Raw genomic sequence first — 243,793 nt, forward strand, 5'->3', positions numbered from 1 at the left:
CTGTTGTATTTTTACAGAATAAAGTTATGTTTTTCCAAAATCTCCATTGCAGAATAAAGTTACCTTTTCCAAAAACTCTATGTATTTATTACACTTACCTACTGCGTTGAATCCTCAGCATCATTACAGCAAGGTGAAGTAAAATGGTGAAAAGTGGTAATGTCACTTGTGATTAATGCTGTTTTGTTAAACAGACATATGGAATAGTTTGTTCTCTTGAGCACTTGCATATCAAGAGTCTACTACTTCTTTTTTCATATCTCATAGAAACTCATAGATGCCTTGTTCCATCAGAGCTCATACTTTGTAACCTACACGAATTTCTCAAAAATGAATCAAAATCACTCAGAGTGTGAGGGTACATTAACTGACTATACTCAAAATATTGTTGGTGTACTGTATATTGTGAATCATTGCCTAGATTGAAGTAGGCAATCTTAACTGGCAGTGAGTCTTGAAATCAGGTGCAAGTTTTGTGTGATTTACAACTACTTAACTACGTAAATTAGTAACATAACCAGCTATTGGAAATTAATTAAAACAGACACTGATTGTGATGAGATTATGATAACAGTTGGAAACATATTTGAAGTAATTAAATGTTCATATACACGCCAAATTGAGCAATTACAGGAACAATGAAGACAAGTAAGCTATGCTGTTCAGTATGAATATGACTACTGCCCAACGTAGGAAGGAACTTCAATGTGTAAATAATGAGCGAAAATGGAATCAATTGATTAAAATATGAATTTGACTATTGCCCAAAATAGGAATGAACTCCAGTGTGAAAATAATGAGCTAAAATGGAATCAATTGATCAAAGTCTCATCTCTGTATGCTTTGCACTTGGATGTCTCCCTCACTTTTTAGTCGTAAGATATATATTTTATTTACATAGTTACATTTCTTATTGTTGTAAGGAAATGTCTTTTGATGTTAATAGCTTTAGCCAATGAAGCAATTATTCTGGAAAAGTCAGCAGTAAGAAACCTTTGTAATGTGTGACATGGTCATAATGATGGGACAGCAATTCAAGTTTTTGTCTTTGATCACTAGAATTATTTGATTTGGTTATTAATTTCAATTAATAATGATCATTTCCTGTGATAAAACTAATGGAGAAACAATTTACGTGACCATACAGTGGGACCATAGATGGTGTCATGCCCAGAACATGAAGGAATTAAAAGACTATGCAAGGTCGTACAACAGATAAGTACAGAAGCAATTGCATTTAGTCACTGGCCCACCATACGAGTCACATACAGTTGTTTGCCCTTCAGTTTTATCATGTAAAATATTTTTGATGCAATTGTTGACTCTTTTTATGTTGTTTTTTATACAATTTTATTAACACAGTCTGATATGAAGATGATCATTACTGATCTAAACCAGTCTCTGTATATGAAAGGAAATTAAGAGGCCGGCTGCCTCTTCGTTGCACAGCCCAAACCAGTAAGGATAGAAAGTTGAAATATGGAGGTTATGGTGAGCTTATACTACAGGCACAGTTTAGGAAGACTTTTTCAAAATTCCACCCATATGGGGATGAATGATTTTTTGAAGTAAATCATTATTAAAGCATTTTGAAGCTTGAAATTCAACCATTAAGGGGGTAAATAGCAGGTGAAAGATTTTTTTAATAAATAATTATTAAAGTTCAAATAAAGTATTTTAAACCTACATCTATGAAAACTGCTATTTGATTCAGTTAAAAATTTAAAAAAGCTGTTTCAAAATTCAACCTCGAAGGGAGGCGAAACAGGGAATCAAAAGTATTATGAAAATATTTCATTATGAAAGCATTTTTAAAGCTAAACCTAAGAAACCAGTTAGAAATTTTGAAAAATATATGTGTTTCAGTGTTCTTGGAAATTCAACCCCTAAATTTTTTATTTAATAAAATTGCAGCCAAATAGCCATATACAGTTACTTTGCTTAATATTTTACATTTACATTTTACATTTTTGCATATTCATTTATCGATTTCACTCTTTTACTGCACAGTTCTATGTGATATCGTTCACAGGCTTTGTTACACAGTTCACATACACATGTTGCGGTTGGGTCATGATAAGTTTTGTTCTTGCAGATTAGATGATGAAAGCCGTGAATAGAAAGTCTAGTTACGACATGTCGCTGTTCGAAGTTTGTAAAATCTAAAAACTTCTGATCAAATACTACAAGAACATCTCAATTGATCTCTATCACTTTTTATTAATCCAATCTAGTAAGGGACCCATACTATTGAGCAGTACTCAATAAATGGTCAAACAAGTATTTTGTAAGGCACTTCTGCCATGGATTAATTACATTCCTTTAAGATTTTTTCTATGAGTCTCAAGTCTGCCAATTTGTCCTTCACATTATTTGTTTTATGTGGTCATTCCACTTAAGGGTGCTCCAGATGGTTACACCTAGATATTTTACGGTAGTCATTGTTTTCACCAATAGTGTAATTGTACAATAGTGCATTACTCCCATGGAAGGGCAAGATGTTATATTTATTTATGGTCAGGGTAAACTGCCAGTCTCTAACCATTCAACAATCCACTACAGATCTTCATGCAATTCACTACAGCCTTCTTCCATTGCCACCTTTTTACAGACAGTGTCTGCAAACAGCCTCATGGAGCTTCTGAAATTATCCACTAGATCATTTATATATACTGCAAACAGTAATAGCCCTATGACACTTACCTGTACATCTGTCGATTTTGTTTCATTGTGAGTGACAAATTAAGTTGTACCTGCAAGGGAGTCTTCTGTCTAGTCACAAATGTGTTCTGATATTCAAAATGCTTGAATTTTTTTTACCAGATGACAGTGAGGAACTGTGTCAAATGCATGTGCAGACTGAATTGACAAATGAAAATTTGTACCAAATTCTCATTCTCTGCTTCAGTGTACACACAAACATCATAGATGTTAGTGACTTGCAAAGGTCTCTGGAACCACATAATTTCATCTGCATCAAATGCTTTTGTACAGTCAAGAAACAAAGCATCAACCTGAGCGTTGATATCTGTGGCACTCTGGATCCATTGCAGAACAGCGCTGTCTGTGCTTTGTTAAGATCTCCATTTGCAGAATCCATGTTGATTTTTACAGAGGAAATTTTTATTCTCCAAAAACGTCATAATACACTAACGTAAAACCTGTTCCATAGTTCTACGACAGATTGATGTCAGAAATACTGGCCTATAATTATGGGCATCTGTTCTATGATCCTGTTGAGAAACAGTAATGAACTGGTTTTTTTGTTCCGCTATAGTTTGCTATGACTGAAAGGACGGAACATATTCAAAATCTTCAGCTGTTTCAGATTTCAGTATTTTGGGCTTCTTTCTATGTTTTGGTGCCAGTATGGTCATTGAGTGACTGAATAGGTGAGTTTGATCTGCTTAATGATTTTATGTAAGACCAAAACTTCTTAGGGTTTTTAGTCAGATCGGTTGGCAAAATTATATTTTCAAAATCATTGAGAGCTTCTCTGATTGCTCTTCTTGCACTCATTTTCACATCATTCATCTTTTGCTCGTCAGGTAGGTTTTGACATTTCCTAAATCTGAAATGAAGCTTCCTTTGCTTCTGTAGCAGCTTTCTATCATGTCTACTGAAGCACAGTGGGTCTTTCTCAACCCTTAAAATCTTGCTCAGAACGTACTTCTCTAAGGCATATTGAATTGTGCTTTTGGGTTTCATCAGAATATAGACAAACCACCGTTTGTATCCTGTTACTCTTGCTAAACAAAAATATTTTCCTATGTTTCTTAACAGTCCTCATAACACCTGCAGTGATTGATTCTGTCACAGCCGTATGATCACATGCCCTCTTCTATGTTAACAGGTTTGAAAAGTTCAAGTCTGTTTGTTGCTACAGGCTCTAAGATGTTGCCTTCACAACAGAGTAATATCACATGAAGCCCTGTCTCTGGCAACAGTTTTAATTACAAGACTTTCCCATTCTATAGCTGGTTAATTGAGATCCTCTCTGTTACAATAGTGTGATCAGGAAATTTATTCACAAAATTCTGCAAGTTTTCTCTGAAGTGCTTGGCCACATTTCCTGATGGAGGTGGTATATTAAAAACACCCAATTACCATGTCTGACCTGCCTTTGATGCTTAACTTTACCCAGATTATTTCACACTCGGGATCTGTAATAACCTCACTAGATGTTATTGAATTCTTTACTGTAATAAATAAGCCGCCACCATTGACATCTAACCTACCTTTACAATATATATAAAAAACAAAGATGCTGTGACGTACCAAACGAGAAAGCGCTGGTAGATAGACTCAATAAAAAAACACACACACAAATTTCAAGCTTTCGCACCCCAAGGTTGCTTCATCAGGAAAGAGGGAAAGACGAAAGGATGTAGGTTTTAGGAGAGAGGGTAAGGAGTCATTCCAATCCCGGGAGTGGAAAGACTTACCTTAGGGGGAAAAAAGGACAGGTATACACTAGCACACACACACATATCCATCCGCTCATATACAGACACAGGCAGAAATATGTAAAGGCAAAGAGGTTGGGCAGAGATGTCAGTTGAGGCGGAAGTACAGAGGCAAAGATGTTGTTGAATGACAAGTGATGTACGAGGGGCGGCAACTTGAAATTAGCGGAGGTTGAGGCCTGGTGGGTAATGGGAAGAGAGAATATATTGAAGGGCAAGTTCCCATCTCCGTAGTTCTGATAGGTTGGTGTTAATGGGAAGTAACCAGATAACCCGGATGGTGTAACACTGTGCCAAGATGTGCTGCCTGTGCCCCAAGGCATGTTTAGCCACAGGGTGATCCTCATTACCAACAAACACTGTCTGCCTGTGTCCATTCATGCGAATGGACAGTTTGTTGCTGGTCATTCCCACATAGAAGGCTTCACAGTGTAGGCAGGTCAGTTGGTAAATCACATGGGTGCTTTCACACGTGGCTCTGCCTTTGATCGTGTACACCTTCCGGGTTACAGGACTGGAGTAGGTGGTGGTGGGAGGGTGCATGGGACACGTTTTACACCGGGGGCGGTTACAAGGGTAGGAGCCAGAGGGTAGGGAAGGTGGTTTGGGGATTTCATAGGGATGAACCAAGAGGTTACGAAGGTTAGATGGACAGCGGAAAGACACTCTTGGTGGAGTGGGGAGCTTTTCATGAAGGATGGATCTCATTTCAGGGCAGGATTTGAGGAAGTCGTATCCCTGCTGGAGAGCCACATTCAGAGTCTGATCCAGTCCCAGAAAGTATCCTGTCACAAGTGGGGCACTTTTGGGGTTCTTCTGTGGGAGGTTCTGGGTCTGAGGGGATGAGGAAGTGGCTCTGGTTATTTGCTTCTGTACCAGATCGGGAGGGTAGTTGCGGGATGCGAAAGCTGTTATTGGTGTAATGGTTCAGGAATTCAGGTCTGGAGCAGATTCGTTTGCCACGAAGACCTAAGCTGTAGGGAAGGGACCGTATTCCAGTCTCTATTTAGGAATTTGTTGCTATTCACTTCAGTTTTAAGCAACCTTCTGTCCCTAACACTATCTGGCCATTATTATCTTTAATAATCAACACAGTGACTTTATTTAGTATAGATTAAGGAATGGTTTGTTTCATTAAAAACACTGAGCTTAGCAATGTTGCCATTCAATCTTTCTCAGTCAAACTGATACTCTCTAGATTTCAGCATTTGCAGCCAAGTTCATTGACAATCCCCTCAAACATTGTTTGGCAGATCCCTTGCCTGGCTTCCACAGGAGTGTGATGCACTGGTTTTCTTTCTGAAATCAAACCAAATTGTGAACTGGACAGACTGTGAGCCACCTTTATAATAGTAACTGTTTGTCGGTACTGACAGTAGTGTTCCATTGCAATTCTCATTGGTAATGCCGTTTTGAAAATCTTTTGCGAGATACACAGAACTGTTGTATATACTGCTTTTTTTTTTAAAAAAAAATATTTGTGGTAGTGAAATTTATTTATTCATCCATCCAGGGAATTTATCATCTTAAAACAATGAAAATAAATAACTCATAAGATACATTGTATAAATAAGGATGTTTTTATGAGGATAAGACAGGCAATTGGCCATGGCCTTGCTGATTGAGCCACCCAGACATCTGCCCAAAATGATTTAGGAAAATATAAATCATGATGGCTGGACAGAGCACACTCCATTCTTCTGAATATTAGATCAGTCTATTAACACCTTCACTGCCTTGTTTGGTTGGTCCAAATTGTACAATGTTCTTTTGTTCATACACAATTTTCACAAGATAACCTGTAATATAAAAATGTGTGATGTAATAGAAAAGGATGGATTGCTGCTCACCATACACAGGTGTGGCATTCATATGGGGTAAAGGCTTGTCACTTAGTTGAATGGAAACGTGAGGAAATGACATTTTATTCTAATAATCTATCAGGTTCCCTGGGACCATGCGAGGAAGAGCTATTTGGTATTGAGCAAGTCAGTACATAGTTTACAGGATTCTTATTAGAAAATTAATAAACAAAATAATTAATGAAACATAAAAAATGAGAGAGAATATACAAGTAAATAGCAGATTACAGAGAAAATTTCTCAATTACTCTAAGGGATTACCATACCACCATGTGTCACAAGGAAACCTTTTTTAACATGGATTTGAATACCTGGGGTTTATCAATCCTTTTTTATATCTGCAGTTCCGCTGGAGCCTACTGAAAATGAAACCCGCTGGATAGAGCACACATTTCTGTGCAGTGGTTAAGGAAGTGTTGTCCAACTGTTTATTGTGTTTTGACTATTGTTTACTGAATGAATGTTGCAGTGTCTTCTTAAATGAATCAGTATTAACAACAACAAATTCTGTGATGGTACTGACGTAGAGGGGTGGGAGAATTCCAGGTCACTTCAACAACAGTCTACATGAAGCCTGTGAACTTACACTGCAGATCAGTCTCATCATCCTTTTCTAAGCTAAGAATATTCTTGGTGAGTACATAGTACTCCCCCAAAATATAACACCATGTGAGATAATAGAGTAACCAAAGTAAACAAGCCTTTGAATTTCAGTTTCAGAGACTGTGGGTTCATTCCCGTCATTCTTAGAATGAAAATAGTAGCATTTAGTTTCTGCATGAGATCTTGAATGTGGTACTGCCAAGAAAGTCTTCTTCTACCTCGCATACTAAAAATGTATAATGGTCAATTCCACTGACTGACCGCCTTCAGACAGCAAAAACTTGCTTTTATGAGAGTTCCGCATCAGGTACTGTTTGCATTGTGTTTTGTTGCAGTTAAGCATTAATCTCTTCTCAGAAAGTAACATGACGATGATACTGACTACCCTATTAGCTTCATCATTTATATTATGTTTCATGCTTTAGCAAAGCCAGCTGGGACTCATTTAGTTTTGTTATTTGCCTCCTTAATGATTTTTTAAAAATTGCCATTAGTGTTTGTGACAGATGAGCCATAGGATAAAGCTGTTATTCTGTTATCCCAAGTATAAGATCAGGTCCAACTTTACTAAATTACATTTCCTGATTAATTTGATTTCATGTAACGAGTTTTGCTAAACCTCTGTTCAGTTATTTCATATTCCAGTCACACTGTTGATATGTAAACAAATATAATTACTATATTATTGATAAAGTTAGGAAAATAACCCACAGAAATTCCTAAAGTACTCATGGAGCTAATTTCTAAAACATGGTAGGAACATCAGCACTTAATTAGTTTCCAGGTTATTAATGCTTTTATGTATGGTATTGTTTATTTAGCTTTCTTTGCAGTTTTTGTCATCAAGAAGGCTTATTTCAGTGAAAACTCGTATCGTTACATAAAGTTCAGACCAAACCAACTTCTCTGCACTATTCAATTAATTGGAGATGTAAATTCTAATTGTAAATTATCAAAAATTACACATTTAGCAATGTGAAACTTCAGCAGCCATTTTTGAAAAGCTGTACAAGCAATGGGCCTTAAGTAATTTTTTAAGTCAGTCTGTTCTGAGATTTTGAGTGTAGAACCTTTATCAGTCGAAACAGTAATAATGTAATGGTACAATGATGTATTGTTGTGAATAAGAAGACAGATGGTGAAGAAAGACGGTTAGCAATGATTTCTGATTAACTTTAATATAAAAGTGCCACATGTATTGTTCATTTGAGTGAGACTGTTGTTGACTGGTTAGGTTATACTGCAACGTGACTATTACCATATACTTAGAAGGTGCAGTATGTGCATACCTGGTAAATGTGACTTAACTACATAATTAAGACACGGACTAGTCATGACTAATTCAATGAGAGTGGTCTGACATTTATGGAAGTAAAACTTCTGAAATCAAATGTGTGTGTGTGATGACCACATTATTGGATATAGATATTTGCAGCCAATTTTTCGCTGTGATTGCTGCCACCAAGGATACAAGATGATTTATGACCACATATGTCACAATGTCTTTCACATAAACATTCATATCATGTACAAAAAGAAAATTTTTGGGGTCATCTGCAATGTTTAGTGGCAGATCATTATTGTTATACAACAATAATGAAAAAAGCAACACACCCAAAACAGAACCATGTGGCACTCTCCCACTTTACATGACCTCAGATTCAAACATCTTCCCCGCTTCTTGATACTGGAGAACACCCTTCTGCATTCTAGTTTCCAGATAAGAAATGAAACATTGTTGAACTTTTTCCCTACTCCCTTAATGTTCCAACTTATGTAAATGTATTGCCCATCCACATAAATCTAATCCTTTTCTTAAATGAAAAACGACATCTTATGACCTCAACCTGTCATTTAACTCCAACAGTGGCTCACACACAAAACAATAAACCGCATTTTCTTTAGATACTCCTTTCATGATACCAAACTGCAAGTCTGACTGCAAATTATGTGTACTAAGATCTATCATTGCTTTTTCAAAAACTTGTGAAAACACTGCTTAGCGAAGAAACTGTCCTGTAATTATCTACATTAATGGTGTGTTTCCGGGTGATCTCCCAAGTTATTGTTTCCATTTTAAGTAGAATATTTTGATGATTGACCCAGCTGTCTTCTTCAGGTGTCCCAAGTTTTGCTATTATATGTACTTGCTGCCTGGACTCTAACAAGACTGTGAATTATTGTTGGTGTTGGGCCACTATTTATAGCTGAGTTTGATTCCTGACACCCACCATCCCCTTTGATGCATATCGGCATACCATTAATCACTCACACCAAGGAAACCTGAGAAATCGCAATTATCTGCATGTTTCAACTTTTTTTTGTGTCACCACGGTTCCAGTTGACCATATATGCCCACACAAGGGAGGATGACCTTAGTGTATCTTAAGCACACAAGTACCACTTCAAATTTTTTGCTTGCCATCCATACACAAATGAAGACCAGGTCACATCCCGCACAATGGGTTGGAGACTAGCTGCAACCATATCTCCATCCCATTAACACCACAACTCAGGTGACTGAACTATCTTGAGTGACTGAAGGAAAAGGACAAAATCTGCCAATATTTTGAATAGACTGACCCCCCCCCCCCACACACACACACACACAGACGTCAATGAACTGTCTGCATGAAGCTGAGCTGCTCTCATGTGTATACGACCTGTTCGTATGTCAACACCATTCCGTTAGAAATATTTGAAATAAAGAGGGCCAGTTACGGGGAGCAAAATGCCTCAAGAGAGGATGCAGCAGTGTGTGGTTATTTTCACATCAAAATCGGGCTAGCATTCATACCCAAAGGGGTGCAACATCTCACTGACAAGAACTTAAAGTGAGCTTGAGATACTAGCTTCACTGTGTTTCTCACTTGATTTTGTAATCAGGGCATGAAATTAAATCACTAATGTGTTAATGTACTACCAGCTAAGTGCTTCTACTGTTTTCCCTGTACTCAAGGAAAGCTGTGAAAGGTATGTTGTCTATGTTCACATCATAATCGATCAGCAGTGAAAACTATTTTCTGGCATACATTGTTTCGATATTTTAAAACATCCATCATACTTCATTTTACATCTGTAGAACATGCTACAAACCATCATCACAAATTTAAGCAGGGACATCGACAGTATAATTAACCAACCTAGTTAATAAATAGTGGAAAAGCCAGATTGGAATATGAATGATGTTATTAGAAGGGTGGATTGCTACTCACCATAAAGATGACACATTGAATTCCAGACAGCCACAATGTAACCATTGTTACACACTTAGTTTTTGGCCATAGCCTTCTCCAGAAAAGAAAGGAAAGTGTGCACATGCACGCACAGACACTCTAACCGACTGAAACAGTTGGGGGGTCGGAGGGGAAGGAGTGTGGAGGGACTAGAAGGCGGCTGTACGTAGCTTCCAGGACCTTGGGAGGCTGTGGTGGAGGAGGAGAGGAAGGGGAGCAGAAAGGAGAGGAGCACAGAAGGGGAAAGGACTAGAGGTTGCATTGGTGTAGAGTGGCACATGATGATGGTGAGGGCACATGAATTGGAAGGAGTAGTTGGTTCTTGAGGATGGTGGTAGGGTTAGGGGGCATGTGGGGATATGGCACCGAAGATTGTTTGCGAACTAGGTATCTAGGATAGTGCCCATCTGTGAAGGGCTTTGAGAGACCTTCAGCATAGGGGAAAGGAAGTTCTTGTGACTGTAGATAAGCCATCCCCCCGTGACCAAGCTGTATGGGACAGAATTTTTGATGCGGAAGGAATGGCAGCTGTTGAAATGCAGTTACTGTTGGTGGTTGGTGGGTTTAATGTGAACATTGGTGTGGATGGAGCCTTAAGAGGAGGAGATCAATGTCTTGGAAGGTGACAAGGACCAGGTAAAGTGGTTACGAGAGGTGTTAAGATCATGAAGGAATGAAAGTAGGGTGTCTTGGCCCTAAGTGCAGATCACAAAAATACCATCAACGAACCTGAACCAGACCGGAGGTTTGGGGTTTTTGGAGGCTAGAAATATTTCCTCTATGTGGGCCATGAACGGGTTGACATAGGAGGGTGCAATGCAGGTGCCCATGGCTGTGGATTTGTTTTTTTACTTTCCCTTCAAAGAAGTAGTTGTGTATTAGGACAAAGTTAGCAAAGTGTTATGAGGTAGTGGGTTTTGAGTCTGAAGGGCATTGGGAGGCAGACAGTGTTCAATAGTGGCAAGCCCATGGGCATGAAGGATGTTGGTGTATAGGGAAGTGGCATCAACAGTGACGAATAGGGAACCAAGAAGAAAGGGGTGTGGATGCTGTGCCTGGCAACTTTGCACTGCTGCTTCTAGTCCCTGCTCCGCCAGACAGCATTCTTTTACCACCAAACTGTACCCTGCTATCTCTCCTGTTTCCCTGCCCCATTCCAGACTGCTGCTTTCATTCAGCGCGACAGTTGCGGTCTAGCCAGTGCAGTCGGAGATAGTGGTCATGTGTGCATGGGGAGTGCCTGCTTGTGAGAATTTGTGTGTGTTTTCTTTCCTCTTCTGAAGAAGGCTTTGGCAAAGCTCAGTGTGTAACAGTCTTTTCGTTGTGCCTGTCTGCAACTCACAGTGTCATCTTTATGGTGAGTAGCAATTTATCCTTTTCATAATATTGTCAATTTAGTTACAAGTTATTTTAGAAATGTTAATACTAATTTCTGCATTTAATAGTCTCTGGAGTAGGCCCTTGAAAAGAATTAAGGCCTTGTAATCAGTTTTGAGGCACACCTCCATAGCTACATGTTCAACAAACTGCCACAGGGGAACCCACATTCTTTTCCTTGAACTGACAAGGATTCTTATAATTAATTTACTTCAATGTTCTGAGTCAAGTTCAAGTCAGCATTATGATGGCAACTGAGGAGTTACGAGCAGAAGAAACTGCAGCTCCAGCTTTAAAAGCTGATTCAGTATGCTAAGCATGTTGTTGTTGTGGTCTTCAGTCCTGAGACTGGTTTGATGCAGCTCTCCATGCTACTCTATCCTGTGCAAGCTTCTTCATCTCCCAATACGTACTGCAGCCTACATCCTTCTGAATCTGCTTAGTGTATTCATCTCTTGGTCTCCCTCTACGATTTTTACCCTCCACGGTGCCCTCCAACACTAAATTGGTGATCCCTTGATGCCTCAGAACATGTCCTACCAACCGATCGATCCCTTCTTCTTGTCAAGTTGTGCCACAAACTCCTCTTTTCCCCAATCCTATTCAATACTTCCTCATTAGTTACGTGATCTACCCATCTAATCTTCAGCATTCTTCTGTAGCACCACATTTCAAAGGCTTCTATTCTCTTCTTTACTACTTTAAGTGTCTCATTTCCTAATCTAATACCCTCAGCATCACCCGACTTAATTCGACTGCATTCCATTATCCTCGTTTTGCTTTTGTTGATGTTCATCTTATATCCTCCTTTCAAGACACTATCCATTCCATTCAACTGTTCTTCCAAGTCCTTTGCTGTCTCCGACAGAATTACAATGTCATCGGCGAACCACAAAGTTTTTATTTCCTCTCCATGGATTTTAATACCTACTCCGAATTTTTCTTTTGTTTCCTTCACTGCTTGCTCAATATACAGATAGAATAACATCGGGGAGAGGCTACAACCCTGTCTCACTCCCTTCCCAACCACTGCTTCCCTTTCATGCCCCTCGACTCGTATAACTGCCATCTGGTTTCTGTACAAATTGTAAATAGCCTTTCGCTCCCTGTATTTTACCCCTACCACCTTCAGAATTTGAAAGAGATTATTCCAGTCAACATTGTCAAAAGCTTTCTCCAAGTCTACAAATGCTAGAAACGTAGGTTGGCCTTTTCTTAATCTAGCTTCTAAGATAAGTCGTAGGGTCAGTATTGCCTCACGTGTTCCCATATTTCTATGGAATCCAAACTGATCTTCCCCGAGGTCAGCTTGTACCAGTTTTTCCATTCGTCTGTACAGAATTCGTGTTAGTATTTTGCAGCCGTGACTTATTAAACTGACAGTTCGGTAATTTTCACATCTGTCAACGCCTGCTTTCTTTGGGATTGGAATTATTATATTCTTCTTGAAGTCTGAGGGTATTTCGCCTGTCTCATACATTTTGCTCACCAGATGGTAGACTTTTGTCAGGACTGGCTCTCCCAAGGCTGTCAGTAGTTCTAAGGGAATGTTGTCTACTCCTGGGGCGTTGTTTCGACTTAGGTCTTCCAGTGCTCTATCAAATTCTTCACGCAGTATCAAATCTCCCATTTCATCTTCATCTACATTCTCTTCCATTTCCATAATATTGTCCTCAAGAACATCGCCCTTGTATAGTCCCTCTATATACTCCTTCCACCTCTCTGCTTTCCCTTCTTTGCTTAGAACTGGGTTTCCATCTGAGCCCTTAATATTCATACAAGTGGTTCTCTTTTCTCCAAATGTCTCTTTAATTTTCCTGTAGGCAGTATCTATCTTACCCCTAGTGAGGTAAGCCTCTACATCCTTACATTTGTCCTCTAGCCATGCCTGCTTAGCCATTTTGCACTTCCTGTCGATCTCATTTTTGAGACGTTTGTATTCCTTTTTGCCTGCTTCATTTACTGCATTTTTATACAGGGTGATTCAAAAAGAATACCACAACTTTAGGAATTTAAAACTCTGCAACGACAAAAGGCAGTGCTAAGCACTATCTGTCGGCGAATTAAGGGAGCTATAAAGTTTCATTTAGTTGTACATTTGTTCGCTTGAGGCGCTGTTGACTAGGCGTCAGCGTCAGTTGATGCTAAGATGGCGACCGCTCAACAGAAAGCTTTTTGTGTTATTGAGTATGGCAGAAGTGAATCGACGACAGTTGTTCAGCGTGCATTTCGAACGAAGTATGGTGTTAAACCTCCTGATACGTGGTGTATTAAACGTTGGTATAAACAGTTTACAGAGAATGGGTGTTTGTGCAAAGGGAAAAGTTCTGGACGGCCGAGAACGAGTGATGAAAATGTAGCACGCATCCAGCAAGCATTTGTTCGCAGCCCAGGAAAATCGACTCGCAGAGCTATCAGAGAGCTGCAAATTCCACAATCAACTGTATGGAGAGTCCTACGAAAAAGGTTAGTTATGAAACCTGAACGTCAACTACCCGAGGCAATGGATCGGCCGCCAGGCAGCCCGTGACAGAGCACTTCATCACTGGCCTCCAAGAAGCCCTGATCTTACCCCCTGCAATTTTTTCTTATGGGGTTATGTTAAGGATATGGTGTTTCGGCCACCTCTCCCAGCCACCATTGATGATTTGAAATGAGAAATAACAGCAGCTATCCAAACTGTTACGCCTGATATGCTACAGAGAGTGTGGAACGAGTTGGAGTATCGGGTTGATATTGCTCGTGTGTCTGGAGGGGGCCATATTGAACATCTCTGAACTTGTTTTTGAGTGAAAAAAAACCTTTTTAAATACTCTTTGTAATGACGTATAACAGAAGGTTATATTATGTTTCTTTCATTAAATAAACATTTCTAAAGTTGTGGTATTCTTTTTGAATCACCCTGTATTTTCTCCTTTCATCAGTTAAATTCAGTATTTCTTCTGTCACCCAAGGATTTCTACTAGCCCTCGCCTTTTTACGTACTTGATCCTCTGCTGCTTTCACCACTTCATCCCTCAAAGCTATCTATTCTTCTTCTTCTGTATTTCTTTCCCCCATTCTTATCAATTGTTCCTTTATGCTCTTCCTGAAACTCTCTACAACCTCTGGTTCCTTCAGTTTATCCAGGTCCCATCTCCTCAAATTCCCACCTTTTTGCAGTTTCTTCAGTTTTAATCTAGCACATAGCTAAGCATATAGCCCTTTAATACCACTTTGAAGTGTTATTTCATGCATAGAATTAAATTGTGGTTTTTAGTTTAATTTTCATGGGTGTCTTCAGATCAGATATTTTTGTATTGTTGTGTTTCCCACATTTTACCTATGAGACCACAAGCATTGCAGTTGAAGTCATTTTAGCTATGTTTTCCATGTTGCTTGTTTGTTTGGTGGCTGTTGGACTACAGCTCCAAACTTAGGGAGTTCAATTTCATCTGTCTTATAATTTTTCCTGTGGCTTGCTTCAACTCTGGTAATATCTTGTTAATACGAATAATGCTAAGTTACTGCATGGTTGGAGTGCATATTAAACAGTATGTCCTCTTGCATAAGCCAGTTTGAAGGTCGTAAAAAGGAGAGGGCATACCACCAGAACCAAACACAATAGTACACTGTGTTGTTCAACTCAACTTTTGGTTTGAGGACATTTTTACCCTGGCTAATAGAAAGAATACAGGATGTCAAATAAATCTTTTTATTCTGTAAATAAGTGTTGGATTCTGTCTCAGGAATAGCGCCATTGCTGTTGCATGCTGAAAGTCTGTGAAAGGTGAACAAGATGCTGTACGAGGTGCATTCAAGTTCTAAGGCCTCCGATTTTTTTTCTAATTAATTACTCACCTGAAATCGATAAAAGTGGCGTTACTTCTCAACGTAATCGCCCTGCAGACATACATATTTTTCACAACGCTGACGCCATGATTCCATGGCAGTGGCGAAGGCTTCTTTAGCAGTCTGTTTTGACCACTGGAAAATTGCTGAGGCAATAGCAGCACGGCTGGTGAATGTGCGGCCACGGAGAGTGTCTTTCATTGCTGGAAAAAGCCAAAAGTCACTAGGAGGCAGGTCAGGTGAGTAGGGAGCATGAGGAATCACTTCAAAGTTGTTATCACGAAGAAACTGTTGCGTAACATTAGCTCGATGTGCGGGTGCGTTGTCTTGGTGAAACAGCACACGCGCAGCCGTTCCCGGACGTTTTTGTTGCAGTGCAGGAAGGAATTTGTTCTTCAAAACATTTTCGTAGGATGCACCTGTTACCGTAGTGCCCTTTGGAACGCAATGGGTAAGGATTATGCCCTCGCTGTCCCAGAACATGGCCACCATCATTTTTTCAGCACTGGCGGTTACCCGAAATTTTTTTGGTGGCGGTGAATCTGTGTGCTTCCATTGAGCTGACTGGCGCTTTGTTTCTGGATTGAAAAATGGCATCCACGTCTCATCCATTGTCACAACCAACGAAAAGAAAGTCCCGTTGCGCGTCAACATTGATTGTTAACATGCCACACGGGCAGCCATGTGGTCGTCCGTCAGCATTCGTGGCACCCACCTGGATGACACTTTTCGCATTTTCAGGTTGTCGTGCAGGATTGTGTGCACAGAACCAACAGAAATGCCAACTCTGGAGGCGATCTGTTCAACAGTCATTCGGTGGTCCCCCAAAACAATTCGCTCCACTTTCTCGATCATTTCGTCAGACCGGCTTGTGCGAGCCTGAGGTTGTTTCGGTTTGTTGTCACACGATGTTCTGCCTTCAATAAACTGTCGCACCCACGAACGCACTTTCGACACATCCATAACTCCATCACCACATGTCTCCTTCAACTGTCGATGAATTTCAATTGGTTTCACACCACGCAAATTCAGAAAACAAATGATTGCATGCTGTTCAAGTAAGGAAAACGTCGCCATTTTAAGTATTTAAAACAGTTCTCATTCTCGCCGCTGGCAGTAAAATTCCATCTGCCGTATGGCGCTGCCATCTCTGGGATGTATTGACAATGAATGCGGCCTCATTTTAAAACAATGCGCATGTTTCTATCTCTTTCCAGTCCGGAGAAAAAAAATCGGAGGCCTTATAACTTGAATGCACCTCGTAGTACTTAGTAAATGTGCTGTGTACTTTCGGGCCATAATGGCATTGCTGTACTTTGATTTACTTCATGGACAGATACATAATGCTGAAAGCATATAATTTGCAACACAGTGTAGTTCAACAATGAACACAGATTAAAGGAAGAGTTAAGGAGCTTCACACTGACGTGAAATTTAACTGCTCCAATGCTGTCATTATTGCATTAAAATTACCCTGCATGCTTGCTGCCACATGGAAGTTGAGGGAAGTAGACAGCTAGCAGATATCACAGTGTTTGTGCATATAACAAGCCGATAAACAAGACTGATTTGAAACTCAGTTACATGTAATATTTCAACAATCACTAACCCTGCATGTCACTTCTGCTTCCATAGCTGTATTTGCACTGACCACAGTATTTTCTGCAAGATCATATTAACAGCAACATGAAAGCTTCAATACCAGTCAGTCTGATTTGATTTCTTCCACTTCAGCTACTCACTGTCAGTTCATGTAGCCATTTTAATGCTTTCATAGTGGATAATGGCTGTGGACCCCAAACTGAAAGTCCAGCAGATTCATACAGTACACAATCATATTCAATTCATATCCAGATGAATGTTTTACAGAGCTGTGGTACAATGGGGCCAAGTTTGCATCCCAGTTCTTGCCAATGAGGCACACTAAGCTGTTTGGTTCCTTTAGCCATCTTCACTTCAGTTATGTAAGCGTGGATGTCTGGAAAACCTCATCCAATACAAGTCCAAGAAATCTTAGTGAATTACTAAAACTAATAGTGGCATCCACTATTGAAGGCTTAGGGAAATTGCAAACACAGAAAAGCCGAGCTGTTACAGAATATACAAATCACTTTTTGAGCCTATACCATAAGCCCAGTCTTCAGGCCCTGTAAGATTCAACTACAGGTGAAAAGCAGTGATTGCGAGGCTGTAATAAGAACAAAAACCAGAGTGATATTGTCCACAAATAAATAGAAGTGGATTGTGTTCACTTGTAATTGGTATCCTGCTAACAGCAATAACAAAAGCCGAGGAAACACAATTCTGTGGAGGAAATTGGTCAGAATACGTATTACCAACTCAATACTAAAAATACCATTCAGTGGGGAAAGGCCACAATTACATGGAAAGATGTCAACTAAACTCTCTTTATGAAATTAAAGAACACTGTTATGTCTCCAGCTGTTATCAAGTGCTTTCTCTAAGTCAAAGAAAATACTTCTAAACTGTTGTTTTCACATGAAAGGCTTTTCTGTCTATGCTACAGACAAGAGAAGTTAAGTGCACAACGTTAATCAGTAATCACTAAACCCAGAATGAAAACTGTTGATTAAACAATGGATTTCTAGGACCTACAGTAGGCAGTAGTTAATTATTTGATAAGTATGTTTCCTACCCAGCAAATGAGAGCTTTTTGATTACCTGCAGAATAATTGAAATTACTTGCTAATAAACACTTAATTCCCCCCCATGAACCATGGACCTTGTCGTCGGTGGGGAGGCTTGCGTGCCTCAGCGATACAGATGGCCGTACCGTAGGTGCAACCACAACGGAGGGGTATCTGTTGAGAGGCCAGACAAACGTGTGGTTCCTGAAGAGGGGCAGCAGCCTTTTCAGAAGTTGCAGGGGCAACAGTCTGGATGATTGACTGATCTGGCCTTGTAACATTAACCAAAACGGCCTTGCTGTGCTGGTACTGCGAACGGCTGAAAGCAAGGGGAAACTACAGTCATAATTTTTCCGGAGGGCATGCAGCTTTACTGTATGATTAAATGATGATGGTGTCCTCTTGGGTAAAATATTCCGGAGGTAAAATAGTCCCCCATTCGGATCTCCGGGCGGGGACTACTCCAGGGGACGTCATTATCAGGAGAAAGAAAACTGGCGTTCTACGGATCGGAGCGTGGAATGTCAGATCCCTTAATCGGGCAGGTAGGTTAGAAAATTTACAAAGGGAAATGGATAGGTTAAAGTTAGATATAGTGGGAATTAGTGAAGTTCGGTGGCAGGAGGAACAAGACTTTTGGTCAGGTGAATACAGGGTTATAAATACAAAATCAAATAGGGGTAATGCAGGAGTAGGTTTAATAATGAATAAAAAAATAGGAGTGCGGGTTAGCTACTACAAACAGCATAGTGAACGCATTATTGTGGCCAAGATAGAAATGAAGCCCATGCCTACTACAGTAGTACAAGTTTATATGCCAACTAGCTCTGCAGATGATGAAGAAATTGAAGAAATGTATGACGAGATAAAAGAAATTATTCAGATAGTGAAGGGAGACGAAAATTTAATAGTCATGGGTGACTGGAATTCGTCAGTAGGAAAAGGGAGAGAAGGAAACATAGTAGGTGAATATGGATTGGGGGGAAGAAATGGAAGAGGAAGCCGCCTTATAGAATTTTGCACAGAGCATAACTTAATCATAGCTAACACTTGGTTCAAGAATCATAAAAGAAGGTTGTATACCTGGAAGAATCCTGGAGATACTAAAAGGTATCAGATAGATTATATAATGGTAAGACAGAGATTTAGGAACCAGGTTTTAAATTGTAAGACATTTCCAGGGGCAGATGTGGATTCTGACCACAATCTATTGGTTATGAACTGCAGATTGAAACTGAAGAAACTGCAAAAAGGTGGGAATTTAAGGAGATGGGACCTGGATAAACTGAAAGAACCAGAGGTTGTACAGAGTTTCAGGGAGAGCATAAGGGAACAATTGACAGGAATGGGGGAAAGAAATACAGTAGAAGAAGAATGGGTAGCTCTGAGGGATGAAGTAGTGAAGGCAGCAGACGATCAAGTAGGTAAAAAGGCGAGGGCTAATAGAAATCCTTGGGTAACAGAAGAAATATTGAATTTAATTGATGAAAGGAGAAAATATAAAAATGCAGTGAATGAAGCAGGCAAAAGGGAATACAAACGTCTCAAAAATGAGATCGACAGGAAGTGCAAAATGGCTAAGCAGGGATGGCTAGAGGACAAATGTAAGGATATAGAGGCTTGTCTCACTAGGGGTAAGATAGATACTGCCTACAGGAAAATTAAAGAGACCTTTGGAGAGAAGAGAACCACTTGTATGAATATCAAGAGCTCAGAAGGAAACACAGTTCTAAGCAAAGAAGGGAAGGCAGAAAGGTGGAAGGAGTATATAGAGGGTTTATACAAGGGCGATGTACTTGAGGACAATATTACGGAAATGGAAGAGGATGTAGACGAAGACGAAATGGGATATAAGATACTGCGGGAAGAGTTTGACAGAGCACTGAAAGACCTGAGTCGAAACAAGGCCCCGGGAGTAGACAACATTCCATTAGAACTACTGATGGCCTTGGGAGAGCCAGTCATGACAAAACTCTACCATCTGGTGAGCAAGATGTATGAGACAGGCGAAATACCCTCAGACTTCAAGAAGAATATAATAATTCCAATCCCAAAGAAAGCAGGTGTTGACAGATGTGAAAATTACCGAACTATCCGTTTAATAAGTCACAGCTGCAAAATACAAACGCGAATTCTTTACAGACGAATGGAAAAACTGGTAGAAGCGGACCTCGGCGAAGATCAGTTTGGATTCCGTAGAAATGTTGGCACACGTGAGGCAATACTAACCTTACGACTTATCTTAGAAGAAAGATTAAGAAAAGGCCAACCTACGTTTCTAGCATTTGTAGACTTAGAGAAAGCTTTTGACAATGTTAACTGGAATACTCTCTTTCAAATTCTGGAGGTGGCAGGGGTAAAATACAGGGAGTGAAAGGCTATTTACAATTTGTACAGAAACCAGATGGCAGTTATAAGAGTCGAGGGGCATGAAAGGGAAGCAGTGGTTGGGAAAGGAGTGAGACAGGGTTGTAGCCTCTCCCCGATGTTATTCAATCTGTATATTGAGCAAGCAGTAAAGGAAACAAAAGAATAATTCGGAGTAGGTATTAAAATTCATGGAGAAGAAGTAAAAACTTTGAGGTTTGCCGATGACATTGTAATTCTGTCAGAGACAGCAAAGGACTTGGAAGAGCAGTTGAACGGAATGGACAGTGTCTTGAAAGAAGGATATAAGATGAACATCAACAAAAGCAAAACGAGGATAATGGAATGTAGTCAAATTAAATCGGGTGATGCTGAGGGAATTAGATTAGGAAATGAGACACCTAAAGTAGTAAAGGAGTTTTGCTATTTAGGGAGTAAAATAACTGATGATGGTCGAAGTAGAGAGGATATAAAATGTAGACTGGCAATGGCAAGGAAATTGTTTCTGAAGAAGAGAAATTTGTTAACATCGGGTATAGATTTAAGTGTCAGGAAGTCGTTTCTGAAAGTATTTGTATGGAGTGTAGCCATGTATGGAAGTGAAACATGGACGATAACTAGTTTGGACAAGAAGAGAATAGAAGCTTTCGAAATGTGGTGCTACAGAAGAATGCTGAAGATAAGGTGGGTAGATCACATAACTAATGAGGAGGTATTGAATAGGATTGGGGAGAAGAGAAGTTTGTGGCACAACTTGACTAGAAGAAGGGATCGGTTGGTAGGACATGTTTTGAGGCATCAAGGGATTACAAATTTAGCATTGGAGGGCAGTGTAAAAATCGTAGAGGTAGACCAAGAGATGAATACACTAAGCAGATTCAGAAGGATGTAGGCTGCAGTAGGTACTGGGAGATGAAGAAGATTGCACAGGATAGAGTAGCATGGAGAGCTGCATCAAACCAGTCTCAGGACTGAAGACCACAACAACAACAACAAAACACTTAACTGATGAGCAGCTGACACTCTTTTGGCAAAGCTGCAGGAGAGCATGCGATCCTTTACAGGGGAGGTCCCCAGCAGCACAATCGACTTTTTGAAACTATCTATACGGTGATGTAGGTTAAGATCCCATGTATCTCACACTGCAACCCTTCATCCTGGTGGCCCCTCGTTTGTGAGTAATAGACAAAAAATAAAAAATAAATAAATAAGTAAATAAAATCAGAATATTGTATATTCAGCACCGTTAAAAAAGTTGCATTATACAGTGTGGTAGCATGGTGCAATAGATAGGAATAACAGCTCTGCATGTAGGAGGATGGGGATTTGAATCTCAAGAGGTGCAGTAAGGGTCTTTTTTTTGTTTTTAAATCTTTATCGAAATTACCTCAATCATTATTTTTATTCACTTAATTGGTTTAAATGTAATTTTTATTTCCATTCCTTTGTCACATCATTTTAATCACTGTATGAACTTTTACATTTGTTTCATTTTTTCTTTATATCATTCTTTTTCCAATTGGCATTTATGTGAATATGAATTATATTTATCTACTAAAATATTTAATTATTTGAAACTTCCAATCTATTATTCAAAAAACAAAAGATAAACATTTGAAATATAACTTAAAAGCCGACTGCACTATAGAAAAAATAAAGCAGACGAAAACTTAAATGAAAGACAGGTTTATAAGTAAAGCGAAATTCAAGCAAAATAAACAAATACAATGAGGCAATAATGTAGATGAAAAAACAGGGTGATAAAACAAAAAAACTAAACTGAAATTAATACATAAAATTAATTAAAAACATATGAACCAAGATTTAAACTGGATTCTGAAATCTTTTTTCGTCAATTACTCGCAAACAAGGGCCCATTAGGGTGAATGGCTCCAGTGTAGATAGTTTCAAAAAGTCAACAACACCACTGGGGATCTCTCCATGTTAATTTTAAAAGAGGTATCATACTGCCTGCCAGCATGAATACACAGACCACTTTTCTGTTCAAATATTACAGAGCAAAAATACAAGAACTTGGTCTGATATTGGGCTTAGTTATTGGAGCTGCATTGTGAGCAGCAGGCCATGCAGATTGCGGCCATTAGGGATGAGTTAATTAACTTTTTAATAGCTTATCTCTTCATTTTAAGATGACATATCAAACATCATTTGTGGCTGGATAAACTAAATGATTAGCTATGTTATAGCTTCATGAAGCAAAATTTATTTCAACAGTTATTTGTTTCAAATTTTTTAAACATACTGTTTTTATACTCACAGGATTAGAACTAACATATACAGTATTAGTCTAAGAATTTTGACAATAATTCTTTGCATAACTGTCAGCCGTATTAATAGTAAGGCACAGAATTGTGACAAGTAAAGCAATTAGATACGCTCTAATTTCTGTGTAAATACTCTCTCTCTCTCTCATACTCTCTCTCTCTCTCTCTCTCTCTCTCCCTCCCTCCCTCCCCCCTCTCTATCAGTGTGTGTGTGTGTGTGTGTGTGTGTGTGTGTGTGTGTGTGTGTGTGTGTGCGCCAGAGGCTGACAGATGACAATAGCAGGAGTGGCGAGGATCACACTACAGTACAGCAGTTGCCACCCAGCTTTGAGTAAAGAAGTATCTGGGGAGCAAAAGAGGTGGAGACACAGTACAGTCACCTAACAGCATGGAGTTCCAGTTTACAGTTAGTGTGCCCAAAACGTGAAAAAGATATGAACTGTATCCATCAGTTGCCTTTTTGCTTTCATTCCTCACTGAAATATTTATATTTTTGCACATCAGGTCTACTGCAATTAATATTAAGATTCCCTATAAAATACAGTTATCAAGGAATTACCACATGACACAGTATTTGTATTATCCTTTGAAGAATAGCTGTTGACTGTTGTTTGTAGTTTCTCATTTTCTTTACAAACTAGATAAAATGAAAAAGTTATTTTATTTCTATTTGAATGCAGTGTGTGGTTTTATTTTATTTTATCAGTAATTGCTGCATGACGCTAGAACCAGTGTTTACTCCTTGTTTCAACAGTGAGTGCTATTTGGAACTGAGTTACACTTGTATCGGCAAAACATTCACTATACAGTCAGTTTCATATTATAGGGCACCAGTCATTCTGCGTCATTAAAATTCTCAATATAGGCCCAAATAGTGCTTGTTGACCCAAGATAAACTTTTAATTTTTATGATACACTTGTGAACTGGAGGTTGAAATACTTTCTAATAAACTTAAATACTTTATATAATAATGGAATCAGCATTTTGGTCTCTCTTAGATGACTTCCAAGCCCCATGCCGCCAATGTGGGTTCAGCACCTCAGTTGGGTTTCCTGCACTCTCAGGGTACTGCATTCATATTCTTGCATGTCAGCTATTAAAATTTCCTCATTACTAGATAGTCTCTTAATATTTATTTATTTTATCTTTGTACTGGGAGTTTTAACTAACAAGGTTACCAGAAGATCGACAAAAATGGAGCTGTACTTGAGGTGTGAGCAGAGGCACACAATGTTCAACTGACCCACAACAGCAAACTACCATCTTCTTTGAAATATGGTAGTTGGGGAAGAGGATACAATCTCGAAAACTTCTTTGTCTCCTTTGGTATCATAACCCAATGTGAGAAATGGGTGAACTGATCCCCCCCCCCCCCCCACACACACACACACAGCACAGACATATCATATGCGTTTTCAGCACTGATGAAGTCACACTATGTACCTTTTGAGATGTGGTGGTTCACTTTTTAAACAGCCAACTAGAAACACTTTAGCAAGGATGTGAAAATTGAGATATGGAGTGCACTGCCAAAGCCTGAGGAAAATGAAAACTTCAACGACCTAACCAAGCGAGGTTCAAGAACTGGATACCACAGGACAGAATATACATAAAACAGTTTTCTACATCAGTCACTTTCATATTCATAGGACAGAATATAATGCAGGACTGCTGGAGACTTCCAGATCTATAGAAGAAACTCCAAGATATCTACAAGAATAACCCATTTGCTGAAAATACCATACAAGCAATAGATGAGTTAATGATGCAAGCCATTGTTGAAAGCCAAAAGACAAAGTGGAGCAACCTGGTTGAAAATCTTGATATTCAAATGAAGAAATGTGAGGTTGGAAGCTGTTCAAGAACTTCAGCTGACTTTCCACAATCCAAAAACCATCTTCACTAAAGTGACTGCAAACCCAGTGGCAAGCCAGCTGCTGCAGGACAGCAAAACTAATGTTCAAATGGTTCAAATGGCTCTGAGCACTATGGGACTCAACTGCTGAGGTCATTAGTCCCCTAGAACTTAGAACTAGTTAAACCTAACTAACCTAAGGACATCACAAACATCCATGCCCGAGGCAGGATTCGAACCTGCGACCGTAGCGGTCTTGCGGTTCCAGACTGCAGCGCCTTTAACCGCACGGCCACTTCGGCCGGCAAAACTAATGTTAACAGGACTCAAGAGAATATAGCATAGGAAATGGAAAGTAAACATTTTCTTGAAAATATGTTCAGCATGGCTGGGCTGGAGTTGGCAATCTGTTACATGAAGTTGAACAGAACAGCTGATGTTTTCAAACTGCAGGTCAAACAAACTGAGAACTATGGGCTGAAAATCCCAAATGACTCCAGGATATAATGGATGCATGTGCTGCCAATTTGCAGCTTCTGAAGACGTGGAGGGAGACTGGGATGGTCACCCTATGGAAACCATGGAAGGAACCAAACCATCCAAACAGTTTCCAATCTTGTCACTGCTCTGCTATGCCTTCAAGATTCTATGCCTGATACTGCATATGATCACAAATATCACAGAAGAGAAATTTATAAACCAGCAAGCACCCTTCTGCCCTGGCAAATCATGTACTGACCATCTACTACACATGATGCAACTCATCAAGGAATGATTTGAATGAGAGAAGTTTGCTGGAGCGACCATCGTCCTGACAGCTGCTTATGACACTATCAGCAACCAAAAGCTGCAGATTATGCTATATGAGTTTACAAGCAATCACCATCTGACATCCTTGATTGATTCTGCACAGTAGGGCATTTTATGTCAGCCTCATTGGGAAGAACAACAGGAGGAGGAATCAGAAGAATGGCTTACCACAGGTAAACATCTTGGCACCAGTACTATAAAATGTTCACACAAAATACCAGTCAATAATAAATAACTTCAGGCAGTCCAAATACACTGACAATACAGCAGTGCTATCTCAAGATTCAAGTTCCTCAGAAGTAAAAGAGAAATGGACAAACTTGAAGCTTTATTACATTCTTAACCACCTGGAGTGAAACCTCAGCAAAAAATTGTTCTGCATGTTTCATCTAAATAACAGAAAAACATGGCAAGAACTAAATGTGATGTGACAAGACAAACAACTCCAGTGCTATTTGCAGCCTAATCTTCGATTGCACGCTGTTTAAACAACATTCCATCAGTACCAGAGCCAAGGTCTATGCCATGAACAATATGTCCCTGACAAGCAGGATCAGGGTACCAACCTACAATTTTCGCAGATGTCATTTACAACACTCTGTGTATCTACTGCTGAGCATGCTGCTCGTGCACATGCAAAGAAGGTAGACACTATGGTGAACAAGTCAGTGTGGATTACAACTGAGGCCTGCACATAACACCAGTACAGAAACTCAAGCCACTCATGGGCACAGCATTCCTCACCCATCCTTCCTCCCTATGTGGGACACTGCATCAGATTTGGAGAGGATGCAGGTGGAAACAGATTCCTGTCAAACAGTCCATGAATTGCAGCCCACTGGGAGATGCCTGTATTCCAGAAAAAGCTTTATGCATATAAAACAGTGTCTATCGGAAGCAATGGGTGGAAAGATGGAGGCCATAACTGGACAACCCAGACAACATTCCAATAGAAGACCTTACCCTGGCAGTGGGCTGCTTGGTGGACTAAAAGAATGTGGGTGTGAGTGCTGCACTGCAAGACTAGCAGGCTGAAGTGGGACCTTCTCCCAGATGTTTTGAATGTGGTGAGTTGTAAGATCCAGCCATCTGCCACAGATACTCATGCACATGACAAGAACATTCAAAGTTAATAATGACGCCGCTTCAGGCACAATTATCTGGAACCAACCTGCTTAAACAAGAACAGAAAATAAAAATGTGTATGAAATTTTATTCAATAAATCCTTTCCATCTTCTGTCCCTGCGAATTTCCAGTAATAACTTAGTTTTACGTAGTATGACGCTAATAGTAGAGTGTCAAAATAAAAGGCTGTTCTCCTTCCAGCAGGCATCAACTGCTGTAACCTTCAATGCAAAAAATTAATAGTATTGTATTCTTGTGCCTGAAGATGGAGCCTTGTAGTTTTCAAATTGACTGCAGTTAAACTGAAAAACAATAAATACAGTCATCTGGATAAAGAAATCGTGAAAATCTGTGAAATTGTGTTATTTTAACTATAACATATTGACATACATACTTGTGCTGAATGTTTATTATTTTAATTTTGGCATTTTATGATTCAAGAATTTGATGTTTCTGACTTTTCCTTTATAGAAGCTGTTGATATATAATGATGTGGTTCATTTTCATGTGACATAGACATACAGGCCAAATGGAGTAAAAATAAAATATTTATAATGGAGAGAATAGGAAGGAAGCATGAAACATCCAGCCTCAATAACACTAAGTTGTTCCTCTAATGTTTCACAGGAAACATGCAAGCATAGGGAGACAAAGGTACAGTGAAATCTGAACAATAATGGCAGCAATGTGCTGGATTTACTGTTCACTTATTTGCAATGTAGTACAATAATTGTTTTATCTCTTAGCTTAAAATGTCTAGGCAGCAGTCACAGAGTTAGACATGATAGCAACTGAAAAGATATAGTTCTCAGTAAATTGTATTGTTTTGGGCATTCATGCCAAAACTGAGTTACAGTCCCCAATACTTAGATCACAAAGCTTTGTGATGATATCATAAAATTTGATTTAAATTACAATGTTGCTTTGTACATGAAGCATTTAAAAATACAAAGCAGGAACTTTGAAACTTCATTTCACACAACCAACATACTAGTACAATACAATCTTTTAGCAAGTCATATATACTGTAGTTGCCATTTAATAAAATATACTGAGTTATCACTATAGGACATAGAAACACTGACACCAACAAAAATGAAATTTCTGATCAAATAAATAATGTATTTCATGTATTTTGGTTAACAGTAATACTGATAACAGTTTCATTACTTCTGGAGTATTGCTTCAGAAGAAAACACAGTCTTCATTGTAATCTATGCAACTCCTCTGCACCAGATATTTTTGTACTAAATTATTGTATACCTTCTGTAAACTGACAAATACTATCCTTTTTCATTAATATTATTTCTACAAAACTTACGAATCACAAAAGTTGTTTAAATTCTGCTGTTCTTGACACTTCTATGAAGGACTGAAAATTTGGCATTTCTGATGTATCTTGGCTCCCTGAGCAATCAAGATTCGTCATCTAGTTCACAGCATCAAATACAGGGTCTTACTAAAAACAGATTTTCACAAATGTCAACTGGGGGATAAAGAACTTTCAACCATGGTGATGAAATGTCTTTACAACTCTCCACAGCAATTTATAGCACACAAAAGATTTCATTAACTGATATTATACAGAAAATGGTAACAGTGTGAACCTCAAATAATACATTATACACTGTACATTGTGCGTGTTAGTCACCAATGGTATTATCAACATCATAAAATACAAATTCTCATGGCTGAAGCACAGAAGTACACTCAAACTTAACTATAAACACGTAAGACACAACTATGGTTGATTAACTGTACAATGGAAGACCAACAAATGTTATTGCTTAGATCATACATCCCCTAACACACACAGCTTTGCACACACAAGAAGAATATTAACTATAAATAACAACGTGTTATTTGTGTATCACTCGCAGGGTACATTAAAATGTAATGTTGTTTTAAAAGAATAACTTTACATTTGTTCAAAATTATTCTTCAGGAGACAGTCCATACCAGCACAAGAAAACCACAGAACTGGCATCAGACTGTATACATACCACCAATTGAATGTTTACCTATCTTAATAAATGTACGAAAACTTTGTTTTTATAAAACCCCAAATTCCACAATACAAAAATTATTTTATCCTTATTACAATATAAATAATTTTTAAAACTGGTTAACAATTACAAGACATAACTTCCAAAAATCCTCACCTATAAAACATTTTAGATTCTGATTTTTCAGAAGTATCTATTTCATACAAATATCAAGAATCTGGCTTCGAAAAAGGCTGAAGCGAACCTGGCTGCACCCATGACAGTCCACCAGACCGATTCTCATTGTTATTCTCCTGTGGAAAATATTTTCATGATGTTATTTCAGTATGGGAACACTGAATAATTAAATGATTTGCATTTCAAAAAGACAAGTGGGTGGCAAAGTAAAGTAAGTTAAAAATAAGTCCCTATGTGCTAACTGCAACACTTTTAACTTGTCTTATTTCTATGGAAGTTATGAGGAAAGAAAGAGAAACAGAATGAAGATGTACACCGTACAAGAGCACAAGACATTTTCAGTTACTCTTTCTGTTTGATATACTGTTTAGTTTACATTTAATATTAATTTTCATCCATATAACTCCAGTAAGCACGCAACCAAATTACACGTCAGAACTTTTATGTAGTTCATTTGTTAAGAGAAACTGATAACACCTGGGAAATGAGAATAAATACATGAAAGATCTTAAGAAGCACAGTGGAAGGAAAAGGCTACTTTGAATCCCGCATTTGATGCAAGAAAGGCAAATATCAATTTTTAATATGATTTATGATAAGTTCAGTCAATGAATGAAGATGTGACACAGCTTCTAAAAGGACTATGAATGAAACCTCAAGCTTTCAGAGATGTAAATTGTTGTTCACAGATAAAAGTGTAAAGAAAGTTGTCAGATACAGCATTAAGACAGCAAAACAACATTAACAATGAAAACAGCAGCCCCCAATGTTCCACCCCTTTCTCTGTTCCAACTTAGGAAAAGAAACCTATCACTAGGAGAAGAAACCTACATAGTTCAAGTTCAGTGTTTGTGTGGCTAGACTGTGGATGGCCAGAAAATGAGTCATAAGGTGTGTGAACAATATAAGTACGTAGCCAACCAATCACTGCTCATAATGGAGAGTATATTATAAAATCCAGGTATGGAGAACAGACTGCAAACTTCATTACACTCTCATCATGTTACTATTGTACACTCCTGGAAATTGAAATAAGAACACCGTGAATTCATTGTCCCAGGAAGGGGAAACTTTATTGACACATTCCTGGGGTCAGATACATCACATGATCACACTGACAGAACCACAGGCACATAGACAAAGGCAACAGAGCATGCGCAATGTCGGCACTAGTACAGTGTATATCCACCTTTCGCAGCAATGCAGGCTGCTATTCTCCCATGGAGACGATCGTAGAGATGCTGGATGTAGTCCTGTGGAACGGCTTGCCATGCCATTTCCACCTGGCGCCTCAGTTGGACCAGCGTTCGTGCTGGACGTGCAGACCGTGTGAGACGACGCTTCATCCAGTCCCAAACATGCTCAATGGGGGACAGATCCGATCTTGCTGGCCAGGGTAGTTGACTTACACCTTCTAGAGCACGTTGGGTGGCACAGGATACATGCGGACGTGCATTGTCCTGTTGGAACAGCAAGTTCCCTTGCCGGTCTAGGAATGGTAGAACGATGGGTTCGATGACGGTTTGGATGTACCGTGCACTATTCAGTGTCCCCTCGACGATCACCAGTGGTGTACGGCCAGTGTAGGAGATCGCTCCCCACACCATGATGCCGGGTGTTGGCCCTGTGTGCCTCGGTCGTATGCAGTCCTGATTGTGGCGCTCTCCTGCATGGCGCCAAATACGCATACGACCATCATTGGCACCAAGGCAGAAGCGACTCTCATCGCTGAAGACGACACGTCTCCATTCGTCCCTCCATTCACGCCTGTCGCGACACCACTGGAGGCGGGCTGCACGATGTTGGGGCGTGAGCGGAAGACGGCCTAACGGTGTGCGGGACCGTAGCCCAGCTTCATGGAGACAGTTGCGAATGGTCCTCGCCGATACCCCAGGAGCAACAGTGTCCCTAATTTGCTGGGAAGTGGTGGTGCGGTCCCCTACGGCACTGCGTAGGATCCTACGGTCTTGGCGTGCATCCGTGCGTCGCTGCGGTCCGGTCCCAGGTCGACGGGCACGTGCACCTTCCGCCGACCACTGGCGACAACATCGATGTACTGTGGAGACCTCACGCCCCACGTGTTGAGCAATTCGGCGGTACGTCCACCCGGCCTCCCGCATGCCCATTATACGCCCTCGCTCAAAGTCCGTCAACTGCACATACGGTTCACGTCCACGCTGTCGCGGCATGCTACCAGTGTTAAAGACTGCGATGGAGCTCCGTATGCCACGGCAAACGGGCTGACACTGACGGCAGCGGTGCACAAATGCTGCGCAGCTAGCGCCATTCGACGGCCAACACCGCGGTTCCTGGTGTGTCCGCTGTGCCGTGCATGTGATCATTGCTTGTACAGCCCTCTCGCAGTGTCCGGAGCAAGTATGGTGGGTCTGACACACCGGTGTCAATGTGTTCTTTTTTCCATTTCCAGGAGTGTACTAATAATAAGTTGATTGAAGCTATTGAATGAAATATTCCGAGATTTTGAAAAAGAGGACCATTATTTTTGTTTCCTAACCAAACCATATGCTAAGTAAATCTAGAAAGTTTACTTAACTAACCTTTATTCTAATGATGGACTCCCGGACTGGTCCATGCACTTCATGATCATATGGCTCAAAGCAAATGTAATGCAAATCATCTGTCGGTGGTGGATCATAAACATGTGCCTGGCTTTCTTTCACACATTCCTGAACTCTTTCTTGGAAAGCAGTTGGATTTTTTGAGTAACTGCCACAGAAGGAAAAAAAAGGATTATGTGTACACACTGATAAAAAGTTTAGTGGATTTCTTGCTGAACTGCAACATTTTTTCAGCTCTTTATTTTACATGCAGAAAAAAATTAAATTTCTTATTTAATATACTTTTTAAAGTGATACAGACTGCACATTACAAAATTATGTGTGCATCAGAATCAAACAAGAAGGAATTACAAGTGTCTTTAAAATACTGAGTACAAAATGTTATATGAGAACTTCAAGAAGAAAAAATTTGAAGCTTACATTAAATTTTCATTACTAATGGCTACTAGACAACACAGTAGTCAGAAAATAGGTAGTAATTCATTTGCTTAAGGAAACTGTTTGGAATTACATTGACACTTGTTTGAAATTCCCATGTTTGTATGTAAACCGTCTGTTGAACACCACGACTTCACACTTTGTTTCAGGCTCTACTTTCACAGCTTTAGTTCAGACTTTACTCAACATTGTAACTGTTCCTTATTTCACATTCTATTTCCATCCCAGGGCACGTTTTATTTCCCTGTGAAAATTCAAAATGCTTCCTGGTGCGCAAAAGGCACTTTGTTTTGTTTTACCTCACCTGTTGACTCAGGGCTGGGAATTATGTGTTACCCAGTCACCTGTTACGCGTCAGACACATGGGCCGGCTCTCAGGAGCATACAGGGAGGAAGAAGAAAAAGAGGAACGTCAAACTCCGAAGTGGAGGAAGGATAGGAGAAGGTGAATGAAGAAAGAAAAAAGGAACAGTGGAAAGTATTGTGATAATGACTACCGAAAATGCAGAATATGTTTCCAAAAACAGCCCACACATGTTCCCCAAGGGTGGGGAAAAAGAAAAGCAAAAGGATAGACATGCAGCATGGAAGGTAAAAGATGCTGAAAAGGCTGGGGCCTCATGGTAGCCAAGAACGAATCTGCCAAAGAGTGGCGAGCAAAAGGCATTTTGAAGATCTATGTGGATCTCTAATTAACTGGGGAAATCTGATGAGCAATTAAAGAGCTGAATGACACTTCATAAGAAATACTGTTTTGCAGTGAGCTAACTTTATATTTTGTATTTGTCTTTCAAAGTCTGTGTTCTACAGGTACATACTTAACATTGTTGAAGAACTCTGAAGCGGTATCTGGGGTGTGATTACCATTCTCAGTACTGAAGCTAAATGACAATATGAAAAACTATAAGAATAACAACTGCACTAGTCAGTTCAAGATATGAATGCAATTGCTGTTAACTACAGCAGTTACAGTGGCATATTTCACTATAATTTAAAGTGTGAATGTAAAATATGTATCAGTAAACATATTTGGTGTCCAAGAATGATGACTATAGCAGATCCCACTTTATTATTAATTTCATGACAAAGTCCATACAAATATAGTGTGTCGATACAACTGATGTTATAATAAATATATCTAAAAACACAGATGATGTGACTTACCGAACGAAAGTGCTGGCAGGTTGATAGACACACAAACAAACACAAACATACACACGAAATTCAAGCTTTCGCAACAAACTGTTGCCTCATCAGGAAAGAGGGAAGGAGAGGGAAAGACAAAAGGATGTGGGTTTTAAGGGAGAGGGTAAGGAGTCATTCCAATCCCGGGAGCGGAAAGACTTACCTTAGGCGGAAAAAAGGACAGGTATACACTCGCACACACACACACACACACACACATATATATCCATCCGCACATACACAGACACAAGCAGACATTTGTAAAGGCAAAGAGTTTGGGCAGAGATGTCAGTCGAGGCAGAAGTACAGAGGCAAAGATGTTGTTGAAAGACAGGTGAGGTATGAGCGGCGGCAAATTGAAATTAGCGGAGATTGAGGCCTGGCGGATAACGAGAAGAGAGGATATACTGAAGGGCAAGTTCCCATCTCCAGAGTTCTGACAGGTTGGTGTTGGTGGGAAGTATCCAGATAACCCGGACGGTGTAACACTGTGCCAAGATGTGCTGGCCGTGCACCAAGGCATGTTTAGCCACAGGGTGATCCTCATTACCAACAAACACTGTCTGCCTGTGTCCATTCATGCGAATGGACAGTTTGTTGCTGGTCATTCCCACATAGAAAGCTTCACAGTGTAGGCAGGTCAGTTGGTAAATCACGTGGGTGCTTTCACACGTGGCTCTACCTTTGATCGTGTACACCTTCCGGGTTAAAGGACTGGGGTAGGTGGTGGTGGGAGGGTGCATGGGACAGGTTTTACACCGGGGGCAGTTACAAGGGTAGGAGCCAGAGGGTAGGGAAGGTGGTTTGGGGATTTAATAGGGATGAACTAAGAGGTTACGAAGGTTAGGTGGATGGCGGAAAGACACTCTTGGTGGAGTGGGGAGGATTTCATGAAGGATGGATCTCATTTCAGGGCAGGATTTGAGGAAGTTGTATCCCTGCTGGAGAGCCACATTCAGAGTCTGATCCAGTCTCGGAAAGTATCCTGTCACAAGTGGGGCACTTTTGCGGTTCTTCTGTGGGAGGTTCTGGGTTTGAGGAGATGAGGAAGTGGCTCTGGTTATTTGCTTCTGTACCAGGTCGGGAGGGTAGTTGCGGGATGCAAAAGCTGTTTTCAGGTTGTTGGTGTAATGGTTCAGGGATTCCGGGCTGGAGCAGATTCGTTTGCCACGAAGACCTAGGCTGTAGGGAAGGGACCGTTTGATGTGGAATGGGTGGCAGCTGTCATAATGGAGGTACTGTTGCTTGTTGGTGGGTTTGATGTGGACGGACGTGTGAAGCTGGCCACTGGACAGGTGGAGGTCAACGTCAAGGAAAGCGGCATGGGATTTGGAGTAGGACCAGGTGAATCTGATGGAACCAAAGGAGTTGAGGTTGGAGAGGAAATTCTGGAGTTCTTCTTCACTGTGAGTCCAGATCATGAAGATGTCATCAATAAATCTGTACCAAACTTTGGGTTGGCAGGCCTGGGTAACCAAGAAGGCTTCCTCTAAGCGACCCATGAATAGGTTGGAGTACAAGGGGGCCATCCTGGTGCCCATGGCTGTTCCCTTTAATTGTTGGTATGTCTGGACTTCGAAAGTGAAGAAGTTGTGGGTCAGGATGAAGCTGGCTAAGGTAATGAGGAAAGAGGTTCCTTCCTTCCACGCGCCGATCACCTGCCACCCTACCAAAAACCTCTTTCCTCATTACCTTAGCCAGCTTCATCCTGACCCACAACTTCTTCACTTTCGAAGTCCAGACATACCAACAATTAAAGGGAACAGCCATGGGCACCAGGATGGCCCCCTCGTACGCCAACCTATTCATGGGTCGCTTAGAGGAAGCCTTCTTGGTTACCCAGGCCTGCCAACCCAAAGTTTGGTACAGATTTATTGATGACATCTTCATGATCTGGAATCACAGTGAAGAACTCCAGAATTTCCTCTCCAACCTCAACTCCTTTGGTTCCATCAGATTCACCTGGTCCTACTCCAAATCCCATGCCACTTTCCTTGACGTTGACCTCCACCTGTCCAGTGGCCAGCTACACACGTCCGTCCACATCAAACCCACCAACAAGCAACAGTACCTCCATTATGACAGCTGCCACCCATTCCACATCAAACGGTCCCTTCCCTACAGCCTAGGTCTTCGTGGCAAACGAATCTGCTCCAGCCCGGAATCCCTGAACCATTACACCAACAACCTGAAAACAGCTTTTGCATCCCGCAACTACCCTCCCGACCTGGTACAGAAGCAAATAACCAGAGCCACTTCCTCATCTCCTCAAACCCAGAACCTCCCACAGAAGAACCGCAAAAGTACCCCACTTGTGACAGGATACTTTCCGGGACTGGATCAGACTCTGAATGTGGCTCTCCAGCAGGGATACAACTTCCTCAAATCCTGCCCTGAAATGAGATCCATCCTTCATGAAATCCTCCCCACTCCACCAAGAGTGTCTTTCCGCCATCCACCTAACCTTCGTAACCTCTTAGTTCATCCCTATGAAACCCCCAAACCACCTTCCCTACCCTCTGGCTCCTACCCTTGTAACCGCCCCCGGTGTAAAACCTGTCCCATGCACCCTCCCACCACCACCTATTCCAGTCCTGTAACCTGGAAGGTGTACACGATCAAAGGCAGAGCCACGTGTGAAAGCACCCACGTGATTTACCAACTGACCTGCCAACACTGTGATGCATTCTATGTGGGAATGACCAGCAACAAACTGTCCATTCGCATGAATGGACACAGGCAGACAGTGTTTGTTGGTAATGAGGATCACCCTGTGGCTAAACATGCCTTGGTGCACGGCCAGCACATCTTGGCACAGTGTTACACCGTCCGGGTTATCTGGATACTTCCCACCAACACCAACCTGTCAGAACTCCGGAGATGGGAACTTGCCCTTCAGTATATCCTCTCTTCTCGTTATCCGCCAGGCCTCAATCTCCGCTAATTTCAATTTGCCGCCGCTCATACCTCACCTGTCTTTCAACAACATCTTTGCCTCTGTACTTCTGCCTCGACTGACATCTCTGCCCAAACTCTTTGCCTTTACAAATGTCTGCTTGTGTCTGTGTATGTGTGGATGGATATGTGTGTGTGTGTGTGTGTGTGTGTGCGAGTGTATACCTGTCCTTTTTTCCCCCAAGGTAAGTCTTTCCACTCCCGGGATTGGAATGACTCCTTATCCTCTCCCTTAAAACCCACATCCTTTTGTCTTTCCCTCTCCTTCCCTCTTTCCTGATGAGGCAACAGTTTGTTGCAAAAGCTTGAATTTCGTGTGTATGTTTGTGTTTGTTTGTGTGTCTATCAACCTGCCAGCACTTCCGTTCGGTAAGTCACATCATCTGTGTTTTTAGATATATTTTTCCCATGTGGAATGTTTCCCTCTATTATATTCATATCATTAATTTGTACCCAACAATTACGTTTGATGTTATAATAATTTAGATTTAAGTATGAATGAAAATAAAGAAAAGCTATCAAGGACTCTGAGGGTTTGCAATTTTTGAGCACGAAGTCATATTAATGTATATGAGCTGTACTTAATTTTACCAAATAAAATTATGTAACATAAAAACACTGATTCTTATTTTGGAGCAGCCAGATACATATGCAGACCAGTGTGCTGCTTTAATTTTCTATGGTTTCTGTACAGATCAACTGCACGACCCGGAAAATGAAGCCGTGTATGTAGATGTGTGTGTTTTTGTTAGTTGGCTCTGGGGAAGGACATTGTCTGAAAGCTTAGCAATGATTTCAATCAAATCCATGTGCAACAGGCATATTGCTCACTCATAGATTATGTGGTCAACTCAAGTCCTTCCATTACTTGTATTTCATCCAGGATTATCATATATTGCATAACAATTATGTAACTCTAACAAACAATGGAAAATCCAGGATGGATGTTACAATCATGTAAAACTATTTTTCTAAAAAATTAAAGTGAGGAAATGTATTAATTTTCTCAATTTTCAACTTAAATGCCATGTGGTAGAGACCCCATCTGAACAGACAGAAAGGAAGTTACAGGTATGACACTGGAGAGAACTGAACATAAATATTAAAAGAGACATAATTGTCAAAAACACTTGCAAAAGCCTGTAGTCCTCTGTAGCCCTCATAGTGCACAATAGTATGTATGTGTGCTGGGTCTCTCAGTTTTGCTGCTATACAGGATGGGAGTAAGTGACGTTTAAACACCCCTCAAATATATTACATTACTATTTGGTAAGGAAAGTTCTGGCAGAATGTAAATAATTTACTTCCTAATATAGGTCGTTGCTCATGGGAATATAACAGAGATCATTTTTTGTGTTCCGTACCTCAGTCGGTTAAAAGGGGACCCTTATAGTATCACCTTGTCTTTTGTCTGTCTGTCAGTCCCACAGTTAATAATCAGGAATGGGTGAATGAATCAAGCTGAAATTCATGTCACATACTAAAGTCTTTGGTTTGTTGGTGGAATAAAAAATTTAAGCTTCTAAGTCAGTGCAATCAAAAGGTATGGCAATTTAAGTCATATACTTTGATACTCGCAAACTCACTCATTAAAAGCTGTAGGGTATGTCCTGTGACATATAATCATGAAAATTGGCACAAAGCAAGGTTTCACAGAACAAATAAAGGGAAAAATTCAAAAAAACTGTTAAACTGTAATGATATAAAATGAAAAATATCTTTTTGCCACTAGAACTTGTCATTGTAGTCATCAATGTCAAAAGTGTAATAGAAAAATATTACTGCACGCAAACATAAAATATAAGTTGTAGTCATGTTTTAGTAAGTAAATAAAAATATTTTATTAAATCTCTCTCTCTCTCTCTCTCTCTCTCTCTCTCTCTAAATACATAAATGGAAGCTCCCTGCTCACTTCTTTTTGTTTGTCCAAGACAGTCTCAGGAACTATTGTAGTGATTTTGTTATGCCTTTGGAATTCCCGGTATGTAACATTCAGTGTGCGAGTCCTACTTGCACTTGGCCAATTTTTTATGCTAGAAAGCATCCTATAGATAAGACTCCTCCAGTGCCACAAAAAGTTTTACTTACATCCAGAAACAAGAATCCTCAAAAAGGCCAAAAGCTTTTGGTGGCCAGAGCGACTGGAGACAGTGGTCATATGCGCATGAGGTGTGCTTGCTTGTGTAAAAGTGTGTGTGTGTTTTCCTTCATTTTCTGAAGAATGCTCTGGCCATAAGCTTGTCTTTTTGTTGTGCTTGTCTGCAACTCAATACATCATCTTTACAGAGAGTAGCAATCTATCCTTTTCATAATATTGTTGAAGACAAGCATTTACTGGATAATGTAACAGGGTGTAGGGCGTGGATGCAACGGAATGCATTGAAGTAGTTTTCTCAACAAGCACCATTAAAATTGTGAGTCATTTATCACTACGAATAGATACTTCCACCAGACTGGGTTATTCAAGCCACAATATTACAAATATTAATAGTATAAAATACACAAAAAGATAAAAAACATTTACAAGAAGAAAATCAAAACTACTGACAGTATCATACATTAAAAAATAATTTCAAGTAAAACAGAAAGTTCTGTGGATTCCCAGCAAGGCAACAGAAAAGTATGTTAAAATTACTCTAAATCTGCACTCAAATAAAGATGCAACAACTCAACTAAACGGACACTCTACATACAAAACTAAAAAGAAATTAAGATGCTGTCTGCAGCTCATGCAGTTTCATTTTGACACATATAATCTATTAGTACTATATACACAAAAGCTAACAGACGGATCATACACAGCAACACATATAATTCAGCAAAGTATAGTACGAAGCTGTGCACAGAGTTTTAATATCTCCATCAAATCCATGCTAGTTGTAACAATAAGATTGGCAACTGCAGTGAAACTTCAGTAATGTCACTGCCATCAAGAAGAAACACCAGTAGTTAGAAATAATTAAAGTTACAAATATAACCACTAAGAATTTTGTGACAGAATTGCTGTATTAAATGTTCTAGTGGACTTGTCACATTAATTCTCTGTTATAATTTGAGCTTTCATGGATATCCACCACTGTCATCAGGAAAAAAATGGCTGTTAATGAAGTGATATAATCATAAAGATATTAACATCTCAGTCATTAGGGTCTTTTTCCTCGTTCCATTCATGTACGGAGTGTGGGAAGAAGGACTGTTTAAATGCCTCCCTGTGCTCTTTAATTAATCTAATCTTATTCTCAAGCTACCTATGGCGGATATGCAGGGGGTTGCAGTACATTTTAGAGTCATCATCTAAAGCTGGTGCTTGAAACTTTGGAAGTCGGCTTTCTCAGGATAGTCTATATCTATCTTCATCAGCCTGCCAGTCCAGTTTCTTCAGCATCTCTGTGACACTCTCCCAAGGGTCAAACAAAACTGTGACCATTTGTGCTCCCCTTCTCTGTAAAAGTTCAATATCCCCATCAGTCCTCACACATTAGCAATATTCTACTATGGGTTGGAGGATTGATTTGTAAGCAATCTCCTATGCAGACACTGCATTTCCCCCAGTATTCTACCAATTAACCAAAGTCTGCCACCCACAACAGAGCCTATGTGATCATTTTTCATAGCCCTATAATCCATACTAATGTTAAGTATGGGTTGACAAATTCCAACTGTGAAATCATTGATATTACAGTCATAGGATGCTACATTTTTTTTGTTTTGTGAAGTGCACAATTTTACATTTCTGAACCTTTAAAGTGAGTTGCCAATCTTTGCACCATTCTGAAATCTTACCAAGATCTGCTTGAATAATTATGCAGCTTCTTTTAGATAGTACTTCATTATAGATACATGCATCAGCTGCAAAAAGCCTGAGGTTACTACTAATATTGTCCGCAAGATCATTAATATACAACATGAACAGCAATCGCCCGAACATGCTTCCCTGAGGCACACCCAAAATTACTTCTACACGTGACTCTCCACCCAGGATAACTTGTTGCATCCTCCCTAGAAAAAAATCCTCAATCCAGTTACAAATTTCACTTGATGTCTTATATGATTGTACTTTTGATAATAAGCATACATGTGGTACTGAGTCAAGTGCTTTCTGGAAATTGAGCATCTACTTGATTGCCTTGATCCAAAGCTTTCAGTATGCTATGTGAGAAAAGTGCAAGTTGAGTTTCACGTGAGTAATGTTTTCAGATGAATTCTGGTTGGCATGGAGGACATCACTCTGTCCAATATACCTCATTATGTTTGAGCTCAGAATGTGTTCTAAGATTCTACAACAAATGTCAAGGATATTGGACGGTAGTTTTCTACTACACTTCTTGTAGATGGGTGTGACCTGCAGTTTCTTCCAACAACTGGGCACAGTTTTTTGATTGAGGGATCTATGACAGATTATAGGGATTCCACTGGACCCGGGAATTTTGTTCAATTTTAATGATTTTGGTTGTGGCCAGTGACACTATGTTTATTTCACTCATCTTTTCAATAGTATGAGGATTAAATTGGGGCAATTCTCCTGGATTTCCTTTGTAAAGGAACATTTGAAAACAGAGTTAAGCTTTTCTACTTTTGCTGTCTCATCCACAAGTGACAGGACACTAACTTTGCTGCCACTAATTGCGTTTACATATGACAAGAATTTGTTAAAGATCATTTGACAATATTCTGTTCTGGTAGTCATGGATGGCTTCATTGCATTGCTCCCCTGACAGCCAAATGCACTTCATTCAGCATATATGTATCTATAGCCCTATGCTTTGTTTCACACCTATTGTGAAGTAGTGTCTGTTTCTTTGCAGTGATTGTACGCCGTGAATGGTCTCTCCCAATATGAACTGTTCTAATGAGTACATAACTATCCATTGCATGGTCAACTATTCTTTTAACCTTGAGCATTCCTCTATGTGCTCCTGTACTGTGCTAAAAGTTTTAAGTTCCTCATGGAGATATGACACAACTGCTTTTATCTAGTTTACTGAATGCAGAAATCTTTCTAATTGTTTTACTTGCCTTTGTACCTGGGTAATTATTGTTGCTACATCTGTGTTGTGGACATACCCAAAGAGGTTAGGTCTATTTGTTGCCATTATTTCCATCAAGAGTGGGGTTCCCACCTATATGTTCTAGGTAGTTTTCAGAGAAGGCATTTAGTAATGGTTCACAGGGCGATTTGTCACACCCATTCCCACAAAATCGTAATTTTTCCAACAGATTATTGGATGAAAGTCTCCCCAATATTACTGTATGATTGGGGAGCTTATGTACATGCAAACTAAGGTTTCCTCTAAAGTTTTTGGTTACATCAGGAGGTGAATATGGTGATCAGTACCAGGATTCAATTACTATTTGATGCCCATCCCTTATAATGAGTCTTGCCCAAACAATCTTGCATGCAGCTTCAATTTCTATCCTGGGGAGCTTGAGTTTCTTGTCTATTGGGACAAATACACCACCTCCATTTCCCACTAGCCTATTCTTTTGATATATGGTTAAATTTTCCTCAAAAATCTCATTGTTATCAGCTTCAGGTTTTAACCAGCTTTCTGTACCTAGTATTATGTGAGATTCAACACTTTTCAGGAGCGCTTTGAACTCTGACACTCCACTGCAAATGCTTCAGCAGTGTACAACTAGGATTATAATACTCTCCTCACCAGTGGGGGCATTCCTTTGGCTCTTACACAAATATTTTCAGGTCTCCTACAGTTGTATTATCTGGACTGGAAGGAGTAAAAAATAAATAAATAAAATTAAAAAAAAAAAAACAACCTCGTGTGCATCCCACACATAATCAGCTACCTGGGTAACAGCCTCTGACGTGTAGTGCACACCTGACCGATTTAGGGAGACCCTACAGTTCTCAACTCTAAGGCTCAAGTTCGGGAAGTTGCAGCCTAGCTTTTCACAGCCCCCCCCCCCTCCATGTCTCTGGTTCAATCTATCCACTCAGCTGAGAACCAGGGGGCCACAATCAATTCTGGGGACAGTACTGCAAATTGTGAGGTTCATTGAAACTGTGTGTGCAACGCTCATCTTCTCAACCTTCTGTGCAGGGCGATGGAATGATCCAAGCATGACCTAGGAGGCTAAATGACAGGCAACATTTGTTCCAACATGCACCACAATCTGCAGTTGGCTGCACCCTCCCTCAATGGCTGCCAGAATAGCATCTTCAAATAAGGACCCCAGCTTACACACTGAGTGCAGCTGGTGTTCCTTCGTATCCCCTCTGCTGAAACCACGGCAAATTCACGCCTTTGGTGCATGCATGGGATACAGGTCACGTGTGTGGACGCTGGAGTGTTCTGCGGTGCGGAACACAATTACCTCTCTCTCTTGTAATCCAGACCTTGAGCAGAACAGACTTCTTTTTGAAAGGCAGAGCCTCTGGCTATGCTTTTCACGACCGGCCACCAACATGAGTTAACATGAACTGCTTCCCTTTCCATTGCCCATTTCAATTAATTGTTTGTCCTCCTAGACTGGCCTAAACCTGGTAACTTCCAACCCTAAGTGCGCCCCTTGTATGCCATACTCTGAAATATAATGGGTGCCCTTGTATGCCATACTCTGAAATATATTCTCTTTATTGTACCTAATTTCCAGTTCTGTCATTTAACGGCGGCCCTGCATGCCCACTCTCAAGTCCTGACCTCCTGCATGTTGTCATCATGAGGAATATGTAACAACCTCCTCCCCCCCCCCCCCCCCTTTCCCTGACCATATACAGTACACGACTCTCGGGAGCTCTCCGGCATCTGATTTGCTGCAGCTACCAATCGTTTGACAGTAGTCAGGGCGATTTCCAGCTGCATAAGAACGTCAATTAACGCACCCCATGTGCGAGATTTGCATTCACGGTGGAGGGCTGCACTGTAAATGGTGCAGTTTTTTTATAAAACAATAAAAAAATAACTGTAAACTAAGCTTGCTGATTTCCCATTTAATCTGCTGAGGTCAAAATATTAATAATTCTCTTTAAAAACTGAAGGTATTAGTACACAAAATGATATTTCTTTTAAGGCAACACAAACACCTGTGATAAAAATGACTAGTTTCCTAAAACTATATAGATTATAGTCACCAATAAACTTGAAAATAGCATTAATTTATGATAAATGTAGATAATCTATACTCCTTTTGAAAAGGAAAACTACACGTAACACAATAGGTTAGTTTTAATATGTGCAACAGTAACTAGAACACATACTGTGAACAGCTTAAGCACACAACAATGGTAACTTCTGAAAGTCCTCAAAGATGTACTTTTATTCACACTGATGTACACTTGAAATTCGGGATGAACTAAATGATGTAATAGTGTCCACTGAGACCAGAGATTACATTAACATTAATGATGAAATGCCATCTGTGGCATATTTGTTTCCACCGCATTGCAAAATACGGGACGTACTCCTCCGTAATTTCTCAATATCAAGCACATGCTATCATGCATTGCTGGGTGCATAGCCTATGTTTCTATCACAGTTGATGACATACATTTTAATCCCCACAACCTCTTTGATGACCCATTTTCAGTAGTTTGCAGTGTGAGCTAGAATTTGTACACATTTATTTATTAGTAACAGCAACGGTGCATAATTGTTGCTGCTGTGTATACAAATCAAAACACACCTAAGGAAGAAAAGTTACTTTTCATGGTAAGTACTACATAGGTCTAACTCCTTCCAACCAATCTGTTGAATATGAGAACATTTTGAGTGACGCTCATCTTCAGATAAGATTTATATATGACAGTCTTAAGTCCTTTACTTCACAGCAGATGCATTTTTAAACTGATGCGCTTGTTTTATAGTAGTCATAACAGTTCCTCTAACATACAGCAGAATGATAATGTACAAAGAAACTTTAATTACCATTTTTACGCATAACATATATTCCATAATTTAGTGGACACTTAAAACAAGGTTAAATGTGAAACACTGTGAGCTTAGCTATTATAAATAGAAAAATGAATAAAGAAAAATTGTTGAAAGTCATGGACAAACATAAATCCATAATCAAATCATAATTATCATAGCAAATTTAATTAAAAGAGAGATTCCACAACATGATCAAGTGCAGTACAAAGCCAAAAGTATTGTTGGGTTATCACTTCTTCTGTAGGGGAGGGGAGGAGGGAGGGGTGGGGGGTGGGGCATCTAAGCTGTAGCACTTGTCACAAACAGTCAAAATGCCCTTGCATTTACCTTGTCAGAACTTTAAGCAAAGGTCATTTCAGATGTTAAATGGAAATTGTTACGATGCCTATGAAACACCTGTAGAAAATACATGGTACTTTTGAACAGGATCTGTCTGTACTACTGAGGTAATGACATCAAAATCTGCGGAGCCTTATTGACAATCTTACCTTTCATTCTCATAATATTGTTACATTCCATCCTGGATTTTCCATTGTTTGAATTTCACAAAACGTCTGTGACTTTGCAGGTAATGTATGTGTGTGTGTGTGTGGGGGGGGGGGGGGGGGCAGAAAAACCAACAACTGTGTTCTGCACATCTCAACAATCTCTTCATAGATACTCCTACTCTCTAGATTGTCTGTAAGGGTGTATTGGGCAACAACCATTTTTTGAAGATATCTGTGCTTAATGTGCCACTGATTTTCAGTACAGCGCTGGGAAACAGTTCAAATAGACCATTCCCCTCCACTACTGACACATCCACATGGATATTTTAAACAACTGGGGCACTGAGATCATGCCTATCCTCCACAGAGCACATCCTCTGTTCCTAAACAGTCAAAAGATTTGATCTCACGTCTCTTTCAGATTTGTCCAGTTCTACTTGATGATGTTACACAGAATGGAAGGCACATCTTATGCCAATCTTGTTGTGTTGATTGTCTGGATTTCTGTTTGCATTTTTCAAAACAAGCAGACCTGAATCCATGTGCCTGGTAACAATTTTGTCTGAAAACAGAGGTTAGCTGATGTATTTTAGCACCAAGAGAGTTCTCATGCAATATTATTTTAATTCTATGTATCAGAGGCTTCAGTACAGCTCTCTTTTGGGCAGGGTATTGTAGATAATCTGGCCAAGTAAGGCACTACCTTTAGATACTACAATGATTCACTCTTTCTTAGCTGTTAACTTTTCCCCAATGGGACATTGATTACCTTTGCCTCAACAGGGCACTGATTAACTTTGCCCAAATGGGACATTGGTCTCCATTATTTTCAAAAGGAATGTCAATTTTCCTTAACTAATATGCTGCAGCCTGCCAAGTATTTCAGAGCAATGTTAGTTGTGTCTTCACTGGAGCACAACGAATCGCTGTGATGATAATCTACATGCAAGTCATTTTCACCTATACTCTTGTAAAATGACGTATCAGTCACTTGGATATAAAGTCCAATTGAACAAATATTTTCAGTCTTCCTCAGATTCTTCTGCAGATGTTACAAAGGTTTGAGAGGCAGAACAGTTATTTCCGTACTCTACAATCAAAGGTAAGAATCATATTTGCCTTACACTGCCAGTTCATTCTAGTAGGCATAATCAGATTATTTCCTTTGTTTTTGTATTGCAAGATGCATGGTTATTATAAAAACATTAAGCTACCAGTAATCCAGAAAATATTATCAGGATAGGCTTGATTCACTTTGGCAGTCAGAAATCAAGTTGCTCCAACATTTTTCACATCTCTGAAAAGTCCAAATAGTGAACTTATTGATGTAATGAATACTTCCTACAGTGTGAGGAGGCCTGTTTATCGTCCCTATCCATTATCCAAACAGTACTTCCAAAAAATTAGTACACAGTTTTTCCCCCAATTTTTGAGTAGTAGTATGTGACTACTTCTAACAGGATCTTCCCAATTATGGGAGTACCTCTAGTTCAACATGCTGAATACATTATTTATTAAATTAATTAAGCTCTATAAGTAGGCATTTTTGAGTTACATAAGGTTTATTAACATTGTGCTACACATTTTGAAATATTAACTGTCACTATCAGGGAGTTCTGCTCTACATTTGAGGCAGTATCTGTTTAATGCTATGGCAGCATTTTCTTCCAGTGTTATCTTCTACACTGTTGGAACCTGCAACATTGGTTTATTTCCATTCCAGTCAGATAGATTCTGAGTTGGAACAGTCACTCATTTTGCAAATGCATTTTTGTGGACAGAAAAATTAGAGACAAATCATTGCATTACTGGCATCAATTTTGTTGTTATATGACAGACACTGTGGTGAAGTTTCATGTCTTTGGAAAGTTATGGTTAACTAAACCTTCACTTCTATATCCAGCATTACTGCAAAACAGTAGAGTACAATATGTATTCATTAATGTTTCATACTAATGTATCTGAAGAAATAAAAAGATTAACAAAAAATCATTTGGTACTGGATAAACAAGTTTCGAATTACAGATGAGCAAGGAACTGCACAATACCCGTAATAATTTTATAGCAATACTGACGTAGTTTCCCAGTTGCATCACACCTCACAAGGCCAGACAACCAAAAGTTGCTTAAGAATCCAGAGTACACAAACATGGCAGAGGGCTACTATACAATATGTTTAATCATTCAATCATAGTAAAAAAAAAAAAGAGGTTACCCAACTTCACTGCTAAAAAGAACTTACAGTTCAGATGCTTCTACATTTAATGGCATTTTAGTTTCCACCTTGTAGAAAGCTCGCCAGGTGTGCTGAAGTACCTGCCATATGTGATTTACATTTTTACACCATTCTGTGAATCCACTTCTGATGTCTATTTCACCTGTCTCATTGCTGATCATTGGATGGAATATCTTGGACTGGAACACAATTCTCTGAAAGGTAAACCAAATTTAATTTTTTAGAGGGTGTATAATATCCAGTGGGTCTTTTTCTATAAACAAAAAATAAAAAGAGAAGTTAATTTTAAAATTGATAGCAACTGCACTGTAACATTTCCGTGCAGATCAGCAAACCATAATCAAAATCCATCTTCTTTTCCTGTCAATTTGACACTACTGAAAAGATGAAAAGTCACACTATTCTACACTATTCTACACAAAGCAACTCAAAAGGTGAACAACAGGATATAAAAGTACCTGCTTTGAAATGGATACCACCAAAAGAATGAATCTTACATATTTTGAACTGTTACCTGTTTTAACCTGAAAAATTCAGTTACTACGTGCTTATAAAAATCAATTATTTGGAAAATGTGTCATGTATGTAACTAAGCACATTTATCCTTTTTCAAATGTCAGGTTAAACATGACAGCAAAAAAATTACACACCTACTTACATACTTGTCAACAGCAATTATTTGCACACAGAGTCTCAAAGACTGCACCACAATACTTGGTCCACAGAAAGCTAGAATATGCTGGTAACTTCCCAGCTTGATTCAGGGATCTTATCTTTCCTCTGTATTTAACACATTTGTTGAAATTTGGTGATATAAAAGTGGGATGAAATTTGACAAGAAATATTTTGTGATTGACTGTTAAGCAATTCAAGTAGGAAGATGATGTCATACAATATCACCAGGCTTCATTTTGATAAGCAAAAAGAGAGGCATTACTGAGGTAGTGACACAGCCTTAGCCAGTTACAGTACATCCTTCCATCCTTAAAATTGGTTAAGAAAGGTCATTTCATTATCTGTACAATGCTATTTTGAATCTCCACATTCCCACCCCACAGACACATGATGCTCCCATTCATTATTGAGGCTGTAACATGAAAGTGGAAGTACATTATACCACAATTTGTCTCCTATGAGCTTTCTTGGCCACTATGTTGGATTTTTGTGAAATTAATGTACTTTTCATAGTTCATCCACAAAAATAAAAGAGTAATGGAAGTAGTCAAATAAAATCAGGCAATACTCAGGGAATTACATTCAAAAATATGACACTAAAAGAAGCAGATGAGTTTTGTTGTTGGGAAGCAAAGTAGCTGACAATGGCTGAAAAGGAGAGGATATAAAATGTAGATCGGTACTAAAAAGGAGTTTTCCTGAAAAAGACAAATTTATTAATATCAAATACAAATAATGTGTGTACTTTTTGAAGATATTTGTCTGTAATGTAACTTTGTACAGATGTGAAACATCGGTGCTAAACAATTCAGTCAAGATGAGAATACAAAATTATGAAATGCGACGCTAGAAAAGAATGCTAAAGATTAGATGGGTAGACAGGTAACTAATGAAAAGGTACTGAATCAAACTGGGAAAAAAGGAAATTTATGGTACAACTTAAGAAAAGATCGGCTCATGGGCCACATTCTGAGGCAGCTTGAGATTTGCCAATTTGATAATGGATGGACCTGTGTGTGTGTGTGTGTGTGTGTGTGTGTGAGAGAGAGAGAGAGAGAGAGAGAGAGAGAGAGAGAGAGAGAGAGAGTAAAATTTAAGGGGGGAAGGGGGGGGGGGAGGAGGAGGAGATCAAGGCTTCACTAGAGTAAACAGGAGTAAAAGGATGTAGGTTGAAGTATTTGTGCAGAAACAAAATGGACTGCATCAAACCAGTCTTTCAACTAAGGACCACAACATGATGAGGAGGAACAACTACTGAATTACTGGACTATAAGGCAACCCTGAATATAAGATGACCCCCCTTTTCTAAGAGGCTCCTTGAGAAAATTTTATCATTAACATATTCTGACTAATCAAAATTACAAGCCGTTTTATTTACGATGGCATTTCAAAAAGTAAAGATACAATGGCTCACAGTCCTTAAATAGAACATTTATTTAGAAAACGTCTGTTACATCTTGTTAACTGGATTATTTTTTATTTTTCGACACTATCACCCCCATTATCCAAACATTTGTTAAGTTGGTGCACAAGCTTTTGTATCCCACAGTCATAGAAGGTTGCCGCCTGTTGTCGGAACCACATTTCAACTTCATCTTTGATCTCTTCATCGTCATGGAATGATTTTACACCAAGATGTGACTTCAGGTAACGGAAGACACGGAAGGCGGTGGGCGCAAGGTCCGGGCTGTATGGTAGATGGTCCGATACATCACATTTGAACTGTTTAAGTAGTGCTTTGGTTACAAGCGCTGTGTGAGGCCGAGCGTTGTCATGAAGCAAGCGGACCCCACTTGTCAGCATTCACCTGCGTTTGTTTTGAATTGCCCTTCAAAGACGTTTCAAAGTCTGGCAATATGCAGCAGCATTAATTGTCGTTCCAGGAGGCATAAATTCCAACAGAAGAATGCTTTGTCTGTCCCAAAAAACAGAAGCCATGATTTTCTTCGCTGAAATCGACGTTTTGGATTTCTTGCCTTTTGGTGAATTCGAATGGCGCCATTGCATTGATTGTTGCTTGGATTCAGGTGTATGGTGATAAACCCACGTCTCGTCACCTGTCACAATGTGATCAAGGAACTCATCAACTGCTGCAGCATAGCGTGTGAGGAAGTGAAGTGCAAAGCCCATCCTTTCCTTTTTGTGTACTTCCGTTAACAGTTTTGGAACCCAGTGCGCACACAATTTCCTGTACCATAACTTGACAGTCACAACGTCATAAAGAGTTGTCATTGACACATCCGGTATGATCTGATGCAATTCTTTCAATGTGAGACGTCTATTCGCATGAATTGCTTCCTCCATTCTCCCAAGAAGGGCATCAGAGATCACAGATGGCCGACCTGTTCTTTGTTCGTCATGAAAATCGGTCCTACCTTCAGAGAAATGACGACACCATTTCATTACATTTTGTCGATTGATAATGTTCCCATAAACAGAAACAATTTCTTTGTGAATATCCACTGGTCGCTGACATTTTTCATGAAGAAAACGTATGACGGAGCGCACTTCGCATTTGGCGGGATTCTGAATTGGCGCAGCCATTTTAAACATGACCTACTCCAAGCAGAAGCAACATTCAACTGCCGAACGACCGTGAGGAGAAAGCTAACGGTTCAAGGTTAACACCAGTGTTGCCAACTTGCTCGCCAAAACCCTTCTGTTCCTCTGGCATACGGTGTATCTTTACTTTCCGAAATACCCTCATATATAAAGTATCTCACCACAATCACCAGAATCATTATCTGGGATGATAATTTTGTCAAACCAATGAGAGGTGAGAAAATAGGCAATGTATTTCTATATACAAGCATCAATTAAATTTATAACATTGGTTGTCACAAATGTTTGGCTGTTTCTTATTTTTTGCAAATACATAGTCAATTTTGCATTTATATTGACATGAATCGGTGACAAAATTTCTTTGTCTCTTGCTTCCAAACATGTTGTCTACCCCATGTTCTCTCATTAGTTGCAGAGAACCAGCAGCTGAACATTCCCTTTCGTTTCCATCATACACTATATGATCAAAAGTATCTGGACATCCCCAAAAACATACATTTTTCATATTAGGTGGATTGTGCAGCCACCTGTTGCCAGGTACTACATATCAGCAACCTCAGTAGTCATTAGACATTGTGTGAGAGCAGAATGGGACACTCCGTAGAACTCACCGACTTTGAACGTGGTCAGATGATTGGATGTCACTTGTGTCATACATCTGTATGCGAGATTTCCACACTCCTAAACATCCCTAGGTCCACAGTTTTCAATGTGACAGTGAAGTGGAAACATGAAGGGACATGTACAGCACAAAAGCGTACAGGCCGACCTCGTCTGTTGACTGAGAGACTACTGACAGTTGAAGAGGGTCGTAATGTGTACTAGGCAGACATCTATCCAGACCATCACACAGGAATTCCAAACTGCAGCAGGATCCACAGGAATTACTACGACAGTTAGGCGGAAAGTGAGAAAACTTCGATTTCATGGTTGAGTGGCTGCTCATAAGCCACACATCATGCCGATAAATGCCAAATGTCGCCTCGTTTGGTGTAAGGAATGTAAATGTTGGACGATTGAACAGCGGAAAAACGTTATGTGGAGTGATGAGTTATAGTACACAATGTGGCGATCTGATGGCAGGGTGTGGGTACGACGAACGCCCAGCGAACGTCATCTACCAGCGTGTGTAGTGCCAACAGTAAAATTTGGAGTTGGTGGTGTTATGGTGTGGTCATTTTTTTCATGGAGGAGGCTTGCACCCCTTGTTGTTTTGCATGACACTATCACAGCACAGGCCTGCATTGATGTCTTAAGCAACTTCTTGCTTCCCATTGTTGAAGAGCAATTTGGGGATGGCAATAACATCTTTCAACACAATCGAGCACCTATTCATAACGCACGGCCTGTGGCGGAGTGGTTACATGACAATATCCCTGTAATGGACTGGCCTGCACAGAGTCCAGACCTGAATCCTATAGAATACCTTTGGGATGTTTTGGAATGCCGAATTCTTGCCAGGGCTCACTGACCGACATCGATACTTCTCCTCAGTGCAGCACTCCATGAAGAATGGGCTGCCATTCCCCATGAAACCTTCCAGCACCTGACTGAACATAAGCCTGCGAGAGTGGAAGCTGTCATCAAGGCTAAGGGTGGGCGAACACCATATTGAATTCCAGCATTACCGATGGAGGGCGCCACAAACTTATAAGTCATTTTCAGCCAGGTATCTGGATACTTTTGATCACATAGTGTACTATGGGGCGAGTGTTTGACAATATTGCTGCACAAAACATGTAAGTACACTGCAGGCCCCTAGCTGGACTTTTACAATCTCCTGCAGAAATGTATACTACTCTTGAGTATTATTCAATTTTAAAGTCAATTCCGTTACAATTAGAAACAGATTCAGGCAAACTGCAGTTTAAACATGGTAAATGTTCATAAAAAGCTAAGGTATTTGGAACGCATTCACATGTTTGGCAGCATGACAAAATTTTTCCAACCCTCTTGAATTCTTTAAAATAAACCTGCATGTGACACCAGCTGCCAAAGCTTTGGCTATAAACATAAGATGACTGTTGCGGTAATCTATTACATAACATACAAATGTTGGACTCAGCAGCAATAGTTTAATCTTTGACTGTATTACAACCCTGTATTTTCTGAAGACTAAGTTGTGGGGGAAAAAACTCACATTATAATCAGATAAATATGGTAAATAGCAATGGCAGTCTCCTACTTAGACATGACAATGTACAAATGGAAAAGTTAAAAGCAACAACAAAAGCGGTAAAAGTGTTTTAAAAATTTAATCTGAAGTACTAATCTAACAGTATTCTTTCAATATTGAATACAATCAAACAATCCAATGGAGACTTAATTCAAATTCAAGAAATGTGCTGTATACGTTGTACATCTGGGATCTTCAATATTGTGAGTCTGCTGCTGTTGTTGCTGACTGAAATTATGTTAGCACACCATGTTTAAGTTTAGCTGTCAATAAAGATTTCGTTTTATGAGAGATTCTCATAGTAGAACTCCACATTTTTGTGAATGACAATGTCGCTTCCCTGCTAAACGTAGTAAAAGAGGAGTCCTCACTCAAACAACACTTTGCAGCTGATCTGAAAATCTGACAATATAAGCATAGTTGACATGCTTGGCTTCTTGTGCTGTGGTCAAAGTCCTGGAGTTTGTCTCCAACTGGAGGACAACTCATTCAGCAATACCCCCTGAATGTTCATTTCTATTCTTCTGTCAAACCCTGCCCTTTCTTTTCTTGCATTTTTAAGTAATGTTCTTAACTACCATATTTACCCATGTACAAGAAGACCCCCCTTTTTTTAAGAGGCTCCTTGTGAAAATTTTGTTTTTAACATAAACTGACTAATCAGACCTATGAACTTCTTTATGAACATAAAGTACCCGCCCAAAAAAGTTACCATTATACCTACTCTGAACTTTAATAGTCTACATTTTGATAATAAAAGAAGAAATAAAATAAACAAAGAGAAATGGTTTACCTGAAATTTCTTAAATTTATTTTCATTTCCTTAGTTGCTTACAATCAGCATGGTGTCACTCTTTTTAATCTTTGTCAACGTCATCATCATTGTCTTCATTATCATCATTGTCGCTGTCATGATCACCACTTCATCTTCATTTGTAAGTCTTCAGCATTTCTTCCTTCTTGCTTCTTGACTCTCCTCCCACAGCACATCATCTTCTGACCCATCCATTGCATTAGATACACAGCACTTTTTTTAATCCCTTCATAATAGATTAACTTGAGATTCTGCCTAGGGAGTAAGGAACCTCTGGCCTAGCCTGGATACTGCAGGTGTCTTTAATCCCCCCTGGTGTGAGGCCATGGTCTTTTTGAAGAAGCCACTCACTGTAAAGCTGTTGCAAGTGAACCTTAAAAGATTTATTTACAACAACATCCATTACTTGAAGTTGTGAGGTCATGCCACTAGGAATTATTATGTCTGTGTCATTCTTTGCTATCAGTTCCTTAACTTCCGGGGAAGGTATTGCCTAAAAGAGACCAGCATCAGCATTTTCTTCCCATTAAGCAAAATGCCTGGTATTCTGTTCCAAACAACCTCCAACCGCTCTAGCATCAGGTCATTTGTCATCCATCCCTTTTCTTGACATCTCAAGATAAGCCCTGCAAGTAATTTTTCTTTCAGTATCATTTTCCTGTGAAGATTCACATACAGGGGAAGCTTCCTTCCATCTGCTACTGTACCCAGCATTACTGTTATGTTGGCCTTTCCACTGACAGAACTCCTTATAGGTACACCTTTAATGCCATTCATATTGACAGTAACATTTGACGGCACATCAAAATAAACGGGCATCATATCAGCATTACCCATATGGTCTGGCAAATAATCATGCCATTTTCTAAGACTGATTATGTAACAAGGAAAAATATTCAGTTACTGTGTGGGCTGGGTTCTCTGAGAAAGATAGGGGATGTGGATAGCACCAGACACGAGACCATGTGAGGAACGCAAGTCTTTAATTATTCCGTCCTGCTAGTTCAGTTGGTTAATCCCATTTTCTTCTTCACATAATATTTGGTACTGTAGTGGCCAGCAAGGTAACGGCCAGAGGTGCAGATAAGTACGCTGCTTACACAGTGAAGCAGTGACATGGTGCACCGGCTCAGCAATGGTGCAAAAATCACACATGGTTAGGCTGTCATACAGAACAGGCAGCGGATGATGTCGGCCAGCATAGTCGGAGGTCACAGTACTGCCCAAAATCTGATTCTGAACTGCTGGACGGACCTTGGCGATGGTGAGTGACCCTGAGGAGGTGGCGGCTGGAGAACTGTTGGCTGCCCAGGCTTGTCAGGTAGGCAGGCAGACATATCTCCTTTGCAGCCCAGTGGCAGCAGAGTTACAGTGCTGGCACAGAGAAACATAGACTGGGCGTCACTCACTGTCCAACTGGCTGAACACACAAATGGTCTGGTATGGCCGTGGTTAAATACTGTCTCCATCCACTGACAACTGTGGAAGGTGCAACATTGTGGTGTCACTCTGAACCATCTAAAACAGGACAATGGCCAGGGTCTGACGTAATTGGCAGCACATGTTATTGACACAAAAGTCAGTGGCTTCTCAAAGACTAGCCCCTGGGCTATGAGACCCAGAATTACGTCACAGACGTCTTGCTGCTGCTGAGGATTGCTGATCAAGCACATGCGACGGCCAACTGCGACAATTGTCCACGGTTTGTGGTCTGATTTCGGGGCTCATGGTCTGATGACACAGGAGGTGATCTTTCATTTCAATGACCAGCACCTACTGTTTGGCTGTGACGTCGAGATGCAAACCTGAGCTAAGACTTCTGCTCCATATTGTCCTATACTCCTATGCATTACACTTATACGACATTGATAGGCTTGTAGTTTGCCACCATATATCTTGGGAAGTCAGCAAGCTAGCACAGTTCTGTGTCACAATGTAAGCCCTGTCCTCTTATCACACCCAAGCACTAGCAAGTACATGCTTTGAATTTTGCAGTGCGTGCAGCTGTAAAATTATTTTTTATTTCCGGTACCTTCATACAAATAATTTCTGAAGAAGTCAGGAAGTCATTTGCATTTTTCTTGAATGTATTAACAACCTACAACTAATTGTAAAACCCTCCCTGTTTTAGTCACCTGAAAGTTTGATATGTAGAACTGGTTTTCTTTAATTTGTTCTTCACCTGACACCACCCATGAACATTCATTTCTGTGACACCAAATGTTCTTTTTGCTGTGCAATTATTTGTGGCCTCTCCTTCATGAATCATCATTAACTTAAAACTTGTGTGGTACTGTCTGCATGAACCAGTTGGCAACTGCAAACTCTTAGATCCACGATTCTCAACTGAATCGGGGATGTAATTTGCATCATTATTGATTGCTACAATTTACAGTTCCTGCACACTGACAATCTTATCATACTGAATTACACCAAAGCGGTGTTCTCTAAGCTCCTTTAAGCTGAATTGGCAGAAATTGTCCAACTTTGGATTACACCGTTGCCTACTGTGAAAATCAGCAGTGCTGTAGAGTGGTGGAAGCTTTAGGGGCTCCACATGTGAGTGTTGGAAATCCCGACATATTCAGAAATACACAGCCAAATATTTTTGACACGCAAAAATACAAATGTCATTGCCGCTCATGAGCTATACTATTAGGTTCCTGCCTAAACACAACCTGCTTTTTACAATACTGTTTATATATTAGTTTCAGACATTAACTTCATTTATGTGATTATACTGCACGTAGCTGCTTTATAAATCAAAAACAAAGCAGTCACCAACCCAAAGGTTGTTTTGAACATCACAGTGCCTTATTAGGCATACTCATGTTGGGGGTTGTATGCCACTGCCCTCCTCTAACCTTTGATAACTTACTTAGCCAGTTATAGGGGGACCTACAGTTTAGTGTTGATTACGAACCATGGTGCAACTCAGCATTTTTTATACCAATAAACATTGCCAGAGGTGAAGGAAGTGATAAGTGACATTTCAAATCTGTTTTTGCAACTACGAGAAAAAGTGTATTTTCTCACCAAACATCTACATCTACATATATACTCCACTAGCCACGAAGCGGTGAGTGGCGGGGCGCACAATTTGCACCGAAGTCATATGCCGCCCCCCCCCCCCCCCCCCCCCCCTCTGCTCCACTCACGGGTCACGCGAGGAAAAAACGATTGTCTGAATGCCTCAGTACTAGCTCTAATTTCTCTTATCTTTGAATGGTGATCATTGAGCGATTTGAAAGTTGGTGGTAATAATATATGCTCTACATCCTCGGTGAAGATCAGATTTCGGAATTTAGTGAGCAGCCCCTTCCGTTTAGTGCATCATCTATCTGCAAGTGTGTCCCACTTCAAACTTTCCATGAGATTTGTAATGCTCTCGTGATGGCTAAATGTACCAGTCATGAATCTTGCCGCTCTTCTTTGGAGCTTCTCAATCTCTTGAATCAGACCCAACTGGTAAGGGTCCTATACAGAAGAACAATACTCTAATACTGGATGAACTAATGTATTGTAAGCAATTTCCTTTGTTGAAGGACTGCATCGCTTCAGGATTCTACCAATAAACTGCAATCTAGAGTTTGCCTTGCCCGTTACTTGTGTAATCCGATCATTCCATTTGAGACCATTTCAAATAGTCACACCCAGATACTTCGCAGATGTTACTGCTTCCAAAGACTGGGCATTTATTTTTTACTCGTACATTAATGGGTATTTTCATCCTGTTATACGCAGTAGTTTACACTTACTAATATTGAGACATAACTGCCAGTCATTACACCACACATTTATTTTCTGCAAATCCCATTGATTTGTTCACAACTTTCGTGTGATATTATTTTCCTGTAGACTACATCATCATCTGCAACCTGTCTAATGTAGCTGTCAATACGATCAACCAGACCATTTATGTAAATTGTAAAAAGCAGCAGACCTATTACGCTGCCCTGGGGCACACCTGAAGTTACGCTTGTTTCTGTTGAAGTCAGGCCGTTCAGGAGGACATATTGCTCTCTGTCTGTTAGAAAACTTTCTATCCAACCGCATATGTCATCGGATAGACCGTAAGCATGCACTTTTTGGAGCAAGCGACAGTGCGGAACTGACTGGAACGCCTTTCAAAATTCGAGAAATATGGCATCAACCTGGGAGCCGGTATCTAGAGCCTGTTGTATATCATGCACAAAGAGGGCCAGCTGTGTCTCGCGTGACCACTGTTTCCTAAAACCGAGCTGGTTTCTGCAGATGAGCTTCTCAGAGTATAGAAACAAAATATGTTCCATGGTTCTACAACAAATTGATGTCAGTGAAATTGGCCGGTAATTATGTGCATCCAATTTTCTACCCTTTTTATAGATTGCTATGACCTGGGACTTCTTCCAGTCCCGTGGAACTTTCCACTGTTCCAATGATCTCTGATAGATGATGGATAACGATGGTGCTATATTTGTAGCATAATCAACATATAATCTTATGGGGATACCGTTTGGGCGAGACGCCTTCCTGGCGTCTAAGGATCTTAACTGTTTTACAATCCCAGATACACTAAACACTATGTCAGCCATCCTTGCATTTGTTCCATAATTGGAAGGGGGAATGGTGCTACAGTCTTCTACTGTACATGAGCTTTTGAAAGCTAGGTAGCATTTTATTGAAATAAAACATAATCCATTGTCTTGTATATTTTTCAGGTAGTCCATTAGCACTGTTGATTCTAGTCTATGCCCACACTGCTTTGTGGTGCTGCATTGTGTTGTGTTTTACATCAAGAAATTCAGAGTTCTGCAAAGTCATGTGGGATTAGGGTGGAATCGACAGTGCCAAATGAAGGAATACCTCGAAAGCATGCAAGCAGATGGCATTTCCTGATGTGAATGAACATTGGACATAAAATACTGTACGTAAAATCAACATCTTTTGTAACGAACTATTTTTCAGTCTAGAAACAAAGTCACATTGTAAATATCTTTCATTACAGATCACTAAAGAAGATTTATTTCAATAAATTGAAACATGTTTACTTATATTCTTATAATTGGAAAGACAGATTTACTGGCTGCACACTTTTACTTGGCTCCTGGGCAGAGGATGCTGGGAGTGGAACACTGCAATTGGCTCATTACACACTGTCTGCTGAGACAAGCCCCTCTTCCTCCTCCCTGAGCAGCAAGCTTACAGCGTATAAAACAAACAAACATGTAATGGTTTAACAGCCTCTTCACTTATTTTTTTAAACAGTGTTAACAACAACACTTTATTCACAATAGTTAGTTGCTGTTACAGAGTTAAGATTGGCAACAAGCATAAATATTCTATGCTAGTATAAAGTAAGTGATGTACACCCAGAGACCAAGATAACGTGTGCAACCAGTAAAATACCTACAATACAAAACCTTTCTTATTTTATTTTTGCTGCAAGCATAATGTTTTATGATATGAGTGGCTGATGAGATGGTGTGTCCTGTTTTGTGATTGGCTGACAGAAGCAAATCAGGTAGTACCCATACTGACTTCACTTCTTACGAAGCTAACATCATTCGTACCTGAAGGTTTTCGAATTTATACTTGTGTATTGCGGTTTGCATCATGCCAAGCATTTGTTTTTGTGTTTCAAGAGCCACTTGTAGCAGTAAGACCCCCAAGTCGAGTGACAGCACTCCTAGCAGCAGTGCATGAGAGTGCTGTGACTTCACACAGCTTCTCATAAAAAAGCGACTTACTTTACATTTTGTCTGTGTTCTTTAGCAACAACTCTTATACTTAATGTGTGTCTGTATATTTGGCAGGCTGTCTTTAGTGTGGATAGGTACTGTGACTGCTGTGTTCAGATGCGAACCGAGTTGATCTACCTTCACTCATATTCCAGGCAATGTTGGCTTCGGTCATACAGCTTCACGCTGTTGCCAATAAGCATCAGCCTGAGGGGCTGGATGGGGCTAGGGACATCCAGCATGACCCATGTGTCCCACAATTGGTCCACTACCGTGGCCGCTCCGGGTACTGCCCCCACTGAGGTTGATCCCTCACCCACGGTCAAGTGGGAGGTCATTCCCGGGTGTAGTTGCAGTGAAGACTTTCTGAGGGGCCGATGGGAGGGCCTCCCCGGTTTTTCTGACAAACGGGTTTCAGGTGCCACCTATGGCTGATTAATTTGTGAGCCAGATGAAGTCACTCATCCTGTTCCAGAGGAATCCTCTCAACCTGCAAGGTCTGGGCATTCACAGAGGGTGGGATTACTGGTAGTTTGGTGTTCCAACATTAGGCGCGCAATGGAGCCTCTAGGGATATGGCTGCAAAGGAGGGGAAAGAATTCCATGTGCAATCTGTGTGCATGCCGAAAGGAATCATGACAAACATGGAACTGGTGCTTCTGGATGCCATGAGGAGCACAGGGTGCAGATGACTGCAGGTGGTGGCTCATGCTTGTACCTACAATGTGTGTTGCGAAATAGTAAAGACTGCTAGTGTTGCTTGAAAGTTAAAAGCAGAGAAGCAGAGACCACCATCAGTAGTATTGTTGACAGAACTGACTGTGGTCCTTTGGTACAGAGCTGAGTGGACGGGAGGGTCTGAATCAGAGGCTCAGGCAGTTTTGTAACCATGTAGATTGCAGATTCCTCAACTTGTGACATGCGGTGGTGAGTTTCCACATTCCACTGAACAGGTCAGGCATCCACTACATATAGGAAGTAGCTACACGGGTAGCAGGAGCTGTGTGAATGGGTCCGGGAAGTTCTTTTTAGGTTAGAGGGTTTCAGGAAAGGGCAAAAAGGCTTCAGTTTCACAGTGTGCAGGATGAACACAGAGGAGGGTACAGAGGGCCTCAGGAATGTGCAAAAAGGCTTCAGTTTCAAAGGGTGCAGGATGAACACAGAAGAGGGTAGAAAGGAACAGTCAATATTGTAGTTGTAAACAGTCATACTGTGCTGGAAAAGAACCAGAGCTCCATGCAGTAATAAAAAGCACTGAATCTCAAAATTGTTATAGGTCTGGAAAGCTGGCTAAACCAGAAATACGTCCAGCCGAAATTTTTACAAATGACCTACCCGTGTCAGAAAGGATGGATTAAACAGTGTTGGTTGTGGAGTGTTTACCACTATCAGAAATAGTTTACCATGTAGTGGAACTGAAATATGTAGTTCCTTTGAGTTAGTAAGGATAGAGGTTATATTTGACAACCAGAAAAATTAATAATTGGTTTCTTTTACTGAGACCCTGACTCAGATGATAAAGTTGCTGAACAGTTCAAAGAAAACTTGAGTGTTATTTCAAACAGATATCCCACTCATACAATTATAGTTCATGATTACTTCAATCTAAATGTTGCAAAAATACATGTTTAAAGTCGGTGGTAGCCATAAAATGTGGTCCAAAATTGTACTGAATGCCTTCTCAGAAAATTATTTTGAACAACTCATTCAGGAGCCCACTTGAAGTGTAAATGGTTGCAAAAACATACTTGACCTCTTAGCCAATCAATAATCCTGACCAAACAAGGAGCATCGTGACAGATACAGGGATCAGTGACCACAAGGTTGTTGTAGTTAGACAGAATGTCTTAACATCCAAACCCACCAAAAATAAATGCAAAATACATCCATTTAAAAAAAGCAGATAAAAATTGGCTTGACACCTTCCTAAGAGAAAGTCTCCACTCCTTCCAATCTACATATGCGTAGACCACATGTGGTGAATTCAGAGAAATAGTACCGATGGCATTTGAAAGGTATATACCAAATAAACTAATAAGATATGGTACTAACCCCTCGTGGTACACAAAACAGGTAAAACACTATTGCCAAAGATATTCTGATTGTATGTAAAGTACACCAGCGGCAAACGCAATCAATACCTTCACTGCGGGATAACAATGGTGGTGATGCTGATGACAGCACCACTAAAGCAGAGTTACGAACAGTTTTCTGAAATTTCATCACAAAAGAAGGCAATTTAAATATTCCAGAATTCGAATCAAGAATAGCTGACAACATGAGTAACTTAGGAATAGATATCCTTGTGTAGTGAAGCAGCTTAAAACACTTAAGAAAGGCAAAGCTTCCAGCCCACATTGTATACTAGACAGGTTCCTTTCAGAGTATGCTGATACAAAAGATACTTGCTTAGCAATCATATACAACTGCTCAGGTGTAGAAAGATCCAGACCCAGAGAATGGAAAGTCGCACAAGTCACACCAACACCCAAGAGAGGAAATAGGAGTAATCCACTGAATTGCAGACTCATTTATCATCGATTTGCACAATTTTGGAACATAAACTGTGCTTGAACATTATGAATCACCTCAAAGAAAACAATTTCTTGACATATAGCCAGCACAGATTCAGGATATATCATTCTTGTGCAACACAACTAGCTCTTTATTCTCATTAAGTAATGAGTGCTATCATCAGAGGATGTCAAACTGATTCCATATTTTTAGATTCTGAGAAGGTTTTTGATATCATTCCTCACAAACAACTTATAATTAAATTGTGTGCCTATGGAGTACCGTCTAAGTTGTGTGACTGGATTCATGTTTTCCAGTCAGAAAAGTCACATTTCATAATAACTCATGGGAAGTCCTCAAGTAAAACAAAAGTAATATCTGGCATTCCCAAGGAAGTGTTATAGGCTCTCTGTTGTTCCCGATCTATGTAAATGATTTAGAAGACAATCTGAGCAGTCCTCTTAGACTGTTTGCAGATGATGCTGTCATTTACCATCATGTAATCTCACCAGACGATCGAAACAGAATGCAAAATGATTTAGACAAGCTATCTGTATGGTGCAAAACGTGGCAATTGACTCTAAATAATGAAAAGTGTGAAGTAATCCATATGAGCACTAGAAAGAATCTGCTAAATTTCAGCTACATGATAAATCACAAAAAACCTAAAGGCTGTAAAATCGACTAAATACTTAGGTATTACAATTACAAATAACTTAAACTGGAATGATCACATGGATAATGTTGTGGGGAAAGCAAACCAACGACTGCAATTTATTGGCAGAACACTTATATAAGAGACTGTTTACACAACGCTTGTCTGCCCTCTTCTTGAGTACTGCTGTGCAGTGTGGGATCCGCATCAGATAGGATTGACAGAGGACATTGAAAAAGTTCAAAGAAGGGCAGCTCATTTTGTATGATAATGAAATAGGGGAGACAGTGCCATGGATATGATACACAAATTGGGGTAGCAGTCATTTAAACAAAGGTATTTTTTGCTGCACCACAACCTTCTCATGAAACTTCAATCACCAACTTTTTCCTGCTGTGCAGTGTGGGATCCGCATCAGATAGGATTGACAGAGGACATTGAAAAAGTTCAAAGAAGGGCAGCTCATTTTGTATGATAATGAAATAGGGGAGACAGTGCCATGGATATGATACACAAATTGGGGTAGCAGTCATTTAAACAAAGGTATTTTTTGCTGCACCACAACCTTCTCATGAAACTTCAATCACCAACTTTTTCCTCAGAGAATGAAAATACACTCCTGGAAATTGAAATAAGAACACCGTGAATTCATTGTCCCAGGAAGGGGAAACTTTATTGACACATTCCTGGGGTCAGATACATCACATGATCACACTGACAGAACCACAGGCACATAGACACAGGCAACAGAGCATGCACAATGTCGGCACTAGTACAGTGTATATCCACCTTTCGCAGCAATGCAGGCTGCTATTCTCCCATGGAGACGATCGTAGAGATGCTGGATGTAGTCCTGTGGAACGGCTTGCCATGCCATTTCCACCTGGCGCCTCAGTTGGACCAGCGTTCGTGCTGGACGTGCAGACCGCGTGAGACGACACTTCATCCAGTCCCAAACATGCTCAATGGGGGACAGATCCGGAGATCTTGCTGGCCAGGATAGTTGACTTACACCTTCTAGAGCACGTTGGGTGGCACGGGATACATGCGGACGTGCATTGTCCTGTTGGAACAGCAAGTTCCCTTGCCGGTCTAGGAATGGTAGAACGATGGGTTCGATGACGGTTTGGATGTACCGTGCACTATTCAGTGTCCCCTCGACGATCACCAGTGGTGTACGGCCAGTGTAGGAGATCGCTCCCCACACCATGATGCCGGGTGTTGGCCCTGTGTGCCTCGGTCGTATGCAGTCCTGATTGTGGCGCTCACCTGCACGGCGCCAAACACGCATACGACCATCATTGGCACCAAGGCAGAAGCGACTCTCATCGCTGAAGACGACACTTCTCCATTCGTCCCTCCATTCATGCCTGTCGCGACACCACTGGAGGCGGGCTGCACGATGTTGGGGCGTGAGCGGAAGACGGCCTAACGGTGTGCGGGACCGTAGCCCAGCTTCATGGAGACGGTTGCGAATGGTCCTCGCCGATACCCCAGGAGCAACAGTGTCCCTAATTTGCTGGGAAGTGGCAGTGCGGTCCCCTACGGCACTGCGTAGGATCCTACGGTCTTGGCGTGCATCCGTGCGTCGCTGCGGTCCGGTCCCAGGTCGACGGGCACGTGCACCTTCCGCCGACCACTGGCGACAACATCGATGTACTGTGGAGACCTCACGCCCCACGTGTTGAGCAATTCGGCGGTACGTCCACCCGGCCTCCCGCATGCCCACTATACGCCCTCGCTCAAAGTCCGTCAACTGCACATACGGTTCACGTCCACGCTGTCGCGGCATGCTACCAGTGTTAAAGACTGCGATGGAGCTCCGTATGCCACGGCAAACTGGCTGACACTGACGGCGGCGGTGCACAAATGCTGCGCAGCTAGCGCCATTTGACGGCCAACACCGCGGTTCCTGGTGTGTCCGCTGTGCCGAGCATGTGATCATTGCTTGTACAGCCCTCTCGCAGTGTCCGGAGCAAGTATGGTGGGTCTGACACACCGGTGTCAATGTGTTCTTTTTTCCATTTCCAGGAGTGTATTTTGTTGGTGCCCATCTACATAGAGAGAAATGATCATTACACTAAAATAAGAGAAATCAGAGCTTGCACAGAAAGATTTAAGTGTTTGGTTTTCTCATACGCTGCTCCAGAGTGGAAAGGTACAGAAATAACTTAAAGGTGGTTTGATGAACCCCCTGCGAGGTGCTTAATTTTGAATTGCAGAGTAATCATATAGATGTAGATGAAAGCATGCAGTTTCAATGAAACAACACATTAAACATCTCTTCAAAATGTGTTGTTCTGCTAAACTTGCAGAAGTGTTACTATGGTATATAAAACCTTTACCTAGCTAATTAAGTAAGTCATCAATCCAAAGATTTTTTTTGGAACACAACAGAGCTTTACTAGGCATGGTCCTGTTGCAGGTGGTATGTTACTTCCTTCCTCTGACCTTTGAAATCACTCAGTCAGTCAGTTATAGTGGGATCTACAGTTTAACATGGAGTCCGGCACTATTTAGCAGTTTTCACACCAATAAACATTGCCAGAGGTAAAAGAAGTGATATGTGGCAGATAAAAATCCTAGGACTGATCAGGAATCAAAACCAAGACCTATGGATTTGCAGTTCCATTATTGTATCACGTTACCTAATCAATTACACACCATAAAAATGGTAACTTCAGTACCAGTAGTTCAATCTCCAGAAGTATGATGACCCTGTATTGTTTGAATGACGAATTTGGGAAAAAATCCACGCCTTACAATCTGGTAAATATGGTAATCTTTAAAATTACTTGCCATGACATTCATATGAGTTGTGGCAGTCAGTTTAAAACGATGATCATTATTACCTTTCACCTCACTGCATGACAACACAATACAATACTTGCAACTTACAAAAACTGAAGATGTTGTAGAGCTGTTTCTTTTAATAGTACATTTCTTTCTTTATCTATAAGAAAAAGATTCAAAGGACAGGATAAGAAGGCACCCTGAGTAATGAAATGCTAACAACATATGTCATTTACAAAAACTGACAACTGTCAAGGGCAGAGAGGACAGCCGATAAATGGTAAACAAGAGGACAGTTACATATATTTAAAAAAAGAAATTTCCATCCAGTAATTTGTATTCATAATATCTGTAAACTTAATTGGGAGGGGGGATGTCCATATATATATATATATATATATATATATATATATATATATATATATATAACAGAGGGAAACATTCCACGTGGAAAAAATATATCTAAAAAGAAAGATGATGAGACTTACCAAACAAAAGCGCTGGCAGGTCGATAGACACATAAACAAACACAAATATACACACAAAATTCAAGCTTTCGCAACAAACTGTTGCCTCATCAGGAAAGAGGGAAGGAGAGGGAAAGACGAAAGGATGTGGGTTTTAAGGGAGAGGGTAAGGAGTCATTCCAATCCCGGGAGCGGAAAGACTTACCTTAGAGGGAAAAAAGGACAGGTATACACTCGCGCACACACACACACATATCCATCCACACATACATGTGTGGATGGATATGTGTGTGTGTGTGCGCGAGTGTATACCTGTCCTTTTTTCCCTCTAAGGTAAGTCTTTCCGCTCCCGGGATTGGAATGACTCCTTACCCTCTCCCTTAAAACCCACATCCTTTCGTCTTTCCCTCTCCTTCCCTCTTTCCTGATGAGGCAACAGTTTGTTGCGAAAGCTTGAATTTTGTGTGTATATTTGTGTTTGTTTATGTGTCTATCGACCTGCCAGCGCTTTTGTTTGGTAAGTCTCATCATCTTTCTTTTTAGATATATATATATATATATATATATATATATTAATAAATGGAAACATTCCACGTGGGAAAAATATATCTAAAAACAATGATGATGTGACTTACCAAATGAAAGTGCTGGCAGGTCGATAGACACACACAAACAAACACAAACATAAACACAAAATTCAAGCTTTCGCAACAAACTGTTGCCTCATCAGGAAAGAGGGAAGGAGAGGGAAGGACAAAAGGATGTGGGTTTTAAGGGAGAGGGTAAGGAGTCATTCCAATCCCGGGAGCGGAAAGACTTACCTTAGGGGGAAAAAAGGACGGGTATACACTCGCACACACACACATATCCATCCACACATATACAGACACAAGCAGACATATTTCTCCCATATGTGTGTGTGTGCGCGAGTGTATACCTGTCCTTTTTTCCCCCTAAGGTAAGTAGGTAAGTCTTTCCGCTCCCGGGACTGGAATGACTCCTTACCCTCTCCCTTAAAACCCACACCCTTTCGTCTTTCCCTCTCCTTCCCTCTTTCCTGATGAAGCAACTGTTGGTTGCGAAACCTTGAATTTTGTGTGTATGTTTGTGTTTGTTTGTGTGTCTGTCGACCTGCCAGCACTTTCATTTGGTAAGTCACATCATCTTTGTTATATATGGGATTATAATAGAGGGAAACATTCCACGTGGGAAAAATATATCTAAAAACAAAGATGATGTGACTTACCAAACGAAAGCGCTGGCAGGTCGATACACACACAAACAAACACAAACATACACACAAAATTCAAGCTTTCGCAACCAACAGTTGCTTCATCAGGAAAGAGGGAAGGAGAGGGAAAGACGAAAGGATGTGGGTTTTAAGGGAGAGGGTAAAGAGTCATTCCAATCCCGGGAGCGGAAAGACTTACCTACTTACCTTAGGGGGAAAAAAGGACAGGTATACACTCGCGCACACACACACATATGGGAGAAATATGTCTGCTTGTGTCTGTATATGTGTGGATGGATATGTGTGTGTGTGCGAGTGTATACCCGTCCTTTTTTCCCCCTAAGGTAAGTCTTTCCGCTCCCGGGATTGGAATGACTCCTTACCCTCTCCCTTAAAACCCACATCCTTTTGTCCTTCCCTCTCCTTCCCTCTTTCCTGATGAGGCAACAGTTTGTTGCGAAAGCTTGAATTTTGTGTGTATGTTTGTGTTTGTTTGTGTGTCTGTCGACCTGCCAGCACTTTCATTTGGTAAGTCACATCATCTTTGTTTTTATACACACACACACACACACACACACACACACACACACACACACACACACACACACACACATCGTCATTCTGCAGAGGTGACATTATGAGATTTATTTGCAGATTTCGGTGTGCCAGTTAATACCACGGATCTTTTTGCATAAAAAAGGGTTACTTTTAGAAACCCTATTTACTCATTTCATTATACATTCCAGAACGCTTGATGTACTGTTCTACCATCAAAAACTGTAAATTTATATAGAGGGTCACTGGCTTTCCTATCACAATGACTGATTTTTGGATTTGAATTACAGTTGTTTTTCAATGTGATTTACTTTTCACCAATGATTTGGTATATGTTAATCCATAAAAATTCTTAGAGCTTTCTCTAATGATGCGTCAATAGCAATGAAATTTTTGTTTATACTTACAGGAAAACCACCATCTGGGAAGGTCTCTGGAAGATGTAATGTGAATCTAAATACTCCACCCTGGTACATCCCCTGCCTGACGAACAGGACCCCAAACCACACTGTAAGTATTCATTAAGCTGTAAGTTAGAGAATGGTATTTGGAAGGCATTAAAATGTGTTAGTAATAGTCTTCTCACACTAAGATACAAAAGCAGTACACTAAAATCAACAAGCTCTTACTACAATACATTTTTTTAAATGTACAACTGTTTTTTCAGTATATCCATTGTGGATGACGAACTGCAACTGTGATTTAAATTGGCATTTATCTGGGAATAAATATCTAACCAGTCGCTTTTTTACAATTTATTCAACCATGTACATCTTTTCAAGCCACTGCAGGCTCATCATCAGATGGAGGTGTTACAAGAACATTATGTTGTGGACCAAGTGTAGCTAGATGCAGTGCTGGTACTGGTGGCGGAAATGACGGAATTTTAGTAACTGGTTACAAAACATTTACAAACCTGAAAGTTTTTTATGTTTTAGGTACTTACAGTGCACTGCCTTGTGGTATCCACATCAGATTGCTTCTTATAATGTGGATTATTAAGCTATGTACACAAATAAACACAGTATTTAGCTACACTTGGTTTTACACTGATCACAGAATGTAAACATTTGATGTTTTTACAAAGAATATGGATATGACAGATACTACACTTTACTACATAATAGTCTTTGAGAAGAGATGCATTATATTATGGCATAAATATTACTAGTACAGATTTTACATTTCAGTAAATGTTTCTTGCTGCAGGAGTGTCTTTATATCGGCTAAATTTTTTTTAATATGGGTTAACAATTAGACAAAAGGTATACAGCTAGAGTGGAACATTTAATACATAATTAAAACATTTCGTAAGTTACATAACACATGCATAAATCTTGTTGTTCTTGGCATGTAACGACTATGATATTATATAACATAAAAAATGTCTTTAATAATGTATTAAATATTCCACTCTAGCTGTTTACATTTTTATAAAATTGTTAACCAAAATTAATTTTTTTTTCTGATATAAAGACACTCCTGCAGCTAGAAACATTTACTGAAATGTAAATTCTGTACTAATAATACATGTACCTTTGCTACTCTTGCCAAAGACTATTATGTAGTAAAGTGTAGTATCTGTCATATCCATATTCTTTGTAAAAATATCACATGTTTACATTCTGTGATCAGTGTAAAACCAAGTATAGCTTACTGTGTTTATTTGTATACATAACTCAATAATGCACATTATAAGAAGCTACCTGATGTGGATGCCACAAGGCAGTGCACTGTAAGTATCTCACATCACCACCACCACCACCATCATCATCATCATCATCATCATCATCTTGGACAGTTCCCAGTCTCTGGCTGGGTCTGTATGGAACATAGGCCTCTCCATCGTCTTCTGTCTTGCCACCATCTCTCCGTCTTCACCTTGGTCCAGTCTTCTCCTTTCTTCTGGACGCATTCCTCTACTCCTTTCAGCCATCTGTCTCTCGGTCTAACTCCTGGTCTCTTTCCTTCCAGTTTCATCTCGTGTATCCTCCTGCATATCCTCTTCTCCTCCATTCTCTTAACATGTCCATACCATCTCAGCCTTGATTTCTCTATCTCCTCCTGTAATGGTTCCACCTTCATTAATATTCTGATCCTCTCATTTCTTAACCTGTCTATTTTTGTCACTCCAATACTGTTTCTCAAGAATTCCATCTCACTAGCTTGTACTTTGCTTTTTTCTCTTCCTTTCATAACCCAGGTTTCTGATGCAAATGTCAGGATCAGGTCATAGTATGACCGGTATATAACCTTTTTACTGATTTGGGGTACATCCTTGCTCCATATCAGGCTTCTGACACTCTTCTGAAATGCTTTTGCTTTTCTCCCCCACCCGTTTATTTCTCTGTCATTTTTTCCATCTTACTGTAACAGGCTTCCTAGGTACTTGAAACTCTCCACTCTCCTCGACTGTTCCCCATCAATTGTTAATCCAGTTGTTCCTCTCTCCTTCTTTCTTGCTGTGATAATCATCTCACTCTTACTTATACTAAATTTCATCCTATATTCTTGTACTGTTCATTCCTATACATCAGGGCTTAACAACTGGCCGGTTTTGAGCGCGAGTACTCGCGTCTGCTCGGGCACGTGCTCGCGAGCAGCTGCAAGATCGTGGAGTAGGGAGGGAGGGGAGGGAGGGGAAATGCACGCGCACGTTTGAATAGGGCCGCAGCGTGCCTATTGAATTCGCGCCGACTGTGTAACGTTTAAAGTACTACGATCAGCTCTTAACAGTCACTTCATTGGTTAAGAATCATGTGAAGTCGCCATTGTGTAACCCCAACCATGCTTTCGCAGTTCAACCCCCATTGGGAGGAATTGTATCTGTTTACAGAAAAAGATGGTGTTGCAAAATGTTTAGTATGTCACAAAACGCTGAATTCTTTTACGAAATTTAATTTGCAGCGACATTATATGTCGTACCACGCGAAAGACTACTGACGTGGAAAATGTGATTGACCAGATCGTGCACAGGAAGTTATTAAACTTAAAAGGAAGCTATCCGAAGATGATCTGGACGATGAAGAAAAATCAACTGAGGCAGCTCTCAGAGTGGGTTACAAAATTGCTTTGCTTTTAGCAAAATCCCTGCGCCCCTTAACTGATGGCGATTTAATAAAAGAATGTTTGTTAGTTGCAGCGGAACATTTGTGTCCATCTCAAGTTCAACAATTTCGGATTGTGCCATTACCTAACATGACCATTATGCGTCGCATACAGGACATGGCAGACGACATCCAGAGCCAGCTTGCAAAGATCTGTAAAGATTTTATGGCGTATTCTCTAGCCCTGGACGAAAGTGTTGATATCACTGGAACAGCGCAGCTTGCCATATTTATTAGAGGTGTTAATAGAGATCTTCAGGTGAGGGAGGAGCTCCTCGATGTAGTAGCCATGAAGAACACTACAACCGGAGGTGATATTTTAAGTAGCGTTGAAGAAAGTGTTGAAAATATAGGATTGTCGTGGAATTCTTTATTTTCAGTGTCTACAGATGGTAGAGGCATACACTAAGCTAGTAAAATTATGTGACACGTCTACATTCTCCTTTATTTGTTTTATTTGTCGCAGTAATAATTCGTGAGTGATATCCATGCAGGTGGCCGCGGATTTACATCGACTGGCGGCAGCTGTTGTGTACCCCACGTGACTCTCCCCACTCTCCGCTCTGGTCCGATAGTGGGGGTAGCGTGCTCGCGCTGCTCCGTGCTCGCGCTGCTCCGTGCTCGCGCCTTGCTGCTCACAGCTTGCTCCGCGAGCACGTATGTTGTGAAGCCCTGCTATACATCCAACTGCTCTTGTACTTCCTCCTCCTTATTCCCCCAAACCATCAGATCATCTGCAAACACCATAGCTTTCATCTTCCTTTCACCAATTACTTGTGCTACTGTACTCATTATAGCATCCATCACTACAATGAAGAGTAAGGGTGAAAGGGCACTTCCCTGCCTCAAGCAATTCTTCTGCTCAATCCAAGCTGATCTCTCTCCTTCCACTGTAAGTAAGTACTAAAACTGTAAGTACTGTAAGTACCTAAAACAACTTCCGAGTTCATAAATGTTTCATAACCAATTACTAAATTTCCATCATTTCCACCAGCAGCACCAGCACTGAATCTAGCTACACTTGGTCCACAACATAATGTTCTTGTAACACCTCCATCTGATGATGAGTCTGCAGTGGCTCGAAAACATGTTCACGGTTGAATAAATCATAAAAAAACAACTGCTTGAATATTTGTTACCAGATAAACGCCAATTGTTCGAATGTTGTTTTTACTACAATGGTATAACACTTATGTGACTGCTCACTACAGGCAGGCACTTTCCCTGATGCAATGAAAACATCAAAAGTTATCCCAGTATATAAAAAAGGTGAGAAAGGAAATGTAAATAACTACAAACCCAACACAATTTCCTCCTGCATCTCTAAAGCATTAGAAAAAGTTATGTATGACAAACTTATGAAATTTACAAATAAAAACAACATTCTACATAATGAACAACATGGATTCAGAAACAAGAGGTCAACGACAACTGCTATTTACGAGTGCATCAACTCCATCCTAAACCTGGTGGACAAAAAAATAGGAATCAATAGAAGTATTTATTGACCCATCAAAAGCTTTTGACATGGTGGATCATAAAATTCTGCTATCAAAGCTTGAAAGATATGGTATTCGAAGTCTGTCCAACAACAGGATCAGTTCCTTCCTGACTAATCGTAAGCAGACAGCGAGCATCAAGCACATAAATATTGAATTATAAACTGTACTTGAACACTTATCTGACTATAAACAAATTAAATGTGGTGTGCCCCAAGGATCAGTAATGGACCTTTCTGTATGTAAATGATATAAACTCAAATGTTGATGGTAACAGTACTAAAACCAAATTCTTAGGACTGTGGCTGCAGAGCAATGTCAGATGGAACAAGCATTTTGAATATTTCAATGTACAGTTGAACAGAATATGTTACCTTCTTTGCTCAGTAAAATCATGTCATAGTGAGAAAACAGTAATGAATGCGTATCATGTCTACTATCATTCTTGTCTTAGATATGGGGGTCACCTTCTGGGGAAACTGTAAAACAGCTAATTTCACTTTTAAACTACAAAAAACGACCATTGAATCTCGTTTGGGTGCAAGAATACAGATTCTTGTAAACCTCTGTTTAAGAAATCTGGTATTTCTCCATACCATGTATGTATGTTACTGAAACCCTTTTATTCTTTAAAATAAACGTAATAGGTAAGGACTGCTGACTGCAAAAAAACTGTGATATGCATGACCGCTTTACCAGACAAAACAGAAACTTACATATAACCCAAGTCAGCACAGCTGTGCCAAAAAGGTACTTTTCACATGGGAGTTAAGCCTGAAGCATAAAAGCTATTACTGGGTCAATACCTTTGGAAAATCTCTAAGTCATATTTACAGCATCACTGCTTTTACTCCATTGAAGAATATTTAAATTTATGAAGTGTGTTATATAAATACTTATGTATAAAGTGTATTGCTGTAACCTTAAATAAGTATGCCCAGAAATAACTTACAGTTGTATACTTCTAACTTGACTTGTCCAATGTCTAATGCATAAGCTGCTTTGTAGACAACAGGACCAATAAATACAATACAATACAATACAATACAATCCATTTGAAGTGTAATGTTTACACATGCAGTTTGCATTAGAAAAGTACTGTGAATTCAGTCAATACAGTTAGGAAGTTTACAATCAACAACTTGGTCAAGACAAAAAGTTGACAGATGGACACTGAAAAAGATATTTAAGACAGCAACAAATCGATCAGAAATCTTTCATACTTACAGAGTGAGCTCCGAGCAGATGGAATGACATAAACACCAGGCAAATCTTGTTTTCTTAGCATGTTGCTGAAACACGTGATATAAATATGGAAGAATGAATAAAAACTACAAAAAAAGCCTCTAACAAAATTTGGAAATAAAAACCATAAACTTAAGAACAATATGTTTTAAAAATGTTTTTAAGTACTGTAACAAACAATAATGTAACACTTAATCTTACAAAACTGAAATTATTAAAAATGAAAAACAAGTGAATGTTAACAATATTTGTGACAGTGGAAGGAGGACTAATGTCAGCCAAAACTAAAGGAACAACTAGGAGAGGGTGACAGATATGCAATTTGGATAACACAATTGATTCTCTCACCACTGTAATTTTTAAATAATTTCTTCAACAAGGGATAAGACAGAAAAAAGTAAATACAAATGGGAGGTAGTGTTCCTGAAGAGATGGGAAAGCTCTTTCAAACTGCAAGCAACATGAGTTACAAGAGATAAGTCACAGGTAACATGCATACATACCTACATTCACATATAATGTTCTGTGGAACGAATCAAGTTATACATTAACAGAAAAGAAGTAAACACTACTGCTACTTCTGTACAGTACACTAATAACATATTATGACTGATGCAAATCCTTCACACCAATAAGTACAGAAAGTGCTTCTAGTTTACTTAATACACATTTAGTAGGACAAATGCAACTACTTTGAAAAAAGCCACTGCTCCTTCTGCTATACTAATAAGCTGCTGTTTTTACCCAATACTTCAGAGAAACTATGAAACCTTACATAGGCCATAATCAGCTATCTATATACTGGTAAAAGCAAAATCTGTCTGCTACAAATATTACAGTTATGGGGCATTTACATTCCTGAATTCATGTATTCTAATGATTTGTAGATAGTGTGGCTAACAAGTTATTCTTTTACTTTGTTTTTGAATATTTGGAGATTTTCAATTTCCTGCCTGATACTGTTATTGACTTTTGCACTAGAATATAAAACTCTACTCTGCACCCTGCACAGTCTATACCGAAATCATATTTACGTCTAGTGCTGTGGTTGTGCATCCTAAATACACTTCTGTTCCTCACCACAAATATCATTAGGGAGTATATGTATTGAAACCCTGAAGAAGCTTCTGCAAGATGTTCAGTTATCAACTTTCTTATATTTTCCTTATCTAAGTTGCAGGGACACAGAAGATTACACCGTAGGATAGTACTGAGTGACAGTATGAAAAGTGTGCTAGCAACCCCATCTGCAGATCAGCACAACTTGAGAGGCTTCCAAGTGCAAAGTTGTCAGTGCAAAGCTTTTTATTTAACTTCTCCATATGCTGATGCCAACTCAGTTTATTATAGATCTGCATGCCCAGTATTTCACACATGGAGCCTCATCTAGTGTATATCCATCTCCACCTCTGCTACCCGTAAGTCATTTTGAGTTGCCTGGAACATCATAATATCAGCTCTTCGAAGATTAAGGGTTAATCTATTGGATGTGAGCCAGCTGTAAACATGTTCCATTATTATGCTGGCTACATACAATGTGGATGTGTTGTGCACTTTGTCAGTACACTTACATCATCAGCAAAGATTACAGTTTTTGAAGAGTCCTGCAATGTCCTTTGTAAATTATTTATGTAGGTCAAGAACTGAAATAGGACAATCACCGAATTTTGTGGAGCTCCATACTTAATGTTTCACCACTTCAAATTTAGTCTTATTCCCTTGGAATCATTTGTTAATGAGAGCTCCTGTTGACAAATTTATGTCGGTATAATATGAAACCAGACAAACTTTTTTTAAAATTTTAATACACTTTATTTCTTGTATCATCTAGTTTTCAAACCACTGCACGCTCATCATTATCAGATGGAGGTGCTACACAAACATTATCTGGACCAAGCACAGCCAGACACCGCGGTCACAGTGATTGCACTGCCTCGTGGCATCCATCCATCTCCACCCCCCCCCCCCCCCTCTCTCTCTCTCTCTCTCTGTGCACCCTCATTCACAGTGAACTAGTTAATGGTACAAAAAAAAAAGTCAACATCCAAAACACAACTTGTTGCATATTACACCGACATAACAAATTTAAATCACAGTTGCAGTTCATCAAATTGAGCCTCAGTTTCCTAGAGCTAAGACACAACGGCACACTTACTAGGGACTAAAGTGCACTTATGGTGTCCATGGCTCTTCTGTTGCCTGCTGCTGTTGACAGTTGGTTATTGTTGGTCATAGTCAATCAAGTGATAGTACATGGTACCCAAGAAGAACTTCTCAATGTTATAATCTCGTTTGTCATAAAAATTTCTTTGTTTGTTTCTGAATTTGTCATGATTTTTGAGTAATGGCCAACTTCTTGTCAGTCAATGTGACTATTTGTTGTTTGTTTTAGTGAGTAAGAACATCTAAGGTCATAACCGCCCATGCCATAACCTTAGATTATCAAGAAGTAAAAGAACTTAAAAACGACTATAAGTTTTAAGCCCAATCAACAGAAGGAAAGCAAGCTAAGGACAAGGACTTCCCCAAGGAGAAAGGTCCACAAAATACGCTGTAGGGACATTGGAGGTCCCGAGCCAAAGAATATCCTTGCCCTATTGCTATGATGGAAACAAAGTAAAACACGATCCACAGCCCCCGCTTTATTTGCTAAAACAGCTGGTAACTCAGATGGCAAACACAACAGAACATAAGTGGTTAGAAAAATGGCATTCAATCAGGAAATGGCGAACCATCATAGGTTGATGACAATGAGCGTAAAGTGGTAGGGGATCACCACTTAACAAATGGTGATGGCCTAAACGCCAATGCCCAGTACACAACCTAGCTAAAATGATCTCCTAGTGGCAAGAGGGCCGAGATGAGGTTGGCTACGCCACAGTGACACCACCTGCTGACAGACAGCAACTCAGAGATCATCCTAAGGGATGGGAGGGCTAGCTCACTACAGTAGAAGGACTGCAACCTTGGAACAGTGTCAGCAGCCTGACAGACTGATGTGACCAGGAACATACATGAACATCACAGTGGCTCCCTCATCAGCGAGCAAATGGAAGCTTTCCCGGACCCGCAGCACTAAGGGATGCTATGAAGGGCACTGAGAAAATAGGAGTATATGACACAATTAAAAATCCATTGCTGCCAGATGTACTGGGTGGACTGATAGAAGAAGAACAGCTATGCTGTAAATGTTGAGCAGTGTTCTGGAAGGTGATGCCAAAAATGGCAGGTGTCAATGACAAAAGGCACACCTGACACCACGGTCAGTCTCAAGCCATCGGCACACGGATCATGCTGTCGAACGTCAACATTGAGTATGCTGAGTTCAACATGCTGCTGAACGCTCAGAAACGCTACTTGTGCGTATGGTACGTGGGGCCCAACATGGTATACGCAATCACAGTGCACTCCAGCAGCAGTTGCGGGATGTTTATAGTTCATAAATCACACTGTTTACTAAAGGGGCGCGTTTAAAATTCCCATATGCCAGTCATGTTGTTTTATATGCAATACACAAAAATAAAAAGTTCAGTATCCATGTACATATTTCAAGATGAAAGGGAATGTACCATGTCCAATCAGTAAGGACACAGGTTTATAAAAGTTCCATTACAAACAGTGCGATACAAATTTGCAATAGTTCTCCACATAAGATAAACATTATTTCATCACACCCACATTTTAGTAAAATCCCAAGGTCGTTCTTACTTGATCACTGTCCCTACCCAGAAGCAGAATCTTTGCAACACGTGAATTACAAACTTATAAAGATATTTTGCTCATTTTTCTTTTACAAGTAGCACAAGCTGTCCTGTAGTTTAAGCCAATCGAGCAAACTCACTTCTCAAAAAAGGTGAACTTAAATTTACATAACACCAAATATTATAGTATATACATATATTAAACTAATAATAAAGCATCAGAACCTATTAATAATGCGAATGTTAGGAACAATTTTTTTTTTTGACATGACAAGACGCGAACCAGCGCCGTAACATGCATCCATTTCAGAGTCAGTAACTCTATTAACTACACTAAGCTGACGGCACATGTGTAACACCCAATTCTAGCATGTTGCCACTAGCTAAAAGTTTTAATCGTAGCTATCTTACTAACTGAAATTTAATTATAACAAATTGTATCAAGAACGATGCGTGTTTGGTGGATCCTCAGTGTGTCGTTGCCTTTAAATGTCATACTCTCATAATACACAAGTTACAATAATTCTTTTGCCATGAATATGATGTTTTTCATTATTTTATTGCAACAAATCACACAGTTAACAATGGGTTTTCGAGTGATTCTCAATTTGCTGGTGCTCAGAAACAGCATATATACTTATACGCTTGATATGTATGCCAATATGATGCCTCACGACTCCGTGCTGAAGGGAGATGGCGTGCGTGTGACGTAGGTGGCATTGTGCCATCTCATTGGTCAATGCTCAGATGCATACTCAGAATACCTGATATGTTAGATATTGCTCTGCACGTTCGGAAAGACTCCCGAACATGCTATTCCATACTATAATGTCAGAAACTCGGCACACTCAGTGCTCAAAGTTCAGATGCATGGTCTGTGTGCCGACGGATTTAGAGCCATCAGTGCACATGAAGCTATTATTGCCAAGTTCTGTGTGAAGGCCAAGAAACTTACAGCAATAGATCGAATCCACAGTAGTTTCCCTAGCAACTGAAAGAAGTCCAGGATGAACACGGTTCGTCGCATGAAGCCACACAATGGCATCACCAGCTATGGTCAGGCCAGAAATTGGGGAATGGAGCTTGGTCCCAGAGAGCCGACAGGCGTTGGCCCACACAACGGTAGAGGGAGCAGAATTATTAAAAGAACTAGTAAATGAAATCCAGCTAGCTTTTTTGCTATTCCCAACAAGGCGACAACACTGCATGCGCAACTGTTTATAACAAATACAGTTTGGCATCGTAGAATGACAGTTAAAATGTGGAGAGTATGTCTCCTTGCGGGAATCATGTCGCGGTACATCTCAGTCCACCGGGGCACCAGGACATGGTGCCGTAAAGATGAAGTGCAGGATATGGAACGCTCTGTGGCAATAAGGACAATGCTTGTGAGGTATTCAACCTGGTCCTCACAACTGGGGAAATGCTATTTGTCAAAGGTCGCCAGGGAGGAATAAAGCCTCCAGTCAGCCTTAGAAAGCTATTAATTGGCTTTACACATAGGTGGGGTAGGAATCAGCAAACAGACAGCACAGAGGAAATGGTCACTCAAGTATGAGTCAGAGAGAACAGACCACCTGCGACAACAAGCAAGCTGGGCAGTGCAGAATGAGAGGTCCAAATGGGAATAGGTGTGCATGGAGTCTGAAAGGAACATGGGTGCTCCAGTGTTAAAACAGACGAGTTTGAGTTGATTGAGAAGGTCAGCCAAGAGGGCTGGAAGAGGCCCAAAGGGGATTGTGTGCATTTGTCACTGAACAGCAAAAAGGGGCAAGGGAGTTGATTGATAAGCTGGAGGAAGTCTGACAGAAGGTTGTAGATGCAGAAATGAGAAGTGAGGAAGGATAAAGTGGACTGCAACAGCTTGCAACCAAGTGTTCAGCGAGATTTTTTGGCTATTAACATCATCCCAGATGAGCAGCACGACTCCCCCATGAGATGGAATGTTGTCCTCGGGGACCAGAAAGAAATCCGAGAGGTCAGCGGTCATGAGGAAGCAATTTTGTTTCTTGGAGGCAGAGAACAAGTGGATGTTGCAGTTCCAAGAGCAGCCATAATTCCTCCTTGTTGGATCTAATGCCATGAATATTCCATTGGAGAAAGGTCATAACAGGGATTGGTGAAGAGGGAACAGACGAAGGAAAGTGAAGTTGGTGGCAACTGAGTGCTAGCCTTCAAAGACCCATTGCTATGGGGTGCAGATGCTGGAAGATCAAGTTCCACGAGATCTACAAAGGCATCGGTATTCTCACTGGGTTGGTCTGCAGATCCTAGAGCAGAAAAATGGTGGGTGATGTGCACCGGCTAAACTGATGTCAGCTGGGTGAGGGTATTACATCGTGACACCGCTGAAGAGGATCTCCAGGTCAGGGAAGGAGAAGACTGTGCCTTTGTTTGATTCCTTGAAGCCTTTGCAGTTGGCAGATGAAGACTCAGATGTTTGTTGGCTGGAGGTATGCAAAATTCTTCACGGGAGTATTCCACAAGTCCTTTCCAGCCTGTCAGTTGTGTAGCAGGTGATATTGCCGCCGGAGGCGAAGATTTGGTGGCTTGTTGCACAGCTGGAGGAGAAGGACACAGGGACGCTACTACCATGATGCTGGGCGATTTTACAACCATGGTCCTGAATTTGAGGTCGCAAGTCTGCGAGACTGTGTCCATCGTGGAGTGAGTTGTAGCACGAAGGGTACTGTAAGTGCCAGATGTTAAAATACAGGTCTTTCGACTAGCCCACAACTTGTGAGTGACAGGTTAAGGCACTTTTTCCTTCACCCGGATCTCCTGAATGGCTCGCTCATTGAGATACATGGGACATTCCCATGATGAGGCTGCGCGGTTGCCATTGCAATCAATACAGCAGGGAGGAGGAGGCAAGCAACTGCCCTCATGAGCATCCCTACCACAAGTAACACTTTTGGCCATGTTTCAACAGGACATTTGAGTGTGGTTGTCATGTTTACACTGGTAGCAGTGCATCAGGTTTGAAAAGTACGGTCGGACTGCGATGACTTCATAGGCTGCTTTGACCTTCGATGGAAGCACTACTCTCCCAAATGTGAGGAAAAAGAGTGTGTATGTGCACTAAGTTTGCATCAGCCTTTTTCATTACCTGATGGACTACAGTGACACCCTGATCAGAGAGTTAAGTTTGGATTTCTCCTTTGGTCAGGTCATCCAGCAGCCTACTATAAATAACACCACGTGAAGAATTCAGCATTTGATTGGCCTCAACACAAACAGGATTGCCGTGGAGGTGAGAAGCTGCAAGCAGTTGTTGGGCTTGAAAATTGCTATTGGTCTCCAAAAGCAAAAGTGCCGTTATGTAAACAAGAGCAGGATTTCACATGGTCTGCAATTGTAACACCTTTCTGAACAGTAAACAGATTAACTGTAGCAAAGGACTGACCTCCTTCAGTACATATACCACAAGGAGAGTCTTGGAATCTTCAGCCTCATTCCGTTTACATTTAGTAGACATAAACTGAGATGGTGACTGGCTCATTGTGTGAAAATCCCACATAATTGCCAGAGTCTCTGATGGCCTGCTCCTTGCAACTGCCCCCCCCCCCCCCCTAGAGGGGGCTCACCACCCTTAGGTGATTGTTCATACCTCAGGTCACACTTCCCAAACTCGTGACAGAGGAACCAGTTCACAATTTGGGATTGCAACAGCTCAGGCAATCACCCCTCCCTGGGCATGGCCTGTACCAGGGGTAAATGCAAACCCTACCTGTCGACCCGGGACTGGGAATTACACATTACCCAGTCACCTGTTACACGACATACACATCGGCTGACCTTCAGGAGCACACAGGGAGGAAGACGAAACAAAGAGGAACCTCAAACGCCAAAGCAGAGAGAGAATAGGAGATGGAGAATGAAGAACGGAAAAAGAAAGAAAGAAAGAAAAACACTGGAGTGACTGCTCTGATGTCAGGCTACTAAAACTTCAGAAAACATTCCTAAAAATATCCCAGACATGTTTCCCAAGGGAGGGGTAAAGAGAGGAAGGAAGGAAGGAAGTGGCAATTGCCTGGAAGGATTTAGGGAAATCACAGAAAACCTAAATCTGGATGGCCAGATTTATGTTTGAACCGGCATCCTTCCGAATGCAAGTCAAGTGTGCTAATCACTGTGCCACCTCACTCGGTGATGTGAAAAAGAGTAGCAAGAGGATAGACATGCAGCACGGAAAGGGAAAAGATGCTGCAAATGATGTGGCCCCTTGGTAGTCAAGCACGAACTCACCAAAGAGCAGTGAGCCCCCTGGGGAAAATAATATGACTGGCTATCCATATCCAAATTATGATTTGTTGTGTTCACTTCACATCATTCATCATGCTAACTGATTTACCAACAACAGTATGCAACAAAAAACTGTGGACACTGTTAATTGCAAGGGGAATGCCTTTAATGCCACCCCCCCCCCCCCCATTTTAGTTTTCCTGGCAAAATTTTATGATCTACAAAACCAATGGCCTTGGCGATTACAGAAAATGCCAACAAGGTGATTTTTCTTGGTTAGTTCTACTGAAATACTGCTTTCTCAGCAGTGAAGCCTCTACAGAAACCAATCTGAGCTGCTGTTAAAAAGTTATTCTCTGAAAGGGGATTCAGTACCCTGTTGTAAGTTATCTTCTTGAAAATTTTTGATAAGAGAAAAGGAATGGATCTATAATTACAGGTACAATGCTTATCTCAACTTTTATACATACACCTTGATAACTGAATAGCTGCAAATGTAACTAATTCAAGGGCAGCACTATCATGTCAGCATAAGATTTTAGTACCTTGGTTGAGATACCATCATAGCCGGGAGAGCTATTACTTTCAAGTAACCTAATGATTTTTGCGATATCTCTAACAGATGCTTTGGTGAAGCTAGTGTCTCATGATGAAGTACGTATTGCCAATCTAAGCAAGCCTAAAAGATCTGCTTTCAATGGACCATTTTCTATTAACATGTTTTCGGCAACTGTTCAGTGAAATTAGTTACTAACGATTTCAATTCCACGTTATCTGTTTCACTGCTACTGTCATGTGAAATTTTAATATCATTTGGCTTACAGGGTGTATATGGTTAATGACTAATAATGCTCCATATTGTCCTTGCATTTTTGATTACACACTGAAGATTTCTATAACACTGCTTCCAGTATATTTTCAAGTCTTGAACAGAATTAGTACTATGCATTTAATACATGTCTCTCTTCCTAGCACAAGATATTTTAATCCCAGATGTTAACCATCCTTTTTCTTGGCTCCCACTGCAATTGTACTGATCCAGCATGTACAAAATACTGAGCTATTTTCCTTTCATAGTTATATCTGGTTTATGGAGATGCTTTATTGGTGCTGTCTGACCATCATGGTCAGATACTTCACAACAGACAGTAAGAATTGGTTAAAGCAAATGTGCCACATCATAGGTTTCACAGATTCAAAGTAGCATTCCTGCAGAAACTAGGTGTCACAGGAGTGCTCTACCCTCTCCTCAATCAGTCTTTTGACTGGTTTGATGCCCCTTCACACAATTTCCTCTTCTTTACCAAACTTCACAATATTAGAGCGGCACTTACACACAACATACTTGATAATTTGTTGAACATGTTCCAATGCTTGTCCCCCCCCCCCCCTCCCTATAGTTTTAATGCTAAACCACTGTCTAGTAACATGGAAGTTATTCCCTGATGTCTTAACATGCCCTGTCATCCGGTCCCTTCTTATAATCAATGTTTCCTATATAATTAAACAGTTACTTGTTTCATGTTCCATGGATCATTTTGCATGATAAATAGTAATTATGAGGGATGAGTCATTTTACACTCATATCACAAATTAATTTGTAAATCTGGCTATGTGCCGAACATTCATCAGTTCCCTGCCCCCCCCCCCCCCCCCAACCCCTCCCCAAACAGTATACAGATGTGATTAACAATTCTTACTCAGTACATTTTACGCATTACAATAAAAGAAATTATTTTACAGAATTGTCAGGGAGAAACTTTTTCAGTTTGTTTTCAAACTTTACTTTGCTCTCTCCAAAATTATTATAGCTGTTATCCTTACCTCACCAATTCTGTAGACAACCACTCCGTTTCTTATCTTGTCAGTTCACTTAATGTTCAACATTCTTCTGTAACAACATTCTCAAACATAATGATCTTTTTATCTGGTTTTCCCACAGTCCACAATTCGTTACCATATAATGCTCTGCTCCAGATGCACATTCCCATAAATTTCTTCCTCAAATTAAGCTCCTTGTCAGATGCTGCACAGGTCTTTCAGCAATGAATGCCCTCTTTGCCTGTACTTGTATCCGTCATATACGCTTCTTCCTTCATTCGACACGAGGTATTTTGTTCATTTACTATGTGGTTGCCAATTTTTATGCTAAGGTTATCGTGAAACTTATTTATGCTACTTATTTCTTTCATCTTTCTTTGACTCCCACTCAACCAATTTTCTGTGACCATTCCATTCAACAAGTGTGACAGCAGTGTTGTTTTACCATTGATATCGTTTCCCCTTGAATTTTAATCTAACTCCTGAGCCTTTCTTTTACTTCTGTCACTGCTTCTTTTATGTAAAGGTGGGTTAGAAGGAGAGAAAGACTACATCCTGCACTAAGTCCTTTTTAATGCAAGCACCACTCCCTTGATCTATTTTTCACTGTTCCTTATTGGTTCCCGTACATGCTGTACATTATCCATCTTTTTCTATAGTGTACACCTATTTTTCTGAGACTTTCAAATATATTTTAACATTTTACATTGTTGGACGCTTTTCCTACACTGACAAATCCTACGAAAGCGTCTTGATTGTTCGTAATTCTTGCCTCCGTTATCGAGCACAAAGTTAGCTCACAGTTACAAAAAGTAATATTATTTAAATCATAAACATGTGTATGTACTTGGCCATTATAATGTATTAAATCACACTGATAAGTTACATATATCTAAAAACAAAGATGATGTGACTTACCGAACGAAAGCGCTGGCAGGTCGATAGACACACAAACAAACACAAACACACACACAAAATTCAAGCTTTCGCAACAAACTGTTGCCTCATCAGGAAAGAGGGAAGGAGAGGGAAAGACGAAAGGATGTGGGTTTTAAGGGAGAGGGTAAGGAGTCATTCCAATCCCGGGAGCGGAAAGACTTACCTTAGGGGGAAAAAAGGACAGGTATACACTCGCACACACACACATATCCATCCACACATATACAGACACAAGCAAATTTGATTTGTCAAAGCTTACAACTGGGATGTAATGGTAAATAAGAGAGAAACAAACTTCTTACAAGTTCTTGTAGATAGAATACAGATGTATCAGTGTACACAACATAGCCTACATCATTGTTAACTTTCAAAAAAAACTTGCTGAGATGATTTGATTATCTATGTGGCTCCATCACAACCTGTGAAACCCAGTGACGACAAGATTTATATGCACTCTTCTTTCTTATATACTTATAACTATTGTAACCATCCATAAATACATATTTCCCAACAAATAGCTCAATATGCAGTAACAACAGCAACATGAAATAAGTATACAACATCAGGATGCTCCCCAATGATCAGTGCTGCTTTATTAACTGATATTTAGAGGAGTTCTTAATATATTGATACACTTTTCTACCAAAAATGATTATGTGGTATGTCACAGTGGGGATATTTGAGCGTGTGCGATACCTGAGCCACTCATGTTTTCTCACTTTTGATTTCGTTTGCTGCAATTTTTATGGCAGGTCGATAGACACACAAACAAACACAAACATACACACAAAATTCAAGCTTTCGCAACCAACGGTTGCTTCATCAGGAAAGAGGGAAGGAGAGGGAAAGACGAAAGGATGTGGGTTTTAAGGGAGAGGGTAAGGAGTCATTCCAATCCCGGGAGCGGAAAGACTTACCTACTTACCTTAGGGGGAAAAAAGGACAGGTATACACTTGCGCACACATACACACACATATGGGAGATAGATATATATATATATAACTTACCTTTGGGGGGAAAAAAGGACAGGTATACACTCGCACACACACACATATCCATCCGCACATACACAGACACAAGAAGACATTTGTAAAGGCAAAGAGTTTCCGCTCCCGGGATTGGAATGACTCCTTACCCTCTCCCTTAAAACCCACATCCTTTCGTCTTTCCCTCTCCTTTCCTCTTTCCTGATGAGGCAAAAGTTTGTTGCGAAAGCTTGAATTTTGTGTGTATGTTTGTATTTGTTTGTGTGTCTATCGACGTGCCAGTGCTTTCGTTTGGTAAGTCAGATCATCTTTGTTTATATATATATATATATATATATATATATATATATATATATATATATATATCCCATCTGTCAGCACTCCGGAGATGGGAACTTGCCCTCAATCTCCGCTAATTTCAATTTGCTGCCGCTCATACCTCACCTGTCTTTCAACAACATCTTTACCTCTGTACTTCCGCCTCGACTGACATCTCTGCCCAAACTCTTTGCCTTTACAAATGTCTGCTTGTGTCTGTGTATGTGCGGATGGATATGTGTGTGCGTGCAAGTGTATACCTGTCCTTTTTTCCCCCTAAGGTAAGTCTTTCTGCTCCCGGGATTGGAATGACTCCTTACCCTCTCCCTTAAAACCCATATCCTTTCGTCTTTCCCTCTCCTTCCCTCTTTCCTGACGAAGCAACCGTTTGTTGCGAAAGCTTGAACGTTGTGTGTACATTTGTGACTTACCAAATGAAAGTGCTGGCAGATCGACAGACACACAAACAAACACAAACATACCCACAAAATTCAAGCTTTCGCAACAAACTGTTGCTTCATCAGGAAAGAGGGAAGGAGAGGGAAAGACGAAAGGATGTGGGTTTTAAGGGAGAGGGTAAGGAGTCATTCCAATCCCGGGAGCGGAATGACTTACCTTAGGGGGAAAATAGGACAGGTATACACTCGCGCACACACACACATATCCATCCACACATATACTGCTTCTCAATATATTTATTCCTTAATGAAATTTGTCATTAAAAATATATCACTTTTTCAAACCAACAGCTCAATTCATGGAATCAATACTAGAAATAAGAATAAACTTCACAAGGATTTAAAGTCACTTAGTCTTGTACAAAAAAGTGTGCATTATTCAGGAACACACATTTTCAATAACTTGCCAGCAGCCATAAAAAGCTTAACAACCAATGAAATTCAGTTTAAGAGAAGCGCAAAGGATTTATTTGTGGCCAACTCCTTCTACTCCATTGATAAATTTCTATATATATCTAAAAACAAAGATGTATCTAAAAACAAAGATGATGTGACTTACCGAACGAAAGTGCTGGCAGGTCGATAGACACACAAACAAACACAAACACACACACAAAATTCAAGCTTTCGCAACAAACTGTTGCCTCATCAGGGAAGAGGGGAAGGAGAGGGAAAGACGAAAGGATGTGGGTTTTAAGGGAGAGGGTAAGGAGTCATTCCAATCCCGGGAGCGGAAAGACTTTTTAGGGGGAATAAAGGACGGGTATACACTCGCACACACACACATATCCATCCACACATATACAATTTTTTATCTAATAAGTTTTATTCGAACTGTTTTAACAGTTCATTTGCAAGTAAACTGAAGGAGTGTTTTTAATTGGTCTTTCTATCAACATGGAACCTATTAAAAAGTGCAGTACTGTAAGAGCACAGCGTTGTAATCCATTGAATAAATAAAATAATTTTATTAGGGCCCCATGATTTGTGATAAATGTAGGAAAGATGTAACCAAACTGAAAAATACAGAGCCAATAAGCGATAAAAATGCTGAAATTGAAGTTTATTCTGGATCAGAGGTAATCATCCCAGTCAAAGACCCAGACTTCACTATAACTTCAATGGTTACTCAAACGTTTGACACATTGTGACGAACAAGCTGGAACCTTTTTATTTCCTCTCTTGTTTTGCCATCTGCCTCCTCAAATTCATTTTTGACTAATTACCATTAACATACGTAAGTATAATCTACATTTTCATAAAAGAAAAAGGTTGGCCCTCAGTTTTACAGAATATAGCACCAGGTCTAATTTTGTGCTAAGTTTCATGTATGTAATTAATTTCCTGATTTACTTTGACTATTCCTAGTTAATATCTTTCATTATAGGGCGAAATCAGTAACTGTTCCGTGACTTAGATTCTACTGTTGACTTGTAAAAAAATATAAATTCTGTAATAATGATAAACATTTGGAAAAAGAATCACTGGGATTCTTACAGTATTTATATGACTCTATTCGAAAACATGTTAGCAAAGCCAGCTCTTAATTAATTACAAAGTAATTACCAGTTTGGTCAAAAATATTGTTTGCGTAACTATCTGTTAATTTCATGATTTAAATAAATAATTCGGCTTAACCCTTGTGGCAGAAGAAACTGTTAAAAAGAACCAATTTTTCGATGTATTCTGTTACTTTAATGAGTGATGTTTTAATTGTAATTTCTGTAAATTAAACACCAAACAATGTACAGTTTCAGTACCTATTATTGTGATGTTATATAAAAGCCCGATTTTTGGGCCCGAGTCAGTCAATGCATCGCCGAGTTTCAGACAAGAAACCTGTGTTGGTCAGAACAACAACAATGCATCAACTTCACCGTGAAATAAGTGTAACAAAAATAGGCCGTGTGTCAATACAGTATATAAAATGGAAATGCCGTGTGGCTAGGGCCTCCCAGCAGGTAGACCATTCGCCTGGTCCAAGTCTTTCGAGCTGACGTCACTTCGGCGACTTGCATGCCAATGGGGATTAAATGATGATGATAAAGACAATACAACACCTAGTCCCTGAGCAGAGAAAATCTCCGACCCAGCCGGGAATCGAACCCGGGCCGTTAGGCATGACATTCCGTCACGCTGACCACTCAGCTACCAGGGGTGGACGGTTAATACAGTGACAGTGCCTGTTAATTTTATTTGAAAGACTGTGAACTGTGTGGCTAGGTTTTACTGTTCATAGATGTTCAACAGTAAAATATTGTAGCAACATGCTGACATATGCCTGCAAACTATTAATGAAGCTTATCAAAATTTGCCAATAGTTAACTTGCCATATAACTGAGTAATTTTGGGGGCACACAAACAGTGAAAGTAAAGAACTATGAAACAAATCTGTGCACCTGTCGGCTACATCATTTATAGTAGTCAGTGTTGACCCCCCATTTTTCAACCAGTATAACAACGCAGTACAGTGACACCGAGGACAATCAACGAAGAAATAAAGCAGGCGAACATCACTTCAAAAACTATGTGAGTCCCCAATTGTTAAGAAAAAAATAATGTCGAAGCAGTATACCAAATTAAAAGTGAAACAATTCTCTTCGTCAATGAAACATTAACTATTTGTTGCTGCTGAAACTTCATCAGATAATGATACCAATGTCAATGAAAGTGTTCTCTAAAATCTGAAAACTAATGTTTTTACTCCTGCAAGTAGCCCACAAAGTTAATGATTCTCACAAGTTTACCCAAAAAGTGGACTATCAGGAATATAATGAGCAAATTTCATGCTCTTAATTACATCGTTTACCATTTTGAAAGAAAAGGTGTTTGTGAAAGGTCTGAACCGAAAATCAGTGAAATGTTTACCCGTAGATACTATCAAAACTGTACATTCCTGTTATGAAAATGAAGTTACCCGTGCAATGCCAGGTATTAAAGATTGCATGACCGTTACAGAACCAAGTGGAAGTAAAACAAAAATATCAAAGAGTTATTTTGTGTAACATTAAAGAAGCTTACAACCATTTTAAAGAGAAGTTTCCTGACATAAAAATAGGTTCCTCTAAATTTGCTGAGTTGAGACAAAACATTGTGTATTAGCTGGACAGGATGGCATACTCTCCATCTGTGTGTGCACAACTCACCAACACATAATATTAATGATAGAAAATGCCAAACTAAATACAGTAATAAATGGAAACTTAAAAAATTACGAGGAAAGCATTGCAAAACTGGTTTTCAACCCATCATCAATTGATTACAACGAGGTAAAATGCGAATATTGCCTAGGAGAAACTATAATACATAAAACTTTACAACACTCCTTTGATGAGAATTTAATTGAATGAATTCAGTTCCACCAGTGAGTGTCTGCTGACTGTTGCAATATAGAAATTGTACAGAAAAGTTCTGAAGACTTTATCGATTTATTCTGTACTAACATGTCTTCTTCAGTTTAACATTACTTCACTGCCAAGCAACAAAGCTTAAGTCCACAGATGAAAATCTTAATGGATTGGAATTTGCTGTTACCATGATTTTTTCAGAAAATTGTAGTGTAGTTCTATAGGACAAAGCTCAGAGTGGCCACTGAAAACGATAACAGGTTATTACACATCCTTCTGTTATATATTAGAAACAGCAAGAAAAAATTGAGCATGTGAGCTTTGTCATTGTTTCTGACTGCCTAGAGCACAATACAGCTGGTGCTTATAGCTTTCGAAAAAAGCTAACTTTGTACCTAACGAATAAATTTCAAAGACTTCCAAAAAAGATTTACTTTTTTTTCAGGTGGTTCTGTCACTCAATACAAAAACAAGAAACACTTCCCGAACCTTTGCCTTCATGAGGAATACTTCCAGCCAACGGAAAAGACCTTGTGATGGCGTAGGGGGTTCCGTTAAAAGACAGACAGCTCATGCAAGTTTGCAAAGGCCATACCACAACCATATCCAAACCTCAAGAGATCTATTTGAGTGGGCAGTAGCTAACGTAACAAAAACAGATTTTGTCTTTTCCACTCCAAAACATTACAATAATTCAGAAATGTTCTTAAAAAGCCAGTCTGAAGAAGTGTTGACGATCAAAGGAACACAGCAATCTGATGCAGTCTTTACCAAAACAACAACAAAATTATTAGCGAAACACTTCTCAATTGATGTGCAGGGTTGAGAGAGGGAGGTAACTGCATCACCAGACAAAGTGAAGTTACAAGACATATCAGGCTACACCACCACTGTGTCTGGCAAAAATTGGTGGCTTGGGTACATTTTACAAGAAGGGGGGAAAATCCCCTTGATTAACTGAGAAAAAACAAAACTGGTGGCTTGGATACATTTTAGGGAAAAGAAAGAACATGATGAACTGAAAATAACTTTTCTATACCCATTTCGATCAGTTACACCATTCTCCTATGCTACACATGCAAATATCCAGTGGAGTACCAGTTGTGGATGTTCTCACAAAACGAAATCTGTTTACTCTGACGGGGAGAACATACACTCTTGTTGAAAGTGATGTAAGCCAAACCAAATTGTTTAATATAATCTGCATAGGTCCGAGATAATTTTCTGGAGAACTGCTTTAAACTCAAAACTTAATTTTTTCTCAGGTTCGTGTTAATTTATATGCTGTAGATAGTTATTTAAAAATTATTACTAACACTTACTGTAACACAATTAGCTATATATAGACACCTATTACTTTCAAAACCAAGCACCAAGTATTTAATTGTTCTGGTCCAAGCACCATGGACCAGAACTATTTAATCAATATTTGACTCTTTTCATACATTATTTAAATTTGTAGTTATGGCTCCCATGTTCAATATTTTTGTTTCACCAATTAAGAGTCTATTAGTTTAAAATGTAAAAAAGTAAAGCAAGCAATCAACTTAATTTAATTATATAATATACCAATTGGTTTTGTTTGAAGAAGAAGATATTTTGATATTTCTGGTATTTTTTACTTACCTTTCTGTACATTTTAATTAAATTCCTGGATGAAATGTAACAATATTATGAAAGGGAAAGTTGCCACTAACCATATAGCGGAGATGCTGAGTCGCAGATACGAATAACAAAAACACTGTCACAAATTTGTGATAGTCTTCTTTCTTTGTTGTGCCTATCTGCAACTCAGTATCTCCACCATACAGTTAGTGGCAACTTTCCTTTTTATAGTATTGTTAATTAAATTCCTATTTGTTACAGGTAGGTTTGATCAAAATGGGGCTATTAGTGAAAAACAAGAGCCAAGAATTTTTTTTTATCGCATACTTGTATTTTCCCTTGCGATTTACAATGGTACTAAGTATTTGTGGACAAATTTAGAAAATTTTAAATTATGTACTTTTTGGAAAAAAATTAAATCAAAATTTCAATTTGCATTTTTTTAAAAAAATCATAATTAGAACCTATGTTGTGATGTATATCACTGGAAAGAGCATAAAAATGATGACACCTTTACCAGCTTTCTAGCTCAATTATGACAGTTCCCATTCAAGATTTTTTGGCCAGTTTTTGAAACATTTACATAGCCATATCTCATAAATGGCTTGAGAGTAAAAAAAAATGAAATTTAGTATTATTTTTAGTCTCAGCACCCACTATGAGTATACCCAATTTTGGTAAAATCTGAAATGGTGAGATAAATTGGGTGGGTTGATTTACACTGAATGTCCACTTACATAATAAGCATGCACAGTAGCAGTATCTTGCAGAGGAAGCACAGGTGCTTCTGGGATGCCTGTGAAATGGAGATGTGTTTTGGCAGTAACAGGCTTGTGAGGGTCAGGGACTGGCAGAACCTGGAAGGCGAAGATAAGTGTAGAAGGAGGGGTGGGACCCAGACAAAGAAAATTTTATGTTTAGGCCATTGGGTGACATTCCATGGTTTAGGAAGTATTTCAGAAACAGCGTGTTGGACTGGGTTTTAGGCAGGGAAAGGAAAATTTTTCTGAACTGGTGCAGAAAGATGGAGCAGGGGTCCATTGTGGCATGTGTGGTTCTTGGTAACAGGAAATGACATAGGAAAAGGGCAAATTAAGGTGTTAGGTGGTTGTGAGGGGGTCTAGATAAAAGAAAGAGATGTGTACAAATATGTAACAATATTTGCAAACAAATATGTAAAAAACTTACTATTCAGATATAATGCAGTACTCCTGTTGAAACTGACTGTACACCTTTTGATTGCCGCTGTTTATAATAGGCCTGTCAATCATTTTTGCTGACATGCTGAGTTGAGAATCTGCACTAGGATCTGATGGTAGCACCTTCCTGAATGATCCTTGTCGTTTAAAGGAGTCGCTTCCATCAGCATTTGAGCTGACCTGCATATTTTGTACAAAATAATTACTTTCTTGTTTCTCAAACATTGCCAAATGAAAAAATATTAACTGAAAACTTCTTATTACAAAAAATAGCCTACTATTATAGTAGGTACATTACAGACAAAAGTCAGTTTAAATAGATTCGCAATGAAAACCGTGTTACACAGCTGCAGCAAATTATGAAAGACACTCCAGAAATAGTAAATGTAGCATCACTGAATGTACTGGAAATAAGAAGCTGCACTTGGCAAGCCACAGATGCTGGAAACAGCCAGACAATTAATTAACAATATAAATAAGAGACTTCAATAAACTGGAATTATTAACTGAGATTATCACTAACTTCGGAAGCACACATTATAAGGGGCACATATGGATTTCCACCTTATCCTTGGTGACATTCCAGTCTTAACCTTCAAAGAGCCTTATTTTATGCAAACCATTCTTTCAATCTTCCAGACTGCAAACTTTTCATATGAGCAGGAATCCCTAACAATCAATTAACTGTGACTTTTATTATAGTGGATGACATTTTTCAATAGTTAAACTAATAGGGTATCAGGTTGAGTTATCTTAATATGGACTGTCCACTGTTTTCCACAAATAATTTCAGTCAATTGCTGACAAGGTTTCTACTCTAACAGCTCATAGCTTTCCTATTTCCTGACCATCACCTCACTTAGCACACTGTTACTGTTTAGTATATAATGATAATTTTTAAACTTGCAACTCGTTCCAATATTGGTCCTAGGTCTATGGAACACAAAATAAAGTACCCTACATGAATGAATTAATTTAATTGTTTTTTATTCTTAGAACCATGGCAGGCTCCCCCTCCTCCCCAACACATGCCCATTTGATTATGATGTGTTGTTGAGAATTATATGAACGACCACAAAGCATTGCTGATATATACAAATATCAGGCATCATTAATATATTTACATTCTTAGCATTTTTGTATAAGATCTTTTTTTTAAATGGCAACAAGAGGAATTTATTCCTTCAGGATTTGAAACACAGTCTTCATGAACCGTAATTATGAGTGTCACTGCTAGCAGATAAGTAAGACAATTAGTACGATTTTTCTATTAGGCACAAACAATAATAACTACCTTAATGTTAAATCTGAGAACCCCCTTTCTTCAAGTTCATATAACTACAGTATCCAGCAGAGAAAAATCTGTTTAAATAACAAAGCACATTGCCAATCACCTCGATTACATTAAATGAATTTTTTTGAAAAAGGAGCCACTGTCAAGGAATGTGGGATAGTTGCAAAATAACAGCATTAAATTCTAAGTGTATGTAGCTGCTAAAGTAAGTAAGAGGTTTAGGTTTTCGACGGAAGACTTATTTCAGGGCTATCAATATCCTTTCAATCTACCATAAGCTTTGCATGATGTTGTCTAAACAAAAACTGGGTTATACTCAGTAATTTGGGTAAAGTTACGAAACAATTACAGCGTTAAATTCTCTCAGTATATGTGGCTGCCAGAGTAAGTAAAAGAGTTTTGGTTTCCACGGAAAACTTATTTCAGAGCTATCAATAGTCTTTCAACTTACCATAATCTTAAGTTCTTCATGCAAAACCATAATCATAATTTGATTTCGAGATTTACCTTCTCAGCCTGCTGTGACGCCATCCGCTGCTATGAATATCCTTTTTCTATACATTCATTGATTGTACACAATTCGGCTGTATCACAATAACTGAAAAAATGTAGAAAAAACATTATTTTGATTCTCTGTCATTGCCGCCCAACACTGTGTATACAAAACAAATGTAGCACAGATGAGTCATAGATAACTCTCATAACATGAGTTGCGTGGTGATTAGAATCTATGGAAATGCTCTGACTAAGTCCACTGGTTCATATGAAGCCAAAATTCTGCGCAGGTTTATATGCATGCAAAAAATCGCACGAAATGTGTTTTCATGCGACGCAAGTTCCAATTTACTGCTCGCCGACCATCTGTAGGCGTAGAAAAGAAATTTCAGCAGCAAGTGACTAGGCTATTGCATTCCCAGAGTTTATTTCATTTATTCAAAAATTGATAATGGAGTAAATTTTGTTGTGACCTATGTTCGAAACCTGTGTTGCAAAATTTAAAAAAAAAAATGCAAGAAATGGAGACCGATCAAAAAGGTCTACACAGTGTTAGCTTAAGAGAAGGCAGCTTTCTAACATAAGTTTACTTCGCGAGTTGCAGGGCGAAACTGATGACTGATGTAGGGATGGATTTGGAAACATATAATTATCTACAGTCCCTCGTGTGATACGGAAAAATACTTGTATGACGAGAATAGTTACCCCACATCAATTATCTCTCATGAGTGGCTGATGCAGACATGAAGATTCCTGGCAACAGGAAGAAGCTACAAGGAACTAGAAATCTCTACTGCAGTTTCGAAACAAACATTAAGTGAAATCATATCCAACCCATGTGGAGCTATCTATGCTATCCTGAAGGAGGATTTCACTAAGTCAAAGCACATTAATTTTGTAATATAGCAATTCTGACAAGTTAAGGATATTTCTACCGCTTTATACGATTTTTAAACTTAACATAGTCTTAGCAATTAAAGTTATGACCAATGAACTACAGTTTGGTTTGTCTCTGAGGTGGGATTTTCACTTCGCTGCCTGAAAACTATCAACAGTTTGTTACAGACTTTTGCACCAGAATATAAAACTCTATCCTGAACTCTAACAGGGATTCATAGTCGAAAGCGTTACTTCTAGTATCGTGGTAGTGTATTCTTCAGTTCACCTCTGATTCATTGTAGTTATGAATCACGCGGAATTTTAGAAAGTAAAGCAATTGTAAGAACCCGTAAGTCCCTGAAGGCACTGTTGCCAGATCTCCATCATCAGCTTAACACAATAATCTGACTGCACTTTTCGTTAGAATAAACAGGGCCTAATTTTTTCGCTATACTGTCACGTAAGATTATAAATGTGGTGTCACCGCCAGACACCACACTTGCTAGGTGGTAGCCTTTAAATCGGCCGCGGTCCATTAGTATACGTCGGACCCGCGTGTCGCCACTGTCAGTGATTGCAGACCGAGCGCCACCACATGGCAGGTCTAAAGAGACTTACTAGCACTCGCCCCAGTTGTACAGCCGACTTTGCTAGCGATGCTATACTGACAAATACGCTCTCATTTGCCGAGACGATAGTTAGCATAGCCTTCAGCTACGTCATTTGCTACGACGTAGCAAGGCGCCATTATCAATAGATATTTAACTTGTGATGCCTGTACCGTCAGACCGATGTACTCCAATTATGGATTAAAGTTAAGTATTACAGCAACTGCGTCCGTTTTTCTAAATTCTCATTTCTCTGACCTGTTCCAGACCTCACGCCAGTCTGCGTGTAATTAAACGCGTGCATTTCGGCCTCCTCTAGCAATACGGTGTTGGCTCTTCTGCCAACACAGCAATAAATGATGACTAACTGACAACCTCAGCTGCTGACAGGTGTTGTTGATATACCTCGATGTGGACAGCTGAAAATGTGTGCCCCGACCGGGACTCGAACCCGGGGTCTCCTGCTTACATGGCAGACGCTTTATCTATCTGAACCACCGAGGACACAGACAAGGTACAATACATATGTAGAATTGTGGACAGTTGGGAATGTGAGTCTCACGGGAAGCGTGCAAGCGATAAGTCCCTGCAGTCGCGCTATTCATCTACACTCCTGGAAATTGAAATAAGAACACCGTGAATTCATTGTCCCAGGAAGGGGAAACTTTATTGACACATTCCTGGGGTCAGATACATCACATGATCACACTGACAGAACCACAGGCACATAGACACAGGCAACAGAGCATGCACAATGTCGGCACTAGTACAGTGTATATCCACCTTTCGCAGCAATGCAGGCTGCTATTCTCCCATGGAGACGATCGTAGAGATGCTGGATGTAGTCCTGTGGAACGGCTTGCCATGCCATTTCCACGTGGCGCCTCAGTTGGACCAGCGTTCGTGCTGGACGTGCAGACCGCGTGAGACGACGCTTCATCCAGTCCCAAACATGCTCAATGGGGGACAGATCCGGAGATCTTGCTGGTCAGGGTAGTTGACTTACACCTTCTAGAGCACGTTGGGTGGCACGGGATACATGCGGACGTGCATTGTCCTGTTGGAACAGCAAGTTCCCTTGCCGGTCTAGGAATGGTAGAACGATGGGTTCGATGACGGTTTGGATGTACCGTGCACTATTCAGTGTCCCCTCGACGATCACCAGTGGTGTACGGCCAGTGTAGGAGATCGCTCCCCACACCATGATGCCGGGTATTGGCCCTGTGTGCCTCGGTCGTATGCAGTCCTGATTGTGGCGCTCACCTGCACGGCGCCAAACACGCATACGACCATCATTGGCACCAAGGCAGAAGCGACTCTCATCGCTGAAGACGACACGTCTCCATTCGTCCCTCCATTCACGCCTGTCGCGACACCACTGGAGGCGGGCTGCACGATGTTGGGGCGTGAGCGGAAGACGGCCTAACGGTGTGCGGGACCGTAGCCCAGCTTCATGGAGACGGTTGCGAATGGTCCTCGCCGATACCCCAGGAGCAACAGTGTCCCTAATTTGCTGGGAAGTGGCGGTGCGGTCCCCTACGGCACTGCGTAGGATCCTACGGTCTTGGCGTGCATCCGTGCGTCGCTGCGGTCCGGTCCCAGGTAGACGGGCACGTGCACCTTCCGCCAACCACTGGCGACAACATCGATGTACTGTGGAGACCTCACGCCCCACGTGTTGAGCAATTCGGCGGTACGTCCACCCGGCCTCCCGCATGCCCACTATACGCCCTCGCTCAAAGTCCGTCAACTGCACATATGGTTCACGTCCACGCTGTCGCGGCATGCTACCAGTGTTAAAGACTGCGATGGAGCTCCGTATGCCACGGCAAACTGGCTGACACTGACGCGGCGGTGCACAAATGCTGCGCAGCTAGCGCCATTCGACGGTCAACACCGCGGGTCCTGGTGTGTCCGCTGTGCCGTGCGTGTGATCATTGCTTGTACAGCCCTCTCGCAGTGTCCGGAGCAAGTATGGTGGGTCTGACACACCGGTGTCAATGTGTTCTTTTTTCCATTTCCAGGAGTGTATGTCCTCGGTGGCTCAGATGGATAGAGCGTCTGCCATGTAAGCAGGAGATCCCGGGTTCGAGTCCCGGTCGGGGCACACATTTTCAGCTGTTCACATCGAAGTATATCAACAACACCTGTCGACAGCTGAGGTTGTCAGTTAGTCATCATTTATTCCAGGGAAAAGCTGCATGGTCATCAACAGTAACTGTTCTTTCGAGAACAAGTTACTGTCTTCGTATATATACGTAAGATTATGGCATAAGTCAGCATTGAGTGAAATAATGTTAGCAATCTATTTCGCAGGTCGACATAGTGAGAGATATTTCCAAGTCCTAAGCAAACAGAACTGAAATATTGATTAGGTTATCTGCATGCTACTTTCACCTCAGTTTGATGAAATGATTTCTATCAGCAGCTTCTGAAAGAAGCATTGAGTAAAGCTCTGTGGTAATACATATTTGCCTCAGTTGTTACTTTTAGATAGCTGCACAGACCTGCAAAACACAAGTAGTGGTTACTGTTAACTACAAGGTAAACCTTAAACTGTCTTTCATATGATCTGTCTTCATTGGAAAAGCTCAAAAAGCACAAGATGTAAAATACCACAAACATGGCTTATATATTACATCGTTCCTGGCGGCATATTAAAAGTCCGCAAAGAACTAATTTTTTTTATCGCCGTTTCCATGTTTGCCATAGATCTCAGCATAAATAGTTCTTTATGATGGATATCAACAAGTTGGTGGGATAATTTTAAATATAAAACAATTTAATAATCATATTAGACAATTTCTGAAATACTTGAGAATGGAGGAAAGGAGATATACAGGGTGTTACAAAAACTGTACTTCCTCGATTCACCGCCAGTTGGTCCAATTGAAGGAAGGTAATGTTGACTTCGGTGCTTGTGTTGACATGCGACTCATTGCTCTACAGTACTAGCATCAAGCACATCAGTACGTAGCATCAACAGGTTAGTGTTCATCACAAACGTGGTTTTGCAATCAGTGCAATGTTTACAAATGCGGAGTTGGCAGATGCCCATTTGATGTATGGATTAGCACGGGGCAATGGCCGTGGCGCGGTACGTTTGTATCGAGACAGATTTCCAGAACGAAGGTGTCCCGACAGGAAGACGTTCGAAGCAATTGATCGGCGTCTTAGGGAATCAAATGGTTCAAATGGCTCTGAGCACTATGGGACTCAACTGCTGAGGTCATTAGTCCCCTAGAACTTAGAACTAGTTAAACCTAACTAACCTAAGGACATCACAAACATCCATGCCCGGGGCAGGATTCGAACCTGCGACCGTAGCGGTCTTGCGGTTCCAGACTGCAGCGCCTTTAACCGCACGGCCACTTCGGCCGGCGCGTCTTAGGGAGCACGGAACATTCCAGCCTATGACTCGCGACTGGGGAAGACCTAGAACGACGAGGACACCTGCAATGGACGAGGCAATTCTTCGTGCAGTTAACGATAACCCTAATGTCAGCGTCAGAGAAGTTGCTGCTGTACAAGGTAACGTTGACCACGTCACTGTATGGAGAGTGCTCCGGGAGAATCAGTTGTTTCCGTGCCATGTACAGCGTGTGCGGGCACTATCAGCAGCTGATTGGCCTCCACGGGTACACTTCTGCGAATGGTTCATCCAACAATGTGTCAATCCTCATTTCAGTGCAAATGTTCTCTTTACGGATGAGGCTTCATTCCAACGTGATCAAATTGTAAATTTTCACAATCAGCATGTGTGGGCTGACGAGAATCCGCACGCAATTGTGCAATCACGTCATCAACACAGATTTTCTGTGAACGTTTGGGCAGGCATTGTTGGTGATGTCTTGATTGGGGCCCATGTTCTTCCACCTACGCTCAATGGAGCACGTTATCATGATTTCATATGGGATACTCTACCTGTGCTACTAGAACATGTGCCTTTACAAGTACGACACAACATGTGGTTCATGCACGATGGAGCTCCTGCACATTTCAGTCGAAGTGTTCGTACGCTTCTCAACAACAGATTCGGTGACTGATGGATTGGTAGAGGCGGACCAATTCCATGGCCTCCACGCTCTCCTGACCTCAACCCTCTTGACTTTCATTTATGGGGGCATTTGAAAGCTCTTGTCTACGCAACCCCGGTACCAAATGTAGAGACTCTTCGTGGTCGTATTGTGGACAGCTGTGATACAATACGCCATTCTCCAGGGCTGCATCACCGCATCAGGGATTCCATGCGACGGAGGGTGGATGCATGTATCCTCGCTAACGGAGGACATTTTGAACGTTTCCTGTAACAAAGTGTTTGAAGTCACGCTGGTACGTTCTGTTGCTGTATGTTTTCATTCCATGATTAATGTGATTTGAAGAGAAGTAATAAAATGAGCTCTAACATGGAAAGTAAGCGTTTCCGGACACATGTCCATATAACATATTTTCTTCCTTTGTGTGTGAGGAATGTTTCCTGAAAGTTTGGCAATACCTTTTTGTAACACCCTGTATAATAAAGTTGGCTAGCCTTCCAACTACATTTTGTGGACATTAATTGAATGTTAAGTATCTGAAGTGATCAGACCTATATAATAAGTCTTTCACTGCCGATCTGACTTACACATCACAGTGCAAAAATGAACAGGGCAATGTGCCAGCCATTAAATATTACATTATCAGATAGAATCTTATGGTTTTAACCAATCGATAAGGACCTTTCCATAAAAACTGTCTATTTCCAGATTTCTAACAGAAGTCAATAATGCACCTTTAATGTTTTGTGTTTTGACACTATTAGACACACAATCTCACTGTCACATAAGGTCTGTACATTAGCTTATAAATTTCAAAAACTACTCTCTGGAGTAGAAAAAAGCACGCACCAAATATATACTGTAAAATTTTAAATAATATCCTTAAGGTAACTACAATACATCACTGTCAACACAGTCTTATTTTTTATATTAACCAATGCCCATTCTTTCAAATACAATTTTTAACATATTATCGAACTTTTTCTTGTGATTCGAATACCTTCTAATTTTGTGGAATTCACACAGCATGTGTACCTCGAACTCTATGATGCTCTCGGATCCTAATTTGTTAAGGACGTAATTAACAAAATTTCCCAGCAACCAGTACACAGTGTTAATTTTTGCTTCCGGGAAATAGCGTGCTTCAGGCCTGTGTATCAATGACAGCGATACATACTCAGGGGATGTTCTTGTAATCAGAGCTATTTGCTCCCCGATCCACTTCCAACTATTCATGTGACCACTACAAGTATATCTATGAATTATTGTGTCAACTAGATGGCATTTATGACATAAATTTGTTTCACAGAGTCTGATTGCGTGCAGTCTTTTATTGGTGCTAACTATGTTGTTAACTGTCTTGTACCATGACGTTTTTATATTAGACGTGAGCACATTAGAACTAATGTTTTTCCAAATCTCAGTCCACTCAATGTTTCGAAACTGTCGTTCTTTTTTTTGTTCCTTCCTTCGCTTTCCTTTCGTTCCCGCATTATGGCTCTCGATGTTAAGTGTTGTGACTGCCTTAGTTCGACACTGACATAACTAAACTCAACATAGAAAATCCTCACATGCTGTAAGCGACTGTTGATATCCTGCATGTCAATCGGGGGAAGCAGGCTTCGAGGTTTAATGATCTCGAAAAGTTGGCTGGTTATGCTCTCTTGTGTGTCTCTTATTAAATTAACTTGCCTTTTGATAAAAAGTGCAGAGGCTTTATCCGTTATATCAGTTAAACCTAGTCCACCATTTTTAAGATCTAAAGTGGCTACTGTAGCAGGTCTCTGAAAACTTCACCTCTCCACAAAAAGTTGGTGTTTTTGGACATTATTCTCCTCGCTATTGGAAACAGCTGGGCAGTATAATAAGCTTTAGCAAGGATGCATGAGTTGATATACTGTGTTCTTTGAACTTGGTTCATATATCGAGTTAAATTCTCTATAATGGCTCCTTGCACTTTATCTGCTGCAACTTTCCAATTTAAAGCCGTCATTTTCATAGGGCATGCTGTCAGGGTGATCCCAAGTGTTTTATGTTGTCGGACTAATTTTGCCCACCCGACGTTGATATTATCAAAACCTCTGAGATTTAAGATCTTACTTTTTTTTGTTTGCATTGACTCCAGATGCTCTACAGTACGAATCAATCACTGTTGCTAGCGTGTTTACCTCGTCATTATTCCTTATAATGACCCCTACATCGTCAGCATAGGCTCTTATAACTGTTTTATTTCCTTTTAATATAGCATGGACATGTTGGAGGAAAGGTTCCAGCGAAATGACGAAGAGTGACATGAACAAAGGACTTCCTTGAGGAACACCTCGTTGTATTTGCATCGGCCTGGATTGTTGACAATTCACCGCTATTGTAGCATTTATTCCAGTTGCTATGTTCTTAATCAACTGTATAAACCTATCGTTCAAACCCATTTTCTTCAATGTCTGTAAAAGATATTCATGATTTACTACATCGAACGCTTTATAATAATCTAAAAACAATAAAGCACACTTTCTGTTTGTTACAGAAGTTATTGCAGTGATATCCCTGAATTCCGCGAGATTTTGAAAAATGGTTCTGCCTTGTGCGCAGTTCTGATGTTGACTAATAATTTTATCTGTAAGGCATGAAATTCTCTTGTTTGCTATTCTAGCTATTAATTTATAATCAGAATTCAGCAGTGAAATTGGACGAAAATTATTTAAATCTTTGTTTCCATGATTTTTTGGCACCAGAACAATTTTACTCTCCTTAAACTCAGCCGGAATCATTTTACCCTGAATAACCTCATTTACAATGTCCATGACTTTTGCACCTACTATTGGCCAGTAATGGATGTAAAACTCTGCTGGCAGATCATCCGGTCCTGGGGATTTTTTTGGTGGTGAGGCGCACAGTCTCATACACATCTTCTTCACTGACAACCTCGAGAAAATTTTCGCTGCCATCTTCTGTCAGCTGTGGGGCTAGGACGTCAAGGAATTCTTCCAAGGAAGCATCACTACTTTGATGTACAGAATATAGCTCGCAATAATAGCGATAAATCTCGTCCATGATAATCTGCTGTGTTCTGAGAATCGTACCGTGTTTTGTTCGAATTTCATCAACAAAAGTCCTTCTCCCGTTCTTCGTATGCTTCACTAAATGAAATGGGGAAGTTGTTTCATCTTCTGACACCGAATTTAAATTCGATTTTATTTTCAACCCTTCCATTTGACTTCTCTTGATATTAAGTAACTTGGCTTTGACTTTTTTTATGTCTGCTATCCGAAGTGAGGAACCTGCTGAAACTTGATCATACACCTCTCTCAAAACGGAATAGTTATACTCTATAGTGAATTTCATTTCCCTTGTGCTCTGGGCACTGTATTGAATAAGAACCTTCCTCAACTTTGGCTTTGCCATTTTAACCCACCAGGCAATAGCAGTGGCATATCTACTACGTGCACGCAGGAATATTGCCCATGTTTCTTTAATCAGGTCTTCTAAATCATGATTTACTAACAAGGAAGTGTTCAAAATGGCTTTGAGCACTATGGGACTCAACATCTGAGGTCATCAGTCCCCTGGAACTAGAACTACTTAAACCTAACTAAGCTACGGACATCACACACATCCATGCCCGAGGCAGGATTCGAACCTGCGACCGTAGCAGTCACGCGGTTCCAGACTGAAGTGCCTAGAACCGCATGGCCACCACTGCCAGCCCAAGGAAGTGTTCAAATTCCACTGATTCTTGAACCGGCGAACCGGTTGTCTTGTTAGATTTATGCAAGCTAAGACACTTGAATGGTCTGAAAAGTACGTAGGAATGGTTTCTACTTTTGTCACGGAAGTTTCAAGATTTTTAGAAATATATAGTCTATCAATCCTGCTACTTGATGTTGCCATGACATAAGTGACTCAACAATGGAGGGGTATTTGATTTACCATATATCCTTTAATTCTGAACCAGCAACTAGTTGTTTTAGTTCACTTGAGAAATTAAAATTAGGTAACTGATATTTTCGATTTAGAACACAATTAAAATCACCTCCAAGTAATAACTGTCTTGGAGTTTTCCTTAACAAGATGATAGTCACATCATAGATTTTTAGTCCTATTCCCGTTCCGGATTCCAGTCGTTACACCTCGCTTACTGTAACCCCTTCCCTCACCAACACAGCTGTTCCAACACTTGTTTCGGGAGACACATTTATGTAACTGACAAAACCGGGAATTACTAAATCCGAAATTAGAACTTCTTGTAACAGGGCAATATCAATCGCGGATTCGTACAAAAATTCCTTAAGGGCCGATAGTTACAAACCGGTCGTAATTTTATTTATGTTTATAGTAGTGACAGAATAAGATAGCGTCATTGTGCTGTAACTATGTAGTTGTTTGGATGAACTAATTTAGTTTCCTGTGGTTCAGGGTTTAGTTAAGCTGTAACAGTTTTCTCGGAAAGCTGAACATGGAATAACACTTCAATCAGTTTATTAGTTACTGTCCCGTTTTTTTCTACTTCTGATGTTTTCTCTTGTACCGCAAGCAGACTGATTTACTGGTGAACTTTCTGATTTTTCCTCCAGTGATTCGTATAAGACCGTTTCGGACCGAACATTCTTTGGGCTTAGGTCGCCCCTACCGGATTTTTCCTTCCCTTGGTTACGTGCTACATTCCCATTGGGTTGCGTCGGCATTTTACTTCGCGGTTTATCTGAAGCATCAGCAGACGCTTTCGCAATTTCGGTTGCCGGCGCCTGCCCTGAGGTGTTGACCGTGATTTCAGTTTGGCACCACTACCTCGTTCTTTATTAATTTTACTCACTTCCTGATCGAGGGAAAGAAATGGAGACTGCAGTTTTGCAGCCTCTCCCTGAATTTATTAACAGATAGCTGCTGATCTTTGCAATCGGCTACTGCACCTGTTGTTTCTTGGAAATTAATGCTTATTACACCCGCTTCATTTTCTGGTACCGTATGTGTATTATCTTTCTGTTCATCAGTTTCTGTACGAATTTTGCCTTCAGGTTCCTCTGCCTCATCATCGCACTGTTTTTGCTTGCGAAGTAGGGAGTGGGACAAGACAGCTCGTCCTCTGAACAACTATTAGTTATCTCCAGAGGTCGTTTTTTTTCGGTTGCAATTCAGTTTCACGAGTAGTGGTAACAGGGTTTCCCTTTGTTGTTAACGGGGGAAATTGACTGTTATCATGAAGGGAGACATCTGCTTGGCCTGCTGCGTTAACATCCTCAACCAACTGATCCGGGCTATTCTTTGGTAACAGATCATTTAAGGTAAGCTTCTGACGCTGTATCAAATTACTTTTAAGAACAACAGTTCTCCACAGACATTCCTGTCTGAAGTGGCCGGTTTCGTTACATATATGACACGTAGCTTCCTGACCTGTATAAACAATTTGTGCCTTATACCCACAAACACTTATGTGAGACGGAATATTCGTCTTAACGTCCATCTCTACACAGCGGACCCCGTTGAAACACTGCACTTTAAAGCGAGGCGACCACCTTTCATTTGTAATTGATTTAACGTCTCCGTAGTTTGAAAGAGCTTCCTTAATCGTATCATTTTCAATTTCAATGGGAAGATTCAAGACACGAACGGTTTTGTAATGAATGTCCGCTCTATAGATGGAAACCTTACTTTTATAACCATTTCTATGCACAAAATCTACTTCATAGCCCCACTTACGTAACACTTTATCAACAGTCGCAGCACTGATTAACTTGACAAAAACACAGTATTTTTCCTGATCCAGTTGCCAGGTATGGACGGTTTCAGAATTGAGACCAATTACTTGTGTAATTCAGTCATCTATTTCCAGGGATGTCGGCTGAACAGGACGGGATTCCTTGTCAAAAGCAAATACCAGAGTATTCTTCCTGAGGTTTGTAGGTGTTTAATCCAGCAACGCAATTTCGGTTAAACAACCGAAATTCCAATTAGCAGCAGCAAGAGCAGAAAGAGCGATCAGCTCACAAGGAATAGGAACGAACACGGAGATTAACGGACGGACAGCACTCGGCGAAGCACAAGCACAGCGATGGAAACATGGAAGTGCAGCGCAACAGTCAACAGCGGCCACTCGCGAGCGCGGCTGGAACGGAACTGACAAGCTGAGCTACCGTGCCGTCACCACTCGACTGCAGCCGCTTCGTGGTTAAAATGGCCACGTACAGATATATAAATATATTTGACGAGCGAAATTATCTTGCGACTTTCTCAGTAACGCTTGAGAAGTACGCGCTACTGTTTACACATTTTGTTGTCCTCATGGAGTACTACGAGTGTACGAAGTTTACAGTAAATCCGCGTTCCAAACGTCGTGGCCTTCCCTTGTAAATTTAATCCCCATCTTTTTGCATCGCCTGCTAAGGCGCTAATGATCACATTGATCTTTTCCTGGTCGGTTACATACTAAGGAAAACACATTTCTCAATTTTTCAAAAAATCTAAGGGCAGCCATCCATTATGCTATTTAACCAGATCGAATCGTTCTTCGCCCTCCAGCAATTTGCTACAAGTTATTCTATCAGTGGTATAATTTGGTTTTTTCTCTTATTTTTCGTTCAAGGTCGCTCATTTTACCTTGAGTCTGAGAAGTGTTCGGTTGGTTGGTTGGTTTGTGGGATTGAAGGGAACAGACTGCTAGAGTCATCGCTCCCTTTTTCCACAGACGTGAAATACCCACAAAGCATAAAAACTAACAATGGAGACGACAAGAGACGACACAGGACAATAAAGACTCATATTGAGACATGACAAAAGGAATTGATATCACACAGAGTGTGACAGTGGTTGGCCGACCATAGAGACAAAAAAGGAAAAGCCAACCACCAAGAAACACACTAAAAACTGAGTCTAAAATCGTAGGCCAAAGGCCAGACTCAACACAAAATAAGGACAAACACTTAGAACAAGTGATAAAACCTCCCTGCACGAATAAAAAGCAAAACTAAGCCTGCCATGGCAGTATCATCCGTTAAAAGTGCAGGGAGCGTATCAGGCAGCACAAACGTCTACCTGAGAGCAGTTAAAAGGGCACAGGCCAACAAAATGTGGACCACCGTCAAAGCTGACCCGCAGTGACATAGAGGTGGGTCCTCACAGCGCAATAAATAGCTGTGTGTCATCCAGGTGTGGCCAATGCGCAGCCGGCGGACAACAACAGACTCCTTGCGAGAGACCCGCAAGGAAGTGCGCCACGCTCCGGTAGCCTCCTTGGTGGCCCGAAGTTTGTTGGGTGAAGGCAGGGTGCGCCATTCTTCACCCCAGGTGCGAAGTACCTTCTGCCACAAAACTGACCTGAGGTCACTCTGAAAGGCCAATCACCAAGGCTGGTGCACTGACAGCCTGTTTGGCCAGCGAGTGAACTCTTTCACTTCCTGGGATGCCGACATGACCCGGGGTCCACACAAAGACCACAGAGCGGCCGCAACGGCAAGAGTATGGAGGGATTCCTGGATAGCCATCACCAGACGAGAGCGAGAGAAACATTGGTCGATAGCTTGTAAACCGCTCAGGGAGTCACTACAGATAACGAAGGACTCCCTGAGCAGGAGCGGATATACTCTAGGGCGCGAGAGATGGCGAAGAGCTCGGCAGTGAAAACGCTTCTGCCAGCCGGCAATGAGTGTTGTTCATAACGATCCCCTAGAGTAAGAGCATAACCGACACGACCAGCAACCATCGAACTGTCAGTATAGACAACGTCAGAGCCTTCAAAAGCGGCAAGGAGTGAAAGAAAGCGGCGGCGGAGGGCCTCAGGAGGGACTGAGTCCTTTGGCCCTGTGCAAAATCGAGCCGAAGGCATGGGCGGGGCACACACCATGGGGGTGTACGCAGAGGGGCCCGGAAAAGAGGTGAAAGAGGGAAAACCTCAAGCCCAGAGAGAAGAGCTCTGACGCGAACTGCGATCATACAACCCGACCGGGGTCGACGTGCGGGAACATGGACGACGGACTGAGGGAACAGGAGACGATAATTGGGATGCCCAGGCAAGCTACAAACGTGTGCAACATAAGCAGCCAGTAGTCGTTGGCGCCGGAGCCACAATGGAGGGACACCTGCCTCCACAAGTATGCTGTTGACAGGGCTTGTCCAGAAAGCCCCAGCAGCGAGCTGGAGCCCGCTGTTAAGGATGGGGTTCAGCAAATGCAATGTGGAAGGGGATGCCAAACCATACGCCAGGCTCTCATAATCTAGGCGGGACTGAATTAATACCTGGTACAGCCATAGAAGGGTAGACCGATCGGCCAGCTGGTGTGGCTTAAGCAACGAAGGGCGTTAAGATGCCGCCAGCACATCTGTTTAAGCTGTCGAATATGGGGCAGCCAAGTCAACTGGGTATCGAAAATCAACCCCAAAAACTGATGTGTCTCCACCACTGCCTGTGGTTCACTGTCAAGATAAAGCTGTGGCTCAGGGTGAACAGTGCGTCGCCGGCAGAAATGCATAACGCAGGTCTTGGCAGCCAAAAACTGGAGGCCATACGCTACAGCACAATACTGCGCCTTGTGGATAGTGCCCTGCAGCTGCCGTTCAGCAGCTGCAATGCCAGTGGAGCCATAGTATAGGCAGAAGTCGTCAGCGTACAAGGAAGCTGAGACAGACGTTCCCACCGCCGCAGTGAGCCCAGTAATTGCAATTAAAAAGAGGCAGACACTTAAGACAGATCCCTGCGGTACCCCATCCTCCTGAACTTGGGAGGAACTATGGGAGGCCGCAACTTGTACGCGGAAGGTACAAAGTGACAGAAAATTTTGTATAAAAATCGTCAGCGGACCCCGAAGACCCCAACCAAGAAGCGTAGAGAGGAGGTGATGTCGCCATGTCGTATCGTATGCCTTCCGCATGTCAAAAAAGACGGCGACCAGGTGCTGACGGCGGGCAAAGACCGTACGGATGGCAGACTCCAGGCTCACCAGATTATCGGCGGTAGAGAGACCCTTACTGAACCCACCCTGAGACGGAGCCAGAAGGCCCTGAGATTCGAGTAGCCAACTCAACAGCCAGCTCACCATGCGTTCGAGCAACTTGCAAAGAACGTTGGTGAGGCTAATGGGGTGGTAGATGTCCACCTGCAGTGGGCTCTTGCCAGGTTTCGAAATGGGGATTAAGATGCTTTCCCGCCATTGTGACGGGAACTCACCCGCAACCCAGATACAGTTGTAAAGGTCTAGGAGGCGTCGCTGGCAGTCCACTGAGAGGTGTTTGAGGATCTGACAATGGATGCGATCGGGCCCGGGAGCCGTATCAGGGCAAGCAGCTAGAGCACTTTGGAATTCCCACTCACTGAACGGAATATTGTACAATTCAGGGTGGCATGTGTGAAATGAAAGGCTCCAACGTTCCATCCGCTCTTTGAGGAAGCAGTGGGTAATTCATAGAAGCGGAATTTTGAGCAAAATGCTCTGCTAAGTGGTTTGCAATTGTGTCGGAGTCAGTACAGACTGCTCCATTCAGTGAAAGCGCAGGTACACTGACAGGGGTCCGATAGCCATAGAGTTGCCTAATCTTGGCTCAAACCTGCGATGGAGAGATACGGAAGCCAATGGTGGAGACATATCTTTCCTGCTTGTGATGGCGAATGAGGCGGCGGGCCCGCGCACGGAGCCATTTAAACGTAATGAGGTGTTCCAATGAGGGATGCCACTTGTGACGCTGGAGTGCACACCTGCGATCTTTAATCGCTTCAGCGATCTCGGGTGACCACCAAGGGACAGTCCTCCGTTGAGGGGACCCAGAAGAAAAGGGAATGGCAGAGACTGCAGCAGTAACGATGCCAGTGGTGACCGAGTGAACCACCGCGTCAATGACGTCATTGGAAAGAGGCTCAATAGTGGCAATGGAGGTGAACAAGTCCCAGTCAGCCTTATTCATAGCCCATCTGCAGGGGTGCCCAGAAGAGTGACTCTGCAGCAGTGACAGAAAGATCGGAAAGTGGTCACTACCACACATGTCATCATGCACACTCCATTGGACAGATGGTAATAGGATAGGGCTGCAGATCGAAAGGTCGATGGCTGAGTACATGCCATGCGCCACACTGAAATGTGTGTAGGCACCAGTATTTAAAAGACAAAGGTCGAGCTGTGCCAATACGTGCTCAATGATGCTGCCTCGGCCTGTTGCCGACTCCACCCCGCAGAGGGTTATGGGCTTGAAGTCGCCCAGTAACAGAAAAGGTGGCGGGAATTGGGCTATCAGCGCAGTCAGGACATGCTGTGGGACAGCATCATCTGGTGGAAGAGAGAGACTGCAGACAGTAACTGCCTGAGGTGTCCACATCAGAACAGCAATAGCCTCTAAAGTGTTTGTAGAGGGACAGACTCGCTGTAAAGAGAGTGAAGGACATAGATGCAGACACCACCAGAGACGCTTTCATAAACTGCCCGGTTCCTATAATATCCCCAATAGCCACGGAGGGCGAGGGTTTGCATCGCCGGAAACCAAGTTTCCTGAAGAGCAATGCACAGGAAAGGGCAAAGGCTCAGAAGTTGTCGAAGCTCAGCAAGATGGTGGAAAAAACTGCTGCAGTTCCACTGGAGGATGACATTGTCCATGGCCGAGAAAGTTGCGAAGGGACTGTGGAGGCAGATTATGCCACTGGGTCACCTGCTGTCACCGATTGAGTACCTGTGCAAGTGCTATCCACTGTGTCTTAGGGACCGGCGAGATCTAGGTCCTCAGCGGATACCAGAATCTCCACCTCATCCTCAGACACAGAGCTTGAAGGTTGTAGTGGGGTGGGTGCCACCGCAAGTTCCTTGGTCTTAGAGGTCTTCTTCTTGGACTTCTCTCGCTGCTCCTTGGGTTTCACTGGCTGGGAGGGCTTCACTGATTCAGTCCCCAAGATGGAGGAGGATCGCGAAGCCCTACGACCAGCTGCTTGTAGGCACTTATGCCACTGTTGGGCGTCATCCTTCCTGCATATGGAAACCTGTGAAGGTAGGGACCCAAGGGACCCCTTGCGAGCGAGAGGAGCCAAAGATGTTGGACGCATCTCCGTCTTAGAAGTGGGGACAGACATCCCGGATGGATGGGGGGGTGTTGCTTCTGAGGTAGGTGGCGCAGGAGTAACCGGGTGGGTAGTGCCCTCCATGGGCAAGGGGGCATGTGGAGGTGTACAGCTCGGCGATCCGACTGGAATTTGCTGAACTGATGGGGCTAGCACGGTTGTTGTAGCTGCGGCATATGAAGACGTCATTCACACAGGATGTAGTCGTTCATATTTCCTCTTAGCCTCAGTATAGGTCAGTCTGTCCATGGTCTTCTATTCCATGATTTTTCGCTCTTTCTGTAAGATCCTGTAGTCTGGCAAGCAAGGTGAATGATGCTCTCCACAGCTGTCACAGATGGGAGGTGGGGCACACGGAGTATTGAGATGTGATGGGCGTCCGCAATCTCGACATGTGAGGCTGGGAGTACAGCAGGAAGACATATGGCCGAACTTTCAGCACTTAAAGCACCGCATCGGGGGAGGGATATAGGGCTTGACATCACATCGGTAGACTATCACCTTGACCTTCTCCAGTAATGTATCATCCTCGAAGGCCAAGATGAAGGCACCGGCAGCAATCTGATTATCCTTCAGACCCTGATGAACGCACCGGAAGAAATGAACACCTCGATGCTCTAATTGGCGTACAGCTTGTCATCAGACTGCAAAAGAAGGTCCCTATGGAAAACAATACCCTGGACCATATTATGGGGTGTGATGGTAACGGAAACATCCCCCAACTTGTCACAAGCAAGTAACCTACGTGACTGGGCAGAGGATGCCGTTTTTATCAATACTGACTCAGAGCGCATTTTGGACAAGCCCTCCACATCCCCAAACTTGTCCTCTAAATGCTCTACAAAGAACTGAGGCTTTGTTGACATGAAAGACTTCCCATCAGCTCTTGTACAAACTAGGAATCGGGGCAAATAAGTGTCACTGCCATCCTGAGACTTACACTCCACCCACTGTGTGGCCAAGGTGGGGAACGTTTTGGGATCGTATTGCTGAGCGTTAAATTGATCCCGAGAACACTTAGAGACTGCTGGCGACTGGCCACCAGCGAGAGATGATGTACCACGCTTCATTGCGGGTCATCCGCCCTGATGCCACCCATTCCGACCAAGGGCCCTCCCATCGGGCGCTACCCAGCCTCAACAAGGGCCACCTGACAGGATGGCCATTGTCGGGAGTTCCGATGCCCCAGGGAGATAGGCATCTACTCCTTGGCATACTTGGGGACTTAATGGTGCAGGCATCAGCAGAGCGATCCCTGTGTTGTTAGGGGGCTACTTTGCAAAGTAAATTAAGACATACTGTAGGTAATGATAACGATAGATTTCTCAGATCAGGGGTTTACAAGATCCAATGTGGTGACTGTAGAAAAATATACATTGGTCAAACAAGCTGGGGCTTTACTATATGATACAAAGAACATACATCAAGTACCACACGAGCAAAATCAGTCTTCGGCCATCACATAACTTTTAATAAGCATACCAAAGGGACGGTACAACAGAATTTGCAAGTCCTTCATTACGCTAATAAAGGCTTATTATTAAATATTCTGGAGGGGATCGAGATATATGCCCATCATAGAAATGAATCTTCAGTGCTTCTCAATGAACAGTCGGATTTTAGTGAAAAACATTTTTATGATCTCTTTGACGAAATTCTATGAACACGTATGTACTCTTTTGTTCAGAAAATCATAGGACCCAGTTGTATCCATGGCAGAAATGTACCTTAGAACAGGGCGTAAATATTTATATCATAATTTTAAACTTCCAACTAGAAATATTACGAAATATGACTCCATTTTTAATAAATCAGTTTTATGCCATTTTAAAAGTGTGTGTAATATGATAGCACTCTGCAGCTGATCATTCCATTATTACATATATCACCAGTGGCAAATAAAGTATAAGACAGACAGAATCTAGCACAGGTGTATACCTGCAGTCGAGTCACAACTCACGTATCGATATGTTGCCGCAATGCCAAAGATCTTCACAACATCGTTGACTTTGAAATCATTGTGGTAGTACCACCTTAGCCCATAGAGGGCACACTGAGTATACAGCGTCTTTACAGTTATTTTAAAGCTTTGAATTGATATTTTATACAATGTTCAAGTAGTTCCATGCTTGTAAAGAGATATTTTATACATAACTATTTTTATGTTATTATTGTACTTTGGTTTTTTTTTATGTTTTGACGATTGTGTGAACCCGTTTTACACTGATTGGTTGACGTGAGGTAGAGGGAGAAGAGGTAGGCGGAGCATCTTCGTATTTAAGCTTATGCCCGACACTTGCTGGCACCAGTTGACATTACAGCAGCTGAGAAGAGTACTCCACCTACCATCTTCAAAGAATGCCATAGGTATAACAAGTCTAATTGTATTTTATCCTTATAAGTACACTCCTGGAAATGGAAAAAAGAACACATTGACGCCGGTGTGTCAGACCCACCATACTTGCTCCGGACACTGCGAGAGGGCTGTACAAGCAATGATCACACGCACGGCACAGCGGACACACCAGGAACCGCGGTGTTGGCCGTCGAATGGCGCTAGCTGCGCATCATTTGTGCACCGCTGCCGTCAGTGTCAGCCAGTTTGCCGTGGCATACGGAGCTCCATCGCAGCCTTTAACACTGGTAGCATGCCGCGACAGCGTGGACGTGAACCGTATGTGCAGTTGACGGACTTTGAGCGAGGGCGTATAGTGGGCATGCGGGAGGCCGGGTGGACGTACCGCCGAATTGCTCAACACGTGGGGCGTGAGGTCTCCACAGTACATCGATGTTGTCGCCAGTGGTCGGCGGAAGGTGCACGTGCCCGTCGACCTGGGACCGGACCGCAGCGACGCACGGATGCACGCCAAGACCGTAGGATCCTACGCAGTGCCGTAGGGGACCGCACCGCCACTTCCCAGCAAATTAGGGACACTGTTGCTCCTGGGGTATCGGCGAGGACCATTCGCAACCGTCTCCATGAAGCTGGGCTACGGTCCCGCACACCGTTAGGCCGTCTTCCGCTCACGCCCCAACATCGTGCAGCCCGCCTCCAGTGGTGTCGCGACAGGCGTGAATGGAGGGACGAATGGAGACGTGTCGTCTTCAGCGATGAGAGTCGCTTCTGCCTTGGTGCCAATGATGGTCGTATGCGTGTTTGGCGCCGTGCAGGTGAGCGCCACAATCAGGACTGCATACGACCGAGGCACACAGGGCCAACACCCGGCATCATGGTGTGGGGAGCGATCTCCTACACTAGCCGTACACCACTGGTGATCGTCGAGGGGACACTGAATAGTGCACGGTACATCCAAACCGTCATCGAACCCATCGTTCTACCATTCCTAGACCGGCAAGGGAACTTGCTGTTCCAACAGGACAATGCACGTCCGCATGTATCCCGTGCCACCCAACGTGCTCTAGAAGGTGTAAGTCAACTACCCTGGCCAGCAAGATCTCCGGATCTGTCCCCCATTGAGCATGTTTGGGACTGGATGAAGCGTCGTCTCACGCGGTCTGCACGTCCAGCACGAACGCTGGTCCAACTGAGGCGCCAGGTGGAAATGGCATGGCAAGCCGTTCCACAGGACTACATCCAGCATCTCTACGATCGTCTCCATGGGAGAATAGCAGCCTGCATTGGTGCGAAAGGTGGATATACACTGTACTAGTGCCGACATTGTGCATGCTCTGTTGCCTGTGTCTATGTGCCTGTGGTTCTGTCAGTGTAATCATGTGATGTATCTGACCCCAGGAATGTGTCAATAAAGTTTCCCCTTCCTGGGACAATGAATTCACGGTGTTCTTATTTCAATTTCCAGGAGTGTATTTTGTCATATTTTATTGTCAATCTAGTAAGGTTTCTATTACTTTCTAAATTAAATTACAGGTGCAATGATATAATGTGATATGACCGAAACCAGTCACCTATGTTCCTGTAGCATACGTGGTGTGATCAAGACTGAATTTTAAAAATAAAAATCATTCCTTATTGCTGAGAGTACCATGCAACAGCCAAATTCATATCTGAGGCAAAATTCTTTGCAAAATGGCTTTCAAATGTCTCCCTTGGCACCCTTGATGTATACCGTGGAATGGCTAATCACTGACTGCGTCCGGTTCCCACCAAGGATCCGTCCAGTTCGACCGCCAAAATCACCTTTTACATCGCTACAAGCCACTTCCGTTGCGGAGGGACTTCCCTAAATCTTTTACATTATACAATACAAGTGTGCTTACCATGAACCAGCTTCTAAAATACAATGTTTTTTTATAAACATACATATATCGTAAGTGTTCATTATTTTAAACATTATTTAGTTTTTTTCATACATACATTACAAACGTTAAATTTCCTGTCACAAATCAATGGCCTTAAGCAACAAAAAACAAATACTTCATAATCACAGATACACTTACATTGTATAAAACTACTTCTAATAAATACAGGTGTTACAACACAAACTAATGACTTTACTCTATTTGCGCATGTATGCCACAAGACACACCTTAATTATGTCAGAGTAAGTATTTAAGATTCAAGTGCAACAATGTGAACAGAATGTTGTAATCCATAATCTTAATAATACTGCTGTGTAACTATGTCTATGGTTGAACTGTTATTGACAAATTAAACAGTTTTATCTGTGACTTTTGTGATGTGGAATGATAAACATCTTCATTGTTTGTAACTATGACTACTGCTATGACAGATCACCAAAGAGTGGGCCTGAGTAAATGGGAGAGCTTGTTTGCACTGAGACGAGCTAAGGAAGCGACATCAAAATGACATAGCCTAGTGTACAAGATATATGTCAATACTTTGATTGGCGAATACAAATTGAGTTGACATGAAAGTAACTTAGGCCAGCCAGAGCCGTTCCTTTGGAGCCTCTCCCGAAGTCTTTGTGTAGACAGAGTGGCTGTTGATGAGGCAATAAAGCCATATAGTTAAAACATGGATAAATTATAAGGTCTTATGTTGTATTCTAATTAACTGTACTATGTCTGTTGATTGATCAATGGTAAAATATCCATACAATATATGTCTTCCAATTATATTTACAAAATTTTACATATTTGAATAATAAAATGAAATATTAGCAGACATACTCCAGAAACAGTGCATGCAGAATCGAAAAATGCTTGTAATTGCTTTGACAGAAAAGAAACGAGGCAATTTGTTGCAATGTTTTCACTGAAGTCTCATAGACACCAAGTTCGTTATCTATATTTGCTGTAGAATATGTGAAACTACTAGGATCTGCACATCATTTATAACATTCATTCTCACAGATTAGATTAGATTAGTACTTTTCCATAGCTAATGAATACGACACTTCGTAATGATGTGGAATGTGTCAGGTTATTAAAAGGTGTCTATACAAGATATTACATTACACAAAATATTACGTGACACATGTGGCCTGAGTTCCCAGTTGGTGCACATCGACAGCGCAGAAAGATACTATATAGCTTCTTTTCTGTGTTTACTTCGTAGATTCTTACTTAAATTACGTGTGAGTTTCGTATAGGAGGTGTAATTTCGAGTTTTGGTTACTGTAATCGTAAATTCAGGCAGATTGTAGCGCAGTCGTTAGGCATTTGTACAGGTTAGTTCATACATTCTTTGCGTATTTCACTTGTGTTATCCAGGCACAGACTCATGTTTCAGTAACTGTTGTTCAACATCGATTTGAATATACAGGGACTGTGATTGCTATGTTCGGATGAGGGCTGAGTTGGCATCCCTTCACTCACAGCTGCAGGCGGCGCTGACTTCGGTCACACAGCTTGAGGCTGTTGCCAATGGGCACCACTGTGGGGAGCCGGACTTGGGTATCACGAGGATGTCAACCTCGTCCCATTTGTCCCCAGATCGGTCTGCCACTGTGGTTGCCCTGGTTGCTGCCCGCAGTGTGGCTGACCCATCGCCTGTGGTTGATTGGGAGGTCGTTCCAAGGCGTGGCAGGCAGCGAAACACGTCCCCAGAGGCTGATCAGAAAGTCTGCCCGGTGCCTCTGACAAACAGAGCCAGATGCAGCTGCCTGCCCCATTTCAGAAGATGATTCTCAGCCTTCAAGGTCCGGGCAGTCGCAGAGGGTGGGCTTATTGGTAGTTGGGACCTCCAATGTTAGGCGCGTAATGGGGCCCGTTAGGGATATGGCGGCTAAGGAGGGGAAGAAATCCAGTGTGCACTCTGTGTGCATTCCGGGTGGAGTCATTCCTGATGTGGAAAGGGTCCTTCCGGATGCCATGAAGAGCACAGGGTGCAGCCAGCTGCAGGTGGTGGCACATGTCGGCACTAATGACGTGTGTCGCTTTGGATCTGAGGAAATTCTCTCTGGATTCCAGCGGCTATCTGATTTGGTGAAGGCTGCCGGTCTTGCTTACGAGATGAAGGTAGAGCTCACCATCTGCAGCATTGTTGACAGAACCGACTGCGGACCTTTGGTGCAGAGCCGGGTGGATGGTCTGAATCAAAGGCTCAGACGGTTTTGCGACCATGTTGGCTGCAGATTCCTTGACTTGCGCCATAGGGTGGTGGGGTTTCGGGTTCCGCTGAATAGGTCAGGAGTTCACTACACTCAGTTGGCGGCTACACGGGTAGCGGAGGATGTGTGGCGTGGACTGGGCGGTTTTTTAGGTTCTAATTGTTGTAGTTGTGCTGGGAAAATCCCTGAGCTTCAAGCGCTAATAGAAAGCACGGAAACTGAAATCGTTATAGGTACAGAAAGCTGGCTAAAGCCTGAAATAAGTTCTGCAGAAATGTTTACGAAGTCTCAGACGGTGTTCAGGAAAGATAGATTAGGCAGAATTGGTGGTGGAGAGTTTGTGTCTGTCAGTAGTGGTTTATCTTCTAGTGAAGTCGAAGTAGATACTCCGTGCGAATTGGTATGGGTGGAGGTTATACTAAACAGCCGAACTAAGTTAATAATTGGCTCCTTCTACCGACCCCCAGAATCCGATGGTGTAGTTGCTGAACAGTTCAGAGAAAATTTGAGTCTCGTAACAAATAAATACCCCACTCATACGGTTATAGGTGGTGGGGACTTCAACCTTCCCTCGATATGTTGGCAAAAATACTTGTTCAAAACCGGTGGTAGGCAGACAACATCTTCCGAGATTGTCCTAAATGCTTTCTCCGAAAATTATTTCGAGCAGTTAGTCCACGAACCCACGCGAATTTTAAATGGTTGCGAAAACACACTTGACCTCTTAGCCACTAACAATCCAGAGCTAATAGAGAGCATCATGACTGATTCAGGAATTAGTGATCACAAGGTCGTTGTAGCTAGGCTCAATACCGTTTCTTCCAAATCCACCAGAAACAAACGCAAAATAATTTTATTTAAAAAAGCGGATAAAGTGTCACTAGATGCCTTCCTAAGAGACAATCTCCACTCCTTCCGAACTAACTATGCAAATGTAGACGAGATGTGGCTCAAATTCAAAGATATAGTAGTAACAGCAATTGAGAGATTCATATCTCATAAATTGGTAAGAGATGGAACTGATCCCCCATGGTACACAAAACAGGTCCGAACGCTGTTGCAGAGGCAACGGAAAAAGCATGCCAAGTTCAGAAGAACGCGAAATCCCGAAGATTGGCTAAAATTTACAGACGCGCGAAATTTGGCACAGACCTCAATGCGAGATGCCTTTAATAGGTTCCACAACGAAACATTGTCTCGAAATTTGGTAGAAAATCCGGAGAAATTCTAGTCGTATGTAAAGTACACAAGCGGCAAGACGCAGTCAATATCTTCGCTGCGCAGTGCCGATGGTACTGTTACCGACGACTGTGCCGCTAAAGCGGAGTTATTGAACGCAGTTTTCCGAAATTCCTTCACCAGGGAAGACGAATGGAATATTCCAGAATTTGAAACACGAACAGCTGCTAGCATGACTTTCTTAGAAGTAGATACCTTAGGGGTTGTGAAGCAACTCAAATCGCTTGATACGGGCAAGTCTTCAGGTCCAGATTGTATACCGATTAGGTTCCTTTCAGATTACGCTGATACAATAGCTCCCTACTTAGCAATCATATACAACCGCTCGCTCACTGATAGATCTGTACCTACAGATTAGAAAATTGCGCAGGTCGCACCAGTGTTTAAGAAGGGTAGTAGGAGTAATCCATCGAACTACAGACGTATATCATTGACGTCGGTTTGCAGTTTTGGAGCATATATTGTATTCAGACATTATTAATCACCTCGAAGGGAACGATCTATTGATACGTAATCAGCATGGTTTCAGAAAACATCATTCTTGTGCAACACAGCTAGCTCTTTATTCGCACAAAGTAATGGCTGCTATCGACAGGGGATCTCAAGTTGATTCCGTATTTCTAGATTTCCGGAAAGGTTTTGACACCGATCCTCACAAGAGACTTCTAATCAAGCTGCGGGCCTATGGGGTATCGTCTCAGTTGTGCGACTGGATTCGTGATTTCCTGTCAGGAAGGTCGCAGTTCGTAGTAACAAACGGCAAATCATCGAGTAAAACTGAAGTGATATCAGGTGTTCCCCAGGGAAGCGTCCTGGAACCTCTGCTGTTCCTGATCTATATAAATGACCTGGGTGACAATCTGAGCGGTTCTCTTAGGTTTTTTGCAGATGATGCTGTAATTTACCGTCTAGTAAGGTCATCCGAAGACCAGTATCAGCTGCCAAGCGAATTAGAAAAGATTGCTGTATGGTGTGGCAGGTGGCAGTTGACGCTAAATCCACATGAGTTCCAAAAGAAATCCGTTGGAATTCGATTACTCGATAAATAGTACAATTCTCAAGGCTGTCAATTCAACAAGTACCTGGGTGTTAAAATTACGAACAACTTCAGTTGGAAAGACCACATAGATAATATTACGGGGAAGGCGAGCCAAAGGTTGCGTTTCATTGGCAGGACACTTAGAAGATTCAACAAGTCCACTAAAGAGACAGCTTACACTACAATCGGTCGTCCTCTGTTAGAATATTGCTGCACGGTGTGGGATCCTTACCAGGTGGGAGAGTGTGTGGCAGATATGATATGCGAGTTGGGACGGAAGTCATTAAAGCAAAGACGTTTTTCGTCGCGGCGAGATCTATTTACGAAATTTCAGTCACCAACTTTCTCTTCCGAATGCGAAAATATTTTTTTGAGCCCAACCTACATAGGTATGAATGATCATCAAAATAAAATAAGAGAAATCAGAGCTCGAACAGAAAGGTTTAGGTGTTCGTTTTTCCCGCGCGCTGTTCGGGAGTGGAATGGTAGAGAGATAGTATGATTGTGGTTCGATGAACCCTCTGCTAAGCACTTAAATGTGAATTGCAGAGTAATCATGTAGATGTAGATGTAGACGCTTAATATTTTTAATTAATTTTTTTGTGGGGGTTGGGGAAATTACCCACTTAGTATATCCAAAAATTGATATAATGAGTACAAGGAGCTGGCATTCAGAAATTCCTTTTAAATGCTATATGGCTATCTGTCAGATTTTGATGCTATTAGGTAAGTGACCAAAGACTTTTGTGGCAGCATAATTTACCCCCTTCTGAGCCAAAGCTAGATTTAACCTTGAGTAGTGAAGATCACCCTTTCTCCTAGTGTTGTAGCCATGTACACTGCTATTACTTTTGAATTCGTTCGGATTGTTAATAACAAATTTCATAAGTGAATATACAGGGTGGTCGGAAAATGTCTGAAACACTCATAGGGGTGTTGCAGGGCAGGTTGCACCGTGACATAAACGTTAAGAAAAAATTCGATACGTTGCACCATTTTCGAGTTATTTAGCATTGAAGTTAGCCAATCGGGGCGTCGCGCGCTCACATTCAAGCGGCCTGCCAGGGGCGGTGTTACCTAACGAGTGCTTTGTTTGGTTAGCAGAAACTTGAATTCGCGCGCGCAACGAACTTATTGGCTAACTTCAATGCTAAATAACTCGGAAACGGCGCAACGTATCGCATTTTTTCCCTAACATTTATGTCTCAGTACAGTCTGCCCTACAACAATACGACAAGCGTTTCAGACATTTTCTGACCACCCTGTATATACTGTGAGGCTACAGTGAAGATCTCTAGCTCTTTAAATAAGTGTCTGCAGGATGATCTTGGGTGAACTCCAGCAATTATTCTGATTACACACTTTTGTGCAATGAACACTCTTTTATTCAATGATGAGTTACCCCATAATATGATGCCATACGAAAACAGAGAATGAAAATAGCCGTGGTAAGATAATTTACTCAGATATATATATAGCCAAAATTTGCAATGACCGTAATAGCATAAGTAGCTGAACTCAAACGTTTCAGCAGATCCTCAGTGTGTTTTTTCCAGTTCAACCCCTCATCAATGCCTACACCTAGAAATTTTGAATATTATACCTTAACTACCGATTTCTGATCGAAGTCTATATTTATTAATGGTGTCAATCCATTTACTGTGTGGAACTGTATATACTGTGTTTTGTCAAAGTTTAATGAGAACCCATTTGCAGAGAACCACTTAATGATTTTCTGAAAAACATCGTTTACAATTTCACCAGTTAATTCTTGACTGTTGGGTGTGATAGCTATACTTGTAATATCGCCAAAAAGTACCAGCTTTGCATCTTATTATCTCTGCAATTTCCAAATTTAATGTGGATGTGATTCACGTAACTATTTAATAAGAAATATAAATAAATTATAAACCAGTTAAAGGTACTCTCATCTGAATGTTATTCTTGTAATAGGATATTTATTGTGTTACACGATTTTCACTAAGAGAAATGTACAGTCTCGAGAGACACATGGATAGTCATGACTACAGACATACAGAACTGTACCAGTAGCATACTATAATGACTGGCTGTTGGTTGGGCATAATATTTACAGCTTTGGAACCTTTTTTCACCAAAGGGTGGCATGGATTCCTTTAACAACAATTTGTTTTGTGTTTGAAAACGTGTATCATTGCATTTCTTTCTTTTTGTAGCATTTATAAATAAATTACTCATCTGTATTTGGAATGTATTCCTATACGTCAATAATTGAATGGAAATTGCAAAAGTAGTTGGCTTCTTTGGAAAATAGCTGGGTAACCCATACGAGTTTTTCAGTTACACAGCCACAATAGTCTGTTAAATTGTTTCATTTGTGTGCATCCAGGTACTGGCACTGAAAACTATTTTAACAGAATGATAACATTGTTGTAATATTGTTTCTTTTGTACTCCCCTTTGGTATTTAGCACATGTTGTTCATTGCCATTTCCTCAGTCTTCAAAAGGTCGTTATTTGTAAAAGTTTTGGCAACACTCATCTCAGAGTATTTCATGCAAGGACACTGAGGATCTCTCTCTTCCATGGCATAAAGCCACAGTCATCAATATTGTCATGAAAGACATAAAGCAGAAGTTGCAGACTACTCACTTGTCCAAATGTAGAAGAATATGGAAGATCCAATTCAGTCTTGTGACCATCATTCTCTATATTTTATTTATTGTTATTAAAATTGTATGTGTTTGGTCATTGTTAGCAAGACAGACTATCAAGCGCTGTGCGCTGTACAGAGATTAGTGGTAACAGTAACCAGTGGGCACACAGAACGCACTTTGTTGTGAGGTTTTGAACACATTTGGTTATTCGTGGAGCAGATGAGGGGTTCAAAAACCAGAATGGAGAAAGCTCCTGGCTACACTATTACAAAATGGCAGGGGGAAAGGGGCGTGGATCCAGGGGCAGGGTAGGAGGAGAGGGAATATCAGGGGGACGGGCTTGAGGAAAGTATAGATGGTAAATGACAATAATTACAGTAATACAGTGAGTTGGAAGATAGAAATGAAAACTGTACATAAGTTCATGTGGAGAGAGACAGAGAAGAAAAAAAAGTGCAGAGTGAGAGCCATATCCTCCTTACCACAAGGTTTGAAATTGTTGTTGCTATATATAAGAGACCATCATAAGCTAGAATTTAGGGTTGAAGATTTTTCATGTCCCCCCTAATTATTAGCTGGTTCTGGACTGCAAAAACACTGTACAATTAAGATCTTTCAGTTAAGAAACACACATTAAAAACTCCCCTCAAGATTGTCCTTTTTTAGTAGTATATGCAGCAGGTACACTGTTTACCATAAAATTACTGTATTGGCATACAAGTGGTTCATAAACTGACAGCTTTCGACAGCATGGACTGAAATTGCTAATGTGTAGTTAGTTATTTGTTAATCATTTTTTACATCTGTACTTGTTTGCGCAGAATAATTATATAGCTGGTCTACAATAATGGGCTAAGTCAGTGTGTGTCCATGTGTACATGTGAGAAGCACAGCAAGTGATTGTTGTGTACACACACTGTGTTGCTGAAGTACCCAACGAATAGGTCTGTATTGCGCTCTTCAGCAAGATGATGCCTATCTCTCAGGGGAGGCCGCAGATTTTTGTATCAGTAGGGGAAAACCATTTTCACCACATATATGTGTAACATTAAAATTTGTTTTTAAGCCACAAAACAATTGTTAATGGTAAGGAAACAATTTATTGAAGGAATATGTTTCAGAAAGATAAAATTCTGGGAACATATATATTCTGTCAATAAATTGTTTTATTACCATTAATAATTGTTTCAGCGCTTTTTAACAAATTTTAATGTTTCTTTTGCATAATGTTTATCGTTCATGCAGGGAATGCAGTCAGATTTAAATTAACAGTTCGGAAAAAACCAGTTCATTACACACAACTGTGTAAAGTTGAACAAATTCATTTACATTGTGATGGAAGCTTATTTTATGCCGTTAAAAACAGTGTTCTGCGGCTGTGCAATGTAGTAACCAAGAACGATTGTTTCATGTGATACAGATCTGTTTTACAGTAGGCCTATGCACTGTAATATGCTTACTGAATTACTGTTGTTCACTGAAGAGCATTTGTCGTTTCATGGTAAGCTAGATGTTTTCCCCTTGTATGCAATTTAGAAATTGAAGAATTTTTATCTGGTGTTCATTTTCTCCTGATAATTACTATAGTAATTACTTTTAGTATGATGACAGTTATAAACAAAAAACTAACAGTATAACTATTGTAAAACCTGTTTTTACATTCGCAGACTTTACATTTTCCTGCCATTTTCATTATGTTAGTTTGGTCCTGTCGTAAGTTTTTTCTCTCTGACTGAACTGTTTCCCGGTTATTAAAAATTTGATTTGGACAATGTTTCTCACATTTTACAGTTTTCAGCCACTATCAAAAGACTCATCATTGATTTTGATATTGAGTTATGTGAAAATTACATCGAGTTCCCACACGCGCAAAACTGCTGGATAATGTACAACATGAAATTATACTGTTTGTTTCAGATTAATTTCACGGGGCGGGGAAGGCAGAAAGAGGACGAATGACAGGAGGAATGTATTCTAATTTGTCTTAGAATGCTGACATCTCAGGCTAGAGCACGTTTCGTACAGATCAGCAGCTTTGGTATAAATTACACACGGAAGGTATATAGATTAGTGAAAGCGCGTTATAGATATGTTCGTATTAACCTCTTCAGTCCTGGGGTAAACACAAGAGCACATGAGGTCTTTGCAGTGTAGTCATGACAGGAGACATTTTTTCTGAATTAAGAGAAAAAAAGATAAATTAATAAAAATTAAGAAAAAAAGAAAGAAAAAACAAAAAATAAAAAAATAAAAAAACACAAAAAATAAAAAAGTTGCTATATTAACTTAAGTATGTTGTTAAATTAACTTAATTATGTCATGTATTGGAAAATTTGACTCGTTCCACATCATTACGAAATATCGTCTTCATGATCCATGGAACTAGTATTAATCTAATCTAATCTAATCTGACTAGTGCAGTCATTCATAGGGCTAACGTTATGTTGTGTACAGTTGTACACTTCCGGTCTCAGCTCGTAAAAAATACCTCATGTGCACATATGTGTACTGAAGAGGACTCATGACATAATGTTGCTTATTTCTCAATTGGCACATGTTAACAGAATAAGACTTTGCCATGGTACTATAGTGCAACTTATTACATGGCTGACGTTGGCAACACTTGAAAACAGAACATAGTCCTCACGAAGTATATCGATTCTTGTCAAAATATAACGAAGAGAACTCGATTGGCATGTGACACACTTTTCGGTGCACTTTCTAACACATTTTTCAGTAATATAAAACACAAAGGGGACACTTTCTTACCGCAGTCATACTTTTTTACTTAAAAACATAAAACATTCTAACCAAGTACTTATTATCTTAGTCACACACCAGATGAGAGGCACAGTAAATAACATTTTGGATACCGCTAGGTTAGCAAAGTCAATCGACGAATGAAGCATAACTCAGCGGCAGTTGGAATGTTTGCAATCGCTAAACTTTTTTTTTTAGCATCTGAAGACAAACTTTTATCTTGCGTTATATTCATAGGCACTGATTTATCTTCATTGTTGTGAAAGGGTCATTGAACGCACCAAACAACGGTGTTCTGTAGTTGGGCCCCTTCGCACGGAGCCACTTAGGCCCGTTGCACACACAGCGGATTTCTCCGCAGCGATCAATCGACCGTCGCTGCCGTTCCAACAGTAGCGTACTGAAGGTAGTTTAGGGCTTCCACATTAAGTTAAAAACAAAGAACGAGCGGCAAATTTACCGTCGACCACCACTGCCCAAGTAATAGCGCTTGTGACCAAATGCACATTTACACACAAGGCGGATTTCTGCCGTCGAGATTTATTTTGTTCAGTGTGAGTTGAGTGTTCGAGAGTGCACACAGTAAGTGTTGTTATCTGCTTCTTTTTACTGTAAACATGAGTAACCTAGATACAGATAACGAAATTTTAATTTCTTAATTCAGGAAAGGACTGTTTTGAGAGATAAAATGTTCTGCGCATTCAAAAACTGAGACGCTCCCAGAAAAGCTTGGGGTGAAGTTTGACTGGGAATTAGTAGCGACTTCAATGTGCTGAACGAAAGAAACTTCAATTATTTCGCTAAGTACACACTTTTTTGCTTATTTGTACACAGTCCTCACGCTGTATGGTGGCACAGGATCGTTATATTGTTGGCCATTCCTGACTTAATTGTATATTGTTTTTTTTTAATCGTGCCAAAAAGGGAGTCTGCCAAAGGAATTCACCGACATTCTGAGGTACTTGAAGGATATCTTGTCATCCTCTTCAGACAACATGTAGAGACCGCACAGAATACGGTGACCGACGCGCAGTGAGCAATTTTCGTCCACTGAGCTAGGTAAGTTCATTCATTTGTTCAGAAGGGAAGGCCAACAGTGTTTGCCATCTTTCGACCAGTTGATGATGACAGAATCGAGGCGCACGCCTTGCAATCTTTTTCAAACGATCTTACTGAAACTATTCTATAAAAAAATTTATTTTTGCGTTAGTTATACCTTTGTATTTCAGGTTCATGATGATATGACCATCATTTCGTTAATGGTCATAGGTTTTGCGATATTTACATGGAAGTAAGACGCTGCGAGAAATTCGAAAAAGTTTGCAATGAAAGATAGCGATCGCAATGATTTTGCGTTTGGTGCATATTACATAGTATGTTGCTGCATATGAAATTTAGATAACATGTGGAATTTTTCTTCAGACTTGGGCGAAGGTCTCAATTTGTCACCAAGCTACAGAAAATTGATCTAACGTAGCACACTTATTTGCGATCGCGTCGAGCTAGCGATAAAACCAGTGTGAAATATCCATAACATTCCTTATGTTTCATAAAGGAAAAGAGATTTAGGCAAATGATAGCGTGCAAAGAGGAGAGCATTTTGTCATAAGTTTACTATGCAAACCTTCATAATCTACCATGTTATTCCACTAACTACAGACTTTTTAATGAAAGAATTTAATTTTCAAACGCCATCAATAGCTGGTGAAATAAGAAATGCTGTGAGGTTGTGAACAACATAATTGAAGGCATTACACGTTTATTTTGTAATGAGGATGTGCTTTTTCATGAGCTACTGACCTTACCTTTCCTCAGTTCTTCACTTAATAAACTTAATAAACCACTGTTTCACTTCTCTCACAGTTGTGTCTGCACAACACGTTAGTGAGGTGGCGTTCTGTAAACTCCATCTTCTTTTGGCAAAAGAAGCAAATTTTAACAGTGCAGGAAGAGAAATGTCTATGTTTTACTCAAAATTCGCCACTGACGACGCTTCTCTGGACGTTACAAATGGTTAGCAAGCCAAGCGAAAATAAATCGCTACATTTCGCAGATCCATACAAAACAAACGTCGCGGGATACTGGCAATTGGAGTTTGTCTCCAGGACAACGCGGGTCCACACATCGCTCATGCAATACAAGAGTTCTTACAGCCCGATCTCAAAATCACCTAGTGACTATCATCTGTCCACTAAATTCAAGGAACACCTTCATGGAAAACACCTTTCCTACGACGACGAGGTGAAAATCGAAGTGAAGAACAGGCTGAAAAAGGTAGTGGGAGACGTCTATGACGCAGTAATAAAAAAACTCGTTCCACTGATGAGAAAATGCATTGAATTAAATGGTGATTATGTGGAAAAAATAATGCAACACATATAGTACAGTGCATGTAAATTTTATCAAAACAAATTCATTTTTTGTATTTCAAAAAATTTTTGTAGCATCAAGTCATGTAATGAACAAAATAATACACAAGAAACAATTGATTTCAACTTCGCACAATTAGTTTCTACTAATTTCGTACGATTCTCATTGGTGAGTTCTTCCACACTTTTAATTTTGTTTGTCATAACACTAATAAAATTATTTGACTTTTCTATTGCATCTTTATGCCATTCAGGATTCATATGCATTTTTGTACATTCATGAAACTTTTTGAAATTAGTGAATGGGCGGCTTATGAATGTGCGATGATGATTACCATGCATTATGTGAGGGCGGAAACGCACACAATATTTGCAGAGGGTGCTTTTAACTACTTTACAATTCACCAGCCACAGATATAATGACGGCCAGTCTGATCGAAATGTTCTTTTTCTGCCTTCTACGTCATTCTTAAAATTATAATTTTTTTATGTTGCAATGGATTCAATTAAATCTTATGCTTTAGGTAATCGTCAATACCCTTTTATTTCTCAATGTAATTTCCTTCATCGGGAATACTGACCAGGATGAACTTGAAGCCAGTAGAGGTACTAGCTCCATCTCTGTTTTGTCCATCAGTACAACTACTGAAATTTTTAATACGATGGTTGCGTTTGCTCACCTCTTTCCTGTGATACCTCATTATAGACAGTATATATTGGTTATTTTGTTACTGCTTCACTAAGCTTTTACACTTCACAATGCACAAAAGCCTATCCAAACCACAATCATGCACCATTCACACTGAATTTACACTACCCCTAACGCGATGTGATGCCGAGGCGAGCTGAACGACGACTAGAGAACAGAAGCTGAAATCATATCACAGTGAAGGGAGGGAGGAAGACGTTTTGTTTCAACAATGCCCATTTGACAGCAGTTTGAGCCAAGCAATGCCATGCGATGACTCGTATGTAATCGCAAGCCGGTGACTTTGTGTTTCGTGGGATTGGTTGGAGCGGTTTCTTGCAACAGATGTGGAAATCCTCTTAGAATATAGTAAGACTCTCCTACAGCGTTCCGGAAATGAAGGTACTCACTGGCATTTCAAACTGGACGTCGTTTGGAAAAAATACTGACCATTTTGAAAGATATGACTCCACGACAGACAAAAAGTAATATTTCTCACAGAAACATAACCCCATCTCAAATCAACGATGACTGCTGTTTCAGATACACAGTGTTTCAGCTGGCGAGAAAAACCTATGTGTATTAGAAAGCTCAACAGAGGTGACAAAAAATTGAGAGGGCAGCGTTTCAATGCCTCCATCCTACATCTACATCTACATTTATACTCCGCAAGCCACCCAACGGTGTGTGGCGGAGGGCACACTCTCCACTCACTCTCCCCACCTCATATATCAGTAACTATATGACAGAAAGAAAAGAAAACAGAAATACAAAAACTGAAAATTATTGAGAAACAAAATGACAGTTGTCACTTTCTACTGAGTACGCTGGCCATCATGCAGAAAGTATCGTCTGAACCTTAGTTCAGAATACAATTAAAATGCAGCAGTTTTTATTGAAAGAATTGCTACAGTCTTCAATCTCTTCCACGCACATTCCTCCTCGTCTTGTTAAAGATTTGAAAACCCTCAAGCTGATACCGTGATTTTAAATCTTCAAGTATACAGACAAGTCGAAAATTTCTGTCAACTATCATAAATACTATTACAACAACTCTCTCTCAGCTATGTTCTAAATTGCAAACTATGGCGAAAGTGTTCACAAATTGTAAACTGATAATGGTTAAAAGTGTTTTGTAAACTTAATAATATGTACTTAGCTGCTGGTGACCATAAGTTTCTTTTCAGCGGTAATAGTCTTATTGATCATTCTGTAATCTACTTCAAACAGACGACAAGGTACAGTGGAATGCTTGCACTCATTCTGAAATAATCCCAAAATTTATCTTCACATTTCTTAACTCACTATACAAATGATGCAATTCTGATAAAATCATCATCTCCTTGTTGATTTTAAGCATCAATTGACGACTTTCTTGAATTCTGATAGAACTGTTTTCTGTTAAAACGACATCATCTCAAGACTGTTAAAGCCCCTCCTCTCCCCTCGCCACAGGGCAGTGTAAATTCTAGCTCATTGTTGACTATGGAAAAATTGAGCAATAACTTCAGTGCACCGGCGCTGTACAGATTGGTGCATTATGGAGACATTCATTCTCAAATGAGGTGCTTAGTTGCAATAAAGATTATGAAATTAGTTACATGAAGATTGTTGTACAGCAATTACTCAATGAGCGCCACATCAAGCTAGATTACATACGTTGACAGTAGTTCCAGTGATGAATACTACCTCCTTCGACACACAAGTAGCTATCAGTTGTCAGACAGTACCCACGAAAACTACTTCAGCAAACGAAAAGGAACATAACACAATGAGGTAACTTAAATTAGCGCCTAACAGTTGTTAAACATTATTTTAAATTTCAAAGAGTAAGATTCTGTAGGGTGTGTTTTGTTGTGCAACGGTATTGTGTTGCTAGTTAAAGTTTATGAAGGTGTGCGTACCTATTGACGTGGAAAAAGAGAGGGTATACCACAGAAGCCAACATTTCCGAGACTGAACTCTCACTGTGGATACTCTTCTCAATGGAGCCATGTACACATGTAGTCGTTCCGTCACTCAGTTGATTGGCAGGTTCACTTTATTCTATTGTAGCTTATTAGTAATACCCAAAATTTGTTAATACATAATGATTCATTCCTTAAGAGATATGCATTGTTTACAGCTATTAAATTCTCGATTACTCCAGCTACAGAAATGTATCTTTAATTTTGCATCTTTGTTCATATGGATACTGCGTCACAGTTAAACAAAGAACAATGCGCGTTCGTTTGGGAGAATGCTTAAAAGTTGCTCAAGAATGTGTTTGTAAACGTTGATAATAAATTGTTGGTACATCTGCTCATTCTCATTGTTGTCTCACTTGCTGTGTTAACTTCTACCACATGTGTCTATAGAAACAAAATGTTTTGGTTGGCAGGAGAGCCAATACCGTGTTACTAGAGGAGGCCAAAAGGCACGCGTTTTAGCTCACGCAGGCTGGCGTGAGGTCTGGAACAGGACAAGGAAATTAGAATTTAGAAAAACGGACGTAGCTGGTGGAATACTTAACTTTAATCCGTTAATGAAGAACGTCGGTCTTGCCGGTACATGATTCACAATATCAATGGTACCTGATAATGGCGCCTTGCTAGGTCTGAGCAAATGACGTAGCTGAAGGCTATGTTAAACTATCGTCTCGGCAATTGAGAGCGCACTTTGTCAGTGAACCATCGCTAGCAAAGTCGGTTGTACAACTGGGGCGAGAGCTAGGAAGTCTCTCAAGACCTGCCGTGTGGCGGCGCTCGGTCTGCAATCACTGATAGTGGCGATATGCGGGTCCGACGTACACTAACGGACCGCGGCCGATTTAAAGACTACCACCTAACAAGTGTGGTGTCTGGCGGTGACACCACACAAAATAACGATATTTCATAGGCAATAGCTGTAAGACAGGTGTATGACAGATTTGTACATCATCAGTGAATAATATTTCTTTTAAAAAATTTAAAATTTATGATCATTTTTTAATATTAGTTTCATCCTCCTATAAAATTTTTCATTGCCCTAGCTCAGTTTGTAACTCAAAAATGGTTCAAATGGCTCTGAGCACTATGGGACTTAACATCTGAGGTCATCAGCCCCCTAGAACTTAGAACTACTTAAACCTAACTAACTTAAGGAAATCACACTTATCCAAGCCAGAGGCAGGATTCGAACCTGCGACTGTAGCGGTCTCGCGGTTCCAGACTGAAGGGCCTAGAACCGCTCGGCCACGCCGGCCGGCTTGTAACTCAGTTCACATATGTTTTACATCATCTTTACGTCATTATATCGATATTTTCCAGTTATTTTAGTGGTAATTTTATAGTTATTTTAAATCATACAAAGCTGAGCCCTAATATTACAGGTCTTTTTTATAGTCATAAACTGACCGAATTCTCACTATGGAAAACTGCGCCCCTGCCAGCTCTACTTAAATATTGGTAACTTTTTTTGGAATGAGATTTTCCTTTATAATAACTTAAGTATGGAATTCTGCACTTTAGTTATCAGTCCAGCAACTTTTTTTTATTCCTGTAACACACTGACTGCCATGCGGTCACCACCAGTTACAGCAGAACTGTATGCCAGACAGTGTGTGGCTGCTGCAGGACACAGCAGAGCCTTGCACCTAATGCCATGTGCTTGGCCTGGCAGTAAAACAGCCATCACCAGCCAGCATGTGGCAGTCAACGTATTAAACACTATAACAAAATTTTAATTTATAGCCATTTACACAAGTAAAACTTGGGTTGAATGAGAGCATGTCACATCATATTTGGATATACAAAACACACTTGTTCCATCACATTAAACGTGTAGTGGTGGCTTATTAAATGTATGGAGTCCCTTCCTCTTTTAGTACTGATGGAGCAACGTTTATAAGACGTCGTCTGTCAGACGAACACACCACAGACACATCATAGTACTCCCCCAAGTGATTTGGAACATTTACAGGGAGAATTATTTTAGCAGCTTGTGTTAAAGGAATTACATTTTGGTCCTTTCAGATAATGAGATACAAAGCCAAATAGGCTAACATATGTAGAATTTTCTTTACTTGACATTCTGGCATCAATAATGAAGACAGCAAGATTTTTTTAATAAAACACGAAGTACCACAATCAAAGCATTGTGGACTCATTTTTAATACTTTCTGCATTTGTGCAATCATGCCACACCGCAAAATATTAGTGTCTGGTGATGAAACTAAAGTGCTTGTGCTACCTACAATTTGAAATGCAATGTATCTCATAACATACGAGACAAATCATGTGATTTGTTGTAAAAACAAGTAAACTGCATACTAAAGATTGTCAGTTACAAAAGTGAAATAACTAAATTTGAGAACCATTATTACTTCAGCTCTATCATTGATATGCAAGAGTATTTATTTACATCTTGAAACATAAACGAAATGTTAGTACCTTGGGTTCATTCTTCCCAGAAAATACCATACTGAATTATTATCTACATGATGCCTGTTTGGTGGTGCCATGGGATACTGAAAAGGTGAGAGAGAGGCTCGAGAAATACAAATGAAACAGGAAAATGACAGGCTCAGGAGAGAGGTAGCAGGTATGGAAACTCCTCTGAAGTAGAGTCGTTACTAAGTGCATATGCCATCATTTTTAAGTTCTCCTAACCCTCTTGTGAAGTAAACAAATCTAAAAGGTCTAAGTTTGTTAGTCCACCTGCATTGTTCGGGCACCACAATTGTCTGCTTGTTAATTTGCAAGACATTAATAAAACTGTTCATAATTATTGAAAGCATATTGTTGTATTATCTATAGCAAGGAATACATTAAGCTTACTTTTATAAATACATTTGCATATTCAACAACATCGGATTTTAAAAACAATGTAACTACTAGTCAATTTGAACAACAGATTATGGGCAAGCTTAAAACAATGCATATACAAGACACACTCTGACAAAGATGATGGAAACATAGTTATTTCCTCTAAACTGATAATATATTTAGCTCATATGACTTATCATAAAAGAAAATAATAATTACACAACTGCATCTGTTCATTCCAGTTATATGTACTAATACCATAATTAAAAACAGCATGTGTATTCAGAATCTTGCAAATCTTGGTGAGGGACAAATACATAAGTAGACATATTTTGCATATTTTCATTCGATAATGTCATATGGAATAATGTTCTGGGGTAACTTTTCTGTATGAAAGAAAGTCTTCATTGTGCAAAAACGTGCTGTAAGAATAATATGTGGAGTTCACACACAATCATCTTGTAGACATCTTTTTAAGGAGTTGGAGTTTAGCTTCACAGTATATATATTGCCTCATGAAGTTTGTTGTTAATAACCCAATGCAGTTCAAAAGGAACACTCACATACACGATTACAATACCAGAAGGAAAAATCACAATCATTAATCCACATTAAGGTTGCCTTTAACACAAAAAAAGAATATACAATGCTGAAACAAAAAAATTTGGTCACTTTCCCAGCAGTAAAAAATGTCTGGCAGACAGCAAAGAAAAATTCAAAACGAAACTAGGAAAGTTTTCCCTTGACATCTCCTATTCCATAGAAGAATGTCTATTTCTGCAATGTGTAAAAGGTGGTGATCAGGATTTACTAACTCACGCCAGCGTATTTTTTTTTTTGCAAAAAAACTTAGAAATCTTCAGAATGTATAGATATGCACAAATTAATTTGCATTGTGAATGTACAATGGCTCGTTCCACATCATTGCGATCTGTGAAGCAAATTGATTCATGGGACATGTAACTAACTACTTGGCTGTGTAAAAAGTCAGGGCAATGTGTATAAAATGTTTTGAGTTGATACAGGTTTCTAAATGAAAAATCTTTTCCTATATATCAACTGTTTTATCACACAGATTAAACAAGATATCGCCATATAGTGACTGACCAAGATGTAACATAGAAGCATGCACACTTTCTGCAAACAGAACATCACTAAGTTTTTTTGTTAACACTTCCAGTTCTACACACTTTAACCTTGCTGTGGAAAACAGACCAGATCATATGAACAATTTTTTATTCTACAGACAGACTAATTATCGCCTTGTGGCTCAGGCTCTGGGTTAGAAAAAACCATTGTTGACCAATTTCTGTTACAGAATCAAACTAATGCGTGGGGAAAGGAATCAAGGGACGATAAATCTTTTTCAGATGACTGTGAAGATGTGCAGCCTTTGCCCTTTTGCTATTGGCACAAGTGGAAAATGAAAATTATAAAGTAAAGTGGTAGGGTACATTTGCTTGATGCAACTTACAAAATAATGAAGTATACATTCTATTATTTTTCATAGTACTGAAAGCTAGTGTACGCTATTTAGTGGTTGGGATATGCTTTGTTGAGGTATAAAATTTTGCAGTGGTAGTGCTTGTCACAGCTTTGTGGTCTACAATGAATTTTACATATACACAATAACACAAGGAACGATAATTATGCTGACAGAGGCTCGGTGGCTTCAAAAATTTTAAAACTGAACAACAAATAAGTACTGTGGCTTTAAAAGATTAAAGTTACTTTGCCTCATTGGCCTGAGAGCAGTCTATCAATTTATAAAACATTTAAACCGTGACTCTGGGCACTATGGCCTTAAAAAAGCTTCTAATTCGAAAGAAATTTTTGATAATGAATACAATTGATGACACTAGTCTCAAAAATTTACAATATATTAAGGATTGCGCCTCTTACACCTTTATACATGATTTTATTTAAATTACATATGAATCTTACTTGAGATCCATGACCAGAAAAATTTATTATAAAAATGCACAGCTCATTAATAGTTACGATGAAATTCAGCAAGAGAGGAATGTGCCTTAGTAGGATAACCACAGTTAGTAGGTTAGCAAAAGTGGTGGATAATGTGCAGTTTCATTACTAAAATTCTTATACAGTCATTGAGGCACCCTCCAATCAACTGCTGTGACAGTAATGGAAGCAGTTGTACTCCCTTATTTACAAATTGGTTTTTTATCTCGCATCTTCTCTGTCTTTTCCCTTCCCTTTCCAGTTTAGAATACTCATTTTCAATAAAAATAATTATGTTCATAGGATTATCCTGAAACATTCAATAATCACTAAAATGTTTTACACTGATGCCCTCATACAGTATAATTTATTCTAATCATTAAAATTAAAAGTGAAATAAATACTTCCTTGCCACACCTGGATTGGACTCCATATTATCTCTATTTGTAGATTTATTAATACCTTTCGCACATGGGATGTATTATTGCTGCAAAAACCTTTTAATCATTAGGGCATAAATTTCCATCGAATATTCGTCACATCTCCTGAGAACAGTACATACAACAATATAAGTTAATTTATACATTTTTTGACTCCTTGGACACACGTACCTTTATGTGATGAGGCGTGTAACCAAACTACTCTACCCTAAAAGTCTCCCAGTGCCTCTCCCTAACGGCACTTAACAAAACTCGGCGTCTTTACGCGTCCGACTTCGATGCTCGCTGGCTGCCGATAATAACCGCTCAGCGCATCCCGCTACTGGCTATAGACCTCAGTAGTAACACGCAAGACCTCCTTATTGGGTAAATAAATCTAATTTATCTTTCAATGCACTCCAGAAAATACTGCCACAGCAGGTTCAATCTCCCCGGAAAGTCGTCCACACACTTATTTCTTTCTTCTTCTTCTTCTTCTTTTTACCTTCGCCCAAGGCTATAAACATTATTATTTACTGAACAAATTTCTTGAGGAGCGAACTGTGTCGTCTGATTTCAGATTTTCGACTTATGATAGTCTCAGTCCTCGCAACGGTACTGTGGATAATTTTCCTGATTCGTTACGGCCCACAGCACACATGGAAAAACTTATGGCTGATAAATCTACTTCTTCATAACCTTCCCCTTGTTTTCAGTAATACTTTATCGTTCAAAAATGTCTCCAACACATCGCTCACTGGTTATTTAATAGCGGCTCATCACCTGAAACAATGCAGGGTGTATCAAAAATAATCATCTTATTTTGCATGTCTGTACTTCTGAAGCTAATAAACATACACAATGAATTTTGTTTTTTGATGAATGGGAAACTTAAAAAGCTTTTAATACTTTTTCATTGGTGTTCAGATGCCCTCTTGACGTGCACAGTATATGTCAATGCTGTATTTAAATTATTCCCACACTGCAGCTAGTATGTCTTGAGTTACAGCTTCCACAGCTGCTGTTTGCGACGTCTCAGTTCATTCATTGTTGTTGGTAACGGAGGCATATAAACAAAGTCTTTTATAAACCCCCACAAGAAATAATCACATACAGTCAGATCCGGTGACCTTGGAGGCCAGTAATGTAAGGCTGAATCATTTGCTCCAGTGCGACCAACCCATCGTTCAATATTCCTTTGATTTAAAAATTCTGGCCCTTCCAGATCCCTGTTGGGAAATGAAGTCGTTTGAGTCAGTCTCTAACTGTGGGAAAAGAAAGTTCTCAAGCTTATCAAGATATATGCTTCCTGTAACAGTTTTCTTGGCAAAGAAAAGGGGACAATACACCTTTTCCTATAAAACTGCACAAAACACATTAAATTTTGGAGAGTCCCTCTCATGTTGTACAACTTCAAGCGGTTGTTCCATACCCCATAATCTTACATTATAACGTTCACCTTTCCATTTAAATGGAATGTTGCGTCGCCACCAACACTAAGTGTGGAAGAAAACTCTCATCCTCCATCTTGCCAGGAACAAAATTACAGAACTCCATATGGTGTTCTTTGTAACCTTCACGAAGAGCTTGCAGTAACTGAATTTTGTATGGTTTCAGGTGTAAACGTCGACGCAACACACGCTAGACAGACATCAGGGGCATGTTGAGCTGTCGAGCTGCACGGCGAATATATTTCTGCGGACTCCTTGAGAAACTATGGCGGATGCGTTCAGCATCCATGTCAGACACTCTGGGTGGCCCGGCGATTTGCCTTTACACAAGCAACCCGTTTCTCGGAATTGTTCATGCCATCGTCTAATGCTCTGTGCTGTAGGAGGATCCACACCATACCTAGTACGAAAGTCACGCTGAACAGTTATTACTGACCCACAATGCGCAAAACGTAGAACACAAAGCACTTTCTGTTGTCCCGACACCATATTTACTAGAACTGAAGTGGGCACATACTATTGCTACCTTGCGGGAATCATGTAAAACTCGCGAGTTTGCTCTTTCCAACAGTATGTTGTTCACACTTATATCTCAAATAACATAATAGTTACTATTTTTTAAAATAGGATGATTATTTTTGGTACCCTTTGTATTTACTTTCTGCAGACACCTACATGTCCACTTACTAATGATTCACTTCTCATAGCCTCCTTTAGTGCACTCGGATTTTATGGCAACTTATCAAATCAGACAAATCTTTATTTTCTTCATTCATATACATGTTCATATCCTAATTTTTCAGTGTTCACGACTTCTTGCATTGCACATCCAGTGCTCAAAATACTTTGTATCTTCACCTATCGCAGTTACAGTGCATAAAATACTTCCTGGCTCTTAATTTCTAGACTCACGCTAACTACAACTTTTTTTATTTACAATGAAAATTCTTGCTTTTGCATTTCTTCTAATAGGAAAAGGCTAGGCGCAAATTGAGACGCGTATAGCGCGTGTGGCGCGACGCAGCGCAGCGCGCGTTTTTGTAACATCACAGGTTCAAATGGGACCGCGCAAATTGCGACGCGACGCGACTGGGACGCGACACACGCCTGCGCCAGGTGGCGCGGCGTTGTGGTTGAGGCACAGTTTCTCGCGTCGCGCTTGCCTCGCTAGCACCGGAAATTTGAGGCGGGGAGCGGGAAAGTATCCCGGCCATATGCTCACATCGAAACGGCGCATATCAGCGGTGGTAGTATTGCCAATATGATAAATTTTGCCTTACTGTGTACTGAATTTTATTGGCTTTGGATAGTGTTTCGTTTTTCGCCATTTAAACTCTCCAGCTTTTTTCGTTAGCACGTTATACTTTTCTGTTATTTATATCTGCATAGTTTTGTTTTGGTTTTCTTCTGTCAAGAAAAATATATGCTTCAGTAACTGATGAGCCATTGGCCAGTAGAATTGCACCATATGCCTCGGCGAGGTTTTCAGATCGCAAGAAGGGACAGAGGGTAGTGAATAAGGAAGCAAGGAATATTATAAAATCATGTGATTAAGAATGAAGGCAGGAAAGTAAAGCAAGGTTATATTCTCACTGCCTAGTAAGCTAGCGTATCTGTACGATCTGTTACAAAAATTTAGAAAGGGATAATCTCCACAGGTGTGATCCCTTTGTGCTTGTGGTAAAAAGCGTCCAAGATCTGAAGTATAGAAGTTTCAGTGTGATTATTCTGATATGGATGTAATAATGTAATACGACACACTGTACTACATGCATGTGAACAAAATATTTCCACTACATGTTAGAAACAGTTGAAAAGCAATCACAAATAACAATGTTTTAATTGGTTCGCCTTGATGAGGAAAAGCATTTCAATTGTTGCATGGACATTATCAGCATTAATAAACTAATTTTACAAGAACAGGCTACACAAATGAAGAAATGGTCGGTATTATTACGAAAGTAGGAATATCCTAAAAGAGTGTTACGATTAGATATATTTAATTTGTTGAAATGTGCTGCTGACAAAGGTAGATCTACTTTCATGACTGTTTTTCGAACACCATCTCACAAGGCACACATGGCTAGCTTGTGCATTCCTGTCGCGCGCGTTATCCTTCGCTACTGACAATACACTGACCATTGTGTTGCTGGCCGGTGTGGACGTGCGGTTCTAGGCCCTTCAGTCTGGAACCGCGTGACCGCTACGGTCGCAGGTTCGAATCCTGCCTCGGGCATGGATGTGTGTGATGTCCTTAGGTTAGTTAGGTTTAAGTAGTTCTAAGTTCTAGGGGACTGATGACCACATATGGTTAAGTCCCATAGTGCTCAGAGCCATTTGAACCATTTTTTTTTTGAACCATTGTGCTGTGCGACAGATAAATTGTTTATTTTTTTCAATAACAACTATTTTATTCGCAATCACGCATTGCCAGTTTGGCAAGCCCTAGGTGAGTAAACAGTATCTGGCATGTGCCTATCATTCCGCCTGAAGGAACGCTCGTCATTATTTTAATACTGCTCAGATCAAGAGAAGGAATAAAATCCTAGGGTAAATTTCCATTCCAGTCGCTAAGTGTTAAAAATACCATGGGTTATGGGGATTCCACCAAAATTCCAACAGAATTGCCAATCTGTTTTTGTGTGAGTTGTTAACCTTTTCTCATTCGAAGAAGCATCACCATTTATGAGTAAAGGCCACATTTCTCTTGGTGACTGGTTTAATTGTACTTCCTTTGTCAGTGTAATTTGCCAAACTCATCTCACATCAGTTATTGAGACAGAATTCCGAAACGGAGGGACTCATTAAACAAGTAATTGGCAATCACAGAGCTCAATAGCTTACGAAAAACCTCATAGTATCGGTTTGCAGTAACATAAAAGAAGAAATTTCATGCTTATTTTCATACTAGGAAGCTTTTGTTTCGCTAGCTGTCGATAACTCTTAAAAAATTACAGTCACTGGAGGGAAATAAATAAAAAAAGAAGTGTAGGTAGTGATATATGGCCATAGATAAGAAAGTTCCTTGTGTTTAATAATTGGCAAAACACTCTCCTCCTTGTGTGCTATCATTCGCCAAACTTTCGTTTCGATGTCTCGATCGGTTTACAAGATACGAGAGATGTTGCGAGTATTTCATTCTCGCGGGCGTGAGATCGGAAGTGAGCGCGTTACATGGGATCCATTTTCTCGATATCGGAGGCAGATAGAGACCTCCTTCCAAATCTAAACAAAATTTCAGCATGTTAGCTAAATTTCATAGGCAGCAACATATGGTGTAATACGCACCAAACGCAAAATCATAGCGACCCCTAATTTTCATTGCAAACTTTTTGAGTTTTGCGTAGTGTCTTACTAAAATGTGTACATCACAATAAGAATGGTCATTAGCGAGGTGATGGGCACTTCGTCACGAAGCTGACATATAACGCTACAAGTAAGGCAAAAATCATATATTTTCAGAGAATAGTTTCTGTAAAATCGTTTGAGAAAGATAAGAGGTTGCGCGCGCTTCGGTTCAGTCAGCGCACAGCGTAGCCAGTCGGCGCGTGCGAAGTATGGTGTACGCGTCGCAATATGCGCTGGACCCGTGCGATCCGTGCGGCACGTGCGTGTCGCGCTGTAGTCTCGTGTCACGTCACACGTGCTATACGCTTCTCAATTTGCGCCGCGTATAGCACGTGTGACGTGACACGAGACTACAGCGCGACACGCACGTGCCGCACGGGTCGCGCGGGTCCAGCGCATATTGCGACGCGTACACCATACTTCGCACGCGCCGACTGGCTACGCTCTGCGCTGACTGAACCGAAGCGCGCGCAACCTCTTATCTTTCTCAAACGATTTTACAGAAACTATTCACTGAAAATATATGGTTTTCGCCTTACTTGTAGTGTTATATGTGAGCTTCGTGACGAAGTGCCCATCAACTCGCTAATGACCATTCTTATTGTGATGTACACATTTTATAGTAAGACACTACCACAAACCAAAAAGTTTGCAACGAAAATTAGGGGTCGCTATGATTTTGCGTTTGGTGCGTATTACACCATATGTTGCTGCCTATGAAATTTAGCTAACATGCTGAAATTTTGTTTAGATTTGGAAGGAGGTCTCTATCTGCCTCCGATCTCGAGAAAATGGATCCCATGTAGCGCGCTCACTTCCAATCTCACGCCCGCGAGAATGAAATACTCGCAACATCTCTCGTATCTTGTAAACCGCTCGAGACATCCAAACGAAAGTTTGGCGAATGATAGCACACAAGGAGGAGAGTGTCTTGTATATTCTTAAACACACGGAACTTTCTTATCTATGGCGATATAAGAGTTATCGACAGCTAGCGAAACAAGAGCTTCCTAGTATGAAAATAAACATGAAATTTCTTCTTTAATACTGAGCGACTGGAATGGAAACTTACAAAAGGATTTTATTCCTTCTCTTGATCTGAGCAGTATTAAAATAACGACGAGCGTTCCTTCAGGCGGAATGACAGGCACATGCCAGATACTGGTTACTCACCTATGGTTTGCCAAACTGACAATGTGTGATCGCGAATAAAATAGTTGTTATTGAGAAAAATAAGCAACTGATCTGTCGCAGAACACAATGGTCAGTGTATCGTCAATAGCGGAGGATAATGCGCGCGACAGGAATGAACAAGCTAGCCATGTGTGCCTTGTGAGTTGGAGTTCGAAAAACATTGTCATGAAAGTAGATCTGCCTTTGTCAGCAGTACATTTCAACGAATTAAATGTATCTAATCATAACATTCTTTTAGGATATTCCTACTTACGTAATAATACCGACCATTTTCTTCATTTGTGTAGCCTGTTGTATAATTAGTTTATTAATGCCGATAATGTGCATGTAACAATTGAAATGCTTTTTCTGATCACGGCGAACCAATTAAAACATTGTTATTTGTGACTGCTTGCAGTGGAAATGTGTTGTTCAAATGCATGTAGTACAGTGTGTCGTATTACATTATTACATCCCTATCAGAGTAATCACAGTGAGACTTCTATACTTCAGATCTTTGACGCTTTTTACCAGAAGAACAAAGGGATCACACCTGTGGAGATTATACCTTCCTAAATTTTTGTAACATATCGTACAGATACGCCAGCATACTAGACAGCGAGAATATAACCTTGCTTTACTTTCCTGCCTTGATTCTTAATCACATGATTTTATAATATTCCTTGCATCCTTATTCACTACCCTCTGTCCCTTCTTGCGATCTGAAAACCTCGCCGAGGCATATGGTGTAATTCCAGCGGCCAATGGCTCACCAGTTACTGAAGTATACATTTTTCTTGACAGAAGAAAACCAAAACAAAACTATGCAGATATAAATAACAGAAAAGTATAACGTGCTAACGAAGAAAGCTGGAGTGTTTAAATGCGAAAAACGAAACAGTACCCAAAGGCAATAAAATTCAGTACACAGTAAGGCAAAATTTATCGTATTGGCAATACTACCACTGCTGATACGCGCCGTTCCAATGTGAACATATGGCCGGGCTACTTTTCGACTGCCCGCCTCAAATTTCCCACGGTGCTAGCGAGGCAAGCGCGACGCGCGGCGCGAGAAACTGTGCCTCAACCACAACGCCGCGCGACCTGGCGCAGGCGCGTGTCGCGTCCCAGTCGCGTCGCGTCGCAATTTGCGCGGTCCCATTTGAACCTGTGATGTTACAAAAACGCGCGCTGCGCTGCGTCGCGCCACACGCGCTATTCGCGTCTCAATTTGCGCCTAGCCTAACTGTCATAACGCAGTATGCCAGAAACTTCGCTCAGTGGAAGAGAGGTCAAAATAAATGAACATGTCTCTAGGATTATCTGCAGACAATCGACCTTTTCTGAGAAAACGACAGTTAAAGTTTTTGCTTATTTTGACTCCTCTTCCAATGAGTGAAGTTTCTGGGAAATTGCGTTATGGCACTTGCTGTGTCCTCCTTGTGAAACTTAACAACGTTCTCTGTGGAAGAATTCCATTTTTATATCTGATATTCTTTCAGTTGTACCCTACTGCATCCCACTGCCTGATTTCGACAGCTGAAACAAGTATGCCAGTGGAGAGACCTGTTAATAATTCACCAACATTTATGTACACCAAAAATATACGGTTCTTCGTATTTTAGTTACTAAGTAATTCGCTCTCTCCTCGAAATTCACCTGACATTACACCTAATTTCTTGCGGCAAAAAACCAATTCGTTTGCGAAATTTACATGAAGCATTAATACTGGTAGCAACTGTCATTTATTGATTACAGGTAACTGCTCTTTCTGGTAACTGATCAGGCACAGCCTGAACAATTTCGTTAACTCATTCTCCATCACAGTAGTATAACAGTGAGGGAATGAGGACAGAATGTGCCCCCAATGACGTCATTGATGGCGTCACTGGCGAGTCATGGGATTTCCCTAGCCCCACCCTGCCTCAGAAAGGGCAATTGCCTGTGTATAAAACGGCAGGAATTCAAATTTCAGCGAGAAATTAAAAATTTTCGCAACAGATTAAGAAATAGATCGATTGTGCTCGTGTGGGATTAGGGCTATTGTCCTAAGAATGAGTTGACAGGAAATTCAATATGAAAATTATGCATTGTCATTCTGGCTGACTTGGAATAATGGGACAGGCTCTATGACATCACAGTCCAAGACTTGGATTACTGGACATATGGCAATGCAAGGTGGCCGACCAAGATAAAATTTGGCTGACACAGCATGTCTGACTTGGAATACTGGCACAGGCTCTGTGATGTCACAACCCAAGACTTGAAACACTGGGACAGGTTCGGTGACATAAGAACACAATATGAGTGACCTAAATAAAATATGGCCAACACAATATGGCCGATCTGGATAAAACATGGCTGACATGGAATTCTACTGCAGTCTTAGTACGAGGGTAATCCCAAAAGTAAGGTCTACTATTTTTTTTGTAGGTACATAGACCTGTTTATTTCTACAATGGTTTACATCAGTTTACAGCATGATTGCAGACGCTGTGGCAGTTTTTGTATGCCCATGTCATACAAGCTCGCCGCCATGCTGCTCAGAAAGTTATGAACCTCTTCTTTCACCTCGTCGGCGGAGCTGAGTCGCTTTCCGGCTTAATTTTCTTTCAACCTAGGGAACAGGTGATAGTCACCGGGCGCCAAGTCAGGACTGTAGGGTGGGTGGGTGATTATGTTCCACTGAAACTGTTGCAGGACAGCAACGGTTTGCCAAGCGATGTGTGAGCAAGTGTTGTCATGGAGAATGTGTACGCCTTTGCTCAACATTCCTCTTCTCCGGTTCTGAATTGCCCGTTTGAGTTTTTTCAGAGTCTCACAGTACCTGTCAGAGTTAATTGTGGGCCCAGTGATTCAGCTCCGACGACGAGGTGAAAGAAGAGTTTCATAACTTTATGAACAGCATGGCGGCGAGCTGGTATGACATGGGCATACAAAAACTGCCACAGCGTTTACAAAAATGCATCGACAGAAATGATGATTATGTCAAAAATAGCTAAATGTTCAAGCTGCAAACTGGTGTAAACCATTTTAGAAATAAACAAGTATATGTACTTATAAAAAAATTGGAGACCTTACTTTTGGGATTACCCTTGTATGTCACAACCAATGAGTTGAAATACTGGCACAGTCTTGCTATGTTTAAAGATGGCCAACCTGGATTAGTGGAGGTAGAAATCTAAGATTGGCATCAGTCTAATTATGAGATCAGAATACAAGAATGGCTGACATGGAATACTGCCCGAGAGCTGGAATACTGACGCTGGTTCCGTGATGTCACAATCCTGCTCAGACTTGTTGTGCTATTTGCAACAGTGTGGAATTCTGGCATACTGCCCAGACTTGAGGTACTGGGAGAGGTTCTATGACATAATTCACATTCTAGAATACTGGCAGTACAACATCTGAGACAGAGGATGTATGTGCAGGTCCAGCCCTGTAACATATCCTCCCTGGCTATCATTCACTCAGAGGTGTGTCGTCACTGCTTCTCCTAACTCTAAGTTTGGCTATTTCCTCTTTATATCTTTAAGACCACTCTGGGAGCGAAAGGCTCTCACTGAGAGGTGTGTAGTTACTTATAGAATCGATCCATATTGCTCCTTCTACCTCCCGTTCCTCTAACTCAGCCTGGACTCGCACCAGTGACAGTTTCAACCACCTCATGCGAAGTGGAGGACAACGCTGCACCGACACATCTTGTCCTACGTTTAACTCAACATGTGCTATGTTTAAAACAATTGCAATGAGTAGGAGGGTAAAAATTTATTTTTGTTTAAACAAACAAAGAACTATTGCAACCACGAAGTTTGCGACCCTGGAATCTGCTCATGGCCACCAAGAGCTGTCACCACCGACCATCGCTGATGTCGGAAGTCAGTGTCCTAGCGCTCGCCATGCTATGTAAGACATGAGGGCACTGAGTCAAAGTGATGGGAAACATAAAAATTGTTGTGCTTTAACCCAAGTGACACCTAATGGGTAACTGCAGTGGGAATGAGACGAAAGCTGGGTTTGACAAGTACCAGAGGGTTACTCCAGCCAAGTCTGCTAAATAAGGAATGAGAGAGGAACGTTAGGACAGCTAGTGAGAAGCACCAAAAATCTATAACTCACACTTGCATATATACATACATTCTGGATGGAAATTGAAAATCAAGAGATACACATTCGTATTCAACCAAAAAAACTTCGTGCACCAGGGTTGTAAAATTCACCACAAAATAAATTGTGTCGAACGGGCAGCGGCTATTTACCAACAATAACATAACTATCATCACAAAACTGTCAAATACGTAAACTTATATCCAGAAGCTATGTGGTGTCCACAACTGGGAATGAAACACGTTTACCCTCATTTACAACTCAAATGCCGAGTAAAACTGTGAGGGATGGGAAAAACCCACCGTGGTTCAACAACAAAGTTAGGAAACTACTGCGAGAGCAAAGAGAGCTCCATTGCAAATTTAAACGCAGCCAAAACCTCTCAGACAAATAGAAGCTGCACGATGTCAAAGCTAGCGTAAGGGTGGCTATGTGTGAAACGTTCAGTGAATTCGAAAGTAAAATTCTATGTACCGACATGACGGAAAATACTAGGAAGTTCTGGTCTTACGTTAAACCAGTAAGTGGATCGGAACAGCATATCCAGACACTCTGGGATGATAATGGCATTGAAACAGAGGACGACACGCGTAAAGCTGAAATACTAAACACCTTTTTCCAAAGCTGTTTCACAGAGGAAGACCGCACTGCAGTTCCTTCTCTAAATCCTCGCACAAACGAAAAAATGGCTGACATCGAAATAAGTGTCCAAGGAATAGAAAAGCAACTGAAATCACTCAACAGAGGAAAGTCCACTGGACCTGACGGGATACCAGTTCGATTCTACACAGAGTACGTGAAAGAACTTGCCCCCCTTCTAACAGCCGTGTACCACAAGTCTTTAGAGGAACGGAAGGTTCCAAATGATTGGAAAAGAGCACAGGTAGTTCCAGTTTTCAAGAAGGGTCGTCGAGCAGATGCGCAAAACTATAGCCCTATATCTCTGACATCGATCTACTGTAGAATTTTAGAACATGTTTTTTGCTCGCGTATCATTTCATTTCTGGAAACCCAGAATCTACTCTGTAGGAGTCAACATGGATTCCGGAAACAGCGATCGTGTGAGACCCAACTCGCATTATTTGTTCATGAGACCCAGAAAATATTAGATACAGGCTCCCAGGTAGATGCCATTTTCCTTGACTTCCGGAAGGCGTTCGATACAGTTCAGCACTGTCGCCTGATAAACAAAGTAAGAGCCTAAGGAATATCAGACCAGCTGTGTGGCTGGATTGAAGAGTTTTTAGCAAACAGAACACAGCATGTTGTTCTCAACGGAGAGACGTCTACAGACGTTAAAGTAACCTCTGGCGTGCCACAGGGGAGTGTTATGGGACCATTGCTTTTCACAATATACACTCCTGGAAATGGAAAAAAGAACACATTGACACCGGTGTGTCAGACCCACCATACTTGCTCCGGACACTGCGAGAGGGCTGTACAAGCAATGATCACACGCACGGCACAGCGGACACACCAGGAACCGCGGTGTTGGCCGTCGAATGGCGCTAGCTGCGCAGCATTTGTGCACCGCCGCCGTCAGTGTCAGCCAGTTTGCCGTGGCATACGGAGCTCCATCGCAGTCTTTAACACTGGTAGCATGCCGCGACAGCGTGGACGTGAACCGTATGTGCAGTTGACGGACTTTGAGCGAGGGCGTATAGTGGGCATGCGGGAGGCCGGGTGGACGTACCGCCGAATTGCTCAACACGTGGGGCGTGAGGTCTCCACAGTACATCGATGTTGTCGCCAGTGGTCGGCGGAAGGTGAACGTGCCCGTCGACCTGGGACCGGACCGCAGCGACGCACGGATGCGCGCCAAGACCGGAGGATCCTACGCAGTGCCGTAGGGGACCGCACCACCACTTCCCAGCAAATTAGGGACACTGTTGCTCCTGGGGTATCGGCGAGGACCATTCGCAACCGTCTCCATGAAGCTGGGCTACGGTCCCGCACACCGTTAGGCCGTCTTCCGCTCACGCCCCAACATCGTGCAGCCCGCCTCCAGTGGTGTCGCGACAGGCGTGAATGGAGGGACGAATGGAGACGTGTCGTCTTCAGCGATGAGAGTCGCTTCTGCATTGGTGCCAATGATGGTCGTATGCGTGTTTGGCGCCGTGCAGGTGAGCGCCACAATCAGGACTGCATACGACCGAGGCACACAGGGCCAACACCCGGCATCATGGTGTGGGGAGCGATCTCCTACACTGGCCGTACACCACTGGTGATCGTCGAGGGGACACTGAATAGTGCACGGTACATCCAAACCGTCATCGAACCCATCGTTCTACCATTCCTAGACCGGCAAGGGAACTTGCTGTTCCAACAGGACAATGCACGTCCGCATGTATCCCGTGCCACCCAACGTGCTCTAGAAGGTGTAAGTCAACTACCCTGGCCAGCAAGATCTCCGGATCTGTCCCCCATTGAGCATGTTTGGGACTGGGTGAAGCGTCGTCTCACGCGGTCTGCACGTCCAGCACGAACGCTGGTCCAACTGAGGCGCCAGGTGGAAATGGCATGGCAAGCCGTTCCACAGGACTACATCCAGCATCTCTATGATCGTCTCCATGGGAGAATAGCAGCCTGCATTGCTGCGAAAGGTGGATATACACTGTACTAGTGCCGACATTGTGCATGCTCTGTTGCCTGTGTCTATGTGCCTGTGGTTCTGTCAGTGTGATCATGTGATGTATCTGACCCCAGGAATGTGTCAATAAAGTTTCCCCTTCCTGGGACAAAGAATTCACGGTGTTCTTATTTCAATTTCCAGGAGTGTATATAAATGACCTAGTAGATAGTGTCGGAAGTCCCATGCGGCTTTTCGCGTATGATGCTTTAGTATACAGAGAAGTTGCAGCATTAGAAAATTGCAGCGAAATGGAGGAAGAACTGCAGCGGATAAGCACTTGGTGCAGGGAGTGACAACTGACCCTTAACATAGACTAATGTAATGTATGCCGAATACATAGAAAGAAGGATCCTTTATTGCATGATTATATGATAGCGGAACAAACACTGGTAGCAGTTACTTCTGTAAAATATCTGGGAGTATGCGTGCGGAACGATTTGAAGTGGAATGATCATATAAAATTAGTTGTTGGTAAGGCGGGTGCCAGGTTGAGATTCATTGGGACAGTCCTTAGAAAATGTAGTCCATCAAAAAAGGAGGTGGCTTACAAAACACTCATTCGACCTATACTTGAGTATTGCTCATCAGTGTGGGATCCATACCAGATCGGGTTGACAGAGGAGATAGAGAAGATCCAAGGAAGAGCTGCGCGTTTCGTCACAGGGTTATTTCGTAAGCGTGATAGCATTACGGAGATGTTTATCAAACTCAAGTGGCAGACTCTGCAAGAGAGGCGCTCTGCATCGCGGTGTAGCTTGCTGTCCAGGTTTCGAGAGGGTGTGTTTCTGGATGAGGTATCGAATATATTGCTTCCCCCTACTTATACCTCCCGAGGAGATCACGAATGTAAAATTCGAGAGATTCGAGCCTGCACGGAGGCTTTCCGGAAGTCGTTCTTCCCACGAACCATACGCGACTAGAACAGGAAAGGGAGGTAATGACAGTGGCACATAAAGTGCCCTCCGCCACACACCGTTGAGTGGCTTGCGGAGTATAAATGTAGATGTAGAAGTCATACTCATCAAAACGTAGGGATATAGACGATGATAAACAGTGACTTCTTACAGGAGTAAGAGCCTGTACCCTTCTTATTCATGGTGTTTTAACATGAAACACTGAACTGCCACCACCTGCAGAGTGCAGCGCGAACTGGTGGAAGACGACAGTATCAGGCATCCTTTCAACACTGCAAGCGAATAGAACCGTCACACATTCGTGTAACAGGAAAGGTTCAAATGGCTCTGAGCACTATGGGACTTAACTTCTAAGGTCATCAGTCCCCTAGAACTTAGAACTACCTAAACCTGACTAACCTAAGGACATCACACACATCCATGCCCGAGGCAGGATTCGAACCTGCGACCGTAGCGGTAGCGCTGTTCCAGACTGGAGCACCTAGAACCGCTCGGCCAGCCCGGTCGGCAACGGGGAAGGATGACGCTCTCAGCATACTGAAGGCATGACTCTTGCAGTACAGCAGGGAGCGTGCATGGCAGGTACTGACGGCCAGCAATCTGCAGGCCAACACACGCCTGCGTGAGACAGCCACCGGATTTGCCATCACGTCAGAAATCTTTTGTGATATATACTGATCATCAGCTGCCTCCATAGGATTTCCAAAGGGCGACAGACATCATACATACAGCAAGTCATTGAGTTTTCATGTCAATTTTATGGTGAAATCAACAAATAACGGTATCGAAAGTTACGCTATCCCAGGCCGTGAATGAACAGTGTGAACCTCCTACCTTTAAGAACAAGATGCTGTCTGCTAAGAACTCATCAGTTTCTTCGTAATTCCCTCATAAATGTTCTGTATTTTTCTCGTGTTGTAACGTCTTGGAACTCAACACTAAAATTTTGCTGTGTTGGTCCACTTCTTTTCAGTGTCGCAATTCTTCGTTAAATGGATTAAACAAGCTCTTGGTAGACTGAAAGGCAGAGAATGCATATTGTTATTTTTTCTCCAGAACGGACATAAGACGTTCTCTAAAACTGAATAGCAACTAACACTAGCGATATAGACTTTTGGTTGTGTGAATCAACTCGATGTACTTCACAAATGACATTTTAAATTTTTTATTTATTTATTTACACGTCGAGTTCCGTAGAACCAAATTGAGGAGCAAATCTCCAAGCTCATGGAACTTGTCAGTACATGAAATTACACCATAAAAGTAATAACAGATAAAAATAAATGTTTATGAAATCAACAATGCAACACGACTCCGCTTAATTTTTCAAGGAACTCCTCGACAGAATAGAAGGAGTGACGCATGAGGAAACTTTTCAGTTTCGATTTGAATGCACGTGGATTACTGCTAAGATTTTTTAATTCGAGTGGTAGCTTGTTGAAAATGGATGCAGCAGTAACTGCACACCTTTCTGCGCAAGAGTAAAGGAAGTCCGATCCAAATGCAGGTTTGATTTCTGCCGAGTATTAACTGAGTGAAAGCAGTTTATTTTTGTGAATAAGCTAACATTGTTAACAAGAAATGACAATAAGGAATATATATATTGAGATGCCAATGTCAAAAAACCCAGACTCGTGAACAGGGGTCGACAAGAGGTTCGTGAACTTACACCACTTATTGCCCGCACCACCCATTTTCTGAGCCAAAAATATCCTTTTAGAATGGGAAGAGTTACCCCAAAATATAATACCATACAACATAAGCGAATGAAAATAAGCAAAGTAGACTAATTTTCGTGCAGAACGATCACTCACTTGAGATACCATTCGAATAATAAAGATGGCAGCATTAAGTCTTTGAACAAGATCCTGAACGTCGGCTTTCCACGACAGCTTACTATCTATCTGAACACCTAGCAATTTGAACCGTTCACTTTCACTAATCATATGACCATCCTGTGAAATTAAAACGTTAGTTTATTTTCTACAAGCCATGTACTTAGGTCATGAACTGCACTACTTGTAACGGAACCAGTGTTGCACACAACATCACTTACTACCAAGCTAGTGTCATCAGCAAACAGAAACATTTTAGAGTCACCCTTAATACTAGAGGGCACATCTTTTATATAAATAGGGATCAGGAGTGGCCCCAACACTGAACCCTGGGGCACCTCCTACTTGAATGTACCCACTCAGACCCCACATCACAAACATTCTCAACCTTGTGAATAATGATATTTGCTCTCTGTTGTTAAAGTAAGAGGTGAACCAGTTGTGAGCTACTCCCCATAATCTGCAATGGTCCAACTTCTGGAGCAATATTTTATGAGAAACACAATCAAATGCCTTAGTTAAATTAAAGAATATGCCAAGCGTTCGAAACCTTTTGTTTAACCCATCCAGTACCTCACAGAGAAAGGAGAATATAGCATTTTCAGTTGTTAAACGACTTCTAAAGCCGAAATGTACATTTGATAGCAAATCATGTGATATAAAATGATCAATTATCCTTACATACACAGTCTTTTCAATAACTTTGCAAACACTGATGGCACAGAAATAGTTCTAAAATTATCTACATTATCCCTTTCTCCCTTTTTATAAAGCAGCTTTACTATTGAGTACTTTAATGGCTCAGGAAACTGATCATTCCTAAAGGAAAAATTACAAATATGTCTAAATACAGTGCTAACATGTGCAGCACAGTACTTTAATATTCTGCTGGCATTCCATCGTTAGTCTTCAGTGATTTAATTATTGACTCAATCTACCATCTGTCTTTACTACAGAGTAGTATTTCAGACATTGATCTCGAAAGGCAATTGCCAAGGAAGTTATATGATTCCCTGTCGAAACTAAATTTTTATTTAATTCACCAGTAATGCTCAGAAAATGATTGTTAAATACCGTACATACACTCCTGGAAATGGAAAAAAGAACACATTGACACCGGTGTGTCGCTCCGGACACTGCGAGAGGGCTGTACAAGCAATGATCACACGCACGGCACAGCGGACACACCAGGAACCGCGGTGTTGGCCGTCGAATGGCGCTAGCTGCGCAGCATTTGTGCACCGCCGCCGTCAGTGTCAGCCAGTTTGCCGTGGCATACGGAGCTCCATCGCAGTCTTTAACACTGGTAGCATGCCGCGACAGCATGGACGTGAACCGTATGTGCAGTTGACGGACTTTGAGCGAGGGCGTATAGTGGGCATGCGGGAGGCCGGGTGGACGTACCGCCGAATTGCTCAACACGTGGGGCGTGAGGTCTCCACAGTACATCGATGTTGTCGCCAGTGGTCGGCGGAAGGTGCACGTGCCCGTCGACCTGGGACCGGACCGCAGCGACGCACGGATGCACGCCAAGACCGTATGATCCTACGCAGTGCCGTAGGGGACCGCACCGCCACTTCCCAGCAAATTAGGGACACTGTTGCTCCTGGGGTATCGGCGAGGACCATTCGCAACCGTCTCCATGAAGCTGGGCTACGGTCCCGCACACCGTTAGGCCGTCTTCCGCTCACGCCCCAACATCGTGCAGCCCGCCTCCAGTGGTGTCGCGACAGGCGTGAATGGAGGGACGAATGGAGACGTGTCGTCTTCAGCGATGAGAGTCGCTTCTGCCTTGGTGCCAATGATGGTCGTATGCGTGTTTGGCGCCGTGCAGGTGAGCGCCACAATCAGGACTGCATACGACCGAAGCACACAGGGCCAACACCCGGCATCATGGTGTGGGGAGCGATCTCCTACACTGGCCGTACACCACTGGTGATCGTCGAGGGGACACTGAATAGTGCACGGTACATCCAAACCGTCATCGAACCCGTCGTTCTACCATTCCTAGACCGGCAAGGGAACTTGCTGTTCCAACAGGACAATGCACGTCCGCATGTATCCCGTGCCACCCAACGTGCTCTAGAAGGTGTAAGTCAACTACCCTGGCCAGCAAGATCTCCGGATCTGTCCCCCATTGAGAATGTTTGGGACTGGATGAAGCGTTGTCTCACACGGTCTGCACGTCCAGCACGAACGCTGGTCCAACTGAGGCGCCAGGTGGAAATGGCATGGCAAGCCGTTCCACAGGACTACATCCAGCATCTCTACGATCGTCTCCATGGGAGAATAGCAGCCTGCATTGCTGCGAAAGGTGGATATACACTGTACTAGTGCCGACATTGTGCATGTTCTGTTGCCTGTGTCTATGTGCCTGTGGTTCTGTCAGTGTGATCATGTGATGTATCTGACCCCAGGAATGTGTCAATAAAGTTTCCCCTTCCTGGGACAATGAATTCACGGTGTTCTTATTTCAATTTCCAGGAGTGTATATTTGATTTATCAGTAACAGAAATATTTTTACTGACTTTATATCATCGACCTTGTGCTGCTGACCAGACACTTCCTTCACAACTGACCATATGGTTTTAATTTTACCCTGTGAATTAGCTATTCTATTTGAATATGCCTTCCTAATAACATCTTAAGCACCTTACAATACTGCTTGTAATGGGCTACTGTAGCTTGATTGTGATTACTTCTAACATTTTGATATAATTCCGGCTTTGTTCTACAAGATATCCTTATCCCACTAGACAGCCACCCGGGCTGCCTATTGCTGCTAGTACCCTTATTATAACTTTCTAACTCTCAAAGAGCATGAGAAATGTGTTAAGGAAAGCATTACATTTATCATCTATGTTATCGGCACTATAAACATCCTGCCACTCTTGTTCCTTGACAAGGTTTAAAAAACTCTCTATTGCTGTTGGATTAACTTTCCTCCATAGTTTGTAATTAAATGTGACATTTGTTTGAGTACTAAAGCCTTTTAGTGTTAAAATCTGTGCGTCATGGACTGAAAGGCCATTCACCCTTTTATTAACAGAATGCCCATCTAGTAATGAAGAATGAATAATAATATTGTCCTTGGCTGTGCTACTGTTCTCCTCCACCCTAGTTGGAAAAAACACAGTCTGCATCAGATCATATGAATTTATGAGATCTACCAACATCCTTTTTCTTGCACCATCATATACAATATTTATATTGAAGTCACCACATATAACTAATATATGGTACTTCCTACAAAGTGAATCAAGAACCCTCTCTAGCTTGAGCAGAAATGCTCTGAAGTCAGAGTTGGAGGACCTATAAACAACAACAATTAGAAGTTTAGTTTCACTAAATTCAACTGCCCTTGCACAACATTCAAATATCTGTTCAGTGTTCAACTTCAGATTCGTAGAACAGGTGTAGTTCTGATGTATAGTGATACTATCCACTGAATTATCAAGTCGAGGTATTCACATTTCTGCTATAGACCCAACCTCCACAGCTTGGAAGCTGAACGTTCCAAGCTGAACTTTAAATATACTTTTCTGATGAGCAGTGCAATTTTTGAATCTGTAGACTATTTTTTCCTCTTTCTTTAAAATCAAATGTACACACACAAGGTGGCAGTGTAGGACACATAATGCGAAAATGCTGACTGTAATTTAAGGCCATCTAACAGTCTATAAATATACATCCCGCTAGCCATCTAGCAAGTTCCGCACACAGAGGTCACAAACATTAAGAGGGTGAAATTACAACCTTGGACGCCGAATACAACATCGATTCTGTCTGACACAACCCATTTATAGGTTCCCGAAGGTGTTAACAGCAATTGATTATGAAATTAGTATCCGATTACAGTTCAGAAATTACGAGAATAATACTCTGTTCACGTCTAATCCATTATATTTCAACGCGAAACAAGTCATCAGTGCTAGACCACACAAAAACACTCAACAGACCACAGCACACCATGTATTTAACAACGATCACAAGTCAGGAACGCTAATTTTGTTTTCCAATTAATACTTGAGAACGAAATCTAATAGTTTTAAGATAATCCCTTCATAAACTGAGTCTCTCCATAGCGATCCAAAATTGCAGAGTACATGTCGCAGGGGTTAACCAAAATTGAACACTTTAAGTTTCTTCAAAAAGCACTTGTTCATTCTGCTATTGGTCCACCGGCGTGTGGAACAGCAGAAGGGGTCAAACCACTCATCTCTCTCTCTCTCTCTCTCTCTTTCTCTCTCTCAACGTACGTGTCTAGAAAACATCCATCCTCCTAGTGGTGGTTGTGCATGTCATCCCATCTTGCTTATTTGTCAACGTATTCATGTACACATCCTTTCACCATAGTCTCTTGACACGTGGCCATTCAAAACGTCACTAACAATTTTTGCCCTTGGTCAGATGCTGGAATGTGCTAATTTGTGCAGCTGGTCGACAACGAGTTTCCAAAATTGCAGTGAGATTATGGGACGACTTCAATTTTGTGAGAGTCGCACAAGATACACACTGTTATACCTAGTAGGTGATGAATTTCCATTATGAGTGTCGTGGTTCTGTCATTGAGTAGGTCTTGAATATGTTTATCTAGCTGTTGTGCTTCCACAAACTTGTGAAAATCGATTTGTGTGGAGATAACATTCATGCATGATAAGTAATAGGTGAGGAGGTTATCTGCCACCCTTAGGTGATGTACTTCTGTAAAGAACCGTGAAATGTAGTCGAGGTGTTGAGGACGTCTCAGGTGTAAGACCTATGGTGGCCACTGTAGCTAATTAATAGTTTACATTCAGCATCATCCTTAAACTGGTGAATTGTGTCATAGACCACAAAGAGTTCACAGTAAGCTGACCATTTGCTTTATGAGGTGATGAGTTTCTGGGAAAAGAATCTGAGTGGTTCTTGGATACCTCTCACCTCCTGCTGGTGGAATCCACCGACTGTGAAGTCATTTGCATAAACTCTTATTGATAATTGCAAGTTCAAAAAAAAATGGTTCAAATGGCTCTGAGCACTATGGGACTTAACATCTATGGTCATTAGTCCCCTAGAACTTAGAACTACTTAAACCTAACTAACCTAAGGACATCACAAAGCACCCAGTCATCACGAGGCAGAGAAAATCCCTGACCCCGCCGGGAATCGAACCCGGGAACCCGGGCGTGGGAAGCGAGAACGCTACGGCACGACCACGAGCTGCGGACAATAATTGCAAGTAAGGGAGCAGATGTGTTAAGGGTTTCACATGGGTTAGGAAGTCTTTTAGTTGTTCGAAATCTGTCTGGATGTTAGTAGTCAACTACAGTTTCTTTGACATTGGTGTTTATGCCTTTAGTGCCTCTGTTTGTGGGGCCTGCACGGTGGCTGCGTGCAGCAGGTGGTGCCAGTAGAAATTTATCATCCCCAGGATAATTCTTAGTCGTCTTGGGGATGTGGTAGTCCATGAATGAGTTCTGTTCATTGTGATACTGGGCAGATGCCCAAGGTGTTAACTACATGTCCCAGGAAGATAACTTCAGCTTGTCATAATTGGCTTTTTTTGTCCTTCTAATAACAGTTTTCAGAAAGAACACTGAAAACTCGTTTGAAGTGATTTTCATCAGTAGTGGGATAAAGAGGCTTCTGGTGCCACTTTGGTATCAAATTGATATAAAATTAATTCTGAAAATTAATTAATTGATCAATTAACTACTCTGACCCCCTGATGACATCATGCATTTTTCTCAGCCAGTATGCTGTTCTCCCTCAGGGAACTCCCAGCTCCCTTTCCTCCCCCTCTCCCTCATGACATAATCTAAGATGGCAGCCTAAGGAAAAATGGCGGGAAATTCTCTAAGTCTGTGTTGAGCTGCTGGGTTGTGAGGACCTCATGACAGGAGGCTAATACAGCATACATAAGGCACTGTTAAGAATATAGTTTATTCATTTCTTAAATCGCAATACACCTCAAAATTGATGATGGAGTTTAAACAATTTAGATGATGTTAAAAAAAATGTGGTGCTTTTTTTATTCGAATAGCGAAAGGAAAGATGTAATTACACTGCCACTGATTGCACTAAACATTTCTGAAAAATTTTCTCTCACATGCTCTGTCATCAGAGTCATGCCCGCTGGAATGAGCTACATGCCAGGCTCACAGCATGTGCCAGGGTCCAAAATGAGCAGCCACAGGGCTGCGCTAAGCACTTCATGTCGTGTGGGAAATACCCCAGCCTTCTGCCTCCCTGGCGCACTTTTTTCCTTGTGGCACAAGGATGCCCCTTGTCGTTGGACATTAACTGCTTCAGGAGCTATTAAATCTGGTGTTTAAGCAATATGCAGAATATTGTCACAACATCTTTTGGAGATGTCACAAAACTCTGCAAATACTGCTGCTTCAGAGGATGTGCCACAAGGAATATTACTTAACAACTCACTACACAAACTGAATATATCACAAAACTACTACTCAAAACACACTTGTACACAAAGCAATGAGAGAACTGTAGTTGGAGGTGTGACAATCCTCAGACTCTTGAATAACATGGATATTTACTTTCTACGCTATGTAAATGAGACATGATTCATCAATTGTGAACTAGAATGAGACGAGGTACTGGCAGAAGTGGAGCTGTGAGGACGGGGTGTGAGTCATGCTTGGGTAGCCAGATGGTAGAGCACTTACCCGCGAAAGGCAAAGGTCCTGAGTTCGAGTCTCAGTCCGGCACACGGTTTTAATCTGCCAGGAAGTTTCAAATCGTGAACTAATTTACCAATCCGGAAACCGATTTCAGCTGCAATATCCGATTTCACACGTCAAAAGGACTACATTTGGAAATCGAAATAAATATTTCTGTAATTCTAAATAGGACACTCGCCAGTGTTCGGGTTTTAACTGCTTGTTTGAAGACACTGTCAGAGAGAGAAAAATTTCTGAGTCATATAGCTGCTGTGCCGCTCTTCACTTTTATGAAATGCTGAGTGGAATTAGTTCATATTTGCCGCTGGAGTCAGGGATGTTAATGCTCTTATTTTTTATTTCCATCACTTTTCGAAGCACGCTGGTTTCTAAGCACAGACAGGAAAATCAGAACAATCACATATCTGAAAGTTCATGACATTTTTCGAAACCCACAACAGAGAGCGAAAAAAAAAAAAAATCGAAGAACTGACCTACAGACGAGAAAAATGACTTGAATTTTCGATGTTGTACAACTGCTGGTCTGTTCTAAAGTCACAATGGCTGGTGGGGGGACAGCATCCCACCTGTCCGAACCTGAGGAGTCTTGGATTTGTCTCTGAACACTCGAACAAAGAAGACATGATGGGACTCTCAGACATCATGGAACTTTCCATAGATACCTTGCCCCGTCTTGTTTGAACCAGCTCTGACCCCCTGCACAAAGGTTTTCCAGAGTCATGGAACTTCCTTTGAATGGGCCATTCTGATTAGTTCTTAATGAATTTAACCGCCAAATTGCTGTTGCCAGCGTGGAATCACTGTCTGCCACTTTCTACAGATGGACAAATTACGAGAATTTCAGCAGAAAACTGTTTTGTACAGATAGAAAAACATACAGCAGTCATATTACACTAATAGTTAAACCCCGCAAAAGTGGTCTACAGATCATAAAATACGGAAACTATTACACTGCTCTGTTTCTGTTGAGGAAAGTTTCAATTTTTCGGTGTGAAACCGATCATCGCAAACGTTTGTACCACTGTACCATATCGTTGTAGTAAACACAATTCGTTTCCTGCACCATAAAAAATCATCACATCTGCATCCTACATATAGCTATCGACCACCAGACACTCCTACATATACAGCAAAGACAGACAGATCCCAAAAAATCATAAGCTCAGGCACCGTATATAGTGGCAGCACTAGATAATTCCCCCAAGGTTCGGTCGGTCTTCCACCATGGCCGACAGTCACGAAGCAACTGCCCCTGCACACGCTGGCCTAATGCACGATAAGAGCGCCCTCTGTAGACAGCAGTCTCTCTCTGAACTGATGTATAAAGGCTGGGCTGGATCCCCTGGCACAAAGGCGTCTGCTAACGGTACTGCTTCTGGTCTGGCCTGCTTGCTACTGTGGTTTTTGCAATGAGTTAAGATCATCTCCAGACTCTTGGATTACATGAGCATTTACATTCCGAGAAATTAGTTTACCAATCCCGAAACCGATATCAGCTGCAATATCCCATTTTACACGCCAAAAAACCACAGATTTATGACACTTTTATGCTGAACTCATTGCATAGCATACGAAAATTATCCGAGTTTAATGTATTTTCACATGGTTTGCCAGTATATCATACCATTTACGCGATTGTTCTCGATAACAGTCACTTAGCATATGCTGTCGATCGCTTGTACAGTATAATTCCGAAGATAAAGAGTGGAAATTGTATCTCTAAAAACCCAAAACCTTAGTGAGATCCTTATGTGGGATGTACTGCAAACCACTCAGTAACTACAAACTTATCTTGCAGCAAAGATCTTTATGGGAAAACTCGAAAATAGAGGAAACAGATCCACTCGTATTTTTTAACGAATACTGATGCCAACGATATAACAGATTCCAGATCATCCTTGTACGTTACAAAGTCAACTAAGGTTTTGATACTTATAACTGTATGTGTTTCTCATGTCTAAAGAACCAGCAAATGTCGTTTTACAGTATCTAGTTGCAAACAACACACCTCACAATCGATGTTCTCTCCACCAAACTACGACGGGAAACATGTAGAATGATGGTACAAGCAGTCAACCAGTCAATTTACATGTGAGGGAATAATTGTCCCGCGAAAACACTTGCCATATTGAATCTTCTCAAATATCCATATAAAAATCGGAGAATACTCCCAACACACAAGATCATGAAGGCTGTCCAACACATACTGAGTATTAGTTCGCTATTCACCTGCCGTAGGTCAGCTGCACTTTTGTTCCCCACGTGTCCAGTTCACGTGGCTGAGCAATGACTCGCACCTCAAGCCAGAAATGTTAGTTCGTTCCAGCCACTTGTTACATCGACACGTGGCCTGTGTGTCAAACAGTGTTGTCCTAGGAAATCAGGCACATATTTATCACTGTAATTACAATTAATATTACGAATGCAGCCCCAATCTGGTGACATTCGACATTGAGCAAAGTATCGGAAATACCCGCTCCTGACAGCTGTGGCTCTGGAAATATCAATATCTATATTCTCCTTTCGACTCTACACAATATCCATGTAAAATCTTTCATATCCCTTACAGCTATCTCTGCGCTGAAATCGAGGTTTTCCACGTCAAATCGATACCCACCTTACAGTCGAACATAGTTTCTACGCACATGTCGCAACACCGACCACAGTAGCATTAAGCCGGGTTCACACACTCAACGAAAGTATCGCCACAAGTCAAGTCATTCTAGAGTGGCGCTATGAGCTACCGTTCACACAGGACGCCACAAATTCTTTGTAATTGCGCAGTTTGCAAAATGGCGTCACCTGTCCTAGCTGAAATGATTCGGGCCTCCGTTAATGTTGTAGCGCAAATTGTGGCATTAGAACTGAGCGAAGAGTTAACAACAATGAAATGGAAACACAAATGGATCCGTAAGTGGACATCGCGCAGAAATTATATGGGAGCAACAAATACGCTAATAAAAGAATTAACATTCAAAGATGAACATTTATTCGTACCATCTGTAGATGCAACTCTTAAGTGATTTCAGTACTTTTTTATATTCATTCATGTAAGCATTTCGAATTTTTAATTTTGTTGCAGCTACATCAATTCCAGGTACATATTCACGCATACTGTTCACTATTTCAATTAATGCAGCATCTCTCAAATTTCTGTCTTTGTATGATTCGCTTTTGTGGTCCCAAAGGCGTTCTCGTTCATGATACACCTTCAAGAATCTCATAATTGTCGCTGTTGACCACTTTTTCGACATATTAATAGCAAACGCACAAACAAAAGCACTATCTGCGAACGAATACACACTAGAAAGGTTTGAATCCAGCCCCGAGGTAGCAATCGAATGACGTTATTCGATTGCGGAGAAGGCAAAATGGCGCAACAAAGTAGAACCAAATTCAACTTTTTGTGGTGTGACAAAAGTTGCGCTTCTTAAATGGCGCCACCGAAAACTACGAGTTCACACATGCAACTACAAAGCAACTGCAGTTCGCCATTAGCAGTGGCGATACTTTTGTTGCCTGTGTGAACCCGGCCGCTGATCACAGGCAATCTACCACACATCCACTACTAAGTGTAATACTTCGTCAGTAACTGAATGCTGATGACACCAAACAATACTGAGCGAAAATCTGCAATGGATGCGAGTGGTAACACTGTGTTTTACGAAGAAAAACGTAATCGTTTTGTATGCAACCACGTATGAATAACCGATTGCAACGACTATGTCACTGTCACCCTGCGTAAAAAGTGATCTTCGTTCTACAGGTGCACTAAAGTCTCGCTAACGATATCCATGTTAAAAACTATATAAGCTCTATAAATTGAGGTATGGTATCGCTTCCGAATGAAGTGGTCTTCCATACAAATACCACGACATTGAATGTAGACAGTGATCGCTGAGGTATATATTAACAGACTGGAAGCATAGGTGCATGTTGCCTGTGGCGCAAGCTATTAATAAGATCACCCTTTGCACTGAATTTAGAAAGTGTTTCGGCTACGGAAAGTTATATTGTGCCTATATTTGTAACTTCCTCATGCTGTCAATATATATTTCTCACGCTAATATTTGTAACGCATTCTATCTCAAAGCCACGTATGAAATGTAACAGAGGTTCTGTGATACATGCACTGGGTTATGGTCGAAATAGGATGGTGGCTGACTGAGAATGATCACATACAGTAGATGATATGCTGTGTGAAGAATCACTTTAAAAAATGCAACACTTGACTGAAGTTATAAGAAATGTACAAAATCCTATGACCAGTACACTGGCTTTTCTGGTTTTGCTACTGCATTGCGTTGCGTTTCCAAACTACTTTCAGGTACTGCAGTCTGAAGGTGATCTGTCTCCCTCAGGGTGCATTCATGTCTGTCACCCAAACATTCTCTCTATCCTCATTATTTTGTACCATCCAACATAAAAAACTACGAGCTATAAAAAATTCGTTAACATCATGTGGTAGAAATTTGATAAGATATTACCATGTCCCTCTCTTCTGATGTATCAAAATCAAATACCATCTGCATGTTGACACTGAGCACATGTGACGATCCTATTAGATGTATAGGTGTTGGCCTACAAGAGCAGGTGGGCAATGATCAAAGTCGCCTGCACAGACCAGTGTAAAGTTTTGTTGCCTATACTCTAGAAGGACAATATTCCACAGACATCAGTCACAAGAGAGGGTCCCAGTGTTGTTCTTTCATAAGCAGCTGGATACATTGTTTTTCTGCTGTAACACATCGAGGCAGTGTATGATTACAGCTGTGCACCACTACCATTTTTTTCCACCATGACTGAGGTTTGTGTCAGGCATTAAACCAACATTAACATGTTTTGATCCACTGGCTCTGACAGAAAGCTGGACATTGCATGATGTAAACTGTGCTGCTCACACAACATCCAGGATGGTTGAAATAAGAGAGAGAGGTGGTGTTTCTGATTGACAAAAATGTGGAGGACATCGCAGCTTATGGAAACTGGAAGGGTTTGTGGCATTGTGGAGCGTTTCCAAACAGCTGCTCGAAGGTGATGACTTCCACGTTTAATCTCATCTTACACAGTTACAGATGTCTCGGTTTTCCATTTTGAAGAGACCAAGAGCTTTGATTCCTCATATTGCAGCTATGTACATGATCACTGTTATGGTGCTGGCCATCCCCAGAAAATGTTGCTCCCACCAAGACTGTCTCCATCTCAAACAAGTGGTGTCAGTCAATCATTATGTGGTAATCAACAACGTACCAGTGGATGGATAGGATAGAAAAGACACCATTGATATGAGAGGAGGTGCCTTAATAAGCACCACAATTGATAGTGCGATCAATTTTACCAGCTTTCCATAATTTAAACGCCAACTAGTGACAGCAGCATGCTACCCAATTTCTGTATCATAGAAAAACCACCCCTCCACTACCTTGTGAGTACCATATAACACAAAAGTAGATAGAAGACTGTGCAATACATCCATTCATGGTTAATTCTCGGACATTTACACTAAAGTATACCACACAGCGTCCTTTAGCATACAGTTAGGTTATCTAAGTATTTCTAGCACTTTGATCACAGTGCAGAATTTATGAATATGATCGGCCATCGTTCTCTATGTGGATGGGAGTAACAGTGTATTCTCGCTTCCATAGGATAAAGTTGGAGATTGAAAGATGTCCGCATGTTGTCCTTGACCAGCCAACCCTGCAACACTGGTATGGATTTAATTTGAAACTGACCAGAAGTAGGAGGTTACGATACCTGCCACATTTCACATCCTGTGAAGGGACAGAGTAAACTGAGTCTGTAACCGCTGTTCAGCAAAGATTGTTTCGCACCAATCTCACAATCTCATGGCAGCCATCCAAAAACACAAGATATCTCCAAATACACACATTTTGATGAGGTTAGCACTCCTTATCAGTGGATAGTGGATATGAAAGTATTGTGATGATTTCACATACTGTTAAGAGGAAATGTGTGGTTTATGCATGATGGAGCTCCAGATGGATGGGGTTTTACATAAATCAACTGTGCTATCAATTCTGAAGTACTGTTCTAGTGGCTGGGGCCAGTACTAGAAGGTATTGGCAAGAGAGAAATGATTGTAGAACATAGACACATACACTCCTAAAGCTACACGAATCTGCACTTAAACATGTTGTTAAGCTAAAGCCGTATGGTTTCCGAAATTATTAGTCACGCACAGTGCAAAGCTCGTGATATTCTAATGCAGGACATCCACTGAAGTGCTAATGAAACTGGTATAGGCATGCGTATTGAAATACAGAGATATGTAAAAAGGCAGAATACAGCACTGCAGTCAGCAACGGCTATATAAGACAAGTGTCTGGTGCAGTTGCTAGTTCGTTTACTGCTGCTACAATGGCAGGTCATCAAGATTTAAGTGAGTTTGACTGTGGTTTTATAGTCAGCACTTGAGCAATGGGACACAGCATCTCTGAAGTAGTGATGAAGTGGGGATCTCCCCGTATGGCCATTTCACGAATGCACGATGAATATAAGGAATCCGGTAAAGCATAAAATCTCCAACACTGCTGTGGTCGGTAAAAGATTCTGCAAGAACAGGAAGATCCTGCAGGAGAAGGACCAACGATGAATGAAGAGAATCATTCAACGACAGAAGTGCAATCCTTCTGCAAACTGCTGCAGATTTCAATGCTGGGCCATCAACAAATGTCAGTGTGCAAACCATTCAACAAATCATCATCCATATGGGCTTTTGGAGGCAAAAGGCCCACTCATGTACCCTTGATGAGTGCATGACACACAGCTTTACACCTCGTCTGGACCCGTCAACACCAACATTGGACTGTTGGCTGGCAATATGTTGCCTGGTCAGACGAGTCTCGTTTCAAATTGTTACGAAGGGATGGACGTGAACAACCTCATGAATGGATGGACCCTGCATGTCAGCAGAAGACTGTTCAAGCTGGTGGAGGCTCTGTAACAGTGTGATACATGTGCAGCTGGAGTGATATGGGACTCCTGATAAGTCTGACCACCTGAATCCATGCACGTCCATTGTGCATTCCGACTTTGGCAATTCCAGCAGGACAATGCGACACCCCGCACGTCCAGAATTTCTAGAGTGGTTCCAGGAATACACTTCTGTGTATGAACATTATTGAGCATATCTGAGATGTCTTTCAATGAGCTGTTCAGAAAAGATCTCCACCCCTTTGTACTCTTACAGATTTATGGACATCCCTGCAGGATTTATGGTGTCATTCCCTCCAGCATTACTTCAGACATTAGTCAAGTCCAAGCCACATCATGTTGTAGGACTTCTGCGTGCTCGTGGGGACCCTACACAATATTAGACGTGTGTACCAGTTTCTTTGGCTCTTCAGTGTATATGTCAAACATCTGCCATACATCCACCCTACAGCTTTTCTATCCCACTCACTACAGTGACAAATTTTAAGATGTGTAGCCGCTTCCTACTACACCAAAAAAATACATAGATTTTTTGTGATACACGCACAATATAGCTTCCCACGGGCATATAGCACCCACTGTTACATCCAATAATAGTTCAGAAATTATACTACACTCGCATCTGTCCTAGAAAATGATCGTCAGCAATATAACATTTCTTTTACGAGGAAACAGACAGACACATAGCAGCGGTGTTTGACATGTGAAATTACACATCATGCTGCACTAACTCCATAAATAAGACAACTGTCAATCAAATGTATACATAGGGTTTGCAGAAGCTCACAAACACTTGCTACTAACTTACAATCACTGCAGTTGAAACTGAAGACTCGATTTATGTCCAAGATGTGCGAGAGAAATCGCGTACTTCACATACATCATTGTTCATCTAGAGGAGGGTGTTGGAATAGGTTTTCCATGAACAAACACAATTTATCACACTTACCGGAAGTCCTCTTCTGACTGCTGTATGGAGATGTTTGCTGTTAATGACAGCAGTTAGATAATGCTCTAAGTCATACACAGAACACACAATTGTATACTAGTTCATTGTGAGTTATACCACGCTACTGATGCACACGAGAGAAGAGTGGGTTCAAATGGCTCTGAGCACTATGGGACTTAACATCTATGGTCATCAGTCCCCTAGAACTTAGAACTACTTAAACCTAACTAACCTAAGGACAGCACACAACACCCAGTCATCACGAGGCAGGAAAATCCCTGACCCCGCCGGGAATCGAACCCGGGAACACGGGCGCGGGAAGCGAGAACGCTACCGCACGACCACGAGCTGCGGACGAGAAGAGTGGGAAAAAATGGTTAAATACCTGATAAATGAACTGCAGCAACATCTCCCTCTCTCTAGAATGTATCGTCAGTCTAGCACGAAATCTTGCCTCATTGCAACCCCAAATGGCTCTGAGCACTATGGGACTCAACTGCTGAGGTCATTAGTCCCCTAGAACTTAGAACTAGTTAAACCTAACTAACCTAAGGACATCACAAACATCCATGCCCGAGGCAGGATTCGAACCTGCGACCGTAGCGGTCTTGCGGTTCCAGACTGCAGCGCCATTAACCGCACGGCCACTTCGGCCGGCTGGAGTGCAACCCCCCTCAACCCACCACTCCATCTACTTTTTATCATCCTTTAACACAGATTAATGTCAGTTTAGAGGCAGATGGTGCAATTTGTGAAGCGAATATTTCCTGTGGCACATCTTCTGGAGCAGCAGCATTTGCAGTGTTTTGAGACATATTCAAGATATGTGTTTCACAATATTCCGCTTAAAAACCAAATTTAATAACTCCTGACGCAGATCGTGTTCAGTGACAATGGGTATATGTGTGCCAGAAGGACAGAAAGTGCATCAGGGAGGCAGAAGGGTGGGGTATTTCCCACACGACCAGAAGTGCTTAACACAGCCCTACAGCTTCCGCATGTTGGACCCTGACCGGTGCCACAAGCCCAGTGCATGGCTCTTTCCAACAGGTGTGACTCCAGTGGACAGAGTGCACATGAGAAAGTTTTTCAAATACGTTTAGTGTGATCTGTGACAGTGTAATTACGTGGTTCCTTTCACTATTGGAATTTAAAAAAAAAAGTACTGCAATTGTCTAAATTGCTTAAACACCAGCATCAATTTCAAGGTGTATTGCAATTTCAGACACAAATAAACAATATTCTTAAACAAACTGATTAAACAGCGCCTTATGCACACTACATTAGCCTACCATTGTGAGGTTCTCCCAGCCCAGCAGCTAGAAACAGACTGAGCAATTGTCCCACCATTTTTCCCCAGACCGCCATCTTGGATTATCATGGGAGGGGAGGTGGATGGGAGTTCCCTGAGGGCACCTACACACCCACTGTGGAAAACCCATGGTGTTATCAGGGGATGTGGATAATTTGTTGATCAATTAATTAATTTGATATAAATAGTGCACCACAGCTCACTTCATCCCACAACTTTCATGGGTGTCGTTATCTTGCAAGAAGATCAGGATGTCACCAAGGTAAGCGTAGCAAAAGAACAACTTGAATAGGATACTGCCTAAAAACCAACACCATAGCTGGGCATTTGAGCTGTTGTTGTTGTTGTGGTCTTCAGTCCTAAGACTGGTTTGATGCAGCTCTCCATGCTACTCTATCCTGTGCAAGCTTCTTCATCTCCCAGTACCTACTGCAACCTACATCCTTTTGAATCTGCTTAGTGTATTCATCTCTTGGTCTCCCTCTACGATTTTTACCCTCCACGCTGCCCTCCAATACTAAATTGGTGATCCCTTGATCCCTCAGAACATGTCCTACCAACTGATCCCTTCTTCTAGTCAAGTTGTGCCACAAACTTCTCTTCTCCCCAATCCTATTCAATACCTCCTCATTAGTTATGTGATCTACCCATCTAATCTTCAGCATTCTTCTGTAGCACCATACTTCAAAAGCTTCTATTCTCTTCTTGTCCAAACTATTTATCGCCCATGTTTCACTTCCATACATGGCCACACTCCATACAAATACTTTCAGAAATGACTTCCTGACACTTAAATCTATATTCGATGTTAACAAATTTCTCTTCTTCAAAAACGCTTTCCTTGCCATTGCCAGTCTACATTTTATATCCTGTCTACTTCGACCATCATCAGTTATTTTGCTCCCCAAATAGTAAAACTCCTTTACTACTTTAAGTGTCTCATTTCCTAATCTAATACCTTCAGCATCACCTGACTTAATTCGACTACATTTCATTATCCTCATTTTGCTTCTGTTGATGTTCATCTTATATCCTTCTTTCAAGACACTATCCATTCTGTTCAACTGCTCTTCCAAGTCTTTTGCTGTCTCTGACAGAATTACAATGTCATCAGCGAACCTCAAAGTTTTTATTTCTTCTCCATGGATTTTAATTCCTACTCCGAATTTTTCTTTTGTTTCCTTTACTGTTTGCTCAATATAAAGATTGAATAACATCGGGGATAGGCTACAACCCTGCCTCACTCCCTTCCCAACCACTGCTTCCCTTTCATGCCCCTCAACTCTTATACCTGCCATCTGCTTTCTGTACAAATTGTAAATAGCCTTTCGCTCCCTGTATTTTACCCCTGCCACCTTCAGAATTTGAAAGAGTATTCCAGTCAACATTGTGAAACGCTTTCTCTAAGTATACAAATGCTAGAAACGTAGGTTTGCCTTTCCTTAATCTAGCTTCTAAGATAAGTCGTAGGGTCAGTATTGCCTCACGTGCTCCAATATTTCTACGGAATCCAAACTGATCTTCCCCGAGGTCGGCTTCTACTAGTTTTTCCATTCGTCTGTAAAGAATTCGTGTTAGTATTTTGCAGCTGTGGCTTATTAAACTGATTGTTCGGTAATTTTCACATCTGTCAACACCTGCTTTCTTTGGGATTGGAATTATTATATTCTTCTTGGAAGTCTGAAGGTATTTCGCCTGTCTCATACATCTTGCTCACCAGATGGTAGAGTTTCTTCAGGACTGGCTCTTCCAAGGCCATCAGTAGTTCTAATGGAATGTTGTCTACTCCTGGGGCCTTGTTTCGACTCAGATCTTTCAGTGCTCTGTCAAACTCTTCACGCAGTATCGTAACTCCCATTTCACCTTCATCTACATCCTCTTCCATTTCCATAATATTGTCCTCAAGTACATCACTCCTGTATAGACCCTCTATATACTCCTTCCACCTTACTGCTTTCCCTTCTTTGCTTAGAACTTGGTTTCCATCTGAGCTCTTGATATTCAAACAAGTGGTTCTTTTTTTCTCCAAAGGTGTCTTTAATTTTCCTGTAGGCAGTATCTATCTTACCCCTGGTGAGATAAGCCTCTACATCCTTACATTTGTCCTCTAGCCATCCCTGCTTAGCCATTTTGCACTTCCTGTCGATCTCATTTTTGAGACGTTTGTATTCCTTTTTGCCTGCTTCATTTACTGCATTTTTATATTTTCTCCTTTCATCAATTAAATTCACTATTTCTTCTGTTACCCAAGGAGTTCTACTAGCTCTTGTCTTTTTACCTACTTGATCCTCTGCTACCTTCACTATTTCATCTCTCAAAGCTACCCATTCTTCTTCTACTGTATTCCTTTCCCCCCATTCTTGTCAATCGTTCCCTAATGCTCTCTACAACCTCTGGTTTAGTCAGTTTATCCAGGTCCCATCTCCTTAAATTCCCACCTTTTTGTAGTTTCTTCAGTTTTAATCTACAGTTCATAACCAATAGATTTTGGTCAGAGTCCACATCTGCCCCTGGAAATGTCTTACAATTTAAAACCTGGTTCCTAAATCTCTGTCTTACCATTATATAATCTATCTGAAACCTGTCAGTGTCTCCAGGATTCTTCCATGTATACAACCTTCTTTTATGATTCTTGAACCAAGTGTTAGCTATGATTAAGTTGTGCTCTGTGCAAAATTCTACCAGGTGGCTTCCTCTTTCATTTCTTAGCCCCAATCCATATTCACCTACTATGTTTCCTTCTCTCCCTTTTCCTACTACCGAATTCCAGTCATCCATGACTATTAAATTTTCGTCTCCCTTCACTATCTGAATGATTTCTTTGATTTCATCATACATTTCTTCAATTTCTTCGTCATCTGCAGAGCTAGTTGGCATATAAACTTGTACTACTGTAGTAGGCGTGGGCTTCGTGTCTATCTTGGCCACAATAATGCGTTCACTATGCTGTTTGTAGTAGCTTACCCGCACTCCTATTTTCCTATTCATTATTAAAGCTACTCCTGCATTACCCCTATCTGATTTTGTATTTATGATCCTGTATTCGCCTGACCAAAAGTCTTGTTCCTCCTGCCACCGAACTTCACTAATTCCCACTATATCTAACTTTAACATATCCATTTTTCTTTTTAAATTTTCTAGCCTACCTGCCTGATTAATGGATCTGACATTCCATGCTCCGATCCATAGAACGCCAGTTTTCTTTCTCCTGATAACAACGTCCTCTTGAGTAGTCCCCGCCCGGAGATCCGAATGGAGGACTATTTTACCTCCGGAATATTTTACCCAAGAGGACGCCATCATCATTTAACCATACAGTAAAGCTGCATGCCCTCCGGAAAAATTACAGCTGTAGTTTCCCCTTGCTTTCAGCTGTTCGCAGTACCAGCACAGCAAGGCCGTTTTGGTTAGTGTTACAAGGCCAGGTCAGTCAATCATCCAGACTGTTGCCCCTGCAACTACTGAAAAGGTTGCTGCCCCTCTTCAGGAACCATGTGTTTGTCTGGCCTCTCAACAGATACCCCTCCGTTGTGGTTGCACCTACGGTACAGCTATCTGTATCGCTGAGGCACGCAACCCTTCCCACCAATGGCAAGGTCCATGGTTCACAGGGGGGGTGGGATTTGAGCTGTATGGCATAAAAAGACATTCAGACAGGCTGAATAGTGTAATGACAGCTGTCTTTGAACATCTTCTGGCACCTGATGATAAGCTTGTTTACAGTTCAGGCTACTGATGCACCCGCAAGATAGTGAGTAAAGTGCTGAATATAGGGGTCAGATAACTAATCAATGACAGTGCATACACTAAGGACTCTGTAGTTACACGTTAAGTGTAAAGTACCATCTGTCTTCAGTGCGAGTCTGCCTGGTGAAGCCCATGGGCTGTCTGAGGGGTCACATTATTTCTTCTTTTAATAGTTCATTGACCATTGTTTTCACTTTGTGGAGTATATGGTGGGAAGCCGCCGTGGTTTGTGTTGGTCCGTGGTCCCAGTGTTGTATGACCTGGTAAACAATACTGTTTATGACAGCACAATGAGTGAGACACTTGTGGAAGGCCTGCAGGTATGGACTGGATGTGGTTGGGTTAGGGTGCACTTGTGTGAGGAATGTGTTACCAACCTTATTGTTATGCAAAGGTTGCATAGGCGGTGGCACTTTCTCCAATGCAGGTGGAGGCATGCTGTGACTATGTTGTGACTGCATGGTGAAGTCATCGGCGGCTGGCATTGGTTATAGATCTTGCAGATGAAGTTGTGCTGTGGCAAGTTCACATGACTTTTTTGTATTGCCAGTAATAGCATTTCGTTATCCTCTTGGAGATGTAAAGACTAAACAGGTTTTAATGTAATAAAACTGGTTTCATTGAATTTGTTCGAGCATGTTGACACAGTTGAGGAGATGACTGTAATGTTGATCTGTTCCAGTACTTTGTCACTTCCGGGTGATCTGTACTTCTGAGGAACGATCTGGCCAGTGACACTGGAAACTACATGGGCAGTGCTGCATTGATTTCGTGTGTCATTGAAAAAATCCATTAGTAACCCATAATAGTGGAGGAAATCAGCTAAGGATGGGTTTGCTAACATCTGTGATTTGAAAGTTCCAGATTGATGTCGTTCCTGACTCCAGATCAGAGGTGAATGTCTCGGAGCCATGAATAGTGACCGAGAATTGTTCATGGCATGAAGTTGCACAGCTGTTTTGCTGTAGTGGTTAGGTCAGGGCGTGCTGCACTAACATCTCAGCCTCAATTGATTTAGTAGTATTGCAGTCCGAGTTGATACAAGATATAGAGTCTGCTATTATTCCATGTTGAAGATGCACAGAGTGAGCCATTGACACTTGGAACAAGGTGACTTGCATGGTATTTGTGGGTCAGTGCACCCACTATAAGCTGCATTAATCTCTTTGGGTGGTCACAGGGCAAGCAATAGTTACACTCTGTGGCACCAATCTGTGCATGATGCCAGCAGTAGCATGGGATGGCCACCAGTGGGATGCAGCTGCCAGTAGTTTGTTTACTTGTCCTAGCTGTGTGGGGGTAACTGCCTCAGGTAGAGGTTAGAATATCACAGTCGGCAGCAGTTGGATGGGGTCAGGACTCTTCGGCAGGCACAGGGAGCAGCGCCTAACAAGGCTAATTCTGTTGGCTGCATGTGGTAGTATTGTTGTCAACAAAATTGTTACACTGTCTATAGTGCATAATGGCAAAAACTGTATCTGCTAATCCCACTCATTGGTAATCATGAGAACTTGCACCAAGGACGAAAGTTTTTCTACACATAATGTCAACATTAATTAAAGAGTCAACTGATGTTTGTGGTCGGCACCATAGTTGAGACAATGTTCCGTTTGTTAAATGTTCATTTTATTTTACTTGTCACAATTGCTCCTCGTGTGTCCTGGAGAGATACTGCAGGAAGGCTGATTTTGCATTTGAATATTTATTGTCTGCTGATGTGCCAAGATGATATCACTAATCACTTCTGTATGTTCACTGAGGTCAGAGAGGAGTGTGACAAATTTATCTGCATCACTCGTGATGATGTGGACGGCGAGAATGCTATCCTCTATGGCAAACTATTGGAATTGCTGATCCGGGCAAAAAGGTGGAAGTTTGGGTTGGATGCCAAATCATGAGGAGTTGAAACTGGTGTTTCGTTGAACCTATGGCCACAGGTGGTTTGCAGTGGTGGTGGAGGTGAAAGTCCTATTATCATATGCAGTGCAGCTGCAAACACAAGTGTATGCTGCCGCAGCATTGCGCTCACAGACATAAATTGTGAATTGCAATGCATAAATGCCATACGTCATGCATTGTGGTGTAGTATCCAAGTGGTATGTATCAGCCATGACTAGTGATTGTCGCAGGTCACCAATGTAGATCCAAATTCTATAGGTATCATATGACACATACATGACATGACGCAGTCCAAGAATACACTTTACTTAAGTAAACCAGAACACAATAAAACATGAGCATCTGTCCTACACAAAAGCACGAAACTCACTGTCTGAACGCACAGCTGGGTCAATGATCGTCCAGTGTGTAGTGGAATCACTTGTTAGCAATGTTACATTCCCAGATTCTTATAGGTGTGACCACAACAGAAAAGACTGGCAAAGTAACAGAAACAGATCAAGCATTGGTTTCAGATCCCTCAGCACATGAAGTAATATTCATGCCCAACTTCATGCACCCCCAAACCTGAAACTGTAATATAACTTATATGAATGTTAAGCATATAGATCGTGACGCTCCAACAGCCAACTGGTCAAAAAAATCTGATGGCATCAAATAATTATGAGCACCCACAATTGACGGCAAAAATCAGTGTTCTTTTGCCCGCGGTCTCCTTGATTCTCTCGATTTCTATTTTTATTGTTAACACTACATAAGATACTTTCCTTTTCCTTTATCAGTTTGCTTGTCTAATGGTTACTCTCACTGGTGTCACTTATGTGATTTTCCTTTTGTGTATAATCACCTATTTTCTTATTTAGTGGGTCCAGACCCTCAACAATAGTTAACATCATTGACACCTGTCCAGATCTCTTTCCTAACATAATATGGAAATCTATAGACTAGTACTTCTTGACAATGTCTCTCTTCTGAGGGCTAATATTTTGATCTAGTGAGATGCCACTCAATATACTTTTTATACATTCTGCATGTAATACTTTAGATTTAATAATTCTGATGTCAGTTCTTCCTGTTTGCTTATTGACCAGTACTTAAAGTACTGGTTAATTTAAAATTGCTGAAAATTATCCCATGATTTGAATTCCTCCGAATGGGCAGTTTCACATTCTGCAAGCGTAACCCACCAGGTAACTGGGTCTAAAATCTATTTTTCTTAGTCCTCCCATTTTTTGGGTAATGATCTGGAAAATAGCCTTAAAAATTGGTGGGATGATCTTCAACTTAACGTTTGAATTTAGGAAATTGTTTTAATAAATTCATTTCTGCCACAAATTGAAGGTTTTCTACCCAATCATCTGGCATCTCATTACATTCTAGTGTGGCCATTTGTAATTTTTCCCACAACCTTTGACACTCTTTCATTTCACTTATATGTCACCCACAAAATTAGCTGTAGCACTGGCAGATTCTACATTTCCCTGTACTTTTCTGCTCCATTAATTCCTGTAGCCACTCTTCCAAATTAGTCAGTGTGTTCTGAGCACACACAACACGAGAGTGTTACACTAAATCCTCTGCCCTGTTCCAGCACCTCTAGCTGTCCTCGCATATCTGAGATCCGATCATTTAATATCCTATTCATTGTGTATTTCTTTGAAGTGCTCAATTACTTTGTTTCTTACTAGGTCACACAGTTTATTTACTTTAGTCTGTAACTCCTTAAGCAAATGTGATATTATTGTTTCTAAGCTAGAAATCTTATCACCTTGTATAATAATGTTAGAATGTAATTATGTTTTAGTGGTTTTAATCTCAGTCATCAAATCCTCTAATTTCACAAATATGGCCATTACAATACCTTCCATACTTCAGGTGACAGCAGGCATGCAATACGGACCAAAATAAATATTTTGTTTAGGAAAATATTTTAAAAAATGACACTTCATATTTACCCCTTTATGGCAATTCAATCCTTTGGGAGTTTAAACACAAAGCATATGAAATACGTTCTGGGCTGAGTAAAGCTCACTGGATGATGAAAACAGCTCCTGCTTTGCAATGCTAGCAATCAGCTTACGCATAGGTGATGTGGTGTGTTCATGAGTTACACTGCAGATGGTGTGTGACGATGAGCTGTGTCTTATTGATCATCAGTTGCTGTAGCGGCATCATGAACTGCTTAGTTAATTGTAGCCCTCTGACCCAAAATAGGAAATCTTCTTAATTAGATGACGAAATCTTCTACTGCCATGTCTAATTTGACTTGAACTCTGTCTTATCTACTGTTGATGTCTGAGTTACTATGGACAACAAATTATAATCTCGAACTTCAATTTTTAGTTCAATTATCTTAAATTCTTCTTTTAGATACTATTTAAACTTACTTTTTTTTTTATTATGCTACACCACATATATTTATTCTTCCTTATTGATCATTGTTGACGTCGGTCGTCCTTCATAATGATATATTTTTGGCAAGTTATTTTGAGGAATTTTGCATAAAATCTTCTTATTCTCTCTTTTTTTAGCAGCTCTAATCCATGTACATTTCTCTCAGTCGTCTTTCTTGATGTTTGTTGAGGTGGCCCTGCTAGTCAGTTCCACCCATGGCACAGCAGTCTTCACTGGACTTTGCCTGCTTGAGCATGAAAGGTTGCTGCGTGAGAGTGTTCATTGTCTTCCAAGCTACCTGAATGACGTAAACAGCTGAACTTTCTCTTCCAAGAACAATCTTGTATACAAAATAGGTTGACAGACCTTGATGTTGCTTTAATAAGATGAAGACAAGTGGTAGTCTCTACACAAGCTAGTTTGACAGTCCTTTGTTACAGTGTCCATTACAGACATGACCACTCAACCCACAACATCTACGAACAAGCAGCTCACACAGCAGGTGAAGACGCTCACTCGCTGTACCACCTTATAGACGTGATGGGTTCAAGATGTTCTCCCATCTGCACATACCGTACTAGTATCTCCCACAGTGTGATGTCCCAACCATTACTTACTACTAAACGTCACAAACTATCCTTCGTTGTCATCAAGCTTGGATGTGTGACCTGACATTTCATAAAAATGTCATGTCAAATTTCAAGTCCTGTACCCCTGGCATGCTACCAAAGATGTGCCTCTACTCTTATCCGTAAAACTACCTTCCTGCAATTTTTTCTACACAAACTTTATACAAAGATTTAATAAAATAAAGCATTATTGAAAAAATGTTAATTAAATTAACTGCACTGATATAAAACATTGCACGTAGCAAATTTAGAAAAGTTATAATAACTAAATTGCGAATCATATAACCTTCTAAAAAAACTGAAATTTAAAAAGTAAATACTACTGTTTACAGACCTACTGTACGCTGATTTTAGTATTATGTATAATAAGGAGGAGATTCGTCCACTTCCAGAAACTGAATATTCTTATAATTTTACTTTGCATTCCTCACCTATTTAGTGTTCTATCTACAAGATAATCCAATTCATCTGTTTTCACCAATAATTGAATATCTTTTATAATCTTTAATTTGGTTAAACTGTGTTCACAATACAGTCACTGGCATTGTTAACATATCCTCAAATTGCTTGATAAGCATCCCTTAAGCTGTGCTTTAAATGTCACTGCTCTTTGTAAGCTCTTTCACATGGAACTTAAAAAGCACGTAATTCGAAAATAGTCCACTCTATTAATATCTCTGTTATATCTGGCAACAAAATCAGCTGCACACTTTTCAAGATGTGAGAAAAATCTGTTTTCCATTTCACTTGCTATTCTATCAAATACTTCGAAGCATTCTATCTCGAAAAGTCTCCCACCAGCTCTCAGTAAGAAATTGGAAGCCTTCAGAAGCAGCATACTTACTTCAGAAACCAGTCACGTACCTTTGAGACCCTACAATATCATAATGCAGCTGTAGCAAGAGCACTGTTGAACACAACCTAACTGTGAAGGCAGAACTGTGAGTTGAGGGCACTATTGTCACAGAAGCCACATTAGCGACAGAAGCAGAAAGTAGTTGGTTCCTTATGATGCTACACGGACGAAATGAGATTGTAGAAATTTATATTATATTTGGGGGAAATGTGTATAATCAAAGAACATTGTACAATAGAGGCCAACTGAATGAGACAGTGCTGTTATTAAGACACTGACCCCATATTCGAGAGGATGGAATTTGTCCAGCCATTCTTAATCATTTCAAGCCAATGCCACGATAGTCCCTTCACCAGGGCCGCAGCCGACCACCTGCCCTATCCTAATAAAAGCATAGTTATATACTCTATGTGTATGTATATTTTGAGCCATGTATTTTCACCACATTACTGACAAATCCTATATTGTTCTGAGATGATCTATGGATGGAATGAATGAATCAAATCACTATGATGACAGCGTGCATGTACAGTCGTGGGCCAAGGGAAAGGCTTCTTTTAGTAGACAGAGGAAAGAAACACAAGGGTCAAGAGAACTCAGGTATCCCTCCCTGTTAATTATTATCAGTATTTCTTTTTTTTTTATATTCAGTTTTTGCACTCACTATGTGCCTTTGGTATGGGCCTATATCAACACCCAGTTGGTATGGCCATGACCCTGATATGCTCAAAGTAACAGAAAATTTTCTTGATTTATATAGCCTTCCAGAATCTGCGGAGCGTACTCTGGCAACAAATACATCCTTCTAGGGCTCTCACTAGGAACTGAGTTCACATGGGCCCATTTTTTGATGGTGCAACTAATATGTCTGGGTGGAGCGAGGAATTGAAGGTAAGACTTCAAGACAAGCCAAAGAGCTGTTAAACACACTGATTATGATAGCTTAAGTGTAGTCAGCAATCTTTAAAACATCATTCAGAGCCTTGCAACAATTTCTAACCTGCCTCAGGTCAACAATGACACAGTCAACACTCTGCTGCCATCAGCTCTGCCTCTATGTTCAAGACAGGGCAAAAAAAATTAATTTTATGGATTTTCATGAAAGAAATTGTTTCCAGAACTGTGTAAACAAAAGCTACCCTCTGAAATAGTAAAATTTTTGGAGTCTAAGAAGAAGCAAAGTAAATGTCTTCTTTTTCAAAGAAATTATGATTGTCTTTTATCCATTAAGATGTGATACACCGATTTTCTATAATAAAATAATAATAATGGTAATAACACAGTACTCAAAGCAACAGTCATATATGCAAGTGAAACACTCTCATTGAATCAAAAACTAGATTTACAAGAAATCAAGAAAGTAGAGAGAAAGAGTATGAGAAAAATTCTGGGACCACAATACACACAAGATGGATACAGTCTGCAAACCATCAAGACAACATAAAAAGTATCAAACATCAAAACTGACATCAGAAAGAGAGAAATGAAGTTCTATGGACACCTAGACAGATTACCTGAAAACAAACCAAATGAAACTTAATGGCAGATTAAAACTGTGTGCCGGACCAAGACTCTAACTCGGACCAAAGGTCCCAAGGTCGAGTCTCGGTCCGGCCCAGAGTTTTAATCTGCGAGGAAGTTTCATATCAGTGCACACACCGCTGCAGAGTGAAAATCTCATTCTGGAAACAAACTAAATGTCTATTGGACTATTTGACATCCCTTAAAGCATCAATAACTTAGGTAACTGAAGTTAAGAAACATTTGACAAAAGCAAAAATTGACATAACAAACACATCAGACAGGGATACATTCAGAGGTAAAATTGATAAGTGGAAGTTTTTTTCCAGAGATGGAACCAAAAGCATATCGACCGAAGTGGAGAAAAGAAAGAAACAAAGCCTTTGGGGAGAAAATGAAGAAATACTGGGCAAATAAGAACACTACAAAAGATTGAAAACCACCTGCTTATCGTTCTCCATGGGCACATTTGCTAATGCTAATGCTAATAATAATAATAAAAGGTTTATCAATGGTCCAGGGTTCATACTGAGACTTTTAAGCACCTTCTCTTTACTGACAATAGTTGCACTCAATGGTGTAGTAATGTCGAGAGTACAATAAACATGCACAAATAGATGATAACTTCAAAATACTATCACTACAATAAAATTCAGTAGTATCAACTTCATTGAATTTAGGCACATTCTTTAAAAACTTACCAACAATATACTCCACTGCATGTCTGCTTGATCTTTGATAAATGTTTTTCTTATTAAAGTAAGTATATCACATTTTATAGTACTATCTGCAGTTTCTGTCACACAAATATGCAGAAAAGTAATTCCAAATGTGTAAATTTCAATGAAATTGAGAATGAATTGTCAATAAGAAACGCTTATAAGCACTACAAAATAAATCAAAAAGGCCACAGTATAGATAAAAAACAGGAAATCATAAAACATTTTTAAGTTCATCAATTTTTTCCTTAATCTGTCTGTCTGATGCTTGAACCACTGTTTATTTTCATGAGCCTTTTTCCTTAGTACATTGGACTGTGAGCAGTATGAAATGTCCTTGTTTTCAGTGCAACCTCTGAAAGTTCATCAGCTGATTTGTGCAATGAAGAAATATCAGAATCGAGGCGCATTGTTTTCTGCTTTAAACCTTACAAATCCTGTTGCAATCTTTGCTTCCTTTCTGATAGTGTCTTGGTCGTCTGCATCTGCTTTTGCACCTCAAGTCATGTATTTTTTTCCTTGCAGAAGAAGTAGATGTCAACAAATCCTTAGTAATTTGTATATTTTGCACTCTCCCGCAAAATTTAAGGTGGTCTTTAACTTGTTGAAAAGCAACATAGGATCTTACTTTCAAATTACCTAGTTCTACTCTTGATGATTGAGAATCAACTTTCTACTGTTGCCTGATCATGTGAACAGATTAAATTCCTCTTGCAAACCTTCCAGATTTCTTTGAAACCTCTTGAATAAATATTCTTGTACCGGAAGTCGTCTAATCTCGAAATTTTAACATAAAAATCTCTACATTCTTGATATGGAATTTGCTGTACAAAATCTCCAAACTCCGATATGGGGACTCTCAACTATCCACCAAAATGTGGTCACTTTCAACCAGACTAGTCACTATTAATTTCATCTTTTTCTTGCATCCATCTTTATTTTAAAGAATAACATTTTGATCATCAAAGGCTGAATTATATACAAAGGAATATTGTAATGAAGATTTTTCAAGAATAGTTTTAACTATTTCCATAGTAAATGACTGTGCTTCATGTTTTAAGGTTAGAACATCTTTCTTGGTAATCTTTTCCTCCTTAACCATGATAGACAAAATTTTATATCCAATAAAACATAAACTTACTCTACTTAATTCATCGAGTGAAATGGTTCCATTTCGTAAGTAGCAAGCTTATCTGAGGAATCAATTTTCTTGGCGTATTCTTTCTTCAGTAGGCCTACATGAAAATTGAGAAGACAACGGTTTACTAATTTTGTGTGGTCATTTGTGGGCCATGACAACAGAAGGTTGACGTTACATTTCTACTAACTTATTCTTTACCACTGATGAAACAATCTTATATGAGTTTGAAGTTGGTTTGGTAATTTTCCCCTTTTATGCATTACAAAGAAACAGAGAAATGTTGCCCAAAATTTTCAGAGCCCTCAGAGCTGCAGGAAGACTTTCTAACCACCTAAGGTGGCAAAATTTCAGGCTTACTTTCTTTGAATATGAAAGTTCCGTGTATGTTTTGCAGACAAGTCATGAAATAAATAATGCAAAATTTTGAAGAAAATATCTATGTCCCAATCACGAGTTTGAGCACTGTTTTCAAAAGAATGATGTAGGGTATGTAAGATGCAGGAATCTAATTCCAATAATTTCTTCTCATGATCTTGTTTCATATTCTTCTGCAGCATACGAGGCGTGTTTTTTAAATAAGTACCATTTTGAAATTAAAAAAAAAAAAAAAGACGTGTTAAGATATCCCAATTATTTTTATTTTTACATAAAAGCCTGATGTATCTCCTTGCTGCTTTTGTGATGGCTTCAGAATTTGTGCCAATTTTACATTTTCAAGCGCACTTGCAAAAACAGATATTAATGCCTACACAAACCCTAAATGAAAATGTCAATTCTGGAGAACAGTGTTCTCACCATTGAAGTAATACTACGAGATGAGAATGCATGCAACAACATTTTGCAGTTATCTTCATCTGGATGCAAATTCAAACAGTTTTTGCTCTTGTCAGCTCAATAAGACAAGCTCATGGAGACACATTTTTCCACAAAAAGTAAGTTCATGTCTCCAAAATTTATTCTATCAGGAAGTTCCAAGACTTCAAACAGAGAACACACAATACTGATGTTCTACATGCCATGGACAGAGAAACACCCACATGTCACACGCTGACCATATCTATGGCAAGGTTTCTGGTATATCTTGTATCCATGTAATCGTATCATGTCTCACAATGTTAATAGTGCACCCCTTAGAGCAGACATTATCACTGTACTTCATCTTGTTTTGTGGTCTCCGAAATCACTTAAGTTATGGTATAAGTATACATAATCCTCTTAAAAAATTGTTCAGTAAACTGTACATCTTTCACATAGTGCTAGTCAGTGTTCACCTTTTAATCTCGCTTTAAGACAAGGTTTGAGGTGAAGTTATCTTGTAACATAGTACAGTTAAGGGTACGCACTTGTAAATCAGTGTGGATAAAAAGTTTAAGATACCTATTTACAGTGCAATGTTCTTTGAGATTGCTGTCTCATCTTTGTAAACAGTGCATACAAAACAATATCCTATAAGGTGTTCACTACCTATCCTCTCCTATTCTCATTTAACACGTGTGTATATATGACTTATGTTTGCCTTGTTGAAGTTGATTGGATCTACACCACTGTAAAATGCTCTTTACACAAGCAAATTACCAATAAAACATGAAGAATATAAAACACTGAAGTGCTGTACGTGGGATAGCAGAAAACCACTGTTGTTTTTTTTAAAAAAAACAAACTCTGGATGTTTTATAATCAATTCTACACATTTCTCCATACAGTACATCCACAGTGCCATGTAGATGTACTGAGCAGCTACTCAAATGAGATGTAGTGACTCCAAGATGTGGGAACCTGACAACACCTTGGAGAGTGATGTGTTAACACCATGCCAATCCATACTGCATACAACTGATGCCACAAAGCAGAAGATGACACAGTAGCCAGTAAGCACTAGATGACCCATCATGGTCAGAATGCACACATGGTATATTTCTGACATGTATTACTTCTTTCAACTATGGCAATGCTTGGTGCAAGTGAAACACATCAAGCTGCATGGTGGTTTGGATTACACTTTGCATTGTAGATGATTACGTAAGTAAACTCAAAGATCAAGAAGCAAGTGCATGGAACTTATGAAAGCAGTACAATGTTAAAAACCAACCTCCAGACTGAGGTCAGCTTATCTCTTACCAAGCATTTTTGTCCTCCTCTCAATCCTTTTGTGAAGTATTTACATTTCTTAATTTAAAGTCTGTTTTATTGTTCTTGTTTTTCTACCATCTTTGAATTGCATACAAATCTCTAGTACGCATTTCAACCAGCATCACTGATCTGATCTAATTAGGAAACAAAATAGCAGGACACTTTACCAGTAAAAAAATGTGAAGAGAACCTCCTGCTTGGTTTTCAATAGTTTATCCTCGATGTGTGTGTATAATATGCATCAAAATATTTGGCAGAGACTTAGCCATTGCCTATTATGGTTTTCTGAATTAATGTTCCAGTTTTCATTTTTATGGTGAAATATGTATTAAATATGGTGTGAATGTAAACATTAGGCTATGCTATTTGAAATTCACATTTGTTGGCTTTGCCAACTAACAACCACATTATTTACCTTTCAACCCAACCTACACAGACAGATTGGTCTGTCGCCACAACCAAGATTTCAGTGAGGATCCAATATCACATCCTAGTCCACTTTGCCTTATTGTGATGCAACAATTGCATCTTTCATCCCTTGGTGTGAAGGCCCAACTGTTTTTCTACTTCTAAAGAATGACTTTGTTCAACAGAAACTCAGCCTACTTTACTTGTGCACATATGACCCTCAACACCACCTGGTGAGTAGCAATCTATCCTGTTTCACATGGTTGTTATTTCATCCCTGATTTTTCACTATTTAAAACCAAGAAAAAATATTATTTTTTCATTACATGTGTTACTGTTATTTCCACAACATACCATTATTCATATCAGTTGAGAAACATGCTAGAAAGGTTGTAACAGATCCAAATCAATTTAAGTGCAGAAATAGCAGAAAGAGGTGTGTGCATGTAAATTTTCTACTTGTTTGCCAACACCTGAAACAACATCGCTAGAAACATTCACTATACAAACAATATTGCTAATAGCAGGCACAATTAGATAGACACGGAATTAAAAAACGAACTTTGCAAGACAGCAAGTTTTTGTGAAAATAGCCTGTAGCAACTTTTTTTCAAACCAAAATAATGTATTCCTACCTGATCTCACCAACAAAGTAGCCCATTTAAAGCCACATGTCTACTACCGACAGACACAAAATGGCATAGGAGATGGGGAAACTGGTTTTGCTGTATATCAGTATGTGATGTGATGTGACTAGGTTGGTTGTTGTTACAGCAAACATTCAATTCTGTACAGCTGTAGCTGTGTGTTAGATATATATGGCATAAAGTCATCAACTTTGTCCAGTGATGCAGGAAACATGCAACAAATAGTATAAACAACGTGGTGACTATAACATTAGGGCCTATATCAGTTGCGATTTTTTTCGAATGGGCTAAGCTACACTTCATTCTGTCAATACAATCAGGTTCTTTTTAACATTTGGTGGCTTCACCAACTCTCAAACACACTGTTATCTTCCAACTTAACCTAGACCTTGGGCAAAGGTACAGATCAGTCTGTCAACACAACCAGGGTTGCGTCTCTACATTCATTGGCTTTGCCAACTAACAACGAAACTGAATATACACACCAAAACGTGCCTTCACAGTCTCAGCCATTAACATTATCTCACTGGCCAAAGCTGATTCGTATTGAATATTCCTCTTGGCCCAAGATATTAATTGTGCAATGCTGAGAAATTTAAAAGAATCATCACTGCATTGAATTACAGGCAGTTTATAACCAGTACACTGAAAATTTCAAGCAAATGAAAGTTAAAGGAAACTACATAATAAGCATCCCTCTTTTTCTGGAATGCTTTGCAGAATACTTAAAACAGGGTGATGGAATCAATTTATCCACATCTGCTAGGATTTAGATGAAAAGCTTGACTGATCCACATTAGTTTATTTCAAATTAAAAATGTCAACATGTTTTATAAAATAAAAACCAACAAACAAAACAACAGATACAGTTGATAACAATGACTTTGATTATGCATCCAGCCCCAAGGTTTCAAGCAATTCATCAATTTCCTTCAACTTGTTATTTGCTTCAATTGTTTCACTGATACTGGCAATGTGTGAGGTGATATGGTACCTGATGTCATCAACAATAGAAATACTGTCCGTCTCTTGTCGATGTTGAATATCCATTGCATCTTGTAAAATCATCTGATGTAATGATTTATTATTCCGCATTGTGTAAATGTTCTGTGCAATGAATTTTGCACACTGGTCTTCAAGTTGTGGTAAGCCAAGCAAACGTGCTGTGTGTAAGTATGCCATCACACATTCTGTGTTCAAATACTGACCCAACAATGCTGCACAAGACTTTTTTAGACCTGGTAACAAATACATGTCAGCAGCATGTAGAAGATCCAATAAAAGGTCAGGAGGAACATTGACAGCATTGGTATATATATAATACAATACTGCTGCAAGGACTTCCACAGGCACTCCATTAATTCTTATCACTGGAACATCAAACTCGGTATCAATATTCACTTCATTGAAATGATCCTTTCTCACTAAGGTGCTAAAATACTCACTCCGGCCACAAACAAACAATTTATGACAATAAAATGAACGCCCGTCAACGTACAAACACAAATCAGCAAAGTTTTGCGGTTCATAACAGCTTACAACGTCATCAGCCATTCTTCCAAAGTCTTCTTGAAGTTGACCGGTAAGCTCAGACGATTCTAACACAATAACTTTGACATGCATACCTGGTTTGACATATTGAGAAGCAACTTTTTTAAGTGCTTTCTTCAGCTCTTCTTCCAGGACAAACAGCTTGCAATTCGAACTCAGAAGAATACAATCATCCACAGAGTCCAGGTGGGTTTCTAAACGTCCTGTGTACAAGTATTGTATCAGTGCTCTAAAAGCGTTTGACTTTACTAAATTGTTCGTAATAGTCACAACTTGTCGAAATTGCCATTTGGCTCTAAACTTGTTGCGAAAGTATGCTGATCTTGAGGAAAGTATACATTTGTGCAAATGAAACTCTTCGTCGTGTACAACAAATGTTACATCGCTGTATTCACTACACTGCAACAGGCGGCGCAAGAATTCGTCATAATAATCACGTCGCATCGTACGACTGGACAGAACTCTGTAACTTCGTAGCTTTTCAGATATTTCGTCAGTAAGTGCTGCATAAACACAACGCTCTCCATCAAAAGTATTGGCATCGCAATGAGCACCATTCATTAGCAACAAGTCAACCACCTGACTGTGACCACAGAGACAAGCATAATATAACGGTGTACTATCCCATTCGTCTCTAACATTTGGATTGATGTCAGTGTTTTCTAGTAAGTACTTCACTCGCGTTGCATTTCCTTGTTTACAACATCTGAACAGTTCTTCTCTCATTATCAATACGTTATATTTACTACAAACATCACTGTAAACTCAACTGCACACTATCTATTATCTAATATCTTCCTCCTCCGAACTACTTTGACGTCAATGAAGTCCGGTGCGCGTAACATCGCATTGTCAGCAGGTGTAGAACTCCAAATGACATTGTTATGCTAATTTAAGAATATTTGAATGAAGTTTTGGAAACAGAGAAGTAAAGTACGTAGAATAACCTACACCAAACTGTTCTGCTCGGAATAAATTTACAGAATATAATTTACACCTCACTATATGAAAATCGCTGGTTCAGATAAACTATGGACTACGTAAGATAATTTCAGTACTTAGAAGACAGATATTAATGTTTCTCCGGCACAGATGTGCCTTTTTTAAAAAAGAAGAAAATACATTAATAATTTCAGTATACTTAGTTAACACTGACGTTGCATTTCTGTGAAAATGACCCAATCACTGTACTACTCTCATCAAAGCAGAGACAGTGGTTTCTGTGGATTCATGGTTGGCGTAACGCATTCGAAATGCCGAGTCAAGAAATAGTAACCTCAAAAGTAGTAGTACACCCATTAGTGTTACTAAGTGTTGTGGACCATTTTAATCGAATGGGAAAAATTGGAAACCAGGAGAGAGTGGTGGGTGTGTTATTAGGATCATGGAGAGCGAAAGGAGTTCTCGACGTCTCCAATAGCTTTGCAGGTTAGTCATCTAATTGTAAGAAACTTGTACTGAAAGAAGTAATGAGGCGTATGATAGCAGTCATTATTATCTAGTGAAGGGTCGGAGAAATACAATTGCGTAGAGGAATAACAAACTGCGTGTAGATACGATTCAAAAGAGTTGTCAGAATTGACCTGCTTACACTTACAGTTATTGTAGGCGTCTGGAACGCTCTCTGTTGTGTTCAATCACTGGTAATCAGTTTGCTGCTTCCTCAGTCCGGTAAGGGGTAGGATGTTGCTTTCGTTGCACATGTAAGGCGCAGATGTTCCTGAGTTTTGTAAGAGAGATACTCCAGTTTGTTGAGTAACGTGAAACCAAGGAACGACTGTCATATTACAACAGTAGCATCCTATTTAAGTGGCAGCACACGCTATATCTAATGTTCTGTTTTCGATTTTAGTTTGTAGACCTAAATATTACACACAAACTATTAGTTCCGTTCCTAGTTTCTTTTAGAAAACCGTAATACTTTCATTTGTAACACCCAGCTGCGATTGGAACTTGATTTATTGCTTCTTGAACCAGTGAAAGTAAATTAAAGCTTCCTGGTGGTAAGGGACTTTATCAGTGGACAGTCGGCTCCAGAATTTTGCGACCCGACTCCGTTAATCACAAATTGTTCCACGGGCGATGGAATCGTTTGTATTGTTTTCTGTAACCTGACGACCATAAACAAAAATGACTCTAGTCTTGGAAATTCGTTCTTTGGCGGGCGTTATCAACTGTTCCATGTGGACACACAGTACCACATCAACGACACAGATGGGATTATGAGAGAAAGGGGAGGTACACTCTTGCATATGGGCTGTTTTGATATTTTAAAGATGTTTATTAAGCTGTCATATGAATCTCCAGTATCTAAGTATTTCAGTGACGATTAATCTTTGTGTTGCAGTACATCTCTCCTAAAACAGTTGTAATCTTAGGTTAGGACCTACATAATTCAATAACAATTCGAAATGTATAGCTTTCATTTAGGGAAAAAAATTATATATATAATTTATGAATAGGCCCAAGTTCCGATTCAGATTTAAGATATTTTGCCCCACCACAATGCTCCCCACATTTTAAAAAACAGTTCATCCATCAGTGTTGTTTCTTCGTCTTCTGCTGGTGATCAGTTTGCAGTAAAACAAATGCTAAATGTATGATGACTGCTAAATCCTTTTGTTCCTTGTTAATATCAACTGGTGAAATTTTAGCTAAAAGACACCTTAAAACAACAAAATGAGAGCAGCCTTGACGAGTTATCAGAACCACTGCAATTCCACAGGCCAAAACAGTTGCCCCAATCTCTTGATTAATTAACGATGAAAGGAGGCACGCAGATGCATTGGCAACCATCAGTTGGCTGTTGTTCCTTGGCTTTCAGTGACATCGTGTGTATGCATTTTAAGACTCTAAAGTGCAGGGTCAACTGCTGTCTCATCTGGCTTTTCAAATCATGGGGCCATGTGCCACACCTAGTGTTGTTTCAGGTGTTACTGTTCTGCCCTTGACAATTTAAGTTTATTGGAGATGGCGATACAAGACCTCACTGGGAGATAAAACATCCTTCTCCAACTTCATGAGTGGGGACTACACAGGTGTCTGCCTCTCATTATTCAATTCCTCCTCGAGTACAGTCGCTTCTGCTATCTCGTTGTTGATTGCTTGTCTGACAGCTCTGTTCAGGAGATTGTAGTCTCCGAAGGCAATATACTCAGTTTCCCACTGTTTGCAGCCACTTTCAGTGCACTCTGCAGTCAAAAGCCCATTAAAAGTTCTTTGTTTGTGAAAGATTTTGTGATCTAATTCTTCCTCTGATCTTAAAATGATGATGAGGCAACCTCAGCTCATCTTGGATCAATAAAACTGGTTTTAGGTTATCACTTGAGAAGACTGCATGCATTAACTTTAACCACACAGAGCAAAGTGGCACACTGGTTAGCACACTGGACTCACATTCCAGAGGACAGCAGTTCAACCCTGAATCTGGCCATCCTGATTTATATTTTCCGTGATTTCCCTTAATTGCTTCAGGCAAGATGGTTCCATTGAAAGGGTATGGTTGACTACCTTCCTCGTCCTCTAATCTTATGGAACCATCACTTTGCTGTTTGGTCGCGTCCTCCAAATCAACCAACTAGCCAACAACTTTAACCATGCTTGTTGCAATTCCTACCCACAAGAGATCATAATATGGGACACTTGCAAATTTTAAGGATGATGTGTGCTTTTTGTACCTACTTCTTGACTCAAAATTAATCTGGTTCCCACACCTGAAAGACCTGTGAAAAAAATTATATTTTGAAATGCCTCAGTGATAGGTGCGGGGAGCTGACAGGTCCCGCTTCCTGCAGTGTAATAGGGTATTTGTCAGGTCGCAGTTAGATTGTGGCAGTGTGGTTTGTAGATCAGCCCATATTTGCTATGCTGTCCATCATGAGGGCAATTGGATACTGACAGGAGCATTTGGACCAGCCCAGTTCAGAGTCTGTGTTCAGTAAATCACCACTCTGGATTTGTTGGCACCCCCTTTTGAGTTGAATGTGCCGGTCCATCCCAGTTTTTAGTGGTTGCTCTAGAATTACCCCAATGTGACAAAGTCGTTAGGATAAATGCTAACAGCTGCCTCATGGATCTGGCTATGTTGGATCGCTGATTACACAGCTACGGATGGAACAAATTGCCACTTTGTCATGTCTGATAGCGAAAAGTAATTTTAATCCTGATGCAGTACAAGAAAACTTATACTCCAGTTTATGTTTCTACATTTCTTTTTCCGTAAATTTTAAGTATGTCCACTGTTTTATTGTTTGTGTGGATGGATCCCAAGGAAATGCCCTTGATTGTTTAGCTGTTTTTCCGGGTAGGGTTTTCCAAGTCACCTTCCACAACAATTTAATAATTATGAGGCAGATTTATAGGGTATTATGATGACCCTGGAATTGATTCACAGGCATCATAGTTCAAAGTTTGTCGTCTGTTCTGAGTCTGACAGTGCACTGAAAGTGGTCTGCCAAATACACCCAATGGACAAATCAATTCAGCTCATCCATAAGACTTTCAAGTGGCACCAACAATGAGGCAAGGAGGTGGTATTTTGCTGGGTATATGGACACTTTGAGATAGAGGGAAACGACATAATTGACAAAGCAACCAAAGAAGCATGTCGAGATGATAATGTATGTTGATGTGCTGTCCCCCCTGTATGCTTTCATCTCATTATCTGACAGAAGAACCATGCGTAAGTGTAAGACTGAATAGTTGGAGGCGGCAGATGACAAACTGCAATCATTCAGTAAGACCACACAGGCATGGTGAACTTTATGCCAGCCACACCAATGGAAGAGGTGCTGCTCACCACACTGTGCATAGGACATAGTCCTTTAGCACATGGTTTCTTCATCCAGCATAAGTGTTTTGATTAGATCGATGCAGGGAAACAGCCCTTAGCCCACTGTTACCCACATGGAAATTGAGTTTGTTTGGTTTCGTAGCCCGTGATTCTAGCTGGTGCCCTTAAACAGTTGCAGGAGACCCTTTCCTAGTTGATTATTAGACATGATTCCTTCATGATTTATCAACCAAAATATTCTGTATCTTTTGCCATCTAGTGCTTTGCATTGGAAGATTAGGTGTGGTGTGGTTTCACCTTCTTCATAACATAGTCTATTCATAGGGGCGTCTTCCTCTGCACCCATCATGTATAAGTGTTTCTTAAAGTTCCCATGGCAAATCATAGGTCCTATCATGAGTTTAATTTGTCGCTGTTCAAGTCCAGGATTGCAGACCTTCTCTTAAAATATGGCCTTGGTTTATTTAGTGTGGGATGTTTTTGTTTTTGGATCTTAGTCCAATATTCTATATGCTGCCTCCTGATCTAGCCATGTGCCTGTCCTGGCCAGTCTATCAGCATGTTCATTGCCACTAATTCCTGAGTGACCAGAGACCCACAACAGGTTTACCCTGTTGCTTTCCCCTAATCTCACAAGGGCTTTGTGGCATTCTGCAATGATCTTTAATCTCGTTGCAGGGGTTGATATAGATTTCAGAGCTACTTGGCTGTCTGAATAAATCTAGATGCTGCAATTTCCGTAGTGTGTGCACAAATTCTACTTGGCGCACACTCCACCAGGAACACTGTGGTCGGTTTCCTTAAGGACAATGCTCTCTCTGTTCTAGGCTGTATCTTGTATACTCCAGCACCAGCACCTTCATCTGTTTTCAACCTGTCAGTAAACCAGACTGTCTCTTGAATGTTGTTTTGTTGTGGCTTGTTCTTCCCCTGCTCCTTTTTTCCAATTATTACACTGAAAGGTTTATTGAAGCAGCTGGAAGTTATTGTACGGCCAGCCAGCATTTCCCTGACCATTCCTATATTTACCACACTCACGATATTGGTGAGAGATTCTTGATATCCTGAAGGTATCCATTTATTCTCACTTCTTAACCTGCATGCTCCTGCCACTGTCTCCATTGTAAGCCAAAGATGTAATGGGAAATGTTCAGTGCAGTCTCCATTCCAGCACTGTATTTGATGCTAATTCTGCCAGTTGTAGCTAAGCAGGCCAGTCTCTGCATGTTGCTAAGCTCCTTAAGTCACTTCCTGTTCTACTTTATCCCACCATACTGTAGTCCCATAAATTATCACCGAGCGAGGTGGCGCAGTGGTTAGACACTGGACTCGCATTCGGGAGGACGAGGGTTCAATCCCGCGTCTGGCCATCCTGATTTAGGTTTTCCGTGATTTCCCTAAATCGCTCCAGGCAAATGCCGGGATGGTTCCTTTCAAAGGGCACGGCCGACTTCCTTCCCTAATCCGATGAGACCGATGACCTCGCTGTCTGGTCTCCTTCCCCAAAACAACCAACCAACCATAAATTATCATAGGTCTTAATACAGTGGTGTATATCCAGTACATACTCATGGGATTTGGACCCCAGTTTTTACCACAGGCCCATCTAGTGCTTATAAGAGTACTTTTTGCCTTGGAACATACACTGAGGTCACAGTATAGCAGTAGGCACTTCTACAGGTGGCAGTAGTTTCGCATGCTCGAGATACAGAAGGGCAGTGCATTGGCGGAGCTGTCATTTGTACTCAGATGATTTGTGTGAAAACCTGTCTGATGTAAGTATGGGCAGGAGTGGAATTAATAGACCTTGAATGGAGAATGGTAGTTGGAGTTTAATGTGTGGAACATTACATTTTGGAAATTGTTATGGAATTCAATATTCCATGATCCACAGTGTCAAGAGCATGCTGAGAATACCAAATTTCAGGCATTACCTTTCACCATGGACAGCACAGTGGCCGACAGCCTTCACTTAATATCCGAGAGCAATGGCATTTGTATAGAGTTGTTAGTGATAACAGACAACTAACAAAAAACCCACAGAAATCAATGTTGACACAAAAAGGATGTATATGTTAGGAAAGTGCAGCAAAATATGGCGTTAATGGGCTGTGGCAGCAGACAATAGGTGTGAGTGCCTTTGCTAACAGCACGACAGTGCCTCTCCTCGGCTTGTGACCATATCGGCTAGAACCTAGACAACTGAAAAATCGTGGCCTGGTCACATGAGTCCTGGTTCCTGTCGTTAAGAGCTGATGGTAGGGTTTGAGTTTGGTGCAGACCCCACAAAACCATGGACCCAAGTTGTCAGCAAGGCACTGCGCAAGCTGGTGGTGGCTCCATAATGTTGTGGGCTGTGTTTACATAGAATGAACTTGGTCCTCTGATTCAAATGAACTTATCATTGACTGGAAATGGCTATGTTTAGCTATTTGGACGCCATTTACAGCCAGCCATTCATGGAATTCGTGTTCCCAAACAGTGATGAAATTTTATGTGTGACAATGTGCCTTGTCACAAAGTCAGTCGTTCATAATTGGTTTGAAGAAAATTCTAGACAATTCGACAAAATGATTTGGCCAACGAGATTACATGACATGGGACATAATCGAGAGATCAGTTTGGGCACAAAATCCTGCACTGTCAACACTTTCGTAATTACAGGTGGCTGTTAAGGCAGCATGGCTCAATGTTTCTGCAGAGGACTTCCAACAACTTGTTGAGCCCATGCCACAACAAGTAGCTATGCCACACCAGGCAAAAGACTGTCCAACACAATATTAGGAGCTCTCATGACTTTTTGTCACCTCAGTGAATATTCTTTATGTGAGGGGTCCACAATAGTTTCGCTACCGTGGTTATCCCTAGATACTTAATTACCCACTATCCTATCTATTGATAGAGTTGGATTAAGGAGGTTGAAATTCCAGTATGTGTACTGGATATGCTTCCTCATAAATTGCACAACAACAGTTTTCTTGAGACTGACACTTACATCTGTTTCCTGCACCAGTTTTGTACAATACTCAGTGTACATTGTGCTGTTCTTCTAATAGTACTAGCATATTTGTCAGTTTTTATAACCGAATCATCTGTGTATCCTTGACAAAAGTAGCCTCCAGGACTTACCTCTTAAATGAGTTCATTAACCACTAGGTTCCACAGAAGTGGGTCTTAAACCCCTCATTGCAGACACACCCTGGTGGTGTTGATCACCATTTTCTCTTTCATCGTGGTTGCATCTACCTTTCTTCTACTTAGAATGATCTTAATTGACCTGCATATGGTGGCCTCAGTGCCATACTCTTGTGCAGCTGTAACCATGGATTCAAAGGTCGTATTGCTAAAGCCCCCTCAATAAATGGGAAGATACAAAGAGCAGTTCCCTGACAGTGTAGAGCTTTTTCTTTCACTTTTCCAAGTGGTTGATGAAGTGCTGTTTCAAATTATTTGCCTGGTTGATATGCGGAGGAACCTCATTTAACCTCTTTTCCTAGCATGCACATTGATCAGTTGTTCTAATTTCTTTAGAAGCAGGGAGGAAGGATGGATAGGACAGGTCTCATATCCTTAGCGCTGGCATGATCAGTTTTCTCTGTCTTTGTAATGGAAACAACCTTCATTGTCCTCCAAGTGGTCTATTAGGAGGCTGAGGCCAGATGGTCTATGCAGGAATCCAATTAAAATCTCTCCTGCTTGTTGCAGTAGAACTGGTAAGATTCCATTTGGATGTCGTGACTTGAATGGTTGAAACGTTCCCACTGCTCACTGGGCTTTTTGAATTTGGCAAATTCTCCAACAGAATCCCAGTTTTCCCATTGATTACCTGTAAACCATTACCTCTCAGGGACTGACATCTGGTCCATGTTGTCTGCCAGAGTGCATTGAGGGAATTGAGCATTGAGGAACATATCCAACATCTCACTCACTGTCCTTGCACACCCATAATTCATGTTCCAATGAGTATCTCCTGGATTATTGATATTCTAGTGAGGATTTTGTGAAGTTTGTCACAAGTAGCTGTACCTTTCATTTCATCACAGAATACCATGATGATAGCTTATATTTGACAAGGGCCTCCCAATATTTTGCTCATTGTCCTTTCTTTCTTACAAGGCTGAACAGTGTTTTTATCTACTTCCGTTGCTATTCCAGTTTGTTGTTCCACCAAGGTGCATTTGTGTTTGTGCACTTCTTTGAGATTGTGCAGTTTACTAAATATGAGACCATAATGGCAGATGTCGTACATCTGCCATTTCCTCAAACTCTAGTGGGTTTCTTATTGAAGTTCTGCCTTCAGACAAATGTGAGTTTTGATTTTTCCTATGTGAGTCCCAATCTGATTTCCTAGGGTTCCTGTAGGCCATGGTCTGTTTAACACTCATTTCAAACTCAGTATACAAGCATAATGCAATCGGGTGGATTAAAAAACATCTGCTAACTGAGTAGCAGCAGGAGAGCCCACATATAAAGATATTTAAATTTGCAACTTGTAATTTGTAAGCTTTTGGAGCCAGTGTCTCCTCCTGGCAGTGGGGTTGAAGGGGATGGGAGAGGGGTGACGGAAAAGGACTGGTGAGGCATAGGGCATTGGGAGAGTGTAGAAAAGTCACCAGAAATCCTGGATAAGGGGGGGACTTACTGGATGGGATGAGAAGGAAAGACTAATTGTTCAGGAATCCACTGGATGAGATTTGAAAACCTGAGAAATTAAAGGTGGGAGATAGAAAAGTCAGAAAATAAAAGATATAGAAAGAGAAAAGGGAGTGAAGAAAGGATTAGTTACTGAGAAGAAGTGTCGAGACTGAAGGAATTAACGTAAATTAAGGCCAGGTGAGTGGCAAAAAGCAAAGGACATGTTGTAATGCCAGTTCGCACCTGCAGAGTTCTGAGAAACTGGTGTCTGGGAGAAGAATCCAGATGGCACGTGTAGTGAAACTGGCATTGAGGTCATGACTGTCATGTTGTAGAGCATGTTCTGCAGCAGGAAATTGTGTGTTGCCAGTAGGCACCCTTTGCATATGTCTTTTCATCTTAATGGATATTTCGGTGGTAGTCATGCCAATGTAAAAGACCGAACGGTGTTTGCATAACAGCTGGTACATGGCATGTGTTGTTACACAGGTGGCTCTCTCCGTGACAGTGTGTTTTACCAATTATAGGGCTGGTGTAGTCAGGCAGTGGGGATGGTCACAGGAGTAGAAGCATAGGGTACGAAAATGGTGCAGAAGGAGCATAGGGTCTGACAAGGGTTTTGTGGATATTGGGAGGGCAGTGAAAGGCTGTTGTAGGTATGATGGGCAAAATGTTTGATAGAATGGACATCATTTCAGGGCATGATTTTAGGAAGTCATAACTTTGTCGAAGTAGCTGATTAATACAGTAAAGTCTGGATAATACTGAGTAACAAGAGCTGTACTCCTAATTTTTTGGAGGGATCAGCAGTACTAGGATTGGATGTGATGGCCCAGAAAATCTGCTTTTGAAAGGAAGAGCCACCTGTTAAATGACATGTCATGTACCACCTCTTATGTAAACACTGTTGGGTCTTTTACTTTGGCACAACTACCACAAAGTTACCAGTTGGGATGCATGGACGTAGGCAGGGGTTGTATGTTGGCAACACACAGTACACAGTATTTTGTTGCTGAACATGCTCTACAACATGACTGTTACTACCTCGGTGCATGTTCATCACACATGCCTTATCTAGTGGTGTAAAATGCCTGGGGATTTATAAGTTGGGGCAAATGCCCATGATAAATTCCTGGCCAAATGCCCAAAATTCATAAATGCTTGGACATTTATGCATTTTAAAGATTAACTGATAAGCAGCACTTATAAGAAATTTTAAGCTGATATTTTTTATTGGACAAGGTGTTTAGCAACACTGCTTCTTTGGTGGTTGCGTAAGCAAGTTGAAAATCTGCTTGAGAATTAAGGGAGAATTATTAGGGGAAATAAATTGGACTGCAGACATCACTTTTTAAATCTTTAATGAGGTGAATTTTATCTTCACAGCAGTGCAGGCATATGAAAGTAGACAAAGAAAGGAGCAAAATAGAAAACTAGTCTGCCTCAAATGTGGCTGCATCTGACAATAAAGCATCCCCCTCCCCTCTCCCACTGAAAACAGAGTAACATTTAAGAACACATTTGTCATCAAGAAACACATGCCAGGTGTTTAATATATTCAGTAATAATTTTGTTCTCGTAATCATTGATCAATAATATTCAGAGATGTCACCTGGATTATAAAGCGTGTAACATTATAAAGTTACTGGCTGTCACTACACACGTGGAGATCCTGGTGACCCCTGAGGCACCAGATCTTCCCAGGCAATATGCCACAGAACCTATGTCAGTGGATCCCCTGGCATCTCAACTGGTGGCAGTACATGACCCTGGGAAATAACCTGCCTCCCTCCTCTCCCCCCTCCCTCCTGGTCGCTTCATGCCCCCACAGTATTCAGACAATCTTATCCTCCAATGGAATTGTAACAGACTTTTCCACCACCTGGCTGAGCTACGGCAACTTTAAGCACATACCCTGCATTTTGTATTTCCATCCAGGAAACATGGGTTCCAGCAACTCGGATCCCTGCCCTTCATGGCTACTGAGGTTATTTTAAGAATCATACCGACTATGAGATAGTTTCGGATGGAGTTGGTACATATGTGCTGGACTCTACATACAGTGACCTTGTGCCTCTTGATACTGCATTGGAGACTGTAGCTGTTTGGGTACTCGCACATCTGGATTTTACCATCTGTTGTAATGTTTATCTCTCTCCTGATGAAGACATGTCCCAAGATGTACTGCTGCATTACTCTCTCAGCTTCCCCCACAATTCCTAGTCTTGGACGACTTCAACACCCATAACCCTTTGTGGGGTGGAACAATTACCAGTGGCCATGATAAAGATATCAAAACTTTACTGGCACAACTTGATATTTGGCTCTTGAACTCTGGATGCCCCCACACACTTCAGTGTGGCACATGGGACTTATGCGACCATTGATCTCTCCTTTTGCAGTCCTGGTCTTTTACCATCTATCCACTGGAAGGTCCGCGATGACTGTCGCGCAGCTGACCCCCCCCCCCCCCCCCTTCCCATCCCCCCTCCTCCCCATTGGAGGTGCGAATCCTCCCTCAGGCATGAGTGTGTGTTTTGTCCTTAGCATAAGTTAGTTTTAAGTTAGATTAAGTAGTGTACAAGCCTAGGGACCAATGACCTCAGCAGTCCTGTAGGTACTTACCACCCACCACCCACGATAACCTGTGTGGTAGTGACCACTTCCCAATCTTCTGGTCCCTCCCTCAGCGTTGCTCACCTGGGGCCCTATTCTGCAGCTTCCCGCCATTTTGCTGATTGGTTTGATACACAAACGCACTGAACGGTCTTGTTTTCGAAGGAGAGTCCCAACATTATTCTGTAAGCATTTCGGAAGCAATGTCGAACAGTCCTAGCTAACCGAAATGCTGTTGTTAGTTCTCCTCACGCCAACCAGTCAAAACCAATATGCCTCAGATCCATGCATGCTCACTGCAGTGCCACAGTGGCATGAACCCGAAGCAGCTAGCAGCCGACACAGGCATGCTATTCTTCACAGTACTGAAAAGTGTGGTTAGATTACGTAATACTGTTCAAATTTTGCTGACCACATGCTTTCATGAATGCATGATAATGATAGACTATTGACTGTGTTCTGGAAACTTTGATAAATGTCACATTATGTCTTTTTATTCTCATTCACGTCGATGTCTTGTTTTGGATTTTTCGTTTCGGTATATGAATAGAAATGGAATGTAGTACCACATTGTAAAAATTCGTCTCCCCCCCCCCCCCCCCCCCTCCCGTTCCTTAGTTGGTTCAAAATTCATAGAGGTATGTTCCGTCAATGCAACTAATTTGAAGATAGTTTGTGTATTGCCATATGTGTTTCGCTTCTTTTATTTGTGAAGATGCTTCGCAACTAAAAGAAGTGAAACATGTATGGCAATAAACAAGCTGCCTTCAATTAGTTTCATAGATGAAAAACATCTCCACAAACCCGAAAAATTGTTTAAGATACTGTAAAAGAATAAGAACATGAATAGAATGTGGTTGTACCTCGCTCCTAGAGATCCGAATGATGAAATAGCCTACTTTCTTATATGATACCTCAACAATTTGGTTCATTAAAAAAAAAAAAAAAAAAAAGCCTTTTTGAGAGCGTGTGGCGAGTGCAGCTATAGAAGTTCATTGTTGTTTATAACATGCATCTGATGAATAAAAATGGCTTTCATTTGCAGTGATTTAAGTTGTGCTCTTAGATTCCTGCCTGACTCCACACTTGGAAATTGCTACATATTCAGGGGAAAAAAGCTGTATTATTTGTGGCAGGAAAAAGTATAAATGTCATTGTCAGTTGTTTCATGCACAGCAATTTCATCTTTCATTTCTGTAATATATGGAAATCATGAAATCGAAGGTACTCATTTCTGATAAAGCACGCTCTTATGTGTAAATAACAACGAATATATCAGAAAAATGTGTAACTCTGACGATTAATGAAGTCTCAGAAAGCATTAGAAACACGAAGAGGAGAAAAAAATAATTTGATACCCAGCAGTATGTGAGCCCACGACCTTTGACAAGGCAGTTTGTTGCCTTACCTACCGTGCTTCAACAACTTGCTGGTCTGCAGCGCTTTATTCCACGTAATTCCAGTCTTGAGAGACGCAGGCTGACTTCTTTGCCAAGTGACGCGGGCGTAAGCCGTATATGCATGAAATTTTGGAAGATTTCCTCTGTCAAGCTTCAAAAATTTCCATTGCATTATTACTTAAAAGTTTTAAATGCATTTCGATAATTAATAAGTAAACCATTTGCAGAAAAAATTACGTGAAGTCACTAGTAATTTCATGATATATGTAAGTGGTGCTGGCCATTTGAAATTTGATTATTTTTTTAAACTCTTAATTATGTGAAAATAACAGGTACTTAGTGAGAATACCCCCCCATGCACCATGGACCTTGCCGTTGGTGGGGAGGCTTGAGTGCCTCAGCGATACAGATAGCCGTACCATAGGTACAAGCACAACGGAGGGGTATCTGTTGAGAGGCCAGACAAACATGTGGTTCCTGAAGAGGGGCAGCAGCCTTTTCAGTAGTTGCAAGGGCAACAGTCTGGATGATTGACTGATCTGGCCTTGTAACAATAACCAAAACAGCCTTGCTGTGCTGGTACTGCGAACAGCTGAAAGCAAGGGGAAACTACGGCCGTAATTTTTCCCGACGGCATGCAGCTTTACTGTATGATTAAATGATGATGGCGTCCTCTTGGGTAAAATATTCCGGAGGTAAAATAGTCCCCCATTCGGATCTCCAGGCGGGGACTACTCAAGAGGATGTCGTTATCAGCAGAAAGAAAACTGTCATTCTACGGATCGGAGCATGGAATGTCAGGGCCCTTAATCGGGCAGGTAGGTTAGAAAATTTGAAAAGGGAAATGGATAGGTTAAAGTTAGATATAGTGGGAATTAGTGAAGTTCGGTGGCGGGAGGAACAAGACTTCTGGTCGGGTGACTACAGGGTTATAAACACAAAGTCAAATAGGGGTAATGCAGGAGTAGGTTTAATAATGAATAGGAAAATAGGAACGCGGGTAAGCTACTACAAACAGCTTAGTGAACGCATTATTGTGGCCAAGATAGATACGAAGCCCACACCTACTATAGTAGTACAAGTTTATATGCCAACTAGCTCTGCAGATGACGAAGAAATTGAAGAAATGTATGATGAAATAAAAGAAATTATTCAGATAGTGAAGGGAGACGAAAATTTAATAGTCATGGGTGACTGGAATTAGAGTGTAGTAAAAGGGAGAGAAGGAAACGTAGTAGGTGAATATGGATTGGGGCTAAGAAATGAAAGAGGAAGCTGCCTGGTAAAATTTTGCACAGAGCACAACTTAATCATAGCTAACACTTGTTTCAAGAATCATGATAGAAGGTTGTATACATGGAAGAACCCTGGAGATACTAAAAGGTATCAGATAGATTATATAATGGTAAGACAGAGATTTAGGAACCAGGTTTTAAATTGTAAGACATTTCCAGGGGCAGATGTGGACTCTGACCACAATCTATTGGTTATGACCTGTAGATTAAAACTGAAGAAACTGCAAAAAGGTTGGAATTTAAGGAGATGGGACCTGGATAAACTGAAAGAACCAGAGGTTGTACAGTGTTTCAGGGAGAGCATAAGGGAACAATTGACAGGAATGGGGGAAAGAAATACAGTAGAAGAAGAATGGGTAGCTTTGAGGGATGAAGTAGTGACGGCAGCAGAGGATCAAGTAGGTCAAAAGACGAGGGCTTGTAGAAATCCTTGGGTAACAGAAGAAATACTGAATTTAATTGATGAAAGGAGAAAATACAAAAATGCAGTAAATGAAGCAGGCAAAAAGGAATACAAATGTCTCAAAAATGAGATCGACAGGAAGTGCAAAATTGCTAAGCAGGGATGGCTAGAGGACAAATGTAAGGATGTAGAGGCTTATCTCACTAGGGGTAAGATAGATACTGCCTACAGGAAAATTAGAGAGACCTTTGGAGATAAGAGAACCACTTGTATGAACATAAAGAGCTCAGATGGCAACCCAGTTCTAAGCAAAGAAGGGAAAGCAGAAAGGTGGAAGGAGTATATAGACAGTCTATACAAGGGCGATGTACTTGAGGACAATATTATGGAAATGGAAGAGGATGTAGATGAAGATGAAATGGGAGATACGATACTGCGTGAAGAGTTTGACAGAGCACTGAAAGACCTGAGTCGAAACAAGGCCCCCGGAGTAGACAACATTCCGTTGGAACTACTGACGGCCTTGGGAGAGCCAGTCCTGACAAAACTCTACCATCTGGTGAGCAAGATGTATGAAATAGGTGAAATACCCGCAGACTTCAAGAAGAATATAATAATTCCAATCCCAAAGAAAGCAGGTGTTGACAGATGTGAGAATTACCGAACAATCAGTTTAATAAGCCACAGCTGCAAAATACTAACACGAATTCTTTACAGACGAATGGAAAAACTAATAGAAGCCGACCTCGGGAAAGATCAGTTTGGATACTGGAGAAAGGCAAACCTACGTTTCTAGCATTTGTAGACTTAGAGAAAGCTTTTGACAGTGTTGAGTGGAATACTCTCTTTCAAATTCTAAAGGTGGCAGGGGTAAAATACAGGGAGCGAAAGGCTATTTACCATTTGTACAGAAACCAGATGGCAGTTATACGAGTCGAGGGGCATGAAAGGGAAGCAGTGGTTGGGAAGGGAGTGAGACGGTTGTAGCCTCTCCCCGATGTTATTCTATCTGTATATTGAGCAAGCAGTGAAGGAAACAAAAGAAAAATTCAGAGTAGGTATTAAAATCCATGGAGAAGAAATAAAAACTTTAAGGTTCGCCGATGACATTGTAATTCTGTCAGAGACAGCAAAGGACTTGGAAGAGAAGTTGAACGGAATGGATGGTGTCTTGAAAGGAGGATATAAGATGAACATCAACAAAAGCAAAACGAGCATAATGGAATGTAGTCGAATTAAGTCGGGTGATGCTGAGGGTGTTAGATTAGGAAATGAGACGCTTAAAGTAGTCAAGGAGTTTTGCTACTTGGGGAGCAAAATAACTGATGATTGTCGAAGTAGAGAGGATATAAAATGTAGACTGGCAATGGCAAGGAAAGCGTTTCTGAAGAAGAGAAATTTAACATTGAGTATAGATTTAAGTGTCAGGAAGTCGTTTCTGAAAGTATTTGTATGGAGTGTAGCCATGTATGGAAGTGAAACATGGACGGTAAATAGTTTGGACAAGAAGAGAATAGAAGCTTTCGAAATGTGGTGCTACAGAAGAATGCTGAAGATTAGATGGGTAGATCACATAACTAATGAGGAGGTACTGAATATGATTGGGGAGAAGATGAGTTTGTGGCACAACTTGACCAGAAGAAGGGATCGGTTGGTAGGACATGTTCTGAGGCATCAAGGGATCACCAATTTAGTAATGGAGGGCAGCGTGGAGGGTAAAAATCGTAGGGGGAGACCAAGAGATGAATACAGTAAGCAGATTCAGAAGGATGTAGGTTGCAGTAGGTACTGGGAGATGAAGAAGCTTGCACAGGATAGAGTAGCATGGAGAGCTGCATCAAACCAGTCTCAGGACTGAAGATCACAACAACAACAACATAGTGAGAATTGTGGTGTCACAGCCAGACACCACACTTGCTAGGTGGTAACTTAAATCAGCCGCGGTCCTTAGTACATGTCGGACCCGCGTGTCGCCACTGTGTGATCGCAAACCTAGCGCCACCACAAGGCAAGTCTAGAGACACGGACTAGACCTCGCCCCAGTTGTACGGACGACATTGCTAGCGACTAGACGTACGAAGCCTTCCTCTCAATTGCCGAGAGACAGATAGAATAGCCTTCAGCTTAGTCCATAGCTACGACCTAGCAAGGCGCAGTTAATCCATATCTGGAGAGAGATTCATTTGTATTACCAAGAGATGTACAAGAAACCATTAAAGATAAGTATTATTTCAGCTACGTACTTTTCTTCATAGCATTAATTACGTATCCTGTTCCAGTACTTCACGCCCGTCTGCGTTAGTCTAGCGTGCATTTGCCACCTCTATCTACAAGGTGTTGGCCCAGCTGCCGACACATCAAGAATATTGACAGAAACTTTTTTTTTATGTTATAACCATTCACAGTAACAACAATACGAACCATATTTTTAACAAAGGAAAATAGTCTTATTATGAACTCACTTTCCACCCGTATGTGTGCTGGTGATTCTTCAATAACACAATCCCTAATCCGAAGAACAAATTCTTGGTGTAAGTAAACCACACCGAACAAAACGAGAGGGCCATACCAAAATCCAAAACCTCTTGGTACAGGTGTCAAAAAAATTGGCAGGAGGACCAATTGGTAACAGGTCTCAGAAGCTTACTGAATAGTAACTTCGCATAAAGAACCGAAGATGACGTCACTACCGAGGCTGACCTACTGCACCGATTGGTATGAATGATATAGAATAGGGCCCCTGGACAGCCGCTCAGATGGGTTCTCTGTAATTGTGACTGTGATGGGTTCACCTCTGCTGTCATCCTTAGCTCCCCATCACAAGGCAGTATCGATGCAGCTGTTGAAGATAAAATGGTAACCATTCTGTTGGCAGCCAGCCATGCCATCCTCTATTTCCCCCTCCCCTCCCTGCCATCGGAAGGTGGTACGCTGGTGCACCTCAGAGATTGCTGCAGCCATTAGAGATCATAGGTGGGCTATCCAACACCATAAGTGGCACCTTTCATTGGAGTATCTCATTGCCATTAAATGGCTCCGCACCCATGTTTGGTACCACATAAAATGATGAAAGCAAAAATCCGGGGAACGTTAAGTTTCCACCATTGGATCACATACCTCCCCATCATAGGTATAGGCAAAGATCAGACGACTCTATGACTTCCAGCTCCCTGCAGGTGTACCAAGTATTTCCTTAGATGGTGCCATTTATACCAATTGAGATGCTGTTGCCGAGCATTTTGCTGAACATTACGCTTGCACATCTGCGTCTGAGAACTACCACACCACCTTTCGGCTCATAAAATAACGAGTGGACTGAATGTGCTTGTCTTTTACTACCTGCCACCTGGAGCCATATAATGCTCCATTCAGTGAATGGGAACTCTCTAGTGTCTTAGCCCATTGCCCTGATACGGCCCAGGGTGAGGCTGCAGTCACAACCAAATACTGAAATATCTCTTTGTGGATTATCAGCATCACATCCTTGTGCCCTCTTTAATTGGATCTGGAATGTTGGTAAGTTCCCGTCTCAATGTTGAGAAAGCCCAGTACTTGTGGTACAGAAACCTTGTAAGAACCTTTCAAGATGGACAGGTGTCATCCAGTCAGCCTTACTGACGTTCACGTTAATTTGCTGAACTGCATGGTGATAAAGCAGCTGTGTTGGCTCCTTGAGTCACTAGGCCTTTTTGCCGCATCCCAGGGCAGTTTCCGCAAAGGCCATTAAACTGGCGATAATTTGGTTCACCTGGAGTCCACCATCGAGACGACCTTCGCATGTCTTTAGCACCTCATTGCTGTCTTACAACACAGTGTGGTGTCACTGCATCCTTACTACATTACATGAGTGGTATCTCTGGGATCCACTCCCAATTTTTGTCAAGAACTTCTTGTCACACTGTACATTCCAGATTCAGTTGGGCACTTTTGTCAATCCCCCCCACATATCCAAGAGAACGGGGTTCCGCAGGGCCCTGTATCGAGCGCTGTCTCTTTCTGGGCCGGCCGCGGTGGCCAAGGGGTTCTAGGCACTTCAGTCGGGCAACCACACGGCTGCTTCGGTCGCAGGTTCGAATCCTGCCTCGGGCATGGATGTGTGTGATGTCCTTAGTTAGATTTAAGTTGTTCTAAGTCTAGGGGACTGATGACCTCAGATGTTTAGTCCCATAGTGCTTAGAGCCATTTGAACCATTTTTTTCTCTTTCTGGTGACCATCGTGGTCTTGTAGTGGCTGTGGTGTCTTTGTATTATTGCTCCTCTAGTATGGTTGTTGCCGAGTGTCGCCCACAGGGTGCCACATAAAGGCACGGTCATTGTGTCTCACCCACGTCTTATGGTTTTCAACCACCAAGACCTCTGTCATGCACTTCTGTCGCCATTGTATGCCCACCCACACCCAGAGCTTTACCTAGACAATCAGTTACTACTTGTAGATGAGATACCACTTTCAAATCTTAGATTCCCACTAGCTGAGATCCAGATTGCTTTACCCTTCTGTTGCTCTACAAAGTCCTGATTTTCTCCTGCCTTGAGCTTGCCTGACGGTGGCCCATGTACTCATAGACTGTCCTAATTTGGCTGCTTTCAGATGGCTTCTGAATTTTCCAGATATGCTCCATCCGGTGCTAGCAGACGACGCCAACTTGGCTGACTTTGTTTTATGTTTTGCCCGTGAAGGTGGTTTCTATCCATTCCTGTTGGGGCTTTTTGGTGTCATTGACTGCCTATGGCATTGGTGCGGCACATACCCTCCCCAGCCCCTCCCTCCACCTCATCACCCCACCCCCACCCTTAGCAGCCCTTGCTGTGTGGCCCAGCCTACCCTCTGCCCTTTCCACCTTCTTAATCTCTTTATTCTTTCTCATTTCTTTGTTTTAATGCCTCATCTTGACAGATCTTTCAACAACTTGTCTGTGCTTTTCTTCCTCTCCCCCCCCCCCCCCCCCCCTCCTCTGGGTTTTATATCTGTTTTTTATTGTTTTGGTTACGCTTGGGCTTTCCAGGATTTGCCTTTTGCCTCCTTCCTTTGATGACTACTCCTGGTTTGCTACTTAACAGACGAAGGGACTGATGACCCTGCAGTTTAGTCCTATTTATTCCAAACCATCCAACCATCCGTGGCCGACTGATCTCTACATCCTGTGAATATGTCAACCTATGCCGCCACTACGACTGGTTCTACCATCTTCCGTTCCGCCGTATACATTTGGCTCTGAGCCGTCAGACTCCACCTGCCCCCTTGATGGTGGGGCAGGGGCACTTTCCTCCCTTTTGCTCCTGCACAACCTACTTCAAGAGCAACACCCCCCAACCATCGGGGACAGAGAAGCATTAAGTCTTCTTCAGATCCTCTTGCCAGGAAGGGATCCCTTGGGTCACTCCCTTCCCAGGTTCCTACCAGTGGCAAAGCTGACACGTGCCAATGGCTGAAGCGACCACAGGTAGCTGGTTGTAGGGCTTCACGGTCCTCCTCAGTCCCTGAGACTGAATCAGTGAAGCCCTCCCAGCCGGACAAATCTAAGGAGCAACGAGAGAAATATAAATAGAAAAAGACCCCCAGTAACCAAGGCACTGCAGTGGCATCCACACCACCACTACCTAAGAGCTCTGTGTCTGAGGATGAGGTGGAGATTCTGGCATCCGCTGAGGACCTAGATCTCGCTGGGCCCTCAGACACAATGGATGTCGATAGCACAGGTACTCATCTGGTGGCAGCAGGTGACGCTGCGGCAGACTGCCTCATTGAGTGTTTCATGCCTTTCAGGTCTCATGATCATGTAATCCTCCAGTGGAATTGTGGCGGTTTTTTCCACCACCTGGCTAAGCTACAGCAACTGTTAAGCTTTACACCTGCTCTCTGCACTGTCCTCCAGGAAACCTGGTTCCCGGCAATGCGGACCCCTGCCCTACGTGGCTGTAAGAGATATTACAGGAACTGTAGCGACTATCATAGTGTCAGGTGGAGATTGCGTCATGTCCTGAACTCAGTATGTAGTGAGCCTGTGCCCTTCAAACCCCTCTTGAAGCTGTGGCTGTTAGGATAAGGAGGACACAGGAATAACTGTCGCAATTTATGTCTCCCTCCAGATGGTGCAGTACTCCTGAACATATTGGCTGCACTGATTGATCAACTTCCTAAACCTTTACTACTTTTGGGAGATTTTAACGCGCATAACCCCTTGTGGGGTTATGCTTACTGGCCGAGGTAGGGAGGTCGAAAATTTACTGTAACAACTCGACCTCTGCCTCTGCCTCTGCCTCTCAAATACAGGTGCCCCCACACATTTCAGTGTGACACATGACACGTATTCGGCCATTGATCTCTCGTATTGCAGTCCTGGTCGTCCCCCATCTATCCACTGGAGAGCTCATGACGACCTGTGTTAGTGACCACTTCTCCATCTTCCTGTCACTCCCCCAGCATCATTCCCACGGACGCCTACCCAGATGGGCTCTAAATAAGGCAGATTGGGAAGCCTTCACTTCTGCTGTCACCACTGAATCTCCCCCACATGGTGCCATTGATGATGTCGTTGAGCAGGTCACTACAACAATCGTTTCTGCGGCAGAAAACGCGATCCCTGTTCTTTAGGGTGCCCCAGCGAAAGACAGTCCCTTGGTGGTTGCCGGAAGTCGCTAGGCAATTAAAGAGCTTTGGTGAGCTCCCCAGTGACATAAGTGACACCCTACCCTAGAGCACCTAATAGCCTTTAAGCAGCTCCTTACCTGCGTTTGCCAGCTTATAAAACGATGGAAACAGGAGTGTTGGGAGAGGTATGTGTCGACCATTGGGTGCCATACGTCAAGTTCCCAAGTCTGGATGAAGATCAGAAGTCTTTTTGGGTACCAGACCCCAACAGGTGTCCCTGGCATTGACATCAATAGCATGTTCTCTACTGGTGCAAACGCAGTTGCTGAGCACTATGCTCGAGCCTCTGCGTCGGAGAACTAAACCCCCCCCCCCCCCCCCCCACCCAGCCTTTTGCACCCGCAAACAGAGGAGGGAAAGGAAATAGCCTTTAAGCAGCTCCTTACCTGCGTTTGCCAGCTTATAAAACGATGGAAACAGGAGTGTTGGGAGAGGTATGTGTCGACCATTGGGTGCCATACGTCAAGTTCCCAAGTCTGGATGAAGATCAGAAGTCTTTTTGGGTACCAGACCCCAACAGGTGTCCCTGGCATTGACATCAATAGCATGTTCTCTACTGGTGCAAACGCAGTTGCTGAGCACTATGCTCGAGCCTCTGCGTCGGAGAACTAAACCCCCCCCCCCCCCAGCCTTTTGCACCCGCAAACGGAGGAGGGAAAGGAAAGTCCTCTCGTTCACTACATGACACAGTGAACCCTATAAAGCCCTGTTTACAGAGTGGGAGCTCCTCAGCACCCTTGCACATTGCCCTGACACTGCTCTTGGGCTGGATTGGATCCACAGATGATTAAACATCTCTCGTCTGACTACAAGTGACATCTCCTCATCTTCAACCAGATCTGGTGTGATGGCGTCTTTCCATCACAATGGCAGGAGAACACCTTCATTCCGGTGTTCAAACCTAGCCAAAACCCGCTTGATGTGGATAGCTACCAGCCCATCAGCCTCACCAACTTTCTTTGTAAGCTCCTGGAGTGTATGGTGTGTCGGCAGTTGGGTTGGGTCCTGGAGTCACGTGGCCCAATGGCTCCATGTCTGCGTGGCTTCTGCCAGGGTCGCTCTACCACTGATAATCTTGTGTCCATTGAGTCTGCCATCTGAACAGCCTTCTCCAGGCGGCAACATCTGGTTGCTGTCTTTTTTGACTTACTTAAAGCATACGACAAGCTTGTGACGTCATATCCTTGCCACATTGTGTGGGTGGGGTCTTTGGGGCCCGCTCCCAATTTTTATCCAAATCTTCATGTCACTCCATACTTTCGTGTCCAAGTCAGTGGCTCCCATAGTTCCCCCATATTCAGGAGAATGGCGTTCTGCAGGGATCCGTATTGAGTGTGTCTCTATTTTTAGTGGCTATTAATAGTCTAGCAGCAGCTGTAGGGCTGTCAGTCTCAACTTCTCTGAATGCGGATGACTTCTGCATTTCGTACTGCTCCTCCAGTACTGGTGTTGCTGAGCGGCGCCTACAGGGAGCCATTCACAAGGTACAGTCATGACCTGTAGCCCACTGCTTCCAGTTTTCAGCCTCGAAGTCGTGTGTTATGCATTTCTGTCAGCATCACACCATTCATACAGAACCAGAACTTTACATTAATGACGATCCACTCACTGTAGTGGAGACATATCGATTCTTAGGACCTATTTTCGATGCCCGATTGACTTGGCTACCTCACCTTCGTCAGCATAAGCGGAAGTGCTGGCACCACCTCAATGCCCTCCACTGTCTGAGCAACACCAACTGGAGTGCAGGTCGCTCTGCGCTGCTGCAGCTCTACAGAGCCCTTGTTCAATCCTGCCTTGACTATGGGAGTCTGGTTTATGGTTCAACGGTGCCCTCAGTGTTGTGTTTACTCGACCCAGTGCACCACTATGGTATTCGCCTAGCATTGGGAGCTTCAAGAACGAGTCCGGTGACCAGTGTCCTGGTGGATGCCGGAGTCCCTCCATTGGAGGTTAGTTGTGCACAACTGCTCGCCAGTTATGTTGCACATGTTAGTAGTTCTCCTGCGCATCTGAATTACTGTCTCCTTTTCCCAACGGTGGCAGTTCGTCTCCCGCATCGGTGGCCCAGGTCAGGGCTTAAGATTGCGGTTTGCGCCCAGTACCTTCTGTCTGAAGTGGAGTCTTTCCCGTTACCACCTCTCCTCGAGGTCCATTCACGTACACCTCCTTGGTGTACACCTAGGCCGCAGATTCTTCTGGACGCTTCGCATGGCCCTAAGAACTCCGTTAACCCTGCGGCTGTCTGCTGTCTCTTCCTCGTGATTCTTGACATGTACTGGGGCCATGAAGTGGTTTACACCAACAGCTCAGTGACTGATGGTCACGTAACCTTTGCGTATGTTCATGGAGGATGTATTTAAAACATTTCTTGCCCGATGCCTGCAGTGTGGCCATGTCTTGTGCTCTTGATCACATCCGCTCATGCCCTGGCAAGCCATTTCTCCCGTGTACTGACTCCTTGAGCAGCTTACAATCTATCGATGGGTGCTACCCTTCCCATCCTTTGGTACCGTCCATTTGGGAGTCCATCTATGCCCTGGAACGGTCCCGTCATTCAGTGGTGTTTGTGTGGACCCCAGGACATGTCAGAATCCCAGACAATGGACTTGATGAAAGGCTGGCCAAACAGGCTATGCAGAAACCGATTTATGATATGGGCATCTCCGAAACTGATTTGTGTTCTGTCTTACGCCACTGGGTTTTTCAGCTTTGGGAGACAGAATGGCTTAACAGTACACGAAACAAACTACATGTCATTGAGGAGACTACGAATGTGTGGAAGTCTTCCATGCGGTCCTCGCAGGGAATCAGTTGTCCTCTGCTGGCTCCGCATTGGCCATACGTGGCTAACGCGTGGTTACCTCCTCCGTCGCGAGGATCCACCTCAGTGTTCCTGTGCCTCAGAAATGATGGTTGTCCACTTTTAGCCGCTCTGCGGCGGACTTTTAACTTTCCCAGCACTGTACCCTAGGTGTTGGGCGACAATGCCTCAACAGCAGCTTTAGTTTTAAGTTTATTCGTGAGGGTGGGTTTTATCATTTGATCTAAGTTTTAGTGATTTTAGGGTGGAGGTTTTAATGTGTTGCAGAGAGGTTGGCTTCTCCATTTTATTCTCATGGTCAGCCAGCAATGGTAATATGCTCTCTTGTTTTGATCTCTTCTACATGTTTCTTGCGTCTCTATGTGGTTTTCTTGTGTGATTTTGTCCATCCTAGTGTTTGTAGCTCTTCTGTCTTTCATGTGGTTTTCTCCTAGCAGTATTTTGTATGTCTCAATTATTTTACTCCCACCCTTGTGGAATTATTTTAATTGTGACGAGGGACCGATGACCTAGCAGTTTGGCCCGTACCCCACTCTTTCAGACCAATCAACCAACCAATTTTTCCATTTTTCTTTATCTTCTGTGGTTGCGCCATTACCTGTCCATTTTCCCCTTTCACCTGTTTTCGTTCATCTTACTCCTTATAATTCCATACAGCATTCTTTTACCCCCAGTAACATCCTTTTCCATATCCCATGTGAATTCTTCCCAGTTTTTCATCTCTTCTTCCACAACCATTTTCATACATATTTTTTTTTACTTTCATGGTAATTTCTTTTACTTTCTTCCTTTGTACCTATGATCCATTCATGCCAGGCTTTTTTCGTTCACTGCTTCCTTCATGTGTTCATTCTATTTTGCAACCATGACTTATTAAATTGATAGTTGAGTAATATTCACACCTGCCAGCAACCGCTTTCTTTGGAATTGGAGTTGTTAAATTCTTCTTGAAGTATGAGGACATATACTCTGCCTTATACATGTTGCACACCGAGTGGAATTGTTTAGTCATGGCTGGCTCTCCCAAAAGTATCAGCAGTTGTGAGGGAATGTCATCTAGTCCAGGGCCTTTGTTTCGGATCACACCTTTCAGTGTTCTGCCAAATTCTTCACAGTATCATATCACCATCTCATCTTCATGTACTTCCTCTTCTCTTTCCATATGTTACCTCCACCTTTCAGCGTTCCTTTCTTTGCTTAGTACCAGTTTTCCAGCAGAGCTCTTGCTATTCATAAAGCTGCTTCTGTTTTCTCCATAGATCTCTTCAGTTTTCATGTGTGCAGTACATATCTTTCTCCTTAATTCTGCATGCCCGTGTGGACTTCAATTTGTCCTCTAGCCACTGCTACTTAACCATTTTCCACTTCCTGACAATCTTATCTTTTAAATGTTTGTATTCACTTTCACCTGCTACATTTTTGTATTTTCTTCTTTCCTCAATTAAATTGAAACTCTCGTGTGATATTAAAGATTTCTACTAGGCCTTGTCTTTTTACCTATTACTTGATCCTTTGCTGCATTCACTATTTCGTCTCTCAGATCTGCCCATTCATCTTCTACTGCATTCCTTTCCCATGTTTCAGTCAATCATTGCCCAATGTTCCCTTGGAAACTCTGAACAACCTCTGCTTCTTTCAGTATAGCCAGGTCTCAGCTCCTTAATTTCCTGCCCTTTTTTCCCCAAATTCTTCATTTTTAATCTACAGCTCATAACCAATAAATTGTTGTCAGAGCCCATATCTGCCCCTGGAAATGTCTTAAAATTTAAAATCTGGTTCCAAAATCTCTGTCTTACCACTACGTAATCAGTCTCAAACCTTCCAGTGTCTCTAGGTCGCTACCGCATATGATATTCTTTCATGAATCTTAAATGAAGTGTTAGTGGTGATTAAATTATTCTCTGTGCAAAATTCTATATGTGACTTCATCTTTCATTGCTTTTTCCCAGTCCATATTCTCTTACTATTTTTGTTTGCCTTCCTCTCCCTACTACCGAATTTCAATCGCCCATTACAGTTAAGCTTTCCTCTCCCTTAACTACCTAAATAATTTCTTTTATCTCTTCACACATTCTTTCAATATCTTCTTCCTTGGAACTTGTTGGCATATAAACTTGTACTACTTCGATGGTAGCCATGATCCACCACAGTTTGTTTCTATCTTGGTTTTGATAATGTATTCACTATGATGCTCATAGTAACTTACCCGCATTCCTATTTTCTTGTTAATTGTTAGATTTACCGCATCATTATGTCCATTATTATTTTTATTAATAAATTGGTACTCATCTGACCAGAAGTCCTGTTCCTCCTGCCACTGACCTCCTCTAATTCCCACTACATAGAACTTCAACCCGTCCACTTCCCTTTTAAAATTTTCTAACCTAACTACCCAATTCAGGGATCTAACAATCAGTAGAATGCCAGTTTTATTTTTCCTGATTACGACATCCTTCTGAGTAGTCCCTGCCAGAGGATCCGAATGGAAGACTACTTTACCTTCCGAATATTTTACCCAAGAGAATGCCATCATCATTTAGCCATACAGCAGAGCTGCACGTCATTGAGAAAAGTAATGACTGTAGTTTCACCTTGCTTTCAGCCATATGCAATACCTCCACAGCAAGGCCACATTGGGTGATATTGTGAGACCAGATCATTCAGTTATGCAGATTGTTGTCCTGCAGCTACAGAAAAGCTGCTCCTCCCCCCCCCCCCCCCCCTTTTTCAGGAATCATGTGTTTGCCTTGGCTCTGCACAGATACCCCTCCACTGTTGTTGCACTTACAGTACAGCTATCTGTGTTATAGAGGCACACAAGCCACTCCACTGTGGCAATGTCTGCTGTTCTTGGGGTAGTGTTAAAATTTATAAAATTATGAGACTGATTGCTGGTCATTACTTACCTTCAGGAGTTGAAATTAGTATTGCTGATGTTACGCATACTTTAAAGCACATGACACTGTTGTACTGTTGGAACTTTAGTTTGTTCATCAGAGAGAAGAAAAGGATATCTTGGAGAAGGTTGTAAAGGAACAGCTGGTCACTCAAACCCTAGGATGCGAGGGAACCACCAGTTAAGCTCTGTCTCTTATTCATAAAATTTTTGTACTGAATTAATACTCCATTATTTTGGAAATTGGATCTGGTACATCACTACTCCTCTGGCAATATTTTGACGAAAAACCAAAACCACCCTTTCATTACCAGAGTGAGTGATATCAGATCAACACTGCAAATGATTGTTGAAAATTCATTGTGTTAGCCTACCCATCCTAAAGGTTTGTGTGCCATCTCTGGTTGGCCAGGCTGTATGGGACGGATTAGTTGGTGTGGATGGGATGGCAACTGTCAGAATGCAGCATCTGTTAGTGGTTGGTGGGTTTAATGTGGACAGAGGGGTTTAGGTGGATCCATTGGAGAGGAAATAGCTAACATCCAGGAAGGTGGCATGCTGGGTTGAGGAGAACCAGGTGAAATGGATGAGAGAGAAGGTGTTGAGTTGGAGAAGGTTCTCATCATCCCAACATGTCACCTTCCTGGATGTTGGCTACTTCCTCTCTGATGGATCCACTTACACCCCTCTGTCCACATTAAACCAACCACTAACACTTACTGCATTTTGACAGTTGCCATCCTGTCCACACCAAAAAATCCGTCCCATACAGCCTGAGTCTAGATCATGAAGATATCATACATGAACATGAACCAGACCAGGAGTTTGGGGTTTTGTTCATGGCCCATGAACAGTTTGGCATAGGAGGTTGCCATCTGGTACTCATGGCTGTGCCATGGATTTTTTTAACACCTTCCATTGAAGGAGAAATAGTAGTGTTAGAATATATTTAGTAATTTGTATGAGGCATGAGATCGTAGGTTTTGAGTATGAAGGACATTGGGAGAGCTCATGCTAAATAGCTGTAATACAATTGGCTTGAGGGATATTGGTGTATAAAGAAGTGTCAACAACAGTGATGAATAGGGGTCCAGGAAGTAAAGAGGTGGGGATGGTGGAGAGCCGGTTAGTGTATTTGATATGGGGGGCTAGACTTTTGGGTGTTCATTGGAGGTGTTGCTCAATGACGGCCGAAATTCTTCCATGTAGAAGGTGGGTGTGCAGGGTATCATGGGATGAGGAGGGAAATGTATACAGTCTCCCAAAGCTACAAACTCCTGGTCTTCCCTGTTCCACCTCCTTTCCGGGCCACTTTGCGTACACCCCCATGGTGTGTTCCTCGCCCTTACCTTCGGCTCGACTTGGCACAGGGCCCGAAGGACTCAGTCCCTCCAGAGGCCTTCCGCCGCCACTTTTATTCCATCCTGGCCACGTATCAGGGCTCTGGAATTGTTTACACTGACGGTTCGATGGTTGCTGGTCGTGTCGGTTATGCACTCACTCTAGGGGACCATTCCGAACAACATTCCTTGGCAGCTGGCTGCAGCGTTTACACTGCTGAGCTGGTCGCCATCTTTCGAGCCCTAGAGTATATCCGCTCCTGCTCAGGTGAGTCCTTCGTTATCTGTAGCGACTCCCTGAGCGGTTTACGAGCTCTCGACCAGTGTTTTCCTCGTTCTCGTCTAGTGTTGGCCATCCATGAGTCCCTGCATACTCTTGCGCGTTGCGGCCGCTCTATGGTCTTTGTGTGGACCCCCGGTCACGTCGGTATCCCGGGCAATGAACGTGTTGACCGCCTGGCCAAACAGGCCACCAGTGAACCCACCCTGGACATTGGCCTCCCGGCGACTGATTTGCGGGCCCTATTACGCCGCAAAATTTTCGATTTATGGGACGCTGAATGGCGAAACCTGCCCGTACCAAACAAACTCCGTCGTATCAAGGCGTCGATGACTGTGTGGCGGTCGTCCATTCGGGTCTCCTGCCAGGAGTCTGTTGTCCTCTGCCGGCTGCGCATTGGGCACACTCGGCTGACACACGGCCACTTATTGCGCCGTGAGGACCCACCTCTGTGTCGCTGTGGCTCCGTTTTCTCTGTGGTGCACATTTTATTGGTGTGTCCGCTTTTAGCTGTGCTCAGGCAGACGTTCGCACTGCCTGACACGCTCCCTGCCCTTTTATCTGATGACCCTGCTATGGCTGGCTTAGTTTTACGTTTTATTCGGGCAGGGGTTTTTTATCATTTAATCTAAGTGTTTCTGTTTTATCTTATTGTTTTGTGTGGATTCTGGCCTTTGGCCTCCGGTTTTAAACTGATTTTTTAATGTGTTTTAAGTGGTTGGCTTTTCCTTTTTATTTCTATGGTCGGCCAACCACCGTCACACACTGTGTGATTTTAGTTCGTTTTGTCTGGTCTTTGTCTGTTTCTCTTGTTCTGTGTCGTCTGTGCTCTATTCTGTTAATCGTTTTTTATTCTCCGTGGGTGTTTTTAGTACTTGGTAAAAGGGGCCGATGACCGTAGCAGTCTGGTCCCTTTAATCCCACAAACCAACCAACCAAACCCCTGGTCTGGTTCAGATTTGCTCACATCTTCATGATCTAGACTCAGGGCCAAGACGCCCTATCCTCATTCTTTACAACCTCAATTCCTTCTCCCATCCTCTTCACCAGTTCTTCCTCAACTCAGTGCGCCACCTTCTTGGACATTGACCTCCTCTCTGTTGGCTCCATTCACACATCTGTCCACATTAAAACCACCAACAGTACTTCTTTTCAACGTCTGTCATCCCTTCCACACCAAAAATCCCTCCCGTACAACCTGGCCACTCTGGGATGGCGTATCTACAATGATAAGGAAGTTCTTGTCCGATATGCTGAAGGTCTCACAAAGGCCTTCCCAGACCCGGTCCACAAACGGATTTCCCGTACTCTGTCTCCACACACCCTCGATCCTCCCACCACCCCAAGAATCAGATACAAAGGAGCACCCCTCTATGTCACCCAATACTGCCCCAGACTGGAACAACTGAACCACATCCTTTGTCGATGCTTTAATTACAAGTATCTGTCATCATACCCTGAAATGAGTGACATTCTACCCAAGATCCTTCCCATCCCTCCAAATGTTGTGTTCCATTGCCCAACCCTCACAGCATGCTAGTCCATCCCTATGCCCACTCCCAATCCCAGCCCCTTGCCCCAGGAAACGCAGGTGCGAGATCTGCCCATTCCACCCACCCAGCACTTCGTACTCCAGTCCTGGCACAGGCTTGTCCTACCCCACCAAACACTGGGCCAGCTGTGAAGGTAGCCATGTCATATACCAGCTCTGCTGCAATTGTTGCACAGCTTTTTATATTAATATAACTATCAATTAGCTGTCCTCCGGGATGAGTGGCCACTGTCAAACTGTGGCCAAGAGCAAAGTGGTCCACCTTGTGGCACAACATGGATATGAGTGTCACATGGTTGATTTCAATGGCTGCTTCACAGCCCGACCCATCTTGATCCTCCCCTCCACCATAAGTTTTTCTGAACTGTGCAGTTAGGAGTTATCCTTACACCACATTCTCCACTCGGAAATTATCCTGGCCTCCACCTATTGTGATGTACTGTCCACACGCCTTCCATCCAACAGTTTCTGCCCCCTCTGTCCTATGACTTCCTCCCAGTTCCCAGTTCACACCCCCTTACTCTCACTGTGTCACTCTGCCATCGCACCCGCCTTTTTTCCCCCCTTCTCTGTCCCCTCTCCTTTTTTGGTCCCCATCCTCCCCCGTCTCTCCTCCATAGCCGCCCAATGCTGCAAGTGGCACCATTGTTCTGCCACCATCTAGTTCCTGCACACTCCACCATGCAGTGCTGACTTCTCTCCCCCACCCCACCCCCGCCCGCCCCCCATATGCTTCTATTCCTCCCCATCACCCTTCCACTTCCCCCTTCCCCTTCCCTACCCCGCTGCAGTTTGGTTCTGTGTACACCATGACAAAGTTGCATTCTGGCTGGAGTAGTCAGAGATAGAGGTCATGTGTGCGCTACATGTGCTTACTCCTGTAAATGTGAGTGTGTTTTCCTTTTTGAAGAAGGCTTTCATCGAAAGCTCAAATCTGTATCAGTTTTTTTTGTCTTGTCTGTCCGCAACTCGACTTTTCGTCTTTATGGTGAGCAGCAATCTATTCTTTTCGTAACATTGTTGATATTCCAACCTGGACTTTCCATTGTTTAATGATTAACGATATGTATGCCACATATTTGTCTACAGACTGAAAAAATAAAATTTTTGAGAAAAGTTTCCCCTTTGGTTTATTATGTTTGACAGTGGACGTAACCTACTCTTGAGAACAGTCTTTCAGATGCTGACTATGTGGCTACATGGCTCAAATGTTTAAGTTTTATAATAATAACCCTAATGTTAGGACTGTTTCTGTTCTGGTTTGCAAGTTATTCTTTTCTTCTGATATTTTGTAAAAATTCTTTACAAAGCAAACACATTTATTTTCATGAAAACTGAACTCTTCATTTCAGTTCCATTTGATGAAGATGAAAAGGACAAATCTGTCTGGTTCCTTGATCATGATTACCTGGAGAACATGTACGGCATGTTCAAGAAAGTTAATGGTGAGTGCACGTTAGAAATAGTAGAGTCCTTGCAGACAAACATATTTGTAGTTTAAGAATTGGCATTGATATTTTATTTGTCTGTTTCACGTGTCTCATAAATTTACGGTTTTTGTTTGCTCTTACAAGAACATAGATCGGCAGTTAACCATCTTTTTCCATTTATTTATCTGTGGCATGTTAAATGTAATAAGGTACCTAACCTGCACTCTGCATTCTTATTAAACATACTGAAGTTTGTATGTCTTTCAGTCTCAGTTGGTGAATTTTTAGTGTGCTCAATTGTACCTTTGTCATGAAACACTAAATGGCTATAGTTAGATGGGTAGTTATTTATTTATTTAGTTAGTTAGTTTCATGGATCATTGCTATGGTAAATCGTAATGATATGAAACAAATCATTTTATATCCACATCACAAATTTTTTTGTAAATGATACCTACTAGCTGATCATTTACAGGTATGGTGTTTATTATTATTATTGTTGTTGTAGAAATTTTTCTAGAGAATTGAAGGTGTTGCCCAAGAGAGAATTTTTCAGTGTTTTTAAAAAAAATGTTTTACGAGGTGTGTCTGTGAAGTAAAGGGACTGATGCTGCCTCAGAATAAGTACACCTCCACCGAAGATAACAACCAAATATCTGTGAAGTGTGAAGCCTTTTCAGTAGTATCCAGCATCTCTGGTGTCTGTAGACATGTCAGTGTGGTTGGGGCCTTTGTTTGTGTGAGAGCTGTTAGTTTGTTTTGTGGGAAAGTCACACCTTGTATATCACTGGTTAAGAGACCAAAAATATTAGTTGCTGCATTGTGCACCCCTTTTTGTACCAAAGTAATGTGGTGTAATGAGAATCATTTTTTTCCAGGTAGTGTAATCATGTATATCATTGTTCATTTTGAACTGCAGTGGGTTATTTACAATTAACTTTGTGAGAGAATAAATAGTTATTGTGAAGCAGTAGTCAAAATGCCTAACTTCTTAAACAGATGGCTAAAGATGCTTGTGGGTGAGTGCCACATAATACTGTATTTACTCGAATCCAAGCCGCACTTTTTTCCGGTTTTTTTTTAATCCAAAAAACAGCCTGCAGCATAGAATCGAGTGCAAAGTAAGCGGAAGTTCTGAAAAATGTTGGTAGGTGCCGCCACAACTAACTTCTGCCGTCGAATATATGTAGCGCTACACAGGCGTGCTTTGCAGGCACAAAGATAAATACTGGCGCCAAAACCTCTGCGTGTCCCCCCCCCCCCCCCCCAAGTTTCGACCACTGCATTTTCATACATTATCCAATGAAGTAAATACAAATTCTGTATTATTCATCTTCGAATGTAGCAGCATTTCAATGTACTACGAAAATCTGACTGGCAAGACTGAGATGTTTGTCAATATGGCCAAGTCTGTTCTGAATTTTTTCCTTCCTGTGAGAAGAGATGGTTGCTAATAGGAACTTTTATGAACTGTGAATCACATGCAGTATTCTCTTCACCATAAGAATAATATGAATATAAACATTTTGCCATGTATTGTTTCGTGTTTGCTGCTATCTCATTTAAATCCTTTCTGCCCAATAAACTACAAAACTAGAGCGCAACAATAGCAAACGCGGAAGAATATATGAATCATGTCATGTTTATATTCGTATTATACTTATGCCTAATAGTGATACAGTCAGAAATGAAGCATGGCAATTGGCTAGATTTTTAAATCTAAGATGACTCTAATTTCTGTGCAGAATGATATGTACTAAAGAGGCGTCTGCAAAGATTTTCAAACGGAGAAAATTTTCCGCTAAACTCTCGTTCAGAACGTCTATCATACGCAGTATATTATTTGGTTCTTGTTGATCATTATCAAAGAAAGCAGCAGTTTAAGTAACAACAAATAGCAATCTCTTGCCATTGTTTCGCTAATGAGACGATTCCTCTCTCTCTCTCTCTCTCTCTCTCTCTCTCTCTCTCTCTCTCTCTCTTTTTTAGCGGCGGTAGCGTGCACAAAAGCAAGCCATGCCGCGAGTGGCGACAGGCCGTAAACACTCATTATCAGAATGGGACAAACAGTGCATGACACAGTACAATAATGCATTTTCAGCTTAGAGTGACGTAAACACCTATAACAAAGAGAACGGCGCTTATCAGATCAAAGAAAAATAAGCAATCAATTCAAACCAGACAAAGCATGTGAAAAAGGAAGGGTACCCGTGTAAATACGGACGGAGCGCCTGACGCATAGCAATGTCTACCTGGTAAAGCTTAACTGCTAAGCTTAAGACTCGAACCAAACTACTGTAGCTGTATCGTCATTCATTAGACCTAAATTGTGGTTCCTCTTACAATGGACCAACTTTGTTTCGATTTGGAGGTGCGGCCTAAAACTTTTCTCTCCCCTTGAATTTCGAGTCTCAAATTTCAGGTGCGGCTTAGATTTGGGAAAATTTTTTTCCTTGATTTCGAGTCTCATTTTTCAGGTGCGGCTTGGATTAGAGTGTGGCTTAGATTCAAGTAAATACGGTATTCTTACAGCACAGATTTGAGCATGTGGCTTTGTTTTAGGAGTTCCAAAATGTGCCTTTTCCAGTGTAAGTACTGATCACTAGCGACGTCTAAGAGGTTTGAAATTTCGACGCAGTTTATTATTTCCTATCATTGGTGTAGCATCCCTATGTGTGCAGAACCTGAATTTCTTGTGATTTTTAAAACTGAGGGTGTGAGGTATTGCTGTATGTATGTATGTATGTACAGATTATTACAATACTAGTGTCGTCTGCAAAAAGAACTACTGTAATTCTGCTTGTTGTATATTAGATGGAAGATTGTTTATCATTATGAGGAAGAATATCAGACCTAAGAGTGAGGCTTTGGAACCTCATACATGATTTCTCCCTGTTCAGAATAATGTCCCTGGACTATATTGATTGAATTACTAAGTACAACTTCCTTAATTATGTTGATTAGATATGACATTATACACTAGTCAGCTATACCATCAATCTCACAAAACCTCAGTTTGTCTAATAGAGTATTGTGATTCACACAGCCAAATGCCTGAGATAGGTTTCAAAAAATACCAACTGGTGCAATTTTGTCATTTAATACTTGTAAAATGTGGCTAGTAAACATATAAACAGCACTCTTAACAGAGGAACTCTTCTGTAATAAAAAGAAAACTGTGATTTACTGAGGATATTATTGTTGCTCAGGTGTGATACTAGTCTAGAATACATCACCTTCTCAAAAATTTTGGAAAAAGATGTCAGTAGTGAAACAAGTTGGTAGTTATTGACATCTCTCCAATCCTATTTCTTATAGAAGGGTTTAACGAAGACATAGTTCAATCTCTCTGGAAAAATGCCTTGAATCAGTGATGCATTACATATTTCAGATAACACACGGCTTACTATATGGGAACAAATCTTCAGTACTCTATGGAAAACACCACCAAATCCAGATGGTCATTTATTTTTGAGATAATATATTAATTCACTAAATTTCAGGAGGAGAACTTGGTGAGGCATTCATACGATCAAATTTTTTGAAAGTTGCTTTTCCAACATACTACCGTGATTTTTGTCTCACAGTATTTGGCCCTGTATTTTCTACTACGTGTAAGAAATGATTGTTAAATACATTTGCTACCTGTGGTCCATCATTTGTAGCCCTTCCATTTAATTCAGCAGTGATGTTATCCTATTCCATGGCTAGTTGTCCTGTTTCTCTGCCTCAAATCTGTTGTCGGACTTGCTGATTTCGGACATATTGTGCATGTTCCTTGACCTTTTAATAGCTTTGCTTAATAGTCTTAAGTAGTTCTTGTAGTGTGCGACTACTACAGGCTCTTGTCTTTCTCTTGCCAATAGAACCCTTTCCCTTACACAAGAAAGTGCTGAGGGGTAATGTCTCCAAATTTTTGTGTGAAAACTCTAAAGCTTTTTCAATAAAACAAATGTTATTCACATTCTACATCATTATTCTTCATGTCTACATACTTACTTCTCAACAAGGTCACCATGGCAACAGACACATTTTCCCAACGAGACCAATTTTTTGATACCATCACTGTAGAATGTTTGACTTTGTTGACAGAGCCACAACCTTGTCTGTGCCACAGTGCTTCATCGCTATCAAATTGAAATCCTCAAAGGTGTTCTTTAAGTCTTGGAAACAGATGAAAATAGGATGGATCCAAGTCGGGGCTGTATGGAAGATAATCAATGGCAGTGAACCCAAGGCATTGGGTTGTAGCAGATGTTGCAGCACTCGTGTGTGGTCAGGTTTTGTTATGCTGAAGTAGAGGGTGCTCCATGTGTGGATGAACTCTTCGAATTTGGAACTGTATTACAGAATGCTGTTACTCGCACGCTGGCATAGTTAAGTTACACACAGACATGTTACCCACTAAAATCCTGAGCCCTCTGGCCACAGAGCACTAAAAGTACACTGAGGTGGCAAAAGTCTTTCAGTAGCGATACACACACATTCAGGTGGTAGTAGTATCACATACACAAGGTATAAAAGGGTACTGCATTGGTGCTGTCATTTGTACTCAGGTGTTTGATGTGAAAAGGTTTCTGACATGGTTATGGCTGCATAATGGGAATTACCAGACTTTGAACATGGAAAGGTAGTTTGAGCTAGACACATGGGGCATTCCACTTTGGAAAATGTTAGGGAATTCATCATTTCCAGATCAACAGTGTCAATAGTGTGCTGAGAATATCACATTTCAAGCATTACCTCTCACCACAGACAGTGGAGCAGCTGACAAGCTTCACTTAACAACTGAGAGCAGTAATGTTTGTGTGCAATTGTCAGTGCTAACAGATACTGCCTGAAATAACTGCAGAAATCAATGTGGGATGTACAGCAAATGCATCAGTTAGGACAGTGCAATGAAATTTGGCATTAATGGGCTATAGTACCAGATGACTGATGTGAGTGGCTTTGCTAACAACACATGGCCTGCAGTGCTTCTCCTGGGCATATGACCATATTGTTTGGACAGTCAGATGAGTCCTGGTTTCAGTTGGTAAGAGCTGATAATAGAGCTTGATCATGGCACAGACGTCATGAAGCCATGGACCCAGGTTGTCAACAGGTTCTGTGCAAACTGATGGTGGCTCCATAATGATGCGGGCTTTGTTTACTTGGAATGGGCTGGGTCACTGACTGGAAACTATTATTTTTGGCTACTTGGAAACCATTTGCAGTCATTCATGGACTTCATTTTCCTGAACAACAAATGAAATTTTTATGGATGACAATGCGCCATGTCACTGGCCCACAATTGGTTTCAAGAACATCCTGGACATTCGAGCGAATGATTTGGTTGCTCAGATCACCCGACGTGAATCCCATCGAACATTTATGGGATGTGATCAAGAAGTCAATTTGTTCACAAAATCCTGCTTCAGAAACACCTTTACAATTATGGACGACTCATTATTTACACAGGGGACTTCCAACAACTTTTTGAGTCCATGCCATGTCGAGTTGCTGCACTACACTGGGCAAAAGGAGACCCAACACAATATTTGGAAGTGTCCAATTAATTTTGTCACCTCATTGTATGTAGAACATGAGGAATAAAGATGTAGAATGTTAGTAACATTTGTTTTATTTAAAAAGCCTTACCATATTTATTCGAATCTAAGCCGCTCTCGACTCTAAGCCGCACCTGAAAAAGAGACTCGAAATCAAGGAGAAAAAAATTTTCCCGAATCTAGCCGCACCTGAAATTTGAGACCCGAAATTCAAGGGGAGAGAAAAGTTTTAGACCGCACCTCCAAATCGAAACGAAGTTGGTCCATTGTAATATGAGACACAATTTAGGTCGAATGAATGACGATACAGCTACAGTAGTTTGGTTTGAGTCGTTAGCTTAGCAGTTAAGCTTTACCAGGTAGCCATTGCCATGTGTCAGGCACTCGGTCCGTATTTGTACGGGTACCCTTCCTTTTCCTCGTGCTTCGTCTGGTTTGAATTGATTGCTTAATTTTCTTTGATCTGGTAAGTGCCGTTCTCTTTGTTATAGGTGTTGATGTCACTCTAAGCTGGAGATGCATTACTGTACTGTTTCACGCATTGTTTGTCGCATTCTGATAATGAGTGTTTACGGCCTGTCGCCGCTCCCGGCACGGCTTACTTTTGCCCGTGCTACCGCCGCTTTAAAAAAAAAAAAAAAAAGAGAGAGAGAGAGAGAGAGGAATCGTCTCATTAGCGAAACAATGGCAAGAGACTGCTATTTGTTGTTACTTACACTGCTGCTTTCTTTGATAATGATCAACAAGAACCAAATAATAGACTGCGTATGATTGAAGATGTTCTGAACGAGAGTTTGACGAAAATTTTTCTCCGTTTGAAAATCTTTGCAGACGCCTCTTTAGTACACTACATTCTGCACAGAAATTAGTCATCTTAGATTTAAAAATCTAGTCAATTGCCGTGCTTCATTTCTGACTGTATCACTATTCAGCATAAGAATAATACGAATATAAACATGACATGATATGTATATTCTTCCGCGTTTGCTGTTGTCTCACTCTAGAGTCTAGTTTCGTAGTTTATTAGGCAGACAGAATTTAAATGAGATAGCAGCAAACACGAAAGAACACATGGCAAAATGTTTATATTCGTATTATTCTTATGGTGAAGAGAATACTGCATGTGATTCACAGTTCATAAAAGTTCCTATTAGCAACCATCTCTTCTCACAGGTAGGAAAAAATTCAGAACGTAGAGTTGGTCATATTGCCAGTCGGATTTTCGTAGTACATTGAAACGCTGCAACATTCGAAGATGAACAATACGGAATTTGTATTTACTTCGATGGATAATGTATGAAAATGCAGTGATCGAAACTCGGGCCGGAGGAAAAAAGCTAGTCTTCCATCTTTTTAAAAAAAAAAAAATATTTACTGGTGCAGAGGTTTTGGCGCCAGTATTTATCTTTGTGCCTGCAAAGCATGCCTGTGTAGCGCTACATATATTCGACGGCAGAAGTTAGTTGTGGCAGCACCTACCAACATTTTTCAGAACTTCAGCTTACTTTGCACTCGATTCTAGGCTGCAGGCGGTTTTTTGCATTACAAAAACTGGAAAAAAAGTGCGGCTTGGATTCGAGTAAATACGGTAAGTGTTTTCACCTCTAGTGATCCATGGTTTTATACATGGCTGTTCAATGCCCTTTTGGATTAGCTTGTGCAGAAAGCTATTTTCAAATAATTGTATGAATTCATCATGGAATAGAAAATTTAAGGTCAGCAATTGGGTCATTATAAATTTCATCCCAGGTCATCCTGTGTGAAGTATTCATAAAACGTTTATTGTGGAGTCATTATTTATTGTAACTGATTTCCACTGAAGAGTATCATTACTGGAGTATCTTATTTACCCTAACTGTGCATCATGCTTCCCCTGTGGTGTTGGGGGCTAGAATAGACCCACGGCCATTCCTTGCCAGTCATAAGAGGCAACTAATTGGAGTCTTTCTAATTAGTCATGTTTTTACCCTTATATTTTGACTATTCTTTGGACTTCTGAAGGCTTTCACGCGTTTTGTTTTTTATTTAATGCTTTTTCCCCTCTACTTTTTTGGCTAGTCCCCATTTTGGTGTTTGGCCTCCACTTTCCAAATTTTATAGAAGTGCTGGTCGTTTGGGGAAGACTGCCTTACTGAGGTGCATTAACTCCCCACTGTGCATTGTTATCTTCTGCACCTACCCCATAATGTGGATCTATCTTTGCACCCAAAATCCAGTGTGGTAACCAGTCAGCAGCTACTCTGTCAGGTGGTCTTTGTCTTGGTGGGGTGATGAACACAGGGAGAGCCTCTGATTGGAGTGAGTGCCAACATAGTGAATGATCGACAATGAAACGGATTGAACTTAATGATGGCCGTGCCAACATGCCTGTGTCTACTGTCAGGAGCAGTGATTTTAATGAGGAGGTTACAATCGTATGGCGTTTCTGGCTTTGACCGCATCCCAAGACGAGATCCAGATAAGGAGAAATGGAAGTGGACAGTTTGCTGAGTTCTTGGTTTCTTTCCATACTGACAGTGAATCTTTCGCTAAAACAAAGCCACTGTTCTTCATTGAAAATCAGTTTGCGGAGGTTGCTGCAATAGTGAAGATGAGAAATGGATCTTTTCTGATCAAAATATCGATTACCTACCAACCACGGGCCTGTGTCAAGATAAGAGATATACTGGCCACCATTTCTCCTCCTAACAAGCTCAGTAGAATTCAAGGTGTTACCTTCCATCGATACCAAACACAACAACATGAAGAGCTGTGTGCTAATCTGGCGCAACGTGGAGTCCATTTTGTTCGCTATATCCAGAGGGGACCCAAGTATAATAGAGTAGGCACTGGAGCTTTTATCCTGGCCTTCGAAGGCAACATTTTGCCTGATAAGCTTAAGGCCATGGTTCTCAGGTGTGATGTCAGCCTTTATTTTCCTCCTGTGGTGAGATGTTTTAGGTCCTAAAGGTTCGGACACATTTCCTTCACCTGTACTAATAAGGCTACATGTAGAGCATGTGGGCTGGCATTCAATGAGGCAGCCTTTGTGACCCCCCACCCCCACCCCAGTTTTATTGTAAACTGTCTGGAACTGCACCCTCCTCTTTCACCGCAATGCTGTTTTCAAGAGGGAGAAGGAAATTCAAGAGTACGAAATACCTAACCACCTGTCTTATCAAGATGCAAAGTAAAAGTTTGAAAGACTGATATGGTCAAAAATTTTGAGACTGTTGTCACAGTCCATATCTCACTCAATGACAAGGTCTTGCAAGACACCTCAGGGCCCTGGTCATATTCCAGGGCCTGTCCTACAGTTGGGGGAGGGAATTCAGCTCCCTCATTCCGTACACCTATAACATGGTTCCTGCTCCATTGGTGTAGCCAGAGGTGCCCGGTCGCCCTCTGGCGTCATCAGGTAAGAGCACACATATCAAGATATCTACCTCTCAAGATAATGACCAGTAGCTACAGGTCGTGGGCCAAAGAAAAATATGGTCCTCTTCACTCCTGGAAGGTTAAATGGGAAAATCTTCACAGAAATTGAAGGATAAGCAGAAAGATAAACTACTTTCTGAGGCTTCGGATGTTTCACACACCATCCCTGCAGATGTTGAGTGTATGCACACAGACACCAGATCTCCCAATTAGGTGGATTATAACCTGGTAGTGAAGTAATCACACCCATCTCTTCCATTCGCCACTTTCTCAGACCTGACTCCAGTGCTCCTTCAGTGGAACTCTAATGACCACTACTCCATAATCTAATGGCTGCTTACTCCGTAATAGGCATAGCGCTACATGAAACGTGGTTTATGATAATACATCTCCCTGCTCTGAAAAACAACAAACCCTACTATACCAATCATGTTAATGCCGAGAGAGTGCAATGACGCTATGTCTCACAGAGGCCAAGTACTAGAATACCTCCTTTCGGAATTGTACATCTGCCTACTCAAAACTGGAGCTGCAACATACTTCAGTGCGGCCCAAAGAACATACTCAATTATCGATCTCACAGTTTGCAGCCCAAGTATCTTACCCCTGATTCAGTGGCCCATCCATGGCGATCTTTGTGACAGCAACCATTTTCCTTCACTGTAGTGTCCACTTGCAGTAATTACTATCCTCATTTCTTGACCCACAAACAGCTTATTGAGCGTGCCTTCTAGCCTTCCGTGCATAGTGGGAGCTGCGCAGCGGTTTGGGAGTGTGTCGAAAACAGCCCCTGGACCTAACAAAATCCACATCCAAATCCTCAAACATCTTAGTGCCAACAGCATGAGACATATCCTTGGGCTTTTTAATCATATTGGTGGGAAGGTATTATTATTCCTGTCCTGAAGCTGGGAAAGGACCTATATATTTTAACTAACTACCAGCCAATCTCTCTAACAAAGGGGCTTTGTAAGCTATTGTAGTGAATGGTCAACCACCATCTTTGTTCCCCCCACCCCCTCAGAGGGGGCTTGCCACTCTTCGGTGCAGCATCTTTTCCCTTCCGTGCTGCATGTCTATCCTCTTGCTATTCTCTTTCCTCCCTCTTGGGGAACATGTCTGAGGTGTTATTGGGAATGTTCCGCATCGTCTGTTGCTGGCATTGCTTTTTCTCTCCCTTTTCCTTTGTGTGTGTCCCTTCTCCTCTCGTTCCTCTGCTTCAGCTTATGAAGATCCTCTTTTTCGTCTTGCTCCCTGTGCGCTCCTGAAGGCCGACCCATGCAACTGATGCGTAACAGGTGACTGGGTAACGTGTAATTCCCAGCCCCGGTTCGACAGTTAGGGTTGGCACACACCCCCTGGTACAGGCCAGACCCAGGAAGGGATGATTGCCTGAGCTGCAACTTCCCCAGATTGCCAATTGGCCCCTCTATGAGGTGTTCAGGAGGAGTGACCTGAGGTGTGAACAATCAACTAAGGCAGGTGCACACCCTTGTGAAAGGGGCCATCAGTTGGAAGGAGTGCACCATCGGAGACGCTGGCTATCATGGGGATTTTCTCACAATGAGCCAATCATCTTCACAATAAGTGTCTACAAAACATAAATGTAATGAGGCTAACGATTCAAAGACCCTTCCTGCTGCACCACGGTTCCTCCTGGTCTCACATACTGAAGACGGTCAGTCCTTTGGCATGGTAAATCCGTTTATTATTCAGAAAGGTGTTGGTGCAATTGTCGGCCCTGTGAAATCCTGCTCTCGTTTATGGAATAGCACTTTGCTTTTGGAGACTACTTCTGATTCTCAAGCACAATTGCTGGCAGCCTCACTCCTCCATGGCTATCCTGTTTGTGTTTAGGTCCATTGAATGCTGAATTCTTCCAGTGGTGTTATATACATAAGGCTGCTCAATGGTCTGCCAAGTGCCTGCAGTGTATACTCTAGATAGTTGGTCGCCATATCTCAGGCTTTGTGGTGTGTCAAATCCCTGGCCACAAAGAACTTTCTGATGTGTAGCGATTCCACAAGTTGCTTAAAAGGCATATCCCTATGCTATCCCAAAAATCTTTTGGCTGCCAACATCCAGGACCTACTTGTTGACCTATACAGCTGTGGGTAGACAATGACCTTCATCTGGACCCTGAGCCCCACATTCCAGGAAATGAACTTGCTGACCGTCTAGCTAAAGATGCAACTGCAGGAGATCAACTTTATATTGGAATGCCAGGCACCGTCTTATGATTACGTCAACACAATATTTTAAGGCTCTGGGAATTGGAATGGTAGGCTACTATGACCCAAAACAGGTTGAGCGATTAAAGGTTCCACTAAGATGTGGCATACATCTCTCCAGGCCTCTCGGAAAGATGCCACACATCGGCCACACGAGGCTCACCCAAGAGTTCCTTCTGGGTCAGTAGGATCCTCCTCATTGCAACTGTGGAAGACAGGCATGATAATGCATGTTCTTGTTGAGTGCACCCTGCTGGACGCTCTGTACCACACTCTGAACTCTTCTACAGCCACTGCCAAAGTGTTATATTCCTGAGAGAGAGCGGATTTTACACTAAACTATAATTCTCCTCCACTTTCAGCACTAGGGGTGAATGTGGGGGGAGGGGGGGAGCAAGCCTCCCCCTGCGGCGGGTGCCCGCCATGCGACTGCAGGTTACCCTCCCCCCCCCCACCCCCCACCCCCACCCCCCTTCCCTTCCACCCTCCTCTTATTGTGCCTTTAGACCTTCCTGTGCAAGATGCTGCTTGGATTATCTCTTTTCTTTTACCTATCATGTTACTACTACTGTCATGCCCTTTTTCAAACTCTTTGATTGTTTATATAGTGGGAGTAGCCAAGTCCCCACTTGTCGCTTTTTACCTTTTTCTTTCATGAAATGGAAGGACTGACGACCCAGTGGTTTAGTCCCATTAAACACATAACCATCACTGTGCAGCATGTTCAGATGAAGCATTTGTTACTGAGTATACACTTATTTTCTTGTTTTCAGTTTCATCTAAGAAAACATTATCAATGAGGGTCCTACTGTCTCTCACTGCCCATGTGGGAAAGTTACTGAGATAAAATTGTAGGATCCAAATAAGGTTTCCAGATCATTTTTCCTATCAGAATCCTTTAGAAAATCTACTTGCTGCTGTCTGATATATAGCATTGTAAGGAATTCAGATTCCTCAAAAACAGATCAAAACTACTCATTGGGGATCTGTATACAGTTATAATAATTCTCCATATTAATTCATAAGCGTGCACTTCTGCGTGCTGATAACATAAAATATACTTGTCTGAGTGACTTTGGACTTTGGTTCTGTCTTAGTATACCTTACAACCCCTTTCCCCATATGAGATCTAAATGAATAAAATGCTAGATTTTAATCTTTTATGTGTAACTTATCTAACGTGGTGGTTATCTGGTGCTCATACAGGCACAGGATTGTCCATCCCTTTGCAGCACTAAATTTTTCAAACGGACAAGAAGAAGCTCTTGTGCCTTATTACTCAATCCTATAATAGTCTGATGAAATAAGCTAACCTTATTTTCGTATGTGTTCTTAAGTATTTTGTGGAGTTGTTATGTTGTTTTATCCTCTTTCATAACAAGGTGTTTCAGTCCTATTCTAACCTAAGAAAGGTACCTCTCTGACATCAGTAACCACAGGGATCTTGCTTTGTATGATGCCCCCACCCTTGTATTTTTTCTGCAAGAAGCTCAGCCAACACTGGCTGCATTGAAGGGCAGCGTGGAGGGTAAAAATCGTAGAGGGAGACAAGAGATGAATACACTAAGCAGATTAAGATGGACGTAGGTTGCAGTAAGTGCTGGGAGATGAAGAAGCTTGCACAGGATAGAGTAGCGTGGAGAGCTGCATCAAACCAGTCTCAGTACTGAAGACCACAACAACAACAACATAGATAGGTGCTTCTCCCCCTGTTAAATTTCTGCGGATGCTCATATTCCATCAGAAAACAAAATAACAGAATGAGTTCCACAGTTCCACAAAGTCAGTGCTTATCTATTTTGCTACAATACCTTGCTGCTGGCAATTCTTCCGAAGACTTGAAATAACAAGTGCAGTTTCACCCTAGACTATTTGAGATGTGCACTAAATTATACAACGAGATAACTGTCTACATATACCTTCATTCATAACTTTTCCTTAATTTCTTTTTTTTTTAATCTTCCTTCATAACAATCCCTACATTTTCTGAGCAACTAATCAAACAATTTGCCATTCATAACTCTTCAGTTTTTGTACTCATCTGTCCTAACTTTTCAGACTGCCGGCAGTGATTTATACATTTTGATGCACTCTAATAATAATGCACTTTGTCTTGTTTTGTACTCGTTTTCCACATTACAAGAAACCTAACCTAGTTTAATGTAATCTCCTTGGTTTGTGTAGCATGTGAGAGACTGTCAAGGATATTGTCAGTACTGCTGCAGACTGCACAGTATTTCGAGGCAGCACAATCGATTTCCAAACTTTTTGATATTCTCAATATTTTTTTGCACAGCCTCTGTCTCACTCCTAGATGGTCAATATTATTGTGAATCTAAGAAATATTGTCAGTATTATTGACCATCTAGGGGCTGCATTATAATTGCATGTTCAGTTGTAAAAAGTGCAGCTTCCATTAAAACAAAAATAAAGAAATTCCAAACGAGCCTTGAAAAGGAGAAACTTTTGGAAATAGACAAAAAATTGGTCAAGGGTACCAAACTCTAGATGTCTGTTTCAAAAAAGAGAAGGGCAGAATTGGGTTAAGCAATACTGAAAATTGTAAAATACTAGCAGAATATTTTCGTCACCTTCTGAACTGTCCTGAACCAACTCATAAATTGGAATTCTCAGATATTAATGAAAATTTGGAAGGCACTTTACCACCAACTATAGAATAATTTGAAGTGATTAAAAGCCTCTAAAACAACAAAGCTAGTGGAGAAATTCTATTGCAGTTGAACTTTTGAAGTGGTCCTTGCCAAATAAAGCAAATGAATTAAATTTACTCTTTGAAGAAATATGGAAAACAGAAAAAATCCCAGAGGAATGGAAAGTTGCCTTGATACATCCATCCCCCCAAAAGAGATCATATACAGGATGTAAACTACAGAGGAATCTCTTTACTGCCAGTGACATATAAGGTATTTTCCAATATTTTATTAAGCAGAATAGACACAGCTCTAGGAAATCATTTAGGTGAATATCAAGGTGGTTTTAGGGAGGGAAAGTCATACTCAGAACAAAAATTTAATCTCAGGTCAATATTTCACCACAAATTACTTAATTCAAAGGACATTGTAGTTATGTTTGTGGATTTCCAAAAGTCTACAAGTCTGTTGACACAGAAACTATAGATAAAATAGTTTGAGAATTTGGCGTAAAGTTTAAACTGGCAAACCTAATTGTGAAACCCCTGCAGATACAGACTGTAAAGTAAAATTCATTAAGGCATTTCAGTCTTTCAAAATAGAAACAGGTATAAGACGAGGTGACAACCTATCTCCAGTTCTTTTTAATGGTGTTTTAGAGAAAACAGTGAAAAAATGGATGAAAATCCTATTGAGCTCAACATTTTGCCAATAAGGTTAGGAAGAGGAAGCAAAAAGATCGAACTCTTGCATTTCCAGATGATTTTTCTATACTATCCAAAAATGTGGCATCTGCTATAACATAAATAAATTTCCTGGAAGAAATAGCCAGCAGAACTCACTTAAGAATTTCTGCTGAAAAAAAGTTTAACAAACATTAAGGACGTTCCAAAATTTCTGGAAACACGCTGGCCAAATAGAAAGAGAGGGAAAAAAATCAAGTATCTAGGGGAAAGAATCCAAGAAAATGTTTTGGAAAAATCTGCAATAGAGGAAAAGTTATATAAAGTGGAAAAGCGTGGGGTGTCACCAAAGACCTCTACAATAAAAAGTGCCTATGCAAAAATAAGTTGTAACAGCACAGTAGTGAAGCCAGAATGCCTATTCGCAAGTGAATGCCTGGCATTAAACTATAACTTAGATAAATTAGGAGTACTAGAAAGGCAGTTTATAAGGAAAGATTAGGACCACAAAACACAGCAGAAGGTTGGAAATTATGAAGTAATGCTGACATATACCAAAATATAGAAAATATTTCATACCTAATGAGGAAAAGAAGACTCATGTTCTTTTGACATTTATTTTGAATGGAAGACAATAGATTAACTAGTAAGACTGTCAAATACTTGTGAGGTAAGAAGTCCACAAGAAGTGTGGTCAGGGAACGAAAAAAGGATTTAGAAAGAAGCAATATAAAAACAGAAGACATAAACAAGAGAAGCCTTTTGGGAAAAAGTATTGAAAATGGAAAGACTGCAAAAAGACTGGTTCAAAATGGTGTGAAGACAAAAAGAAGAAACACAGCAAATAGATGAAAGCATGCTGCTAGAAAAGAAAAGAACAAAGAATGAAGGATTGAAATTGGAATGTGGTCTTCAGATGGCTTATTAAACCACTTTGGTACAGAATGAGGTTGAATTAATTATGCTATTGGTATGTCTCCAAAATCATATATAAATAGCTACGGCATTTGTTCAATTTGTCAGTAATCTAGTGTTTTCAATTTGAAATTTTGTTCAACAAATACTCTTAATGTGGCATTAGTAATAAAGTAGCTTGAAGAGTTTGTAGTGTGTTAAGCACCCTGTTCACTATCATAACAATTCATAAACTTTTAATAGGTTTGTCAAATATTTGACTATGTATGGCACTATTTGACATGTTTGTCAAACATAAAGCATGTTTGAGAGAAATTTCAATTGAAAGCAGATTTGGCATGATGGTGGACATTGCTTGTTTTGATGTTTTGCCATGCATGATTAGCAAAGAAGAGTTTTATTACAGTTTATCTCACGGTATCAAAAGTTTCCACAAATATGGAAACTGCAATCAACATAAAAACAATACAGCACTGGCAGTTACCAAAATGATTGAGGTGTTGCGCCCTTCCCAGCCATATATTACGCAGGAAGAGGTCAAGAAGAAAATTAATATCCTGTGCACAGCATTAAAGTGGAAGTGCAATAAAATAAAAAATCGGAGCTCTATGGTTCTTCCACAAATTATGTCTATGTTCCCACACTGTGGTACTTTATGAACTGTCATTAGAAGACCAAGTGGAAGACCATACTTATGTTGTCTTTTTCAATGTGAGGACAAGGTGACTCAACTGTTAAAAATTTGACTGTACATTTGGATAAAATTTATGTAATAATCATGTTCTGAGCGTAATTTTTTCTTTAGTTTTTTTTGTGGGTATATTTCTCTCTCAACTTCAATTTTTCACGGTTTTCTTTTTTATACGAAGTACTAAAGTCCGTGCAAGAAATGTTTTGTCTGGATTAGTGGCCATTCCAACTACTGTCAAAATATTTCAGACATAAACAGTGTCTGTTTCAAAAATGAAGTTAAATTGACAAACTTTGTTGGTGCATATACAGGCTTATTTGACAAACTTGTGGATAGAAAGTGACAAACTTGTATGATTGTGTACTGGCTGCATTAACATCTTAAAAGTCCAAGGAAAAGAGCTATTGGCATTGAACAACATTCCTGTATTACACAAGCATTTGCTTTGTTCAAAAATTTGGTTAATTAAATAAGCAGTCAACAATATTTACATGACAAATTTTATTTTTCTAAATCTCTTTACAGCTAGGGAGAAGATTGTTGGGTGGTACCATACTGGACCCAAGCTACATAGAAATGATGTTGCAATCAATGAACTCATTCGGCGTTACTGCCCAAATTCAGTCCTAGTAATAATTGATGCAAAGCCAAAAGATCTGGGTCTCCCAACAGAAGCATACCGTGCTATTGAAGAGGTTCATGATGTAAGTAGGAACACTAAAGTATGAAGTGATTGTTTCAGGGAATATAAATTCAATATTAATACAGTTACAAACATATGTATATAATGATTTATGGTTATTACTGATATACTTAAGTCACACAGGAAATCATTGATATAAATTTTTATGTGAAGTATTCTTCAGCCCCAGGTTGCGTATCAGTTATTACCCTCACATAAAATGAGGTTATATAATACACCACATTTTTCTTGTAATATTTTATCCATACACATCAGAAGAAAGAAAGTAAAAGTAACATTATCAGCCAAATTAACAGTTACCATGTTCCACTTTGTGTAGCATTAGACACTTTTTTTTTTATAATGGAATAATATCTGTTACGATCTAATTTCTATCTACATTATGAAGTTAAATGAGAAAGAAATATTGCTGTGACTGTCCAACATTTGGAACTCAGTAATATTTTGAAATATTATAAACCAGGCTGATACATGCAAATGTGTAAAAGAGTTCACCCATTACAAATGATAAAATTGAATTCAGCTTGTAGGCAGAGGAAAGTGAACAACAGATTACATTGTCTTGGTGACCCAGGTTAGGATAGTCTGCCTTCTGTTTTGTGTACACAGTTATTGAAGGAATCTGCTGTAGCTGAAGATGTGCTAACCGTCAGCAGTGATAAAATTCACTTCATTAACATGTACATTTTGGTGGTAGTTCAGTTAAAGTACTTGTTTATTCTGAAGAGCAGTTGAATATGTAAACATATTACAAAGCTTAACATAATGGAAGAAAGTTTATAGATACAATATAATTAATGTAGTACTCAAATCACTGAAGGCAGATGAGGGATGATACCTTTGACAAGGCCATTGCCAATTTCCTTCCATATCCTTGTCCATTATGAGCTTATACTTCATCTGCAGTGAAATTGAGGAGACATTAAACTCTTACTTCATTCATCTTGTTCTTTCTTATTGCATGCCGTGTATAGGGTCTTCTGTTGTGTTATGTAAATTTACACTGTCCTTTCTTAGCATAACCCCATACTCAACATTTCGCTCTCTTTCAATATCTTGTGTATTGTATCTATTTTGACTAGCTATAAACATTGTATGTTTAATAGTAAGCATCATATCCTACATGATTCAGACCAGATTATTGTTCTTAATTTTAAGTAGCATAGCAATTATAGTGTGGAAAACTGTCTGATGCAATAATATTACCATTTTATTAACATTTCTTTCAAGGATGGTTCTCCAACATCCAAAACATTTGAGCATGTTCCAAGTGAAATAGGTGCAGAGGAAGCTGAAGAAGTTGGTGTGGAACATTTGTTAAGAGACATTAAAGATACCACCGTGGGCACACTTTCACAGCGAATTACTAATCAGCTCCTTGGACTAAAGGGACTACACTCTCAGTTGAGAGAGATACGTAATTACCTAACCCAGGTATGTGTGCCTAAATTTTATCAAACTGTGACTATATTGTCTTTGCATTAGATTTGTAGCATCACACTAACTCCATGTTTCCTGACTAGCAGGCTTTTCCTAACTACCAGGCTTGACCTTGCAAATGTCACTTGATCTATTTGATGTGTCAAAAAGTAAAACTTTTTCACCAACTTGTCTTAATTTTTTTCTTGTTACATATGTGTGGGGTTCTCATATGGGTTTTCCTTCTTAGGTGTATCTCATTATTTGGAACTTGATTGATATTTGTTTGTCACTTGTTGTTGTTATAGAAGTTTGTGTATAAGTGTGAAATACATTATAAAAAATCATTCATCTGAAAGGGTGAACCATTGTTCCTCAGAACCTCTGGTGTCCTGGCCCACTGACTTTGAAAACCCACCAGAGATCATTGAACTCTACCTAGGCCTCTAGGCAGAGCTGCTACAACCACAGGCGCTAGCATGTCCTGTCACGATGCCACACACCATCTTCTGGCCAATTGAAGCTCACAGTCACCCTATTAAGTTCTGCCAAGCAGTGACATGGGGTCTCAGTGGTGTTTTTGCATTGCTATCATTTCATTATCGTAACACACCATTGGTTTTCTGTTATTGGATTTCATCTATAGTACCATCAGAAAGTGTCCATTTTCCTCATTGTTTGTTTGTGATCCGCTGCTGATGTCCCAAGATTGGTCAGTCCAGCCTCATTGGGTTTCTTTTAAGTTGTTCAGACATTTGGTCGAATCTGTAGCAATAATTGGTGATAAGGTAAAAGGTTAACAGAGTACCACAGAAGCAAGGCATGTGAAACTCTTGGAACAGCAGTGGGTGTAACTGCAGCAGCAATTACAATAATAATTCCAGCAGTAGTTTCAGCAACAATATCAGCAGCAAAATGAGTTGCCCCATCAAAAAATCTAGCTTGTGAAGGATTAGCTGCAGATACAGGGTACCCACACAATACGGGCAGTGGTCACTTAACAGGTGGAGAGCCAAACATTCTCATTTTCCAACATTTCACGACACTAAAGAAGATTGGGACACACATTTATAGTCGCTGGAACATCACTTTACTGCCTTTCATGTTGCTGATGACAGTATGTAATTATCACTTTCTTTGTCTTTAGCTTCCCAGAGATGTTTTTCTTTCTTAAGACATTGTCTTCTCTCTCAAATCCAGGTGGTCTCAAGTTCGAGGAAATGTGCATGTTAGTTTGTAATTATTGTTTGCAGAGATTCCCTGTGGTCACATTGTGACTCGAACTTTATCAATAACTCAAATAACCTGGACATTCATATTGTTTCTGGTTGACTGATTTATAAACTAGATGACCTATCATTGGAAGATATTTTGACAATTTCACACTTGTTTGAAATTGCACAAGCCGAAAATGAGTTCCTCATGGCCCGGCTCAAAGTATCAACAGTCCTTATAACACACTGTTCCCCAGGAATGTAAAATGCCAATAAATTACTTCAAAGACAGGACACCATGATTCATCAGTATCAGATTTATTAGTTGCTTCTGAAAAACCAGTTGTGCCCTGTTAGCAAATGGGGACTTCAGTCATCCCTAGACTGCCTCACGGCTCACCCATCTGCATAATGTCTGGATAGTTGGGTACACTGCACCCGTTGTGGAAAAGCCAGTCGCCATAAATAGTCCGAGCAGTCAGAGTTAGTTCCTTACATGCTTCAAGGAACAATGTCTAAACTTCAGGCAGTAGTACCCACCAGGCTATCCTTTCATGAACGAGCTCTATGTAAATGTCACAGAATGAACAAAATCATAGGTTACCAGATGGTTACAGTTTTCTTGATAGTCCTACAAATGCCTGCTCGACTAGGTTCTCGAGGATTAACCCCACACTCCTGTAAGTGAGCAGTACATGGTGACAGTTGTGTTTTCATCTAGAGTCAATTCACACCAGCTCAACCTGCAAGCACTATTTGTTCTCAATAAACAAGCAACCAGAAACATTTTCGATCTGGATGTAGTTTGCGTTCTCCATCAATGAGGAAGTACGTGTTGCCTCTGATGTGGTACTCTCCATGAACATGACAACCTGTAAGCTGCATTTGTGCCTCTATTAAAATCTGGCCAGGGGTGTGCCACAGATTTCCAGGCTTAGATATCTAGATGCAACATGGCCCATTCCAGTCTCCATGTGAACGGCTTTTAGGCAGGAACTCTGTCAAGTCCACAGGACTGGGGTGATTGCTGTTAAAACAAGCACTGGGGCCACGCTCCTGTTTATAGGTAAGAAACTCAGTGGCTCTCTTCGGCTATGTGGTGACTCTAAATTGACAGTCAGTGCTCAGGCACAAGTAGAAACCTACACCTTACCACATCCAGAAGACCTCACAGGGCTTTTCAAAGGAGAATAGTTTCCTAAGATTGACCTAGCAAACAAATATTTGCAAGTTCAAGTAGATGAGGAAACACAAAACATCATAGTTGCTCATACCCCCTCCTGTTTGTGCTAACACTTGACTTTCGGGATATCTTCCACTCGTGCAATATCTGAGAGATACCTGGAACAATTAACCTTGTCCATTTGTGTTCGCACAAACCATCTGAACAACTTAATTGTCACAGGAGCTACATGCTAAGAACACCTATGAAGCATTTTGCACACTATTTATTACATTACGTGATACATTGCTGAAGGGCTACTTAGACAAAAGTTAGTCTTTCGGAGAGCAAGTTGAATACCTCATGCACTTGCTAAACAGGTACCCTATTGCAGTGTAGCAGTTATCACTCCCGTCACCTGCACTCTAAATGAACTATATTCAAAGTCCTTCCCACAAGTGGCCCATATCATGTAACTGCTAAATCAGTTGCAGAAGAAACTTTTTCAGTACACACGATTGCTGCTTGTGAACATGTCTTCACACAGTTAAAGCATACACTGCACCGAGCGAGGTGGCGCAGTGGTTAGACACTGGACTCGCATTCGGGAGGACGACGGTTCAATCCCGCGTCCGGCCATCCTGATTTAGGTTTTCCGTGATTTCCCTAAATCGCTCCAGGCAAATGCCGGGATGGTTCCTTTCAAAGGGCACGGCCGACTTCCTTCCCCGTCCTTCCCTAATCCGATGAGACCGATGACCTCGCTGTCTGGTCTCCTTCCCCAAAAACCAACCAACCATACACTGCACTTAGCAACCTTGCACCATTTTCACCATTGTGTTGACTGGTTCACACTGCAGAGGCCACTCCATATGGCATTGGTGCAATGGTGGCACATATCAGACAATGACTGTACTGAACAACCCATCACCTTTCTGTCAAAGATGCTGGTACACTACTCACAGGTAGAAAAAGATATGTTTGTGATTGTCCTTACAGTGTAGTAGTTCCATGTATACCTGTTTGGGACTAAGTTCATTATGATCATGGACCGGAAACCACTGGTAGGACTATTGACTTCCAGTCTTCTAAACTGAACAGCACTATGCCTCCAACATTATGTGGTACAATTATACAATTAGGTAAAAGCCTACAGCACAATACACACATGGGAACTCTCTATCTCGCCTTCCTGTGGGACCAGAAAGTATTATGTTTCCACACTGATGCAGAAAGGACAGACCTTGGAAGAATTTCCTTAACAGCTGCATCAGTTGCTGCAGTCACGCACCCCGACTCAATCTTGCCATAAGTCATGCATTATGTACTCCACGGGTGGCCCCACATACATTTCAAACACAAATCAAGAGCTCCAGACCTGGTACCACTGTGTTGTAACTGCAGCATCCTTTGGCTACAGGTTTTACAACTACTTCGTGGCCACTAGGGAATGTCGTGGATGAAAGCTCTAGTGATATGACACTCTTACTGGCCAAACTTAAACAGGGACTTGGAAACAATGGTGTGAAACTGCTCGGCGTGGGCTCAGCATCGTGCAGCATCCCTGTCCCCAATGTTTTGCTTACTGGTCCCCTCCCCCACTGCCACCCTCCTTCCCTGCACCACCACCAGTTGCACGTCCTCAACATCACATCCCTCCAACTAACCTCAGACCGCATTTATTCGGACTTTGTTGTCCGATTTGTGGGCTTAATGCTCATATATGTTAAGTATGGAGTCAGCCACAATCTCTTTTCGTTCAGATTCTAGCTATCGAAGGCCTTGCCTGAACTATAATATTGGACAGTAGGTTTCAGACAATTGAGGACATCAATTAGTTGGCCATTTCACCCACCCTCCAGTTGCAAAGCAGAGCATATGGTGCAAACATTTAAGCAGCGAATATTGAAAGCAGTGGGAACTACCACCACTATCACCAACATCTCCACCACAACAGCAGAACTGATACTGTACCTGAGTATGTACAGGACAAGAACGACCCAGGGCTAGAGTCTTGTGGAACTACTCTGTGGGAGATGACCACAAACGTTCCTCCATCTCCTGGCACCAGGAACCGGAACCTGGCAGTCAGGGTGCTGATCACTGGGAACAGTAGTATGGGCGCACTCCTGTGGAGAAAGACGTACAGACACTGTAACAGTCTGCTACAAAATGGTGAGATAAATTAAGGATTAAATGTGAATTTTGTGTTTTGCTTCAAATTAGTTAAACTTTTTTGCCAGTACTGTTGTAAATAGTAGCGGATGATTACTTAGCTTTGTCTTTTGTTTCGTAGTTGGGGTGACTGTTAAAATTTTTCTTCAGTGCAGATAAATTAAGATAGAATTTACAGGATGTCATACATGCACTTTAACGAAGTATGTACACTGAATTTTGTCCATTTTCAGGCTGTATTAAATTCTAACACCCTTCAGGAATATCAGTCCTGACAATCAAACTTGCTCCACATGCTACTTAACTGAAATAACTTGAACTAACACACTCCCATACCAACTCAATTGTACTAACTCCATATGTAATAACTTGTACTAATTTGCTTGGGCTCAGGCACCTGGTTATTCATAAAGGTAACAATGACAGTTCTTTACAAACGTTTATACATTTAAAAATTTTAATGAAACACAATAGCACATTTTACATTAAACTGTGTTACAAGTTAATGAACAACATAATCAGTACACACAGATTAATTACACAGCCATGAAATATGTGATGTTTGCTTCAGAAAAGAAACAGTTATAATCAGAAATAGTATTTCTAATTACAGATGTATATGTTGAGTGTAAATATGAAATGATAAGATTTACTTCTATATGTGTCATCCTTGTTCTGCTTGTGTCTGTATGTGTGGATGGATATGTGTGTGTGTGCGAGTGTATACCTGTCCTTTTTTCCCCCTAAGGTAAGTCTTTCCGCTCCCAGGATTGGAATGACTCCTTACCCTCTCCCTTAAAACCCACATCCTTTCATCTTTCCCTCTCCTTCCCTCTTTCCTGATGAGGCAACCGTTGGTTGCGAAAGCTAGAATTTTGTGTGTATGTTTGTGTTTGTTTGTGTGTCTATCGACCTGCCAGCGCTTTCGTTCGGTAAGTCACCTCATCCTTGTTTTTATATGTATAATAATTTAGTTACTTTTAGTGTAAAAATTGTTTCAAATTACTTTTGAATCAGAAAATACAAATATGCATTCATTTTTAGTCCTTAAATTTTCACCTAAAGAGTATCTGAATAATAATAAAATGTTATATTCATAATTAAACATCGTAAGTAAAGGGCAAAAACATAAACTTTCATGTTTGACTGTAAACCAAAATGTGGCTAATGTAGTTTCCAAGGCAAGGAATTGATCTCTTTATTATGATGTGTCTGAATCTGCCACATTACAACACCAGTAATTCTGGTGAATGCTCTTGGCCAGTCCATAATGTCAGTTCAGACACTGAAGGGTTGTTTGGAACATCGTCATACAAACCAACTCTATCCATGCTTGCCACGAACAGTGATACACCCTAACCAGAAAGCCCACGATTGCCAGTCCCATGACTTCATAGATTTGACTTGTGCCTAAGAAAACCAGATACTTTTTCATTGGACACAGACATGGAGATCTCTTTGCATTCTGTTATCACAGTCAACAACACCAGCATCACCACATCCAAGCTTAATGTCAGACATCCCACTTCCTTGCTCCAGTCTGTGGATTTAAGTGCAAGACACTATCTGTACCACCAGTTCACCTTGTGAAACATTGCCCATGACACATCCAGTTGTACACACCCATTCGAGGGGGGAGATATGATACTCTTGCCCGACAACATTGAAAAAGCCCATTGGAAAGCATGGAAATTTTACATTGGCAACTAGGCTGAACTGTTACAGCCATAAGCACTACTAGTGCCTGTTGTGGTGCTGCCCACTGTATTTCACCAGCCAGTTATAGCAGTACTAAAATTACCACCAGGCACTGATATGGGACTAAGTGGTGCATTTGCTTCGCTATTGTTTCATTGTCATAACGTACCATTGCTGTCTCAGGTTATCACTCTACAGATCATTCTTTGGACTATTTATCTATGGTGCCATCTCCATTCAGCCAGTTTCCTCATTGTATTTCTTTCTGTTCACACTTGGAAATCCACTGTTGATGGCTCCAGATCAGCCAGTCCAGCTCATGGTGTTTCTTTTAACTCGTTCCCGACATTTGATCAAATATTTGTCATTGTAGAACAAACAGTGATGCGTAAGGTCTGATCAAGAAACACTGTTTCAATTGATTTTACAGTGTCAGTGGCTTTACTAATAGTAAATACACACTACACTGCCTTTTACTTTGCTTCCATACTTTTTGGTTTTGAAAACAAATTTCAAGAAAAAATGTCTCAGATATAAAGGGCTTTTCTTGATGCAAGCTGTTGTTTTAACTTAAGTAATGCTGCTGCTGCTGCCATTACTGCTGCTGCTACTACTACTACTACTACTACTACTACTACTACTAAAAGTATTACCTAGCAAACCAAACCGAAGACCTGGCAAGAGTGACAGCACTGCCATGTTTATGCTGGAGAAACAGGGAGTGGAGGCTGTACAAGCATACACTACAGTATCCTTAAAAATGGAGCATTGCCACATACTACTCATCTGTACATTAGTATCTAACACAGCACGACAAATTTAGACGGACACTTTTGTTTTACAATAGTCTTGACACCCATAGAATAATATGTTTGAATTCGCAATTTGTTTGAATAAACCACTTGTCACTTTAAATATGCCTCATGTTTTCTTAAAAATGTAGTGTAGTTTGCTTTTTTTTAAACTGTCACTTTGTTCATAACTGTTCATTCAGACAAATGTTTTCTACTCAGTACTTCCAAACCAATTGATCAATTAATATTTCGTTCTTCCATAAGTTAAAGAGAGGTTGGTTTTTTTTTTTTTTTTTTTTTTTTTGTGTGTGTGCAGTTTTCACCCCTCTTTTGTCCGTCAAACTTTAGCAGAAAACCAGGGACGTTATTTTTATCAGAGGTCATTTGGTCTATGCCAGTTTCTACTCAATAATTTTATTTGGTAATTTATAAAGTAATTTCTTTTTGTTACAGAAAATTCTTTACACTACGTAATTATTTTCAACATGCACATGACTGCATAATTATTCTTCCTATGGTTTTGGTATTAAATTATTCCTTGTACGACTCTCCATTAAGTAAATATGATGTTTTCCTTGTAGGCTGTAAATAGGAAATCAAAATATATTTTCAGCTTATTTCTCTTGGTAATCTGTTTCAAACCTGCTTTGGGGCAGACAACAAAAGAAAGTATTTTTAAATGTAACTTTTTTCCCACCTACTGCACATACACTTGAATACTACAGTATTCCCCAACTTAAACTATTCTTGGCCTTTCCTAAAAATAGTTTTTGCCAAGACCAGTTTTACCCTATTTCTTAAATACTGAAGCAAAAACACATCAACTTCAGGTGTCGATGTCTCACAACTTGTTGATATCTCCAATTAATTGGGTAAAAATCATGGTGCATGCTCAAAGCAGTCTTCTTTTTTTAAGTAGTAAGTACTATTGTTCGTGGCTTCCTATGGTTCCAAAGTATGTACTTGCAAATTGAAAAGATTTTTGTGTATGGGGTTCAGTATTGGACACTTCCTACCACATCTCAGACAATTCGGCAAACATTAACAATAGCAACCATTTTGCCATCCAAATACCACCAAGTCTACTTTAGCACTTGGTCACCTACTACCACAATACCAAAAGAAAAAGCAACCACCATTCTCATACACACAGTGCTGCCTAAGGATTAGCTACCAATTCTGGATAGTGATTTATACAATTATTTACTGAATAACTTTCCCTTAAACACACATCCAGGCCTATTGAAGATGTAGTTAACTTTGTGGTAACTGATGATCACTATTTCCTCATCAGTATGGTATTCCATTGCCCAGATTTGATATTGCTGTTATAAGTAATGATTTTCTCTCGTCTCCCATAATCTTGGAGAAACAAAAGAAACTGAAAAATACATTAATTTGAACTAGACTGCTGAGTACAGAAATCTGTTTCCAGCTATACTCCAAAGAAAACACTTCTCTATTACTGATTAGATTACATACCTTGCTGATCAACACACCCTCTCAACTCCAAACCAAAAACTCTGCTGTTCTAAAAAAAAAAAAAAAAAAAAAAAAAAAAAAAAAAAAAAAAAAAAAAAATTTCTAAAAATCTAATCTGATCCTGGGTACAAGCTGCAAAAGAATAAGGGATCAGAATTTTTGCACTTTTTAAAAATTAGTAATTGTATATAATGGCTGGCTGTTTTCCTTACAACAACCTTTGATGCTGTAAGAACATATTCCAACTTTATTCATTCTTTGTTAATTCAGAGGGGCTGGAGGCTCCTGATGCCCTGTAAACATGTGCAACATTATGATAGCAATGTAATGAAAAGGATAGTTGCTACTCATGTAGCACAGATGCTGAGTCGCAGAAAGGCACAACATAAAGACTGTCAGAAAGTTAGCTTTCGGTCAACAAGACATTTGTCAAAAATAGACAGTACATACAACACACACACACACACACACACACACACACACACACACACACGCGGTGAGTAGCAACTATCCTTTTCATTATGTTGTTGCATTCCATCCTGGATTTTTCAGCATTATAATAAAATTTTCATATTAATTCATAATTACAATTCACATTATTTAAACAACAAAATTATTATTATTATTATTAAGTTTAACCTTTATCTATATGTAAACTTGTGCAACACCTTTTGTACGGGACTTATTATTCTCTTTTTGATCCATCACAATTACCGTTCAGTTCGTATTTTCTTGCAAAGTTGGTATTTCCATGTATTGTTCATAAAATCACTAAAATTGATGCCTAATAATGTATGTAACTCTCCCTGTTTCCTAAGCCTCACCAGTTCTGTTTTCTCATCCTTCTACCTTTCCCTTTAACCCGTCTGTTGGAAGGAGCCATTGGCTTTGAAAGCTTGTCCATTTCTATATCTTTTGTATGTGTTTTCCCTTGCCACCATTTGGTGAGTTGATCTTTTATCTAGCCATGTAATATAGCCATACCATCATATAGACCCATTTCTTTGTTAGGTTTTAACATTTTTAGAAATTATGGATTTAATCTCGTGTACATTTTCCCTCCCACAGGTTGTTCAGGGGACTCTCCCAATTAATCACCAGATAGTCTACCAGTTACAAGACATTTTCAATTTGCTTCCAGACATAAGCCACGGAAATTTTGTGAATTCTTTATATGTGAAGACAAATGATCAGATGTTAGTTGTATATCTTGCAGCTCTAATACGTTCAATCATAGCACTTCACAATCTTATCAACAATAAGCTAACCAACAGAGATGCAGAAAAGAAGGAAGGTAAAAAAGATGATGTGAAAGACAAGGATAAGAAAGATGAGAAGAGCAAGGAAGATAGCAAAACGGAAAGTAAAAAGTGATGTTTGTAGACTTTTAGTGTTGATGAATATTTTGTTTGTCAACCACTTTGAATTGTATAGGACAAGTGTTCTCATGTGTTAACATGCAAGACTACAAACTCGCCAATACTTAAAACTGAGTGACATTTCAGTAGTGTCGCATAACTGCTATTAGCATCGTGTGTGTTATAACACTATGAAGAGATTAAAAGTCCAACATTTTGCTATTTATTTTATAACTAAATGTTTTGGATGTTCTGGCAGATTTTAGTTGATGAACCTTGGTGAGTGAAGCTAACATACCTTTGTTAACTTTTTAATGTTTGATATGACTAAAATATAACATCATTCACTATGTATTTTTGCAGGCTGATGGTTCCCAGTAAATGATCTCTGAAAAAGTTTGTTCATTTTGTGTCTATTCTGGACCTCTGTAAATTGTATTACTGTTTGCACTGTTAAAAATAATGACATTTAATAAAGAAGATCTATGAATTTGTACAAGTTAAATTAAAACTGTATGTAATATTTCATTAGTATTCTCAAACCTGAATCCTACAGCAATTTTTAGCATGTGCCACAAAGTAAAAGTGAATGGAATTACAGCAATTCCTTGCTATACTTGGACTAATGTGTTGAAAATGTTGCTGTAATTTGGGCTGAAGTTTACTGCCAACTGCTGCTCTTTGTGCAGTGTAGAGTAGATCATTATTTGAGGTTGGAGACAGCAAATGGGATGACACCTGTATGCCAGAAAATA

The 243,793-nt window shown here is 41.0% G+C and overlaps 4 protein-coding genes across 5 annotated transcripts in view; 2 read left to right on the forward strand and 2 right to left on the reverse strand.

The window, feature by feature from the left end:
• Window positions 1-40, forward strand: part of LOC126234266 (UPF0598 protein CG30010) — a 1,524-nt gene extending 1,484 nt beyond the window's left edge. Inside the window, exon 4 of the mRNA XM_049942961.1 lies at window positions 1-40. This exon is cut by the window's left edge and continues 753 nt beyond it. The gene's annotated coding sequence lies outside the window, so the exon portion shown is untranslated.
• A 26,876-nt stretch (window positions 41-26,916) lies between these two features.
• LOC126235729 (protein crossbronx homolog) lies at window positions 26,917-184,400 on the reverse strand. 2 transcript variants are annotated; one of them, XM_049944505.1, is made up of 8 exons: window positions 184,382-184,400; window positions 92,855-92,945; window positions 91,043-91,233; window positions 72,416-72,480; window positions 66,990-67,090; window positions 46,427-46,614; window positions 31,209-31,377; window positions 26,917-28,766 (listed from the first exon to the last, which is right to left on the reverse strand). In XM_049944505.1, the coding sequence occupies exons 2-8, from the start codon at window positions 92,876-92,878 to the stop codon at window positions 28,683-28,685; spliced, it is 822 nt and encodes a 273-aa protein (XP_049800462.1). In that variant the 5' UTR covers window positions 92,879-92,945; window positions 184,382-184,400; the 3' UTR covers window positions 26,917-28,682. The 2 variants fall into 2 exon arrangements, with proteins under 2 accessions (XP_049800462.1, XP_049800461.1); XM_049944504.1 differs by lacking the exon at window positions 184,382-184,400 and having other exon boundaries at window positions 92,855-93,037.
• Window positions 182,021-183,782, reverse strand: LOC126235727 (ankyrin repeat and BTB/POZ domain-containing protein 1). Its single transcript, XM_049944502.1, has one exon. The coding sequence runs from the start codon at window positions 183,508-183,510 to the stop codon at window positions 182,122-182,124; it is 1,389 nt and encodes a 462-aa protein (XP_049800459.1). The 5' UTR covers window positions 183,511-183,782; the 3' UTR covers window positions 182,021-182,121.
• LOC126235728 (26S proteasome non-ATPase regulatory subunit 7) lies at window positions 183,971-243,549 on the forward strand. The gene is made up of 5 exons (XM_049944503.1): window positions 183,971-184,212; window positions 214,819-214,911; window positions 231,559-231,737; window positions 232,967-233,170; window positions 242,749-243,549. The coding sequence occupies exons 1-5, from the start codon at window positions 184,038-184,040 to the stop codon at window positions 243,052-243,054; spliced, it is 957 nt and encodes a 318-aa protein (XP_049800460.1). The 5' UTR covers window positions 183,971-184,037; the 3' UTR covers window positions 243,055-243,549.
• Window positions 243,550-243,793: the final 244 nt, after the last annotated feature.

The sequence above is a fragment of the Schistocerca nitens genome, chromosome 2 (assembly GCF_023898315.1).
Source record: "Schistocerca nitens isolate TAMUIC-IGC-003100 chromosome 2, iqSchNite1.1, whole genome shotgun sequence".
Classification (NCBI taxonomy): Eukaryota; Metazoa; Arthropoda; class Insecta; order Orthoptera; family Acrididae; genus Schistocerca; species Schistocerca nitens.

Excerpts from the sequence above, each read along its gene's own strand:
- LOC126235727 (XM_049944502.1), bottom strand. The coding sequence starts at position 183,510 with ATGAGAGAAGAACTGTTCAGATGTTGTAAACAAGGAAATGCAACGCGA.
- LOC126235729 (XM_049944505.1), bottom strand. The coding sequence starts at position 92,878 with ATGGCGTCACAGCAGGCTGAGAAG. Across the intron at positions 91,234-92,854 it reads CGTCACAGCAGGCTGAGAAG|GTCAGCTCAAATGCTGATGG; the intron begins GTAAATCTCGAA and ends CAAAATATGCAG. Across the intron at positions 31,378-46,426 it reads AATGTAGAAGCATCTGAACT|TTACTCAAAAAATCCAACTG; the intron begins GTAAGTTCTTTT and ends CTTCTGTGGCAG.
- LOC126235728 (XM_049944503.1), top strand. The coding sequence starts at position 184,038 with ATGCCGAGTCAAGAAATAGTAACCTCAAAAGTAGTAGTACACCCATTA. Across the intron at positions 214,912-231,558 it reads CATGTTCAAGAAAGTTAATG|CTAGGGAGAAGATTGTTGGG; the intron begins GTGAGTGCACGT and ends ATCTCTTTACAG. Across the intron at positions 231,738-232,966 it reads CTATTGAAGAGGTTCATGAT|GATGGTTCTCCAACATCCAA; the intron begins GTAAGTAGGAAC and ends ATTTCTTTCAAG.